The following is a 288,358-nucleotide window of genomic DNA, read 5'->3' as shown; positions in this document are numbered from 1 at the left end:
TCTCTTTTAGCTCCCTCCATCTCACTCCCACACCTCTCTTTTAGCCCCCTTCACCTAACTCCCACACCTCTCTTTTAGCCCTCTCCATCTCACTCCCACACCTCTCTTTTAGCCCTCTCCATCTCACTCCCACACCTCTCTTTTAGCCCCCTTCATCTTACTCCCACACCTCTCTTTTAGCCCTCTCCATCTCACTCCCACACCTCTTTTTTAGCCCTCTCCATCTCACTCCCACAGCTCTCTTTAAGCTCCATCTCACTCCCACACCTCTCTTTTAGCCCTCTCCATCTCACTCTCACACCTCTCCTTTAGCCCTCTGCATCTCACTCCCACACCTCTCTTCTAGCCCTCTCCATCTCACTCCCACACCTCTCTTTTAGCCCTCTCCATCTCACCCCCTCACCTCTCTTTTAGCCCTCTCCATCTTACTCCCACACCTCTCTTTTAGCCCTCTCCATCTCACTCCCACACCTCTTTTAGCTCCCTCCATCTCACTCACACACCTCTCTTTTAGCCCTCTCCATCTCACTCCCACACCTCTCTTTTAGCTCCCTTCATCTCACTCCCACACCTCTCTTTTAGCTCCCTCCATCTCACTCCCACACCTCTCTTTTAGCCCTCTCCATCTCACTCCCACACCTCTCTTTTAGCTCCCTCCATCTCACTCCCACACCTCTCTTTTAGCTCCCTTCATCTCACTCCCACACCTCTCTTTTAGCTCCCTCCATCTCACTCCCACACCTCTCTTTTATCCCTCTACATCTCACTCCCACACCTCTCTTTAAGCTCCATCTCACTCCCACACCTCTGTTTTAGCTCCATCTCACTCCCACACCTCTCTTTTATCCCTCTCCATCTCACTCCCACACCTCTCTTTTAGCCCCCTCCATCTCACTCCCCCACATCTCTTTTAGCCCTCTCCATCTCACTCCCACAACTCTCTTTTAGCTCCATCTCACTCCCACACCTCTCTTTTAGCCCTCTCCATCTCACTCCCCCACATCTCTTTTAGCCCTCTCCATCTCACTCCCACAACTCTCTTTTAGCCCTCTCCGTCTCACTCCCACAGCTATCTTTTAGCCCTCTCCATCTCACTCCCATACCTCTCTTTTAGCCCTCTCCATCTCACTCCCACAACTCTCTTTTAGCTCCATCTCACTCCCACACCTCTCTTTTAGCCCTCTCCATCTCACTCCCCCACATCTCTTTTAGCCCTCTCCATCTCACTCCCACAACTCTCTTTTAGCCCTCTCCGTCTCACTCCCACAGCTATCTTTTAGCCCCCTCCATCCCACTCCCACACCTCTCTTTTAGCCCTCTCCGTCTCACTCCCACAGCTATCTTTTAGCCCTCTCCATCCCACTCCCATACCACTCTTCTTCTGAGCCCCCCACCACCAGTCTTACCCTGAACCTTTTCCTCGCATTTGCCAAACCCTGCCTTTCTCTTGCCACATCTCCTCTCCTCACCCACCACCATCCTCCCATCACCCCCCCCCCCCCACCACCACCACCATTAGAGTGGCTGCCTCCCCCCATGTCAAACGGGCAGAAATAACTGCATTATTAAGTGTGTGTTGGAGGGTCAAGTCATCTCATCAAGTCTAATCAAGTCATGTGGGCGCGTGACTCCAGCTCTTAGGAACATGACCACGGACCATGCATACTGAGGGGACTACTCAGACATGAGCTAATGTCCTCTCCCTTCAAAGTGATCCTCCTCTCTACCTTATCTCTCTTTTCAATATCTCTATATTTATCTTGTTCTCTCTACACCTATTTTTCTATCCTAATATGTAAACCTCCATCTCCTTTGTACCTTTCTATTTATCTCTTTACAACTGTGTCTCAGAACACATTACAAACACATCCTTTTCAATCATTGTGTCAATCAATGGAGCTGATTGGACCAATGAACAGGAACACATAGGGTAAGACCTTCAGCCTTAATAGCACATAGGTTTACAAAAAGAACAAAAAAGCAGAGTAAGGTCCGATCTTCCAGTAAGAATCAGCTATGACTGGGGAAAAGCTATATCAAGACTGAGAAGCCCACCATGAAAATATGATTTTCAATACACATATTTAACTCACCGGGGACGGGTTTTACCCAATTCCCTCAAAGTGTGTAACAGTGTATTAAAATACTATTAAAACGCTGTAACCACAGCGTGCCATGGGGCCAAGGCTTCCACAATCACAAAGTACCCCATTGCTATTGATCCACTGCAGAAATGTGTTGACACTTTGTATTGATAGTGGCATAGACAAATTGGGGCAAGTCGGTGGGAAATTTGGAATATGAAGTCACAGTCAGTTAATATAAGGGTTAGAGGGCTAGTTTAATATACCTACATGGTCTTGGTACTGGTGTGTGTGTGTGAGAGAGAGAGAGAGAGAGAGAGAGAGAGAGAAAGGAGAGGTGGAGGGGGGGGGGGGGGGGGTAGTTCAGAGCAATTTTCTTCCCAAGCTAAGAACTTAAATTTGCCGCCCTGATCTGTGTGGAACCAGTTGGGTGCAGGGCTGTGAGTGGGCGACAGGGGGGGAAGAGTGGGCGATGGGTCACGTATTTGGGGTTGCCGAAACATCGGCATCTCCCACCACCAGAGAATGGGTCTTGAATGTAGTTCTTAGTGTGTAGGAAGACTCCTGGTTAAACTTTAACCAGCCCCATCCTGTTCCCCCTCATCACCCATCCAGGCCCAGGCCCAGGCCCCAGCCCTGCAGCCCTGCAGCTCTTCACCCCCAGCAACCCCCCCCCCCTATTACGGACAGCCGTGATGGATCGCCCCCTGTCATTGTGTCCTGTGTGGGGACCATGGCTAAGAAGGACCAGGGTCTGCTTTTTAATCTGACCCTGCGATCAAGAGTGGACAACGCAACACATTATGACAACCCCCCTCTATAGCCAGCTAACCCCCTGCCCAACCAAAATAAAGGAGAAAAAAAGAACACATGCCATGTAACTAAACTCAACCGCCTACATAACAGACCCGGACTTCTCTTCTCTCCTTTTTTAAAATCATTTTCAGGTCCCTGCCACATTATGATACAATAACCCATTAAAATGATACCTCAGAAGATGGGCTGTTTGGCGAGGAGTAAATAACAATAGAGAAAGTTAGGAAGGAAGAGAAAAATGAGTGGTGGAGAGGAGGGAAGGCGAGCAGCTGCAGAGAGTGACAGGGTCGGTGCAGATGAGTAATGGGAGTGAAGGAACGCATGAAATTGACGAGTGATCAGTCATCTAGCTGTCCTCTCTCTGTTTCACAGAGCCCGCAAGACATACACTCTTTTGAAGAGTATTGGAGAATTTATTTACATGGAATGCATGCAATCTTACATTCTTATCTTGTTAGATCTATACCGTAAAGGAAGCCCAGCAAACCAAAACCGGTTCTGTGAAGGTTACCAGAACTTTTGTTAGGTTGCGGCAAATGTTCTCATAACACAAAAACTTTCCAGTTGTGGTGTTATAGAATGTTTGTATAAAACATTCACCTGATGTTGCAAGAACGGTCCTAGAACACATTTAATCTGTTCTTTCAAGATTCCCAGAATGTTTCATTAGGTTGTGGGAAGAGTCCGGTGAGAACAATGTGCGGACATCACAAAAGATGTGTTCCCAAAACAAAAAAACGGTCAAGTTGTGCGGACAATTGTACAATGTTTCTTTTAGCATGCAAAAAACACACATGACTTTACAAGAACATTCCCAGAACACATTTAATTGGTTCTTTAAAGGTTCCCAGAATGTTTCATTAGTTTGGGACATGATAGGTGATATGTCCCAAAACACAAAAACTGTCCAAGATTATTAAAATGTTTCTATTAGGTTGCAAAAAATATTACAAGAATATTTCCAGAACAAATTTTTTATGTTCTTTAAAATTTCCTAAAATATTTATTTAGTTTGTGGGAACATTGTGGGGATATGCCAAGAGATAGTTTCCCTAAACACTAAAACTGTCCAGTTGTGCTGACATTCAGATAATGTCAAATCAAATTTGATCAAATTGTATTGATCACATAGACAGGTTTAGCAGATGTTATTGCGGGTGTAGTGAAATGCTTGTGTTTCTAGCTTCAACAGTACCAGTAATATCTAACAAGTACATCTAACAATTTCACAACAACACACACAATGCAGACAAATCTAAGTAAAAGAATGGAATTCAGAATATATAAATGTATGGACGAGCAATGTCAGAGCGGCATAGACTATGATACAGTAGAATAGAATAGAATATAATACAGTATATACATATGAGATGAGTATTGCAAAATATATAAAGCGAAGTGGAAGCGTTGTTTCCTACCTTCACCATCTTGGGGCATTCGGTGAAAAAGTCCAGGACGCAGTTGCACAGGGCGGAGTTCAGACCCAGGGCCTCAAGCTTAATGATGAGCTTGGAGGGTACTATGGTGTTGACTGCTGAGCTATAGTCAATGAACAGTATTCTTGCATAGCTATTCCTCTTGTCCAGATGGGATAGGGTAGTATGCAGTGCGATGGCATCGTCGGTGGATCTATTGTGGCGGTAGGCAAATTGAAGTGGGCCTAGGGTGTCAAGTAAGGTAGAGGTGATATGAACCTTGACTAGTCTCTCAAAGCACTTCATGATGACAGAAGTGAATGCCACGGGGCGATAGTCATTTAGTTTAGTTACCTTTGCTTTCTTGGGTACAGGAACAGTGGTGGCCATCTTGAAGCATGTGGGGACATCAGACTGGGATAGGGAGAGATTGAAAACATTTGAAGTCGGAAGTTTACATACACTTAGGTTGGAGTCATTAAAACTCATTTTTCAACCACTCCACAAATTTCTTAACAAAGTATAGTTTGGGAAGGTCGGTAAGGACATCTACTTTGTGCATGACACAAGAAATTCTTCCAACAATTATTTACAGACAGATTATTTAACTTATAATTCACTGTATCACAATTCCAGTGGGTCAGAATTTTACATACTCTAAGTTGACTGTGCTTTTAAACAGCAAGGAATATTCCAGAAAAAAAATGTCATGACTTTAGAAGCTTCTGATAGGCTAATTGACATCATTTGAGTCAATTGGAGGTGTACCTGTGGATGTATTTCAAGGCCTACCTTCAACATTAGTGTATCTTTGCTTGACATCCTGGGAAAATCTAAAAAAAAATAGCCAAGACCTCAGAAAACAATTGCAGACCTCCACATGTCTGGTTCATCCTTGGGAGCAATTTCCAAATGCCTGAAGGTACCAAGTTCATCTGTACAAACAATAGTATGCAAGTATAAACACCATGGGACCACGCAGACATCATACTGCTCAGGAAGGAGAAGCATTCCGTCTCCTAGAGATGAAAGTACTTTGGTGCGAAAAGTGCACATCAATACCAGAACAACAGCAATGGTCCATGTGAAGATGCTGGAGGAAACAGGTACAAAAGTATCTATATCCACAGTAAAATTAGTCCTATATCGACGTAACCTGAACGACTTCTCAAAAAAGGAAGCCATTGCTCCAAAACTGCCATAAAAAAAGCCATACTACAGTTTGCAACTGCACATAGGGACAAAGATCGTATTTTTTGGAGAAATGTCCTCTGGTCTGATGAAACAGAACTAGAACTGTTTGACCATATGCCCATCGTCATATTTGGAGGAAAAATGGGAGGCTTGCAAGCCGAAGAACACCATCCCAGCCGTGAAGCACGGGGGTGGCAGCATCGTGTTGTGGGAGTGCTTTGCTGCAGGAGGGACTGGTGCACTTCACAAAATCGATGGCTTCATGAGGAAGGAAAATTCTGTGGATATATTGAAGCCTTGCTGACGTTGAGGAAGAGGTTGTTGTCTTTGCACCACTCTGCCAGGTCTCTGACCTCCTCCCTGTGACCTCCTCCCTGTAGACTGTTTCATCGTCGTCTGTGACCAGGCCTACCACCATCGTGTCGTTGGCAAACTTAAGGATGGTGTTAGAGTCGTGAAAGGCCAAGCAGTCATGGGTGAACAGGGGTACTGAAGGGGGCTAAGCACACACCTCTGAGGGGCCGCAGGGTTGAGGGTCAGCGTGGCGGATGTATTGTTGTGAAGTCCAGGATCCCATTGCAGAGGGATGTGTTTAATCCCAGGTTCCTTAGTTTAGTGATTAGTTTGGAGGGAACTATGGTGTTGAACGCTGAGCTGTAGTCAGTAAACAACATTCTCAGGTGTTCCTTTTTTTACACCTTAAAAGAAACATTGTATCTGCACGACTGGACAGTTTTTGGGATCATTATTTTTTGATTTGTCCCCAAAATATTCCCACCAGACTGTTCTCACAACCGAGTGAAACATCCTGGGAACCTTTACTAAAGAATAGATTAAAAGGTTTATAAAAACGTTCTTGCAACATCAGGCAAACGTTTCATATAACAGATGTTTTGCACAACATTTTAGTGAATGTTAGAACATTGCAAGGATATTTCATATAAAATATTTTTGTTAAATAAATCGATTTTGTTAGATGTTAGATCCCTAACTAGAACTTACTGGGAATCTTAGCTAATGTTCTGGGAATGTTTCCGGTTTGCTGGGAGGTACCTTCTTCTTTTGAAAATATGTATTGTGACACATTGGATCAGTTGAAGTGGGAAGTTTACATACAGTACATCTTAGCCAAACATATTTCAACTCAGTTATTCACCATTCCTGATATTTAATCCTAGTAAAAATTCCCTGTCAGTTAGGATCAACACTTTATTTTAAGAATGTGAAATGTCAGAAATTTAGTAGAGAGTGATTTATTTCAGCTTATATTTCTTTCATCATATCCCCAGTGGGTCAGAAGTTTACATACGCTCAATTAGTATTTGGTAGCATTGCCTTTAAATTGTTTAACTTGGGTCTAACGTTTCGGGTAGCCTTCCACAAGCTTCCCACAATAAGATGGGTGAATTTTGGCCCATTCCTCTTGACAGAGCTGGTGTAATTGAGTCAGGTTTGTAGGCGTCCTTGCTCGCACACAATTTTTCAGTTCTGCCCAAAAATGTTCGAAAGGATTGAGGTCAGGGCTTTGTAATGGCCACTCCAATACCTTGACTTTGTTGTCCTTAAGCCATTTTGCCACAACTTTGGAGGTATGCTTGGGGTCATTGTCCATTTGGGAGACCCCTTTGCGACTCCGCTTTAACATCCTGACTGATGTCTTGAGATGTTGCATCAATATATCCACATAATTTTCCTGCCTCATGATGCAACCTATTTTGTGAAGTGCACCAGTCCCTCCTGCAGCAAAGCACAACATGATGCTGCCACCCCCATTCATCACGGTTGGGATGGTGTTCTTCAGCTTGCAAGCCTCCCCCTTTTCCTCCAAACACATTCAATGGTCATTATGGCCAAACAGTTATATTTTTCTTTCATCAGACCAGAGGACATTTCTCCAAAAAGTACGATCTTTGTCCCCATGTGCAGTTGCAAACCTTAGTCTAGATATAGGACTCGTTTTACTGTGGATATAGATACTTTTGTACCTGTTTCCTCCATCATCTTCACAAGGTCCATTGCTGTTGTTCTGGGATTGATTTTCACTTTCCGCACCAAAGTAAGTTCACCTCTAGGAGACAGAACGCGTCTCGTTCCTGAGCATTATGACGGCTGCGTGGTCCCATTGTGTTTATACTTGTGTACTATTGTTTGTACGGATGAAGGTGGTACCTTCAGGCGTTTGGAAATTGCTCCCAAGGATGAATCCGACTTCTGGAGGTCTACATTTTTTTTTCTGAGGTCTTGGCTTATTTCTTTTGATTTTCCCATGATGTCAAGCAAAGAGGCACTGACTTTGAAGGTAGGCCTTGAAATGCATCCATAGGTACACCTCCAATTGACTCAAATGATGTCAATTAGCCTGTCAGAAGCTTTTAAAGCATGAAGACATATTCTGGTATTTCCCAAGCTGTTTAAAGGCACAGTCAACTTAGTGTATGTAAACTTCTGACCCACTGGAATTGTGATACAGTCAATTATAAGTGAAATAATCTGTCTGTAAACAGTTGCTGAAAAAAACAAGTTTTAATGACTCCAACCTAAGTGTATGTAAACTTCTGACTTCAACTGTACATAAGAAAATCAAAGAAAATATCACTTCAAACAGGGGGAAATGCCATGACTTTCAAATCATAAAATCCTTTCTATTGAAGAGCAACAAAACTTTGCCCTAACCAAATGTACCTGCTCCTGATAACATGTTGTTCTAGGAAATCCAGATTGCTCTTAGATCCTCCAAACTGGACTAAATCCAACATATCTCTATAATCTTTTATGACTGTTTTCATTTTCTTAGAGACAGAAACATGTTCTTGCCTATAACTAGAAGATTTAAGACATTCCTACTTGTACAGACTATGTCCTCTGTGCTCTACGGGAGTCCCTGAATATGAAAAGAAGACTAATGAAAAACAGGACATCACCTCAGTGAGCCAAGATGGACGTGTTTTCCCTTTAGGTTCAAGCCGGTTCTCACATTTTGACAAAAGACAGAAAATCATGCTCATTTGTAAAAACCCTGCAATTCATCATTACTTGTTTCCCTGGGGGAGTGTTGACTACATATATTTTTACTGGTTCATTAAGAGAACCAAGATGTCAAGCCCTCACATAATCGGGCCAAGGAGAGGGATCGATTTTATCATTTAAAAAATACGAAAATCTAAATTATTTTCTGTGTCTGTGACAGTGGGGTCAGACCCAACCATCTGGGTTTGGAGCGGGACATGGGGTGTTGGTGGGCGAGAGAGAGAGGGGCCCCTGTAGACCGTGTACAATAATATGATTGGGGGTAGACGTTAGAGTGTGTGTGTGTGTGTGTGTGTGTGTGTGTGTGTGTGTGTGTGTGTGTGTGTGTGTGTTTGACACACACGTGCTGCACCTCTCTCAGCTGACTCTGAGAATATGTTTGCGTGGGACAAGTCCATGAAGACCCATCAATCACGGAGGCCCAAATACGGCCTGGGCTTCTGGTGACATGGGGTTAACAACTTGACACTAACTGAGCTGGGCGTGGCCTAGTGAACTGGGGAGGACAGCACTTAGGGAGGTAACCCACAATACTCAACATTTCCATCTAAATCATCTATTGATGTCAATGGATGATACAAATTTGGGTTCTGGTGTAATTCTGTCTAGATAGAGTTGCGATTGTAATAAGGGAAAACTGGAAACAAACATCTTGGTATCTTCACATGGCCTTGTGTCCAGTTCTCAGGACAGAACAGAAGGACTGTGGGACGTCACTGTGGGAATACACAGACACAGACACACAACTGGAGCATCAGATGTAGTCTCAATGGGCCTCTTCACAACTGGTAATACGGTACAGTGCTGTAGTGTAATCTAAGCCTGGGTGATGTTATTGGGTGGGCTTTTTAACACAGGGCCCATTTTAATTGCACTTAAAGCAGAATGGCAGAACATCAATCTTGATGAGTAGATCTGCATAGCCGTTCTCCCCAGACCAATCTATCACCATCCACGCCGGCAGGGTAACCCCCCCCCAGCACACACACACACACACACACACGCACACATACATACATACATAGTCTCTCCCCCCACCTCTTGCCCATTCCATCATTCCATCTGCGCCTTTCCCATTGAGGACTCTTCCAATACAGTCATAGGCGTAGACACAAATGCACGCACAGTATAAAAATACAAATAAATGGATAGTGGTCTCTTGTGTGTATGTAAGGTAAATCAAAGTATACGGTTATAATGCCCTCCTTGTGGTTGGCAGAGCTCTGGACAGACCAGGTGATGATGTCACTGAGTAGAGATGGAACTGTCACACCTTACCCCGTAATTCCACAGCATCGTGTGAAAACCTATCCAGAAATATCTCTCCTTCTGTGTAACAGCTAGTTGCTCTGCCAAAGTCAACATACCTATAACTGGGATGTTTGTTTAAGCTAACACACACACTTCTGCTGGACACAACTGAGTAGCATTATCTAATGGTGAGCTGAGCTCAAGCATATGTGTCCTCCGGAGTTTGTTCACACTCCAGGCCTTAATGCTCAAATCAGTTTTGTTTTTACAACCTGTTTTGGAATACCGACTGTCCAAACAGCAAATTACAAGTGACCAAATTGGATTGTTGTATGTTAAGACAGCAGGCATTATGCTGCCATGGCTACGCCAGTTGTCATAGTAAACGAGGGGTGTGTGTGCAGTGGTGTAAGTTGATTGGTGGTGGTGCTCGAGCTTCCAATCACTCAGAAGTTAATGAAGCCATCTAAAGTGACAACAATGCCTGCCATGGACATTTCCCAGTTGCTTTGAATGTTCAAAATCATAGTGTAAGAACACTTTCAAAGCCTTGAAGGATAAGATGAACCAACTTTCAAAACAAGTCATTTTTTGCTAGCTACAGCAGTCAACTAGCTAGCTGTTAAGCTTTCTAGCACATTCACTCATTTGTAAACGATTAACAAGCTAGTTAGCTACCACAAGTTATTGTCAAAACTGTCAACAGAGTAGCTAGCAAGCAGCAAGATATGCCAAATAACAGTCTAAAAACCACTTGAGGGAAAATAAATCACGTGACTATTTAGACACAAGTCAAATGTGTATCTGATTTCAAACCACGTACTGTAGGAAGGTGGTTTGAAATGAGGCTTGAAATATCCAATTCCATGTGCTTCTTGGCTGTTCCGACTACAGGAAAAATAACAGATTCCAATCAGATATGCAAAAAAAATAGGATTTGAGTCACTTCAAACTGCCAATGTGAACAAGGCTTTAGAGGGACCTGTCAAGTTATTCAATACTTGGAACTGGAAGGAACTCAAAATCCAGAGATACAAAATGAACGAACAGAGGGGCTTCAACCGGGGCTTAACTTTCTGTGCCATACAGGTCCAGACCTCTTTTCAGAGGCTGTATGTACTTATACTTATATACAGGGAGGCTTCATCAATACAATTAAGTATGTAAAGGGCATAATGATACCTTATTAATGTGGCCATAGCCTGTCCTCCCACTCCTGTCTGGCTGGAGAGACATTAGCAGGGATCTCAATCTGGACTGGTTCACACATATCAAGATTTAATGACCCACCTAATCAAATGTGGATGGGCTTGAGACTGCAGGTGACAGAGAGGAGAAGAGGTAGAGTGAGGGATTTGGGGTGTGGAATGTATGTGCGCCTACATAACAGCATTAAGGAATTGAACATGGAAAACATGAGCAAAAGTCTAAAATCTCAATTTAAAGGAAGCAAAATGGTAACAAAATGAAAATTAGGAAAGGTGGTAAGAAAGGAGAGTGGGAGGGGATGAAAAATGAGAGTAGTATGAGGTAGGTGAGGAGTGGGAGGGTGGGAGGGGCCTTGGTCCTGCTCCTGTAAGCCTGTGTGAATGGCCCAGTAAGATGGAGTGGACAGGCTGTATGGGAGCAGCTGAAAGGACCCTCTTTCCTCTACATGATAACTTTGATCCCCTGGCTCCTCACACCAGTCAGCAATATTGTTAAACGGCGCTGGGTTAATACTTTAACCAACTCTCAGCATGAGGACGAAAGGGAGGGGCCACTGGGCCACTGGGCCACTCCCCCCCCCCCCCCCCCCCCCCACACACACACACACACACACTCTTTATAGAAAACATACTTTCATATACAAAACATGCTAATGCTGAGTGTTTCCTAATATTATACTCTGCAGAGTAACCTGTATAGGCTGTAAGCATACCATAGTAACACTACATTATGTACACTATAATAAAAAACAGCTTATTCAGCTATATGTAATTATCAATTGCGAGGGTGAGATAGAAAGAGACAATGAAATAGAAGAGATGCAAAGTTGAAAATAATACAAGAAAATGAACAACAAAGAGAGATATATGGAATAGCTCATCACTCTGTGGCCCTGGTCCTCGACAGAGAGGGAAACCATGACTTCCTGAAGATGACAGGAAACACAAAGGCAGAATGTTCTGTCAGCACATCCCACTCACACAGACAGGTTAATGATTCTGTACCTACTACTGAGACACAAGCGGGGGGGGGGGGGGGGGGGGGGGGAGAGGGAGAGAGAGGTAAAGAGAGGGATAGAAACATAGATGAAGAGAATGGAAAGAGTAAAAGAGAGGGAGGGGTGGAAATCATCTACACTAAGGCCCTGATTGCAGATGTCTTAGGAATGATGGGCTGTTTTTGTCTTTTTAATCCCCCCTAATATGTCCCGGCCCATTCCATAATGAGGCAAGACAACAGGTACATGCCAAACACGGTTATCACACAACTCTGATTTCCCTTATATGGAAAAGGTGGCACCTGTGTATTTATGTTTAGAAATCTTCCATTTAATACAAAACAAGGTTAATTGTGACAAAGCAAACTTGCTCATCTTAATTTTACATGTTAGACTGGATTGTTGAATCAGATACCATGGGAAACGAAATATGGAAACTGAAAAGTCCCCTTCCATCTACTGCTTTGCCATGAGAACATTCCTCTCCTCTCTCCAAGACATCTATCTTTATTTGTGTACACTGCTGGATGTTCATGTTACCACCCACGCGTGCATCTGTATCTGTATGTGTATGTGTGTGTGTGTGTGTGTGTGTGTGTGTGTGTGTGTGTGTGTGTGTGTGTGTGTGTGTGTGTGGGTGCGTCCGTGCATGTGTCAATACGTGTGTGACAGAGTGGACGTGCTCTGTCACCAGCAGCATAGAGTTGACGCTTCCTTTACATGGCAGCTGCAAGGTTCCAGTGACGTATCAGAGTCAGCAGAACCATTGATCAGCACCAGGGTTAATCATTGCTGGTGCAGCCCAGAGGACAGGGCCTGCCTGGGGAGAGCCTGGCTAGGCGAGTGGGAGGCTTCACCACAGGAGGCTCAGAGCTCCAACACTACAGTTTAGAGGAATGCCAATGGGGAAAACTGTATTTCTGTACTCTCTATATGCTTATGTATTTATATATACATCTCTGACATGCATATTGCTGGTCAGTAAAACACCTCTTTGTGATGGTGAGGTTGCACCTCGTACGTGTGTGCCTGTGTGGGCGTGGGCGTGGGCGTGGGCGTGGGTGTGGGAGAGAGAGAGAGAGAGAGGGGGGAGAGAGAAAGTGCATAATGTGTGTATAGTGTGTGGTTGGGGGCTGATAGGGAGCAGCTATATAATCCCCCACCAAATGGACGGACTTCCGAAATGCGTGCAATGTGAAGCCGGATCTGTGCTGTGTCTACTCAGCACAACCTATTCACTCCCCTGAGCTAGAGAGTTAATAATTCAAAAGAGATCAGGAGAAAGAAGGGATATGTCTGAGTGACAACATAAAGAGAGGGATAGGAGAGTGTGAGAGAGAGAGAGAGAGAGAGAGAGAGAGAGGGAGAGAGAGAGGGGGAGAGAGAGAGAGAGATGAATGGGTGGAGGGAGAGATTGAGAGATTGAGAGAGAGAGAGAGAGAGAGAGGGAGATGAAGGGGTGGAAGGAGAGATTGAGAGATGGGGCAGAAAGATGAGCAAGCGAGATGGAGAGATGGAGAGAGAGAGATGAGGAAGCGAGATGGGGAGATGGGGAGATGGAGAGAGAACAGGAAGATTGAGAATTAGAGAAAAAAAAGAGAACTCATTTATATCACTTTAAACCATGCAAAGAACTGCTGTGTTCTTCTGACTCAAGCGGTTACCCTTTTATGAAAAATAATTGAATGATTCAAAATAATGTCCACGTGTCACGTGTGTTGATGACACAGTGTTATCTCTACTACACCTTAAGTCTGGTCATATAAGACTTGTAGAGAATTTTCCATTAATTGTACAGAATGACGGCCTGTCTACATAGGACAGTAGCCCCGACTAAGTGTCCTCAGGTCCAGGTCTTCAGAGTGGAGTAAAAACAGAAGCATAAAACCTTTACTTCAAGCCAGGAATCTGCTGATGGCACAGATACACAAACACAGGTTGAGAAAAGACAAAGGAGAATCTGTCAGGCACATTGTGACATCACTCCTTCTTTCATCACTCGTTTTGTCTGAAGGCCATCCCCGTTCCACCTCCCCTCTGCCCCCTACACTCGGCAGGCAGAGGATACGTTAATGTTTAGCTGGGCAGCGGTGACAAGACTGACAGCACTCTTCTGTCATGGAAGACAGGATGAGAGAGAGTGAGAACTAGGGAAAGAGAGAGCATCAAAGCAGGACAAAGAGAGAAAGGAAGAGAGTGGGAGAGTAGAGAAGGAAAAGAGAGAGTGAAAGGACAGAACTTTTCCCCATCTCTCCATTCACAGTGAAAGGTTACATCACCAAGGTGGGCTGTGAAATGATGAAATTATGCTATTGTCATCTCTGGACCACCCCTCCCCCAACACACACAAAAACTCTACCTCCTTTCCTCCATCATCCACCCACACACACATCCCTCTCCTCCTCCTCCTCCTCCCTCCAACATCTCGTCAGCAGTTTGATTCAGTACCTGCTGGGTGGTTACTCATTGAGCCGTTGAGACTCCAAGCAGCGGTGGAGGTGTATGGGTGTATGGGCAGCCACTGGGCAGGACCGAGGGGGGGCAACGCCACTTTGATTGACAGATGTGCCTGCGTCGTCCCAGTGCCTATTATCACAAAGCACAGGAAGTGGAGGGAGGGATTGGCTCGAATGCGAAAGGCGCTCTGCAGGGGCGGTTAATAATTGGGAAGCGTTGTACTATTAATGTGAGGAAGAAAAAGGGCTTTGGAGGTGGACTGAAACTAGGGAGAGTTGACTGTTGTTTTGGTTGTCAGATTGTGATGATGGTATTCAGTTAGTGGTGATCTTAAAGACAACAGCAGTACAAGTGGTTAAATTAGTTCATAGAGTGCTAAATCAAATCAAAGCATATTGGTAGCATACACATATTTGCCGTTATTGCAGGTGCAGTGAAATGCTTGTGTTTCTAGCTCCAACAGGGCAGTAATACCTAGCAATAATTAAAAACTATACATACATAACCTCAAAAAAATCTAACAAAAACTTAAGAAATTAAGAAATATCAAAACAAGCAATGTCAAAGACCAAAATATAAACAAATATATAAATGCAGTTCCAGTTCATAGAAGGACAAGGTGCACAAGGTGCACATGTGGAATGATCAGCTTCTTGATATACCACACCTGTCAGGTGGATGGATTATCTTGGCAAAGGAGAAATGTTCACTAACTAGGGATGTAAACAAATTTGTGCACAAAACGTTTTTTCTGGGATCTTTTATTTCAGCTCATGAAACATAGAACAAACACTGTACATGTTGAATTTATATTTTTGTTCAGTATATATGCATATAATGTAATAATAATAAAAATAACAAATAAATATATATACATATAATGGTGTGTAAAGCCAGTATGTACAGTATATGAATAGAAAAGGTGTGTACACCAGTAGTTATTTAGGATGAGCCTTGATTAGAATATAGTATGTACAGTGTATTCGGAAAGTATTCAGACAACTTGAGTTTTTCCACATTTTGTTACGTTACAGCCTTATTCTAAAATGTATTAAATCATTTTTTTTGTCATCATCCTACACACCCCATAATGACAAATCAAAACAGGTTTTTATACATTTTTGCAAAAAATAAATAAATACGGAAACATAACATTTACATTAGTACTCAGACCATTTACTCTGTACTTTGTTGAAGCTCTGTACTTTACTCTGTACTTTGTTGGCAGTGATTACAGCCTCAAGTCTTCTTGGGTATGACACTACAAGCTTGGCACACCTGTATTTGGGGAGTTTCTCCCATTCTTCTCTGCAGATCCTCTCAAGCTCTGCCAGGTTGAATGGGGAGCGTCGCTGCACAGCTATTTTCAGGTCTCTCCAGAGATATTCGATCGGGTTCAAGTCCGGGCTGGGCCACTCAAGGACATTCAGAGACTTGTCCCGAAGTCACTCCTGCATTGTATTGGCTGTGTGCTTATGGTCGTTGTCCTTTTGGAAGGTGAACCTTCAGCAGCAGGTTTTCATCAAGAATCTCTCTGTACTTTGCTCCATTCCCTCGATCCTGACTTGTCTCCCAGTCCCTGCAGTCCCTGAAAAACATCCCCACAGCATGATGCTGCCACCACCATGCTTCGCCGTGTGGATGGTGCCAGGTTTCCTCCAGACGTGATGCTTGGCATTCAGGCCAAAGAGTTGAATCTTGATGTCGTCAGACCAGACATGTTTTGCAGACATGCAGACATGTTTTGGGACCCTTCCCCAAATCTGTGCCTCAACACAAACCTCATGGCTTGGTTTTTGCTTTGACATGCACGGTTAACTGTGGGACCTTATTTAGACAGGTGTGTACCTTTCCAAATCAAATTAATTTACTACAGGTGGACTCCAATCAAGTTGTAGAAACATCTCAAGGATGATCAATGGGAAACAGGATTCACCTGAGCTCAATTTCGAGTCTCATAGCAAAGGGTCTGAATACTTATGTAAATAAGACATTTGCAAAAATGTCTAAAAACCTGTTTTCGCTTTGTCATTATGGGGTATTGTGTGTAGATTGATGAGGAAAGTGTTTCATTTAATCCATTTCAGAATAAGGCTGGGGCGGCAGGTAGCCTGGTAGCTAGAGTGTTGGGCCAGTGACCGAAAGGTTCCTAGATCGAATCCCAAGCTGACAAGGTAAAAATCTGTCGTTCTGCCCCTGAACAACGCAGTTAACCCACTGTTCTTTGGCCATCATTGTAAATAAGAATTTGTTCTTAACTGACTTGCCTAGTAAAATAGAAATGTTTTATAAAAGGCTGTGATGTAACAAATGTGGAAAAAGGGAAGGGGTCTGAATACTTTCCGAATATACAGTACATACCACAAAAAGTGGGTAAAATAGCATGTAAATATTATTAAAGTGGCCAGTGTTTAATGAATCTATATACTGTACATAGGGCAGAAGTCTACCTACTCGGTGAACATTTACAAAAGTTTGACGGTTCTATAGTTAAACTTAGAGTTCAACTCTATTACACTTACAAATCATTGCAGGTATATCATATTGATCAAAAACCCAACTAATCTAAAATGCTAATATTGGGAAACAGATATTCATATTCAACACACTATACACAAAAATCTCCATTATTCCTTCTATATTCTTTCTAGCCAGTGCCTCCATTTAGGCTACCCCCATCACTAATAGCTCAATATAGCACCATAATACTTGTCACACAGTGTGGGGGACGAGATGGTATGTGTGTATATGTATGTGCAGATGGGGGGGTCGTTTCCCTCCAGATCTGTCTGAAGTTAATGGAGAAGGTGCTTTGACTGGCGTGACAAGTTAAGTAGAGGGAACGGGGCCATTGTCTTTCAAATCAGCTGTCACTTGGCTCGCCTTTCAGCAGTTTGACTCACTACCTGCCTGGTTAATGATCGAGCCGCTCACCGCTGCTGAAGGTGTAGGGCCCACCAACCCGCCACTCACAAGAACGCACACACAAACACACACACACACAACCCCTTTAGGACACACAACATCACACACAGCAGGACAACAGCTGATTGACAGATCAGCTAACTGTGGTGTTTTTTCAAAGAAAGAGAGGAAGGTGATTTAAATTAAAGGGAAGAATAAGAGGGAGAGGAGGTGTGTTTGTGTGGGTGGATGGGAGGGAGGGAGGGAGGGAGGGAGGGAGGGAGGGAGGGAGGGAGGGAGGGAGGGAGGGAGGGAGGTAATGTGTGTGTTTTGGGGGACAGAAGGAAAAAGGGAGAGGGGGAAGAACAAATAAAGATGCAAAAGGTCCATTGCTTATTTTTCTGTATGTTCTTAGCAGTCTCTCCGTGAGTAGCTTCCTCCCCCCGAACTTGCTGTATCTGACCGGCTGGCCGAACATATCCTATCTGGCCATCCGGCAGAACTTGTCCTGTCTCCGGACGAATTCATGCTATCGGGCTAACTTGTCCTATTTGCCTGCCTGACTTATCCTTTCTGGGTGGCTGGCCGAACTTATCCTATCTGGCCGGCCAAACTTATCCTATTTGGCCATCTTTAGCTACCTGTCCGGATGGCCGAATGTATCCTAATCTGGCCAGCCGGCCAAACCTTTGCTACCTGCTGACTTGTCCGACCAACTTAGCATAAGTTCAGCCTGAAGGCCAGATAAGTTATCTAAACCTGTCCTTCTGGCCAGCCAACCAACCTTAACCTATCTGTCCGGCTGGTCGAACTTATGCAATCTTGCCAAATTTATCCCGTCCGGGATAAACTTATGCTATCTGTCCGACTTGAGCTTTCTGATCGAATTTCCCTGTCTGTGCAGGCGGCCAAACTTGTCATTTCTGTCCATCCGGCCGACCTTAGCCTATCTGTCCGGCTGGTCGAACTTATGCAATCTTGTCAAATTTATACCGTCCGGGATAAACGTATGTTATCTGTCCAACTTGTCCGATCTGGCCGGCTTGAGCTTTCTGATCGAATTTCCCTGTCTGTGCAGGCGGCCAAACTTATCATTTCTGTCCATCCGGCCGACCTTAGCCTATCTGACCGGCTTGTCCTATTTGGCTGACTTGTCCTATCTGGCCTAATTTACATAACTGGTTGACTAACCCTATCTGTCCGGGTAGCCAAATTATCCTATCTGCCTGGCTGACAGAACATATCCTATCTGCCTGGCTGACAGAACATATCCTATCTGCCTGGCTGACAGAACATATCCTATCTGCCTGGCTGACAGAACATATCCTATCTGCCTGGCTGACAGAACATATCCTATCTGCCTGGCTGACAGAACATATCCTATCTGCCTGGCTGACAGAACATATCCTATCTGCCTGGCTGACAGAACATATCCTATCTGCCTGGCCGGCCGAACATATCCTATCTGCCTGGCTGACAGAACATATCCTATCTGCCTGGCTGACAGAACATATCCTATCTGCCTGGCCGACAGAACATATCCTATCTGCCTGGCCGGCCGAACATATCCTATCTGCCTGGCTGACAGAACATATCCTATCTGCCTGGCTGACAGAACATATCCTATCTGCCTGGCTGACAGAACATATCCTATCTGCCTGGCTGACAGAACATATCCTATCTGCCTGGCTGACAGAACATTTCCTATCTGCCTGGCTGACAGAACATATCCTATCTGCCTGGCCGGCCGAACATATCCTATCTGCCTGGCTGACAGAACATATCCTATCTGCCTGGCTGACAGAACATATCCTATCTGCCTGGCTGACAGAACATATCCTATCTGCCTGGCTGACAGAACATATCCTATCTGCCTGGCTGACAGAACATATCCTATCTGCCTGGCTGACAGAACATATCCTATCTGCCTGGCCGGCCGAACATATCCTATCTGCCTGGCCGACAGAACATATCCTATCTGCCTGGCTGACAGAACATATCCTATCTGCCTGGCTGACAGAACATATCCTATCTGCCTGGCTGACAGAACATATCCTATCTGCCTGGCTGACAGAACATATCCTATCTGCCTGGCTGACAGAACATATCCTATCTGCCTGGCTGACAGAACATATCCTATCTGCCTGGCTGACAGAACATATCCTATCTGCCTGGCTGACAGAACATATCCTATCTGCCTGGCTGACAGAACATATCCTATCTGGCCAGCAGGACAATGTTATCAAATCTGTCCGGGTGGACAAATGTCTCCATTTTGTCCAGTTGACACTAACAGACCGGCCGGCCGAACATATCCTATCTGGTCAGTTGGCCGTACCAGACCGGCCGGCCGAAAATATCCTATCTGGTCAGCTCGCCTATCTTATCTGGCCGACATATCCTATCTGGTCAGCTCGCCCTATCAGACCGGCCGGCCGAAAATATCCTATCTGGTCAGCTCGCCTGTCTTATCTGGCCGACATATCCTATCTGGTCAGCTCGCCTGTCTTATCTGGCCGACATATCCTATTTGGTCAGCTCGCCTATCTTATCTGGCCGACATATCCTATCTGGTCAGCTCGCCTATCTTATCTGGCCGACATATCCTATCTGGTCAGCTCGCCTGTCTTATCTGGCTGACATATCCTATCTGGTCAGCTCGCCTGTTTTATCTGGCCGACATATCCTATCTGGTCAGCTCGCCTATCTTATCTGGCCGACATATCCTATCTGGTCAGCTGGCCTATCTTATCTGGCCGACATATCCTATCTGGTCAGCTGGCCTATCTTATCTGGCTGACATATCCTATCTGGTCAGCTCGCCTGCCTTATCTGGCCGACATATCCTATCTGGTCAGGTCGCCTGTCTTATCTGGCCGACATATCCTATTTGGTCAGCTGGCCTGTCTTATCTGGCCGACATATTCTATCTGGTCAGCTCGCCTATCTTATCTGGCCGACATATCCTATCTGGTCAGCTCGCCTGTCTTATCTGGCTGACATATCCTATTTGGCCGACTCATCCTATCTGGTCAGCTCGCCTATCTTATCTGGCCAACATATCCTATCTGGTCAGCTCGCCTGTCTTATCAGGCTGACATATACTATTTGGCCGACTTATCCTATCTGGTCAGCTGGCCTATCTTATCTGGCCGACATATCCTATCTGGTCAGCTGGCCTATCTTATCTGGCCGGCATATCCTACCTGGTCAGCTCGCCTGTCTTATCTGGCCGACATATCCTATCTGGTCAGCTCGCCTGTCTTATCTGGCCGACATATCCTATTTGGTCAGCTGGCCTATCTTATTTGGCCGACATATTCTATCTGGTCAGCTCGCCTATCTTATCTGGCCGACATATCCTATCTGGTCAGCTCGTCTGTCTTATCTGGCCGACATATCCTATCTGGTCAGCTCGCCTGTCTTATCTGGCCGACATATCCTATCTGGTCAGCTCGCCTGTCTTATCTGGCCGACATATCCTATCTGGTCAGCTCGCCTGTCTTATATGGCCGACATATCCTATCTGGTCAGCTCGCCTGTCTTATCTGGCCGACATATCCTATCTGGTCAGCTCGCCTGTCTTATCTGGCCGACATATCCTATCTGGTCAGCTCGCCTGTCTTATCTGGCTGCCATATCCTATTTGGCCGACTTATCCTATCTGGTCAGCTCGCCTATCTTATCTGGCCGACATATCCTATCTGGTCAGCTCGCCTGTCTTATCTGGCTGACATATCCTATTTGGCCGACTTATCCTATCTGGTCAGCTGGCCTATCTTATCTGGCCGACATATCCTATCTGGTCAGCTGGCCTATCTTATCTGGCCGACATATCCTATCTGGTCAGCTCGCCTGTCTTATCTGGCCGACATATCCTATCTGGTCAGCTCGCCTGTCTTATCTGGCCGACATATCCTATTTGGTCAGCTGGCCTATCTTATCTGGCCGACATATTCTATCTGGTCAGCTCGCCTATCTTATCTGGCCGACATATCCTATCTGGTCAGCTCGCCTATCTTATCTGGCCGACATATCCTATCTGGTCAGCTCGCCTGTCTTATCTGGCCGACATATCATATCTGGTCAGCTCGCCTATCTTATCTGGCCGACATATCCTATCTGGCCGACATATCCTATCTGGTCAGCTCGCCTGTCTTATCTGGCCGACATATCCTATCTGGTCAGCTCGCCTGTCTTATCTGGCCGACATATCCTATCTGGTCAGCTCGCCTTTCTTATCTGGCCGACATATCCTATCTGGTCAGCTCGCCTGTCTTATCTGGCCGACATATCCTATCTGGTCAGCTCGCCTGTCTTATCTGGCCGACATATCCTATCTGGTCAGCTCGCCTGTCTTATCTGGCCGACATATCATATCTGGTCAGCTCGCCTATCTTATCTGGCCGACATATCCTATCTGGCCGACTTATCCAATCTCGCTGGCCATCCAAACCTATCCTATCTGGTCAGCTGGCCAAACTCATCTTATCTGGCCTATATTTCAGGCTTGTCCTATCTGACTGACCACCCAAACTTGTCCTATCGGTCTGTCTGGTTGAAGATTTGCTGTCTGGCCAACTTCTCCTATTTTTTTACCTATATGTCTGGGCAGCCAAAATGTGTGTACCCGTATTTCCGACAGACCTTATCCTATCTGTCCGGCTTGTCCTATCTGGTCAACTGTCTCTATCTGGCCTGCCGGCTGAACTTATGCTATCTCAACCTATCTAGCCTGCCTGCCAAACTTATGCTACCTGCCTACTTGTCCTATCTGGCCAATAGACGTATCTGTCCGGACGGCAGAACCTATTATATCTGTCTGATTTATCCTATCTGGCTGACTTGGCTTATCTGACCAGCCAGCCAACATTATCCAATCTGTCTGGACAGCGAACTTATGCCATCTGGCCGAACTTATCCTCTCTGTCCGTCCGGCCGAAATAATGCTATCTGTACGAATTGTCCTTCCTGTCCGGCTTGTCCTATCTGGCTGACATAAATGTTCTGATTGACTTCCCTATCTGTCTGGGTGCCTGACCTTATCCTATCTGTCCGGCTTGTCCTATCTGGCCAAATTATATTTTTTGTCCAACTTGCCCTATCTGAACTTATAGTAGTATCCTATCCGTCTGTCTGTCCGGCCGACCTTATCCACTCTGGCCTGCCGGCCAAACTTATGCTACCTGCCTACTTGTCCTATCTGGCCAACTTAGCATAAGTTTGGCCGGCAGGCCAGATAAGTTATCTTCACCTATCTGGCCTGCCGGCTGAATTTATGCTACCTGCCGACTTGTCATATCTGGCCAACTTAACCTATCTGGCCGGCCAAAACTATTCTATCTGACCGACTTGACCTATTTGGCCTGCCAGCCAAACTTATCCTATCTGTCCGGCTGGTCGAACTTATGCCATCTGTCCGACTTGTCCTATCTGAACTTACACACAGTATGAATGTACACACTTACATGCTGACCACACCGCCCCTGTCGAGTGCGCAAATGTTGCTAAATACATTTACACATGTATGTTATTCAATCAATGCACCCACACTGCTCGCGTGCGTCAACGACTTCTGCGCAACCAGGCACTAAAATAGAAATGGGTTCTATTTGTGACGCTTGACTCGCTGCAAGTCCGCCTCTCCCATCTCATTGGTTTTTAGGAGCATATACCCACATGGGTGGGTTGGTGGTGGTAATGCACCTTAATTAAAGTTGGTTGCCAACTGCCATATGAAGTCCAAAGAAGAAAAAGAAACCTGAAGTAGGAGAGATTACTATTACCACCTTTTATCTGTGGATTAATTGTCTGAGTAGAGGACCTTGTGCACTTCAAGTAAGATAACCCAGGACAAATTAGCTAGCAACAGCAAGCTAGCTAGCTGAATTGCCATAAATGTTTAATGCTTTTCGACCTGCCCCAAAATTAATATAGTTGGTTCAGAGTTTGTTTTGGTATTTCAACCCACGTGTCCTGATCACGTCTGGTGTGGTTGGACAAAATCAACATGCACGCGATGGCGCACACACGAACGGTCTGGTCAGCATGTTAGAAAATAGGGTTTTGCAGCTGTCACCATAGGATAACTGTTGTTGATTCCAGCAGACCTTCTTATCCAGAGCAACTTACAGAAGTAATTAGGACTAAGTGCCTTGCTCAAGGGCACATCAACAGATGTATCACCTAGTCCGCTCGGGATTCGAACCAGCAACCTTTTGCATACTGACACAACACTCTTAACTACTAGGCTGACCTCTGTGGAAAGGGTTCTACATGGAACCCAAAAGGGTTCAACTTGGAAACAAAAGGGAACCTTCAAAGGTTCTTCCATGGGGACAGCCAAATAACCTGTTTTGTTCTAGATAGCACCTTGTTTTGTAAGAGTGTAGCATCTTCTTTTACACTAAACACTTGTTTTCCCATTATTCTCTGAAGACATGGATATTCATCACTGCGGCTGCTGAAACTGATCAAAGCCAGGCCAGACCAGACCAAACCGTGCAAAGCCACAACAGACCAGGCCACAATTAACGTGAGCATACACTCATCTTTGCTGTTGTATGTGTATGTGTCTGTGGAGAAAACAAAAACAGACAACAGACAAACAATACAATTGAAGTGCAAATATTTTGTGAGCGTGTGTGTATGTGTGTGTGTGCATGCACATGTGTGTTTGTGTGTGCGTGCTTGCTTTCACATGTATGAGTGTGTGTTTGAGTTTGTGTGTGTGTCACAATCAAACAGAGCGTTAATGGCGGTAGAGCTCTCCCTTGGGCTGTAGTTTTACAGTAAAGAGCAATAGAAGGGAAAAGAGAGGGAGAAAGAAATGAAAGACATTCCGACGCATAATGAGCAACTCTTATGAAAGTGAAATTGCCTCCCCTGTTGGACATTAAAGCAGTTGCAGCCCCCATTTGGGTCCCCCCAATCCCAACTCACCCACCCCCTGGTTCCCCCTTGCATGCCCATGGAGACTTGATTTCAAATGGAAAAATTAATGGGAGAATAATAGCCCAGGGCCTAGCTCTCTTCCCTAGGCTGGCGTCTTACTTCGTCTGCTGAGGCAAGGGAGGGGGGAACAACATTTTGCTCCATTCTGCCCACTTGGCCTGGTATTCCACAGTGACACAGACACACACACACAAACACACACACAGAGACACACACACTCCTGGGATCATACCCCCCTACACTTACACCACAGAGGGCTTAACTCTCAAATATTGGTAAAGGGCTGTGCGGATTTCAAATAAATAAATAAATGGAGCAATGATTAGCAATTCCCCTGACAGTCCTATCAATGCGTTTTATATTAATTTTCACTTCCAGGAGAATATTTCTGCTGCTACAGTGATTCTGTCCACTTTCCAAGCTTTTAACGCGACCCCCAGACTTTTATAGAATGTGTGAAGTGTGATTCATAGGAAAAGCTCTGAGAAAGAGTGATATCTATGATTTTTTTTATTTTATTTAACTAGGCAAGTCAGTTAAGAACAAATTCTTATTTACAATGTTGGCCTACCCCGCCCAAACCCAGATGACGCTGGGCCAATTGTGCACCGCCCTATGGGACTCCCAATCACGGCCGGATGTGATCCAGCCTCTGAAAGGGACATGATATTAGCTAGACACCATTTTTCACTGGGCCACTGGTTACTAACCACAAAAAATGTTAAAGCTCTTTGTTTACAAACTACTGGCCACATACACATTGTTACTCTGAAAACCTGACCCTACCTACTAAGAAAGTAGACCTGGAAACACACAGTACGTTGAAGCAGATTCAGAGTTGGTTCCAGGCATTATTAAATCAAAGTTAAGACACTATTGCTTTCAGCCTTATAACAGGAGCCTGTGTGTGTGCTCCTGAGTGTGTATGCAGTGTCTGTGTAGGTACATTGCATATTGCAGTGTCTGTGTAGGTACACATACCGTAGTGTGTGTGTGTTTGCATGTGAATGTGTGTGTGGTTGGGGTAGGGGGTCGGTAGTTGGGAGTTTAAGAGCGGAAGAGGAATCGGTGTAGAACTAGTCTTGATGTTGGGGAAGCCCGCAAGCGTTTTCTGTTCAAACATTTGAGAGGACTAACCTGCCAAGCCGAAGCCGAGAATGAGGAGGTGGTGCCTGGGCGGCAGGATTCCCGCGCTTCCTGTTTCTCCTGACTTTGAGGAATTTTTACAGTGAACAAACTCCCAAAGCTCCACTCACACACCCCGCCACATATACCTGGCTCAGCAAAACTAAAAAAGAGAGAGTGAGATGGAGAGAGATGGAGAGAGGAAAAGAGGGAGAGAGAGACAGAGAGATAACTTTCCAGGCACAGAGGTACAGAAAGAGAAACCTTGAAGTCACCTTGAGTTCGTTGGTACCACACAGATCTTGAGAAATCTTTCCAGACTGGTAGAGAAAGAGAGAGCTTTTTCTCTATGACTCACACTTCACACATCTCAAAGTCTCAAAGTCTGGAGGTCGCATTAAAAGGGGGGCATTTGCATGCATTTTAAAATTATTTTTGAACATTTCAACATATACAAACTTGATCCAATGGCCATGGGATTAAAGTGCAAGCGCACGTCCACCTTTGCCATAAAGATCCAGGCCACTTGACAGAAGCCGTTGTATGCTCATGTACATAAAGGCTTCACAAGTACACACAAAGTACTGGACATAAAGATGAGTCCAGGGTGGTGATGCTGCTACTCCTTCAGCCTAGCTCTATAAACACACAGGTCAACCCATTTGATGACATAAAGATGAGTCCAGGGTGGTGATGCTGCTACTCCTTCAGCCTAGCTCTATAAACACACAGGTCAACCCATTTGATGACATAAAGATGAGTCCAGGGTGGTGATGCTGCTACTCCTTCAGCCTAGCTCTATAAACACACAGGTCAACCCATTTAATGACATAAAGATGAGTCCAGGGTGGTGATGCTGCTACTCCTTCAGCCTAGCTCTATAAACACACAGGTCAACCCATTTGATGACATAAAGGTCCAGTGAACCTGAGCACGATGAAACCATCTTTGACACTGGTCCTGCTTGCCAAACCACCCTCTTGATGTGGCCTACACACTACACAGTAGTGCCACAGACAGAGATGAGACACCTCAGGTGAACACTGTGCTGTTCAAGTCTCCGTTCACAGGTTGAGATCCTTTGAGAGAACCCAAGAACGAGAGAACAAAAGAGAAAAAGAGGTAAAACAAAAGAAAAGTGGGTGGAAGTGTGTCTGGGGTAGCATCACATGCCGATGCTGTGACACACATCTGAAACAAATCGACGCCCTCTCTTTCTCCTCCCCTCTCTCTCTTCCCCTCTCGAAGTGTGCCCGCGGGGCCGTGTAGCGTTAATTGCTGCCTCTACACAGCCCCGAGTCTGCCACACACTATCTAATGCTCGCATCAAAGAAATCACGAGCTCAACTTTATGAAATTTTTATTCAATATGTTCACTTCTCTTCCCTTTTCCCTCTTTCTTCCTATTCCCCACCTTGGCCCTCCTCTCCCTTTCCACCGCCGCCACCAAACAGACAAGAAAGAGTCTCCCTACCATGTTTTCAGCTTTACTTCCTTCCTGCCCAGAAGCACTGCTGGTGAATCTCGTTAGTTCTCACACAGTCAACTTCTCCTCTCCGCTCTGCCAGGAGCTAAAAACCTGATCGGGGAGAAAAAGGGATAAAACGAGAGAAAGGAAATAAAAGAGGGGAGGAGAAAGGGGGGCAGAGATGAAGAAGTTTGGCTGCTGAGGTATTCCACAGAGCTAAGTGGGAGATGGTTGATATCACTTAACTAATGAGAAACAAGATGCAGAGAACGACACAAAGGAAAGAGCAGATAGCAGAGGGTTATTCTCTCCCTATGGACATAGTCAATACACACCGTGCTACAAGGCTCTTTCATCATTCTGACTGTTTTATTTGGATCCACAATGGAACATTGTGACTCTTAAAGAACCTATTTTCATCATATATTTATACATTTGCAGGACATGAATCCATAAGTGTACGTGATACAATCTATTCAGTGTTCATCTTCACATACATCAGCCTAGATTCTAAGCAATCCTAGCTTTTCTCTTATACCATCCAGATGTGATCATCATCCCTATTCCCTTTGTAGATGAGTTATAAGTTAACATTTTACTTAGTCTCTTCTCCTACCTTGCCCAAGTAGACAGTCAGGCATAATCATGGTTGGCTTAAGATTGATGTACCTTACACATTACCAACTCTTCTTTCTCTCGCTCACACACACATTTGGTCATCCATCAGAGCACGGAGTGTTGTTTTTGCCCCCACATAGCTCACTCAGGTATAAATCACATAAGCTGATTTCAAGGTTCAATGTTTAAATAATTAAAGAGCTTTAATTTATCAGGATTTAGCACCTTCAGACAAGAGAGAAATAAAAAATAAAAAAATGAAAAGGGGTAGAGGGATATAGAAGAGATTCTTAAATAGAGTATTTGGAGAGAAAAAAACAAGACATGAACACATTTATCACACAAAGATTTTTATTGGAGAAAAAAAACATTAAAAAAAAAAGTACAATTATGCAAAACCAGATTCAGCCTCCGAACCAGTGCTACTTCAGCTGAGCGTGACTTATCCTATAGTTACCACAAGTTCGTAGATTTTAAACGCAAGGCTTGCTTAAGAAAAATTACACAAGGAACATTTCTCAAATTCTAAACAAAAGCCTTCATTAACCTAGCTATTGATTGATTGATCCTAAGGAAAATTATGCATTTTATTATTATTTTCAACCTCCACCTCCACGAAAATCAGTAAAAAATGTAAATCATTCAATTTCAATGTCATTTTCTCCCCTCATACACATTCCAGGCCTCACCCTTTAAAGTTCCATCATTTCCTTGACCACACATTACTGATCAATGTATTAAAACTTCAAGTCGATGTTTTATGAACTTGTGGCAGTAACTCTGGCATAATGTGAAAGCTCTGTAAAAGAGAAAGATACAGTAGCTCTACAAAGCCAGAACAAATCATTTATTAAATAGGATACGCTTTCAAAAATAAAAACATTCTTTACTGATGCATCTGAATTTCTCATCCAAATGTTCACCATCAACATTAGGGCCATGTTCAGGAGGAACAGATAGCAGAACATGTTTTGAAATAGAAAAAAAATGTTCTTATTGAATAAGTTCGTACCCTAAATATGTTTTCTTATTTCGCTGCTATTGAAAGACACCCAGCCATGGCAGAGCAAGGTTTTGATGCTTTTGATGCAGCCGAGTACTTGATCCATCTTATCGTGGTTCATATTGAAGACTATGAGTAGTTGATTATTCGAAACAGGTGTGTGTGTGTGTGTGTGTGTGTGTGTGTGTGTGTGTGTGTGTGTGTGTAGGCTAGTGCTGGACCGGAACGAAAGCCTGCACTCCTAATAGCAAGTCTAGAGATGATGCTGTAAATGGAACAGTGCCTCTAATATTAGATGGAGAGTGATGGAGTTCTACTGCCCTCCTTTGGCCAAACATGGGGAACTACAGCCTACTGGGTGCCCATAGCAGTGCATCAAATCCAATTGTCCAATGATAAACTATATAAACGACAGATACTGCCTGATTGTATGAGGTTCATACTTAATATCTTAACCAATCAATACTAAATAACTTGATGTCTTAAATGAAAGCCATCTACCAGCAAGAGGGTCTAGCATGCGCCTCGAAAACCGTGAGAGGTTACACAGAGGAATGCCACATTCAAGGAATATGGATGGCTCTTATGTCACATGCATATAAGTCCTACTCTCAGAATGCAGCCTCTATCCCCATATTCAGTAGTCTAGGCTCCGAGGCAACACACTGACCCATGTCTCTACTTGGGAGAAAATCAAAAACGATACCGTAAAAAGACAAAAACACTACTTAAGTTTCTTGTGTGAACAAGTGTACACCACAGGGAGAAGGTTTGAGACTTAGACATCTATTCTCATCAGAAAAAGTATTTAGAGTACACATTATATAAACACATTCCTCCTGGAATAAGAGTTACTGGCAGTTTACACCTTACAATGCTTTCTCACATTGAAGAACAAAGTCTCATTGCATTTTGTTGGCAAAGGGTAGCCACCTAGTGGTCAAAGCCTCTTATTGCAGAATTAACAGTAGCAACCTAACATAACTTTGGGAGTCAGGTACATTAGGCCTAAATGACAATGTCACCAATGAACAGATCAACATCATAATGACTCAGTGGATTATGAATGATCTTACAACACGCTTCCCTGGAGAGATACAGGGACATCACTCTTCTACCACTCCTACACCAGAAAGCACATTAACTGTGTTCAACTTGTATTGGTTTATTTATGTTTGATTGAGAATTGTCTAATATTAAAGTGGTAAAAGGAGTTGTTCAGTAGGGCTCAAAGCTTCCTGGTTATGCAAGCAGGAAGTTGCACCCACCCTTAATATTATTTTGCCTATGGTTACACCACTAGCCCAGCTCAAGGAGGGTGCAGTGCAGTGCAGTCCCCCCCCCCCCACCCCACCCCACCCCACCCAAATCCCCTTTTCCTCCATCCTCCAGACATACACCACCTCAGTTCTCCATGAGGGAGCGTTGTAGAGCCTCCTGGATCATAGTGTGTTCGTCTGTGGAGTAGTCCTGGAAAGAAAGGAGGGGGAATAATTAAATAATAAAAACAGATGTGTACAATAACAGAATTGTGGCCACTGCGTCTTAAGATCCACTTACGACAAAGGTGTCATAAGAGAAGGTGTGTCTAATCTTGAGGTGCTGGAAGAAGTCAGCGCTCCTGTAGTTAGGGTCTCCCCAAGGCATAGAGGCACAGATAGGACACACCTGCAACAGAATAAAACATTGCTCATCTGGACACGAGTCTTTAGCTCACCCTCACAAGTAACATTAAAAACACATTGTGTTAAAGCAGGAACAGACATGCACACTCACACGCCAGCCTTTCCGTCAAATGTACGTTCAGATTTTTACAGGCCTTATCTAATAGACACCCAATTGAATGCCGTCTCACGTAGGCTAATGTTTCTTTAGGAGTGCCCACTGCCGATTTACACCACATGAAAGTGACTGCAATGATTATTGACTGGAGTCTCAAAGAGCCGCTAGTCCCTTTTAACAGCGACACACATTTCAACAAATAAACACCCGTCTCAAATAAACGTCTGGTCTAAATGAACCGTTTGAGTGAACTTCAGCGAGTACTGGAAATATTGAGCAAAATAAGAAAGGAGAGCAGCATTGCCATGGATGAAACAGCACAGCGATCAGACACGGTCACAGCGATCAGACACGGTCACAGCGATCAGACACGGTCACAGCGATCAGACACGGTCACAGCGATCAGACACGGTCACAGCGATCAGACACGGTCACCCCAAATAGCAACAAGATCTCAGTCTCACTTTAGTATTCAACATTTTTCACTGTTTTTATGATTTTTTTAGCTACTATAGCAGATGAAAAGATGGGAAGTAAGCTGCATCATTCACCTAAATACTCCTTGTTGGTGGAGTAGTATGACATTTCTGTCAATTATATTTTAGGTAGATTAATCTAGCAAAATATAATTAATGGTGAAGGGCACTGATATGGAAAATCTATATAGCATTTTTTCAACCCTTCTCCCGTGTGCACACAGCGGAGTCTTTCACAGACTGACTGGCGTGGCCTGGTACCAGTTGAGACAATTGCAAGTCTAAAAAAAAATGTATCAGCCAAAAGCCGTCAATTATCGGCTAACGTAAACACTGTGACACACCTAGACGTTCTCATGCCCCGCCATCCTCCACCACACCCTGCTTCTAGAAAGGCTCAAGCTATGACTATACACCTTGGCAGGTATTATTTCCCTTTCTCCCGCTATAACACTAAAGTGTGTGTGACCGTCAGCGGCTAGGAAGGGACTCTGGTAAGGTAGTAAGTCATACAGGCTCCTGGCAGATAGCGGTGTGTGATGATTTAGGACCTGCTCTGCAGAATGATTGAGGAGCACAGTGGAGCGGCTCCAAAAGACTCACACCATACGCACACATCCCAAAGCACCTGGTTTTACAAGCCATCCCTATTCCATACACCCCCCCCCTCCCATCTTTCTGTCATCTTGTTTTCCTCTCTTGGCTTTCTGTCAAGCTCTCCCTCCATCATTCTCACTCTTTCTATGCAACATCTCATGTTACACCCGTGGCTGAAGCAGGCTGTCACAGACTGCATGCATTAACAGTAACACACCATCATTGTCCTCACGCAATGAACAAAAAAATGCTGGAGGGGAGCCAATTATCAGGTGGGTCACATTTCAGTGAGGACCCCTTACCACGTGGCGCGTGTCCCGGGCATGCTGGGAAGTGCAGTGCTCCACCAGGCCGTCCTGGTCAAGGTTCTGGCAGTTACAGTACGGGCAGGAGAAGGTGAAGCGATTCGGCAAAGGGCTGGAGACAGAGGGGGACAGTTACAGTAGGGGCAGAAGGTGAAGGGGTTGGGCACAGAGCTGGAGAGAGAGGGGAAGGGGAATGAGGACATGTTGGATATGCTAAAGCAGTGCTTCCTTTGTTTGTATTATACATGACCATGGTCTCTATAGACGAGCTAGCTGACAAATCTGGAAAAAAATGTGAACGTTTCAATGGGGCAGAAGGCGGTGTGTTGTGATTATGGAGGGACAGATTGCTAGCAACAGAGGTAGCTCGTTTCAGCTAGTTCTCTTGTTCTTCATACTGTGTCTTGTTTTGAAATGTGACTGATATGTCTATGCTACTATGGCAACAAAAACCTAAGACAATTACTAGCTAACCAACTAACAATGTATTTGAGAGACTACAAGTGCTCATAGTTCAAATGTATTTATGTTTTCAATAAACATTGAAGACATGTAAACTATATTTAAACAATCTAAGCCAACCCCATCTGTGTTGTTGCTAAACAACCAGCACGTCTATGGGTCTGTGCCCTTCACGATGAAACTCAGTGTTTATGCAATAGTACATTTTTTTTAAAGTGGATATTTAGAGCCAATACAAAAGTTGAGAACCTATAAAGATGGGTTAATAATCAATACATATATGAATAGCTTGGTATAATATTCTCTTTCTAAGTCCATTAGTGGATGATTGAACAGCATTTCAAAGTTGCTGTGCCACCACTCAGGCTACACCCTCCCCGGCTCACCCGATAATGTTAGGCTGGGTCTGGGCAGTGGTCCTGACCCCCTCCTCAATGTACTCCTGGTACTTGGAGCAGGCTGCCGTGTGGCCTCTCATTTGGGACAGGCCAACCTGAGAGAGACAAGGAGGAACCAGGCCTCAGTGCTAATGGTAGCGCAGTATGTTCAGAAACATAGGCATAGACTTTTGTGCACATATACAAATACAGGGCATTCAGAAATGATTCAGACACATTCCTTTTTTCCCCACATTTCGTTACAGCCTTATCCTAAAATGGATTAAATAGAAAAACAATCCTCATCAATACACACACACACAGAACCCCCCCATAATGACAAAGCAAAAGCAGGTTAAGAAATGTTCACACATTTATTAAAAATGAAAACAGAAATACCTGATTTACATAAGTATTCAGACCCTTTGCTATGAGACTCGAAATTGAGCTCAGGTGCATCCTTGATTAGAGTCCACCTGTGTTAAATTCAATTGATTTGGACATGATTTGGAAAGGCACACACCTGTCTATATAAAATGTCCCACAGTTGACCGTGCAAGTCAGAGCAAAACCTGAGTTATGAGGATGAAGGAATTGTCCGTAGAACTCCTGGACAGGATTGTGTCGAGGCACAGATCTGAGGAAGGGTAACAAAAAAATTCTGAAGCATTGAAGGTCCCCAAGAACACAGTGGCCTCCATCATTCTTAAATGGAAGAAGTTTGGAACCACCAACACTCTTCCTAGAGCTGGCTGCCCGCCAAACTGCGCAATCGGGGGAGCAGGGCCTTGGTCAGGGAGGTGACCAAGAACCCGATGGTCACTGACAGTTCCTCTGTGGAAATGGGAGAACCTTCCAGAAGGACAACCATCTTAGCAGCAGTCCACCAATCAGGCCTTTATGGTAGTGCCCAGAGAAGTAAAAGGCACGACAGCCCGCTTGGAGTTTGCCAAGAGGTATCTAAAGGACTCTGACAATGAGAAACAAGATTCTCTGGTCTGATGAAACCAAGATTGAACTCTTTGGGCTGAATGCTAATCGTCACATCTGGAAGAAACCTAGCACCATCCCTTCGGTGAAGCATGGTGGTGGCAGCATCATCATACTGTGGGGATGTTTTTCAGCTGCAGGGACTGGGAGACTAGTCGGGATTTGAGGAAAAGATTTACGGATTTAAATACAGAGAGATCCTTAATGAAACCTTACTCCAGAGCACTCAGGACCTCAGACTGGGGTGAAGGTTCACCTTCCAACAGGACAACAACCCTAAGCATACAGCCAAGACGACGCAGGAGTGGCTTTGGATCAAATCTCTGAATGTCCATGAGCGGCCAGCTATCTCTCGAGAGACCTGAAAATAGCTGTGCAGCGACGCTTCCCATCCAACCTGACAGAGCTTGAGAAGATCTGCATAGAAGAATGGGAGAAACTCCCCAAATACAGGTGTGTCAAGCTTGTAGCATCATACCCAAGAAGACTCAAGGCTGTATTCGCTGCTAAAGGTACTACAAAGTAACGAGTGAATACTTATGTAAATGTGACATTTCAGTTCCTTTAATACATTTTGCAACAATTGTCATTGTTGGGTATTGTGTGTAGATGAGGGGCTGTAATGTAACAATGTGGAAAAAGTCAAGTGGTCTGAATACACTGTATATAAAATTCACTCCCTCGTCCTAATTCCCTTGACTATTCATATTGTTTAACAAAATGACAGCATGCTATACACACACAGACACACCTGTGCTCCGCAGCCCTTGCAGGCCGCCACAGAGGTGTGTATGAGGGCATCTAGGTCAGTGGCTTTGGCCCAGTGACCCAGTGCTGCCCTGCACACGGCACACACTGGCTTTTGGGGCCGCAGGCACGCCTGCAGACAACTTTGACAAAACCTGGAGGGTGGAGGGAGAGAATGGAAAGGAGAGTGGAAGTGTAGAAAATCATTAATTGGCTAAAATGCAAATAGCGGACTGAACTCCACAGTGAAGGAAGTTTCTGATGAATTTCAATGGCGTGAAGTCAAGACCAGGCTTGGTGGAATCTAGTTCCGGCTACACCAATTTGCCAAGGCCAATACTTACAATTTAATATTGTGAAACGTCCGCCTTATAGCCATATGTGTCCTCTGTAGTGTGATTTTCTTTGCTGAAATCCATACTTTTTATTTAAATAAACGTTAATCAAATACCACCACCGACTGTTTCCTTGTTGAGATTCAATGGCCACATGAGCCGAGTTGCCGTCTTTGAGCAACAGAAATTAGCAAACAGTCAATGGCAGTATTAGATTAACGTTTATTGAAAAAGTATGGATTTCAGCAGGCAAAGAATGGCACGCAACTAAAGAGGGCAAACAGACAAGCTGGGCGTTTCATACAATGTTTTTGAAGTATTGACCTTGAGCAAATCGATTTAGTGGGAGTTGGACATTGGTTTAGTTAATCAGAAACTTCCTTCACCAGGGATTGGAGTTTAGTCCGCTAAAATGAAAGCAAACATCTATTTATAGGTAATGTAATACCAACGAATTGTTCAATACAGAAGGAAAACAAAGTTATACGTCTGGCATCACAAATAAACAATGATGCAGATGATTAACGTTAGACCTCTGTTCATCACCTACAGTTTCATACTTTACTTTATGAAATTCAATGACGGTGCGAATGTTTTATTACTAAACGCACTTCCGTCACCGAGGTATAGTCCTGTCATTTGAGGACATTGGGTTTTGTAGTTCTTTAAAGAGCTACATTAACGAATTTCACACATTATTCAACTACAAAACCCACGATTCTTGAACCCCATTTCTTGACGTAAACAAAACTGAACGTAAAGCAGATTTATGAACTTACAAACATAACATTGAATGCCAAAATAAATATTAATGGCTAGCTAATTATTAATTTCTGTCAGAAGTAGTTAGCTTATGGGTGTACATACATGTTCAATCGTTTAGCTAGCCAGCTCACAACAGATATTGTTGGTGGGCTGGCTAGTTCTGCCAAATAGCTAACGTTAGACTGCTCGTTAACTTGGACGATGTCTAGCCAGCTTCGTTAATAGACAAAAAAACATATTTGTGTAAAGATACTCACGTATGTCCACAGTGTGTTGTGACAGGGCTATCAAAAATCTCCAGACAAACCGGGCAGAGGAACTCTGTCACGTCCCTGTCGCCTCCAGAAACATTTTTCTTCTGCTGTGCAGAGCTAAAGGATCCTAGCATCGCCATTTCTTCTCTCTCAGCTGTCAATTTGGGGGACCTATTGTTGCGTTCAATACAACTGGGTGTATTCATTAGTCGAATTCCGTAGCGAAACATTTGATCTGTTGCAAAACGTTTTACAACAGAGGAAAGCGGGTTTCCAATAGATAACACAAACACAGTCAAAATTGGTTTAAAAAATCCTGAAAACAAAATGTAGCTTTTTGATCGTAATTGAAAGTTAGGTTTTAGTTTAGGGTTAGCAGTGTGGTGAAGGTTAGGGTTAAAATCTGATTTTAAGAAGATACATTGTAGAAATGGGCGGAGTTTAGGACTTTGTATCAGTGTTAATTAATGACGACTGGTTTACCGTTTACTCTAGGAACCAAACGGAAGCTTATAACATAGCGAATGGAACCAAACAGGATGTGACATACCCGAATTTCTCCAATATTAACTCTTGTTTCCTTTGCAAAACGATAACCGTTTTTAGTAAACTATTTCTGATGCAAAACGTTTTGCAACATAATCCGTCTATTGAATACACCCCTGAAAACAAAACGAAAAACGAGCTCATGCTGCATTCATAAACAAGTGGAAAGGTGGTAAATACCAAGGTTGGGAGTAACGATTACATGTAATCCGTTACATGTAAGGGATTACAAACAACTGGTAACTAATCCGTTACCAGCTAAAATATTGTAATCAGATTAATTTTGAACAACTAGGTGATTACTTCGAGGATTACTTTTCAATTACTTTCAACATTGAAATCAGCATTGAAAAAAGGATCAAGTTTAAATTTGTTCCACCTGAGCGAGTCTGACCACAAGTCAGAGACCTCTATGATAACACACCAAATGTGTTTTATGGATCACGGGAAAAGAGCAGGAATAGGCTTTTGTACAGTAGGCTACAGTACTAGCTATGTCTTCCAATGGTGCAACTGCTATCGGCATCCAAAGATTATCCAAGTTGAATAAACGCTTGCAGTTAAGGATGACAGCAGTGGTGTAGTCTGCGGCGAAACGGATATCACTTATTATTAGTTATATCTACATAGTGCATTTAGCTTTTTGCGCCTTACGGGTTGTGGTTGTTGTGGATGGCTGTTCACAAATCTAAATTAGTATTTGAACCCAATAATGGTTGAATTCAGTAAGTTTAAACTGCCTATCAATCATTGTTTTTTAAATCAGTGGACAGCCAGTGAAAAATGTGCTCTTGCAACAGATACATAGTGTGGATCCCAGCCTATGGAATAAAATTGAGGCTTTTATTGCTCAATCTAATTCATTCTGATAAAAAAATCCCAAAATCCATAATGGACACATGCTCAAACTCGCACACTTTTGATAGACTTAAGGGGGCAATATAGTTTCTACATACATTGTTGGATATATAAATTTTATGTATTAATGTAAAGATATAATTTAATTGTATGTAGTAGAAAGTGGTGGTGGGTTAGAAGAAGCCTACATAAACAACCCATAAAGTAAAATGTAACATCCATATATGGCCAGCTATGTAAACTTTTACATTGATTTATCCTGCAATAGATATCATTGAATTGGTAACATACATTTTTGTCTTCTTCTAATGCCTCTTAAGAGGAAAGTAATCTAAAAGTAACTGAATGTAATCAGATTACATTACTGAGTTTGGGTAATCCAAAAGTTACGTTAATGATTACAATTTTGGACAGGTAACTAGTAACTGTAACAATTACATTTAGAAGATTAGTGATGGCACCGGAGGGGAGGGCTGCTGTCTTATCAACTCTTAACCAACCATGCTATTTTTTTTTTTTAGGTATTTTCTGAAGGTACCTGCGTCTTCGTTCTCTGTTCTGTCTCCCTCTCCGGTGGCTTCTACCTCGGGTTCAGATCCTCGGAGCTCCCACCCTCATCAGACAGTGAGGCTGCCTGAGAGACCGGCCCATTCAACATCACCAGCTGGCACCATAGGCAGCTCTATGGTGAGAAACATCTCAGATCCCAAGGCAAAAACAGTACAGGACATAACAAGTTTACTTCCTACTGTTCTATGACAGATCCCGGGAGCTGACACTGTTGTAGTTCATTTGGGGTCAAACGACATCAGGAGGGCTAGCTCGGAACATATGAAAATGGATTTTAAATAACTGATTTTAGCATTAAAAGACTCCAGAAAATGGCCAATCATTTCAGGTCCACTACCATCGTTGGGTGTGAAAAATTTAGCAGGCTACTGGCATTACACATCTGGCTAAAAGATTACTGTAGCTCTGCTGGAGTCACTTTTATAGATAACTTTGACACCTTCTGGAAACCGAAGATACTCTACAGGAATGATTGAGTCCATCTAAATCATCTTGGCTCCTGGACTCTGTCCACACATTTCAAGGCTGCGTTGAAACAATGACTGGTAAAGGATCCAAGAGCAGCTCAGTTAATCCATACCATTGTGACAATGAGTCGTCATAATGCTGCATCAAATGTACATTATCCGAGGGGCGTTTGCAGACACAATGTAAGTAGCTTAATTTATGTCCCCATAATTGCCCTGAATACCTTTGTTGATCCTACAGCTATTGTATGCAGTAATCATGAGCCTATGAACCAGAGTTTCACTGTTAGCACTGAGGTGGTGGGCCCTAGTAGGAAGATCACTTTCTGCCAACGGGGGCAGTGTTGCTGTCTATATTCAGAACCACATTCCTGTAAAGCTTAGAGACAATCTAATGTTACATACTGTTGAAGTAATATGGCTACAGGTTCATCTGCCTCCCCTAAAGCCCATTTTTGTGGGAAGCTACTATAGACCATCAAGTGCTAACAGTCAGTATCTGGATAATATGTGTGAAATGTTTGATTATGAATGTGATATCAACAGAGAAGTATATTTTCTGGGTGATTTAAATATTAACTGGCTCTCATCAAGCTACCCACTCAAGAAAACATGTCAAACTGTTACCAGTGCCCGCAACCTGGTTCAGGTTATCAGTCAACCTCCGGGATATTTACAAACAGCAAATCTTTGTGAATTCTGCAGAAATTTGCTTTAAAGCAGTATCCAAATACATAGGATGTAGTGATCACAATTTAATAGCAATGTCTAGGAAAACCAAAGTTCCAAAGGCTGGGTCTAGTATAGGTTATACAATAAGTTTTGTAGTGATTCATATGTTGATGATGTAAATAATACTTGCTGGTCTGTGGCGTGTAATGAGGAGCAACCAGATGCTGCACTTGACACATTTATGAAACTACTTATCCCAGTTACTAATAAGCACGCACCCATTTAAGAAAATTACTGTAAAAACTGTTAAATCCCCTTGGATTGATGAGGAATTGAAAAATTGTATGGTTGAGAGGGATGAGGCAAAAGGTATGGCAATTAAGTCTGGCAGCCCAACTGATTGGCGAATGTACTGCAAATTAAGAAATCATGTGACTAAGATAAATAAAAATAAACAATACTATGAAACAAAGATACATGATATAAAGAATGATGGTAAAAAGCTTCGGAACACCTTTAATGGTTAAAAAAAACTACTCGGCTACATCATTCATTGAATACATCATTCATGGCTCATTCATCACAAAACCCACTGATATTGGCAAGATAAGCTTAGGGATGACATGCCAGCAACAAAAGCTGACACTATGATGAATCCACTGATGTGGGAGGTAACACACCACATATTTGGACACCCCTCCTTGTACAGTAGCCCTATTATAAATAATTAGCAGCAGCTAATGGGGAACGCTAATAAATACAATACAATACAATAATAATGTAATTTGATGTGCAAGTAATATTTATTTAATGGATTAATTCAATTGTAATTAAAATATACACACGTGGTGCTATAGGATATATACATATTTTACATTTTAATACAATACCCCTACATTGTGTACTGGAGCTATGGGTTTATTTTTCCACTGTCACTAGGCCTACAAATTGAAACTCGGACTGAATTGAATGGGGGATGCTTAACTACTTTTCACTGAAGAAGGGAAACGAGGTACAACATACAACTTCAATCGAAGACCTAAAATCATGCCTGACCGTTGAAATCATAATGGTATCCTAATATAGTGTGGATACAGGAGTAGCCTATTCTACAATAATGTAACTATGTGCTACTATAATTTTCTAATTGAAAAATTAAATTGTTAACCTGCATGGGTAGTCTACTTCATTTTATGATTACGGTACTGTACAAGGTAGATAGAGGAGTAGCCTATAGTCTACAATAATAACGTAATTGAATGTGCTATGGTATAATTTATTTCATTGATGAATGAAATTGTAAATGGGGATGGGTAGGCTACTTCATTCAGTGAATACTGAATGTCTTGCTTTTTCTGGGAGTATGTTAATGAAGGCTTTTCAGCTGTTAAACTATGGCAATGTCAAACTAATTTCTAAATCGATCTTTCTTTTTGTCAAGAAGTGATGAGCCAGAGCAACCAATAAGCATCACTGCAGCTGTTGTATCCACTGCTCTCCCACAAGCAACCACCTCCTCTTCTCCTGTTCAACTCATTTTATGTCAGACTGAAAAGGACTGTACATACATACCCCTGTGCTCATCTCATTGCAACATGATCCATCCAAGGGCTCAGCTGGATGCCTAAAATGTGAGAAATATAAACAAGATGCTACAGTGTTTTGTGTGTGTATGGATGGAGTTACAAGAAAAGACATGAGTTTGATGTGCCCCTCTGTGTCAATGTTAAAATGCCATAAATGGAAGATGGCTAAGGAGATAGTGATGAGATTGAGAACATACAGTATAAAAATAAAGACCCCTTGGGATCTAAAATTATTGTGGGGTGCCCTCGTGTCTCCTTTTTGTCCATTTGAGGATACTACAGTCATCCCTGGTGGAGGTTCTTGGAACATCGCTATTTAAGTCTGAGCAGAGGTTGTTGCATGTTTGTAACGGTTCTCCTCGTCATCTGAGGAAGAGTAGTCAAGATCGGACCAATGCGCAGCGTGGTGTGTGTCCATGTTAATATTTAATAAATCAACTGAACACTGAATAATAAAATAACCAAGAGAGTGAACGTAAGGTGCAAACATACAAGGAGGGAAACTGTGTGGCTCGGGAGAGGCGAAGGTCGAGAGCCCTCTGGAACACAACCCAACCAACCCGCACTGCTTGACACAATGCCCACTTAACCCGGAAGCCAGCCACACCAATGTGTGGGAGGAAACACCGTACACATGGCGACCGTGTCAGCGTGCACTGGGTCTAGCCCGCTACAGGAGTCACTAGTGCACGATGGGACAAGGACATCCCTGCCGGCCAAACCCTCCGGCCAAACCCTCCCCTAACACGGACGATGCTGAGCCAATTGTGTGCCGCCCTATGGGTCTCCCGGTCGTGGCCGGCTGCGACAGAGCCTGGACTCGAACCCAGAATCTCTAGTGGCAGTGCCTTTGACCACATCGCCACTCGGGAGGCCAGAAAACATGTTTCAGACCACACAGTGGGCAGGGGTCAAAGACTACCTGAAACTGAAGTCCCGGGAATCAAGGCCACTGATAGGCTGTAGGAGATGTGGTGATAAGTATTAGGCGTGACCTTGACCAACAAAACACTAATAAAATTGTGGGTCCTCTGAATGGGAGACTAAGCTGCCCAGAACTAACCAGAAGGGATGGCCAGAATCAGCTGATTGAAGCTGGCCATTTTAACAGCCGCACCCAAATATGTTGTACAGATTTTAAATCGACAACAAATGGGTGCAAGGGCAGACAGCCACAGAGAGGAATGACGTGAATACTTGTCGTCATTTAGAGAGATAGAAATGTAGACCAAATGGGTGACTTGTTCAACAGAAGGCAGCAACGGCTGGTGGCCACCAGACAGACCGGACCCAGGCAGAGGGACCAGGTAAGGGCACCGGATCAGGAGGTCGGGCCACAGCAGCAGTGCTCGATGATGGTCTCTGCACAGCAGATGGCGGAGGTTTGGCCGCAGGTCTCAATTAAGCTCTCAGGACTTGAGACCACAGGTCCGCAGCAGCAGAGGTCGATGAGTGCCTCCGGACTGCAGATGGCAAGGCCGCCCCATTGGTGACAGGTGAGGCCCCAGGGACAGGAGTTGGGGTCGGCTGGATCTCCACAGCAGCGACTGGCGGAGATCTCAGGACAATAAATGTCTGGACCACCACGTCAGTGAAAGGAGAGGGCTCTGGGACCGGATGTTGACTGTTGAAACTGCCAAGAGCTGTTGACTTGGGGCCTGACAGAGCTAGTGACTTAGTGCCGGACTGGGCTACAGACTGTGAGCTAGGGGATGCTAGATCTATTAGGACAGAAAGCTCTGGGCCTACTGGGATAGGAAACTGGAGACCCAGCTTAGCAGGAAACTGTGAAGCCACTAGGCAATCAGGGAACTGAGGGCTAACATACTCTGGACTTAGGACCTAGTAGGGCAGAAGGGGAGGTGTCTCCTACGATAGGACACTGAACACTTTGGTCAGGAGGGTCTCCCAAGGCTGGAGCTAGCAGGGGCTAGCAAGAAACCCAGGGCTGAGCCCGGCAGGTTCCACCAGGCAGGGACTGACAGGGCCTGGACAGCAACACAGACAGAGCCCCTGCAACAGAGACTGGAGGGGGCTCCCAGGGAGGAGCAGGGAGACGTCTTTGGACAGCAGCAGGATGGATGTCCAAGGTAGGACTAGGCAGATCCCACCAGACGGGATGGAGAGGTCTGAGTGGCAGGGCTGGGCTTGGTGCCTTCGGCAGCTACAGACAGGGATCTCGCATTATGGACTAACTGACATTCAGAGGTTTCAGCTGGAATAGGGTTCTCCCGCACGGGGAACTCTGGTATCTCTTTCGTCGCTGGAGAAGGCTGTAGGTCTTCCTGCTCGTGAACAGGAAGGGAGGTAAGGATTCATCTTGGGTCCAGAACAGGGGTCGGTAGAAACTCTGTCACTGGAGCTGGCGATGACACAACTGTGGGAACCAGTTGAGACCCTGCGACAGGAGCTAGTTGAAGCATAGCTGTGGAAGTGGTGAGCTGAAGCTCCATGGCAGCAGCCGGTGTAGTAGGCCACACTACTAACTTGCGCTGCATTGTCGGAACAGGCTGCATCTGCGCGGCTGGGGTTGGCTGGAGCACAGTGGTAGGGTGCTCCGCCAGGGTGACCTCTGGTAGCTCCTCTGGCCCTGGAGAAAGCTGTAGCACCGCTGTGAGGGACTCCACAGCAGGGCTCTGACCTGAGACCGGGGATAATGGTGAAGCTGATGTGGAACAGCACTGCGTCTCGAGCATCTTCTGATGTCTGGCGTCAATGAGCTGGTTACACTGGCGCCACAGAACCTCATTCTGGCACTTCTGGTGTAGTATTTGTTGCATGACGATCTCTGAGATGATGTCAACAACTTCTTGGGCAGCTTGGTGGAACAGGTCTCTGTTATCCCCTCTAATACGTATTTCAGTTGTAAGAGGAGAGAACTGTTGAAGGACTGGCTGAGACGTTCAGGTGACAACTGGCAGTGTCCAATAGGTAAGTACTGGCGACTGTGGTTGGGTGGACAGTAGGAACCTTCCATCTTCCAGACCACTTCAATGAGCTCCTCAATCTCGTCACACTGGCTGTGTAAACGCAGTGAGACCTCTCTGGTTTTCACTGGCGGTCCAAGCTCAGGTCGACGCTGATTCTGGTGATCTCTGGTTGAGGCTTGACGCTGATCTTGGTGATCTCTGGTCGCTGTTAGCCTGAGGTGGGAACCCAGTGAATTCGCAACCAATAAAAAGGCTGAGGCTCTGTCCTCTATTCTGCTGGTCAGCCTGGGTGGTGACTTGGACCAGTGATTAGTTGTTGAAGGTGAAGAAGTTGGCCACTTTGGTTGCAGTATAGTCCACCTCAAGTGCTCAAGAAACCCTCTAGCAGCTCTCCCTTGTAGGAGCAGTAAGTTAATATGTGTGGTAGTCTGTGCCTTGACTCGTAGCCATTGCGATAATTGTCGAGATATTGTAGCAGATGAGCTGTTGGGCGCGGACAGACCACATCTTGTGGAGGATATTCTCTGTTAACTGCGATCCGGCTCGTGAGGACCATTGAAAAATAAGGTGTAGGGTTGTAGAGAATCAAAGGACCATGAATGTAATAACAAACCTTAGGTGTTGACTTAAGGCCAATAGACCCCACTAAAAATGTTCGGTCAGAACAAGGATGAGGCGGATGTCCAGGTTAAGGGGAGTTTATAACTAGAGGTCGACCGATTAATCGGAATGGCCGATTAATTAGGGCCGATTTCAAGTTTTCATAACAATCTAAAACGGCTGTTACACCTCACCGAATAAGAATCTTTAGGTCGGAGAAGTCAGAGCTCTAAGAAGACTGGTACATTTTAGACACTGGTAACTCAGAAAAAAACAGCTCAGACTTGGAAAAATCGTGAAGTCAATGATCTTCAGGTCAGAGCAAGTCGGAGAAGTCGGAGCTCTAGGATGATGCCGGAGTTTCCGATTCCGAGTTGGATGACAGTTCAAAACTATTTTCCTAGTCGGAGCTCGTTTTTACCCCTGAGTTCCCAGTTGTCTGGAATGCACTGAATTTGGAGGCAGGAGATTTCCGAGTCGTCTTGAACGCATTGAGTGTTGGGCTTGTAATTCCGAGATGGACGACCATTCAAATATTTTTTCCAGTCAAAGCTTCCCCCCGACAGAGTTCCGAACTAGGTTGAAGATAACACAGTTTAGGACAAGAGGATTCTAATACCCCATAACTACATACATTAGGAAGAATTCTAAGTAATGCTATAGCAATGGCGCTGGTCCCATGAATCTGTTAATTTTCAAAAGTTTCCTCATGTAATTATGGGCAGATTTACTGTTTTACAGATTTTGTTTTAAATATAATTGTTATCAGGGAAATACTGGGAATGTTTTGATGTTCACAATTTTTTTTATCATAAACATTTGCATGATATATAATAATATATTGTAGCCATTCCAATTATGTCGATGGAAAGAGAAGAGCTTTATTATCATTATATTACTATGTATAATACACCAGTAGCTCGCTATACACACAAAAATGCATTGAAAACAAATACATCATGTTGGGCCTCGTCGTCTTTGTAATGTAGTAATGTCCTCACAACACGGACATAGATTGCACATAAGGCATACTCTGATTGGGCAGTTTTTCTAAAAATAAAATTCCCAGGCTCGTTGATAACCATGGCCGAGCTCCTCTCCAGAGAGTGCGCTTGCGCAATGAGGTGATGGGAATCTCCAGCAGTAGGACGGACAAGGTAAGGCGTTGAATGTTAGTGGCGTCTATATGATAAAAAAAGATTTTACAATAATAGAAACATGAATGTGCACAACTCACTTCTAACTCTACTCATAAGTGGAAATGGTTAAATTACAAGCTTCTCGTGCGATGGGAAGCGAGCTCACTAGCTTCGCATAGATGGGCGTTCTGTCCTGGGCCGGGCTCGGGCCCATGCCAGGCACAGACTGACACAGCTGCTAGCTAGTTACTGTGGCTAACGTACATTAGCATCACGGCTTGCCAGTTCTGTCTTGTTAACGCCACTTTTACTGCGTACTCAGCTGATCACTGTGGTTAACGTTGATGTGTGGCGTTATTGTTCAGTTCGATGTAGAAATGTGTTTTTAATGGTTGTGTTTAGCTGGTGGGAACAGCGCATGCTAGCATAGCTAGCTAACCCAGCTGGTTATGTATTTTCATATATTAGTTAGCTAGTAGTAGCTAGCTATCTTGCTACGCGGAATACTAGAACACCCCATGCGCAGTTGGTCCTTTGCGTCAATATCGTCAAATAGCCAGAGCTGCCACATATGGTGGTTATTGCATAGTTGGCTAACTTGTTCGAATGAGCTTATATTCGTTTCAGTCTAGTTTGTTAGCAAACCGTGCTCTCTAGCCAGCTAGCTCGAGAAGGTCCCAACTAGCTAGTCAACGTTACATGTCTAATCTTACAACGGGCAGTAATTTACTGATTCCATTTTCAACGAAAATATAACAATCGCTTGTACCTTTTCGATTTAGAAATCGTTGCATGTCACTTTAGCTAGCGAATTTAAGCGAATCCCGAAGGGATTGCTGAATTGTCTATTTGCGGCACAATAGCTAGTCGAACGTAAGCTACATTGAAGCAAATGTGAATGTCAATGATATTGCTGTGAAATGCAGATTTGAGACATGCATAAAAATTGCATTTTGGGTCAAGAACTAACGTTCGTCATAATTAATTAACCAGCATACCATGTACATGTAGCCATCCTGCATTTTTGAGCGTGTTAGTTTTGCGAGGTGGATGCGAATGCAGTTGCTGGCTAAATGGTTATGAAGTGTACTGAGGGTAAAAATATCCTTGCTCCGAAACATCCTATACTGCACGTTCAGTGTCAGTAGCAGAGTGGGTGTGTGGCACTCGCAAGTCTAGGCTACATGTTCCCTTTCTCTCACACACAGGCAACTCAGATAATGATGCTCTTCAACCCATTTGTTTCAATGGGCAATTTTGCATGTTTGGAACATTTTGACCTGCTGCTTCTGAATCACCTGATGGTGTCAACATTGCATTCTCTTTGCAGGCTGGATGAGTCTAGAGAAAGAGGGGATGTGTCCCAAGCTCAGTACATCATCCTCATTGGCACAGTGAAGCATGTGGTGTGTTCATTATCCAACATCATATCCCTCTTTGTTGTTGCAGCTTGGAGTTGGTGCAGAAAAGGCCCAGCATCATAATTGTGGCCCTCTCTGCCCAGTGACCCTGAACTCACCTTTTGGTTAAATGACAGGGCAGAGGCTAGACCTCCGGATACTTCTCAGGGCCACCAAACCGTCAACCACCAGCACCCTCTGGCCTCATCTCATTCCCCACATTTTCCCTGGAGAGCCTACATGGACTGCCAGTTAAAAAAAATAACCAGAGATGCCCAAAAGCAGATGGTGGGCCTACAGGCAAGAGCCTAGCCATCCCAATCAGGAAGCAGTTAAATTCAACCCTACTGATCCCCTCTCATCTGAAGCATAGCGACGACTTCCTGATTGAGCTCGAAGGTGCGTTTCTCAACCCTCAGTGGGGTGCATTTGTGTGTCTGTCCCGAGATGTCAGCAGAGAGGGGCTGCTGAAAGTGTCGTCCGGGGCATGAGAGAGGGAGCGAGGAAGGGGTGTCACGGCTGAAGCAGTCCACTGCTGCACCGCCAATGGATGCCAAACTGCAAGAGGACCTATTCCGGAGGTACGTGGTGTGCCTGGAGAGGCGGCTAGAGGACGGAGGGGGGAATGCGGGCCTTGGCGGAAGCACCTTGGAGGGTGGCAGCGAGGCTCTACTCTCCACGGCCACAGCCCTGCTGGGGGCCTACCAACCAGACCCGGGCCAGAGGTTCCGCATGGTGCGCTTCTATGAGGTGGTGGAGAACGCCATTCGATGCCTGAGAGGCTGCAGTCTGCAGGGCCTGGAGAGAGCCTTCCTCACCCTGGAGACTCTCTGTACCAACCTGCTGCTCTTCCCCTGGAAGAAAGAGTTCCGCTGCATCAAGGTACAGCACCCATCATCTAAAGCTACTGAACTGGATGTGTTCCTGTCATCAGGCTTTGTGCAGGTGGCAGGATTGTTGTAGTATATTAATATGGTCCCAGAGGTTAAACATTGTATGCATTACAATTAATTTGCAGGAATGCTCCGTAACTCTGTCCTCCTTATCCCCACTTGTAGACCTTCACAGGCCCGTACGTCTACCTTCTCCAGTCTGCTGTGTGCGACGCTGATCTCCGCTCCCTCCTGCGTTCTATGGGCTACTCCCGTGACCATGAGCTCCAGTTCCACGTCCGGGACCACCCAGGTGGCCCAGCCCACCTCCGGCAGCTAGCCTTCGAGCTCTTCCTGGCCCAGGCCGAGTGTCGTCTCCTGGGGGAGGTGGTGGCTTTGGCCCGGGGTTCAGCCTCTGAGCTGGAAGCCCTGGAGCAACGGAGGGGCTGCCGGGATGACGCGGCCGGCTGTGCAGAGGTCCTCCGACGGCGAGATAGCCTTGGGGCCGACATGGCCAGGCTCTCAGTGCGACCGATGGACATACCTCACCCTCACCATCTAAGGAGAGGGGGAAGACCGTCCAAGTCGGTGGATGTTACGGATGGAGCTGGGAATTGGCACGCAGCCTCTAAGCCTGTTCTGAAAGCCTCTCTGAGCCTGAGGAAGGAGCCTCTGTTTGTGGATGCAGAGGAGGACATGAAGGATGAGATTATCAGGCCCAGCACCTCCACTTCCATGTTCTCTGTGACTGACCCACCTTCCTACAGCCCCGTGCCTGACTTCTTCCCTATTCAATCCCTGCCCTCGGTCGACGCTTACTCCTCCTACCACCTCTCCTCATTGGATGAAATTGATCTGTACACAGAGAGGGGTGGGCCTAGGGTTGGAGGTCGACAGACACCTTCCAGACCTCCATCCAGGGAGCCCCGGGATGCCAGGGACGGCTGGGCACTCAAAACCCACAGTGGACTCACCTCTCCGGGGGTGAAGTGTCAGGGTTGTGGCCTGGGCTGCTCCAGCCTGGCATCCTGCCCCAGGTGTGAAATGATCCTGTGCCAGGCCTGTCACGACATCGACCCCTCCCCATGCTGCGGCCTGCAGGACTACCCCAACCCCAAATCGCCCCGCCCCGTGGATGGTTACCTCCCCGTCAAGGAGAAGCTGTCAGTCTACTCCAACACCCACTCCCCACACCCCCACATACACCCTCACCCCCTCACTCCCCCTCACCCCCAGATGGTGGAGAAACCCCTCATGGCCACTAAGCTGTTTCCCTGCAAGTCGGTTGCCATGTCGTCGGCCATGGTAGCCAATAGCGACCGAGCAAGCCTGGGGGGGTCACGGTGCGGGTTCTGTAACAAGCCGGGTGCTTCGCACACCTGCGTGAACTGCTCCAAGGTGTCATGTGACATGTGCATGAGCCTGTACGCTAAAGATGTGTGCACGCGTAAAAAACCCCAGCATAGCTTTGTCCCCAACCACCAGCTCAACTTTAAGTCTGGAACCATATCACATCTGGTCTACCGATAAGCCAGGAACAACAGGGAGTGGACTCTCACTATTCAAACCTCTCTCGTTTCTATTTCCCTCTCTTACCTGTTCCTGTTTTCTCTTCCTCCTTATTACTTTCTCACCCTTCCCTTGAACTCTCTTCCCTTCTCTATCAGATGTATGGCTCTGGAATAAACACAGGACACATCATAGGGAGTCGTATCTCCTGCCTCTCTCTGCCTTGTAAAAGATCAGGCTTTTTTTTCAACTGCTTCCTCTTCTTCCTTACCCTGCTCTAGCTTAGTCATGTGATGTCGTAGCGCTTCCTAACCCCTCAAATCTAGTCCTCTCCAAGCGAAACGGGAGAAAAAAGCAAGAGTCATCCGGCTTGTAGAAAAACAAAACACAAATGCTGACTAAACTTCTCAGCCGAGGAGACTGCCCGGTAGATGTGTCATAGTCTTCTGGAATTGGATTATGTTCACTGAGGACCCTTTTTAAACTTGAAAAACCAAGGGGGGGGAAACAACAACCGTAAATGTACACTGGAATTCAATAGTATATATTTTCAATGGTTATTCATTCTGTAGATCAATTTAAGACTGTTGGGTGGGGATGCGTCTGGGGTGAATGTTTTGTGGGGATGCTTTAAAGGGATATTTTGAGAGACAATGGTCGGATGCCATAATAGTCTATTTAAAGAACAATGCCTTGTACATTTACCCTCAAATGTTTAAAGTGTATAGCTAAGGTTTACATGCTGCTCTTGAAATGTTGTTTGACTCCTTACTGGTAGATAACCTATTCTTGTATCAGTTTCTCCAAATCTGTTCCTCTATCTGTCCATATTCACAACATACCTAACTCCTCAAGCTCAAAGTGCTACTTCACTGATAAGTCAGTTTCTATTGGAGATGGCTGTTTTGAAAGCCAGTTAACTGTAAAGCACTCTGGGAAATGAAGTCTTAAGCCAGTGACAGTCCCAGAACTATAACAAAACTTCACCCAATCACTCCAGCAGTGCAGGCATTGTCAAGGTATTTTCTGTACTGGCACTTAGACACTCAAGGTTGTTTCCTTTCCAGGACCATCTTAACCTTCAAATCCCAGGTGGAAAATCTCCAAACTGACTTAGATCTGCGTTTGGAGACGACTTCTTCCTACTCCCATTTAGACAGCATGTACAGTACCAGTCAAAAGTTTGAACATATATACTCCTTCCAGGGTTTTTCATTATTTTTACAATTTCCTGCATTGTAGAATACTAGTGAAGACAACCAGACTATAAAATAACACATGGAATCATGTAGTAACCAAAAAAGTGTTAAACATAAAAATATATTTGAGATTCTTCAAATAGCCACCCTTTGCTTTGAGGACAGCTTTGCATACTCTTGACTTTCTCTCAACCAGTTTCACCTGGAATGCTTTTCCAGCAGTCTTGATGAAGTTCCCACATATGCTGAGCTCTTGTTGGCTGCTTTTCCTTCACTCTATTGTCCAAACCATCTCAATTGGGTTGAGGTCGGGTGATTGTGGAGGCCAGGTCATTTGATGCAGCACCATCACTCACTCTCCTTGGTCAAATAGCCCTTACACAGCCTGGAGGTGTGTTAGGTCATTGTCCTATTGTAAACAGGGGCAGCAGGTAGCCTAGTGGTTAAAGCGTTGGACTTGTAACCAAAACGTTGCAAAATAGAATCCCCTAGCTGACATGGTATCTGTCGTTCTGCCCCGGAACAAGGAAGTTAACCCACTGTTCCTAGGCGTCATTGAAAATAAGAGTTTGTTCTTACCTTTTATTTAACTAGGCAAGTCAGTTAAAAAAAACGATAGTCCCACTAAGCGCAAACCAGATGGCATGGCGTATTGCTTCAGAATGCTGTAGTAGCCATGCTGGTTAAGTGTGCCTTGAATTCTAAATAAAATCACTGACAGTGTCAGCAGCAAAGCACCATCACACCACCTCCATGATTCACGGTGGGAACTTCACATGCGGAGATCATCTGTTCACCTACTCTGCGTCTCACTAAGACATGGCGGTTGGAACCAAATCTTTTTGGACTCGTCAGACCAAAGGACAGATTTCCACCGGTCTAATGTCCATTGCTAGTGTTTCTTGGCCCAACCAAGTCTCTTCTTATTATTGATGTCCTTTAGTAGTGGTTTCTTTGCAGCAATTTGACCATGAAGGCCTGATTCACACAGTCTCTGAACAGTTGATGTTGTCTGTTACTTAATCTGAAGCATTTATTTGGACTGGAATTTCTGGGGCTGGAAACTAATGAACGTAACCTCTGCAGCGTAGGTAACTGTGTCTTCCTTTCCTGTGGCGGGCCTCATGAGAGCCAGTTTCATCATAGCGCTTGATGGTTTTTGAGACTGCACTTGAAGAAACTTTCAAAGTTCTTATTTTTCCGGATTGACTGACCTTCATGTCTTAAAGTAATGATGGACTGTCATTTCTCTTTGCTTATTTGAGCTGTTTTGCCATAATATGGACTTAGCCCTATTTGGTAAAAGACCATCTTCTGTATACCACCCATACCATGTCACAGCACAACTGATTGGCTCAAAAGCATTTAAGAAGGAAAGAAATTCCACAAATGAACTTTTAACGAGGCACACCTGTTAATTGAAATGCATTCCAGGTGACTACCTCATGACGCTGGTTGAAGGATGTCAAGAGTGTGCGAAGGGTGGCTACTTATAATCTAAAATATATTTTGATTTGTTTAGCACTTTTTTTGGTTACTACATGATTCCATATGTGTTAAATAGTTTTGATGTCTTCACATTGTAAAAAATAAAAACCCTGGAAATATTAGGTGTGTCCAAACTTTTGACTGGTACTGTATGACCTGACACAGTTCAGTCTGTCTATCGCACATGGTCAAGAGAGAGCTGCAGCTCATACAGAACAGGTGTTATTTAAACTCCACTGAACATACTCTTGGGTGAAAGTCATGACATTTCACACTTGCAAGTTGAACATTCTGTTTGTGCTGAAATCCATGTATGGTGAGTGATGTCACAAGTGTTTCTGGAGTACACATGACTATCACATTGTCAAGCGGAAGCTTTAGCTCTCCCTCTGAGATTTCCGTTTAATAAAGAGGTGTGTTGATAAGGTTATAGATTTGAAAAGGACACAACACAGGACAAAAAGGGAAGGGTATTTCTGACTGATGAACCCAGCTGGCCCTTGCTGCCTTAGGCTATATTATACTGTCAACAATACCTCCAGCTAGAGAAGAGGGGTGAGCATCTATTAACTATCTCTAGACCTAGGCACCAATCAATCAAATGTATTTATAAAGCCCTTTTTACATAAGCTGATGTCACAAACTGCTATACAGAAACCCAGCCTAAAACTCCAAACAGCAAGCAATGCAGATGTAGAAGCATGGTGGCTAGGAAAAACTCCCTAGAAAGGCAGGAACCTAGGGAGAAACATAGAGAGGAACCAGGCTCTGAGGGGTGGCCGGTCCTCTTCTGGCTGTGCCGGGTGGAGATTATAACAGTACATGGCCAAGATGTTCAAACGTTCATAGATTACCAGCAGGGTCAAATAATACAATTCACAGTGGTTGTAAGAGAGTGCAACAGATCAGCACCTAGCCTGCTCTCAGATGGGTATGTGCTTTAGTGAAGTCCAGTGAATTTCATTGTCATGCCATACACACAACAATGCTCAGAGAAGTTGGCTAAAGGACATTGAGCACTAGGAACAAGTTACTAGGCAGTTATTGTAGCTGTGAAAGGGTCTGGATACGTAGGCTATTTTGGATATAACTCAACCATCTCTGAATGGAATGTGCTGTTAAGAATGTGCCATAAGTGCATAGTTGGTAGGGACCAGTGAGTGATTTGTAATTGAGCAGCATATTAGGTCTGTCATTCACCTCTAATATCCCCTCATTTTAGAACAAGTCATCAAATAAGTAAGCAATATGGTTGATGTAAGAAATTCCATCATATTGCTCACCTCTTCAAGATTCAATTCAACAGATCCCCAATATAGTCTGTTTTAATAAGGCCAACATAAATCTCAAATTCAGCCTTCAAAAACTTAAAATACATCCTTTCATCATTGGCATAATTGCTGAAGTGACTTGGTGAAATCTATGTAGAGGAATGCTTATTTTTCCCAATTGCATTAGATTTGTTTTTACCTCAAGGGAGGATGCATCTTTTTTTTTTTTTTTTACTGCTGATAGGTTTAAATGTCTTTCCGAGTGGCCTTAGTGCAATTCACCTTTGACCTCTTTCTCCATCTAGTGATGTTTCCTAAAGGGCCAAAGAGAGAATGGGTATCTCCCAATACTAATTTGTGGTCTCCTTTCCAAGAGCTCTCACCAGGGCCACAAAGCGTCTTAGTAGGAGTGCTGATCTAGACTCACTTTAGCTTTTTAAATCAAAGTGAGTAATATTTTAGAGACAAATGCTGGATTAGCAGTCCAACTCAGAGACCCTTTGTGGCTGCGGGCCCCAGGCTCTGAGAGGGCAAGGTGAATTGATCTCCATTTGGCTCTCACCTCCCAATGTGTGTTTGTCGTACAGACACAGATTATCACAAATTTACAATGCCTGGAAACTTGTTAAACATCTCAGGAACCAATATGAGATAATTAAAATCTCTAAAGAATCTGTAGTGAATATGCATAACAGAAACATCCGTTGTCCTCACAGACCCAAAGGAACACAGACAAGAGGCTGTTAAATTGATTGGACATAACCTACTCTATATTTTGGCAAGAGGAAACATTGCTCTATGGTGCAAAACTGATTAAAATGGGAAATGGAAAAACTAACAGTAAGACCATGTGGAGATTTAACTGAGCAGCATTGATGTGTCATTTGACAGGGCTGAACTTAAAGAATACATATTTGGATCATCTGTCCTTTTACATCTTGATTACATACTGCAGCTTGTTTCTAGTCTTAGTCATGGAATGCACTGATGAGTTATTTCAGCATATTTGGTCATCCCAAATGACACCTCTATTTCCTACAGAGTAGACAACTTTCTAGTTCCGGTCAAAAGTAGGGCACTTTTTAGGGAATAGAGTGCCATTTGATAGGCCACCATTTTTATTTATTTTTCCACAAACTTCCTATGTGAAATCAATCATCCCTTGTCCCTCTTCTCACTCTGGTAATCTCACCAGTATGAAAAGTGGTGGTGTTGTCTATATAGCACTCCCCCTCATTCACCACATCAACTCTGTTCCATCGAGTCCATTCCAGACATTACAATGAGCCTTTCCTCCTATATCCCCTCCCACCAGTCTCCTGAACCCCACTATCATTACAGGGGAGAGGGGAAGGGAAAATGTTCCAAATTGTTAGTTGATGAAATTATATATAAATCTCTCTCTAATATATATATATATATATATATATATATATATAAAAAAAACGTCAATGAATAAATGCGATTTTATAAAATAATTTCAAGAATAAATGAAAAACACCTGTGTTTTGTCCTTTTTGTTCATAGTGCCCTGCAAAGTAACATCTCACAGCCAAGAGAGATCGCAGGAATATTAAAACACCAGCTTTCATAGCAAAACGTTTTCCACCTGTTTCCACTAATGAATACACCCCAGTTGGTAACATTCCTACCTGGATTGGGTCATACCAACTCACTTAGCCAGAGAAGTGACATTGACTGTGTTCGAGTGCATCAAAACGACTGCAGGCGACAGCCGACTGACTGATCTACAAATGCCAACTGACTGATTTACCAAAACTTTACGGACATTATGTTTAAAACATTGAGCTGTCGATTTCTGAAAAGAGTAGGCCTAATATACACAATACTTTTACTGACTGCAAAATGCAGAATAATTAGCGGACTTTGTAAACTAATTGTTGTATAGTCTCATCAACGAAATGCTTGTCTGAGAGGAAATAGATGCTAAGCTACAGGACTGTTTTGATAGCACAGACTGGAATATGTTCCGGGATTCCTCCGATGGCATTGACTACAATCAGTCATTGGCTTCATCAATAAGTGCATTGATGACGTCGTCCCCAAAGTGACCGTATGCACATATCCCAAACAGAAGCCATGGATTACAGGCAACATCCGCACTGAGCTACAGGCAAGAGCTGCCGCTTTCAAGGAACGGGACTCTAACCCGGAAGCTTATAAGAAATCCCGCTATGCCCTTCGAGAACCATCAAACAGGCAAAGCATCGATACAGGACTAAGATCGAATTGTACTACACCGGCTCTGACGCTCGTTGGATGTGGCAGGGCTTGCAAACCATTACAAATGGCAAAGGGTAGCACAGCCGAGAGCTGCCAAGTGACATGAGCCTACAAGATGAGCTAAACTACTTCTATGCTTGCTTTGAGGCAAATGGCACTGAAACATGCATGAGAGCACCAGCTGTTCTGGAAGACTGTGATCACGCTCTCCACAGCCTATGTGAGTAAGACCTTTAAACAGGTCAACATTCACAAGGCCGCAGGGCCAGACGTACTAACAAGACGTGTACTGCTAGCAAGCGCTGACCAACTGGAAAGTGTCTTCACTGACATTTTCAACCTCTCCCTGTCTGAGTCTGTAATACCAACATGTTTTAAGCAGACCACCATAGTGCCTGTGCCCAAAAACTCTAAGGTAACCTGCCTAAATGACTACTGACCCGTAGCACTCACGTCTGTAGCCCTGAAATGCTTTGAAAGGCGGGTCATGGCTCACATCAACACCATTATCCCAGAAACCCTAGACCTACTCCACTTGCATACCGCCCCAACAGATCCACAGATGATGCAATCTCTATTGCTCTCCACTCTGCCCTTTCCCACCTGGACAAAAGGAACACCTATGTGAGAATGCTATTCATTGACTACAGCTCAGCATTCAACACCACAGTGCCCTCAAAGCTAAGCTAAGGACCCTGGGACTAAACACCTCCCTCTGCAACTGGATCCTGGACTTCCTGATAGGCTGGCCACGCTGATCCTCAACACAGGGGCCCCTCAGGGTTGTGTGCTCAGCCCCCTCCTGTACTCCCTGTTCATTCATGACTGCACGGCCAGGCATGACTCCAACACCATCATTAAGTTTGCAGATGACACAACATTGGTAGGCCTGATCACCGACAACAAAGAGACAGTCTATAGGGAGAAGGTCATAGACCTCGCCGTGTGGTGTGAGGACAACTACCTCAACATGATCAAGACAAAGGAGATGATTGTGGACTACAGGAAAAGAGGACCAAGCATGCCCCCATTCTCATACACACTTGCGTAGTTTGAGCGGGTCAAGGATGCACGGATGATGGCTGTTCCCCTCTCCAGCTGTCAGATGTCCCGAGAATTTGTGACAAGGAATTCTGAAAATGTGAGCACATCCAAGTTACGATTTTAGAAATCGTGTAGTATATGCACAGCATTAGTGGCAGGTGGATGAGCTATATCCACCGTTGTAGTCAGTTTTAATGTATGTGGTCATAGTATGGAGGTTGAGTTGAGGGTGACTGACAAACGGATTTGGTTCAGTCAGTTCAGTCAACTGTCCTAAGGAGCCCTCCCCAGCTAGCTAATGTATGCTTGTGGATAGAAACTTCAGTGAGAATTTGAACCTGCTGATGTTGGGACAGTTGGGAGTGTTCAGAATTATTCAGTTTTTATCGGACTACAAAATCAACAAATTAGCTTTATTTGGCTGTCACCCTGGCCTGATATTAGCTACACTGTCTAAAGTTAGCTACTTCCCTCAAAATGTCTGCAGGACAGCAGTGCGCCGGGCAAGCAGAACTTTTGTACTCCAAGCCAGCTACACAACCTCAAACTCTCCTCATTTAGCAGCAGTAGTAGGCTGTATCACTGTGACATCCAGATGGTTACTACCAATACTAAAAGTAATGTATTGTGTAGGCTGCTATTCTACTCTAAATACAATCGAGTATGTAACAAATTGGTCAAGCTACTGCCAGTGATGTGATACATCTGCATACAGCTGCCTGGTGAAGCAACTGCTGCCCAGTGGGAAGCAACAATTGGAGCACCTCGATACAACACTGTTGCATTGGTCATCACGCTGGCATGCCATTACGTTAACTAATTGGCCTATCACTTTGACTTCCAGATGGTGACCAATGCTGCAATTTATTTATCCCTCGCCCATCGAAATAGTGAAGCGCTGGAAAAAGGCAGACTCAATGCTGCAGGATTGTTTTGAGAATACTGATTGGAATATGTTCAAAGATTCATCCACCCAGGACTCAGCCATCAACATTAAGGAATCAACATCGTCAGTCACAGGCTTCATTAAGAAATATGTTGATGACGTTGTACCCACAATAACAATCCAGACATACCCCAACCAAAAACCCTTGAGGAATGGTGATATCCATACAATGCTTAGAGCCCATGCTGCAGCATTCAATATCAGCAGAACAAACCCTGATGAATCTGACGAGTGCGACACATACAAGGCAAGCAGGTACGATCTCCACAAATCCATTAGGGACGCAATAAGACAATACAGACTCAAACTTGAATTGATGTACGACAACTCAGACTTGCATTGCATGTTGCAAGGACTACAAACTATCATAGACTACAGAGGAAAATCCAGCTGTGACTACAAAGGAAAATCCAGCTGCGTGTCTTCGTGTCAGACAATACCCAGCCATCCAGGAAGAATCTCGCTTCTCTGAGCGACCAGGTGCTTTCGCTCTCAGAGGCTGACGTGAGGAAAACTCTCAAAAGAATGAATACTCACGAAACCGCTAGCATAGCTGGCATCCTTGGCCACATCCTTAGAATGTGTGCTGACCAGCTTGTGAGCATCTTCTCAGAATTCATGGCTCTTTCTATTAAGGCAAGTCGTCGATGTCCTGATGCAACAAGTATACCCAAACCATCACACTACCACCACCATGCTTGACCGTTGGAATAAGGTTCTTACTGTGGAATGCAGTGTTTGATTTTCGCCGGGAATAATGGGACCCATGTTGTCCAAAATGTTATACTTTTGACTCATCTGTTCATAGAACATTCTTTCAAGAGTTTTGATGATCATGCAGGTGCTTCCAGGTGCTTTTTGGCAAACTTAAGTCAACTTTTTGGACGAGATGGGTCCCAGTATGTCTGGCCAAAACCAAACCTGCATTCCCCAGTAAGAACCTCATACCAATGGTCAACCATGGTGGTAGTAGAATGATAGTTTGGGGATGCTTTGCTGCCTCAGGTCCTGGACGACTTGACCTGGACGAATAGAAGGAACCATGAATTCTGCTCTGTATCAGAATTCTACAGGAGAATGTCAGGCCATCCTTCTGTGAGCTGAAGCTGAAGTGCAGCAGGGTCATGAAGCAAGACAATGATCCAAAACAGACAATCAAGTCTACATGAAAAAGGTTCAAAAGCAACACATTTAACATTTTGGATTGGACTAGTCAAAGCCCTGACCTAATCCCAATTGAGATGTTGTGGCAGGACTTGAAACGAGAAGTTGATGCTGAAAACCCACAAATGTCACTGAGTTAAAGCAGTTCTGCATGCAAGAGTGGGTCAAACTTCATCCACAGCGACGTGAGAGACTGATCAACAACTACAGGAAGCGTTTGGTTGCAGTCCTTGCAGCGAAAGGTGGAACAACCAGTTATTGAGTGTAAGGAGGCAATTACTTTTTTCACACAGAGGAATTGGGTGTTGCATAACTTTGTTAATGAATTAAATAAAATAAGTACAATTTTTTTTTGTTACTTGTCAACCCAGGTTCCATTTATCTAACATTCGATTTGGTTGAAGATTTTATAACATTCAGGATCAAACATATGCAAAAAATAGAGAAAATCAGAAAGGGGGCAAATTCTTTTGCGTGGGACTGTATGTGAGAATGCTGTTCATTGACCATAGTTCAGCATGCAACACTAATATTCCAAGCTCGACACCCATGGTCTTTACATCACCCTTTGCAACTTGATCCTGGACTTCCTGATAGGCAGACCACAGGCTGTGAGGATTGGCAACAACACCTCCTTCACCTTGACCTCTCCCCCCCCCCATTTACTTTATGTTCATATTCTTCTTTTTTTATATTTCTTATTGTTGTTGCATTGTTGAGAAGGAACCTGCAAGAAAGCATTTCGTTGGATGAAGTATACCATGCATATCCCGTACATACGACTAATAAAACTTGAAACATGAAACTGAAACACTTTCTTTTACACGTTTTAACTAAGGCCATGCTGTTGCTGTTGCCAGCTAGCCAGTGTAAAATAGCTAGCTGGGAAGGGCTCATCAGGACGACTGACTAAACCAAATCCATTTGTCTCCACACGACACATAACGTCATCAATTTGGGCACCAGGCATGTCTGTATAGAGAGAGAAATAGAAATGGCATTTTTTTCTAGGCTCTAAGTCCACCGTGGTTTGTTGGACAAAGCCTATTGGGAGATGAATGGTGTTTTTGGATAAACAACGGAAATTACGTCTGTGGTAAACACAGGCTTAGGATATATTATACTTTTCGTTCTATGAGATAGCTGATGAAGATTAACATCACTTTTTGTGAATTTTGAAGGATTTATGTCATGAAAAAAGCACGTAAAGGTTTCATAATTCATAAAGGTCATGCTAACTGACTGATGATATCTCATAGAACAAAACATATACGATCTCCTAAGCCAGTCACTTCAGACCTTATTTTCGGCGTTAATCACAAAATCCTATTATTTTTCCAATAATCTTCCCCATAGGGTTGTCTGAATGAACCAGAGATTTCTGTGTTTTAAGACTGCAAGCTGGCGAGCTCTTTATCCTCTCTCTAGTACGGATGAAGCCCGAGCTGGAATGTGAAGCTAACTGAAGCTGGTTAGCTTTAGAAAACCCTGAGTAGATCTGTCTTGCTTCATAGGATACCCGTCTGGAAGTAGCATAGTGGAGATCAATATTCCCTCCCCCAAAAATTGGGGACACAGCAAATTTAAGGTGTTGTGAGCGGAAACTTGAGCGTAGTGAGAATTTTGTTAAACCTCCGCTGAGAGTTTACAATCAACACTGAGGCTGTACCCTTACAGTTTTAGACAGTAGCCAATAGGCTATTGTGGCTATTTGAGCATAATGTAGGCCTACCAACAAAACCAATGGAGCAAGTCTCATAACATTTTCACATGGAAATAGCTTTTGATTTCTATGATATAGCCTACGGTAGCCCATATGTGGTGTTCAATGCAGGCCTACATTGCATGAGACTTTAAAAAAGTATATATATATACTATATATATTATGAAGGGCTTTAAATTAATTAAAGATTTTTTTTACTTGGTCGGTAACACCATGGGCCAAACATTGTATTGTATTGTATGATGCAAGAAACCACTTTCCAAAACTAAATGTATTATTATTAACAGAGAATTAGACACTGCAGACTACCAATCCGCCTATTGGTTTATTTGCATATTCAAGCCTGTCTCAAAAAACAACACTGACCCTTTAATTAAGACATAAGCTTTTTACTTGACTGGCTTTTCAAAGACAACTTGAAATGTAGCCTACACGTTTTGTGCTCTTGTAGAAAGCAGTAACTTCCCATTGCTGACCTATACTTACAGTTGAAGTCGGAAGTTTACATTTTATTTACCTTTATTCAACCAGGTAGGCAAGTTGAGAACAAGTTCTCATTTACAATTGCGACCTGGCCAAGATAAAGCAAAGCAGTTCGACAGATACAACAACACAGAGTTACACATGGAGTAAAACAAACATACAGTCAATAATAAAGTATAAACAAGTCTATATACAATGTGAGCAAATGAGGTGAGAAGGGAGGTAAAGGCAAAAAAGGCCTTGGTGGCAAGGTAAATACAATATAGCAAGTAAAACACTGGAATGGTAGTTTTGCAATGGAAGAATGTGCAAAGTAGAAATAAAAATAATGGGGTGCAAAGGAGCAAAATAAATAAATAAATTAAATACAGTTGGGAAAGAGGTAGTTGATAGGGCTAAATTATAGGTGGGCTATGTACAGGTGCAGTAATCTGTGAGCTGCTCTGACAGTTGGTGCTTAAAGCTAGTGAGGGAGATAAGTGTTTCCAGTTTCAGAGATTTTTGTAGTTCGTTCCAGTCATTGGCAGCAGAGAACTGGAAAGAGAGGCGGCCAAAGAAAGAATTGGTTTTGGGGGTGACTAGAGAGATATACCTGCTGGAGTGTGTGCTACAGGTGGGAGATGCTATGGTGACCAGCGAGCTGAGATAAGGGGGGACTTTACCTAGCAGGGTCTTGTAGATGACATGGAGCCAGTGGGTTTGGCGACGAGTATGAAGCGAGGGCCAGCCAACGAGAGCATACAGGTCGCAATGGTGGGTAGTATATGGGGCTTTGGTGACAAAACGGATTGCACTGTGATAGACTGCATCCAATTTGTTGAGTAGGGTATTGGAGGCTATTTTGTAAATTACATTGCCAAAGTCGAGGATTGGTAGGATGGTCAGTTTTACAAGGGTATGTTTGGCAGCATGAGTGAAGGATGCTTTGTTGCGAAATAGGAAGCCAATTCTAGATTTAACTTTGGATTGGAGATGTTTGATATGGGTCTGGAAGGAGAGTTTACAGTCTTACCAGACACCTAAGTATTTGTAGTTGTCCACGTATTCTAGAGATTCAAAATGGTCGGTAATCTGTTTGTTGACTTGGCTTTCGAAGACCTTAGAAAGGCATGGTAGGATAGATATAGGTCTGTAGCAGTTTGGGTCAAGAGTGTCCCCCCCTTTGAAGAGGGGGATGACCGCAGCTGCTTTCCAATCTTTGGGAATCTCAGACGACACGAAAGAGAGGTTGAACAGGCTAGTAATAGGGGTGGCAACAATTTCGGCAGATAATTTTAGAAAAAAAGGGTCCAGATTGTCTAGCCCGGCTGATTTGTAGGGGTCCAGATTTTGCAGCTCTTTCAGAACATCAGCTGAATGGATTTGGGAGAAGGAGAAATGGGGAAGGCTTGGGCGAGTTGCTGTTGGGGGTGCAGTGCTGTTGACAGGGGTAGGAGTAGCCAGGTGGAAAGCATGGCCAGCAGTAGAAAAATGCTTATTGAAATTTTCAATTATGGTGGATTTATCAGTGGTGACAGTGTTTCCTATCTTCAGTGCAGTGGGCAGCTGGGAGGAGGTGTTCTTATTCTCCATGGACTTTACAGTGTCCCAGAACTTTTTTGAGTTAGTGTTGCAAGAAGCAAATTTCTGCTTGAAAAAGCTAGCCTTGGCTTTTCTAACTGCCTGTGTATAATGGTTTCTAGCTTCCCTGGACAGCTGCATATCACGGGGGCTGTTCGATGCTAATGCAGAACGCCATAGGATGTTTTTGTGTTGGTTAAGGGCAGTCAGGTCTGGGGAGAACCAAGGGCTATATCTGTTCCTGGTTCTAAATTTCTTGAATGGGGCATGTTTATTTAAGATGGTTAGGAAGGCATTTTAAAAAAATATCCAGGCATCCTCTACTGACGGGATGAGGTCAATATCCTTCCAGGATACCCCGGCCAGGTCGATTAGAAAGGCCTGCTCGCTGAAGTGTTTCAGGGAGCGTTTTACAGTGATGAGAGGAGGTCGTTTGACCGCTGACCCATTACGGATGCAGGCAATGAGGCAGTGATCGCTGAGATCTTGGTTGAAGACAGCAGAGGTGTATTTAGAGGGGAAGTTGGTTAGGATGATATCTATGAGGGTGCCCATGTTTAAGGCTTTGGGGAGGTACCTGGTAGGTTCATTGATAATTTGTGTGAGATTGAGGGCATCAAGTTTAGATTGTAGGATGGCTGGGGTGTTAAGCATGTTCCAGTTTAGGTCGCCTAGCAGCATGAGCTCTGAAGATAGATGGGGGGCAATCAGTTCACATATGGTGTCCAGAGCACAGCTGGGGGCAGAGGGTGGTCTATAGCAGGCGGCAACGGTGAGAGACTTGTTTTTAGAGAGGTGGATTTTTAAAAGTAGAAGTTCAAATTGTTTGGGTACAGACCTGGATAGTAGGACAGAACTCTGCAGGCTATCTTTGCAGTAGATTGCAACACCGCCCCCTTTGGCAGTTCTATCTTGTCTGAAAATGTTGTAGTTTGGAATTAAAATGTCTGAATTTTTGGTGGTCTTCCTAAGCCAGGATTCAGACACAGCTAGAACATCCGGGTTGGCAGAGTGTGCTAAAGCAGTGAATAGAACAAACTTAGGGAGGAGGCTTCTAATGTTAACAAGCATGAAACCAAGGCTATTACGGTTACAGAAGTCGTCAAAAGAGAGCGCCTGGGGAATAGGAGTGGAGCTAGGCACTGCAGGGCCTGGACTCACCTCTACATCGCCAGAGGAACATAGGAGGAGTAGAATAAGAGTGCGACTAAAAGCAATAAGAATTGGTCGTCTAGAACGTCTGGAACAGAGAGTAAAAGGAGGTTTCTGGGGGCGATAAAATAGCATCAAGGTATAATGTACAGACAAAGGTAAGGTAGGATGTGAATACAGTGGAGGTAAACCTAGGTATTGAGTGATGAAGAGAGAGATATTGTCTCTAGAAACATCATTGAAACCAGGAGATGTCATTGCATGTGTGGGTGGTGGAACTAATAGGTTGGATAAGGTATAGTGAGCAGGACTAGAGGCTCTACAGTGAAATAAGCCAATAAACACTAACCAGAACAGCAATGGACAAGACATATTGACATTAAGGAGAGGCATGCTTAGTCGAGTGATCAAAAGGGTCCAGTGAGTGGAGAGGTTGGTTGAGGGTCACGGCGATTTAGACAGCTAGCCAAGCCAACCGGTAGCAAGCTAGCATAGGATGGAGTCTGTTGTTAGCCACCTCTTGCGTTCGGTCAGTAGATTAGTGGGGTTCCGTGAGGTAGAGGGGATTAATCCAAATCACACAACAACAACAAAAATAAGAACAATAGATATAGTTATAGAGGCCCGAGAAGAAAACATAATAATAATAAAAATAAATAAATTGTCCGATTGTCTATTCAGATAGCAGCCGGTAAGACAGCTAACGGTTAGCGGGCCGCAGATGGGCGTTCAGGTAACGTCGCGACAGAGGAGCCAGCCGGATCTCCTTCAGGTAGATAACGTCGGCAGTCCAGTTGTGAAGGCCCGGTGGGGCTCCGCGTAGGCAGTGAAACGGGTCCGGATAGGTGACTGCAGCCCAGGAGTGAATGATGGAACTCAGGAGTGATTGACGGAGCTGGCTAGCACCGGAACAATCGATGTTTGCTCCGGAATAGACGAAAGCCGACTGTCACACGGATAGCAGCTAGCTAGCTGTGAGATCCGGGTATGAATGTCCAGAGAGCAGTTGAAATCCAGGGACATGGAGAGAAAAATTGGTCCGGTATGTTCCGTTCCGAGCCGCGCTGCGCCGTACAAAACTGGCGATAGATTTTCGAGGTAAAGGATAGCTGATGACCACAAACCGTGGTTAGCTGAATACTAACGATTTGCCAGTAAAGAAGCTAACTAGCTTCTGATTAGCTTCTGGATTAGCTTCTGGGCTAGCTCCTGGCTAGCTTCTGGCTAGTTTCTGGCTAGCTTCTTACATACGCCTTAGCCATATAGATTTAAACTCAATTTTTCACAATTTCTGACATTTAATCCAAGTAAAAATGCCCTGTCTTAGGTCAGTTAGGATCACCACTTTATTTTAAGAATGTGAAATGTCAGAATAATAGTAAAGAGAATGAATTATTTCAGCTTTTATTTAATATTTTATCACATTCCCAGTGAGTCAGAAGTTTACATACACTCAATTAGTATTTGGTAGCATTGCCTTTAAATTGTTTAACCTGGGTCAAACCTTTTGGGTAGCCTTCCACAAGCTTCCCACAATAAGTTGGGTGAATTTTGGCCCATTCCTCCTGACAGAGCTGGTGTAATTGAGTCAGGTGTGTTGGCCTCCTTGCTCACACACGCTTTTTCAGTTCTGCCCACAAATTTTCTATAGGATTAAGCTCAAGGATTTGTGTAGGCCACTCCAATACCTTGACTTTGTTGTCCTTAAACCATTTTGCCACAAGTATGCTTGATCATTGTCCATTTGGAAGACCCATTTGCAACCAAGCTTTAACCTTAAGAAGTTGCTTCAATATATCCACATAATTTTCCTGCCTCATGATGCAAAATTTGATTTGACCAGAGGACATTTCTTCAAAAAGTACGATCTTTGTTCCCATGTGCAGTTGCAAACCGTAGTCTGTTTATTTTAATGGCGGTTTTGGAGCAGTGGCTTCTTTCTTGCTGTGCGGCTTTTCAGGTTATGTCGATATAGGGCTCGTTTTACTGTGGATATAGATACTTTTGTACCTGTTTCCTCCATCATCTTCACAAGGTCCTTTGCTGTTGTTCAGGGATTGATTTGCACTTATCGCACTACAGTGCATTCATCTCTAGGAGACAGAATGCGTCTCCTTCCTGAGTGGTATATGTAATATTAGCAAATAAATTCATTAAAAATCCTACAATGTGATTTTCTGGATTTTTTTTCTCATTTTGTCTGTCATTGTTGAAGTATACCTATGATGAAAATTACAGGCCTCTCTCATCTTTTTAAGTGGGAGAACTTGCACAATTGGTGGCTGACTAAATACTTTTTTGCCCCACTGTATATGGCAAGACCTACGTACTGTACCTGTGAATGTATCTGCAATCTCCCCTTGTGACCACCAGAGGGTGGTAGGTATTTGCAGATCACATTTTAATGTTGTACATACCTAGGGATGTAAATCTCTGACAAAACAACTACCGGATATAAGGCAGCCTATTTGTAAATATATCTGATTCATTTATCTGATTCATTTATATGAGTAATTTATCTGAAAATTTGATATTTTTATATTATAGTATGGATGAGTGATCAATACAGTATTGTCAGCATGGCAGTACTCATCCCATAATTAATTAATACGTTTCATCACGATCATCATATCCTTATATCACGAGTCACTACATCATTTCATCACATTTCATCATGATTTCATCACATTTCATTACGATTCATCACATAATTTGTCACATTATGATCGGATTTGATCTGAACAATAAAGTACAAGGTCTGTTTGGTTAATGAGACATAGATATGCATTGGTGCTGGGTTGCCATAACAATACACAGGAATACAGGACTGATGTTGCAATCATTAGGGGTAGATTTGAGATGGAGCAGATCTCTGCCAGAGGGTAGGTGGTGCTATCATCCCATTATTCATTACACCATCCATTCTCCTCTAATCTAACAAGTGTAGCGAGATGACTGCGCTGTGTGCAGAGTGTGTGTGACTTTGCAGCATATGTGTGTGTGTGTTTGTGCCAGTGCAATGTGCTGCGTCCTGTGCTGTTGGTTCCCCTCTGAGACAGTGTCATGTGCAGGGGACTCACGACAACCCTCATCACCCACCATCACCAGGACAATCCAGGCTATATTTAGACTGGGCTAACAACTAGACCCATGCTATGCTAAATTTAAACCTGGATCAAAGTGAACACCACAGGAACATAAATTTAGACACAATAAAGCCACAGCAAACTCAATTTTGAAACAGGGTTTGGGTAGGAGTGTGTTAGTCTAGTCGTTAATAAATGATACTCGGACAGATGGTGTTTTTTGAGTATAATTCTGTTCCAGGCACATCAGCTTTATTTTCAAGTCTTGATTCTAAGGACTAAGATTGAATCGTACTACACTGGCTTTGACACTTGTCAGATGTGGCAGGGCTTGCAAACCATTGCGGACTACAAAGGAAAGCACAGCTGAGAGCTGCCCAGTGACACAAGCCTACCAGACGAGCTAAACTACTTCTATGCTCGCTTCGAGGCAAATAACACTGAAACTGTCATGTATTGTCATGTTGTGTCTTTCTGTCCTTTCCTTTCACCCTGTCTCCCTCTGCTGGTCGTATTAGGTTACCTTTTCTCCCCCGCTTTCCCCCAGCTGTTCCTTGTCTCCTCTTGACTACCTCGTCACCCCTTCTCCCACCTGTTCCCCTTTTCCCTCTGATTAGTCCCCTATATCTCTCTCTGTTTTTGTTCCTGTCCTTGTCGGATTCTTGTTTGTTGTGTTTCATGCCTGAGCCAGACTATCGTCATGTTTGCTGTAACCTTGTCCTGTCCTGTCGGAATCTGCCGGTCTATCTGAACCTACCTATGTTTGGTTATTAAAGAAGCTCTGTTTAAGTTAGTTCGCTTTTGGGTCCTCATTCACTCACCGTAACAGAAACATGCATGAGAGCACCAGCTGTTCTGGAAGACTGTGTGATCACGCTCTCCGCAGCCGATGTGAGTAAGACCTTTAAACAAGTCAACATTCACAAGGCTACAGGACCAGACAGATTACCAGGACATGTGCTGCGAGCATGAGCTGCGTGACGCAGCACATTGCACTGGCACAACTGGCAAGCTGACCAACTGGCAAGTGTCTTCACTGATATTTTCAACCTTTCCCTGTCTGAGTCTGTAATACCAACATGTTTTAAGTAGACCACCATAGTGCCTATGCCCAAGAACACTAAGGGAACCTGCCTAAACGACTACCGACCCGTAGCACTCACATCTGTAGCCATGAAGTGCTTTGAAAGGCTGGTCGTGGCTCACATCAACACCATTATCCCAGAAACCCTAGACCCACTCCACTTAGACACCGCCCCAACAGATCCACAGATGATGCAATCTCTATTGCACTCCACACTGCCCTTTCCCACCTGGACAAAAGGAACACCTATCTGAAAATGCTATTAATTGACTACAGCTCAGCGTTCAATACCATACTGCCCTCAAAGCTCATCAATAAGCTAAGGACCCTGGGACGAAACACCTCCCTCTGCAACTGGATCCTGGACCTCCTGACGGGCTGTCCCCAGGTGGTAAGGGTAGGTAACAACACATCTGACAAGCTGATCCTCAATACAGGGGTCCCCTCAGTGGTGCGTGCTCAGTCCCCTCCTGTACTCCCTGTTCACTCATGACTGCACGGCCAAGCACGACTCCAACACCATCATTAAGTTTGCCGATGACACAACAGTGGTAGGCCTGATCACCAATAACGAGGAGACAGTCTATAGGGAGAAAGTCAGAGACCAGGCTTTGTGGTGCCAGGATAACAACCTCTCCCTCAACGTGATCAAGACAAAGGAGATGATTGTGGACTACTGGAAAGTAGGACCGGGCACGCCCCCATTTTCATAAACGGGGCTGCAGTGGAGCAGGTTGAGAGCTTAAAGTTCCTTGATGTCCACATCACCAAATAACTAACATGGTCCAAGCACACCAAGATAGTCGTGAAGAGGGCACGACAAAGTCTCCCCCTCAGGAGACTGAAAATATTTGGCATGGCTCCTCAGATCCTCAAAAGGTTTTACAGCTGCACAATTGAGAGGTTGCATCACTGCCTGGCATGGCAACTGCTCGGCCTCCGACCGCAAGGCACTACAGAGGGTAATGTGAACAGCCCAGTACATCACTGGGGCCAAGCTTCCTGCCATCCAGGACCTCTATACCAGGCAGTGTCAGGGAAAGGCACTAAAAATTGTCAAAGACTCCAGACACCCTTGTCATAGACTGTTCTCTCTGTTACCGCACGGAAAGCGGTACCGGAGTCTAGGTCCAAGGAGCTTCTAAACAGCTTCCAACCCCAAGCCATAAGACTCCTGAACACCTAATCAATTGGCTACACAGACTATTTGCATTGCCCCCCCCCCCCCCTCTTACACCGCTAGTACTCTGTTGTTATCATCTATGCATAGTCATAACTCTACCCATATGTACATATTACCTCAACTAAACGGTGCCCCCACACATTGACTCTGTACCGATACCCCCCTGTATATAGTCTCGCTATTGTTATTTTACTGCTGCTCTTTAATTACTTGTTACTTTTATGTCTTATTCTTATCTGTATTTTTTTTTATCTGCATTGTTGGTTAAAGGCTCATACGTAAGCGTTTCACTGTAAGGGCTACACCTGTTGTAGTCAGCGCATGTGACTAATACAATTGGATTTGGATCCTAACCACTAGAGACACTAGAGTTTCAAACCAACCTGCCAACCATCTACCCTAGAGGCAGTTGGATGGGTAGGCTATAGCAATATTGCAATACACTGAACAAAAGATACAAACGCAACATGTAAAGTGTTAGTCCCATGTTTCATGAGCTGAAATAAAAAATCCCAGAAATGTTCTATAAGAACAAAAAACGTATATACTGTATCTCTCAAATGTTGTGCACAAATGTATTTACATCCCTGTTAGTGAGCATTTGTCCTTTGCTAAGATAATCCACCCACCTGACAGGTATGGGATATCAAGAAGCTGATTAAACATTGTGATCATTACACAGGTGCACCTTGTGCTGGGGATAATAAAGGGCCACTAAAATGAATGTGCCACAGATGTCTCAAGTTTTGAGGGAGCGTGCAGTTGGCTTGCTGACTGCAGGAATGTCCACCAGAGCTGATACCAGAGAGTTGAATGTTCATTTCCCTACCATAAGCTGCCTCCAATGTAGTTTTAGAGAATTTGGCAGTACCTTCAATCAACCTCACAACCTCAGACCATGTGTATGTGTGGGTGAGCGGTTTGCTGATGTTAATGTTGTGAACAGAGTGCCCATGGTGACGGTGAGGTTATGGTATAGGCAGGCATAAGCTACAGACAGCGAACACAATTGCATTTTATCGATGGCAATTTGAATGCACAAAAATACCGTGACAAGATGCTGAGGCCCATGCATATCTGTATTCTCAGTCATGTGAAATCCGTAGATTAGAGCCTGATGAATTTTTGGGGATTTGACTGATTTCCTCACATAAACTGTAACTCAATTAAATTGTTGAGTTTTTATATTTGCTCAGCATATTAACCTTACTGTCTAGGCGAGGTGGAGTTTTATAATCCTTTGGAAGTTTGGTTGCAATCTACCTAAATTATAGGCTAGTTTTTCTTCCTATTTGTGTGCGGACAGGACCAAGATGAGGAGAGGTCTGTGTGGTTTTGAAATGGGCACATCAAACCTCAACTAGGGGCCCACACACACACACACACCCTTTATTAATCTTAGCCTTTGTGAAGAAAGTTCCATCTACCCTCCTAGGAGAAGCCGGAGGACAAGGATCTGTTAGTGAACATCCGTTCCAGAAGAACTGATATTGTTCCCCCAGCCATCTGAAAGCTGAACCCAGCCATTTATTCATGTTTCTCTATTCAGCCAACTGTGTTGCTTAAACCCTGAGTGGCGTTCCTGCTCTGATGAGACGGACAAGTCCTTGACTGGCATTGTCACAACAACTATGGTCCGATAAATCTTCCATTATTCTGCTGTTATGAACATACAGGATACAGTTAAACAAGTGCATCCTTGACTGTTATTCTTTTGTAAAACACAGAAGATCTCTCTGGCATTGGAATGATTCACTCATGAATGGATTGCCATTATAGGGAAATATCTTCTCCTTCTGTAGGATGGGGATGTTTTTTTGTGAGATGTATGACATGGAACATCTCTTTGGGTTTGAATAAGGACATGTCTATTCATTCATGTGAGGTGTGTGTGCGCGCATGTGCTGTGTGTGTGAGCCTCCTTCACGATCCCTGCCTCTGTATGCCATGATCAATGAACACAACCACACCACTCTCATAGTTACGCTCCGTCTCCTACGATCACTGCCCCCAACCTTGGCCACTACCTCCTACTCCTCTTTCATCTTCCCTCCTATCTTCCCCTCCCAGTTATAACACATTCTCTGCCTTAGCATTATTTTACAAGATCTAAATAAATAAGGTTTAGAGCAATCATAGAACCAGCCTTGGTTTACCAGGCCTTTATCTACTTCTCTATCTCATCGCATCCCAATTGCCTCTGTAGCAAACATTTTAACATTTTAGAGCATAGACCTATTTATTTCAGCAACAGAAAAAAATACAAGAAAGCTACACTATACAGTATATACACAAAAGTATGTGGACACCCCTTAAAATTAGTGGATTTGTCTATTTCCACCTGTTGCTGACAGGTTTATAAAATTGAGCACACAGCCATCCAATCTCCATAGACAAACATTGGCAGTAGAATGGCCTTACTGAAGAGCTCAACGTGGCACCGTCATAGGATGGATTCCAACAAGTCAGTTCGTCAAATTTCTGCCCTGCTAGAGCTTCCCCGGTCAACTGTAAGTGCTGTTATTGTGACGTGGAAATCTCTAGGCGGTCCTGTTCTGTGAGCCCACATGCTCACAGAACAGGACCGCCGAGTGCTGATGCGCGTAGCATGTAAAAATTGCCTATCCTCCGCTGCAACACTGTTCTTCAGGAGATTCATGAAATGGGTTTCCATAGCGGAGCAGCCGAACAGAAGCCTAAGATCACAATGCGAATCTGGGTTTGGCGGATGCCATGAGAATGCTACCTGCCCCAATGCATAGTGCCAACTGTAAAGTTTGGTGAAGGAGGAAATATGGTCTGGGGCTGTTTTTCATGGTTCGAGCTAGGCACCTTAGTTCCAGTGAAGGGAAATTGTAATGCTGTAGCATACAATGACATTCTAGACAATTCTGTGCTTCCAACTTTGTGGCAACAATTTGGCAAAGGCCCTTTCCTGTTTCAGCATGACAACCCATGACAAAGGGTTGACCTACTCCATGTTATGTCAATGATTTTGGAATGAGATATTTAATGAGCAGGTGTCCCAATACTTTTGGGTGGCTAGTGGCTTGTGTCGATATCTTAGTATACACTGAGTGTACAAAACATGCTCTTTCCATGACATAGACTGACCAGGTGACTCCAGTGAAAGATATGATCCCTTATTGATGTCACCTGTTAAATCTACTTCAATCAGTGTAGATGAAAGGGAGGAGACGGGTTAAAGATGAAGGGGAGGAGACAGGTTAAAGAAGGATTTTTAGGCCTGGAGACATTTGAGACATGGATTGTGTTTGTGTGCCATTCAGAGTGTGACTGGGCAACACAAAATAATTAAGCGCTTTTAAATGGGATATGGTAGTAAGTGCTAAATGTTATTCTGATGTGGCAGTACTGTTGATATTTAAACTCAATAGCTACAGTTAAAGTCAGAAGTTTACATACACCTTAGCCAAATGGATTTAAACTCAGTATTTCACAATTTGGTCCGAATAAAAATCCCTGTCTTAGGACAGTTAGGATCACTACTTTATTTTAAGAATGTGAAATGTAGTGGAGAGAATAATAGTAATAGTGAAATAACAGTAGAGTAGAGAGAATTAGTAGAGATAATTATTTATTTCAGATTTGATTTCTTTCATCACATTCCCAGTGGGTCAGAAGTTTACATACACTCAATTAGTATTTGGTAGCATTGCCTTTAAATTGTTTAACTTGGGTCAAACGTTTCGGGTAGCCTTCCACAAGCTTCCCACAATAAGTTGGGTGAATTTTGGCCCATTCCTCCTGACAGAGCTGGTGTAACTGAGTCAGGTTTGTAGGCGTCCTTGCTTGCACAAGCTTTTTCAGTTCTGCCCACAAATGCTCTATAGTGTTGAAATCAGGGCTTTGTGATGGCCACTCCAATACATTGACTTTGTTGTCCTTAAGCCATTTTGCCACAACTTTGGAGGTATGCTTGGGGTGATTGTCCATTTGGAAGACCCATTTGCAACCAAGCTTTAACTTCCTGACTGATGTCTTGAGATGTTGCTTCAATATATCCATCAAATTTTCCTGCCTCATTATGCCATCTACGTTGTGAAGTGCACCAGTCCCTCCTGCAGCAAAGCACCCCTACAACATGATGCTGCCACCCCCGTTCTTCACGTTTGGGATGGTGTTCTTCGGCTTGTAAGCCTCCCCCTTTTTCCTCTAAACATAATGATGGTCATTATGGCCAAACAGTTTTATTTTTGTTCCATCAGACCAGACCACATCTTTGTCCCCATGTGCAGTTGCAAACTTTTTTATGGCGGTTTTGGAGCAGTGACTTCTTCCTTGCTGAGCGGCCTTTCAGGTTATGTCGATATAGGACTCATTTTACTGTGGATATAGATACTTTTGTACCCGTTTCCTCCAGCATCTTCACAAGGTCCTTTGCTATTGTTCTGGGATTGATTTGCACTTTTTTGCACCACAGTACGTTCATCTTTAGGAGACAGAACGCGTCTCCTTCCTGAGCAGTATGACGGCTGTGTGGTCCCATGGTGTTTATACTTGCGTACTGTTGTTTGTACAGATGAACGTGGTACCTTCAGGTGTTTGGAAATTGCTCCCAAGGATGAACCAGACTTGTGGAGGTCTACAATTTCTTTTCTGAGGTCTTGGCTGATTTCTTTTGATTTTCCCATGATGTCAAGCATAGAGGCACTGAGTTTGAAGGTAGGCCTTGAAATACATCCACAGGTACACCTCCAGTTGACTCAAATGATGTCAATTAGGTTATCAGAAGCTTCTTAAGCCATGACTCATTTTCTGGAATTTTCCAAGCTGTTTAAAGGCACAGTCAACTTAGTGTATGTAAACTTCTGACCCACTGGAATTATGATACAGTGAATTATAAGTGTATGTATGTATTCACCCCCTTTGCTATGAATCCCCTAAATAATATCTGGTGCAACCAATTACATTCAGAAGTCACACAATTTGTTAAATAAAGTCCACCTGTGTGCAATCTAGGTGTCACATGATCTATCACATGATCTCAGTATATATACACCTGTTTTGAAAGTCCCCAGAGTCTGCAACACTACAAAGCAAGAGGCACCATGAAGACCAAGGAGCTCTCCCCAGGCAAGGAGGGCATTAATCAGAGAGGCAACAATGAGTCCAAAGATAACGCTGAAGGAGCTGCAAAGCTCCACAGTGGAGATTGGAGTATCTGTCCGTAGGACCACTTCAAGCCGTACATTCCACAGAGCTGGGCTTTACAGAAGAGTGGACAGAAAAAAGTCATTGCCTAAAGAAAAAAATAAGCATACACATTTGGTTTTCACCAAAAGGGATGTGGGAGACTCCCCATGGAAGAAGGTACTCTGGTCTGATCCAACTTGAAGGAGTTGGAGCTGTTTTGCCTTGAAGAATGGGCAAAAATCCCAGTTGCTAGATGTTCCAAGCTTATACCAACATACCCCAAGAGATTTGCAGCTGTAATTGCTGCAACAGGTGGCTCTACAAAGCATCAACTTTTTTTGTGGGGTGGGGTTGGAATTTTTATGCATGCTCAAGTTTAGTTTTGTTGTCTTATTTCTTGTTTGTTTCACAATAAAATATATTTAGCTTTTTCAAAGTGGTAGGCATGTTGTGTAAATCAAATGATACAAACCCCCCAAATATCCATTTTAATTCCAGGTTGTAAGGCAACAAAATAGGAAAAATGCCAAGGGGACGATTACTTTCGCAAGCCACTGTATCTGAGATATCTACTGCAGACCTCATCCTCCACATACAACACCCGTTCTGCCTGTCACATTCTGTTAAAGGTCCCCAAAGCACACACATCCCTGGGTCGCTCCTCTTTTCAGTTCGCTGCAGCTAGAGACTGGAACGAGCTGCAACAAACAGTCCAACTGGACAGTTGTATCTTAATCTCTTCATTCAAAGACTCAATCGTGGACACTCTTACTGACAGTTGTTTCTGCTTTGTGTGATGTATTTTTGTCTCTACCTTCTTGCCCTTTGTACTGTTGTCTGTGCCCAATAATGTTTGTACCATGTTTTGTGCTGCTACCATTTCTGTGTTGCTACCATGTTATGTTGTGATGCTACCTTGATATGTTGTCTTAGGTCTCTTTATGTAGTGTTGTCACTCTTGTCGTGATGTGTTTTGTCCTATATATTTTTTAAATTGATTCATTTACATTTTTAATCCCAGCCCCCGTCTCCCCAGGAGACCTTTTGACTTTTGGTAGGCCGTCATTGTAAATAAGAATTTGTTCTTAACTGACTTGCTTAGTTAAATAAAGGTTAAATAAAATAATCAGAGGGACTGGGAGAAGAGGGAAGATTCCTCTTGTAGGCCTATGCTGCTCTGTCATACAGGCTTTCTTTATCAGTTCCCACAATTAACACTTTTCTGACAATATCTTCTTTAATCTCCTTATTTAGTATTGCCACTCACACACACACAAACGTTTTGTGGTGATTGCCTCATGATTTGCTAGTGTGAAAGGAGGCTGAACCAACAAGAACATCAGATTCTCTGGGAGAATTCCCCCAAACAGAATTTTCTTGGTGTGTGCATGCATGTGTAATGTAAAACTTAAATTAATAGCCTGAACGTTTATTTGCTTAAATTAAATCCCTGAGCACAGGCATTATTAAAGACAGGCTTCTATTTGAGCTAGTTGTCCATTTCCTCAACGCACACAGCTTTTGCTCATTTGCATTGTTAATTATTTAATTCCAGCATTCACTTCCAGCGCTAATGTGTTATCAATTACAAACTGTATTACGTTTCTTTTGTCTTATTATGCCACTATAAAAAATAACTTTTCCTTGAAAATAATTATTCCCCTCTCCTCTGTGCATTTTCTGCAATTATTACTTTCACCACTAGAGAGCGATCAGATGATTTCTGGGGGTCTCTACTCCAAAGTTGGGGACTCTTTTTTTTTATACTATAGTTAACAGGAAATATTACAGTGTACTACAGTTAATACTACAGTATTCATTGTAGTTTTTTTGCAGACTTAATCCGCATAAACACTACAGTGAATACTGCAATAAAGTCTGCAAAAACAGTACAGTGAATATTATAGTATTTATACTAGAGTCTACTATAATGTTTCTTTATGTGGGAACCTGCAGTAGGTTACTACAGGTTGATATTGATCCTTTTAAAATGAGGGTGTCATTGCCCTAATGAAAGCAAGATGCTGTACCTCCTAATCTAATATTTTAGAAGACATCTTGAATATCTCTGTTTACCTGCTGTTGTTGTTTTTGTTGTTATAAGTCTCAAGAGTCATGTCCTTCACGAAAGCTCTACTCAATCTTTTAAAAGAGGGGATTATTTTCTTTCTATTGTGAATCTTTTGCAATCAAACCATGTATAAGCAATAACGTTGTGCTCTAGAAATGAATGTTTAACCCTGTAAAGAAAGACATGTTGTACAGTTCTCGCTTTACTGCTTGCTCCCAATGAGTGCTCCTTCAGCTAAACAGCCAGCTAAACTTTTAACAACACTACTTCCTCCAAGGAACAGTCGTAATTCTGTCGTAATTGGCAAGCTTAATAAGTGTGAAACAATTGCAATGAAACAACATGGAGGTATGATTCAAATACGGGATGTACAGTGGCAAGAAAAAGTATGTGAACATTTTGAAATTACCTATATTTCTGCGTAATTTGGTCATAGAATTTGATCTGATCATCATCTAACATGCTGACCAGACCGGACATGTCGTGTCCGCGATCGTTGCAAAATAAATGTTGGAATATATGTTATTCAATTATTGCACCCACACTGCTCACAACGTGCCAACGAGCGTCTGCGTTGCCAAGGGCTAAAATAGAAGTCATTCCTATTTCTCACGCTGCAAGTCCTGCCTCTCCCATCTCCTCATTGGTTTATAGAAGCAGGTACCCACGTGTCATCTCCTCATTGGTCATACCCACGTGGGTGATTGAAAGACGAACTGTGTTGCCGGTCGTCGTGGTAATACTATGAAAGTTTAGATGCCAATCACCATATAAGTTCAAGGATGAAAAAGCCTGGAAGGAGGAGAGATGAATTGAAACGATTCGGTTGACCGTTTTATGTGTGGATTAATTGTCGGAGTAGAGGAGTATAAACTCAATGTTTGTATCCCAGGACAAATTAGCTAGCAATAGCAAGCTAGATAAATAGGACAAATTAGCTAGCATGTGCAAGCTAGCTAGCTAAATTGCCATACATGTTTAATGCTTTTCGACCTGTCCCCAAATTAATGTAATTGGTTCACAGTTTGTTTTGATATTTTAAACTGCGCGTCGTGATTACGTTTGGGGTGGGGGGACAAAATACATTTATGCACGATGGCGCACGCGCGCAGCTGGTTTGGATTCTGTGTAATTGACAACAATAGACAAACACAGTCTGCTTAATTAAACTAATAACACACAAACAATTATACTTTCTCATGTCTTTATTTGAACACACCGTGTAAACATTCACAGTGCAGGGTGGGAAAAGTATGTGAACCCTTGGATTTAATAACTGGATGACCCTCCTTTGGCAGCAATAACCTCAACCAAACGTTTTCTGTAGTTGAGGATCAGACCTGCATAATGGTCAGGAGGAAGTTTGGACCCTTCCTCTTTACAAAACTGTTACAGTTTAACAATATTTTGGGGGTGTCTGGAGTGAACTGCTCCCTTGAGGTCATGCAGCATCTCAATCAGGTTGAGGTCAGGACTCTGACTGGGCCACTCCAGAATTCGTATTTTCTTCTGCTGAAGCCATTCTGTTGTTGATTTACTTCTGTGTTTTGGGTTATTGTCCTGTTGCATCACCTAACTTCTGTTGAGCATCAATTGCCGGACAGATAGCCTTATATTATCCTGCAAAATGTCTTGATAAACTTGGGAATTCCTTTTTCTGTCGATAATAGTAAGATTATAGTAATAGTAAGCAGCAAAGCAGCCTCAAACCTTGATGCTCCTTCCACCATACTTTACAGTTGGAATGAGGTTTTCATGTTGGTGTGCTGTGCCTTTCGTGACTCTCGTGTCACCCCAGGTGAGTCGGCACCAGGCTCACTCAGAGCCCCCTGTTGCTCACATGTTTTTGTTTATACATTTTCCTGCATTCCCAGCATAAGGTGCTCGTAGATTTAGGTGCAGCTGGGAATTTTATTGACAGAGCATTTGCCCATAGTTTAGGGATCCCCATTGTTCCTGTGGATATGCCCTTCCCTGTGCACACCCTAAGTAGTCAACCATTAGAATCAGGGCTAAGTAGGGAGGCCAATGCTCCACTGGGCATGGTTACGCAGGAGGGTCACAAGGAGATAATTAGTCTTTTCCTCATTGATTCTCCTGCGTTTCCCGGCTGCTGGGCCTACCCTGGTTGGTCTGTCATGACCCCACTATTTCGTGGCAACAGAGGACTTTCAAGGGGTGGTCACGAAAGTGCTCAGAGAGGTGTTTAGGGGTTTCTGTCGGTGCTACTACGGTGGAAAGTCCAGACCAGGTCACCACCGTGCGCTTCCCCTCTGAATATGCCGATTTGGCTCTCGCCTTCTGTAAGAAGAGGGCGGCTCAATTACCACCCCATCGACGGGGGGATTGTGCGATAAATCTCAGGGTAGACGCAGCACTTCCAAGGAGTTACATGTATTCCCTGTCACAGGAGGAGACGACGGCTATGGAAACATATGTCTCCGAATCCCTGGGGCAGGGGATTCAGCCCTCCACTTCACCTGCCTCCTCAAGTTTATTTTTTGTGAAGAAGAAGGATGGAGGTCTGCGCCTGTGGATTGACTATCGAGGTATCAACAAAATCACTGTGAGGTACAGCTTCCCGCTGCCTCTCATAGCAGTGTGATAGAGTCAATGCACAGGGCGCGCTTCTTCACAAAATTGGATCTCAGGAGCGCTTACAACCTGGTGCGTATCCGGGAGGGGGACGAGTGGAAGACGGTATTTAGTACCACCTCAGGACACTATGAGTACCTCATCATGCCGTACGGGTTGATGAATGCTCCATCAGTCTTCCAGGCCTTTGTAGACAAGATTTTCTGGGACCTGCACAGGCATGGTGATGTGGTGTATATCGATGACATTCTGATATACTCCGCTACACGCGCCGAGCATGTGTCCCTGGTGCGCAGGGTGCTTGGTCGACTGTTGAAGCATGACCTGTACGTCAAGGCTGAGAAATGTCTGTTCTTCCAACAGTCCGTCTCCTTCCTAGGGTACCGCATATCCACTTCAGGGGTGGAGATGGAGACTAACCACATTTCATCCGTGGGTAATTGGTAAAGTAGGTGTAGAGGTTTTTAGGGTTTGCCAATTACTACCAGAGGTTTATCCAGGGCTTTGGTCAGGTAGCGGCTCCCATTACCTCACTGCTGAAGGGGGGACCGGTGCGACTACAGTGGACAGCTGAGGCGGACAGGGCTTTTGGTCACCTGAGGGCTCTGTTTACCTCGGCTCCCGTGCTGGCTCATCCGGATCCCTCTTTGACGTTCATAGTGGAGGTGGACCTCAGCGCTCGGGTACGTCACCAAAGCTCCGCCCCTGTGCTTTCTTTTTGAAGAAGCTCAGCCTGGCGGAGCGAAACAATGATGTGGGGGACTGGGAGCTGTTGGCTGTTGTCAAGGCTCTGATGACGTGGAGACATTGGCTTGAGGGGGCTAAACACCCTTTTCTAATCTGGACTGACCACCACAATCTGGAGTACATCCGGGCGGCGAGGAGACTGAACCCTTGCAAGGCAAGGTGGGCCATGTTCTTTACCCATTTTGTTTTCACCCTGTCCTACAGACCAGGTTCCCAGAACGCTAAGGCAGACACACTGTCCCGGTTGTATGACACAGAGGAGCGGTCCATATATCACACTCCCATACTTGTCTAAAGGGCCATGAATAAAGGGATGGACAGGGAAAATAGCCATCTTCAGTTAAGGTGGACTGCATCATGTAGTGGACAGCAGTGGTGTCACGGCTGGCTGAAGGACTGGACCAAGGTGCAGCATGGTAAGCGTACATTTTCTCTTTATTAAAAATGACGCAGACAAAACAAAGAACAGTTTATGTGACAGCTATGAAAGTGAACTGTGTTTGCGTGTGAATCCATTCTGCCGATTCTGTTGAAAAACGTTTCTTAAACGGATACGAACGGAACGGGGATAAACATACTTGAATTTGTCCAATAGAAACTCTAATTTGCAACTGTTGGACTAATGATTACATCCTAGATCAGATAGATGCAGGCAAGAGTGCGCAATGCGGTATTGAATGTATCACTGTCTGTCACCTTGATTATTCAAAATTATTTTGACATGTGCACCTACATTGTAAACTGTCATTCATAGGCTAGGTTGTAGAAACCTCCTGGTGGGTACATGGAACATTTGAGAATCACGTAGTAGCCTACATTTATCTATGTTACATTGAGCTGGGTGAATGGAATATCAATGGCAGTCATCCAATATGCTGTAAAATAAACAAGGTCATGCTCATAACGAAAAAACGATTATCCTCCCTCATCTTAAACGGCACTGACCGCCACTGGTTTGTTGGTAATATGACTACGCTTCTCTGGTCTTGTCGCCTGCAAGACACGCTGTAGTTTGGGGGGGGGTTCTCTCAGGTTTGCAAGATGGCTGCTGAGCGGTTTTCACTGTCTGCCACAGGTTTGGCTCAGTGGGGGTCACTGATGAGCTGAGTGTGGGAATCGGTGTGGCGGAATTCTCTTCCACGTTGGCATGATTCTCGTGCAGGCTTGTGTGATTTAGGAGTTTGTTTTGTGTGTGTGTCTTTAGGGCACTCACCGCTGTAGGCATGCGAGTGCTGCTAAAGCAAACGTTGCCTCTGGTGACCCATGTGATTTGTGAGTCTGGATCAGACGTGTGTTCTTCCTCCCTGCCATACTTTTATGAAGGGGAGGAAGTTGTTGATGTCTGGAGAGCCGGACCCGGATGGAGGGCTACTTGCTGTCTCTCAGACACACACACACACAGCCTTTGATCAATGAACACATAACCACACCACTCTTAGTTCTGTCCCTTCTCCTAACATCATTGCCCCAAACCTTGGCCACTACCTCCTCCTCCTTCCTTCCCATCTGTCACCTTCTCTTCTCCTATCCTCCTCCTCATCTCCCTCAGCATTCGTCTACAAGGTCTAAATAAATTAGGTTTGGATCATTCAGAGAACCTCCTGAACATTTCCCAGCACCTCTTCCCCAGTTGTGGAATTGTTTCCCCTGGGTGCCGAAACCTACAATAGAATAAAATATAAAATTGTCCATCAGGATGGAAATGTTTGTTTTGGCATCACCATACACATCCACATTTACATCACACACATTGAGAACGGTCATTCTACATACATAAACACATGGAACACCAAATACCTGCTTATTTTGTCAGAGTATTTCATCAGCCTCTGTCTGGTGAAGGGGAACCCATGGCTGGCGCAGTAGATACAGTACTGCACCAGAGAAATGATCCTTTTCATCCTGGTGCAAGCAATGTGGGTGGTTCACTGTGACAACCATGGGTCACCCGACCGCTCAGCCTGTCCGCCAGTGTCTGCTGAGGTACACCATCCACCTTGGTAGATAAAAAATAAAACTGTTACTAACAGATAAAATGTACATACACGTGGTAATCTTCTAAAAATAAAAGATGCCTAACCTTGGCAGCCTGGTGAATAGCCATCCCTGCCCCGCAGTCTTCCATGGCATGGAACATGTCCACCTGACTAACCTTGGCAGCCTGGTGAATAGCCATCCCTGCCCCGCTGTCTTCCATGGCATGGAACATGTCCACCTGACTAACCTTGGCAGCCTGGTGAATAGCCATCCCTGCCCCGCAGTCTTCCATGGCATGGAACATGTCCACCTGACTAACCTTGGCAGCCTGGTGAATAGCCATCCCTGCCCCGCAGTCTTCCATGGTATGGAACATGTCCACCTGACTAACCTTGGCAGCCTGGTGAATAGCCATCCCTGCCCCACAGTCTTCCATGGCATGGAACATGTCCACCTGACTAACCTTGGCAGCCTGGTGAATAGCCACCCCTGCCCCGCTGTCTTCCATGGTATGGAACATGTCCACCTCACTCCACTGTTTCCTCTTGACTTTCTCCATGCTGTGGTGGTAAATACATGTAGCTAAATGACTTGAGACACTATACACATTTTAGGAAGATAACCCGATCTGAATATGTATAAACATTTACATTTCAGAGCTAAGGCATTGAAAGGTGATGAAAGTTTTCACAATAACTGAAAGTGTACCCACATTTTGTTTGATGTTATCTATAATGAAAATGTGTATCCCAATTAGTTTAATATTGATGCGTACATTGTAACATTTGACTAAATACTGCCTCTATGTAGCTGTTGTAAGATGAAACATAGCCTACAGTGATAGGTGTCAAAAAGTTAATGATTCAAAGTTCAAAATACATTTTTGGATATTAAATATGTGGTCTTTCGCGCAGTCTAATTTTACTATATACAGCGTGTCGTACAAAATGTGCATACCTGTTTGTTTTTTTAAACTCTCAAAACCTAACTTACATAAATTGCAATGAGAATTGGTGGTCAGCTCGCAAGAAGGGTGTCTTTAATTGCAAAACTTACAGTTATTTTCTAGTCCATTAAAATGTTAAGCTCCAGTTGATTTAGTCCTCCAACCTCTAGAGAGTGTCCGGAGTTAGAGGGTGGCTGGAAAATTAGCTTCAGACAGTTGTCAGATCAGATGTACCAACTTCAGATGAGTCCAGTGTGTCCAGTGTGGAGGTCATAGAGCAAAGCGGAGAACACCATCAAGTTCGTGAAAGACTAATCTTTCCATGGAATAATAGTGTGTAGGCCAAACCGTTCGGACTCTACAGATGTTTTCGTGAGAAGACCAATTCTCGGGATGTCTCCTGGTCTGACAAAAACAGCTCTAGCTCTGCCACCTTTACAAAAACTGATTTATCTAGCTTACAATTACACTTTGATGGGGATTTTTTAAATATGCTAATTCGATTTAAACTTTTTAAGTAATGTCTTTGTTGTTGTAATATCGCAAACAAACGTGGCAGTTTCACCGCTATGGATTCCAGCTTTAAAACAAATAATGGAGAATTTGGCTACAGGAGCAGTTGAAAAGTATAAGTTTAAAGTTGTTTGTTTTTTACTTTGAGCACCTGGCCAACCGAAGGACTGGGTAAGGACTGGGTAAGGACTGTGTAAGGACTGTGTAAGGACTGTGTAAGGACTGTGTAAGGACTGTGTAAGGACTGTGTAAGGACTGGGTAAGGACTGTGTAAGGACTGGGTAAGGACTGTGTAAGGACTGGGTAAGGACTGGGTAAGGACTGGGTAAGGACTGTGTAAGGACTGTGTAAGGACTGGTGCTTTGTAAGTGCTTGATGTCGCTTATCTCCTTCTCAGGTGGCTAGACATAGGGCTTTTTGAGTATGTGAGTGACCAGGGTTGGGTAATATTTGTCTGTAAGCCTACATTCTAAACACTCTCTCCATTTTATCTTTGTACTCTCTCACACCTCTTTCTCTTTTCACAGAGCACCACTCTCTCTTTCTCTTTTCACAGAGCACCCCTCTCTCTTTCCCTTTTCACAGAGCACCACTCTCTCTTTCCCTTTTCCATGTCTTTCCTCTGCACACATTTACATAAACACACACACATTTACATAAACACACACACTAGGGCTGGACTGTGCACCGTATTTTACTACATACAGGTTTTGATGCACGGAACAGTTTGGGTTTTTAATTGACCTTCTGTAACAGTATTTCAATGTTTGTTTTGTTAAATGTGATATGGCATTTTGCCATGTGTTACGTCCATTTTTATAGTTTACTCTCTTTCTTGCTCACCAAGCCCCGCCCGCTGTCACTCAAGGAGCTCAACCAGACACCACTTGCCTTTCACTCTTCAGTCTGCATGGTCAATGCAGCATGTTGACAACGATGCTGCTTTCCACAAAGTTCTATAAGTACACTATTAGTTTGTGTATCTTATTGTCTGCAAACATCTAGTTTGTATTTTCTTAGAAACTTGAGGATAAAATAATGTGTTAGCCTCTAATACTTTTCGCTAGTTAACTGGCTTTTTATTATTTATATATATTTTTTACTTTGAGAACACTTTATATCGGAGTTGTCTCTAGATGTTTATGCATGTTCCTGGCATATTAGCTGGCTAGCTAGCTGCCATTCACACCTGAGACCTTGTAACACTAATGAGTCACATGACACCGGGGAGGGAAAATGGCTAATTGGGCCAAATTTGGACATTTTCACTTAAGGGTGTACTCACTTTTGTTGCCAGCGGTTTAGACATGAATGGCTGTGTGTTGAGTTATTTTGAGGGGACAGCAAATGTACACTGTTATACAAGCAGTACACTCACTACTTTACATTGTAACAAAGTGTCATTTCTTCAGTGTTGTCACATGAAAAGATATACTCAAATATTTACAAAAATGTGAGGGGTGTACTCACTTTTGTGATATACTGTATATGCTTGTCTTAAATAATACTATAGTCACTTCCACATAACGGGTGATATTTTTGGGGGAATGTTACTAATAGTTAACATGCAATGATTTGCACTAATAATGACCTATATTAATTGAGTAACTATTGACTATGGCATATCATAACCAACTAATAACCAGGGCTGATCAGGTCTTAGAAAAACAACAGCATAATTCTAACACTTACAGTAGTAACAAAGGAACATGAACGAAAGACTGTTGGCTGACATATGCAGAAAAGCTCAATGAGACGTGATGACAGATGCTCCCTAAAACATTTCAGCAAGCAGGCCTTTCTAATTGACGTGGCCCGGGTATCCTGGAAGGATATGGACCTCATCCCATCAGTAGAGGATGCCTGGTTGCTCTTCAAAAGTGCTTTCCTCACCATATAGAACAGATATAGCCCTTGGTTCACCCCAGACTTGACTGCCCTTGACCAGCACAAAACATCCTGTGGCGTTCTGCATTAGCATCGAATAGCCCCCGCGAAATGCAACTTTTCAGGGAAGTCAGGAACCAATACACTCAGTCTGTTAGGAAAGCTAAGTTTAGCTTTTTCAAACAGAAATGTACTTCTTGCAGCATTAATTCCAAAACGTTTTGGGACACTGTAAAGTCCATGGAGAATAAGAGCACCTCCTTCTAGCTGCCCACTGCACTGAGGATAGCAAACACTGTCACCACTGATAAATTTACGATAATCGATAATTTCAATAAGCATTTTTCTACGGCTGGCCATGCTTTCCACCTGGCTACCCCTATCCCGGCCAACATCTCAGCACCCCCTGCAGCAATCTTGGTCACCTCCCTGACAGAGGCCCTTCTCTCCCGATTGCTCAGTTTGGCGGCCAGCTCGGGAAAGAGATTTGGGGAGCTCTGAGGTACCGGAACGCATGAGGGAAACAAGTAACCTTCATAATGCAGCATTGCACGAATAGCCTCATATTTCCATGGTGGCATAGAGCAGTAGAGTTGAGGCACTTACAGAAGTTGCACACATGGTATCATTTTTTAGCTGGAAATGTTTGGCATTTTATAAACTCATTTCATGCAGTTCTACATAATTTTACATGACTGGAGACTTAGGAATAATCGTTTTTAAAGCCACGTTCAAAACAACTGGGAGCTCAGAGCTGGAAAATCTACGACTTCCGACTTCAGTGCGGAGAATCTTGTTAGGCTGACAACTGGGAAATCGGGGGGGAAAATAGCTCCGACTGGGAAAATTTGTGGGGAAGTGGGGAACTCTGGCCTCTTTTTAGAGCTCCGACTTTCTGACCTGAAGATCACTGACTCAGTCTAGTTTTTTTCAGAATTCCCAGTTGTCCTGAAAGCACCATAATACTGCACAAATGATTGAAATGACAGGCTACTTTGATACTGAGAATCTGAGATGAATCAATGAAAACAATCTTGTCTTGAATCCATCAATAGCCTAGGTCTAGTTGTATGGAGACACATATTGTAGGCTGAGGAGAAAATGAGGAGAAAATTATAGTCCTAAAAATGCCTTCCAGATTAACTGACTGGTTCACTGGTGATGGCCTATGCGCTCGTGCCAAAAGCTTCTCTCTTGTTTGACTTTGTAAAACAATATTTGTAAGTTGATCACATGTTTTGGTATCTTACAGCAGACATATTAGAATATTCCCTTTACAGCAGGAGCCATTTGCTTTCCAACCTGTGTTTTCCTGCAATTCCAGACACAAATGAGAGAACATCCCACTGACCATTTTACTCACCCTAGCAGAGCTGGTTAGGCTGTAATTTGTTAAAACATGTAGCTAGCTAGCTAGGTAAATAATGAACCATAATCCCAACTCATGACATTACTACCCTGCATGAATCTGCAGGTAGTCAATCAACCAGGTTCAATGTTAGCTAGCTAACATTAGGCTATAACTAGGCAAGCAAATGGCTCTGAGATAAGAATAATAAGATCATACACTTAACTTTAGCTAGCTAGTTAATGTTAGCTGGCTAGCTCACTAGCTAATGTTACGTGTATGATCTTATTATTCATATCTCAGAGCCATTTGCTAACGTTAGCTAGCTAGCTAACAGTACACTTTAACTTGAAATGAAAATTACTTTGTCAAAATTTAGAAATGTGTAATATCTAAAATTGTATCTAGCTAGACTATCTTATAAATCATGGTTGGACGCTTCTCCCTGTCACTGATACCATGGTTGCCCTTAGTTTGAATATGTAATCCGGAGACAGGTGTTTTCTCCATCTCCTTAGCTATCATACTCTAATTGCTTTGATTTCAAAATTTGGTCCTACAGAAAGTGGAGAGCAACACTTATGCAGTTCTGCTAAGCAATATCTTTTTTTCAAAAACCAGCGTTAGACAGGATTACCTACACATACTGACCAGCTTGAAATAGACAGAATCGTGCTATGTGGCAGACCAATCCGAACTCATCTCTCGGCATGTCCAGCCCACTCATTATCTCAGCCAATCATGGCTAGCGGGAAGGTTGCTGACTTTTTCTGTGGCTAAACCAACTAGGCTCGTTATTTAACAATTGTATTCATATTTACAAATAGCTTACACATTTGTTATTAAGGCACAGGAAAGTTCACATTTTCCAGAAGGCATACTGCCAAAAAACGCATTTTGATTAAAAAAAAGACTACGTTCAAATGGCTCTTGTGTGAAGTAGTTACCCGCGACATTTGCCTAGTTTCCTGAAACGGGTCACATATTTGCAACGTGTTCTTGACTGTAGGCTATGCCTTGTATTGGGCTACACTCCACAGCTAGGCTATTTTTAAAAGAAGTCATTATTCACTGTGGCAAAAGTTTAGTAGTAGTGTAGTTGGCTATTCTGAATGAATTTATTTATTTATTTCTGAGCAGACAGCAGTAACTTTCTAACTTTGGCAAATGTATTGCACTTCCTCCAGAACCCTTTGCGCAGCTATGATTCTATTAGGAAAAAAAATCTGAAGTGAAATGCTGGAGAGGAGAGCGGCAGGCTCATGTCTATCAGAGCAAAGGAAGAGAGATCATAGGAAGTGAATCTCATTCTAGTTATGTGAGAGATTTTTATGAACATTTTTATTTAACCTTTATTTAACTAGGCAAGTCAGTTAAGAACAAATTCTTAATTACAATGAAGGTCTACCCCGGCAACACTGGGCCAATTGTGCACCACCCTATGGGACTCCCAATCACAGCTAGATGCGACTCAACCTGGATTTGAACCAGGGGGTGGGGTGTCCGTAATGAAACTGGCCGGCCTGGTTTCTGACTGCGACCCGGCCCTGCCAGAGTGTCATTATAAAGTACGAGTTATTTACTTACAGTGGTATTTCCACTTTTTTTGTGAAATACTAAGGTTTTTGGACACTCTAGAAAAAAACAGGTTGGGTCCTTCCAGCTTTCAGAATATGAAGTTTGAGGATCTGTGAGTTCTGGGTACTATCAGTTCTGGGTGCTATCAGTTCTGGGTAAGATTAGTTTGTTGTATGAAAGGGTTTCTGTAAGTGAACAAGCAGCTATGACTCCGCTACCTTGGACATAACTTGTAGTCTGTAATCAGTTTATTCAGGAACAGAGAAGAGAGGAATCAGTTTATTCAGGAAAAGAAAGGAGAGAAAATAGCGAGAGCTACTTTAATTCTGTGAAACATAAACGGTATCAAAATTGGTGTTGGATCATTACCTTTTCTGTAGCTATTACAACTAAATAGCTGTCAATTTATTCCCTCCATTGACTGGGTATATAATTATGAGTTGACTTCTCATCTTTTCGACACGATCACTTAAAAAAAAACTTACACATAAAGGCTGCTGCCCTAAATACAGTACATAGACTTGAAATCACTGGCCACTTTAATCATTGGAACTCTAGTCACTTTAATAATGTTTACATATTTTGCATTACTCATCCTATATGTATATACTGTTTTCTATCTTATTCTACTGTATCTTAGTCTATGCCGCTCTGATATTGCTCGTCCAAATATTTATATATTCTTAATTCCATTCCTTTACGTTAGATTGTGTGTATTGTTAGATATTACTTGCTAGATATTAATTCCACTGTTGGAGCTAGAAACACATGCATCTCGCTACAACCGCAGTAACATCTGCTAAACACGTGTATGTGACAAATAAAATTAGATTTTATATCACATAAGGAAAGGTTTCTGCTTGCTGGTGAAGTGGCAGTTCAGTTTTTAATGACCAACATTTACAGATAAAAAAGGAATATATTGACAGGCAGTGAGCTGAAGGTACTGAAACAGAAGTTACTACAGATCTCCTTTTAAAAGATCTGTCCTTTTAAAATGTGAAGGGCTGTCATGGCTCTACCCACTGGGCACACTAGTTGAATCAATGTTGTTTCCACGCCATTTCAATGACATTACGTAGAGCCAATGTGGAATAGAGATTTAATTGACATCTGTGCCCAGAGGGTAATGAAAGCAAGACACTGTTTTAATAATTTAGAGGACAACTTGAACATCTGTTTACATGTTGTTGTTGTTGTTGTAAATCTTAAGAGTCATGTCCTTCACGGAGCATCTATTCAATCTTTTAAAAGAGGGGTTTCTCTTCTTTCTATTGTGGCTATTTTGCAATCAACCATGTACAAGCAATAACTTACACATCTATCTAAGGGTCATCCAGGGTAAAGATCTGGTCACCAGGGTCCATACTTACGAAATCTTGCTTAGGCCACAAGTCTAGACCTTTTGGAACAACTATGTTGTTAGCCTTGTCAAGAGGGGGACACACGCACATGCATGCACATACATACATACATATATACACACTAGTGCTGAGGTCGTTTCAGTTCGATTAAATGCACTATGCATTATATGGGTTGAATGCTTTAACACAGAATAAAACAATGAATACAAAAGTCCCATGATGGTAGTGACTGCCCATGACTGCTTATCACTTATTAACTATCAGTTATTCAGATTTCTTTACTTTAATAAAAGATTTCAAATATTTAACAAAAAAATGTATTTGATGACTTTATTATTTCATTCCAAGTCATCATGTCATCTCCATAGAGCTGCTGCCTATGTTGTCTGACAAAATCACTATTTGAGTAGTTCTTCAAAATAAATAGGGCATACTTTTATGACTGCTGAATACCAACTATCAACCACTTAGATAATGTATTTTCAGGTGGAGACTGGTAGGGGCTCCCAAGTGGCACTGTATCTCAGTGCTAGAGGTGTCACTACAGACACTGGTTCAATTCCAGGCTGTATCACAACTGGCTGTGATTGGAAGTCCCATAGCACACGCTTGGTCCTGGTTAGGGTTTGGCCGGGGTAGGCCGTGATTGTAAATAAGAATTTGTTCTTGGTTAAATAAATCAAATAAAATACCTAATAAAAAAACTACTCTCTATGTATTCTCTCTTGAGGCATATGTTGTCTTTCTGACAAGGCATTTAAAAAGGCAGACATGACAAGTTTAGCTGCGCAATAGATTATGGTCACTGTAGTTCATTATCATGTTTTCTGGGCTAAACTATGTAGAACATTGGGCTGTTGGAAACTACAACTCCCTACTACATCGTACAGTTCAGACATATGACCTGATATACCTGTAGAGAAACTGCAGCACAAAGTGCCATTGAGCTCACAGAAAAATGGATTTCAAATAATTGAACCGAAATCACACACACACACACACACACACACACACACACACACACACACCAGTAGATTAGACTGAATTCCGGCGGCTAATAATACTGGGGCACTGGAGCATAGCATAGTTCTGGCATTAGGCTAGTAAAAGTCAGGGCCAGTGTGTTATCTTGCCAAGCTGCACGGAGGTTAAGGAGCTGCGCCCACATGCCAGTGTCTAAGTCAAGTACTTGTTCTGTGACCATATGCCAAACTGCCAGTCTTCAAGCTGGCACTGGGCAGTGGCACATAGTAGAAGGGCAATCTATTACACTGCAGAAACAAGTGAAGCCTGCCAATTTCATTGACCTTACTTTATGTTGGCATCCAGACTTTATCTTGGCATCGAAGATAAATCAAATGAACTACTGTTTTTTGCTGAGTACACAAACACGTAAGAGAGCGAGAGAGTAATGTGAAACATTTTATGAAAGAGAGAACTAGAGCGAGGTTAAAGGTCAAGCTGCATTCTCTCATCTTAGGCAGGGCTTTCTCCTATAGAGCTCAATTTTTATGGAACGGTCTGCCTACCCATGTCAGAGACGCAAACTGGGTCTCAACCTTTAAGTCTTTACTGAAGACTCATCTCTTCAGTGGGTCATATGAGTGTAGTGTAGTCTGGCCCAGGAGTGGGAAGGTGAACGGAAAGGCTCTGGAGCAACGAACCACCCTTGCTGTCTCTGCCTGGCCGGTTCCCATCTTTCCACTGGGATTCTCTGCCTCTAACCCTATTACAGGGGCTGAGTCACTGGCTTATTGGGGCTCTCTCTCTCCAGTATTTATGCTGCAGTAGTTTATGTGTCGGGGGGCTAGGGTCAGTTTGTTATATCTGGAGTACTTCCCCTGTCCTATTCGGTGTCCTGTGTGAATTTAAGTGTGCTCTCTCTAATTCTCTCTTTCTCTCTTTCTTTCTCTCTCTTGGAGGACCTGAGCCCTAGGACCATGCCTCAGGACTACCTGACATGATGACTCCTTGCTGTCCAGTTTCAACTGTTCTGCCTTATTCTTATTGGACCATGCTGGTCATTTATGAACATTTGAACATCTTGGCCATGTTCTGTTATAATCTCCACCCGGCACAGCCAGAAGAGGACTGGCCACCCCACATAGCCTAGTTCCTCTCTAGGTTTCTTCCTAGGTTTTGGCCTTTCTAGGGAGTTTTTCCTAGCCACCGTGCTTCTACACCTGCATTGCTTGCTGTTTGGGGTTTTAGGCTGGGTTTCTGTACAGCACTTTGAGATATCAGCTGATGTACGAAGGGCTATATAAATAAATTTGATTTGATTTGATTTAGTTTTGCTACACTTTTTTTTCCCACAGTGCTGCAGGGCCTTTGTGTGAGTGCCGAGGAGATGATCGATTGAGATGTATATCATAATTGTGTAGGATGTGGCAGGGACTGTGTTTATAAAGCCTTTTTTTTTATTCCTGTGCCATACAACCTGCAGGTAACTAATGCAGAACACTCAGCAGTTGCCAAAGCAGCCAGGTCACACTAGATCGACTTCAGTATTCAACGTTTGACGATTTCTAATATTAAAGACGTCAAGGTATTGCTCGCCTGAGGTAGAGTTCCTCATGATAAACTGTAGACTACTATAAGAATATTGTGAAGATAAACACACAATGCAGAGACAGAAGACGAGAAGTCAATAGAGTAATAACGATCAATGGAATTGTTTTTTTCTGTAATAGGGAATTATCAATGGAAATAGTTGGTTTTCAGTTCAACATCTGTTAGGAATGTCAATCCTGAACTTATGGTATGCCACGTTCTCATTGGTCCAACCTGAAATAGGATACAGTTTTGTTGCAAGGAATTCTAATTGGTAAACCACAGGCTAGGGCTGGGTTATAAACTACATCCTGTCCCTTTGTTCACTGGAGAGAACCATAGGAGAGAATCACTGGAGAGCATCACTGAGGACAGGGGAGAATGACCATCTACTTCCAAGCATGATTAGTCTATTAGAATAAAACTATTTTCCTCCCCCTGATTTACTTTGGGATCTGTGTTATTAAAGAATAACATCAACTGCTAACATTTGGTGCCGTGACCCGGATGAATTGGTCTCAACAAGAGAAACTTTTGTTACATTCAGGGATGTATAGTCCTTTGTTTTGTTTGTTCTCTATTATATGGGTTCAAGTCCTCTATTAAAAGGTTAGAATCCTTTATTTTTGTGAAACCATATTTCTGTATAGAAGTGAGTTGCTAGTTGAGTACCAATTTTTACATGTGTGGGAAATGTAAGCATTGTGAGCCGCATTCAACAAGCTTTGAAGTGAACATAAGTTTTATAGGTAACCAGGCCATGCAGAAACATTTTGTGTTCAGGAAGAGGTTTGAGTCCTCAAAAGGGGTTATATTATGGGGTTAAATAAATATATAAACATAGAGATATATATTATACAACTTTTGAAGTTAATATAATGCCATTGTTAAGTGAGAAAACCCCTCTGGAAGAGGTCGGAACAGCTCCTCCGGATGTGAATATGAAAATGATTTTAAATTCACTGTCTAGTAAAATGAAGAACCATTTCAAAGTAGAGAAGTGTAGGCAAGAGATAATAAAGAAATATTCCATCATTGTTGACAAAGATGGAATATGGAATCTGTCTGATATACCAAACGCTTGTGGAAAAATACAGAGAATGTCTAATTCCTTGACAAAGACATGATGGTCTTTAACTGTATTAGCCGAAGTAAGAAAACGGGATGATAAATTATTTCTGGAGAATCATGATAGGATATTGCAGAGAGATAAAGAAAGTTTGAAAGCTCTTGGTGGACAGATCAAAACCTTAAAAGAAGAAATTCAACAATTACAGGCAAGGGTTGTAAAAACAGACTTGGCTCCAACATATGGAGGACCCTTTGTTCCTTCAATCCACCCTCAAGCTGAGTTGCTCAAGGAGGATCGAGTTTTAAGCATCTTTTTATTTTTATTTTTGATTTCACCTTTATTTCACCAGGTAGGCCAGTTGAGAACAAGTTCTCATTTACAACTGCAACCTGGCCAAGATCTGGTCAGCAGCACTGCCTGGCTTTGAGAACAGAGACTGACAGCAGTGACCAACAATGTCTTAGGCCAACTAGAACACAGGCTGTAAAAGGAATTAAAAACAAACCTCTAGTTACAGTAATCACAAATAAATCAGCATCTCCAAAACAGTTGGATGAATGGTCAACAACTTCTAAGCATCCACGAGATGTGGGTATCAGAGTTGTGCAGGTTCCAAGTGAAGCCAACAACATTATTCGTTCAGTAGAAGAGAAAGCTGGTGTATGTCATTATTGCGGGATTTCTTGTCACTGGCAAAGAGAATGTCGGAAAAGAAAGCATGATTTTATGAGAAGTGGCCAAGAGAAGCAGCCGTCTAAGGGAAAATAGACTCTAGACAACATCCCCAACGACACGATGTTGATGCAGAAATTTAAGAAGCTCTCTCAGCAGCAGAGTTTGCTGGACGCTGTGGAGGGAACTAATAGACCCCCCACTTGGTTTCTTCTGGAAAATGTGAAGTCCAAGATGGACAAAGGGGGTGCTGTTGGGGCTGTGTTTCTGGACCTAAGGAAGGCTTTTGATACTGTTAACCATGAGATTCTCATCACAAAATTGTCCAAGTTCAACTTTTCCCCTGATGCCTTGAGATGGATGAAATCATACCTTGAAGGCAGAACTCAGTGTGTCAGAGTGAGCAATGAGCTGTCGCCCACTCGTAGCTATGATGTGGGCGTGCCCCAAGGGTCAATACTGGGGCCCCTCCTGTTCAGCCTGTACATTAATGATCTGCCTTCTGTCTGTACTGGGTCTAAAGTTCAAATGTATGCAGATGATACAGTGATATATGTGCATGCAAAGAGCAAACAACAAGCTGCACAAGAACTCACTACTGTAATGGTCCAGGTTACAAAGTGGCTCAGTGACTCGTGTTTGCATCTCAATGTGAAAAAAACTTTTTGCATGTTCTTCACAAAGAGGGCAACAGATGCTACTGAGCCAGATGTCTATGTGTCAGGGGAGAAGCTCCAGGTGGTATCCGATTTTAAGTACCTTGGCATCATACTTGATTCCAAACTCTCTTTTAAAAAGCATGTGAAAAAGGTAATTCAAATAACCAAATTCAACCTAGCTAATTTCCGATTTATACGAAATTGTTTGACTACAGAGGTAGCAAAACTGTACTTCAAATCTATGATACTCCCCCACTTAACATACTGCTTGACTAGTTGGGCCCAAGCTTGCTGTACAACATTAAAACCTATTCAGTCTGTCTACAAACAGGCTCTCAAAGTGCTTGATAGGAAGCCCAATAGCCATCATCATTGTCACATTCTTAGAAAGCATGAGCTCTTGAGTTGGGAAAATCTTGTGCAATACACCGACGCATGTCTTGTATTCAAGATCCTTAATGGCCTGGCTCCCCCTCCACTCAGTATTTTTGTTAAAAAGAAAACCCAGACAAATGGCAGCAGATCCACAAGGTCTGCCATGAGAGGTGACTGTATAGTTCCCCTAAGGAAAAGCACCTTTAGTAAATCTGCATTCTCTGTGAGAGCTTCCCATGTCTGGAATACACTGCCATCAGACACACATAACTGCACCACATATCACACTTTCACAAAATGCTTGAAGACATGGCTAAAGGTCAATCAGATTTGTGAACATGGTCCCTAGCTGTGTGTTGCCGCTTTCCATGTTGTCTGTAGCTTGTGAGGTGTGGAAACACTTTGTTACTTTTATGAATTTTGTCTTGCTGCTTTTTGTTTTATGTTGCTCTGTCTGTATGCTACGTCTTGCTTGTCCTATGTTGCTCTGTCTGTATGCTATGTCTTGCTTGTTCTATGCTGCTATTGTCTATATTGTAATTGTTTTTAATAACCTGCCCAGGGACTGCGGTTGAAAATTAGACGGCTGGCTAAAACCGGCACTTTTACTGAAACGTTGATTAATGTGCACTGTCCCTGTAAAAATAAAAAATAAACTCAAACTTACGACCCATCTCAGCTGGTGTGAAATTGAAATTGGATGGAATATACGTCAACATGGTGGGAAACAACTTTGCAGATTTTTTTAGTAGATACGGGTGCTGAAGTCACTGTATTGCCCATATGTTATGCATAACATACAGTTGAAGTCGAAAGTTTACATAAACTTAGGTTGGAGTCATTAAAACTCATATTTCAACCACTCCACAAATTTCTTGTCAACAAACTGTAGTTTTGGCAAATCGGTTAGGACATATACTTTGTGCATGACACAAGTAATTTTTCCAAAAATTGTTTACAGACAAATTATTTTACTTATAATTGAATGTATTTCAAGGCCTACCTTCACCTCAGTGCCTTTTTTGCTTGACATCATGGGAAAATCAAAAGAAATCAGACAAGACCTCAGAAATAAATTGTAGATCCCCACAAGTCTGGTTTATCCTTGGGAGAAATTTGCAAATGCCTGAAGGTTTTATTTTTTATTTTAGGGCGATCCGGATGGAGGCGATGGAAATCCCTCAACATTGACGGATCCAAAATGTCCCCCACCGGTACCCAGCACATCTCCTCCGGACCGTACCCCTCCCAGTCCACGAGGTACTGCAGGCCCCTCACCCGGCGTCTCGAGTCCAGAATGGCCCGCATCGTGTACGCTGGGGACCCCTCGATGTCCAGAGGGGGAGTAGGGACCTCCGGCACCTCACCGTCCTGCAGGGGACCAGCTACCACCGGCCTGAGGAGAGAAACATGAAACGAGGGGTTAATACGATAATAGGAAGGGAGTTGTAATCGATAACACACCTCGTTTATTCTCCTCAGGACTTTGAAGGACCCTACACACTGCGGTCCCAGTTTCCGGCAGGGCAAGCGGAGGTTTCGGGTCGAGAGCCAGACCCTGTCTCCCGGTACAAACACGGGAGGCTCACTGCGGTGGCGGTCAGCACTCCTCTTCTGCCATCCACTGGCTTGTTGGAGGGATTCCTGGACGGCCCTCCAGGTCTCCTTGGAGCGCTGCACCCACTCCTCCACCGCAGGAGCCTCGGTCTGACTTGGATGCCACGGTGCCAGGACCGGCTGGTACCCCAACACGCACTGAAATGGTGACATGTTGGTAGAGGAGTGGCTTAGTGAGTTCTGGGCCATTTCAGCCCAGGGGATGGATTTTGCCCACTCCCCTGGCCGGTCCTGGAAATATGACCGCAGAAACCTACCCACCTCCTGGTTCACTCTCTCCACCTGCCCTTTACTCTCGGGGTGATAGCCGGAGGTCAGGCTGACCGAGACCCCCAGACGCTCCATGAATGCCCTCATACCCGGGATGTGAACTGGGGACCCCGATCAGAGACGATGTAGGAAGACGTGCCGGAAGACGTGGGTGACTAATGCCTCCGCAGTCTGTAGGGCTGTAGGGAGACCAGGCAACCTGAGGAGATGGCAGGACTTAGAGAACCGATCCACAATCACCAAAATCGTAGTGTTCCCCTGAGACGGGGGGAGATCGGTCAGGAAATCTATGGATAGGTGAGACCATGGCCGTTGTGGAACGGGGAGGGGTTGTAACTTCCCTCTAGGAAGGTGCCTAGGAGCCTTACTCTGGGCACAAACTGAACAGGAAGAGACATAAACCCTAACGTCCCTAGCCAATGTGGGCCACCAATACTTCTCCCGGAGGCCCCCCACTGTCCTCCCCACCCCAGGGTGACCCGAGGAGGGTAGGGTTTGAGCTCACTGAATCAGTTGGTCCCGGACACCAAGCGGAACGTACTTCTGCCCAGCCAGACACTGAGGAGGCGCAGGCTCCGCCTGTAACGCCCGCTCAATGTCCGAGTCCACCTCCCATACCACTGGTGCCATCAGCCTCGAGGCGGGAAGGATGGGAGTAGGCTCATGGACTGATCCTCCATGTCGTAAAGGCGGGACAGTGCGTCAGCCTTTATGTCTGGAAGCCTGGTCTATATGACAGAGTAAACCGGAATCGGGTGAAGAACATGGCCCACCTTGCCTGACGTGGGTTCAGTCTCCTAGCTGCCCGAATATACTCCAGATTCTGGTGGTTGGTCCAGATGAGAAAGGGGTGCTTAGTACCCTCAAGTCAGTTTCTCCACACCCTCATAGCCATGACCACCGCTAACAACTCCCGGTCCCCCACATCATAGTTACGCTCCGCTGGACTGAGCTTCCTCGAAAAGAAAACGCAGTTTTGGTGGCGTACCCGAGCGCTGTGATAGCACGGCACCCACCCCAGCCTCGGACGCGTCCACCTCCACTATGAATGCTAGAAAGGGGTCCGGGTGCGCTAACACGGGTGCATCCGTGAACAGCGCCTTCAACCTATTGAAGGCTCTGTCCGCCTCTGCTGACCCCCGCAAACGCACCGGGCCCCCCTTCAGCAGTGAGGTAATGGGAGCCGCTACCTGGCCAAAACCCCGGATAAACCTCCAGTAGTAATGACAAACCCCAAAAACCGCTGCACCTCCTTTACCATGGTCGAAGTCGGCCAATTACGCACGGCCTTAATGCGGTCACACTCCATCACCACCCCCCGAGGTGGAAATGCAATAACCCAGGAAGGAGACGGCTCGTTTGGAGAACACACACTTCTCAGCCTTGACGTATAGGTCATGCTCCAGCAGTCTACCAAGCACTTTGCGTACCAGAGACACATGCGCTGGTGGCGGAATATATCAGAATGTCATCGATATAAACAACTACATCCTGCCCGTGCAGGTCCCTGAGAATCTCATCTACAAATGATTGAAAGACGGCTGGAGCATTCTTTAACCCTTACGGCATGACGAGGTACTCATAGTGGCCCGATGTGGTACTAAACGCGGTTTTCCACTCGTCTCCATCCCGAATACGCACCAGACTTTACTCGCTCCTGAGATCCAGTTTTGTGAAGAACTGTGCTCCGTGAAATGATTCCACTGCTGTAGCGATGAGAGATAGTGGGTAACTAAACCCCACTGTGATGTCATTTAGACCTCTATAATCAATGCACAGACGCAGACCTCCATGATTTTTCTTCAGAAAAAAGAAACTCGAGCAGACGAGTGAGATGGAGCGCCGAATGTACCACTGTCCCAGAGACTCTGTGACGTATGTCTCCATAGCCAATAGTCTCCTCCTGGGACAATGGGTACACGTGACTCTTGGGAAACACAGCGTTTACCTGGAGATCTATCGCACAATCCCCTCCCGGTCGGTGAGGTGGTAATTTAGTCGCTTTCCTTTTACTGAAAGCGATTGCAAAATCGGCATATTCGGGGAGCCCTGGTCTGGACTCTCCACCGACGTGGCACCGATGGAAACTCCCAGACACCTTCCAGAACACTCCTCTGACCACCCCTGGAGAACTACTTCTCTCCACGAAATCTTAGGATTGTGCCGAGCCAGCCAGGGAATCCCCAGCACCACTGGAAACGCAGGCGAATCGATAATAAAGAGACTTATACGCTCCCTATGATTCCCCTGCGTCACCATGTCCAGTGGAACCGTGGCCTCCCTGACCAACCCTGACCCTAATGGCCGGCTATCTAGGGAGTGCACAGGAAAGGGAGAATCTATCGGCACAAGCGGAACACCCAGCTTGATGGCGAGTCCGCAATCCATAAAGTTCCCAGCTGCACCTGAATGACTAGCGCCTTATGCTGGGAAGAGGGGAAAAAATGAAGGAAAAAAATCAAGACAAACATGTGACCAACAGGGGGTTCTGGGTGAGTTTGGTGCTGACTCACCTGGGGTGACCGAGAAGCGTTCCGCCTGCCATCTCGACTCCCAGACGGGCACCCCCCAGCACCGATCGGCCGTGTGTCCTCTCCGACCACAGCTGGTGCAGGGGGAGCCTCCTCCTCCAGTACCCCACGGCACGGCCCCTCCCAACTCCATCAGAATGGCAGTGGGGGTGCTGGGTGGTGGAATGCACAAGACCCTCTCTGAACTCCAGCGAGCAGCCAGCAGATTGTCCAGACGGATAGACATGTCAATTAGTTCATCTAGGGAGAGAGCGGTGTCCCGAAACGCTAGCTCCCTGCGGACGTCCTTCCGGAGACTACACCGGTATTGGTCTATAAGGGCCCTGTCGTTCCACCCAGACCCAGCGGCCAAGGTCCGGAACTCCAGCGCATAATCCTGGGTGCTCCTCTTCTCCTGCCTAAGGTGGAACAGTCGCTCTCCCGCCGCTCGGCCCTCTGGAAGGTGGTCAAACACTGCACGAAACCGGCGGGTGAATTCCGGGTAGTGCTCCTTCACTGAGTCTGGGCCATTCCAGACCGCATTTGCCCACTCCAGAGCACGACCCGTCAGGCAGGAGATGAGGACACTCACCCTCTCCGCTCCCGAGGGAGTGGGCCTCACGGTCGCCAGGTACAGTTCTAGTTGGAGTAAGAACCCCTGACACTCCGCCGCCGCTCCATCATAATCCCTCGGGAGCGCAAGACGGAGAGCGCCGAAGCCACAGTGCGCAGTTTCAATAGGCGTCTGATTTACATCTGAATAGGCGTCTGAATAACAGTAAACACAGACATGCTTAGTTCTACACTGAAGGAGAGGACGCATTAGTGGTCACAAAATATTAGGTGTTTTAGGAAGGTAGAAAGAATGTAATATGAGGAAAACGTTTTAGTGAATAGGTGATTCGTAATGTTATAATCGATTTGTTGACCGATGCATGCTACCTTTGGATCGTTTTAGGGTCCACGGACCAATCGTATCTGGACCGATCCATATTGGTGAATCGTTACATCCCTAAAATATTCCGGACTCTGACATTGCTCATTCTGACAATGCTCGTTCTGATATTTTTTAATTTCTAGTTTTTTTGTGTTTTCATTTTTTGGATTATGTCTGTATTGTTATTATATTGCTAGATATTACTGCACTGTTGGAGCCAGAAACAGAAGCAATTCTCTGCACCTGCGATAACATCTGCAAATTTGTAAACATGACCACTAAACTTTGATTAGCTAAATCCTCTCTGGGCCACTACTGTGATAAAGAAAACTGCCACTCATACACACCACTCATTGTGGATTTCTTATAAGAGGAGTGTACGTGAGTATGTCTGTCTGTGTGTCTGTCTGTGTGTCTGTCTGTGTGTGCAGAGCCCCTGTTGTGCAGTCAGATTACTGGGCCTGTGGTGTGTGTGTGTTATATTTTGGTAATTAAAAGAGCAACCTTAATCTCTGTTCCCTGCAGTTATGTCAAATGTCTCCTTTTGCATTGGAGTTGGCTTGATTACTCCCCTTAAAAGTGAATGTCATTCTACATACACAATTTATTTAAACTATAGTTGCCAGATCATTTTGACAATTAGCCTGCTGTAGCTAGCAAACACAATTGGATTAACAATGTTGCGCTAGTATTTATTATCAGAGTCTGATCAAACTTGCTTCCAACACAAGTTGTACATGTTATGATTTAATGCATCGTTTTCCAGACAGCGAGAAGGTGTAACGAGAGGAATGGTGAAAAGAAACAGAGAGCGATGAGTACACACCTAGAACTTCATGTTCCAAACTGCCTCTGCCACAATGAGAGAGATATTTAGGCCATTGCTTTTCAGGAGACAGAAGCAACATAATCACGTATCCTATAACTGGGCACGTGGCAGTCACACATCCTATAATGAAATGCAGATCCATTGTCTGGTTGCCTTCTCCTACATATATAGAGTGCCTTCAGAAAGTATTCAGACCCCTCGACTTTTCCACATTTTGTTCGGTTACATCCTTATTCTAAAATTGATTGTTCTTATTCCTCATCACTCTACACACAATACCCCATAATGACAAAGCAAAAACAGTTTTTTTGTATTTAAAATTTTAGCTAATATACTAAAAATACAAAAACTTAAATGTCACATTTACATAAGTATTCAGACCCTCCGGGTAGTGCTCCTTCGCTGAGTCTGGGCCATTCCAGACCGCATTTGCCCACTCCAGAGCACGACCCGTCAGGCAGGAGACGAGGACACTCACCCTCTCCGCTCCCGAGGGAGTGGGCCTCACGGTCGCCAGGTACAGTTCCAGTTGGAGTAAGAACCCCTGACACCCCGCTGCCGCTCCATCATAAGCCCTCGGGAGCGCAAGACGGAGAGCGCTGGAGTCGGGGGATGGGGAGAGAGGAGAAGGGGAATCCTGAGCTGGGGAAGCCGAAGGTGGAGAGAGGAGACCACTCCTCTCCCATCGGTCCATTCTCTCCATCATTTGGTCCATGGCGGATCCGATCCGATAGAGGACGGTGGTATGATGGAGGACATGTTCCTCCATCGATGGGAGGAGGTTGGCCGCTGCTCCTGCTGACTCCATATTTACCGGTGCGGGATTCTGTAATGCCCAGGGTGTAGTGGAGGAAGGAGTCAGACGCAGGAGACAGAGAGTTCAGAGTAGCGCTACTTCTTTATTCTCCAACCAGGTGAAAACAGACGCCACTCAAAACAAATGCCCCAAAACACAGGGGAACTAAACAGTCCACAAAAACAACTCACGTACACGAACAACCGTGACATACAGGCGTGTACAATGAGTACATATAAAACAATCCCGCACACCCAGCAGGCGGGCCGGCTGGCTAATAAAGCCCAAATAATAAACCTAATTAACAACAGGTGTAACTAGTAAACAGACAAGGATGGGGTGGAAAAGATCAGTGGCAGCTAGTAGGACGGTGACAACTAGGAGTCGTGACACTCGCATTGGTCAGTACGGGAAGCAGGCCACAGTGCGCAGTTTCAATAGGCGTCTGATTTTCCCTGGGGTTGTTCAACATGCAAAATGACTTGTAGATCAATAACAGTAAACACAGACATGCTTAGTTCTACACTGAGGACGCATTAGTGGTCACAAAATATTAGGTATTTTTGGAAGGTAGAAATAATGTAATATGAGGAAATCGTTTTAGTGAATAGGTGATTCGTAATGTTATAATCGATTTGTTGACCGATGCATGCTACCTTTGGATCGTTTTAGGGTCCACGGACCAATCGTATCTGGACCGATCCATATTGGTGAATCGTTACATCCCTAACATATTCCGGACTCTGACATTGCTCGTTCTGATATTTCTTCATTTCTAGTTTTTTTGTGTTTTCATTTTTTGGATTATGTCTGTATTGTTATTATATTGCTAGATATTACTGCACTGTTGGAGCCAGAAACAGAAGCAATTCTCTGCACCTGCGATAACATCTGCAAATTTGTAAACATGACCACTAAACTTTGATTAGCTAAATCCTCTCTGGGCCACTACTGTGATAAAGAAAACTGCCACTCATACACACCACTCATTGTGGATTTCTTATAAGAGGAGTGTGCGTGAGTATGTCTGTCTGTGTGTCTGTCTGTGTGTGCAGAGCCCCTGTGGTGCAGTCAGATTTCTGGGCCTGTGGTGTGTGTGTGTGTGTGTGTGTGTGTGTGTGTGTGTGTGTTATATTTTGGTAATTAAAAGAGCAACCTTAATCTCTGTTCCCTGCAGTTATGTCAAATGTCTCCTTTTGCATTGGTGTTGGTTTGATTACTCCCCTTAAAAGTGAATGTCATTCTACATACACAATTTATTTAAACTATAGTTGGCAGATCATTTTGACAATTAGCCTGCTGTAGCTAGCAAACAAAATTGGATTAACAATGTTGCACTAGTATTTATTATCAGAGTCTGATCAAACTTGCTGTAACGAGAGGAATGGTGAAAAGAAACAGAGAGCGATGAGTACACACCTAGAAATTCATGTTCCAAACTGCCTCTGCCACAGTGAGAGAGATATTTAGGCCATTGCTTTTCAGGAGACAGAAGCAACGTAATCACTCACCCTATAACTGGGCACGTGGCAGTCACACATCCTATAATGAAATGCAGATCCATTGTCTGGTTGCCATCTCCTTCATATATAGAGTGCCTTCAGAAAGTATTCAGACCCCTCGACTTTTCCACATTTTGTTAGGTTACATCCTTATTCTAAAATGGATTGTTTTTATTCCTCATCACTCTACACACAATACCCCATAATGACAAAGCAAAAACAGTTTTTTTGTATTTTAAATGTTATCTAATTTACTAAAAATACAAAAACTTAAATATCACATTTACATAAGTATTCAGACCCTTTACTCAGTACTTTGTTGAAGCACCTTTGGCAGCGGTTACAGCTTCGAGTGACGCTACAAGCTTGGCACACCTGTATATGGGGAGTTTCACCCATTCTTCTCTACAGATCCTCTCAAGCTCTGTCAGATTGGATGTGGAGTGTTGCTGCACAGCTATTTTCAGGTCTCCCCAGAGATGTTAGATCGCGTGCAAGTCCGGGCTCTGGCTGGGCCACTCAAGGACATTAAGAGAAGTTCTGTGTGAAGCCAGTTCTGTGTTCTCTTGGCTGTGTGCTTAGGGTCGTTTTCCTGTTGGAAGGTGACCCTTCGCAACCATTCTGAGGTTGTGAGCGCTCTGGAGCAGGTTCTTATTAAGGATCTCTCTGTACTTTTCTCCATTCATCTTTGCCTCATCCTGACTAGTCTCCCAGTCCCTGCCACTAAAAAACATTGTATGACACTGCAACCACCATTCTTCACTGTATGGATGGTTCCAGGTTTCCTCCAGACCTGATACTTGGCATTCAGGCCAAAGAGTTCAATATTGGTTTCATCAGACCAGACACTCTTGTTTCTCGTGGTCTGAGGGTCTTTAGGTGCCTTTTGGCAAACTCCAAGCGGGCTGTCTGAGGAGGGGCTTCCGTCTGGCCACTCTACCATAAAGGCCTGATTGGTGGAGTGCTGTGGAGATGGTTGTCCTTCTGGAAGGTTCTCCCATCTCCACAGAGGAATTCTGGAGCTCTGTCAGAGTGACCATCGGGTTCTTGGTCACCTCCCTAATCAAGGCCCGTCTCCCCTGATTTCTCAGTTTGGCTGTGCAGCCAGCTCTAGGAAGAGTGTTGGTGGTTCCAAACTTCTTCCATTTAAGATTGATGGAGGCACTGTGTTCTTGGGGACCTTCAATGCTGTAGAAATGTTTTGGCAACCTTCCCCAGATCTGTGCCTCGACACAATCTTATCTCGGCGCTCTACAGACGATTCCTTCGACCTCATGGCTTGGTTTTTGCTCTGATGTGCACTTTCAACTGTGGGACGTTATATAGACAGGTATGTGCCTTTCCAAATCATGTCCAATCAATTGAATTTACCACAGGTGGACTCCAATGGAGTTGCAGAAACATCTCAAGGATGATAAATTGAAACAGGATGCACCTGAGCTCAATTTCGAGTCTCATAGCAAAGGGTCTGAATATGTAAATACGTTTTTAATTTAAAACAAAATTATATCCAAAAATGTCTAAAAACCTGTTTTCGCTTCGTCATTATGGTGTATTGTGTGTAGATTGATGAGATTTGTATTCATTTAATCTATTTTAGAATAAGGTTGTAATGTACCAAAATAAAAGTCAAGGGGTCTGAATACATTCCGAAGGTACTGTATACCTTTTTGATGTTGTTGCAAATCGTTGCATTGTAGGAGAGGAGAGGTGGAAAGTAGAGAGGAGAGGAGTGGAAAAAAGAGAGGGGGAAGAGTGGAAAGAGAGGAGAGGAAAGGAGAGGAGTGGAGTGGAGTGGAAATAAGAGAGGAGAGTAGGGGAAAGAAGAGAGGAGAGGAAAGGAGGGGAGTGGAGTGTAAAGAAGAGAGAAGAGGAGTGTAAAGAAGAGAGGAGAGGAGTGGAAAGAAGAGAGGAGAGGAGTGGAAATAAGAGAGGAGAGGAGTGGAAAGAAGAGATGAGAGGAAAGAGGAGAAGAGAGAGGAAATAAGAGAGTAGGAGAGGTAGAAGAGAGGAGAGGAGAGGAAAGGAAAGAAGAGAGGAGAGGAGAGGAAGGGAGAGGAAAGAAGATAGGAGAGGAGAGGAGGGGAGGGGAGAGGAGAGGAGGGGAGGGGAGAGTAAAGATGTTAGGAGAGGAGAGGAGAGGAAAGAAGAGAGGAAAGGAGTGGAGAGAAGAGAGGAGAGGAAAGGAGAGAGGAGAGGAGGGGAGAGGAAAGAAGGGAGGAAAGGAGTGGAGAGAAGAGAGGAGAGGAAAGAAGAGAGGAGAGGAGGGGAGAGGAAAGAAGATAGGAGAGGAGAGGAATGAAGAGAGGAGAGGAAATAGAGTAGAGGTGTGTTTAAGACTGTGTGTATGTGGTGTTAGTTTCTTGGCAGATTGGATCACACCCACATCCGCACACGCACGCACGCACGCACACACACACACACACACACACACACACACACACACACACACACACACACACACACACACACACACACACACACACACACACACACACACACACACACACACACACACACACACACACACACACACACACACACACTCTCTCGTACAGCTAACCTTGTGGGGACACACAATTCAGTCCCATTCAAAATCCCTTTTTCCCTAACCCTAACCTGTACTCTTACCCTAACCCTTTACCCTAACCTCAAACTCAAGTGACTATAACATTAAAACCTTACCTTAATCTGGACCCTAAACCTAACCCTAGCTCCTAACCCTAACCCTAAAATTAACCCTAGCTCCTAACCCTAACCGTTAACCTAATTCTAACCCTAACACCAATTCTAACCTTAACCCTAAACCCCCTAGAAATAGCATTTGACCTTGTGGGGAATAACAAAATGTCCCCCGTTGGTCCAATTTTTGTTCACACACACACACGCCATGACCCCACATATAGCCCCCGTTGCTACCAAAGCAAGCAGGCATGCAGACTGTCCGGCAGAAGGACACACACAGCTCCAGCATACACAAGTGGTACCCGCCAAAAGTGGTACACAATGTCATAACCAGTTAACCATGATGAGGACCACTTGTAAAGTTGACAGCTGACCTTTTGAGGCTTTATTAGAGGAGTGTGTATATTTGTGTGTGTGGGTGTGTGTGTGTATGCGTGTGTTTGCGTGCCTGTGTGTAGAGCAACAGACTACTCTTGTTACTGAAATTGAGTAGCTTCAATAATTGTACTTCTACTGTACCTGATTAAAATGTAATTAAAGCAACAGTACCTCTATTTGAGTGGGATTTTTCAGTATTCTTTCCACCCATTGTGAGTGAAAGAGGGAGTTTGTGAATGAAGGAGTGAGTGAGGGGAAAAAGTGTGAATGGGTGAGTGAGTGAGTGTCAGCTGATCCCATGGACGACCCAGCTAACAACAAAAGTTCCCACAACTTTAGAGAACGTCCCCTTATGAGTCCCATTAGGTCATTAACGTTCTCATAGGAATGGTCCTGTGATGTGCAAGGAATGTTTCCAAAAGACCATTCCCTTAATCTCAAAGAGAACTTTCCCAGAACATGATTACCATGTTCTAACAATGTCCTGGACACATTTCAAGGGAACATTTCAAGGGAACTTTGCAAGAAAATTAACGTGTCCAGTTTTCTGTAGGTTAGGAGAATATTCCATCAACATCCCACCAAACATATACAGAACATGATTTCTATGTTCTCAGAACATAACATATTAATGTTCTAGACATGGTTATTGCACGAACACTGCCAGCTATCCACGGTCTCTGGTTAGGTTTTAATAGTCACAGTCGGTAGAACATCTCCTATACACTTCCTGATAAACTCAGTCACCGTATCAGACTATTTGTCAATGTTATTCTCTGAGGCTACCCGTAACATATCCCTGTCCGCGTGATCAAAACAGTCTTGAAGCGTGGATTCCGATTGGTCAGACCAGCATTGAATAGACCTTAGCATGGGTACTTCCTGTTCGAGTTTCTGCCTATAGGAAGGGATGAGCAAAATGGTTGCAGTTTCCAGTTTGCATAAAGTCCAGTAAAGTTCTTTGAGGGCCGATGTGGTATCAGCTTGAGGGGGAATATACAAGGCTGTGACTATAACCAAAGAGAATTCTCTTGGGAGGTAATACGGTCGTCATTTAATTGTGAGGTATTCTGGACCGGGTGAACAAAAGGACTTTACCCGGAGAGATATTTATTCCTGTCTGTGCGATGAACTGACTGGCTGTATGGACTCAGACAGCATTTTTTTTCAGTGAAACAGAGTGTGTTACAATTCCTGATGTCTCTCTGGAAGGAAATCCTCGCCCTGAGCTCATCAACTTTATTATTCAGAGACTGAACATTAGCGAGTAATATACTCAGAGGCGATGGGTGGTGTGCACGCCTCCTGAGTTGGACTAGAAGTCCACAACGAATATCTCTTCTCTGCCAGCAGTGTTTTGGATCAGCCTCTGGAATCAGTTCAGTTGCCCTGGGGGGTACGAACAAAGGATCTGATTCGGGAAAGTTGGATTCCTGGTCGTAATGCTGGTAATGCTGGTGAGTTACCGCCACTCTGATGTCCAAAAGGTTTTCCCGGTGGTATGTAATGACACCCCAAAAAAATTAAACAGAGGCCTCACAAGTCCTCAACTGGCAGCTTCATTAAATAGTACCCGCAAAACACTAGTCTCAACGTCAACAGTGAAAAGGCGACTCCGGGATGCTGGCGTTCTAGGCAGAGTTACAAAGAAAAAGGTATATCTCAGACTGGCCAATAAAAATAAAAGATTAAGATGGACAAAATAACACAGACACTCTGCCCAGAAGGCCAGCATCCCGGAGTCTCCTCTTCACTGTTGACGTTGACACTGGTGTTTTGTGGGTACCATTATAATGAAGCTGCCAGTTGAGGACTTGTGAGGCATCTGATTCTCTAACTATACACTCTAATGTACTTGTCCTCTTGCTCAATTGTGCACCAGGGCCTCCCACTCCTCTTTCTATTCTGGTTAGAGCCAGTTTGCGCTATTCTGTGAAGGGAGTAGTAGTACACAGCGTTGTATGAGATCTTAAGTTTCTTGGCAATTTCTCGCATGGAATAGCCTTCATTTCTTGGAACAAGAATAGACTGATACATTTCAGAAGAAAGTTATTTGTTCCTGACCAGTTTGAGCCTGTCATCGAACACACAAATGCTGATGCTCCAGATACTCAACTAGTCTAAAGAAGGCAAGTTTTATTGCTTCTTTAATCAGGATGACAGTTTTCAGCTGTGCTAACATAATTGCAAAAGGGTTTTCTAATGATCAATTAGCCTTTTAAAATGATAAACTTTGATTAGCTAACACAACGTGCCATTGAAACACAGGGGTGATGGTTGCTGATAAATGGGCCTCTGTACGCCTATGTAGATATTCCATTAAAAATAAGCCGTTTCCAGCTACTGTAGTCATTTACAACATTAACAACTTCTACACTGAATTTCTAATCAATGTGATGTTATTTTAATGGACAAAAAATGTGCTTGTCTTTAAAAAACAAGGACATTTCTAAGTGACCCCAAACTTTTGAACGGTAGTGTACATAAAACATGTTCTCAGGATGTAAAATATTAATGTTCTAGACACGTTTCAATGGAAATTTGCAAGATCATTTCTGTGTATCAGTTGCCAGGACGTCACCTGATGGTCCCAAAGAAACATTCTCCCAAATGTTTTGTTCATTACACCTTGTTACTGTTGCCAAGCCCTTCAAGGACCTGATTGTTGAACCACTGATCCATTGGTTAGAGATACTCACACACAGTGATTTTAACATGCAGTGTTTTCATCTTTTGACATACATGATTGCATATGTTCATTTATAAAGTATTTATCATTCAACATGTCCTCCCCTGAGATTTGAACTCAGAACCTCTTGATTCACCACATTAACATGTTGCTGCTACGCCACCATGTCTTTGTCAGTTATCAGTTAATTTGACTATTCTCTCATCATTGATTTGATTTACTTATTTCAACACAAGCGCTTAGGGAGGAAGGGTTATGGTTTCTTCTGAACAGGGCCTAATTATATATGCCCAATAAGCACATTCCCTAGAGGTGATTCTGCACTGTGTGTGTGTGTCCTCCACATTTGTGCCGCAGATGATTCCTGCTTCCAGGTCCCCTCTTCCCAGCCTGCTCCGGGGAGGATGCATTCATGTGTGTGTTTGTGTCCTGCATAATGTAGCAAGTCTGGACGCTCTACATGCCAGATGCACCTTGCATTGTGAATCCCTGACGAAAGGGAACACATGCTAATGTACCTACATGCACTCACCTACATACGAGCACATACAGTATGTAGACACACAAACACACAGTGAGTGATCCACTGAGAGACACCGAAAGGGAAAAGGATTTTCACAGAGTTTAGAGCGTGCATGTAGCAGATGATTATGACAACGGACAGATATAAAAAGAGAGAATGTTTGTAAAGGCTTATGTAAGGCGTTGCATAAGAGCAGTAAGCCTTCAAGTGTCTGAGGATGTGTGTTTTAAAGAGAGAGAGACAGAGATACAGAGACAGAGAGACAGAGACAGAGACATAGAGAGAAACACACAGAGAGAGACACAGAGAGAGACAGAGGATGGGTGGTGATGGTGGAGCTGTGACAAGCCAGAGGGAAACACATGTATAAAAAAGGAGAGAGAAGATGAGGGAGATGAAGAGAGGGAATAGGAGGAAGAGATGGGATAGGGAGAAATGTATGGGAGTGTGTGCATGAGAGCGAGACAAAAGGGATGAGAGAGAGAGAAAGAGAGAGAGAGAGGGATGACTGCAGGGCAACAGCAGACGGGTCTTTAACATTCCTGTCCTCACAGCTGTTCTGCTAACATGTGAGAGAGCCTAGAGGTCACTGGGCTAGTCCACTATTACTGCACTGTGTGTGTGTGTGTGTGTGTGTGTGTGTGTGTGTGTGTGTGTGTGTGTGTGTGTGTGTGTGTTCACAGTTGGGTAGGTTACTTTCTAACCAGTTACCTGTCCGACATTTTTTAAATACTTTTGGATAACCCAAACTCAGTAATGTCATTTGATTGCTTTCACCTTAAGAGACATTAGAATGAGACAAAAGGGATCCATCAAATGCATTTGGTGTGTCATCATAGTGGTTTCTGACTTGAGGCCAGACTCGCTCAGGAGGAACAAACTTGTGACTTTTTTCAATGCTGAATTGAATGTCATTAAGAAAACAGAACAGTGTCATAATGTATTTATTTTTTCCCTCACGATGTAATCATTTAGTTTTTCAAAAGTCGTTGTAATCTGATTAAATCAAATCAAATCAAATTTTATTTGTCACATACACATGGTTAGCAGATGTTAATGCGAGTGTAGCGAAATGCTTGCAATACTTTTGCAATACTTTTGCAGGTAACGTAACTGATCAGTTACTCCCCAACCCTGGGTGTCTGTGTTTGTGTCTTCATTCGTTTTTCTGTAACCTTGTGTGTTCCCATACTGTATACCCTCACTAATACAGTCCTGTTTAACCCAGTGCCACATAACCTTGTTTGTTCCCATACTGTATACCCTCACTAATACAGTCCTGTTTAACCCAGTGCCACATAACCTTGTTTGTTCCCATACTGTATACCCTCACTAATACAGTCCTGTTTTACCCAGTGCCACATAACCTTGTTTGTTCCCATACTGTATACCCTCACTAATACAGTCCTGTTTAACCCAGTGCCACATAACCTTGTTTGTTCCCATACTGTATACCCTCACTAATACAGTCCTGTTTTACCCAGTGCCACATAACCTTGTTTGTTCCCATACGATATACCCTCACTAATACAGTCCTGTTGTACCCAGTGCCACATAACCTTCCACATCTAGCACAGAGATGTGGGACTATAAGCGTACAACTTATAAAGTGGAACGTGCATTTGATATCAGTTTTTGTAGTTTGTTTCTGATCAAAAAAATAGGCTTACTGTACACTCACAGTACTAACATACAACCTATACAGTATGGTTTCTCTCTTCCACTGACACCCCTTAACCCTGTCTCTTATAGTCATTTTTCACTAACATCACAATACAACAAAGAGGCCCAGCAACCTAGCAGAGGAGGTAGAGAAGTGACACTGACGTCCCATGTCACTGTCTGCTCTCCTAAAAGATCAGATGACAGGGCACATAATCTATTTGCCAACCCCCTAAACCGCTTCATACATCTCCCTCTAACTCAGAGGTGAAATACTGGCTGCTATCGAATCAAAGCTCTTAGAAGTAAAACATGATGAAAACTCCTTGTGGGATGATGTATTGGGTTGAATGTGACAGGACACGTCCGGTTCACCGGCTGGGAGGAAATAAGGAAGGACAGGGCAAAGATGATGTCATAGAAAAGACTGAGGTGAGGCTGCATCTGAAATAGCATCCTATTCCTATCCCTCATGTAGTGCATTACTTTTCACTAGGTCGCCTAAACGTAACCCTAATCCTCTGGTCAAAAGTAGTGCACTACAGTATGTAGGGAACAGAGTACCATTTTAGATGGCAGGTAGACTAGTGGTTAAGAGTGTTGGGTCAGTAACTAACCGTTCGCTGGTTTGAATCCCTGAACCGACTAGGTGAAAAAACTGCCGATGTGCCCTTGAGCAAGGCACAGTAACCCTAACTGCTCCTGTAAGTTGCTCTGGATAAGAGTGTTTTCTAAACTATAGATGTAGACACAGTCAGAGAGACATTGGGAGCCAATGCTTCTGTTCCGTTGGCTCAGAACAATTCCCTCTGACTCCCAGTAAAACCACCACCAGAAAGAACTAGGCCACTTCCTGTTAGAATGTTGAGATTCATGACACTATTATTACCTATCCCTATTAGATCTACTTCCTATTAGGAGATAACAAAGCTTTCTGATTTACAGTGTGACCACAGAGAGATCAGGGTAGCTGGAGAAGCATATATCAGTGCGCTGGAGCGGATCACAGCCAGCTATTACTTCAAATGGGTTTAGGGGATTATTGCACAGAGAAATGACATAAAATACAATGCTAGATAAAGAGTTTAATAAATAAAATATGAGGATGAAAGAAGGACTGATATGGTGTACATCTGCCTTTGCACATTTGGGGAGATAGGCCAGTGCCTTGTCAGTACTTGCAGAACTAATACTCACTGCATCCACAGAGAATGTCAATGTTGTTGCTGAGTTTATACTCCCACTGTCAGCCTCTCCCTCTTCCTCTCGTGCTCTCTCTCTGTCTGTCTCTGCTTCTCTCTCTTCTGTCTTCCTTCCGCTTTTACTACCTTTCTTCCAAACCCGTCTGTCCTCACCCCTACACTCAGACATATTTGATGCAGAAGGCTTCTCCTCATCTGCAATTCCAGACTTTAAACTCCACCATGTTAGATCCCAGTTATTAATGATCGTGGGTAACAATGCTTTTTGAATCTTTCTGTATCCCATCATGCACCATCCCTGCTCTGGAGGCACTAATCCCACCTTTCCCAATGTGAAGTGACAAGACAGGAGCTTTGGTTGTCATCTCTCCTGTCAAACCATAGGAGGATTATCACCTGTAGGAATCGCGTCTGCATGTCGCTCTCCCACATATTACCCGATCATCTCCCTTCTTCACGTGTCTTCCCCTATCTTTTCCCCTTCTCTCTTCTCCTCAGACCATCTCTTGCCCCCAGACCCCATATCTTCTCCACTTTGAATCAACGCCTTAGACACAGGAAGCATTTCCAGAAGTGTTCAGATGTGTTTGTTGTGATCCAGCTAATAATATGGGAAGCTCTTAGAATCCCATCCCGGAGGCGACAATGCCGCATTAGATAGGAGGTTTGCGTGTAATCTCTTCTGTCAAATCAATCTCTGTTTAAATTTGTGTGTGTCTGTGTGTGCATGTGTGTGTGTGTCTCTGTGTGTGTTTATCAAAGTCTGGGGGCTTATTGCCTAAAAGGGATCACATCTGCATATGCATCCCATCTACCTCCCAAGTGAATTTAGAGCTATACCTTATCTATCCCTATTTAAGTGATAATGCTCGAGTAGCTGGTGTTTGGAGGATATATTGTCACAGGTGTTGTTAGGCCCGAGACGAAGTCGATAGCAGGCAAACCATGCCACTATATCCTCCAAACACCAGCTTCGAGGGCATTATCACTTTTATACAACGGGTTACCAACATGTTCAAATAACAATCAGATCTTCATGGTAGAGTGGCCAGACGGAAGCCACTCCTCAGTAAAAGGCAAATGACAGCCCGCTTGGAGTTTGCAAAAAGGCACCCAAAGGACCACAAGAAATAAGATTCTCTGATCTGAAAATTATTTAGCTTGAATGCCAAGCGTCAAACCTGACACCAGCCCTACGGTGAAGCATGGTGCTGGCATGATCATGTTGTGGCACCTTAATGTTGGGAGAATGTTTTTCAGTGGCAGGGACTGGTAGACTAGTCAGGATTGAGGGGAAGATGAACTGAGCAAAGTACAGAGAGATCCTTGATGAAAAACTGCTCCAGAGTACTCAGGACCTCAGACTGGCGCGAAGGTTCACCTTCCAATAGGACAACGACCCTAAGCACACAGCCAAGACAACGCAGGAGTGGCTTCGGAACCAGCTAGAGCCCGGACTTAAACCGGGTCGAACATCTCTGGAGAGACCTGAAAATAATAGTGCAGCGACGTTCCCCATCCAACCTGACAGAGCTTGAGACGAATGGGAGAAACTTCCCAAATACAGGTGTGCCAAGCTTGTAACGTCATACCCCAAAAGACTCGAAGCTGTAATCGCTACCAAAGGTGCTTCAACAAAGAACTGAGTAAAGGGCCTGAATATTGTTTTTTGTTTATATAAATGTAAAAACCTGTTTTTGGTTTGTCATTAAGGGGTATTGTGTGTAGATTGATGAGGAAAACCCCATTTAACCCATTTTATAATAAGGCTGTAACGCAACAAAATGTGGAAAAAGTCAAGGGGTCTGAATGCACTGTATGTGGTCACTCTATCGACTGATTCCCCATTGATCTTCATAGGGCTTAGTGTGGCTTTGCTCATTCTGAAATCAATTTCCATCTCTTTTATTTTCTTAAGGTTTATTTATTTATTTCCGGTCGACTGGGCCGGACCAGTCGACCAGCCAGATAGGGTCACCCGGCCGGCAATGTGGGACCAGTCGGCCCTGCAAGATATGACCATTTGACCATACCAGTCAGCTGGCCTGAAAGGACCAGTCGCCCAGCCAGATAGACGAGACCAGTTTTACAGCCAGATAGCACCGTTCCGCCGGCCAGATAGAACCATTTGGCCGGCCAGATTGAACCAGTCGGCCAACGTGAGGCAGTGCTGTTTCATGAATACAGTCACAGGTGATTTGGACAGCAACAATACATTTTTTTTATTTAACTAGGCAAGTCAGTTAAGAACAAATGTTTATTTCCAATGACGGCCTAGGAACAGTGGGTTGACCTCCTGTTCAGGGGCAGACCGGCAGATTTGTACCTTGTCAGCTCTGGGATTCAAACTTGCAACCTTTCGGTTACTAGTTCAACGCTCTAACCACTAGTCTACCCTGCCGCCCCATGATGATATTCTTGTGAAGTCGCCTGATAATTCAGATGGAATTGTTAGAAGGCATAGTGTGCCTGTTACGGCCAATATAGCATGGTTTGGAATACTGCTCGTCCAATCAGCATCCAGGACTAACTTCATTGTTTTTAGTTAACAACATCTCATGGAATGGCGTGGACTGTGAGGGGACACACACAAAGACATACACACAATTTTTGTTGTTGCATTGCTTGTATTATTTTTTGTTTTTACTGTTATAAGACCATCCTACTGATCCTCGACTTCGGCGATGTCGTTTACAAAATAACCTCCATCACTCTACTCAACAAACTGGATGCAATCTATCACAGTGCCATCCATTTTGTCACAAAAGCCCCATATACCACCCACCACTGTGACCTGTATGATCTCGTTGGCTGGCCCTCGCTTCATACTCGCCACCAAACCCACTGGCTCCAGGTCATCTACAAGTCTCTGCTAGGTAAAGCCCCGCCTTATCTCAGCTCACTGGTCACCATAGCATCACCCACCTGTAGATCACGCTCCAGCAGGTATATCTCACTGGTCACCCCCAAGCCAATTCTTCCTTTGGCTGCCTCTCCTTCCAGTTATCTACTGCCAATGACTGGAACAAACTGCAAAAATCTCTGAAGCTGGAGACTCTTACCTCCCTCACTAGCTTTAAGCACCAGCTGTCAGAGCAGCTCACAGATCACTGCACATAGCTCATCTGTAAATAGCCCATATAATCTATGTCATCCCCATACTGTGTTTACTTATCTTGCTCCTATGCACCCCAGTAGTATCTCAACTTGCACCTTCATCTTCTACACATCCTACCATTCCAGTGTTTAATTGCTATATTGTAATTACTTCGCCACCATGGCCTATTTATTGCCTTACCTCTCTTATTCTACCTCATTTGCACATGCTGTACATAGATTATTCTACTGTATTATTGATTGTATGTTTGTTTATTCCATGTGTAACTCTGTGTTGTTTTTTGTGTCGATCTGCTTTGCTTTATCTTGGCCAGGTCACAGTTGCAAATGAGAACTTATTCTCAACTAGCCTACCTGGTTAAATAAAGGTGAAATAATACATAAATATTATTGTATTATAATGTGTCCGTGTCTATTAGTGTATTAGTGTATTATTGTTTTGTTACTTGCCATGTTTTGTATTTTTTTGTGGACACCAGAAAGAGTACTTGCCGCTTCTGCAGAAGTCAATGGGGATCCAAATTAGCAGGTAAATGTCATTGTTCTGCCCTCCGCTATATTCATAAAATCATAGGAGAAGTTATGCAAATATGTATATTTAAATAATTATATAGCTAATTAACAAGTTCTGTAACTGTAGATCTTTTTCCCGTTTAGTGTCTGTAGCTTAAACTGTTAAAGAGCTGTTAAAGCACCATTTTGAAAACCAACCACTTTAGGCTGCCATTGACAGCCATGTTGTTTTATGCAATTGCAATTAAGTGACTTTTATTCAATTTACCAACATATTCAAACAATGATTGACATATTTTCATACAAAAATGTAATTTTGATGAATTAATTGATACGATCAACCTCCCACAAGATATAGTCCCGACACAAATCTAGGGTTGCTTCCAAGCCGACTGCAGGTTCATTCTATTTATAAGGGCACAAGGTGAGACCCAGATGCAGACACAGGAGGCAGATGGTTGGAGTCTTTGTTGTTTATATACAATCCAAAAGCAGTAGGCAAGAGAATGGTCGTGGACAGGCAAAAGGTCAAAACCCATCGTTGACGATTCGAGGGAGCTCTGGTGGCTTCGGATCCTCTTGGAAAAACCATCCTCGGGGACTTCTGGGTTTCCTCGGAGGTGAGCGAGCCACTGCGGCTTAACGAGTGTGCCCGAGACCAGACTTGCTCTCACTCCTGTGTTCCCTTAGGCATCCATCAATTCTCATGGTGAGGGCGATGAGGGAGTCGAGGTCCACTGGTAGTTCCCAAGCAGGGTAGCCTAGTGGTTAGAGCGTTGGACTAGTAACCGGAAGGTTGCGAGTTCAAACCCCCGAGCTGACAAGGTACAAATCTGTCGTTCTGCCCCTGAACAGGCAGTTAACCCACTGTTCCCAGGCTGTCATTGAAAATAAGAATTTGTTCTTAACTGACTTGCCTGGTTAAATAAAGGTAAAATAAAAAAAAATAAAAAAAAAAAGCAGCTAGCTCATCTTTTACCACCTCAGAAAACCTGTGAAGAAAAGTATTGAATAGAGACTCCAGATTCCAGGCACTCTCGGCGGCCAACGTGCAAAAATCAACCGCGTAGTCTGCCATACTATGGGAGTTGTGACATAATTCAAGAAGTTTACTGGCTGGATAGCAGAGAATCGAACACCTTCCTCACTTCTGCCATGAAATATGACAACAAATGGAGGATTGTTGCTCCCAAACTGCCGTAGCCCAGGAGAGCACCCTGCCCGACATTAGCGTAATAACGTACTCTATCTTAGATTGGTCTGAAGGAAACGAAGATGGCTGTAGCTCAAAAATAGGAGAGCACTGAGAAAGAAAACACAGGAGGCAGTATTTGTTGTTTTATTTACAATCCAAATGGATTAGCGAATGGTCATGGACAGGCAAAAGGTACTAAAACCAGTACTGAGTCCAAGAGGTACAAAGTGGCAGACAGGCTCAATGTCAGGGCAGGCAGAAGGGTCAGGCAGGCGGGTACGGAGTCCAGAAAAAACAGGCAAGGGTCAAAACCGGGAAGACTAGAAAAAGAAAATAGAAAACAGGAGCACGTGAAAAACACGCTGGTTCACTTGAAAACATAAAAGATGAACTGGTACAGAGAGACAGGAAACACAGGGATAAATTCACTGGGGAAAACAAGTGACACCTGGAGGGGGTGGAGACAATAACAAGAACAGGTGAAACAGGTCAGGGTGTGACACTATTGGTTCGGTTGCTATAGACGCGACCCAGTTGTTCAGTCTGTTCTGTATCTATGGACGCAACCCAGTCGTTTGTTCTAAATGTTCCATTGCCATACTGGCAGGCAACGTTCTAATCTCTTACTAGCTAGCTAGCCAACTATGGCTAACTTACAGTCACGTCAAAAAGTGCAGCCAGAATAACAGCAAAGTAGAAACATTTGCATTTATTTAAGCTGTTTTCTAGTTACATTTATTTGGATACATCCATAACAATGAGCTAATGAGGCACAATTTCACCTGGCATTGAAAATGTGCCCACTCTTCAGGACACTGTTGTTGAGAGGACCTAGCCAACAACACAGCTTACACAATCACTTCAAATTGAAGCTGAAAAGGCTGCAAACTTAGTAATGCACTTTGTTTCGTTTTAATTTTTCCAATTGACATTTGTTTGTATATATCCATAAAAATTATGCCAGCTGATTCATGATTTTGACTGGCTGAGAAATGCTGTCTACCTGTCTGTCTCGTCCCGACACGTTCATTACTATGGGACAGCTGGAGATCGGATTTGAATATTGAAATAATGTTGCAAATGTCGGAGAGACAGACAGCAAGGTTTATACAAATATTCGCTGTTGAAAACAAAATGTTAGTCTAAATGAAATGTGAGATAACGTCAAGATGCTTTTATAGTGGAGATCAAGTTCATAAAGTGCCTGGCTGGGCTGATGAGACAGTGGATTGCACAGTCAGATGGGACAGAGCAAACAGACATTTTAACGTCATAGATTTAGCCCGTAACTTGTGGAATAGACACTGGCTGGAATGCAGTTTTAACCACTCAGCATTCAGTATTAAATCCATACATTGTATAAATAGTTATAATTCACAATGACACTTTTTGGTAGCAAGACTTGTGCTATTACCAGCAGTGGTGGAAGTAACCAAACTGTCATACTTAAGTAAAAGTAAAGATACCTTAATAGAAAATGAGTTAAAATGAAAGTCACCCAGTAAAATACTACTTTGGCAAAAGTCCAAAAGTATTTGATTTAAATATACTTAAGTATCAAAAATAATTGTAATTGCTTAAACATACTAAAGTATCAAAAGTAAAAGTATAAATCATTTGAAATGACAAACTCAGCTAAAAAAAGAAACATCCCTTTTTCAGAACCCTGACATTAGAAGATAATTCGTAAAAATCCAAATAACTTCACAGATCTTAATTTGTAAAGGGTTTATACACCGTTTCCCATGCTTGTTCAAAGAACCATAAACAATTAATGAACATGCACCTGTGGAACGGTCATTAAGACACTAACAGCTTACAGATGGCAGGACAATAAGGTCACAGTTTTGAAAACTTAGGACACTAAGTAGGCCTTTCTACTGACTCTAAAAAACACCTAAAGAAAGGTCCCTGCTCATCTGCGTGAACGTGCTTTAGGCATGCTGCAAGGAGGCATGAGGACAGCAGATGTGGCCAGGGCCTGAAGATGTGCAGATCTGCAGATGTGGCCAGGGAAATAAATTGCAATGTCCGTACTGTGAGACGCCTAAGACAGGACGGACAGCTGATCGTTCTCGCAGTGGCAGACCATGTGTAACAACACCTGCACAGGATCGGTACAGCCGAACATTACATCTGCGGGACCGGTACAGGATGGCAACAACAACTGCCCAAGTTACACCAGGAACGCACAATTCCTCCATGAGTGCTCAGACTGTCAGCAATAGGCTGAGAGAGGCTGGACTGAGGGCTTGTAGGCCTGTTGTAAGGCAGGTCCTCACCAGACATCACCGGCAACAACGTCGCCTATGGGCACAAACTCACCATTGCTGGACCAGACAGGACTGGCAAAATGTGCTCTTCACTGACGAGTCGCAGTTTTGTCTCACCAGGGTGATGGTCGGATTTGCGTTAATCGTCGAAGGAACGCTACACAGAGGCCTGTACTCTGGTCTGTACCCATGGTCCGTCATGGTCTGGGGCGGTGTGTCACAGCATCATAGGACTGAGCTTGTTGTCATTGCAGGAAACCTCAACACTGTGCATTACAGGGAAGACATCCTCCTCCCTCATGTGGTACCCTTCCTGCAGGCTCATCCTGACATGACCCTCCAGCATGACAATGCTACCAGCCGTACTGCTCGTTCTGTGCGTGATTTCCTTCAAGACAGGAATGTCAGAGTTGTGCCCTGGCCAGCGAAAAGCCCGGATCTCAATCCCATTGAGCACGTCTGGGACCTGTTGGATTGAAGGGTGAGGGCTAGGGCCGTTCCCCCCAGAAATACCTTGGTGGAAGAGTGGGTAACATCTCACAGCAAGAACGGGCAAATCTGGTGCAGGTCAAAGAGGAGGCGATGCACTGCTGTACTTAATGCAGCTGGTGGCCACACCAGATACTGACTGTTACTTTTGGGACACATTATGCCATTTCTGTTAGTCACATGTCTGTGGAACTTGTTCAGTTTGTCTCTCAGTTGTTGAATCTTATGTTCATACAAATATTTACACATGTTAAGTTCGTTGAAAATAAACGCAATTGACAGTGAGAGGACATATCTTATATGGTTTATATTAATAGTGCCATCTGGTTTTCTTCTTGTTTTTTATTTAATTACGGATAGCCAGGTGCACACTCCATCACTCAGACATCATTTACAATCGCAGCATTTGTGTTTAGTGAGTCCATCAGATCAGAGGCAATAGGGATGACCAGGGATGTTCTCTTGATAAGGGCATGAATTGGAACATTTTCTTGTCCTGTTAAGCATTCAAAATGTAACGAATAGTTTTGGGTGTCAGGGAAAATGTATGGAGTAAAAAGTACATTATTTTCTTTAGGAATGTAGTGAAGTAAAAGTAAAAGTTGTGAAAAATATTAATAGCAAAGTACAGACACCTCCCAAAACTATTTAAGTGGTAATTTTAAGTATTTTTACTTAAGTAATGTGCACCACTGATTATCAGAAATTAATACAAAAATATATATATTTAAATGAAATATGAGCTTTTGTCTAAAGTCGAAAAAGACAGGTATTTGAAAAGCCTGATACTGATACAAACGGACAATTTTAATCATATTCAGAGGCTAAACAGTGTTTGTTTTGAATGACATTGTTTACAATGAATTGAGTGTAACAAGCATATATTTTGGTTTCTGATGGGGTGTGACAATTGGACTAAGCTTATGAGGCATTTACTTTATCTGTTATATTCTTCAAGAATCAATGGGTGTGTGTAAATCATTTAGAAGTATTAAAATGTATGAAGCAATCACAGATTGCTACTGTTTTATCCTATCATAGCCCAAAATATAAGGTTGCACTACTCCATTTTTTTAACAGTAAAATAAACAATGTAAAGCTTAAAAATATGTTACAAAAAACTGTCAACTACCTTGTCTCAATAGGCTTATTTATAAGGCTTGGTCAAATGTCGGGGTAAGGAGTGGTTTTGTAGACAAAGATTACACATAGTCTTGGACTAGAAAGAATTTGGCCTGGATATTTCCTATTGATGTTGTATTTTAGTCCAGGTGGTGCATTCGGAAAGTATTTATACACCTTGACTTTTTACACATTGTGTTACGTTACAGCCTTAATCTAAAATTTATTAAATTGTGTTTTTTCCCTTATCAATCTACACACAAAAACCAATGACACACCAAAAACTGTTTTTTAGAAATGTTTGCAAATGTATATATAAAAAAAAAAAACTGAAATATTACATTTACATAAGTATTCAGACCCTTTACTCAATAATTTGTTGAAGCACCTTTTGGCAGCTATTACAACTTCAAGTGTTCTTGGGTATGACGCTACAAGTTTGGCACATCTGTATTTGGGGAGTTTCTCCAATTGTTCTCTGCAGATCCTCTCAAGCTCTGTCAGGTTGGATGGGGAGCGTTGCTGCACAGTTATTTTCATGGCTCTCCAGATATTTTAGATCAGGTTTGTGCAGCCTCTGGCTGGACCATTCAAGGACATTCAGAGACTTGTCCTGAAGCCACTCCTGCGTTGTCTTGGCTATGTGCTTAGGGTCATTGTCCTGTTGGAAGGTGAACCTTTGCCCCAGTCTGAGGTCCTGAGAGCTCTGGAGCAGGTGCTTCACCATGCTCCACCGTAGGGATGGTGCCAGGTTTCCTCCAGACATGACTCTTGGCATTCAGGCCGAATAGTTCAGTCTTAGTTGAAGGTGCCTTGTGGAAAACTACAAGTGGGCTGTCATTTGCCTTTTACTGAGGAGTGGCTTCCGTCTGGCTACTCTACCATAAAGGTCTGATTAGTGGAGTGCTGCAGAGATGGTTGTCCTTCTGGAAGGTTCTCCCATCTCTTCCGAGAAACTCTGGAGCTCTGTCAGAGTGACCACCAGGTTCTTGGTCACCTCCCTGACCAAGGTCCTCTCCCCCAATTGCTCAGTTTGGCTGGGCGGCCAGCTATAGGAAGCCTTGGTGGTTCCATACTTCTTCCATTTAAGAATGATGGAGGCCACTATGTTCTTGGGGACCTTCAATGCTGCAGAATTGTTTTGGTACCCTTCCCCAGATCTGTGCCTCGACACAATCCTGTCTCGGAGCTCTTCGGACAATACCTTTGACCTCATGGCTTGGTTTTTTTCTCGACGTGCACTGTCAACTGTGGGACCTTTCATATAGACAGGTATGTACCTTTCCAAATCATGTCCAATCAATTGAATTTACCACAGGTGGACTCCAATCAAGTTGTAGAAACATCTCAAGGATGATCAATGGAAACAGGATGCACCTGAGCTCAATTTTGAGTACCACAGCAAAAGGTCTGAATACTTATATAAAAAGTTGTCTTTTTTTTTTTTACATTTACAAAAAAAATCTACAAAACAGTTTTCGCTTTGTCATTATGGGGTATTGTGTGTAGATTAAAGTGTAATATGTATCTATTTTATAATAAGGCTGTAACATCAAAATTGAATACTTTCCTAATGCACTGTATATCAAGATCAGGAACATTGAACATATTCCCAGATGGCAGGTTGCATGTGTATCTTCCATGAAAAAAACACGTTTACATTACCAAGTACATTATTATTATTTATTTTTTATGTCACCTTTATTTAACCAGGTAGGCTAGTTGAGAACAGGTTCTCATGGCATAAACATACCCTTAGAATATGTACTGCATTAGGCTGTTTGAGAGAAGGCTTGAATCCTAATTAACCCATCCAATGTGAGTACATCTGTTGTTGAAGCACAGTAGATCGCAGTAAGTCGCAGTTCTCTCACAGTAATACTACGTAGGTAAAATTTGCATTTGAACTTCAGACAATCTTGTCAGAGTGAGGGACAGATGGATGGAGGAAGGGAAGAAAGAGAGAGGGGCTTGGGATGGAGTGAGGGACAGATGGATGGAGGAAGGGAAGAAAGAGAGAGAGGCTTGGGATGGAGTGAGGGACAGATGGATGGAGGAAGGGAAGAAAGAGAGAGAGGCTTGGGATGACGGGAGGGACAGATGGATAAAGGAAGGGAAGAAAGAGAGAGGCATGGGATGGAGGGAGGGACAGATGGATAGAGGAAGGGAAGAAAGAGAGAGAGGCTTGGGATGGAGTGAGGGACAGATGGATGGAGGAAGGGAAGAAAGAGAGAGAGGCTTGGGATGGAGTGAGGGACAGATGGATGGAGGAAGGGAAGAAAGAGAGAGAGGCTTGGGATGGAGTGAGGGGGGGAAGGGAAGGTAAAGCGGATCTAAGGATGCATTTCAAACAAATAGGGAGAGAGAGAAAGGAAGACATATGGTTGGGTCACGATCACAGGAAATACAGTGAGGCAGCATGCTGATGTGTAGGAGGACAGCAGGTCAGTGAGGACACACACACACACACACACAGTCAGTGATGAGCTCATGATTTTGGGCATGGGTTGGACAGCCCCAAGCCTGTGTGTTTGTGCGTACGTGTGCTTGCACGTGTCTGAGCAATGACCTGGCCAAAACACAAAGGCCTCTGTCATCACAGGTTTTCATACAGTATTTGCTTTCCTTTCTCTCTCACTCTGTCTCCAGGCTCTGTAGAGAAGAGACAGGGGGATGACCTTGTCATATCTCCTTTCCCAGACTATTTTGGCTCTGTTATAGCACACACACCTAAGAGTCATGGCCAGATCTCCTCAGCCTCTGCATCTATATTGTTGACTGAACACAAGACATGGGAGCAGTTACTGGGGAACACAAGACATGGGAGCAGTTACTGGGGAACACAAGACATGGGAGCAGTTACTGGGGAACACAAGACATGGGAGCAGTTACTGGGGAACACAAGACATGGGAGCAGTTACTGGGGAACACAAGACATGGGAGCAGTTACTGGGGAACACAAGACATGGGAGCAGTTACTGGGGAACACAAGACATGGGAGCAGTTACTGGGGAACACAAGACATGGGAGCAGTTACTGGGGAACACAAGACATGGGAGCAGTTACTGGGGAACACAAGACATGGGAGCAGTTACTGGGGAACACAAGACATGGGAGCAGTTACTGGGGAACACAAGACATGGGAGCAGTTACTGGGGAACACAAGACATGGGAGCAGTTACTGGGGAACAAGACATGGGAGCAGTTACTGGGGAACAAGACATGGGAGCAGTTACTGGGGAACAAGACATGGGAGCAGTTACTGGGGAACAAGACATGGGAGCAGTTACTGGGGAACAAGACATGGGAGCAGTTACTGGGGAACACAAGACATGGGAGCAGTTACTGGGGAACACAAGACATGGAAGCAGTTACTGGGGAACACAAGACATGGGAGCAGTTACTGGGGAACACAAGACATGGGACCAGTTACTGATTTCTTCAAACCAAGCTGCTTACCTATTGCAGATTCAGTCTTCCCAGCCAGGTGCAGGTCTACAATTTTGTTTCTGGTGTCCTTTGACAGCTCTTTGGTCTTGGCCATAGTGGAGTTTGGAGTGTGACTGTTTGAGGTTGTGGACAGGTGTCTTTTATACTGATAACAAGTTCAAACAGGTGCCATTAATACAGGTAACGAGTGGAGGACAGAGGAGCCTCTTAAAGAAGTTACAGGTCTGTGAGAGCCAGAAATCTTGCTTGTTTGTAGGTGACCAGATACTTATTTTCCACCATAATTTGCAAATAAATTCATTACAAATCTTACAATGTGATTTTCTGGATTTTTTTTTCTCATTTTGTCTGTCATAGTTGAAGTGTACCTATGATGAAAATTACAGGCCTCTCTCATCTTAAGTGGGAGAACTTGCACAATTGGTGGCTGACTAAATACTTTTTTGCCCCACTGTATGCATTTATTAGCAACTGGGACTGAGGAGCAGGCCGTTTTCTCTGGGCACCTTTCATCCGAGCTACTCAATATTGCCCCTGCAGCCATAAGAAGCTCACCTCACGTGTGTGAAAAAGTAATTGCCCTCTTACACTCAATAACAGGTTGTTCTACCTTCAGCTGCAATGACTGCAACCAAATGATTACTGTAGTGGTTGATCAGTCTCTGACATCGCTGTGGAGGAATTTTGGTCCAGAACTGCTTTAACTCATTAACATTTGTGGTCCTTTGCTATGAGGTTCTTCTGTGGAATTCAGTGTTTGGATTTCAGACATAATTGGACCCACCTCATTCAAAAAGTTGGCTCAAGTTTGCCAAAAAGCACCTGGAAGATCATCAAGACTCTTGGAAGAATGTTCCATGGATAGATGAGTCAAAAGTATAACTTTTTGGACAACATTATGCCCGGCGAAAACCAAACACTGCATTCCACAGTAAGAACCTTAAACCAACGAACAAGCATAGTGATGGTAATGTGATGGTTTGGGGTTGCTTTGCTGCCTCATGTCATGTCTTTGGCTATGCCGGATTAAGTGATATGACATGCTATTCTATAAAATCATTTCTCTGTAATTAGTATTACCTGATTAAGCTAATCAGGTAAATAATTAACTAAAAAGTCAGGGCACCACAAAAATTTTTATAGAGCTGTTGTCTTTAAGAGTTCATTCAGAAGACCTGGTAATCTTTTACATCAGTAGCAGTCAATATTCAATCCTCACCTTTAGTCTCATCTGAAAGTTGAACATTCTTGGTTATCATCACGAACCCTGGCTAACAAGTTGATTCAGCAATACAAAATGTGGTTTAATTATTTATTTACTAAATAATCACTCAGAATTACATCTACACAGAATGGATCATACATTGATTACAAATGTCATAAAGGAAAACGTCTCTAGCGGACGGCACTGTTATGATGGCTGGTTACACAAAGGGTGTTGGGTTTTGAATGAAAGAGCGGGAAGACTGAGTTACAAAGGGAGAAGCTATGCTATCGTAAATACATTATCTTATGCATTCTAAATTACCGCGATTTGAAGAACGAAAATGCAATAAATATTTACTCTGAGCTGCGAGTCGGTAGATTAGTAGGCCAGTTTGTCCTTTGAAGAATGTCTGGTGGTAGAACGAATACTTGGTAGTACCGTTGTCGTGTGGTAGAATAGACTCTGTCCGTCCTCTCCTAGCCCACGTCTACAGTTGCTGCGCTAATGCAATGGCTAGGAGGTATCACTTCTTTAGTGAATAAGAATTCAAAGTTCATGTCACGATCTTCAAAATGAGCAGACCAAGGTGCAGTGTGCATTGAGTTCCACATCTTTTTAATACAAAGTGAAACTAGACACAACACTTACAAAGACCGTGACGTCGTAGTGCCCAAACACACTAACACAAACAATATCCCACAAAACACATGTGGAGAAATGGCTACCTAAATATGATCACCAATCAGAGGCAACGATAAACTGCTGCCTCTAATTGGCAACCATATTAGCACCAACATAGAAATATACATACTAGAACACCCCCTAGTCAGGCGTGATAGTTCATACCAAGTTGCCATACTTTAAGCTCATGATATATTCTGGCTGGTATAGTCGAAATTCATCCTTCCGGCGTGTAGGTCATCACCTTCACATTGAAACTTGATGCTAATTTCATTAGGTTCTTGCTGAGGTTGGCTTAGTTCAGTAGGTGGTCTTTGTCCTTTCAATGTGGGGACCTCAAGTCCACACGTCATTGGAACAGGAAGTTACATTTTCGTAAAGGGGCTTATATAGGGTTGGGAGAGAGGGCCGTGTTTCATAGTTTACAACCAGTGTCTGTTCACATGGGCGGGGCCACTGAGTTGAGCATAGTTCACTCATGAAAACCAATTATCTAATTTAGGAGCTAAAATTACATTTCATATTTTCACAAATAGTTTCATATTTAAACATTTAAATTGCACAACAATTCCATGTGAATTTGATAACTAGAATGTGTAGACTTTCCAAGATACAGTTTATGTCATCCTATCATCAGTAATAATGTCTCAGAAGCCAACTGATCTGATATCATATTCATTAAGTACCAACGCATATTTTCAAGTGGTTGGATTACCGAAATATGGTTTAGTTTCCCACCTTTTGATGTTACCAGACTCTCCATGTTAACAAAGGGATTTTCAATAGTCACATCGGTAGAGTAGAGGGAGGAAAAAGGGGAAAGATATTTTTGGGGGTCATAAACCTCCCCCATCAGATCAACTTCATGACAACCATGACCACAAATGTCGCTGAGTTAAAGCAGTTCTGCATGTCAGCAATCAAGTTTTCAAGATACGTAACTTTCAAAATACAGAAATCTGTCCCGTATGATGCATTTGGCATCATATCATGCAAAATGCACCTCATGGGCCAGTTTTCTGTATTTTTGAAATCTTGACTGCTGACATGCAAAACATTTTGGAACTATATCAACAATGGACTAATGAAAGAAATACAAAAAGATAGATTTGGGGTTGAGTTTTCCTTTAATCAGTGTAAGGTATGTAAACACTTTAATCTGAGTTCCAGGGGTGTATTTGATCTGCGCATGTGCTAGCACAAGCATTGAAGCTTCCCTCTTTGGGAAAAAAGTATGCATCTAGAAATAGTTTTTATACAAACTTTATATGTCAAAACTTAGAATCAAATAAGCTTCCAAAAAAATGACATGGTCGCTGTGGTACTGTATAAAGTTTATTTTGATTGGCAATTTTCTGAATGTATCAAAGTCCCATCAGGTAGCCTGATTTCAGATTTGTCCATGTAAAAAGGAGTACTTGCAACATTTTTATTCTTGCAAAGTGGATTCAAACTGTTATATTAATCTGAGTATTGCAACGTAATGCAACCGTACCCAATGACTGTAAGAAACATGAAGTGCATGTGTCTGTCTGTCTGTCTGTCTGTCTGTCTGTCTGTCTGTCTGTCTGTCTGTCTGTCTGTCTTTGTGTGTCTGTTGTCTGGAAGAAAGGCTTTCTTAGATGAAAAGTAGCTATTTCTGACAGTCTCATTAAAGGCTCACACTGACTGACTGCTATGCAGAAGAGAGGAGAGAAAAATGTGTGTGTGTGTGTGTGTGTGTGTGTGTGTGTGTGTATTTACAGTGGCAAGAAAAAGTATGTGAACCGTTGGAATTACCTGGATTTCTGCATAAATTGGTAGTCAAATTTGATCTGATCGTCATCTAAGTCACAACAATCGACAAACATAGTGTGCTTAAACTAATAACCCCCCAATGATTGTATTTGTCTTGTCTATATTGAATAAATCATTTAAACATTCACAGTGTAGGTTGGAAAAAGTATGTGAACCCCTAGGCTAAAGACTTCTCCAAAAGCTAATTGGAGTCAAGAGTCAGCTAACCTGGAGTCCAATCAATGAGACAAGATTGGAGATGTTGGTTTGAGCTGCCTTGCCCTATCAAAAACACTCACAAAATTTGCGGTCGCTATTCACAAGAAGCATTGCTTGATGTGAACCATGCATAGGACAAAAGAGATCTCAGAAGACCTAAGATTAAGAATTGTCGACTTGCATAAAGCTGCAAAGGGTTACAAAAGTAACTCTAAAAGCCTTCATGTTCATCAGTACACGGTAAGACAAATTGTCTATGAATGGAGAAAGTTCAGCACTGTTGCTACTCTCCCTAGGAGTGGCCATCTTGCAAAGATGACTGCAAGAGCACAGCGCAGAATGCTCTGAGGTTAAGAAGAATCCGAGTGTCAGCTAAATCTCTGGAACATGCTAACCGCTCTGTTGATGAGTCTATGATATGTAAAACACTAAACAATAATGGTGTTCATGGTAGGACACCACGGAAGAAGCCACTGCTGTCCAAAAAAAACATTGCTGCACCTAGATGTTCCCCAGTGCTACTGGGAAAATATTCTGTGAACAGATGAAACTAAAGTTGAGTTGTTTGGAAGGAACACACAACTATTTGTGGATAAAAAAAGGCACAGAACACCCACATCAAAACCTCATCCCAACTTTAAAATATGGTGGAGGGAGCATCATGATTTGAGGCTGCTTTGCTGCCTACTATCATCGACTGAAAAAGGAATTCCCAAGTTTATCAAGACCTTTTGCAGGAGAATGTTAGGTTTTCCGTCCGCCAATTGAAGCTCAACAGAAGTTGGGTGATGCAACAGGACAACAACCCAAAACACAGAAATAAATCAACAACAGAATGGCTTCAACAGAAGAAAATATGCGTTCTGGAGTGACCCAGTCAGAGTCCTGACCTCAACCCGATTGAGATGCTGTGGCATGACCTCAAGAGATCAGCTGACACAAGACATGCAACACAAGACAGCATATCACATTCATTGTTGTAAAAACACACACAAATTGGCTTTTTCTCAAAGTTGATCTGCATCTAAGACCTTCAAATGTCTGTAACGAATCTCTTTGTCGTCTGAGGAGGAGTAGGAAATATCGGACCACTATGCAGCGTGGTAAGTGTTGGTCATATTTATTAATCTGAACACAGGAAACAAACGAATAAGCGAATAAAGAAAAACCGAAACAGTCCCGAATGGTGAAAACAATGAAACGGAAAATAACCACCCACCAAAAAGAGTGGGAAAACAGGCTGCCTAAGTATTGTTCTCAATCAGAGACAACGATTGACAGCTGCCTCTGATTGGGAACCATACCAGGACAAACATATAGAAATATAAACACAAGAACAAAACATAGAAAGCCCACCCCAACTCACATCCTGACCAACCTAAAATAGAAACATACAAAAGGAACTAAGGTCAGGATGTGACAATGTCACTACACAAATGATCGTTTTGGGGGTATTTTTACCTTCTTAAAAGGTCTCTGACCGTGATTGAGGTTGATATCATCTGATATCATTTGAGGTAAAACGTTGAAAGTATGTGTGGTTGTGACTGTGTAGGTGTGTCTGTCTATCTGTCTCTGTGTGTGTGTCTGAGTACATACAGTACAAGTCAAAAGTTTGGACACACCTACTCATTCAAAGGTTTTTATTTGTGCTATTTTCTACATTGTAGAATAATAGTGAAGATTTCAAAACTATGAAATAACACATATGGAATCATATATTGAGCACTTGTTGGCTGCTTCTCCTTCACTCTGCAGTCCAACTCATCCCAAACCATCTCAATTAGGTTGAGGTCGGGTGATTGTGGAGGCCAGGTCATCTGATGCAGCACTCCATCACTCTCCTTATTGGTCAAATAGTCCTTGCACATCCTGGAGGTGTGTTTCTGGGTCATTGTCCTGTTGAAAAACAAGTAATAGTCCCACTAAGCGCAAACCAGATTGGATGACGTATCGAATGCTGTGGTAGCCTTGCTGGTTAAGTGTGCCTTGAATTCTAAATAAATCACAGACTGTGTCACCAGCAAAGCACATCACATCTCCTTTTCCATGCATCACGGTGGGAACCACACATGCAGAGATCATCTATTCACCTACTCTGCGTCTCACAAAGACACAGCGATTGGTATCAAAAATGGATTTCCACCAGTCTAATGTCCATTGCTCGTGTTCCTTGGCCCAAGCAAGTCTTTTCTTATTATTGGTGTCCTTTTGTAGTGATTTCTTCGCAGCAATTTGACCATGAAGGCCTGATTCATGCAGTCTCCTCTGGACAGTTGATGTTGAGATGTGTCTGTTACTTGATCTCTGTGAAGCATTTATTTGGGCTGAAATCTGAGGTGCAGTTAACTCTAATGAACTTATCCTCTCCAGCAGAGGTAACTCTGGGTCTTTCTTTCCTGTGGCGGTCCTCATGAGAGCCAGTTTCATTTAAGCGCTTGATGGTTTTTGCGACTGCACTTGAAGAAACTTTGAAAGTTCTTGAAATTGTCCGTATCGACTGACCTTCATGCCATAAAGTAACAAAGTCATTTTTCTTTGCTTATTTGAACTGTTCTTTCCCATAATATGGACTAGGTCTTTTACCAAATAGGGCTATCTTCAGTATACCGTGTCACAACACAACCGATTGGATCAAACGCATTAAGAAGAAAATAACTTCCACAAATTAACTTTAGCAAGGCACACCTGTTAATTGGAAGGAATTTTAGTTGACTACCTCATGAAGCTGGTTGAGAGAATGCCAAGAGTGTGCAAAGCTGTCATCAAGGTAAAGGGTGGCTACTTTGAGGAATCTCAAACCTCAAATATATTTTGATTTGTTTTAACACTTTTTTGGTTACTACATGATTCCGTATCTGTTATTTCATAATTTTGATGTCTTCACTACTATTCTACAATGTTGAAAATAGTACAAATAAAGAGAAACCCTGCAATGAGTATGTGTGTTCAAACCTTTGACTAGTACTGTATGTGTGTGTGTGTTCTCACGTGTGTGTGTTATTGTGACTGGGTTGGGGTACTGGTGGTGGATTGGTGGGGCGTCTGTGAAGTGAACGAGCAGAAGTTTAGCTGAGACTCAGAGGAATTCTGAACACAAGGGGAAAGAAAAATACAGCAGGGAATCAAACGTTTGGGGGATTGGTTGTACATCAGGGGCTCAACAAATCAGTGAGTCAGGCTGAGAGAGAAAGAGAGACTTACTGTACAGTTCAAACAGGCAACAGATAGACAGACAGGTTTTGCAGCAAATAGAGCGAAGGGGACAAAGCACCCCAGGGCTTGCAGGAAGGAACACATGACAGACACAACAAATCAGGAAGGAACATACGACAGACATAACAAATCAGGAAGGAACATACGACAGACATAACAAATCAGGAAGGAACATACGACAGACACAACAAATCATAATAAACAACGAGAAGACATCAAATCACAACACAAAATCAGACTTGGTCTGTCTTCCATAACACTAAATGACACAGCAAAGACCTTTAGTTTGCAAGCGTTATTTTTGTGATGCATTACCATGCATTAATCTGTGTTGTTTCAGAGAATATCATAATTCGTTTTGTTGCTTCTTCAGCCCATTCAACTTTTCAAGTCAATAGAAGATCAAAGAAATGAAGGTCCATTGGATCTTCATTGGCACACCTGCATGAGAGCTACCCTATTAACACAAGCTAGGTACAATATTGCGCATTGGTTTTCTTTAGAATCCGACAGCACTTTTTTATTTGGATCCCCATTAGATGTTGCAAAAGCAGCAGCTACTCTTCCTGGGGTTCAACACAAACATGAAACACGACATAATACAGAACATTAATAGACAACAACAACTCAAGGACAGAACTGCATAAATATACATATATATTTTTAACAAAAGGCACACCTAGCCTACATATAAATGCATACAGGTCCTTCAGAAAGTATTCATACCCCTTTACTTTTTCCACATTTTGTTAAGTTACAGACTTATTTTAATATGGATTAAATAGTTTATATCATCAATCTACACACAATACCCCATAATAACAATGTAAAAACAGGTTTTTAGACATTTTTGATAATTAATAATAATAATAATAACCTAAGATAACCTGGGGTACCAATGTAAGAAATAACACGTAAAAAAACAAAAAACTGCATAGTTTCCTAGTAACGCGAAGCGAGGCGGCCATCTCTGTCGGCGCCGGAATATGCAACTTCCTGTTAAACCTGTACAGCTGGGAGTGAAGGCCCGATGACGATGTGTTGCCGCTGAAGTGTTGCTCAAAAACACCCTACATTCTCCCAATTAAGTTTTGGGTTATGTTAATACATTAGGTTATTGATGGTGGCATATTTGTGGAAGATTGGACTCAAGGGAAAAATTAAATAAATAATGATTTATTGTTGAAATTAAGTGTTTTTCTCAGTAGTGTATTCTAGGATATGGATTTGGGGCAAGCACAGACTCAAATTACAATTGAACAGTTTTAATTATGTGTGTTTACTTTCCGTGTGTCTACCCATGGGCTGCAAAACCCTGGCAACCATCCCAGACAGATAGAATACATTAACTTGTTAGAAAGGAGAAGAAAGGGAAACTACATGTATTTGGGGGTTTTCAGCACCTAATATGATAAATTGAGATTATTCATTTTAGTAGGACCAGTTTTTTTTTAGAGTTCAATCCCCATCATATTGCACACTATTTCTGCATGAGACAGTTGAACAAATGCTTAGTGACAAAAACAAAAGGGGACCATAGTTCAGCGTTCTCTTTAGGTTCCTGTATGGCATGTACGCGCAAACACATACAGGCACATACACGCACACACACATGCACACATACAAACACTAGAGCCCTACACGGCCATGAATTTTAAGCCCGAGACCTACCCATGCCCGCGACATTCAGGCCCTACCCTAGCGAGGCCCAATTGCTTCTGCCAAATGTTAAGTCCCTGCTCGAGCTCTGAAATCAGAAATAACTCCATTAGTATCCATTAGCTGCTCGTTTGTGTGTCCCTCTCTCACTGTGCTGCTCACGCTGCATGTGCTCTGTTCATGGCTCTACTTGTGTTTTTACGAACCAGCTCGTAGCCTGTAAGAAAGAGGGAGACAACCGGAGATAAAGAAATAACAAAATTATATTTATTAGAGCAACAATGGTGTGTGTAGTCAGTAGTGTAATTGAGTGGATGAGTGCATATATGGTGATAATGAGGGGTGTTGAGAGGTGCCAAAACAAATGAACACAAAGAAGCCCCAAAATGCCACATTCAAAAACAACAGTGTGTCTGTGTGGAGAGAGTCTCTTCGATGTATTGGAAGAGACTGTATTTATCCCCAGGACACACCTCCTTGCTCAGTCCACCAACATCCTATTAAGGAAAACAAGATCAAAGAGAAAGAATTTGGCAGACAGAGTGGGAGGGTCAACACAGTGTGAGTAACCATAGCAACTCCTCTGCTTGCTTTTCTACTCAATGAAGAGACAGATAGCAGTTAGCTGTAAACTAGCAACTTTTCATCACTCTTAACTACGACAAAACTCAAGGGACATTATTATTTTTGGTAAAATAGTCTCTCCTGTGGAACTCTGACAATGTTCTGGTCTTATATTTGAAGAGGTTGAAGCACTTCTGACACTATGATATGTACTGCTCAGCAAAGCACAAGCAAATAGCTCATTTTTAAAATGTTATTCATCAATTTAGTGATACCCGAACCCTATAGTTATTGATGAAATAACAGGCCCTCCCCTGCCCTAACCTGATGCATAATGTCGGGGTCCATCGGGCTAGGGTCGAGTAGCAAAGCTCAAACACTACCCTTAACCCTAACCCTAACCTTAACCCAAAAACCTAACCCTAACGCTAAACCTAGCTCCTAACCCTAAAACTAACCCTAATCTCCTAACACTAACCCTTAACGTAATTCTAACCCTAACACTAATTCTAACCTTGATCCTAAACCCCCTAGAAATAGTATTTGATCTCGTGGAGACTAAAAAAAAATCCCAAGTTGGTCAAATTGTTGTTTGCTTACTATTCAAAAATAGTTAAACATGTACACACTCACACACACACACACACACACGTACTCACGCACGCACGCACTCACACACACACTCACGCACGCACGCACACACACACACATGCGCGCGCACACGCACACACACACACACACACACACACACACACACAGCGTTGATGTATACAGTAGCTCACAACATTGTAGGATAGTGAAGTGAAGGATAATGAAGGATACTGCTCTATGTTGCTTGGGGGAGCTAACTAACTGACTAGCTAACTAACTTCAATGATTCAATAGCATTAATGGTTGTTGCTCTTTGCCTTATCATATAAATTAGCAAGCAGGTTTTCAGGCTATGCTATAGATTCTTAAAGAATGTTTACAGAGAGAAACTAGCAAAACAAAAGCATGATGACTCAAGTATAGCCTGGTTCAATAAGTTGTTTTAGTCTTAGCCCTGAAAACCACATAGGATGAGGATTTCATTAAATACCTTTGTCTATATTTCAATAAGTCATTATGCATATTAGCTCTTTTGGTTGAACTTTTCCATGGGCTTTATTCCTTGCTATGTTAGTAGGCAGGCAACATCACCTCCTTCACACTGACCTACAACATGGGGGCCTCACAGGGGTATGTTCTTGGTCCCCTCCTGTACTCCCTCTTCACCCACAACTGTGTAGCCACGCACAACTCCAACACCATCATCATCGTCTACATCTGCATTGCTTGCTGTTTGGGGTTTTAGGCTGGGTTTCTGTACATCACTTTGTGACATCAGCTGATGTAGGGGGGCTTTATAAATACATTTGATTGATTGATTGATCAAGTTTGATGACAATACTAAGGTGGTAGGCCTGATCACAGGCAATGATGAGTCAGCCTACAAGAAGGAGGTCAGTGACCTGGAAGTGTGGTGCCAGAAAAACAACCTTTCCCTGCCGAAGTGGAGCAGGTTGTGAAGAAGCCTCGACAGCGCCTCGGGAGGTTGAAAAAGTTTGTCATGGGCCCTCACATCCTCAAAAAAGTTCTACAGCTGTATCATTGAGAGCATTTTGACTGGCTGCATCACTGCCTGGTATGGAAATAATACTGCCATCGATTGCATGGCACTACAGAGGGTGGTGCGCACAGCTCAGTACATCACTGGGGCCGAGATCCCTGCCATCCAGGACATCTATATCAGGCGGTGTTTTAGGAATGGCCAGAAAATCGGTAAAGACTCCACCCAAGCCATAGACTATTCTCTCTGCTTCCACACGGCAAGCTGTACCGGTGCATCAAGTCTGGCACCAACAGTCTCTTGAACAGCTTCTATTCCCAAGCAATAAGACTGAGAAAGAGCTAATAAAATAGTTACACAGACTGAGTTAACCTTGTATCCTCATTTACCTTTTTATTTTTTGTTTAGCACTGTTTCCATGCACACTCACAGGGCCCTACACACTCGCAGGGCCTTACACAATCACAGGGCCCTACACACTCGCAGGGCCCTACACACTCACAGGGCCCTACACACTCGCAGGGCCCTACACACTCGCAGGGCCCTACACACATACTCACTCCAGCATCTGCTCACTCAAACATAATATGCACATACATTTATACTGACTCTACACACACAGTCACCCACTCACATACAAGCTGCTGCTACTCTGTTTATCTTATATCCTTACCCCTATACATATCTACCTCCATCACTCCAGTTTCCCTGCACATTGGAAGGTATTGGAACCAATATGGTATGCTTAATTACTTATTGTGTTCTTCATATTTCTTCTTGTTTCTTGTTTTTTTTATATTTTTTTATAGTATTAAACTGTTATTGATTATTACATTGTTGGGTATTGAGTAAGTAAGAAAGGCATTTTAGAGTACTTGTGCATGTGACATTAAAAGTTTAAGGTTAACAGTATGGCTGAACATACTGTATGTGCTCTGTTCCTTGGTGAGTCATATGCTAATTTATCACTGGGCAGCTGCCATCTGTACAGCCGTTACCTAGGGTTATCCTCTGTAGCCTGGTTAGCTATACTGCCAGAAATAACACAAGCTATCTTATATTACCTTAAAAAAAACAAGCTAAATGTTTTACAAATCCAACTGTAAAATCAATTAAATTAAACTGGAAGCAAAACCTAGCTTGGAGAATGCCTGCGTGTGTGTTAATCAATAATATTGTACTGCACTGAAATAAACCATTGTTATTCCATGATGTAACCCCCCCATCTGGCTCTGTGTGTACAGCACAGATGGTGTACAGTAGGGAGGTCTGGTGAAGGTGAGGCAGACTTACAGCACCAATCTGTTTTTATAAGTATTCCCTGTCTGCTACAGGCCAGACCAACAGGATTAATGCATTAAATCAGGTTAGGGCTGTGGCGGCCATTACATTTTGTCAGCTGGTAACTGTCATGCAAATAACTGCCGGTCTCACTGTAATTTACCGTTAATTAACATAAACACGTTTAGCATCTCAGGGCTTCCACGCATAGACTACAAGCCACTGATGTAGACCTTTGGAACATCGACTTTTTAAAAATGTAGACTTATTTATTTCAGTCAGGTTTAAAGAAACCACATGATATTATTAAAATGTAGCCTATTTCAGAAGAACAGAGTAGCATATTCTGAGCCATATGGCTGTGGGGTACATTAATTAATTTAGCAGACAAGATTTGCTTATAATTCCAGTGTCATTATTTTCTTTATTTTATGGTAAGAATAATACAATTGAACATAGCTATATAAAATACAAAGGATATTTTTCCCAAACTATTTTTGAGGGAGCGGCTATTCTTTCATTTGTGATACAAACCTTAGGCTATATGTTTTGATTTGTAATACATTCTAAGGCTGCTTGATGTGACTTTATATAGTGATGATTTGAAAAAAGTAACATGAAAAGCAAAAACTCTGCTCTGTTTCTTGAGCAGGCTGCACACTTCTTCAGTCTCTCATTCTCAATTTGACAAGTAACATTCTCACCCATCAGCCTATTCTCAATTTTATCTGGTCATTACATATAGCCTACTAATATATGTGTAGAATTAAAACATTTTGGGAAGGTATCAACAAGGGATGAATGAAATAAATACCAAAATATTGTTTTTGGGTGGAGTTTTCTTTAAGAATTTAGCAATAAATATAGCAGCACGAGAAAGCTAGGATCCTCTTTTAAATAGTGACCAGTCAAAACTCTGTTTTATAAAACTCTGGCTTATAAGAACATATTTCATTAGGCTATGTAGGTTATGGACTCTCCAACCCTGCTCCAGGAGTCCTAGGCCTGTAGAATCTTAATTTCAGACAGTTTGCTACAGCAGGAAAATAATCCTGCAGTTATAGGGAATGTAATTTATTATGTGGATTATAGTTAATGGACATTTTTTTGTAGGGGTTGATACATTTTTCGTTATTGCAAATCAAGTCTGACATTTAAAAATTTAAATTACAAACTTTAGAAGCCTTTTTAAACTTTGAATAAACTACAATTTTGCAGGACAATTCTCAGCCCCAAAAGAGTAATTACGATCCTACATCTGTATAGGCTACGTTATTTGCTCACTTTAGTTGTGATAATCAACCTATCAAAACATATAGGCCTATGGGCTATGCTACATGATGCATGCAACTATGATTTGAAAAAGTTGCAGAAAAATGCATTCTCACCGATCATACTATTTTTGATTCAATGTAGTCTTTACATATACTAAATAATATGTGTATGCAATTAGATTTGATTTAGATTGGACAATTATTATGCACCTGTAGGAACAGGGGCAGGGGGAAATATACGTTATCTGTAGGCCTATACACTGGAATAGGGAATGGAGGATACTTCTCCCACAATTCATTGTCATGCCAGCCAGGTAGGCTACTCGGGTTGTAAAGCGAAGCAATGTGCATAATATGAGGAAAGTTGAGAAAAAAATATATAGTAGGCCTAGCCTACAGAAAGCTGATGGGATCCTCAACTTTTTAATATAGGCCATCAAAACTCTGTTTTCTCACACAAATGCAAAGGATGATGTAGCCTATAGAAATGTTGCTCATGGGAACACTTATTTTAATCCATGCATCAGCCAGCTATCGAGGAGATGGCTCTCGCTGGCGCAACAGGTTCTCAGGAAGTGTTTGATTTGTTTTCGATTGTATTTGCATTGATGTCAAAATTATTAGAGGGACAATAGAGAGCTGAGTTAGAAAGTTTGGTAGGCTACTAATGACCATCAGCGGCATCAGAGCGCAGTTTTGGAGAATCCTAGTTACCGTGACTCAGCGGTCACGTGGAATTAGATTTCCGCCATGGCTCGTGATTGCCAATGTGGTGAGAAAACAGTCAGCCCTAGGTCAGGTACACCAGGAACACGAGGATACAGAAACCTGCAGAGCCAGCAGAAAACAGGCTGCAGCAGCTGTTCTAGCCACCCACCAAGCAGAGCAGGTATCTTAGAAACTTCATCTGTTCCAGATTCCGGAATTGTCTTACTACCTGAGGGTTATGGTTAGGACTGGTGGTAGAAATAGCTGTTGTGGATGCTGCATATTTCTCTCTCTCTCAATTCAATTCAATGGGCTTTATTGGCATTGGAAACATGTGTTAACATTGCCAAAGCAAGTGAGGTAGATTATATACAAAAGTGAAATAAACAATAAAGAATATGAGTAAACATTACACAGAAGTTCCAAAAGAATAAAGACATTACAATGTCATGACATTGGGTCATGGGCACAGATCCACAAAGCAGAGACCCACCATCCCAGACAAAACACACTTAACGCCCCGTCTCCCCACCCTCAATTAAGGTCACCTTCCCCCTTCCATCAAGAGCTCTCTCTTCTTTCCCTCAGTTTGTCATCTGTTTGTCTCCCATCCTCCTCTGTTGTTATTCTCCCTCTATCAAACAGAGAGCCAGTTGTGTTCATTCCACAGGTCACATTTCTAAGTGAGTGTTAAAAAAGGTATTAAGTTTAGGAAAGGTTTTGCGGTACACCTGAGAGTTCCTCAAAACCACTGGTGTAGATAAGACTCTCTCTCGGTCTCTCGGTCTCTCTCTCTCTCTCTCTCTCTCTCTCGGTCTCTCTCTCTCTCTCTCTCTCTCTCTCTGGCTTATGAAGATGAAGAACGCGGAACACTGTGACCAAACCCAATTAGACTTAATATTTATGCTAGCTTGCAGCAAGGGCCAGGCAAGTAGACTGGACTCCCTATGGACCGTGTGTGTGTGTGTGTGTGTGTGCGTGTGTGTGGTGTGTGTGCATGCCCGCGCAATATGCTGTCTCATTAGCATTAACAACCGTAAACTACTCACATCTCTTAGGACAACCCACGCCAAAACATGGTAATATTTCTTAACAAATATCACTTTATTTTTTTGCTTTCTTGTAAACATGTTTTCACAGTGCATCTGAGACCTCACTGACAATGATAATAATAATCATCTCAATAAATATATTGATAGCAGAAATCTTTTAAAACCATATATTTTATATAAACATGTGTACATCACATCACATCCAGCCTCGTTCTGTGTCTTTGAAAGTGGTGGAGAAGGTCAGCAACCTCTTCCTGTGTGTGTGTGTGTGTGTGTGTGTGTGTGTGTGTGTGTATGTGTGTGTGTGTGTGTGTGCGCGCATGCGCATGCATTCAGACAGTGTCATTTGGGGACATACTATCTGGTCTGCACAGCATGAGCACAGAGGAATATAGTTTTAACTAAAGTCCTACTGCTATCCTGCTGCAGAGGAGATATCCAAACCCCATCTGTATTCATCCATTTAGCTTTAGTTAAGCAGCATTGATTGACAGTATTCAATGGAGACTTCTGTACATAATGTAGAATTTAGCTCACCGTTCAGGCCAGGCAAAAGCCAGAGGATATGTGAATGTTGGTACTATAACGTTACAACATTATGGTTCTCTGATGATTCATGACCCTGCTGGGATGACGCTGGTGGGGTGAATGAGGTTAGACGAGCTATGGTAACAGAACAGATACGTTTTCATCTCCTTGAGACTGATGTGGATAGCCATAAGTTAGGGCCGAAGCCTAAAATAATACAATGTACAGACATCATGTTTAGGTCACTTCATGTAAAGTTGGTGGAAAGATTACAACGTAATAAATAAACGAGTCCGTGCGAGACTCTTCACTGTAGAGGACATTGATATCAGAGATGATGTGGAGCTCAGGACAGAATCACAACGTTAAATATGGAGCCAATTTGATGCTGGAGAGCTAGCGATGTTGGCTAGAATGTTCTTTGCTTTAGCAAAAATTCAATTTTATATGATCACAATTAGACTGCAATTGAATGGAACTTTAAAAAAATGAGCACCTGAGGCGGTCCAAGATATTTTCATGTGGTCCCCCTGCAAATGACCACTCAAGGTCAATAATGGGAAGCCTTTTTCACGAGGAGACAACGGGCCATTAAGGACCCAATGAATCCAAACTGTCCAGAAAGAGACAGACAGCCAGAGGAACAGGAAGAGGTTTTGCATTGGCACTGCATAAAGAGTCAACGTTAAAACACACTGTTTGTGTGCTCTGTTTTGTTTGTTTTTTGAGATATTTGCCATTCAACCCCATTTCCAAGGACACAATTTGGGGGTCACCCATTCCCCCAAGTATGCATGTAGGCTGGTATCTACAACTATATATAACTTCTGTACATAGACATTTGTACACCTGTACATGCAAACCAAACCCGTTTGAAAGCCCTGACATCTGGTACATATGTGCTGTTTGGATGATGGCCAGACGGTGATGATTACTCCTTATGAACCATGCAGTAATACGATCACTGATCAATATCATTACATATAAAAAAATATATCACAAATGCACAGTTATGACAGCGAGTTCCGCCCCCGAGTTCCGCCCCACTGTCAAAGGACAAACATATCTTATCCACCATAGTATTAGAAGGAAAGGAAAGATCCCAAATGACACCCTATGTCTGTACTATTCAGGGAACAGGGTGCCGTTCAGGAAATAGCTGTGGCGATTTGGTTGAACCAACTTCCACTTTCGCACCAAACATTCTATACTCATCAATAGAACGCGATTGTAACCTACGGTGCCAATATGGCGGCCGTTGACAATCTAGTGTTCAATCTGAGTTTGCTAAACCCTGTAAATTGATGGCTCTGATTAGAAGTTGTGATGGGAGATTACTAAGAAGTACCCTGTTAACTCCTCACATGAACCTGGCTCAGCATGGTGATCTCAATCATTGTATGTTACATCTTCTCTTGTATTTTCTTTAGTGCGGCTAAAAAATACATCTATACTCTATTTTAAAGTCATAACAGGGTCGTAAAGACATTACAACATAATAATAGCGCTGTTTCAATAATATTGACACTTTCATTAAATAAAGGAGCATTGGATGGAGAGAGAGAGAGCTGGAGGGGGGTGGATGGAGAGAGAGAGAGCTGGAGGGGGGTGGATGGAGAAACGGAGAGGATATCTTTCTCTGGAGGTCAGGGGGCAGGGCGGAGATACATGCTATAAAGTCAGAGATTGGCCAAGTTACCCACAGAGCAGATTACAATTTATAGCAGTGAGTTATTGCTCCATTATTCAATAATAACAAAGACACTGTCTTTTAGTTCTGAAGGTGCTGAACCACAAGACTGGTTACGGGTGTTTGTGCTGACACTGTGGTATTTTGTGAACAATAGATATAAACTATTATTGTTGTAACATGAAAGAGTTCATGTATCAGAGATAGTCAGGCTGGAGACACGATCTTTAGAGGACCAGATTACTGGTTAACACAGCGGCACCGTGTTTAGAAGAGTTTGATGACCCAGTGTCCTAGAGGAGTGAATAGAAAGTTCTAGTCAGACTGTGCTCTGTGCTCTGTCTTCAGGTCTTAAAGCTTACGTTTTGTCGCTCGAGAAGTCCCTTTCTGAAATAGCAACTCTATGTTTTTCACGCTAAGGAGGAGAGGAACAAGAGGAGATAGGTCTTCAGTGGATTGAAGAAAAGCTTGTTCATGTCATATTTTACTACAACACCTACCCGAGACTGCTGAACAACTAATCAAATGGCTACCTGCACTATTTGCATTGACCCTCCCCCTTTTTTTATGCAGCTGCTACTCATGGTTTAATATCTATTATCTATGCATAGCCACTTTACCCCTACCTACATGTACATATTACCTGTTACCTCGACTAACCTGTACCCCCGCACATTGACTCGGTACCAGTACCCCCTGTATATAGCCTCGTTATTGTTATTTTATTGTTTCTCTTTTATTTTTTACTTTAGTTTATTTAGTAAATATTATTCTTAACTTAGTTTTCTTAAAGCTGCATTGTTGGTTAAGGGCTTGTAAGTAAGCATTTCACAGTAAGGTCGTATTCGTAAGTATTCGGCGAATGTGACAAATAACATTTGATTTGATTTTGTGACTCACTCAATGTAGAGAAAAATGTTAGGACTTTCCTCAGTGAGTTACTGCACTAACATATGCCCACATAGACTTGCAAACTGAAGCAGACATACAGTAGCTATTCTCACACACAGAAACGCGCATATGCAAATTGCATCAATCAACAACAGGTACATAAGCACACACACACATTCATGTAAATGAGAACACACAAATGCCAAAACTATGTCAACAATAACACTCTCAACACTCACTGTTTTGGGTCATCTCCTGGGGCTTTAGCTGTTCCGTGAGCCCAGATTTGAGCTCCCTCTCTGGACCCAGTGAGAACTCTATAATGGCTCTATATTGATTGTACGGTGATGGCAGGCCAATTTGTTTAACCAAGCAGAACCAGCTCAGCTCTGCAGTTCAGCACCTCCACTGCACCCTTCTCCAATTTGTTTACAATAACCATCTATCTACACTCCTGGGGAAACACTGGAAGGAGAAAGTAGATATCAACACAACTCACTGTAGCTCAATATTTTATCTGTTTGTTTTCTGAAGCTAAATTGCAAAACAGGATCTTTTAATTCGATTTTTATAGATTTTGTATTAGTCTTGTAGCTAATGTTGCATTGGTTTCATGTCTGGGGTAAAAACAGAGAGAATGTCTGAGATTTGAGAGCACATTTCAGTTGGACTTTATTAAGACTGTGTGCAGAATTGGGAATGTCCCACTCACTTCCTGGATTGACTGAGTTAAAATTGATCCCAACCACGGTGGGTAATTGTTGATTTTTCATGGTAGCTCATTTGGCACAGTCCTAACTGTTCACTGAATAATTCTGGACATGGCTGCTTGGCCAAGTCTGACTCTGACTCACACCACTGTAATGTCATCAATGCAGCAACTAAGGGGTTCATTTTCTCATGTTCTGCCTTCAGCTAAGTGATGTCTTAATTCGGTTCACACACTCCAAGCCCCCATGTAGACAACTCTCTCAGTTATGCGGGTTTTAATATCCTCATCCACATCTCTCTCTCTACTTTGGTAGGCCCTGTGGGACATATGTAGAATCTGATACTCAATCTGGTAGTATTTCCCTAAACAACAGTGTCGTTCTCATTATGGACCCTCTTGTTGGTCCTGTGTCCGATATCTCTAACTACTGCATCAAGACTGTGGGTTCATGACTTTCAGGTCCTTTTGAATCAAACCAGCTGCAACCCGAGAGATCAGGGGCTTGTTGGCAAAGTCTGTTTTTCAGTCTGTCTTGGCTGCGTTTGTTGGTTGAGTTCCTGGTTGTTATTGGCTGCTCAGTCTGTGGTGGTATTTTGGTTGAGTTTTTGGTATGTTGCTGACTCTTCAGTTTGTGGTCGTATGTTGGTTGTCAGGGTTGTATTCATTACGTCTTACAAGGTTAAGAACCAAATGGAAGCAAACAGAGCAAACGGAATGAAACAGGGAGGGACCTAGCTGAGTTTGTCCGATAAAAATTGTAATTTTCGTTGCAAAACGTTTTCTTTTTGGAATAAACCGTTTCTGTTGCTAAACATTTCGCAACAGAATAAACATTTTCCAACAGCATCTGCATAATGAATACACCCCTGGTTTAGTTCAGTTTGTGGCTGAGTTAGTATTGTGGCAGTAACAGTTTCCGAGGTGATTGGTTTGGCCACTCCTCTGAGTGAGAGGAGTTAGGATGGCCTTGTTGTGATTGTTAGTGCAAGTTCACACCTGCCCTTCCTCAACAATAACTTATTTCCTGTTTGAAAGTATTTTCTCTCTGATCTTCCCCTCTCCATGTTTTTTATTTTGTATGTGAAAACAATTTACTGTTTGTCTTTTCTCATCTCTCTCTCTCCTCCTCCCGGTCACTGCCTTCCTCTCCCACATTTCCCTCCCTCTAACTTTCTCCCTTCTCCCTCTCCCCCTTTCTCTCCCCTAATCCTCCCTTCCCTCTCTCTTTTGCTTACTCTCTCTCCTTTGTCTTTTCAGAGGAAGTCACTCTGCATCTCATTGGACAGCTGACTAACAGCCACTTCGCTATGTGTGGACCCCTGCAGTATCCTTGCAGTCCTCTGAGGGGTAGTCTCTTGGCCGTATCCGCCAGAACCAGTGTCTCTCTCTGGGCATGGGCAGTGCCTGCATGCCCCCCTATGGTTCTCCGTCAATCCATTGGACCGCCGCGTTGAGTTACACTCCTCCTTCCCATGCTGCTGGGACTGTGTACAGGACACCTTCTGGGCCGAGCCGTGCGAGCACAAACACGCACATAGGGTCCGTCGGCATGTCAGCCAGTCCCGGCAGAGGGACCTGCGGAAGTTGGGTTTGAAGACTAGGTAGACGATAGGATTGTAGAGGGTGGAGGACTTGGCAAAGATGGCAGCCACAGCGAAAGCAAAGGGAGGGACCTCTGCTGAGTTAACGAACGCCGCCCACATGGAGACGAAGGCGTATGGGCTCCAGGCGATCACGACACCGATACACACCGCCACCGAGAGCTAGAAGGGAGAGACGGGAAAACACAGAGGGAGGAATTGACATACAGGTGTGCACATACGGTAGTTTATAAAAGTTTCAAACCCTCTTCCCCCACCAATCCATGTGACAATACTTTAAACTAATACTTAGAACAAAAACAAAGTCAAAGAGGACAACTTCTCCCCTATCATAATGATGAGGCTGTTTATTGACCACCGAACGATACATTGACCTTCTAATCAATTAAAACTCCTACTTTCAAACCTAATGGCCCAACCAAACTTTAATTCATGAAGGAGTGAAATAAAGAATATTGTATACAGCTCCCCCAAGTTGATGATTGGGGTGCTCTCAAAAGCATTTTGATCTAATAACGAATCACAACTCCCGCTTGAAACCCTTTAAAACCTATACATAAGCAGCATTTAAGTTAGGAAAATGTGCTGCTACAGTTTCCAAGGTGTGTATTGTAGTGTGTGTGTGTTTGCACAACTACTATTTAAGTGCGTGTGTGACAGTGTGTACCTTGACAGTGAGAGTGTCTGAGTGTCTGAGTGTGTGTGTGCGTGTATTTTCTTATAGAATGGTTATGTGGAGTAAAGATTGTTAACCTACAGTATGATTGACATTTGTTTCTAAAAGTATAATTGAGAAATAATCAGTCAAAGTTGGCATATTTATAACATGTTGGCCTTACCTGGGCGTACCTTGACGCTAAGTGTGTGTGTGAGAGTGCATACCTGACTGATGAGTGTGTGTGTCTGTGAGAGGGAGCGTGTGTATCCTGACCTTGAGAGTGTGTGTGTTACAGTGCGTACCTTGACGATGAGTGTATGTGTGTTGGGGATCTTGTTCTGTGGGGATATGTGCTGCTGCACCGCCTGGCGTGACCCCTTGACAGTCAGCAGGATGAAGATATAGGAGAGGAAGATGATGATGCAGGGGACGATGTAGCAGAAGAGGAAGAGGCACAGGATGTAGCTCATGGCAACTCTGCTTTGGCCGGGGGCGTACCAGTCGATACAGCAGGCTGTACCGTAGGGTTCAGAACCATACCGGCCCCAGCCAGTCAGAGGCCCGATGGCAAAGATAAGAGCATAGCACCACACCGCTGCTATTAGGAGATAGGCATGGCAGGATGAGAACTTGTTACCTGTGGGAGGAATGGGGGGATGGGGGAGAAGGAGAGAAGAAGGGGAGACAGGGAGGGGGTTATTAACCAATGGGATGAGAGATGGGAGGCAGAGGAAGAGGTGCGGAGAGAACATGTAATATCATAAGTGGCATTGTTACCTGATGCTGTAATGGGAGTAGGGGAGGAGGTGGGGAAGAGGAGGAAGGGAGAGAGGAGGTGGGGAAGAGGAGGAAGGGAGAGAGGAGGTGGGGAATATGAGGAAGGGAGAGAGGGAGGTAGGGAAGAGGAGGAAGGGAGAGAGGAGGTGGGGAAGAGGAGGAAGGGAGAGAGGGAGGTGGGGAAGAGGAGGAAGGGAGAGAGGGAGGTGGGGAAGAGGAGGAAGGGAGAGAGGAGGTGGGGAATATGAGGAAGGGAGAGAAGGAGGTGGGGAAGAGGAGGAAGGGAGAGAGGAGGTGGGGAATATGAGGAAGGGAGAGAGGGAGGTAGGGAAGAGGAGGAAGGGAGAGAGGAGGTGGGGAAGAGGAGGAAGGGAGAGAGGGAGGTGGGGAAGAGGAGGAAGGGAGAGAGGGAGGTGGGGAAGAGGAGGAAGGGAGAGAGGAGGTGGGGAATATGAGGAAGGGAGAGAGGGAGGTAGGGAAGAGGAGGAAGGGAGAGAGGAGGTGGGGAAGAGGAGGAAAGGAGAGAAGGAGGTAGGAAAGAGGCAGAAAGAGAAAGACAACGTTACCTGATTTGGCATATTAGTTTGTGGAGAAATGAGGCAAATTATATACAGGGAAGAGGAGAGAAAGCAACATTGATATCATTGTTAATTACATCTCAGTTTGTACGTGTGTATTTTCTCTGAAATACCTCATATAATCTAAATGGCCAAAAGCAAATGGCAGTTTTAGGATCAAAGCAGAATTGTGAACGACTGACAAAAACAGAAACACAAAAGATTATTCACTGGAAGTTAGTAAGCATTCACATCTCATCAGTCTGAAAATTATTTTATTTTAGTTGGCTTTACAGGATCTTAGCCGTTTTAGCCTCTTAGATAATCCTAGCGGGCAAATTTACATACAGAAATGACACATTCACGTGTTCTCTCATTCCTCCACACGCATATCTCTTGACATGACCTCAAGCATGTTCAGAAACAGAGGGTAGGCGCATAGAGACACAAATATATGCATTTATATATTTACAGGAAGCCAAATATAAATATACTCTCCCTCGTGTGGAGAGATTAGCACCATACCGGTTTAGCTGGAGGGCCAAAGTGCGTGTGTATTGGTGTGTGCCTGTTTGTGTACTTGAATACACTATTATCAATCCTCTCTTCCCAATCTTCACTCTCCGGGGTTATAGAATATATCTACATTTTAAGAAACCAATATCACCTTCCGTGTGGCCTGGGATCAGAAGAACACACTCAACCCAGGAGCTAAGCTTCACCAGAAATATACAGTATACTGATTATTTCTGCTTTCTTACACATCTCTTACATGTCATAAACCACAAATAGGGCTGCACATTTCAAACACATGATGAGAAGAATTTCAAACTGTTGGTGAATAAGCCTAGTGCATGCGTAGACTAGGAAGCCTATTTAATGGTTCTGCACATTTGTCACCTGCGGCAGATGGATAATTAATTACTGAAGCATGTTCACCGGTGTGTACATGAATCAGAAAGCTGAAATGGAAAATGCGTCCTCTGTGTGTGTAAGGAGCTAGACGGCGTATGGCGAACAGGGAATACAAGGAGCCTGTGGCTATCACTGGATTGGAATGTTGAATCAGATTTAGCAGTTCAATATGTCAACCTCCTGCAGTTAGCAGAGGATGTGCAGAGTGAGCTGATCTTAGATTGATTATTACTCCTCTGTCCTAATTGTTCAGCTGCCTGATCAGTACTGGAGTCCTGGCTGTGTGTATACAGTATGTTTAAAACATGCACTGTGGTGTCTGTTTGCTATCTATACTACAAGGTTCATGGGCATTTCAAACCTGGAACCTTCTGTATCACCCATCCAGGGGCCATTTATTGGAATAAATATCCCTATTTTAATCTGAAAGTAAGAATACTTGAATAAAGCATTAATATCATCCTTGAATATTCAATGCTACCTCACTGTCATCCCTAGAGCGGGACTAGTTGGATAGTGGGATGCCAGTCCTAGCCTGCTTCCATTTCTAATGACACCTGCTCTGCAGTGTTGTAGACTTTTTTGCTGATGGTATAGTCTGTGTGGAGCTCTGCGTAATTATCTGACACCGGTGTGTCATCAGTTCATGACTCTGATCCTCCTTCCATTGTTGCTCCTCTGGAAACCTTCTAATCCTCTGTGACTTTAACTGCTACTGTACTCACAACTTAACACTGATCTCTGCTCATTTTGGTTCCCCACTTTTCTCTGTCCTTATTGTGTGTGCTATATTTGTACCAGTTTCTTTTGGGCTGACTCTTTTAAACACATCATTATTTGTGCTCATCTGCATTTCAAACAGTGTTATTGGTGCAGCCAGCAGTCTCCAGAGCCTCAAGGTGGACTTCAACTTTCTGAAGAGTGCACACACACACACACACACACACACACACACACACACACACACACACACACACACACACACACACACACACACACACACACACACACACACACACACACACATACACACACTGAAGAGTTTGTGTAACTCTTTAAAATGCTGTTCTGACTTCCATTACTACCTATACTTATTAGTTCCACTCACTCAGTTAACAAGAGCATGACATCTAAACCGTGAGACATCCCCTAACTCTTTAACCAAGTGTCAGGGACTCCAGATACAGTGCCTTTGGAATGTATTCAGACCCCTTGACTTTTCGCATATTTTGTTACATTACAGCCTCATTCTAAAGTGGATTAATTAAATAAATAAAAAATCCTCAGCAATCTACACAGAATACCCCATAATGACAAAGGGATAACAGGTTTTTAGAAACGTTTGCAATTGTATTAAACTTAAAAAAACATAAATACCTTATTTATATAAGTATTCAGACCTTTTGCTATGAGAATTGAAATTGAGCTCAGGTGCCTCCTGTTTCCATTCATCACCCTTGAGATGTTTCTGCAACTTGATTGGCGTCCACCTTTAGTAAATTCAATTGACTGGACACGATTTGGAAAGGAACACAGTTGACAGTGCAGGTCAGAGCAAAAACCTGTTCTCCCCCTCGGTTTGTATGTGTGCTCACATGTTTGTAATTGCCTAAGCAGATCTTTAGAAGCTTGAGTGGCACAAATTAATCCTACTCATTAGTGGATGTACTCTTGAGACTAATTTATCCAATAACACACAGACACACACATGCGCGCGTGCGCACACATACAAAACGATGAGGGAGAAAAGCTAATGATAACTTTTTTTTTATGGACTTTAGTAGATTAATTTGTGTATTCACACTCACACTACTTTCTCTCAAAGCTTAAAAGAGACGACAACGTAACACCCTTCAGTACTATTTTTTGTCCGTTTTGTAGCTCAAATTTAATTTCGCACCATCCATTACATAAGTAATGTGATGTGAGCATGGTGTGTATGGCCTCATTTACACAGGCAGCCCAACTCTGGTATTTGTTTTACTAATTGGTCTTTTGACCAATCAGATCAGCTCTGAAAAAGATCTGATGTGAAAAGATCTGATGTGATTGGTCAAAAGACCAATTAGTGAAAAAAATATCAGAATTGGGCTGTCTGTGTAAACACACCCTATGTGTGCTTTCCAGACATAGCTAGATCAGCATTGTGTCTGTCTGTCTCTGAGAATTGAACATTAATCCCTACAGTTGTAATATGGAACGTTAATCACTAGTGATTAGCCAGACCTTATTATCCTAACACCCCCCTGTAATGTACGGTCAAATACATTCTAATTAGCTGCTAAGGCAAGTGGATGCTCGGTGACTTAATGGCTTCATCCAGTAAATAGGTTTCTCACTGTCCCAAAGTGACATGTCTTAGGAGTGTCCTTGAATCATAATTCCCCCTCTCCACTTTAATTCTGTTAATTACTTCCTACTTCGGAGAGGAGTTGATCTTTTGCACAATAGCAAATAGTTGAGGGAACTCTAACCTTTTACTTATGACTCTTAACCTCTTGGTTGCCCTCCACTCTCCCAGTCTATCCAGCTTCGGAGATGCTGGCAATGTGGCCTAACCCCTCACTACCTACAAAGCTTCCACAACTGTTCCTGAGGCTTGGATGTCTGGGAGGAAAGTACAAATCTGAAAGACAGTGTACAGGTTAGCGATAATACATTTTCAGAGTCTATTTTTCAGTCCCAACTCCAACCATCCCAATACACTGAAAGGTGTGCTAGAGGGGCTGGGGTCAGTCAATTTTAGGGATCAAAGTTATGGTTAGAGATCAAGGATCAGGGTTAGAGGTCAAGGTTTTGCATTCTCTTACCATAGTTGGGACAGCAGACCTTAAGCCAGCACACAGATGACAACACTGTGAGGTTGGTGAGACTGGCTAGTCCAAACAAAACCCCACAGAAGGCATAGCTCATACATGTAACATCACTGAACAGCCACCTGGGGAGAAAGGGAGGAGAGAGAGAGAGAGAGAGAGAGAGAGAGAGAGAGAGAGAGCGCGAGAGAGAGAGAGAGAGAGAGAGAGAGAGAGAGAGAGAGAGAGAGAGAGAGAGAGAGAGAGAGAGAGAGACTAGTCATTTATCCGGTAGATATTCAGAGACCATTTCCCCCACTTTTTCAGTGTCTGAGGCCAGAGGCCCCACATGGCTGACAGTACCTGAAGTACAAGAGCGAGTGGATATAGATATCTATGACTACTAAAACAGTTGTGTCTCACAGGTGACCTTTTTATTTTACATCTTTATATTCTCTCTCCATCTATCTGTCTGTTTACATGTGTGAGGGCATAAAAAAACAGCAGCACACATACACTGAATAACCTCAAGAATGGAAGGAGGGAGATTTGATTTGAAAGGGGAACGGGATGGGAGAAGTTAAGGTTGATGAGCAGAGTAGTGGATGGTAAAGGAGTGTGGACACTCACTTGTGTGCGAAGGCTGATGAGATGGCCATGGGGAAGAGAGAGATGGTCATTCCAAGGTCGCTGACGGAGAGGTTTATAACAAAGAACTCAGTCGGCTTCAGGGAGGACTTCTTCCGGTAGGCCACAAACAGCAATATCCCATTCCCCACCAGTGAGAAAACACCTGAGACACACGATTAGAGTGAAACAATTAGAGTGAAAAGTAAAATACCAGTAAAGTAAAGGAGTGCACATTTTATTTAACTACGCAAGTCAGTTGAGAACAAATTCTTATTTTCAACGACGGCCTAGGAACAGGTTAAACGCCTGTTCAGGGGTAGAACGACAGAATTGTACCTTGTCAGCTCGAGGATTCGAACTTGCAACCTTCCGGTTACTAGTCCAACGCTCTAACCACTAGGCTACCCTGCCGCCCCATACTGTAGAGAGCTTCAAGGCATCCAGTAAATCAAGATGAAACACTGCCAATAGTGGACTAAAGCAATGAAATGACAGGCATTGTTTTGCGATCCCTCTTCTAAGACTTTTATCTTTGTTTATCTTTCAAGTTATTTTTCCACAACTGAACTCGGAGCACAAATATGAACCCCAGTGTTGTGAAAGCTGGTAAACACACCAGGAGAAAGACTCACCAAATATGGCATAGATGGTCCCCATGAGGATGTCATGTTCTTTAGAGATGGTAGAAAGGAACGAAGATGTGTCAGCGAACAAAGATGTTTCAGAGGCATTTCCCATCTAGAGAGAAAGAGAGAGATAACTATATTTGTGGTGTCAGATACATACAAGGGAGAAGAGGATTAATGGGGTTAAATTAGTTCTGCTGTGTGACAAAGCCTCTGGTCCTTGTTCAGATGTTCACTGTACACCTCTATCCAGGGGCCAAAGCCAAGACATATTGCACAACATATCATTACAACCGAACTCGCACAATCGCACGCACCCACCACAGACACATGAGGGACTAATCCCTCAGAGAGGGACTAATTCCAGCCAGATAAGGCTTTAGCTAAGACAACAAGCTACAATAACAGCCACTGACTTTTACTGCCTGCTATTGACTTTGAATGTCACTATATTACTACCACAATCCAATGAGCTATTTACATTGAGAAAGTAGTTAATGAGAAAAAGTAAGCAGTTTACTTCCACAACATGGAAGGCCGCTGGGCTAGACGGATTACCAGGACGTGTACTCCGAATACGCTCTGACCAACTGTCAAGTGTCTTCACTGATATTTTCAACCTCTCCCTGTCTGAGTCTGTAATTCCAACATGTTTCAAGCAGACCACCATAGTCCCTGTGCCCAAGAACACTAAGGTAACCTGCCTAAATGACTACTGACTCGTAGCACTCACGTCTGTAGTCATGAAATGCTTTGAAAGGCTGGTCATGGCTCATATCAACACCATTATTCCAGAAACCCTAGACCCACTCCAATTTGCATACCGCACCTACAGATCCACAGATGATGCAATCTCTATTGCACTTCACACTGCCCTTTCCCACTTGGACAAAAGGAACACCTATGTGAGAATGCTATTCACTGACTACAGATCAGTGTTCAACATCATAGTGCCCTCAAAGCTCATCACTAAGCGAAGGACCCTGGGACTAAACACCTCCCTCTGCAACTGGATCCTGGACTTCCTGACGGGCCGCCCCCCAGGTGATAAGGGCAGGTAACAACACATCTACCACGCTGATCCTCAACACAGGGGCCCCTCACGGGTGTGTACTCAGTCCCCTCCTGTACTCCCTGTTCACTCATGACTGCACGGCCGGGGCACGACTCCAACACCATCATTAAGTTTGCTGATGACACAACAGTGGTAGGCTTGATCACTGACAACAATGAGACAGCCTATAGGGATTAGGTCAGAGACCTGGCTGTGTGGTGCAAGGACAACAGCCTCTCCCTCAACGTGATCAAGACAAAGGAGATGATTGTGGACTACAGGAAAAAGATGACCGAGCACACCCCCATTCTCATCGACGGGGCTGGAGTGGAGCAAGTTGAGAGCTTCAAGTTCCTTGGCGTCCACATCAACAACAAACTAACATGGTCCAAGCACACCAAGACAGTCGTGAAGAGGGCACGACAGAACTTATTCCCCCTCAGGAGACTGAAAAGATTTGACAAGATTTGTACCCCCTGTATATAGCCTCCACATTGACTCTGTTCCGGTACCCCCTGTATATAGCCTCCACATTGACTCTGTACAGGTACCCCCTGTATATAGTCTCCACATTGACTCTGTACCGTAATACCCTGTATATAGTCTCCACATTGACTCTGTACCAGTACCCCTGTATATAGTCTCCACATTGACTCTGTACAGGTACCCCCTGTATATAGTCTCCACATTGACTCTGTACCAGTACCCCCTGTATATAGTCTCCACATTGACTCTGTACAGGTACCCCCTGTATATAGTCTCCACATTGACTCTGTACCAGTACCCCCTGTATATAGTCTCCACATTGACTCTGTACCAGTACCCCCTGTATGTAGTCTCCACATTGACTCTGTACCAGTACCCCCTGTATATAGTCTCCACATTGACTCTGTACCAGTACCCCCTGTATATAGTCTCCACATTGACTCTGTACCAGTACCCCCTGTATATAGCCTCCACATTGACTCTGTAACGTAATACCCTGTATATAGTCTCCACATTGACTCTGTACCAGTACCCCCTGTATATAGTCTCCACATTGACTCTGTACCAGTACCCCCTGTATATAGTCTCCACATTGACTCTGTACCAGTACCCCCTGTATATAGTCTCCACATTGACTCTGTACCAGTACCCCCTGTATATAGCCTCCACATTGACTCTGTAACGTAATACCCTGTATATAGTCTCCACATTGACTCTGTACAGGTACCCCCTGTAAATAGTCTCCACATTGACTCTGTACCAGTACCCCCTGTATATAGTCTCCACATTGACTCTGTACCAGTACCCCCTGTAAATAGTCTCCACACTGACTCTGTACCGGTACCCCCTGTATATAGTCTCCACATTGACTCTGTACCAGTACCCCCTGTATATAGTCTCCACATTGACTCTGTACCAGTACTACCTGTATATAGCCTCCACATTGACTCTGTACCAGTACCCCCTGTATATAGTCTCCACATTGACTCTGTACCAGTACCCCCTGTATATAGCCTCCACATTGACTCTGTACCAGTACCACCTGTATATAGCCTCCACATTGACTCTGTACCAGTACCCCCTGTATATAGTCTCCACATTGACTCTGTACCAGTACCCCCTGTATATAGTCTCCACATTGACTCTGTACCAGTACTACCTGTATATAGCCTCCACATTGACTCTGTACCAGTACCCCCTGTATATAGTCTCCACATTGACTCTGTACCAGTACCCCCTGTATATAGTCTCCACATTGACTCTGTACCAGTACCCCCTGTATATAGTCTCCACATTGACTCTGTACCAGTACTACCTGTATATAGCCTCCACATTGACTCTGTACCAGTACCCCCTGTATATCGCCTCCACATTGACTCTGTACCAGTACCCCCTGTATATAGTCTCCACATTGACTCTGTACCAGTACTACCTGTATATAGCCTCCACATTGACTCTGTACCAGTACCCCCTGTATATAGTCTCCACATTGACTCTGTACCAGTACTACCTGTATATAGTCTCCACATTGACTCTGTACCAGTACCCCCTGTATATAGTCTCCACATTGACTCTGTACCAGTACCCCCTGTATATAGTCTCCACATTGACTCTGTACCAGTACTACCTGTATATAGTCTCCACATTGACTCTGTACCAGTACCCCCTGTATATCGCCCGCTATTGTTATTCACTGCTTCTCTTTAATTATTTGTTTTTATTATCTCTTACTTTTTCTTTCTCTTTTTTAAGTATTTTCTTAAAACTGCATTGCTGGTTAAGAGTTTGTAAGTAAGCATTTCACTATAAGGTCTACACGTGTTGTGTAGGAACCCTTTGGGTTCCACATAGAACTACCTTTCTACCTGGAACCAAAAAGGTTGTCCTATGGGGACAGCCAAAGAACCCCTACAGAACCCCTTTTTCAAAGAGTGTACATCAACATGGAATAAGCACATCTGGAATACATTGGGAGTGAACTGCTTACTTGTTGTTGTTTATGTTGTCATTCACAAGAAGATGGGCAGTTTCTCACAAAGGCTTTGATGGCCTGTGTAGCCCTTTGCTGCAGTCAAATGACCTAGTGGCCTCATGGGTGGAATGTTATAAATATTTTTCAGAATTGAATAATCAATCACATATTTATTACTGCGAAAAGATGGTGTTTCTACGTGAAACGGTTTTATTATATTTATTATATTGCACTGTATATAATAATAATGGGATGCGAAAGCAAAATTGAATACATTTCAACTCTATATCTGACATGGTACAAGAGTCTTCTTTTTTAAAAGCCCATGACCATGTGTGTGAGGTGTATCCTTTTGTTTCAAAGTAGATTTGTTTAAGACTACTGGGGAACACTCTGTGTGACCCTCATTTAACCCACTGCAGTAAGGTTATTAACATTCATCCTGTTCCTCCATCTTTTCTTCTTTATTTGCTTTAAACTAAAGTAATAACAAGACAGACCGTGAAATGAACACAGGAGGTGTCAGTGCAGGGTCTGTCAGCTTCTGTGGTTACCCTATCACCTCTTTCTCTTTTCAATATAAAATGACATACTGTAGGTTTCACCACCAGCCCCCTGAGACACAACACTCTATTTCCTCTTACAGTTCCTCCCCCTATCGCTTCTTTTGTCTTCCACGCCTGAGGAAATTGGACGTGGGTTGGTGAGCTGAGAAAATAAGCATTGCATTCATTATATATTTACATGCGTGTGTATGTGTGCACCCCACATTAAATCCCCTGGAACAGTAACCAATAGGAAAGAAAAGGATGTGCTGGACTTATCTAAATAGCTATGACATGCCATGTCTGAGTACAACACAGGAGCCGCCCAACAGTTGCGAGCGTATGCATCTGCGCGTGTTGCTACTCTGGTGTGCCTAAGGTATCCCCACTGTGACGTTCACTGCTGATTTGACTTGGTTGTGATTGAATTGGGAGGTCCAGGGTGCTGATGTGTGAAGAGTTCACTAATCTAATTTGTTAAAAGAGAGCTTAATGTGATTATGTAGTCACACACAGTCCACAATTAAATACGTAATGTCTAGCTCTTTCTAAATTGAAGGACTATAATGGTAATAGATGCCATACACCTTGAAATACAATGTGACAAGCCATCCGTTATGAACAACACAGCCTTTTTGCTTCAAAGCTGGTCATTACACCAAACTTATTACTGTATCATGACACTAGATGATGAACATTTAAATGGAACATTCATCGAAATAGAAAGCATTAAGGAATGTGTTTGCAGGGAAGCCATCTCCTCTTCAGTTCACATCTAGAGCTGGGAGAGTTAACTCAAAGAGATAGTAGAGCTGGGAGGGATAACTCAAAGAGATAGTGTGATGTTCTTATTCTCAGACGATTCACAATTCCATGCATCTTTATGGGGGTTATTGTGAAAACAACACTTCTTGAAATGATATGCAATGTTTCTCCTCCATCCATTCCTTGTGATTGCACATATAAACTACACAAACGTTACAAGGCCGACACGTCTACATGCTTTGAATTCATAATGTTAACATACATTATATACTGTATGTTACTGCTGTGTGTGACAACAAAGGCAACAAATTCAATCAACTGACAAAGGTCATGAGCAAAAACCACAGCGTACTACACTTCCTTCAACACAATGCTTGCATGCACACATAGAGTCAATAAAACCAACTCACTGACACAGACAGTTTAAGATCACTTTCTTAGTCAATTACACACAAGGACCAAACCGAAATTTGACTTTCACTTTTAACCCCTCCGAAAGACACACACACAGTGCATTCGGAAAGCATTCAGACCCCTTCCCATGTATTGCATTTTGTTACGTTACAGGCTTATTTTAAAATTGATTAAATGACAAGTTTCCCTCATCAATCTACACACAATACCACATTGTGACAAAGCAAAAACAGGTTTTTGTGATTTGTGTAAATGTAATACAAATAAAAAACAGAAATACCTTATTTACATAAGTATTCAGACCCTTTGCTATGAGACTCGAAATTGAGCTCATGTGCATCCTGTTTCCGTTTATCATCCTTGAGATGTTTCTACAACTTGATTGGAGTCCACCTGTGGTAAATTCAATTGATTGGACATGATTTGGAAAGGCACACCCCAATCTATATAAGGTCCCACTGTTGGCAGTACAAATCAGAGCAAAAACCAAGCCATTGGTTGTCCATTGAGCTCCGAGACAGGATTCTGTTGAGGCACAGATCTGGGGAAGGGTAACAAAACATATCTGCAGCATTGAAGGTCCCCAAGAACCCAGTGGATTCCATCATTCTTAAATGGAAGAAGTTTGGAACCACCAAGACTGGCCACCCAGCCAAACTGAGCAATCGGGGGAGAAGGGCCTTAATCAGGGAGGTGAGCAAGAACCCGATGGTCACCCTGACAGAGCACTAGAGTTATTTTGTGGAGATGGGAGAACCTTCCAGAAGGACAACCATCTCTGCAGCACTCCAAAGGTCTCTCAGACCATGAGAAACAAGATTCTTTAGTCTGATGAAACCAAGATTAAACTCTTTGGCTTGAATGCCAAGCATTACGTCTGGAGGAAACCAGGCACCGCTCATCGCCAGGTACCATCCTTACGGTGAGGTATGGTGGTGGCAGCATCATGCTGTGGGGATGTTTTTCAGCGGCAGGGACTGGGAGACTAGTCCGGATCGAGGGAAAGATGAAAACCTGCTCCAGGGCACTCAGGACCTCAGACTGGGGTGAAGGTTTAACTTTCAACAGAACAACCACCTTAAGCACACAGCCAAGACAAAGCAGGCGTGGCTTTGGGACAAGTCTCTGAATGTCCTTGAGTGGCCCAGCCAGAGCCTGTGCTTGAACCCGATCATAAATCTTTGGAGAGACCTGAAAATAGCTGTGCAGCGACGCTCCCCATCCAATCTGACGGAGCTTGAGAGGATCTGCAGAGAAGAATGGGAGAAACTCCCCAAATACAGGTGTACCAAGCTTGTAGCGTCATACCCAAGAAGACTCAAAGCCATAGTTGCTGCCAAAGTACTGAGTAAAGGGTCTGAATACTTATTTATCTGTGGTATTTCAGTTTTTATTTGTAAAACATTCGCAAAAAAATATTGTTTACCTTGTCATTATGGGGTGTTGTGTGTAGATTGATAAGGAAAAATACATTTTAATACATTTTTGAATAAGGCTGTAACGTAACAAAATGTGGAAAAGTCGAGGGGTCTAAATACACACACTGTTGTTTTGGGGGATTAAGTGCCTTGCGCAAGGGCACACGGCAGGCAATGACATCTAGGATTTGATACCAGCAACCCTCTGGTTGCCAGCTCACTTCCCACCAGATGATTCCCATCAGGGATTTGAACTACTAACCCTCCGTTTGCTGGGTCCCTTCTCTCACTATGTTCTTGTAACCCCTTGGAGTGAACTATTAAGTCTTTCATTATAATTTTGGGGGGAATGAGCTGCAGGTTAATCAGCGAAATGTTGTTGAATCATTGAAACATGGACATGCAGCCTGAGGCGTTTGTGTGTTTTGACGAAACAGAAAAAAAGAGAGAGCGAGAAATAGACCAGACAGAGCATGTGCAAGAGAAAGAGTTACAGAAAGTTATTAACTGTTAGTGTTTGTATGCAAGTCTGTGTATTCATTCGCTAAGGTGTATGTACGTGTCTCCGTTTGTACATGTGTGTGTGCATATACACTGAGTGTACAAAACATTAGGAACACCTGCTCTTTCGATGACATAGACTGACGAGGTGAATCCATATGAACACTATGATCCCTTATAGATGTCACTTTTCAACTCCCTTGAGACAATTGAGACATGCAGTGTGTATTTGTGCCATTCAGAGAGGGAATTGGCAAGATAAAATATTGGGGTGTCTTTGAACAGGTTATGATACAGTAGTAGGTTCCAGGCACACCGGTTTGCGTGAAGAACTGCAACACAGCTGTGTTTTTCACTCGCAACAGTTTCCCGTGCATATCAAGAATCGTCCACCATCTAAAGGACACCCAGCCAACTTGACATCCCTTTTGGAACACTTGTGACACCTTGTAATCCATGCTCCGACAAACTGAGGCTGTTCTGAGGGTGCAACTCAATATTAGGAAGGTGTTCTTTATGTTTTGTTAACTCAGTGTATGTCTTCAGAGTCACTGAGAATGTACTATAGTGTATTTACCAGAGAATGTCAAACAATAGGAATAGAGTGATTTCAGTACACTCTCCAAGACAAATAGAGTACTCTACTCAATAACCAATGATTCCCCAGACAAATGGAGTACTCTACTCTATAACCAATGATTCCCCAGACAAATAGAGTACTCTACTCTATAACCAATGATTCCCCAGACAAATAGAGTACTCTACTCTATAACCAATGATTCCCAGACGGATAGAGTACGCTACTCTGTAACTAATGATTCCCAAGACGGATAGAGTGTGCTACTCTGTAACTAATGATTCCCAAGACGGATAGAGTACACTACTCTGTAACTAATGATTCCCCAGGCTGATAGAGTACGCTACTCTGTAACTAATGATTTAGACCTGGGACACCATCTGTGTGCAGTTAATTATTAGGTAGGACAGAAAACCATCAGGCCCAGGACCAAGTAGTGTAAGAGTTGAATACCCCTGACATGGACTGATCAGGTGAATCCAGGAGAATGCTATGATCCCTTTTTGGTAACACTGGTTTAATCCACTTTAATCAGTGTAGATGAAGGGCAAGAGACAGATTTCAAATCTACAATTGCAGCATTGATACATTTTTATTTTACCAAGAACAGCTCCATCCCTCATCCCCACCTACCCCAGTCCAACCCTCCTTTCTCATCCCAGTGAGAAAAAAAACATAAAAAAATTAAATAATAATATTATAACGTGCATAGGCCTTCATGTATCATGGTTTAAAAATAAGTAATGGCAGCATGTTATAAATGAGACAATATATGTATATATATATATAAGCAGATTTAGCAAGGAACGTCTATTTAGAAGCACCATTGAGAGAGCATCCCATCTACAGGATGCTAGACAGGATGCTGTATCACCCCCTGATACGGCAACTGCACCTTCCGCAGCAGCAGGGCTTTCCAGAGGGTGGTGCGGTCTGCCCAACGCATCACCGAGAGCACACTGCCTGCCCTCCATGACATCTACAGCACCTGGTGTAACAGGAAGGCCACGAAGATCATCAAGGACCTCAGCCACCCGAGCCATGGCCTGTTCACCCCGTAACCATCCAGAAGGTGAGGTCAGTACAGGTGCATTAAAACTGGGACCGAGAGACTGAAACACAGATTCCCATCTCAAAGCCATCAGACTGTAGTCACCACCACAGTACCCTTCCCTGAACTTTAGTCACTGTCACTAGCCGACTATAACCCGGTTACTCCACCATGCACCTTAGAGGCTGCTGCCCTATGTACATAGTCGTGGAACACTGGTCACTTTAATCATGTTTACATGCCGTTTTATCCACTTCATATGTATGTATATACTGTATTCTATTCGAGGCCTATCCTATATATCTATTGCTGTTCATATACTACTCTTCAGATATTCTACATAGTATATCCACATGTTGTCCATATTGTCCCATCACATAAACATCCCATCACATATACATATATACATATTTTTTGGTTACTACATGATTCGATATGTGTTATATGTGTATATATTATTATATGGTATATTTATATATATATATATACACGTATAACACATATCGAATCATGTAGTAACCAAAAAAGTCTTAAACAAATCAAAATATATTTCATATTTGAGATTCTTCAAAGTAGCCACCCTTTGCCTTGATGACAGCTTTGCACACTCTTAGCATTCTTTCAACCAGCTTCATGAGGTAGTAATGTATTATGAGGTAGTCATAATGTATTATGAGGTAGTAATGTGTTATGAGGTAGTAATGTATTATGAGGTAGTAATGTATTATGAGATAGTAATGTATTATGAGATAGTAATGTATTATGAGGTAGTCATAATGTATTATGAGATAGTAATGTATTATGAGATAGTAATGTATTATGAGATAGTAATGTATTATGAGGTAGTAATGTATTATGAGGTAGTAATGTATTATGAGATAGTAATGTATTATGAGATAGTAATGTATTATGAGGTAGTCATAATGTATTATGAGGTAGTAATGTGTTATGAGGTAGTAATGTATCATGAGATAGTAATGTATTATGAGGTAGTAATGTATGATGAGGTAGTAATGTGTTATGAGGTAGTAATGTATTATGAGATAGTAATGTATTTTGAGATAGTAATGTATTATGAGGTAGTAATGTGTTATGAGGTAGTAATGTATTATGGGATAGTAATGTATTATGAGGTAGTAATGTGTTATGAGATAGTAATGTATTATGAGGTAGTAATGTATTATGAGGTAGTAATGTATTATGAGATAGTAATGTATTATGAGATAGTAATGTATTATGAGGTAGTCATAATGTATTATGAGGTAATAATGTATTATGAGGTAGTAATGTATTATGAGGTAGTAATGTATTATGAGGTAGTAATGTATTATGAGGTAATAATGTATTATGAGGTAGTAATGTATTATGAGATAGTAATGTATTATGAGATAGTAATGTATTATGAGGTAATAATGTATTATGAGGTAGTAATGTATTATGAGGTAGTAATGTATTATGAGGTAATAATGTATTATGAGGTAGTAATGTATTATGAGATAGTAATGTATTATGAGGTAGTAATGTATTATGAGGTAGTAATGTATTATGAGGCAATAATGTATTATGAGGTAGTAATGTATTATGAGATAGTAATGTATTATGAGATAGTAATGTATTATGAGATAGTAATGTATTATGAGGTAATAATGTATTATGAGGTAGTAATGTATTATGAGATAGTAATGTATTATGAGATAGTAATGTATTATGAGGTAATAATGTATTATGAGGTAGTAATGTATTATGAGGTAGTAATGTATTATGAGGTAGTAATGTATTATGATGGTAATAATTCATTATGAGGTGGTACTGTATTTCAAATAACAGGTGTGCCTTGTAAAAAGCTAGTTTAATGAATTTCTTTCCTTCGTCATGCGTTTGAGCCAATTCGTTGGTTGTGACATGGTAGGGTTGGTATACAGAAGATAGACCTATTTGGTAAAAGACCAAGTCCATATTACGGAAAGAACAGCTCGAACAAGCAAAGAGAAACAGTCCATCATAACTTTCAGACATGAAGGTCAGTCAATGCGGAAAGTTACTTCAAGTGCGGTCACAAAAACCTTCAAGCCCTATGATGAAACTGGCTCTCATGAGGACCACCACAGGAAAGACCCAGAGTTACCTCTGCTGCAGAGGATAGGTTCATTAGAGTTACCAGCCTCAGGAATTGCAGCCCAAATAAATGCTTCACAGAGTTCAAATAACAGACACATCTCAACATCAACTGTTCAAAGGAGGCTGCATGAATCAGACCTTCATGGTTGAATTGCTGCAAAGAAACCACTACTAAAGGACACCAAAAAAATAAGAGACTTGCTTGGGCCAAAAAAACACGAGCAATGGACATTAGAAAAAAATCTGGTGGAAATCTGTCCTTTGGTCTGAGTCCTTTAAGATTTTTGGTTCCAACCGCTGTGTCTTTGTGAGATGCAGAGTAGGTGAATGGATGATCTCCGTATGTGTGGTACGCGCTGTGTAGTGGTGGTGACACTGTCTGTGATTTATTATTATGTCAAGGCACACTGCAGCGATCCGCAATCCCACCTGGTTTGCGCTTAGTGGGACTATCATTTGTTTTTCAACAGGACAATGACCCAACACACCTCCAGGCTGTGTAAGGGCTATTTGACGAAGAAGGAGAGTGATTGAGTGCTACATCAGAAGACCTGGTCTTCACAGTCAACCGACCTCAACCCAATTGAGATGGTTTGGGATAAGTTGGACCGCAGTGTCAAGAAAAAGCAGCCAACAAGTGCTCAGCATATGTGGGAACTCCTTCAAGACTGTGATGAATGCATTACTCAGCATTGAAAGAATGCCAAGAGTGTGTAGGGCTGTAATCAAGGAAAAGGGTGGCTACTTTGAAGAATCTAAAATATATTTCTGTAAATATAGAGCACATTTGGAAAGTATTCAGACCTCTAGACTTAAAAAAAAAGGAAATATCACATTTACCAAAGTATTCAGACCCTTTACCCAGTACTTTGTTGCAGCAGCTTTGGCAGCGAATTCAGCCTCAAGTCTTCTTGGGTATGACGCTACTAGCTTGGCACATCTGTATGTGGGAGTTTCTCCCATTATTCTCTGCAGATCCTCTCAAACTCTGTCGGTTTTGATTGGGATCATCGCTGCAAATCTATTTTCAAGGCTCCCCAGAGATTTTCGATTGGATTCAAGTCCATACTCTAGCTGGGCCACTCTAGGACATTCAGAGACTTGTCCATAAGACACTCCTGCAATGTCTTGGCTGTGTGCTTAGGGTTGTTGTCCTGTTGAAAGTCTGAGGTCCTGAGCGTTCATCAAGGATGTCTCTGTACTTTGCTTCATTCATCTTTGCCTCCATCCTGACTAGTTTCCCAGTCCCTGAAAAACATCCTCACCGCATGATGCTGCCACCACCATGATTCAGCGTAGGGATGGTGACAGGTTTCCGTCAGATGTGATGCTTGGCATTCAGGACGAAGAGTTCAATCTTGATTTCGTCACACCAGAGAATCTTGTTTCTCGTTGTCTGAGAGTCCTTTAGGTATCTTTTGGCAAACTCCAAGCGTGCTGTCGAGTGCCTTTTACCATGGAGTGGCTTCCGTCTGGCCACTCTACCACAAGGCCTGATTGGTGCAGTGCTGCAGAGATGGTTTGGCCTTCTGGAAGGTTCTCCCATCTCCACAGAGGAACTCTGGATCTCTTTCAGAGTGACCATCCTCTTCTTGGTCACCTCCTTGATCAAGGCCATTCTCCCCTGATTGCTCAGCTCTAGGAAGAGTCTTGGTAGTCCAAAACTTCTTCTATTTAAGAATGATGGAGGACACTGTGTTCTTGGGGACCTTCAATGCTGCCGAAATGTTTTGGTACCCTTCCCCAGATCTGTGCCTCAACATAATCCTGTCTCGTCGCTCTACGGACAATTCCTTTGACCTCATGACTTGGTTTTTGCTCTGACATGCACTGTCAACTGTTGGTCCTTATACAGTCAGGTGTGTGCCTTTCCAAATCATGTCCAATCAATTCAATTTACCACAGGTGGACTCCAATCAAGTTGTAAAAACATCTCAAGGATGATCAATATGTCACGCCCTGGCCTTAGTAGTTTGTGTTTTCTTTATTATTTTGGTCAGGCCAGGGTGTGACATGGATATTTATGTGGTGTGTTTTGTCTAGGGATTTTTTGTAGGTTATGGGATTGTGGTTTAGTGAAGTAGTCTAGGTAAGTCTATGGTTGTCTAGAGTGGTTCTCAATCAGAGGCAGGTGTTTATCGTTGTCTCTGATTGGGAACCATATTTAGGCAGCCATATTCTTTAGGTATTTCGTGGGTGATTGTTCCTGTCTCTGTTTGTTGCACCAGATAGGGCTGTTTCGGTTTTTCACGTTTCCTGTTTTTGTATATTGTTCATTTATCATCTTCATTAAAGATGTATAAAGATAACCACGCTGCGTTTTGGTCCGCCTCTCCTTCGACAGAAAAAAAACGTAACAATGGAAACAGGATGCACCTGAGCTCGAGTGTCAAAGCAAAGGGTCTGAGTACTTTTGTAAATAAGGTATTTCTGTTTTTTAGTTGTAATACATTTGCAAATATTTCTTAACCTGTTATCGCTTCATTATTATGGGGCATTGTGTGTAGATTGAGGGTTTTTATTTATTTAATCAATTTTAGAATAAGGCTGTAACGTAGCAAAATGTGGAAAAGTGAAGGGGTCTGAATATTTTCCGAATGTGCTGTATAGATTAAAAAAATACATGAAAACAGACTAATTGTATTTATTTTGAATGTCGAAATAATAATACAAACACATCATACAACATTTTAACAAAGGAAATAAAAATAAAGAGAGAAGAAAGAGTAGTAGATAATTCAATGAGAATAACGTGTTCGGGTAATATTACCAGTCATATTCAAATGAATGGTAGAAACAAGGTGAGAAAAAGATGTAGAAACTTGTGAAACGTATTCATTTTTACTCTTTGTATTCTCCCAACTAAGGATAGGGTAAGCTATTCCACCTTTGAAAGTCCAGTTTCAGTTAGTGGATACAGATAAAGGGAGAGAGCGAGTCATTTTTTTGGTAATTAAGTTTATATCTGGAGAAGATGCCTAATTGTTTTGGCAAGGAAACAAAATACGATGCAGAACTTCTTTAGGAAAACGGCCCTAATGTTGGAAACAAACATCATTATGATGTCATCCAGAATCACATGTCTGTACTTTCCAAGCTGTATTACACAGTATTTTACATACAGTAGGTTTTTATAGAGCCAAAGCGTTCGGTCCGCTTCGTGTTTTCATTTTTGCCATGGAAAAAAATATTGCGATACTGGTATCATCACAGCCCTAGAGGAGCCACAGCCAAACTGTTCTGACAGGACAGAGAGTAGCTACTGCCCTTATTAGAGCTGGGGCTGCAGAATGATTCGCCTGTGTTTGGACAGCAATATCCAGCACAATGTTCCACACAATTACAGAGTGAAGCAACTCAGTAAAATAAAATGAGTGAAACATTAGACTCTGAAATAAGATATCAGATCAATATGACAACATTCCACCTAGCCTATCAGAGATCAGAATGGAGCATCCATCCAGTCTATCCTATTATTGCAGATATAGTGTACATTAAGGCAACATAGGTCAGTCATCAAAGAGGGATAGGAATGAGGACAACCTCTTTTAGACTCTGTTGCGTGTGTGCATTTGTCTGTGTGTGTGCGTGTGTATGTGGAGGGGGGGGGGTGAGTTTGTGTGTGAGTTTGTCTTTGTGTTTGTAAAGCTCAGATAATCCCCCAGATGTTTTTAGCTGGGACAGAGAGAATCATGGTAACCTCCACCCCGGGATGAAGCTCTCTGTCGCTCTGATTTCAGACATTGTTATGAAGGGTCTCTCTCTCCCTGCTCTCGCCACACAGCCACAGGCACAGAGATTAACTGTCCAAAATAGAGATGGGAGAGAGAGAGAGAGAGAGTTAGAGGAAATGAGAGAGAGAGAGATGGAGAGAGAGGGGATGTGGAAAGATGGAGATAGAGGGAGAGATAGATGGTAGGATGAAGAGACAATAGGGGGATGTAGAGGGAGGAAACAGAGGAAGTGAAAGAGATGGAAGAAGAGAAAGAATGACTAAAATAAAGGAGACAGAGACAAACGTGTGTTGAAGGAAGAGATTGAGATAGAGAAGAAGGGAGAATGGTTTACAGGGGTGAAAAATCTCTAGTTAAATCCGGCGTCAGAAGTCTGCAATTAGCTCATAAGTGGAGATTCAGATGAGAAATAACATTCCCCTACCAGAAACTAAAACCCAGGGAGTAACACACGCACATGTGAGCGCGCATAAACACAATGTTCAATGTCATTTCAGAGGGTATGTGCTTTTTGTACAACATGACTCTCTCTCTTTCTTTCTCTCTCACTCTATCTATATCCACTCTCTCTCCCTCTCCACCCCCTCTCCCTCTAATGTTAAATGGGTGAATGAGGAAGTTAAAAAAAGACCCTGTAATTAAACAGTGGAGCGAAGGCTAATGGTTTTAAATGACCCCAGTATTATAAGGTCTGCTGTCATAGTGACCGAGAGACAGAGAGAGGGACAGAGAGCCAGAGAGGGAGAGAGAGAGAGAGAGACAGAGACAGTGAGAGAGAGAGAAAGACAGAGACTGAGAGCGAGAGAGATAGAGCAAGAGATAGAGAGAGAGACACAGAGAGAGAAAAAACGATTGAGAGAGACAGAGAGAGAGACAGAGAGAGGGAGAGAGAAAGAGAGAAAGATACAGAGAGAATGAGAGAGAAAGAGACAGAGAGATACAGAAAGAGGGAGAGAGAGAGAGAGAGAGAATGAAAAACACCAAACAATGTATGCAGAGCAGAATAAGGCCGATACCCGCTAATTGTCAAAATCCAGAAAAGAGCTGTTCAATTCTACAACCATCTAAAAGGAAGCGATTCCCAAACCTTCCATAACAAAGCCATCAAATACAGAGAAATGAACCTGGAGAAGAGTCCCCTAAGCAAGCTGGTTCTGGGGCTCTGTTCACAAACACAAACCGACCCCACAGAGCCCCAAGGACAGGAACACAATTAGATTCAACCAAATCATGAGAAAACAAAAAGATAATTACTTGACACATTGCAAAGAATTAACAAAAAACAGAGAACTAGAATGTTGTTTGGCCCTAAACAGAGAGTACACAGAGGAAGAATACCTGACCACTGTGACTGACCCAAACCTCCCCACATCTCTCTTACTCGCTCTCTGACCCACTCTGCCCACACTCCCCACATCTCTCTGACTTGCTCTCTGCCCCACACTCCCCACATCTCTCTTACTCGCTCTCTGCCCCACACTCCCCACATTTCTCTGACTCGCTCTCTGCCCCACACTCCCCACATCTCTCTGACTCGCTCTCTGCCCCACACTCCCCACATCTCTCTTACTCGCTCTCTGCCACACACCCCCCACATCTCTCTGACCAACTTTCTTTCCCACACTCCCCACATCTCTCTGACTCGCTCTCTGCCCCACGTTCCCCACATCTCTCTGACTTGCTCTCTGCCCCACGCTCCTCACTTCTCTCTCTCTCACTTGCTCTCTGCTCCATTCTCTCTCCCTCTTCATTATGCAAAACTCCCATGCTTTGCTCAGACACCTCATTTCTCACATCAGGACACAGGGGGACTAATATAGGGGGACCGACATAGCTCTACTGTACAGACTAATTGACTAACTAAACTAACTAACTAAATGGACTAAAAGAGGTTTGTTGTGACTTTACTTTCATTAATCTGATGACTGTTATTTATCTAATCAACTGACTATGTTTAATTGTTACCTGATTAATAATCAGTATCGTATCATATCATCATTCTGAACAATCGTAACCTCCTGCATCTGCAAAAAAACAGTCTTACTTACGATTGAATTCTCCACAAATTGGTTTAATCCTTTATTTACTAGCTAACTAAATGGTAACACAGGATAAACAGACACACTTAATACATTAGAAACAGTACCTTATCGGACTGACACAATATGGTGGCTTGTTACAAAAGAGATGGGGGGGCAGAGACATACTTAGGTACATTTAGAAACTACCCTTACAGTAATCGTATACTTAGGTACATTTAGAAACTACCCTTACAGTAATCGTATACTTAGGTACATTTAGAAACTACCCTTACAGTAATCGTATACTTAGGTACATTTAGAAACTACCCTTACAGTAATCGTATACTTTGGTACATTTAGAAACTACCCTTACAGTAATCGTATACTTTGCACATTTAGAAACTACCCTTACAGTAATCGTATACTTTGGTACATTTAGAAACTACCCTTACAGTAATCGTATACTTTGGTACATTTAGAAACTACCCTTACAGTAATCGTATACTTAGGTACATTTAGAAACTACCCTTACAGTAATCGTATACTTTGGTACATTTAGAAACTACCCTTACAGTAATCGTATACTTTGGTACATTTAGAAACTACCCTTACAGTAATCGTATACTTAGGTACATTTAGAAACTACCCTTACAGTAATCGTATACTTTGGTACATTTAGAAACTACCCTTACAGTAATCGTATACTTTGGTACATTTAGAAACTACCCTTACAGTAATCGTATACTTTGGTACATTTAGAAACTACCCTTACAGTAATCGTATACTTTGCACATTTAGAAACTACCCTTACAGTAATCGTATACTTTGGTACATTTAGAAACTACCCTTACAGTAATCGTATACTTAGGTACATTTAGAAACTACCCTTACAGTAATCGTATACTTTGGTACATTTAGAAACTACCCTTACAGTAATCGTATACTTTGCACATTTAGAAACTACCCTTACAGTAATCGTATACTTTGCACATTTAGAAACTACCCTTACAGTAATCGTATACTTTGGTACATTTAGAAACTACCCTTACAGTAATCGTATACTTTGGTACATTTAGAAACTACCCTTACAGTAATCGTATACTTTGCACATTTAGAAACTACCCTTACAGTAATCGTATACTTAGGTACATTTAGAAACTACCCTTACAGTAATCGTATACTTAGGTACATTTAGAAACTACCCTTACAGTAATCGTATACTTTGCACATTTAGAAACTACCCTTACAGTAATCGTATACTTAGGTACATTTAGAAACTACCCTTACAGTAATCGTATACTTTGCACATTTAGAAACTACCCTTACAGTAATCGTATACTTTGGTACATTTAGAAACTACCCTTACAGTAATCGTATACTTAGGTACATTTAGAAACTACCCTTACAGTAATCGTATACTTTGGTACATTTAGAAACTACCCTTACAGTAATCGTATACTTAGGTACATTTAGAAACTACCCTTACAGTAATCGTATACTTTGGTACATTTAGAAACTACCCTTACAGTAATCGTATACTTTGGTACATTTAGAAACTACCCTTACAGTAATTGTATACTTTGGTACATTTAGAAACTACCCTTACAGTAATCGTATACTTTGGTACATTTAGAAACTACCCTTACAGTAATCGTATACTTAGGTACATTTAGAAACTACCCTTACAGTAATCGTATACTTTGGTACATTTAGAAACTACCCTTACAGTAATCGTATACTTTGGTACATTTAGAAACTACCCTTACAGTAATCGTATACTTTGCACATTTAGAAACTACCCTTACAGTAATCGTATACTTTGGTACATTTAGAAACTACCCTTACAGTAATCGTATACTTTGGTACATTTAGAAACTACCCTTACAGTAATCGTATACTTTGGTACATTTAGAAACTACCCTTACAGTAATCGTATACTTAGGTACATTTAGAAACTACCCTTACAGTAATCGTATACTTTGGTACATTTAGAAACTACCCTTACAGTAATCGTATACTTTGGTACATTTAGAAACTACCCTTACAGTAATCGTATACTTTGGTACATTTAGAAACTACCCTTACAGTAATCGTATACTTAGGTACATTTAGAAACTACCCTTACAGTAATCGTATACTTTGGTACATTTAGAAACTACCCTTACAGTAATCGTATACTTTGGTACATTTAGAAACTACCCTTACAGTAATCGTATACTTTGGTACATTTAGAAACTACCCTTACAGTAATCGTATACTTTGCACATTTACCGCCGCCCGTTTGGAGTAAGAAATCATAAACTAATTTACGTGGAATTGCCTTGGTTTTTATTGTATTTCTCCTAACCGGTCCTTCTTGGAAAGGGGTTGGTTGGTCCTTTCTGAGGCACGCTTGTAAGGCTCTGATTATTCAAAAGGGGTCCCACCCGTCTTCTACTTTTGCTCATCTCTGCTGTCGCCCGGCATCCGGCGACCCGTCGTGTAGTCCTGAACAGAACTACAGAGCTCACTCTACTTCCACTCACTCTGGAAGATGATTCTTTGAAGATAGGCTAGCCAGCCGTGACGATGCTTCCCATTGGGGTGATGAGAGTAGCGTACTACGGTGGTGTGAGAAGAGTAGTAGAATGGTCCCACTTAAATTTGCTTTTCTAGATACTTTACTTAGGACAGCTAATCAGCCGTACCAGTGATTGTCCAGGAGGTGACTTCATCGTCTCTACCTTGTGTTGAGAGTTCAGAGTTCGAACCACTTTGGATGTGAGCTGTAGCTCCACTTCTTTCTGGTCTGATATGTTCATTCTTAACCCATTATTTTATACAGTTCATTCAAAAGGGGCGGTTAGTGAGGATCACACGCTCTTTGATCTCATTCAAGGGCTACTTACTTGTACAAAGTTATTGAAACAATTTCCTCTTATAGTTTCTAAGATCACATCCCTCTCTTAACCTCTTAGAGCTCTAGGGGCGCTATTTCATTTTTGGATAAAAAACGTTCCCGTTTTAAGCGCGATATTTTGTCACGAAAAGATGCTCGACTATGCATATTCTTGACAGTTTTGGAAAGAAAACACTCTGAAGTTTCAGAATCTGCAAAGATTTTGTCTGTAAGTGCCCCAGAACTCATTCTACAGGCGAAACCAAGATGATGCATCACCCAGGAATTAGCAGAATTTCTGAAGCTCTGTTTTCCATTCTCTCCTTATATGGCTGTGATTGCGCAAGGAATGAGCCTACACTTTCTGTCGTTCGCCCAAGGTCTTAGCAGCATTGTGACGTATTTGTAGGCATATCATTGGAAGATTGGCCATAAGAGACTACATTTTCCAGAGGTCCGCCCGGTGTCCTTTGTCTAAATTTGTGCGTAATCTTCAGGTGCGGTCATTTTCTCCTGGGATTCAGGAGAGAAAGCATGTATCCAAGAACGATGTATCAATGAAGAGATATGTGAAAAACACCTTGAGGCTTGATTCTAAAAAACGTTTGCCATGTTTTCAGTCGATATTATGGAGTTAATTTGGAAAAAAGTTTGCGTTTTGAGGACTGAATTTATGGATTTTTTTTGGTAGCCAAATGTGATGTATAAAACGGAGCTATTTCTAATACACAAGGAATCTTTTTGGAAAAACTGAGCATCTGCTATCTAACTGAGAGTATCCTCATTGAAAACATCAGAAGTTCTTCAAAGGTAAATGATTTTATTTGAAGGCTTTTATGTTTTTGTTAATGTTGCGTGCTGGATGCTAACGCTAATGCTAACGCTAAATGCTAACGCGAAATGCTAACTCTAGCTAGCTACTTTTACACAAATGATTGTTTTCCTATGGTTGAGAAGCATATTTTGAAAATCTGAGATGACAGTGTTGTTTACAAAAGGCTAAGCTTGAGAGATGGCATATTTATTTCATTTCATTTGCGATTTTCATAAATAGTTAACGTTGTGTTATGCTAATGAGCTTGCTGATAGATTTACACAATCCTGGATACAGGGGTTTTTTCATAGCTAAACGTGACGCAGAAAACGGAGCGATTTGTCCTAAACAAATAATCTTTCAGGAAAAACTGAACATTTGCTATCTGAGAGTCTCCTCATTGAAAACATCTGAAGTTCTTCAAAGGTAAATGATTTTTTTGAATGCTTTTCTGTTTTTTTGTGTAAATGTTGCCAGCTGAATGCTAATGCTAAATGCTACGTTAGCCATCAATACTGTTACACAAATGCTTGTTTTGCAATGGTTGAGAAGCATATTTTGAAAATCTGAGATGACAGTGTTGTTAACAAAAGGCTAAGCTTGAGAGATGGCATATTTATTTCATTTCATTTGCGATTTTCATGAATAGTTAACGTTGCGTTATGGTAATGAGCTTGAGTCTGTATTCACGAACCCGGATCCGGGATGGGGAGATCAGAAAGGTTAACAAAAACACTTCCATAATTATTTACATTTCATATGCAACCTAGAGGACGGAGACTTCATACGTGTAGTGTGTATACTTTCCAAGTTACAGTATTTCCTTTATAACATGTTTAATGATGTCACAAAATAAAAACCCATGTGACGTTAGTGTTCTCTTAGGTCACCTCTGCCCATTCCCCACGTTCTATGTTAGACATTTTGTTCCAGTCTTCGCTTTAGAACGGGTTAGAATTTCGTCAGGAAAATGTCTGTGTAGACAAAGGCACAGTCCTGTGTGAACATTGGAGAGGGATGTTCTCTCCTTGATTTACAACAGGGTGTGAACTTTCAACCTCCACCAGCTCCCTTCTCCCCCCTCTGTGGGTGAGAGGTGGTCTGGCTGAAGTTATTTAATGCAAAGACGATCTGACCTACTTGGATCCTTACAGGACAGTTATGACAGGATGTAAAGACCTACTGCTTTTTCCTTCTGTCTTTGGGTGTACAGGGAGACGATGAGAGCGAGAAAAATAGAGAGAGATTCAAAGTCAAGCTATAACTTCGGCATTAAAAAGTCCAGAGGGAAGAGAAGGACACAGAACATAAGGACTAGGGGCTACTGCAGGCGCGGGGAAGCAATGGCGTGGGTGTGTGTGTGCAAGCATCTGTGCGTGTGCCTGTCCTTGTACCGCGTGTCTCAGAAGCCTGTATCCTCATTTATGACACATTCCACTTAGCATCAAAATGTTTACACACACACTCATATACTCACTCATATACTCAAAACGTTTCTAGCCGGTTATGAGAGGGAGATAACCGACATTGGGCACATACCAAGCCATTACTGGTCTGTTTAAATGCATAAGGGATTAAGCCAGACCCAGCTATATGGCCCTAAACTGCACATTAAATATTACCCAGGACTCCGGATGGAACGGAATACTGGAAGAGTCCCTCTAAGCACACAGTCCAAAGTTTATTTAGACGAGGAGAAGTCATTAAGAAAGTCCTTACCAGAATGAAAGCACTGAAACAGGACTGCACTGAGTCATTGGGGGAGCAGAGTGAGAGTGAGAGTGAGAGTGTAAGAGAGAGAGAGATACTTTTTTGACTTTTTGTCTTTCTTTACTGAAACTTTCTCATTTCATTTAAATCCCCCTTAAAAATAAAACACCAAAATATATCCTGTACTGCATACATGTACCATAATCACCTTTCCATCTACCACATGATGCAAACCAACATCACAATACCCAAAACAATAACCACTCCTACAACCATATATTACTGGAAACACTTATCTAACTCACTAGCTTTAAGCACCAGCTGTCAGAGCAGCTCACAGATTACTGCACCTGTACATAGCCTACCTATAATTTAGCCCAAACAACTATCTCTTTCCATACTGTATTTATTTTATTTATTTATTAATTTATTTAGCTCCTTTGCACCCCATTATTTTTATTTCTACTTTGCACATTCTTCCACTGCAAATCTACAATTCCAGTGTTTTACTTGCCTTATTGTATTTACTTTGTCACCATGGCCTTTTTTTGCCTTTACCTCCCTTCTCTCACCTCATTTGCTCACATCGTATATAAACTTGTTTCTACTGTATTATTGACTGTATGTTTGTTTTACTCCATGTGTAACTCTGTGTTGTTGTATGTGTCGAACTGCTTTGCTTTATCTTGGCCAGGTCACAATTGTAAATGAGAACTTGTTCTCAACCTGCCTACCTGGTTAAATAAAGGTGAAATAAATAAATAAAATGAAAAAACATCCAAAACATCCCCCAGCTATACAGACAGGCCCCCCAACACACCATATCTCCTGAAACATCTCCACACTTTTTATAATTTTATAGTACTCAAACTCAACCCTAATGCACGCAGAGACCATCCCATTAAACAATAGTAAAGGGTTTGTTATCCCCCCACCTTTGACCCTGTTCCTCCTTGTTAGCCAATTAGCCAACTTCGCATGAGCAAACAGAAAGTTAAACAAAACACATTTGGCCCTCTCCTTAATCGAATACCTGTATCCCATTATAAACATCCCAACAGTAAAAGCCACCCCCAACCTCTCACACAGACATTCCAACAGAGACATTAATGGTATTGATCTGGTGCACACAGAAAACACATGAATCACAGTTTCTTTCATTACACAGAAAGGACACCCCTGCCCGATTCCCGGTTCAACCCGTGCCAACCAGCTGTTAGTGGCCAGGGCTCCATGAAGAACCCTCCACTGGAGGTCCCCTGACCTCTTTGGTACTGAGGGTTTGTAGAGCCCCCTCCACCTAAAACCCACCATACTCTCCGCCCCACAAACCCCCTGCACGGATGTGCCTTCACTCCTGTTAGGCTCCTAATGTTCCTAACCTTAATGCAGAGGTTGTAGAGTGCTTTACCTCCCACATCCTCAAACTCCCAAGGCTCGGAGTGTTAAAATCGAACAAGTCCTCCAGACCCCCTTACCAGTCTCCAGTCTCTGCCGTCACCTGCAGTGGCAGAAACATTGGTGGCTCCTCCCCCTTTGGTCGCTCAAACAACCCCTTACTGGCTCAGACAGTGCCTCCTGGAACTCCTCCAGGAATCTCTCCAGAAGCCTCTCCCAGCAGTCTCAGGTCACCCAGCCTTTGTAAACTCACTGCCATCAGTTGCATCTGCAGGGTGGCCGACTGAACCGATCTCAAAGGGATGGCTGGTTGTTGAGGTTCCTCCCACACCCACAGCCCAGGCTCCACACCCCCTTCTTGTGTAGGCCTTAGCACCTGCCAGGCCCTCAGCATTGCAGAGCAAAAAATCTGAGAGACCTGCTGTACTCAGCCTCTCCAGCTTCATGAGGAACAGCTGCCGGTCCAACCCTAATCCGCCAGCTCTCCTCAGCAGCGCGCATGCTGCTCCCTCCAGCCAACATCAGCATGGTACAGCAGTCACTGCACCGCCTTTAGCCTGAAAGCAGCCATCCTGCTCTCCAGTTCCACCAGGCCCTGTCCTCCTTCGTGGACGGTCATGTACAACACTGCTGCCCTCAGCCTGACCAGAAAAAGTCCACCAGCTTGCATTGCAGGTCTGCGAGCAGACCGACGGTGGGGTTGAGGACAGCCAGTTTATGTCACAGGGAAGATGTCACCAGATTGTTGATTATCAGCACCCTCCCTCTATATGACACTTGGGACAGGAGCCTCCTCCACCTGGCTGGTCTTGACACCACTGTCTGTGACAGCCCATCCCAGTTCTCCCTGACCCACTTCTCCGAGCCCTGGTACAGCCCCAACACTTGAAGCCCTTCACATCCCCACTGCAAGCCCCCTGGAAGCAGAGAAGGGGCCCTATCCCCCCATGCCCCACATAACAGAGCTTTGCTCTTGCCCCAGTTCACCTTAGCTGAAGGAGCTCCCTTGTACACCTTCAGACTGGTCTCTAGTGCCTGCATATCCTGACCATCCCTGACCATCACAGAAACATCATCTGAATATGCTGACACTGCTATGCCTGTCACCACATCCATTCCTGTCCAGCACACTCCTTGCAGTCTCCTGCGTAGCAGTCCCAAAAAAGGCTCATTGGCTAGTGTGTATAACTGCCCAGATAGAGGGCATCCTTGTCTAATGCCCCGTCTCACCCAAACTGGCCAACTGAGCCCCCCTCCCACCTTAACACAGGTCAAAAAACTCTTCCCAAACCCAAACATCACATTAAACAGATACTCATGGTCCACTCTATCAAAAGCCTTCTCTTGATCTAAAGAGACCAGTCCAAAGTTCACATTAGAACCTCTCGACAAGTCCAACATGTCCCTGATTAACTTCTCTATGGTAGGGGGCAGCATTTGGAATTTTGAAAAGCATGCCCAAATTAAACAGCCTGCTACTCGGGCCCAGAAGATATGATATGCATATAACTGATTTGGATAGAAAACACTCTAAAGTTTCCAAAACTGTTAAAATAGTGTCTGTGAGTATAACATAACTGATTTGGCAGGCAAAAACCTGAGAAAAATCCATTCAGGAAGTATTTTTTGGGGGTGTTTGTAGATTTCTATTCAATGCCATTACAGTATCCATTGACTTAGGACTCAATTTGCAGTTCCTATGCCTTCCACTAGATGTCAACAGTCCTTAGAAATTGTTTCAGGCTTGTGTTCTTATAAATGAGGGAGTAAGACCAGTCTAAATGAGTGAATCCTGACGTGTCACAGAGCTTTTTCATGCGCAATCCCAAGAGAGTGCATTTCTTGTTTACCTTTTATATTGATGACGTTATTGTCCGGTTGAAATATGATAGATCATTTAGGCTAAAAACAACCTGAGGATTGAAAATAAACATTGTACGACATGTTTTGCCTGTTTTGCCTGTTTTGACTGCGTTTGAGCCTGTGGATTACTGAAGACAACGCGCGAACAAAACTGAGGATTTTGGATATAAAGATACTTTTTATTGAACAAAAGGAACATTTATTGAGTAAATGAATGTCTTCTGAGTGCAACCATATGAAGATCATCAAAGGTAAGGGACTCATTTTATCTCTATTTCTGAGTTTTGTTACGCTTCTGCTTGGCTGGTTACTGTTTGTAATAATTTGTCAACTGGGCTATGTTCTCAAATAATCATAAGGTATGCTTCCGCCGTAAAGCATTTTATAAATCCGTGGTTGGATTCACAAGAAGTTCATATTTAAGCCTAAGTTAAATATATGTTTTGTTTTCTGAATTTTTATAATGAGTATTTCTGTATTTGAATTTGGCGCTCTGCAATCTCACTGGATGTTGGCCAGAACATACCCTAGAGAGGTTAACGGCATCTACCTGCTGACAGTACACAAACTTACCAAAACGACTCAGCTCTTTTTTGATTTGATCATCCGTAATAAACGGAGGCAAATTTGCAATTACCACTCTTGTCTTAGGGGTAGAGAGAGGTGAAATTGGCACCAACACACCCCTTACAAATATTCCACTAGCAATTAGCCTACCAACCAAATTTGCTCTTTTCATGAACACAACCACAGCTTTGTTCATTCTAGAAGCAGAATGTATAAATTCAGCTCCTACCTGTTCACCGACCGCGAGCAGAACCTCCTCCACCTTAACTCCATTCGCAGGAACACACCTGAATCCATGCCGTATCGACAGCATCTCCTCCGCACTAGGCTGAGAAGCCATCGTGCACTCCACCCTAACTTTGAAAAAACTGTGGATACCGCTAAAACAAATAGTGCATTAACCCTCCACCATAGAAAATAAAATCAAGAAAGTTATTTAGGACGGAGCCCTCCACACCAAACACTAAAACTCCACAAAACTCCCAGCATGCACTGCAAGAGAGAAAGAGAGAGAGAGAGAGAGAGAGATTAAGCAAGGGATCAAGATGGAGCGAGCAATGAGAGACAGACATGTTTCTCTGAGAGATGACAGAGAGAAAACATCTTAAGACTGCTGCCGGGATGTCATCATCCCTCTCTCCTTCTCTCCTCCCATCACTCCTTCCCTTTACCCATCCCTCTCTCTCTGCTGGGACGTCATCATCTCTCTCTATCTCACTTTTATTCCATCCCGCCTTCATTACTTTACCCATCCCTCTCTCTCTCACTCTCCATCGTCCTTCGTCCCTCTCCCCTTTCCCTCACCTCTCTCCCTATCACCTCTCCCTCTCCCTTCCCCTCGTCCCTCTCCCCTCACTCTCCCCTTTCCCTCACCCTCTCCCTCTCCCCTCTCCGCTTTCTCTCATCCCTCTCCCCCTTCTCTCACTTCTCTCCCCTTTCCCACACCCCTCTCCCTCGATGACCCTGACAGCTTGTACTGTATGAATGTGCATTACATCAGACAGGCAGTCGGATGAATCATGGTGATAATGATTTCTAGTCTATCATTCTCACTCTTCTCTCATCGCTCACACACATGCATGCTTGCACACACACACTGTGATACATCCACATACACCTACATGTGTGCACGAAGCCTTATTGAGTACAAGTGTGTGATGTGAGTGTGAATTTGAGTAAGTATGTGTGCGCATGCATGCTTTCACATGTGTCCAATACATATTTTCCACTGTTACAAAAGTTAGTGAATTATTGATATTGATAATTTTGAGTGTCCGTGAAGTACCCTCAACCCAAAGACTCAAAATTAGCAATTCATCATTCTTCACTCATTGACAGCTGAGCCTCGGATAATGGGAAAAGATCTTGTATTGGAGAAGAATACAAGCTCCATTTTAAATGTCAAAACTCTCATTGCGCTAATGCTCAGCCAAACCAAAGACTCTAAAAGACAACAGGGGCTGTATAAAAAATATTATAGATAGATGAATGTATAGAGAGAGAGATTAAGCAAGGGATCAAGAGGGAGTGAGCGATGAGAGAGAGAGGCAGAGAGACAGAGAGACAGAGAGAGAGATGAATGTATAGAGAGAGAGATTAAGCAAGGGATCAAGAGGGAGTGAGCGATGAGAGAGAGGCAGAGAGACAGAGAGACAGAGAGAGATGAATGTATAGAGAGAGAGATTAAGCAAGGGATCAAGAGGGAGTGAGCGATGAGAGAGACAGAGACAGAGAGAGAGAGATGAATGTATAGAGAGAGAGATTAAGCAAGGGATCAAGAGGGAGTGAGCGATGAGAGAGAGAGAGGCAGAGAGACAGAGAGACAGAGAGAGATTAAGCAAGGGATCAAGAGGGAGTGAGCGATGAGAGAGACAGAGAGACAGAGAGAGAGAGATTAATGTATAGAGAGAGAGATTAAGCAAGGGATCAAGAGGGAGTGAGAGAGAGACAGAGAGACAGAGAGAGAGAGATGAATGTATAGAGAGAGAGATTAAGCAAGGGATCAAGAGGGAGTGAGCGATGAGAGAGACAGAGACAGAGAGAGAGAGATGAATGTATAGAGAGAGAGATTAAGCAAGGGATCAAGAGGGAGTGAGCGATGAGAGAGACAGAGACAGAGAGAGAGAGATGAATGTATAGAGAGAGAGATTAAGCAAGGGATCAAGAGGGAGTGAGCGATGAGAGAGAGAGAGGCAGAGAGACAGAGAGACAGAGAGAGATTAAGCAAGGGATCAAGAGGGAGTGAGCGATGAGAGAGACAGAGAGACAGAGAGAGAGAGATTAATGTATAGAGAGAGAGATTAAGCAAGGGATCAAGAGGGAGTGAGAGAGAGAGACAGAGAGACAGAGAGAGAGAGATGAATGTATAGAGAGAGAGATTAAGCAAGGGATCAAGAGGGAGTGAGCGATGAGAGAGACAGAGACAGAGAGAGAGAGATGAATGTATAGAGAGAGAGATTAAGCAAGGGATCAAGAGGGAGTGAGCGATGAGAGAGAGAGGCAGAGAGACAGAGAGAGATGAATGTATAGAGAGAGAGATTAAGCAAGGGATCAAGAGGGAGTGAGCGATGAGAGAGAGAGAGGCAGAGAGACAGAGAGACAGAGAGAGAGATGAATGTATAGAGAGATTAAGCAAGGGATCAAGAGGGAGTGAGCGATGAGAGAGAGAGAGGCAGAGAGACAGAGAGACAGAGAGAGATGAATGTATAGAGAGAGAGATTAAGCAAGGGATCAAGAGGGAGTGAGCGATGAGAGAGAGAGAGGCAGAGAGACAGAGAGACAGAGAGAGATGAATGTATAGAGAGAGAGATTAAGCAAGGGATCAAGAGGGAGTGAGCGATGAGAGAGACAGAGGCAGAGAGACATAGAGAGAGATGAATGTATAGAGAGAGAGATTAAGCAAGGGATCAAGAGGGAGTGAGCGATGAGAGAGACAGAGGCAGAGAGACAGAGAGACAGAGAGAGATGAATGTATAGAGAGAGAGATTAAGCAAGGGATCAAGAGGGAGTGAGCGATGAGAGAGAGAGGCAGAGAGACAGAGAGAGATGAATGTATAGAGAGAGAGATTAAGCAAGGGATCAAGAGGGAGTGAGCGATGAGAGAGAGAGGCAGAGAGGCAGAGAGACAGAGAGAGATGAATGTATAGAGAGAGAGATTAAGCAAGGGATCAAGAGGGAGTGAGCGATGAGAGAGACAGAGAGACAGAGAGATGAATGTATAGAGAGAGAGATTAAGCAAGGGATCAAGAGGGAGTGAGCGATGAGAGAGAGAGGCAGAGAGACAGAGAGACAGAGAGAGATGAATGTATAGAGAGAGAGATTAAGCAAGGGATCAAGAGGGAGTGAGCGATGAGAGAGAGAGGCAGAGAGACAGAGAGACAGAGAGAGAGATGAATGTATAGAGAGAGAGATTAAGCAAGGGATCAAGAGGGAGTGAGCGATAAGAGAGAGAGGCAGAGTGACAGAGAGACAGAGAGAGATTAAGCAAGGGATCAAGAGGGAGTGAGCGATGAGAGAGAGAGAGGCGGAGAGACAGAGAGAGATGAATGTATAGAGAGAGAGATTAAGCAAGGGATCAAGAGGGAGTGAGCGATGAGAGAGAGAGAGGCAGAGAGACAGAGAGGTGCAGAAAGTTTTGATGAAACATAAGAGAGAGAAGTCCCATTCTAATAATAAGCATGATTATGTAAACAGGACATGTTTCTCTGAGAGATGACAGAGAGAAAACATCTTAAGACTGCTGTCGGGACGTCATCATCTCTCTTTCCTTCTCTCTTCTCTCCTCCCGTCCCTCCTTCCCAATACACACATTTCTCTCTCTGCTGGGATGTAAATTCTCTGCAAATCCCTCCATTTTTTTTACCCATCCCCCTCTCTCCCTCTCCCTCTCTAAGCAACAATGTATACAATATTCTGTCATGATCGTCGTATGGAGTAGACCAAAGTGCAGCGTGGTGTGAATACATTCGTCTTTATTGAATGAAGAATACTTAAACAGAAACAACAAAACAATTAGGACCACCGTGACCGCTATATAAACAATGTGCAAACGTGCAACATAACATAGACAATAACCCACGAAATACCCAAAGAAGATGGCTGCCTAAATATGGTTCCCAATCAGAGACAACGATAAACACCTGCCTCTAATTGAGAACCAATCTAGGCAACCATAGACCTACATAAACACCTAGATGGAATCAACCCCATAAATCTACAAAACCCCTAGACAGTACAAACACCCTAGATGAGACAAAAACACACATATCAACCATGTCACACCCTGACCTAACCAAAATAATAAAGAAAACAAAGAATACTAAGGTCAGGGCATGACATATACATTGTAATAAATGTATAAACAATAACAAATAATAATATAAAATGGTAGTAAATAATAATACAATATTAAATAAAAATAACAACAGTAAAATGGTAACAGTCAATAGTAGAATAGTAGAATACATTTTAAAAGCTAATCATGGAAAATTAAACTATAACTAACTCATAACTAACTAACTGTCATCTTCACCATTACATCAGTGCTACAACTACCATCATAATTACTACTACAACTACCACCACCATCATTCAACTGCTATCACTACCATCACGCTACTGTCGTGTCTTTGGCATCATTAAAAGTGAAGACTGTTATTTTATCAAAATAATTATTGTAATTATTATTACGTGATTAAACTAACCATGTAAATTGAATTAACTAGGAAGTTGCGGCACCAAGGAAAATCGTCAGATTACAAAGTTATAATTTTCCTAACATAACTCTTCAGATATTTTAATATCTGATCAGTTAGTCTTCTTATTAATGAATTAATCTTTAACTCACGTCAGTCTCATTCCAAACGTTGTAAATTGTTGGTTATCTGCACGAACCCAGCCCTTTACTATGAATAATCCATACACCTATTGGCTTAATAATATATTTGCCTACTAACTAAATAATCACAGAAATGCATAAACCAACAAACAGTAGACCTGTTACAGTTTTTCTCAATTGCTAGAACACTAAAACCCATTGGCTAAACAAAGTTCTCAGTTGCCTGGACTCATTTAGCTAATTATGCAGTCTGTTGTCAATACCTTAAACCATTTCACATGGTAAAACACAATTTGCAGATCTCACTTAGACTTTTCAGCAAAACTCTAAACACATTCTCATTCTCAAAACACATTATGCACTCTAATGCACATGTCATCCATACTGGTAAACACAAGTGGCAACAATCAAATTCAAATAGAGAACATATGTCATTGACTGAACACAACCACTCAAATTTGATTTAACCTGTTTCAAATGGTGCGACACAACCAATATAAGCCAGTTCAGAGAGCAAACAGGTTGTTGAAGGTGGGAAGGAGAAAGTCTGAGAATGGATAGAAGAAACAATGTGAGAGGACCAGGACGAGTGCGTATGCGAGGTGGGCGACGAGGAGGAAGAGGAGGAGGGCAAGAAAGAGGAAGAGGAGGACAAAGAGGAAGACAAAGAGTGGAAATATCAGATGAAATTCGAGCAACAGTTATAGACCATGATCTTGTCCATGGACTGACAATGAGGGAAGCAGGAGTGCAACCCAATTTGAGCTGATTTTCTGTGTCCACCATAGTAAGGACATTCAGAGAAGAGAACAGGTACAGTATACTACTGTATTTTTGTAATTGCAAATTTACTGTACTACATTATATGCAGCTGTTTCAATAGACATTTGTAAAGTTAATCACTCTATGTATTGTACCTCATGAATATGTTTTGTAACTGCACAACTACTTTTTGTAGAATTGCAAGGCTGCCACATGCAGGTGGAAGGACAACTATATTCACTCGGGAGCAAGAGTCCGTTATATTTGGCATGGTCCTTCAGAGTACCTTTTGAGCGCAACTGACCAAGGGTGAAAGAACTGCGAGCTCAGCATGTGCAAGTAAGTGTACATTCAGAAACATTTTCTGTAATCCAGATTGTCTACAGTACTAACACATACTATGTGAATGACATTACTCTTCTGTACATACAATATATGTGAATCAGAAGCCTAATTGTACTCTACAGTATAGCACTATCTCTGTACGACTGAAATCCTACATACAGTATATTGTATTTCTACACAGACAATATTTGACTTGGAATCCTTGGACAGACCCCATGAGTTCATCTTTGTCGATGAAGCAGGCTTCAATCTAAAAAAGAGGAGAAGGAGAGGCCGAAACCTGATTGGACAGCGGGCCATTGTTGAAGTCTCTGGTCAACGAGGTGGCAATGTCACAATCTGTGCTGCTATAAGCAACCATGGTGTTCTACATCACCATGTTACACTCAGGCTATATAACACCCAGCACCTTCTAAGATTTATCTAAGATATATTTTATTTGAGCAGCAGGTTCAAGAACAGCAGGGTCAAGAGCTAAATGAGAATCCCATTCCCACCTATGTGATAGTGTGGGACAATGTCAGTTTCCACCAAGCTGCTCAGGTAAGGGAATGGTTTAACATCAATGGGCAGTTTATGAACTTGTACCTCCCTCCATACTCGCCTTTCCTGAATCCGATTGAGGAGTTTTTCTCCTCTTGGAGATGGAAAGTGTATGATAGACAACCCTACACCAGAGTAAACCTGCTGCAAGCCATGGATTTAGCCTGTGGTGATATAGGTGAGGAATCATGTTAGGGCTGGATACGGCACACAAGAGGCTTCTTCCCCCGTTGCCTCAGGAGGGACAATGTTGCTTGTGATGTCAACGAAGTGCTCTGGCCTGACCCAGCCCAAAGACAAGAAGAAGCACATTGATCACATGTTTACTCCTTTGATTTTTGTCCCTTTTAGTATTGTATACTGTAGTACATTGCCAACAAAGGGTATGTAACAAAGTATTGAGATAAACTTTTGTTATTGACCAAATACTTATTTTCCACCATAATTTGCAAATAAATTCATAAAAAAATCCTACAATGTGATTTTCAGGATTTTTTCTCTCATTTTGTCTGTCATATTTGAAGTGTACCTATGATGAAAATTACAGGCCTCTCTCATCTTTTTAAGTGGGAGAACTTGCACAATTGGTGGCTGACTAAATACTTTTTTGCCCCACTGTATATCATTTTTATTACTTTGCTTATGATTTGAGAGCAGGGTTTGATTTTGAACCCAGATAAAACTGTTTTGAGGCGAATGTTTCATTTTGCGAGAGGAGTCAAAGGTCATGTTAATAGTGCTTGAAGATGAGGTTTTGTGTTTAATGTTTTCAGGAAATGGAGCAAGGTTTCAGAAATTGTGTTTTAGCAATTGAGAAAAACTGTACTAACAAACAATAGGGAAGATTCCCTAGTGGGCTAAGCCGATATGACAACTTGTTGGACAATGGGAAGTGGGTGTGGACTGTAGAAGAGCAGGAAAAACAAAAGGGCTCACTACACAGTTGACAATTATATTTATTGAAATGCTAATCCTTTGCACATGAACGTTCACTCATTCGGGAATAATTGCAATCAGTATATCTTTAAGCCCGTGTGTCGTGGTCTTTTCTGTTGGAATCCAGTCCGTCTGCTGGAGAGTCAGTTCATCCGCGTCTCTTTCTCAATTCAATTCAATTCAAGGGGCTTTATTGGCATGTGAAACATATGTTAACATTGCCAAAGCAAGTGAGGTAGATAACATACAAAAGGGAAATAAACAATAAAAATGAACAGTAAACATGACACTCACAGAAGATCCAAAAGAATAAAGATATCACAAATGTCATATTATGTATATATACAGTGTTGTAATAATAATAATAATAATAAGCATACATATGGGTTGTATTTACAATGTTGTCTCTCTCTGTATCGATTGAAGATCAAATTATTTTGTGGTTACAATGGATACTTCAGAGTACCATTCAGAAATGTTCTCATAGATTAGATGTTTTGGCGGTTGTCGGTCTGCGCATCCCAGGTTTGCATAATTTCTAGCTGCAGACTAGTAATTAGTATCTACGATTTGCTCTTATTCGGTAGGGATCGCTAGTCTCAGAGTTGAAATCAAATCAAATCAAATCAAATGTATTTATATAGCGCTTCGTACATCAGCTGATATCTCAAAGTGCTGTACAGAAACCCAGCCTAAAACCCCAAACAGCAAGCAATGCAGGTGTAGAAGCACGGTTGAACCATTTTCCAGCCGTGTAGCCAATGCTCCAAGTGGTATGGTTAGGAATTCAAGAACTATTCGCAATCACAGCTCACGCTGTGGGTTTGCTTCGTCTAAACTAAAACCTGTGCCACCTCAGTTTACACCGAGGTACGCGTGGTCTGAAGAGGATTTTCTGTTCTAGGCTGTTCTATGACGCCTGATCATGTCTGTCATCACGAGGGTGGGCCAATGAGTTCAACTTTAAAGGGAATACAATTCTCTCACATTAAAGGTTTAACATCACATTACATCATTTCACAAATAGTTTAATCTTGACTCATTCATTTTATACAATAATTAGATGCAAACCTCATAACGAAGGCTCCTGTATAAACAGAGTGATGGTAATGTGGCTGTATTGTCTTTCATGGTCACAAACATGAAACAAAGCGGACCGGGTCGTAGCTGGTTTCTCCACCGACCGTTTACACATTCTACAAAATATGGATATTGTTCCATTCTCAAATTCTGGAATGTAGTAGAATTTGGTGGGAGTTCCTTTGTTCTACTGTAAACTCTCTGTCTCTATATTGCATGGCCAGGGGGAAGAGTCTCAGCCAGGAATTTACGACCTGAGATAACAGAACCTGGGTGTGAGAGAGAGAGAGAGAGAGAGAGAGAGAGAGAGAGAGAGAGAGAGAGAGAGAGAGAGAGAGAGAGAGAGAGAGAGAGAGAGAGAGAGAGAGAGAGAGAGAGAGAGAGAGAGAGAGAGAGAGAGAGAGAGAGAGAGAGAGAGAGAGAGAGAGAGAGAGAGAGAGAGAGAGAGAGAGAGAGAGAGAGAGAGAGAGAGAGAGAGAGAGAGAGAGAGAGAGAGAGAGAGAGAGAGAGAGAGAGAGAGAGAGAGAGAGAGAGAGAGAGAGAGAGAGAGAGAGAGAGAGAGAGAGAGAGAGAGAGAGAGAGAGAGAGAGAGAGAGAGAGAGAGAGAGAGAGAGAGAGAGAGAGGCCACGATCTATACCCAGAAAGGGCCACGTCATGACAACCAATACCACTACTATTTGGAATGATAATCACAACAATAATAGTAACAACAATAATAGTAATAATAAATAAGTTACTGTTTACTATGCGATGTTATTATTCAGTGTCCCTCAGGGCAAGGCAGGCAAATACATATTTGGCTGCAAGAGGAGCCATTGCTCCTTCGCCCATGAGTATTTAGTTTTTCCTCTGGGTTTAATAAGTTCAAATTTTAAATAAATGTAGTCATTTCTGTGAATGATTAATCTCTTGGTGGGGAATATTTATCATGGTAAAGGTGAAAGTGCATCTCTGTTTCTTCCTCCCCTGTTGTGCAGTGACCACATACACGCTCCTCTTTGGGTAGCCATGTCTTTACATCTCTGTCTCTACCTGCCCTGTTGTGCAGTGACCACATACACGCTCCTCTTTGGGTAGCCATGTCTTTTTATGTCTGCCGGTTTCTATTGCCAATTGGTGGTCACTCAGCCTGTACTTGGTAACGATCTGTCTCTGCTTCATATCTCTGACAGAGTAGAGATAATCAGCCAATTCATATTCTCTGTTTAGGGCCAGATAGCAATTTAGTCGTCTTTGGAATTTTGCTTCGTTTTTTCCAACGTTGTATGTTTATTTTTTATTTTTTTTATTTTACCTTTATTTAACCAGGCAAGTCAGTTAAGAACAAATTCTTATTTTCAATGACGGCCTGGGAACAGTGGGTTAACTGCCTGTTCAGGGGCAGAACGACAGATTTGTACCTTGTCAGCTCGGGGGTTTGAACTCACAACCTTCCGGTTACTAGTCCAACGCTCTAACCACTAGGCTACCCTGCCGTATGTATGAGTTGTTTGATTGGTTCATGATTTTGTTTATTGAAATTCTTTCTTTTGAAGCAGTGCTGGTGTCAGCTTGGTTGGTGAGGTCATACACCAGCTGACCGAGAGGGCTCGTCTCTGGGCTTAGCTCTTGGGTTTGAAGTGCTTTAAATTTCAGACTTGAATTTGGACTTGAGAAAGATCTTTTCTGTATTTTCATTACCACTGGAACACGGCCCAATTCACTCTCTTTCAACCTCTCTCTCTACTTATATCTCCATCTCTCTCTCTCTGTCTCTGTCTGTCTCGCTCTCCCTCTCTCTAACCTCTCTCTGTCTGTCTATCTATCTCTCTCTCTCTCTCTAATCCCCCCTCTCTCTATTTCTCTGTCTGCCTGTCTGTCCCCCCCTCTCTCTATTTCTATCTCTATCTCTGTCTCTCTCCCTTTCTATCTCCTTTTATATCTCTCTCTCTCTTTCTTTTTCTATATCTCTCCTTATTTCTATCTCTCATTGTCTCTCTCTGTCTTTCTCTCTCTCTTTTTCTCTCTATATATCCCTCCCTCTCTCTCTACCTCTCTCTCCCTCTCTCTCTCCCTCTTTCTCCCTCTCCCTCTCCCTCTCCCCCTCTCTCTCTCTCTCTCTCTCTCTTTGTCCCTCCCTCCCTCCTTTCCCCCTGTCACTCCATTCCTCCTCTGTTATAAATGGAATCCTGCACTGCTGGCAGTTATGCAGCGATCAGATGTTTTCAAACTTGTCCAGGTTTCAGGCAAACAACAACCAAGACAAATGTAAAGCACAAACGTAATACTTCAAAGGCTATATATGCCATTTCTCCCCCTCAATGCAAAATGTGTGTGTGTGTGCGTGCGTGCGTGTGTGTGTGTGTGTGTGTGTGACGCTCAGAGGATATATTTGATATCTCCCTCATTGTCACAGACAAAGACAACAGCCAAGTAAAAACACACTTTGGGTTTCCTTCAATCACTCCATTTTCTCATTATTGACACGTGGTCACATGGGATCTTAAATTAAGTTAACGTGAAAACATGTGACTGTCACTCGATGTGTACTGGAGGCGACGCCAGGTGCAGGAGAGCAGAGTGAAGTGAACAGGTGCAGGAGAGCAGAGTGAAGTGAACAGGTGCAGGAGAGCAGAGTGAAGTGAACAGGTGCAGGAGAGCAGAGTGAAGGGCGCACACTTTACTCCGGTAAAATATCTAAAGCACAAACAACGTGCCCAAAACACGGAACATAGACAGATGTCTGGGGCGTAACAAAATACACGTAACACAAACAATCTTCCACATAGACATGATGGGGAGCAGAGGAATAAATACATGTAGATTGATTGGGGAATCAAAACCACGTGTGCAGGGAACAAGACAAAACAAATGGATACATGAAAAATGGAGCGGCGATGGCTAGAAAGCCGGTGACGCCGACCGCCGAACGAACAAGGAGAGGAGCCGACTTCGGCGGAAGTCGTGAAAGTGACAACATGTAAAAGCAAAATTGTGATAACATTAAACTACACATGAAAACATGTGAAATAAATGTGACAACCTGGGGATGCAAAATGTCTTCATGTAATGTCATGAAACTACACATTTGAGCACATGTGAAAATATGACCTCATATGGAGAAAAAATTACAACATGGGGATAGAGAATTTCAACAATGCTTTTTCCAAAGTGAAAATACGTTTTCACATGTGAAAATAAAATTCCATGATAAAATTCCGCAAATAAGAGTTTCACATGTGCAAAATGTGACATTTTCACTTGTTTTTCATGTGTATTTTTCTGTTAGGGTCCTATGATTCTATATATTTGCTGAATCAAGATGGGCAGGAAAGTCTACCCTGACAAAATCAGATAATGAGGATGTGGCTTCTTTTTCACATTATGTTTGTGTTATTTTTGCATTATGTGTGTACTGTATTATGTGTGTACTGTATTATGTGTGTACTGCATTATGTGTGTACTGCATTATGTGTGTACTGTATTATGTGTGTACTGTATTATGTGTGTACTGTATTATGTGTGTACAGTATTATGTGTGTACTGCATTATGTGTGTACTGCATTATGTGTGTACTGTATTATGTGTGTACTGTATTATGTGTATACTGCATTATGCGTGTACTGTATTATGTGTGTACTGTATTATGTGTGTACTGTATTATGTGTGTACTGCATTATGCGTGTACTGTATTATGTGTGTACTGCATTATGTGTGTACTGCATTATGCGTGTACTGTATTATGTGTGTGCAGTATTATGTGCGTACTGTATTATGTGTGTACTGTATTATGTGTGTACAGTATTATGTGTGTACTGTATTATATGTGTACTGTATTATGTGTGTACAGTATTGTGTGTACAGTACTATGTGTGTACTGTATTATGTGTGTACTGTATTATGTGTGTATTTCTGTGTGTGACTGAGTGTGCCAGTTAGTAAGAATGCCAGTTGGGGAGAGTGTGTGTGTCCAAGTCTGTGTGTGTGTGTGTGTGTGTGTGTGCGTGTGTGTGTGTGTGTGTGTGTGCGTGCGTGAGTGTGTATGTGCGTGTGTTTGTGTGTCTCTGTGTGCGTGTGGGTGTGACCCTCTACTTTGCAGTGACCCGGAGATAAATCTGCATAGCCAAACCATCAGCCAGTGAAGTTGGCAACATGTAACTGTGTGTGTGAGTGTCACAATCCTCTGTCCTCTGTTCCTACAACGTCATCCGAGGCCAAGTTATCTGCTGATGAAGGCTGTTTTGTTGCCCACACATCACCACAGGAGCCCTGGGACTGTCAACACCACAGACCCCCCCCCCCCCTACACACATGCAGGTTATTTGTAAAACATACACAAGACAATATGACAACTGGATGTGTCAGCATGTTCAGAAAACATGTTCAGAACAAAAGTGAAAACTGGAAAGTAAACCCTGGCCCTGTGAGTTCTGCATATCTCGGGCCTCCCTCTCTCAGGATAGATTCCCTTCCTATCATTCCTATTGACATTCCTAGGCACATGCACACACGCACAGAAGCACACTCGCAAGCACACACACACACTTAGATACACACACATACACATTCAAACACACTCTCCACTGATATGGCAACGGGTGGCATACCAGAAAATGTTAACTTTTTTGCTCTATTTTAGATTGTTTAATCCCCTACTTTTTGTAACAGGGTTACTTCTAAAAGAAACACACACACACACACACACACACACACACACACACACACATACACTTAGACACACTCACACACACACACACACACACACATACACTTAGACACACTCACACAGGGAGCAAGCGCGAAGGTCTGTGTGAGCAGTGATAATCAACAGAGAAAGAGGAAGGGCAAGGCCACAGAGAAAAGCTGATCCATTTTGTCCGGTCGATGGCCAGAGCAGCATTACTGGGCTGCCCAGGTCTCTTGGCGTACCATAACAACATGCACACACACACACACACACACATATATACACACAAACACTTACAAACACACACACACAGCATTACAGGGCTCCCCAGGTCGCCTGGCATCCGGCACAGGCTAGCCTGGCCAGTTAGCCGACATGCAGAGATCTGTATAGAAACAGAGTGTAAACAAGGCTGCGTTAGTCATGTGCAAGGGACAGATTAGCCTGGTGAGCAAACCGAATGTTACACTCAGGGGACAGTCATCAGGAGGTAAAGACACGACACAAGTGGGCCCGCACGCACACACACACACACACACACACACACACACACACCAATACACACACACACACACACACACACACACACCAATAGACACACACCAATAGCCATACACAAATGCTTACAGACCCAAATGCTCACTCACATGGATAATCCATCGTTTTTGTAGCGCCTTACCCAAAGATGCTTGGGTACATACTTTACACACACAAACACACACAGGCTGTTTTATTGAAAGGATCCGTTATGTAAAACCAAACAGGGGGACAGGATCCAAACTGCAATGAATCCTCTGTTGTTTTAAACACGCCTGGGACTCATAGCCCTCAGATAAAGTGGGAAGTGTCAATGTGTGTGGAGGGGTTAATCCCTCTTTTTTTGTGCTACCCCCTTTTTCTCCCCAATTTCGAGCTTTTCTCATCCCTGCGATCCCTAACGGGCTCGAGAGGTGAAGGTCAAGTAATGCATCTTCCAAAATACGACCCGCCAAATTGCGCTTCTTAACACCCGCACGCATTAAAAACCTGTTAAGGCCAGGGTCCTTTTTTTTCTCAATTTCCGCCTGACTGACGTGCCCAAAGTAAACTGTTGCTCAGGCTCTGAAGCCAGGATATGCATATAATCGGTACCATTGGAAAGAAAACACTTTGAAGTTTGTAGAAATGTTATAATAATGTAGGAGACTCTAAGATTAGATATGGTAGGAGAAAATCCAAAGAAAAACCAACCAGAATGTTTTTTTTTGAGAGCCTATGCTCTTGCAATGGAACGTATAGGGAAATAATGCGTTCTAGCTCCCGTGATGCAATTCCTTTGGCTGCCACAGGGTGTCAGCAGTCTATGTTCAATGTTTCAGGCTTGCTACTTCCAAAATGAGTAACAAATATGAGTTTTAGTATAGGGACACACTCTTGGGAATTCGTGTTTGGGCGCGCATTCGAAGACAAGATGCACCTGCAAATACATGTTTCCTGTTGAACATACTACTTTCCATTTGAAATATTATAGTTTTATTACATTTTAGGGTATCTGAAGAGTCAATAGAAATGTATTTTGACTTGTTTAACAAAGTTTAGATTTTCAGATTCCTCTCTCTGCATGAACAAGTGGATTACTCAAATCAATGGCGCCAACTAAACTGACTTTTTGGATATAAAGAAGGATTTTATCTAACAAAACAACTCTACATGTTATAGCTGGGACCCTTTGGAAGACAAATCAGAAGAGGATTCTCAAAACGTACAGTGCCTTGCGAAAGTATTCGGCCCCCTTGAACTTTGCAACCTTTTGCCACATTTCAGGCTTCAAACATAAAGATATAAAACTGTATTTTTTTGTGAAGAATCAACAACAAGTGGGACACAATCATGAAGTGGAACAACATTTATTGGATATTTCAAACTTTTTTAACAAATCAAAAACTGAAAAATTGGGCCTGCAAAATTATTCAGCCCCTTTACTTTCAGTGCAGCAAACTCTCTCCAGAAGTTCAGTGAGGATCTCTGAATGATCCAATGTTGACCTAAATGACTAATGATGATAAATACAATCCACCTGTGTGTAATCAAGTCTCCGTATAAATGCACCTGCACTGTGATAGTCTCAGAGGTCCGTTTAAAGCGCAGAGAGCATCATGAAGAACAAGGAACACACCAGGCAGGTCCGAGACACTGTTGTGAAGAAGTTTAAAGCCGGATTTGGATACAAAAAGATTTCCCAAGCTTTAAACATCCCAAGGAGCACTGTGCAAGCGATAATATTGAAATGGAAGGAGTATCAGACCACTGCAAATCTACCAAGACCTGGCCATCCCTCTAAACTTTCAGCTCATACAAGGAGAAGACTGATCAGAGATGCAGCCAAGAGGCCAATGATCACTCTGGATGAACTGCAGAGATCTACAGCTGAGGTGGGAGACTCTGTCCATAGGACAACAATCAGTCGTATATTGCACAAATCTGGCCTTTATGGAAGAGTGGCAAGAAGAAAGCCATTTCTTAAAGATATCCATGAAAAGTGTTGTTTAAAGTTTGCCACAAGCCACCTGGGAGACACACCAAACATGTGGAAGAAGGTGCTCTGGTCAGATGAAACCAAAATTGAACTTTTTGGCAACAATGCAAAACGTTACGTTTGGCGTAAAAGCAAAACAGCTGAACACACCATCCCCACTGTCAAACATGGTGGTGGCAGCATCATGGTTTGGGCCTGCTTTTCTTCAGCAGGGACAGGGAAGATGGTTAAAATTGATGGGAAGATGGATGGAGCCAAATACAGGACCATTCTGGAAGAAAACCTGATGGAGTCTGCAAAAGACCTGAGACTGGGACGGAGATTTGTCTTCCAACAAGACAATGATCCAAAACATAAAGCAAAATCTACAATGGAATGGTTAAAAAATAAACATATCCAGGTGTTAGAATGGCCAAGTCAAAGTCCAGACTTGAATCCAATCGAGAATCTGTGGAAAGAACTGAAAACTGCTGTTCACAAATGCTCTCCATCCAACCTCACTGAGCTCGAGCTGTTTTGCAAGGAGGAATGGGAAAAAATGTCAGTCTCTCGATGTGCAAAACTGATAGAGACATACCCCAAGCGACTTACAGCTGTAATCGCAGCAAAAGGTGGCGCTACAAAGTATTAACTTAAGGGGGCTGAATCATTTTGCACCCCCAATTTGTTAAAAAAGTTTGAAATATCCAATAAATGTCGTTCCACTTCATGATTGTGTCCCACTTGTTGTTGATTCTTCACAAAAAAAATACAGTTTTATATCTTTATGTTTGAAGCCTGAAATGTGGCAAAAGGTCGCAAAGTTCAAGGGGGCCGAATACTTTCGCAAGGCACTGTAAGTGAATATTTCATTGCTATTTGTGAATTTATGAAACCTATGCCGGTGGAAAAATATTTTGACATGGGGCGCCATCCTCAAACAATCACATGGCAAGCTTTCGCTGTAATGTTTACTGTAAATTGGACAGTGCAGTTAGATTAACAAGAATTTAAGATTTCAAACGTTATAAGACACTTCTATGTACCTACATGTTTAATATCCATAATTATTATGACTATTTATTTGAATTACACGCCCCTCCAGTTTAATACGAATTTTGGAATCCCTAAGAATTTTGGAAGCCAGCCGCACTAATGTGTCAGCGGAAACACAGTTCAACTGACGACCGAGGTCAACCTGCAGGCACCCGGCCCGCCACAAGAAGTCTCTAGAGTGCGATGGGACATGGAAAATCCCGGCCGGCCAATTGTGAGCCGCCCTATGGGACTCCCGATGACGACTGGTTGTGATACAGCCCGAGATCGAACCCAGGTCTGGTTGAGCCCTCTTCTTAACGAGTAAGTGGTCAATAAGCCCAGAAGAACAGAGGGCTTGAGGAAGTGAGTGGAGGTGTAGATAGAGAACGGGATGAAAGGGAGAATGAGGCTGGACAGTGGAATCAGGCCCTTAACATGGACTCAGCCATGGATTTGTCCGTAACAAGATGAGTGTCCTGTTGAGTCCAGAGGTGGGTATGGGACAGTGGATTCAGCCATGGATTTGTCCGTAACAAGATGAGTGTCCTGTTGAGTCCAGAGGTGGGTATGGGACAGTGGATTCAGCCATGGATTTGTCCGTAACACGATGAGTGTCCTGTTGAGTCCAGAGGTGGGTATGGGACAGTGGATTCAGCCATGGATTTGTCCGTAACACGATGAGTGTCCTGTTGAGTCCAGAGGTGGGTATGGGACAGTGGACTCAGCCATGGATTTGTCCGTAACAAGATGAGTGTCCTGTTGAGTCCAGAGGTGGGTATGGGACAGTGGATTCAGCCATGGATTTGTCCGTAACACGATGAGTGTCCTGTTGAGTCCAGAGGTGGGTATGGGACAGTGGACTCAGCCATGGATCTGTCCGTAACACGATGAGTGTCCTGTTGAGTCCAGAGGTGGGTATGGGACAGTGGACTCAGACATGGATTTGTCCGTAACACGATGAGTGTCCTGTTGAGTCCAGAGGTGGGTATGGGACAGTGGACTCAGCCATGGATTTGTCCGTAACACGATGAGTGTCCTGTTGAGTCCAGAGGTGGGTATGGGACAGTGGATTCATGTTTTTGGCGTTACAGGGATGCTTAGAGAGACTTACAATAACAGAGTACAGTTTTCCATTAAGTTGGATTTTTGTTTTATCAGAGACATTGATGTAAAACCCATTCGATTACAAACAGATTGGTCTGGATTCAGCCAATTGAAGGGTATTGTTCAGATCCCGTTGTCAACATACAAGAAAAGGCTTATTGCCTTTACTTTGGGAAGTTCCTCAGGTTCAAATTTTACTGTCTGAGCTGGAAGAGTGTGTGTGCGTGTGTGTGTGTGTGTGTGTGTGTGTGTGTGTGTGTGTGTGTGTGTGTGTGTGTGTGTGTGTGTGTGTGTGTGTGTGTGTGTGTGTGTGTGTGTGTGTGTGTGTGCAAATCTGTGCATCAACAGAAGCTGTCTCTGAGGTACGGTAATGTATGGTAATGTGATTAAGACTTAATGGAACACAAAAATGTGGAAACATATTACATCATTTTTCAAACATGACTTGAAAATCATACACTTCAAAGCCAACTATATGTTACGAGGATACACTGATTGAAGTCAAGTGGGAATTCCACAACCATCTCCCTGGGCCTCTGTAGCTCAGTTGGTAGAGATTAGCTCTTGCAATGCCAGGATAGTTGGATTGATTCACATGTATGTGGGCATGACCGTGAGTTGATTTGGATTAAAGTGTCTGCTAATTCGCATGCGTTATTATTACATACTGAGCATCTGTTGAAGACTCGTTCAGATGACTATGTACCATGTAAGAGTCCTGTGAAAAAAATGTATATTATAACCAATTCAAACAGCACACATACCTCTGTGCAAATGCACGCACGCACACACACACACAAACACACACATATACACAGAAACACACACACATACCCAGAACCATACACACAAACATCAGCATGATTGTGTCAATGCTGCAAGCAAAGCAGTCTCTCCTCCAGTTTTTCCCACCCCTTCACAACAGACAGGGAGAGCAGTTCTCCTCCAGTATTTGCCACCCCTTCACAACAGACAGGGAGAGCAGTTCTCCTCCAGTATTTGCCACCCCTTCACAACAGACAGGGAGAGCAGTTCTCCTCCAGTATTTGCCACCCCTTCACAACAGACAGGGAGAGCAGTTCTCCTCCAGTATTTGCCACCCCTTCACAACAGACAGGGAAAGCAGTTTCTCCTCCAGTTCTTCCCACCCCTTCACAACAGACAGGGAGAGAAGTTCTCCTCCAGTTCTTCCCACACCTTCACAACAGACAGGGAACGCAACCTGCAGTAGGGGTGAGGGATTCTAGTTTGCTCTGTTTTTTTGTTAATTCTTTCCAATGTGTCAATTAATTATCTTTTTGTTTTCTCATGATTTGGTTGGGTCTAATTGTGTTGCTGTCCTGGGGCTCTGTGGGGTGTGTTTGTGTTTGTGAACAGAGCCCCAGGACCAGCATGCTTAGGGGACTCTTCTCCAGGTTCATCTCTCTATAGGTGATGGCTTTGTTATGGAAGGTTTGGGAATCGTTTCCTTTTAGGGGGTTGTAGAATTTAACAGCTCTTTTCTGGATTTTGACAATAAGCGGGTATCGGCCTAATTCTGCTCTGCATGCATTATTTGGTGTTCTACGTTGTACACGGAGGATAGGGGTGAGTCGGCCAGTCTACCCCCAGACAGACAAATAGTCTAGGACTGTCAGTGTCTGACAGGAACTCTGTACAGAGCAAAAACACACACACACACACACACACACACACACACACACACACACACACACACAGCATTTCAGAAACACACACACACACACACACGTATACCATACAAACACGATAACGCACCTGCTGTAAGTTCAGTGACCTTTCCAACAGGAGGAAAACATGTAATGATTTTGTAGCTGATAGGAGTTGTTTTGTACCGTTGCGTTCATTCTGACACCTGAGAACAATATACAGTACAAACATAACATTGTTTTGTTGTGAGTCAGTGTGTGTTGTGAGTCAGTGTGTGTTGTGAGTCAGTGTGTGTTGTGAGTCAGTGCATGTTGTGAGTCAGTGCGTGTTGTGAGTCAGTGCATGTTGTGAGTCAGTGCGTGTTGTGAGTCAGTGCGTGTTGTGAGTCAGTGCGTGTTGTGAGTCAGTGCGTGTTGTGAGTCAGTGTGTGTTGTGAGTCAGTGCGTGTTGTGAGTCAGTGTGTGTTGTGAGTCAGTGCGTGTTGTGTGTCAGTGTGTGTTGTGAGTCAGTGTGTGTTGTGAGTCAGTGCGTGTTGTGAGTCAGTGCGTGTTGTGAGTCAGTGCGTGTGTGTGTACATGCGTGTACGAGAGAGAGGCTGCATGGCTCTGAGGGTAGTCTCCCCAGCAGATGGCCGGACATTTAGGGTCCTAAAGAGCTCTGTTGAGGAAGACCTGCTCATGCTGCTGCTCCATCCATAAATACACTGCACGTATGCACACACGCACACGCACACACACACACACACACGCACATGCACACACCTAGCAGGGAAATGTAATTGTCTGCCTGCGGGTCATTTGAGTGTATGGTTGACACCTCCGTTAAGCCATCAAACTGAAAAGGTACCTTGGTCTCTGTTGAATTCTGGCCTCAGTAGGCACAGTCCTGACACTGTAAGATCTGTTATTTACTGCTGTTGCTGTCACCACTCTCCTGGCTCTCAACTTCTTCCATGCCCTCCCTCCTCTCGTCCCTTTACCTCTATCACTCTCTCTTAAATCAATCCTACGGGCTGTGGGGTTGCTGGCCAAATGACTTATCATGTGCAGTCACAACCCCTTGCTTTAACTGCTATTGTCATTTCCTCCCTCCCACTTTATATCTCCTCCTTCCTTTGCCCAGTATCTTCATCCTTCCATTCCACGTCATTTCCTTTTGACCCTCTCCTGCTTCTCTCACTCTCTTTCCTTGTCCTTCTCTCACCACTATCATTTTCTTCCTCTCTCCAGGAATGTCCATCAGTGCCAACTTGGTCTAGCTTAAATACATCTATGACCACATTATCCATCAACATAACTACCACCTCCCTCCCTCTTTCCCTTAAGGGTGTGCAAAAGCCTAAAACTGCAAGAGCTGGAAACCACAGCAACCACAGCAACCATAGCAACCACAGCAACCACAGTAACCCCAGCAACCACAGCAACCACAGTAACTACAGCAACCACAGCTCATCTCTCTCTCTCTCTCTCTCTCTCTCTCTCTCTCTCTCAATTCAATTCAATTCAATTCAATTCAATTCAATTCAAGGGGCTTTATTGGCATGGGAAACATATGTTAACATTGCCAAAGCAAGTGAGGTAGATAATATACAGAAGTGACAAAAATATAAAAAATTAGCAGTAAAAATTTAACATACAGAAGTTTCAAAACAATAAAGACATTACAAATGTCATAATATGTACATATACAGTGTTGTAACGAAGTACAAATGGTTAAAGTAGAAAAGGGAACATAAATAAGCATACATATGGGTTGTATTTACAATGGTGTTTGTTCTTCACTGGTTAACCTTTTCTTGTGGCAACAGGTCACATATCTTACTGCGTTGATGGCACACTGTGGAATTTCACCCAGTAGATATGGGAGTTTATCAAAATCGGGTTTGTTTTCAAATTCTTTGTGGATCTGTGTAATCTGTGTGGGAAATATGTGTCTCTAATATGGTCATACATTGGGCAGGAGGTAGGAAGTGCAGTTCTGTCTCCACCTCATTTTGTGGGTTGTGTGCACATAGCCTGTCTTCTCTTGAGAGCCATGTCTGCCAACGGCACCCTTTCTCAATAGCAAGGATATGCTCACTGAGTCTGTACATAGTCAAAAGCTTTCCTTAAGTTTAGGTCAGTCACAGTGGTCAGGTATTCCGCCGCTGTGTACTCTCTGTTTAGAGCCAAATGGCATTCTAGTTTGCTCTGTTTTTTTGTTATTTCCTTCCAATGTGTCAAGTAATTATCTTTTTGTTTTCTCACAGTTTGGTTGGATCTAATTGTGTTGCTGTCCTGGGGCTCTGTGGGGTGTGTTTGTGTTTGTGAACAGAGCCCCAGGACCAGCATGCTTAGGGGACTCTTCTCCAGGTTCATCTCTCTGTAGGTGATGGCTTTGTTATGGAAGATTTGGGAATCGTTTCCTTTTAGGGGGTTGTATTTTAACGGCTCTTTTCTGGATTTTGACAATTAGCGGGTATCGGCCTAATTCTGCTCTGCATGCATTATTTGGTTGTCTACGTTGTACACTGAGAATAATTTTGCAGGATTCTGCATGCAGAGTCTCAATTTGGTGTTTGTCCCATTTTGTGAATTATTGGTTGGTGAGCGGACCCCAGACCTCACAACCATAAAGGGCAAAGGGTTCTATAACGGATTCAAGTATTTTTAGCCAGATCCTAATTGGTATGTTGAATTTTATGTTCCTTTTGATGGCATAGAATGCCCTTTTTGCCTTGTCTCTCAGAAGATGTGGAAGTTACCTGTGGCGCTGATGTTTAGGCCAAGGAATGTATCGTTTTTTTTGTGCTCTAGGGCAACGGTGTCTAGATGGAATTTGCATTTGTAGTCCTGGAGATTGGACAGAGGCACCAGATCATCAGCAAACAGTAGACATTTGACTTCAGATTCTAGTAGGGTGAGTCCGGGTACTGCAGACTGTTCTAGTGCCCTCGCCAATTTGTTGATATGTATGTTGAAGAGGGTGGGGCTTAAGCTGCATCCCTGTCTCACCCCACGGCCCTGTGGGAAGAAATTTGTGTGTTTTTTGCCTATTTTACCTGCACACTTGTTGTTTGTGTACATGGATTGTATACTGTCGTATATTTTACCCCCAACACCCCTTTCCATCAGTTTGTACAGCAGACCCCCACGCCAAATTGAGTCCAAGGCTTTTTTGAAATCAACAAAGTATGAGAAGACTTTGCCTTTGTTTTGGTTTATGTGTTTTGTCAATTAGGGTGTGCAGAGTGAATACATGGTCTGTTGTACGGTAATTTGGTAAAATTATAATTTGACATTTGTTCAGTACATTGTTTTCACTGAGGAAATGTACGAGTCCACTGTTAATGATAATGCAGAGGATTTTCCCAAGGTTGCTGTTGATGCATATCCCACGGTAGTTATTGCGGTCAAATATGTCTCCACTTTTGTGGATTGGGGTGATCAGTCCTTGGTTCCAGATATTGGGGAAGATGCCAGAGCTAAGGATGATGTTAAATAGTTTTAGTATAGCCAATTTGATTTTTTTGTCTGTATTTTTGATAATTTAATTGAGAATACCATCAACACCACATGCCTTTTTGTGTTGGAGGGTTTTTATTTTGTCCTGTAGCTCATTCAATGTAATTGGAGAATCCAGTGGGTTCTGGTAGTCTTTAATAGTTGATTCTAAGATCTGTATTTGATCATGTATATGTTTTTGCTCTTTCTTCTTTGTTATAGAGCCAAAAAGATTGGAGAAGTGGTTTACCCATACATCTCCATTTTGACTAGATAATTCTTTGTGTTGTTGTTTGTTTAGTGTTTTCCAATTTTCCCAGAAGTGGTTAGAGTCTATGGATTCTTCAATTACATTTCTGACATGCTGTTCCTTCTTTTTCCGTAGTGTATTTCTGTATTGTTTTAGTGATTCACCATAGTGAAGGTCTAGACTCATATTTTCCGGGTCTCTATGTAACTAAGTCAGATAAGAACAAATTCTTATTTTACAATGACGGCCTACCCTGGCCAAACCCTCATCTAACCTGGACAATAATGGGCAATGGTGTGCTGCCCTTGGATGCTGTCTCACCTAGCTATCTTAAGATGAATGAATGCACTAACTATAAGTCACTCTGGATAAGAGCATCTGCTAAATGACTAAAATGTTAAAATGTATATCAACTGAATTTAACAAAAACAACTTGTTTAAAATCTGAGCTGAAACTCTCTCTAGGCCCAGGGCCTCAAGAGCAGGCTGTGCCCTCTGCTTCCCAAGCCCAGATTGGAGCTCTCCGGGGAAGATTTGTCTCCCAGCACTGGTCCCTGTGTGCTGGGTTACTGAGATGATGCTGTGCCATGAGGAGACAGCCCTGTGTTTCTGCACTGCAAGATACTTGTCAGCCTTAATTAATTTGAGCTTCATGTTCTCTCTATCCCCTCTGTCAATATGAGCTTCATGTTTTCTCTATCTCCCTCTGTCAATATGAGCTTCATGTTCTCTCTATCCCCCTCTGTCACTATGACCTTCATGTTCTCTCTATCCCCCTCTGTCAATATGAGCTTCATGTTCTCTCTATCCCCCTCTGTCACTATGACTTTCTTGTTCTCTCTATCCCCTCTGTCACTATGAGCTTCATGTTCTCTCTATCCCCTCTGTCACTATGAGCTTCATGTTCTCTCTATCCCCTCTGTCACTATGAGCTTCATGTTCTCTCTATCCCCCTCTGTCACTATGAGCTTCATGTTCTCTCTATCCCCCTCTGTCAATATGAGCTTCATGTTCTCTCTATCCCCCTCTGTCACTATGACCTTCATGTTCTCTCTGTCCCCTGTGTCACTATGAGCTTCATGTTCTCTCTGTCCCCCTCTGTCACTATGAGCTTCATGTTCTCTCTATCCCCCTCTGTCACTATGACCTTCATGTTCTCTCTGTCCCCTGTGTCACTATGAGCTTCATGTTCTCTCTGTCCCCCTCTGTCACTATGAGCTTCATGTTCTCTCTATCCCCTCTGTCACTATGAGCTTCATGTTCTCTCTACCCCCTCTGTCAATATGAGCTTCATGTTCTCTCCGTCCCCCTCTGTCACTATGAGCTTCATGTTCTCTCTATCCCCTCTGTCAATATGAGCTTCATGTTCTCTCTATCCCCCTCTGCCACTATGAGCTTCATGTTCTCTCTATCCCCTCTGTCACTATGAGCTTCATGTTCTCTCTATCCCCCTCTGTCACTATGAGCTTCATGTTCTCTCTATCCCCCTCTGTCACTATGAGCTTCATTTTCTCTCTATCACCTCTGTCAATATGAGCTTCATGTTCTCTCTACCCCCTCTGTCACTATGAGCTTCATGTTCTCTCTATCACCCTCTGTCACTATGAACTTCATGTTCTCTCTATCCCCTCTGTCACTATGAGCTTCATGTTCTCTCTATCCCCTCTGTCAATATGAGCTTCATGTTCTCTCTATCCCCTCTGTCACTATGAGCTTCATGTTCTCTCTATCCCCTCTGTCACTATGAGCTTCATGTTCTCTCTATCCCTCTCTGTCACTATGAGCTTCATGTTCTCTCTATCCCCCTCTGTCAATATGAGCTTCATGTTCTCTCTATCCCCCTCTGTCACTATGACTTTCTTGTTCTCTCTATCCCCTCTGTCAATATGAGCTTCATGTTCTCTCTATCCCCTCTGTCACTATGAACTTCATGTTCTCTCTATCACCTTCTGTCAATATGAGCTTCATGTTCTCTCTATCACCCTCTGTCGATATGAGCTTCATGTTCTTTCTATCCCCCTCTGTCACTATGACCTTCATGTTCTCTCTGTCCCCTGTGTCACTATGAGCTTCATGTTCTCTCTGTCCCCCTCTGTCACTATGAGCTTCATGTTCTCTCTATCCCCTCTGTCACTATGAGCTTCATGTTCTCTCTATCCCCCTCTGTCACTATGACCAGCATGTTCTCTCTGTCCCCTGTATCACTATGAGCTTCATGTTCTCTCTGTCCCCCTCTGTCACTATGAGCTTCATGTTCTCTCTATCCCCTCTGTCACTATGAGCTTCATGTTCTCTCTACCCCCTCTGTCAATATGAGCTTCATGTTCTCTCCGTCCCCCTCTGTCACTATGAGCTTCATGTTCTCTCTATCCCCTCTGTCACTATGAGCTTCATGTTCTCTCTATCCCCCTCTGTCACTATGAGCTTCATGTTCTCTCTATCCCCCTCTGTCACTATGAGCTTAATTTTCTCTCTATCCCCTCTGTCAATATGAGCTTCATGTTCTCTCTACCCCCTCTGTCACTATGAGCTTCATGTTCTCTCTATCACCCTCTGTCACTATGAGCTTCATGTTCTCTCTATCCCCTCTGTCACTATGAGCTTCATGTTATCTCTATCCCCTCTGTCAATATGAGCTTCATGTTCTCTCTATCCCCTCTGTCACTATGAGCTTCATGTTCTCTCTATCCCCTATGTCACTATGAGCTTCATGTTCTCTCTATCCCCCTCTGTCACTATGAGCTTCATGTTCTCTCTACCCCCTCTGTCAATGTGAGCTTCATGTTCTCTCTATCCCCTCTGTCAATATGAGCTTCATGTCCTCTCTATCCCCCTCTGTCACTATGAACTTCATGTTCTCTCTCTCCCATCTGTCACTATGAGCTTCATGTTCTCTCTATCCCCTCTGTCACACTGCCTTCATGTCTTTCTCTCACTTTCTTATTCCCTCTGTTTTTATCTCATTCTCTCTTTTCCTGCCTCCACCTGTACTTGCTCTTCTCCCTGTTATGTCTTTTGTCATTTGTCTTTCCCCATCTTTCTCCATCTGTGAGTTCCCCTCCTCTCTGTCTGTCTGTGAGTTCCCCTCCTCTCTGTCTGTCTGTTAGTTCCCTTCCTCTCTGTCTGTATGTTAGTTCCTCTCCTCTCTGTCTGTATGTTAGTTCCCCTCCTCTCTGTCTGTCTGTGAGTTCCCCTCCTCTCTGTCTGTCTGTTAGTTCCCCTCCTCTCTGTCTGTATGTGAGTTCCCCTCCTCTCTGTCTGTATGTGAGTTCCCCTCCTCTCTGTCTGTCTGTCTGTTAGTTCCCCTCCTCCCTCTCTGTCTGTTAGTTCCCCTCCTCTCTGTCTGTTAGTTCCCCTCCTCTCTGTCTGTATGTGAGTTCCCCTCCTCTCTGTCTGTATGTGAGTTCCCCTCCTCTCTGTCTGTATGTGAGTTCCCCTCCTCTCTGTCTGTATGTGAGTTCCCCTCCTCTCTGTCTGTATGTGAGTTCCCCTCCTCCCTCTCTGTCTGTTAGTTCCCCTCCTCTCTGTCTGTATGTGAGTTCCCCTCCTCTCTGTCTGTATGTGAGTTCCCCTCCTCTCTGTCTGTATGTGAGTTCCCCTCCTCTCTTTCTGTATGTGAGTTCCCCTCCTCTCTGTCTGTCTCTGAGTTCCCCTCCTCCCTGTCTGTCTGTTAGTTCCCCTCCTCTCTGTCTGTCTGTGAGTTCCCCTCCTCTCTGTCTGTATGTGAGTTCCCCTCCTCTCTGTCTGTATGTGAGTTCCCCTCCTCTCTGTCTGTCTGTTAGTTCCCCTCCTCCCTCTCTGTCTGTTAGTTCCCCTCCTCTCTGTCTGTATGTGAGTTCCCCTCCTCTCTGTCTGTCTCTGAGTTCCCCTCCTCCCTGTCTGTCTGTTAGTTCCCCTCCTCTCTGTCTGTCTGTGAGTTCCCCTCCTCTCTGTCTGTATGTGAGTTCCCCTCCTCTCTGTCTGTATGTGAGTTCCCCTCCTCCCTGTCTGTATGTTAGTTCCCCTCCTCTCTGTCTGTATGTGAGTTCCCTCCTCTCCGTTTGTCTATGAGTTCCCCTCCTCTCTGTCTGTATGTGAATTCCCCTCCTCTCTGTCTGTATGTGAGTTCCCCTCCTCTCTGTCTGTAAGTGAGTTCCCCTCCTCTCTGTCTGTATGTGAGTTCCCCTCCTCTCTGTCTGTATGTGAGTTCCCCTCCTCTCTGTCTGTATGTGAGTTCCCCTCCTCTCTGTCTGTATGTGATGTGAGTTCCCCTCCTCTCTGTCTGTATGTGAGTTCCCCTCCTCTCTGTCTGTATGTGATGTGTTCCCCTCTTCTCTGTCTGTCTGTTAGTTCCCCTCCTCTCTGTCTGTATATGAGTTCCCCTCCTCTCTGTCTGTATGTGATGTGAGTTCCCCTCCTCTCTGTCTGTATGTGAGTTCCCATCCTCTCTGTCTGTATGTGATGTGAGTTCCCCTCCTCTCTGTCTGTATGTGAGTTCCCCTCCTCTCTGTCTGTATGTGATGTGTTCCCCTCTTCTCTGTCTGTCTGTTAGTTCCCCTCCTCTCTGTCTGTATGTGAGTTCCCCTCCTCTCTGTCTGTATGTGAGTTCCCATCCTCTCTGTCTGTATGTGAGTTCCCCTCCTCTCTGTCTGTATGTGAGTTCCCCTCCTCTCTGTCTGTATGTGAGTTCCCCTCCTCTCTGTCTGTCTGTTAGTTCCCCTCCTCCCTCTCTGTCTGTTAGTTCCCCTCCTCTCTGTCTGTATGTGAGTTCCCCTCCTCTCTGTCTGTATGTGAGTTCCCCTCCTCTCTGTCTGTATGTGAGTTCCCCTCCTCTCTGTCTGTAAGTGAGTTCCCCTCCTCTCTGTCTGTATGTGATGTGAGTTCCCCTCCTCTCTGTCTGTATGTGAGTTCCCCTCCTCTCTGTCTGTATGTGATGTGTTCCCCTCTTCTCTGTCTGTCTGTTAGTTCCCCTCTTCTCTGTCTGTCTGTTAGTTCCCCTCCTCTCTGTCTGTATGTGAGTTCCCCTCCTCTCTGTCTGTATGTGAGTTCCCCTCCTCTCTGTCTGTATGTGAGTTCCCCTCCTCTCTGTCCGTATGTGAGTTCCCCTCCTCTCTGTCTGTCTGTTAGTTCCCCTCCTCCCTCTCTGTCTGTTAGTTCCCCTCCTCTCTGTCTGTATGTGAGTTCCCCTCCTCTCTGTCTGTATGTGAGTTCCCCTCCTCTCTGTCTGTATGTGAGTACCCCTCCTCTCTGTCTGTATGTGAGTTCCCCTCCTCTCTGTCTGTATGTGAGTTCCCCTCCTCTCTGTCTATATGTTAGTTCCCGTCCTCTCTGTCTGTATGTGATGTGAGTTCCCCTCCTCTCTGTCTGTATGTGAGTTCCCCTCCTCTCTGTCTGTATGTGATGTGAGTTCCCCTCCTCTCTGTCATTGCCAGGTCTCTGGCCGTGACAGAGAGTACACTGCTGTGTTTGTCTCAGCATCTCAGAGATTTGACTAATGAAGCGCAACATTGGCCTTGCTGGGACATGGGCCCAGTACTGACAGGGTACTGCTGGTGTTCAGAGATACAACCAGTATGGTGTGTGTGTGGGGTGTGTTTAGGAATTGTTGTTGTAGCTTTGAAGGAAAACAGGTGGTGGCATTTGGAGCCAAGAGGAAGGCAACTCTCAAGTGATGTTTCATTCAGAGCTGACGAAGGGAACAGTAGAAAAGCAGAAGAACATGAGATGGTGGATGAAGAGAGGGGAAGGGGAGGGACTGTTCTTTTCAAAGGGACAGTATGTTTGAACATGCATGTGTGTGTGTGTGTGTGTGTGTGTGTGTGTGTGTGTGTGTGTGTGTGTGTGTGTGTGTGTGTGTGTGTGTGTGTGTAAGCAGATTGTGCAGGCAGATTGTGTTTCACAGATTGGGGACACAACCTGATAATGGGGGCACTGGGCCAATGTTGTGGTTATGTATTCACAGCTCATGTCATCTGAATTGACAGATGTTGGCAGTATATATCAGGGAATTAAACCTGGCCTTGCATGCCAGTCCCTCCTCAGTGTGTTATCATCATTGTGTTGTCATCATTATGTTGTCATCAATGTGTTGTCATCATTATGTTATCATCATTGTGTTGTCATCATTATGTTGTCATCAATGTGTTGTCATCATTATGTTACCATCATTGTGTTGTCCTCATTATGTTGTCCTCATTATGTTGTCCTCATTGTGTTGTTCTCTATGTGTTGTCCTCATTTTGTTGTCTTCATTATGTTGTCCTCAGTTTGATGTCATCATTGTGTTGTCCTCATTGTGTTGTCCTCATTGTGTTGTCCTCATTGTGTTCTCCTCATTGTGTTGTCATCATTGTGTTGTCCTCATTATGTTGTCCTCATTATGTTGTCCTCTATGTGTTGTCCTCGTTTTGTTGTCTTCATTATGTTGTCCTCAGTTTGATGTCCTCATTGTGTTGTCCTCATTATGTTGTCATCATTGTGTTGTCCTCATTGTGTTGTCCTCATTGTGTTGTCCTCATTGTGCTGTCATCATTATGTTGTCATCATTATGCTGTCCTCATTGTGTTGTCATCATTATGTTGTCCTCATTGTGTTGTAATAAGTGTGTTGTAATAAGTGTGTTGTCATCATTGTGTTGTCCTCATTATGTTGTCACCATTATGTTGTCATAATTATGTTGTCATCTTTGTGTTATCCTCATTGTGGTGTCCTCATTGTGTTGTCCTCATTGTGTCGTCCTCATTGTGTCGTCCTCATTGTGTCGTCATCATTGCAGAATATTTTTGCTATCTCTATTGTCTGGCCTGGCATGCTTTAGAAAATGTGTAGAGAGGATAGAAGTTGATGACATCACTAATGTTCAAGTGCCTTCTTCCTAACCTACATTCATATTGGCAATGCAATGCTAGTGGCATGAATATTTTGAATGTGTTGATAATTAGGCTATGAATCAGTCCTCATCCTTTGGTTCTACTTGTATTCAGTTCTAAACAAGCAAGAAGCTCATTCACAAATATCACATTAGTCACAATAACAGTTATTAGTCAAGCAGAGAATTGCGTTGAACTGTACAATATAAAACATAGAAGAGACACAGTTAAGTGTAGCCCTCATCAAGCTATTAACAAGACATTTGTCTAATGCGGCATCAGGGGTTTGATAGAAACATGAACACATTTAATCAGTGACACCTAATGTGTTGTTAATAATTAATAATCTAAAAAATAATCTGTCTTATTCTTGATGGGAAGTTGCTCTGGGTAGCTTTTTAACATCCTCCTATTAACATTGTTTAAGTAAAAAACCTGAGCTAAAACTCTGAGAAGGTTTGTACATGTCTTTCCTCCGTAACTGGTTTACGTACTAAAGGCAGTGGGTAGAATCTGCTTTGTGTATGACCAGAGATAAGGATATCAGATTTCAATTTGGATTCTTATTATTATCTGAATCCTTCTCCTACAAATCTAACCATTGTCCTCTGTTTTAAACTATCTTACCAGAAAACATACATAATGAGTCATCATAAAACCAAGGATAAAAGGAAAGATATTACTCATCACAAAGCCAAGGTTGGGCAAAATTAAGGGAATCATCCCGTAACAAAGGACATTCATGAAGATATACACACAACATTAAATGGACAACTCAAGTATCTCTACAGCAATGCTCTTCCTATTCCTCATCATCATTGTGTTGTCATCATTATGTTGTCATCATTGTGTTGTCATCATTGTGTTGTCGTCATTATGTTATCATCATTGTGTTGTCATCATTATGTTGTCATCATTGTGTTGTCATCATTATGTTATCATCATTGTGTTGTCATCATTATGTTATCATCATTGTGTTTTCATCATTATGTTATCATCATTGTGGTGTCATCATTATGTTGTCATCATTATGTTGTCATCATTATGTTGTCATCATTGTGTTGTCATCATTATGTTATCATCATTGTGTTGTCATCATTGTGTTGTCATCATTGAGTTGTCATCATTATGTTATCATCATTGTGTTGTCATCATTATATTATCATCATTGTGTTGTCATCATTATGTTATCATCATTGTGTTGTCATCATTATGTCGTCATCATTGTGTTGTCATCATTGTGTTGTCATCATTGAGTTGTCATCATTATGTCGTCATCATTGTGTTGTCATCATTGTGTTGTCATCATTGAGTTGTCATCATTATATTATCATCATTGTGTTGTCCTCAGTTTGTTGTAATCAGTGTGTTGTCCTCATTGTGTTGTCCTCATTATGTTGTCCTCATTGTATTGTCCTCAGTTTGTTGTCCTTGTTGTATTGTCCTCGTTGTGTTGTCAACATTGTGTTGTCCTCATTGTTTGGTCATCATTGTGTTGTCCTCAGTTTGTTGTCCTCATTGTATTGTCCTCGTTGTGTTGTCAACATTGTGTTGTCCTCATTGTGTTGTCATCATTGAGTTGTCATCATTATGTTGTCATCATTATGTTATCATCATTGTGTTGTCATCATTATATTATCATCATTGTGTTGTCATCATTATGTTATCATCATTGTGTTGTCATCATTATGTCGTCATCATTGTGTTGTCATCATTGTGTTGTCATCATTGAGTTGTCATCATTATGTCGTCATCATTGTGTTGTCATCATTGTGTTGTCATCATTGAGTTGTCATCATTATGTTGTCATCATTATATTATCATCATTGTGTTGCCCTCATTGTGTTGTCCTCAGTTTGTTGTAATCAGTGTGTTCTCCTCATTGTGTTGTCCTCATTATGTTGTCCTCATTGTATTGTCCTCAGTTTGTTGCCCTCGTTGTATTGTCCTCGTTGTGTTGTCAACATTGTGTTGTCCTCATTGTTTGGTCATCATTGTGTTGTCCTCAGTTTGTTGTCCTCATTGTATTGTCCTCGTTGTGTTGTCAACATTGTGTTGTCCTCATTGTGTGGTCATCATTGTGTTGTCATCATTGTGTTGTCATCATTGTATTCTCCTCATTATGTTGTCCTCGTTGTATTGTCCTCATTATGTTGTCATCATTGTGTGGTCCGCATTATGTTGTTATCATTGCACCTTATTTTAGGTATCTCTATTGTTTGTGTTTTTTCATTGCAGATGTTAATTATGTATACTCTACACATAGAACATCTGCTAAACTTGTACATGCCTTCACTATAGCATTAACCTGTCTACGATATTGGTTCCCAATTGGGAATCAACCCTCCCACGTTCAGCTGAAACGGTGGCGCATGGAACGCAAAAATATTCTTAAAAATATTTAACCTCCACACATTAACAAGTCCAATAGCTCAAATGAAAGATAAACACCTTGTTCATCTAGCCAGCAAGTCAGATTTCTAAAATGTTTTACGGCGAAAACATAGCACATATATATGTAAAACCACCACCAGACACAGCTCATTTGAATAGCCAAAACATGCAATCAACAAACGCAGGATTAAAAAATAAATTGTTCACTAACCTTTTGAAAATCTTCATCAGATGACAGTAATATGACATGTTACACAGAACATTTTTTTTTTCAATAATATGCCATTTATATCCATAAATGTCCATTTACAGTGAGTTCACGTTCAGAAATTACTCAAAAATGCCCGCAGGAAATCTAGGTAGCGCGGCAAGATAACGTAAATAGACATCATAAACTTTGACTAAATATACATGTTCTACATATAGTTAGAAAGATACACTGCTTCTTTATGCAACCGCTTTGTTAGATTTATTTTTAACGTTACAGAAATCGCACACTATTCAATATGCTGAGACGGCGCTCAGTTCCAAGCTACATTTCTACGTAATGTTGGAGTCAACAGAAACACAGATTTAAGCATAAATATTCCCTTACCTTCGATGGTCTTCGTTCAGAATGTTCTGGAAGGCTTCATACTTACCCAATACATCGTTTGGTTTCAAGTCTTGCGTCTTTGTATTAGCTACTGCTAATAACATCAGCTGAAATGCACCCAAAACGTCCTCTGGTCCGGAAAAGTTGCGCATCAAAACTTCAAAATGACATATTATATGTCGACTAAACAGGTCAAACTAAGTGCAGAAGCAAGCTTTATGATGTTTTAGACACACAAAACAAACTTCAATTCAATCGGCCATCGTCTGCCCTTCTCTTGAGTGCTGGAACAAAGGAATGGCTGGGACCAATTCGCGCCCCTACGCACAGCCTATTTTCTCGTGGCACGCACTAATTTCACTCCCATAGGGTCAATTCTCGCGGGATTTGAACGATTCAAAGCTCTACTGAAAGAGGACATCTAGCAGAAGAGATAGAAAGTCTCCCCAGAATCATAACTGGTTGGGAAGGGTGGGGGCCATGACGTCAAAGTTGCTCCAACTTTCATGGCCACAAAAACTGGTTTGGAAGAATGCCTGCCCTGTGAGTTCTGCTATACTTACAGACATTTAGAATTTACATTTACAGACATTTAGACGTTTTAGAATCTTTAGAGTGTTTTCTATCAAATAATAATTTTTATTTGCATATATTAGCAATTTTTGACAGATTTTTTTTTCAGTTTACTAGGGGTACCCAATCTCTCCAAAGGGGGCATATGTCTGCCATATCCTTAACAGGTTTTAAACAACGCCTCTTACAACAATGCACCATGACCCAATCTGCTCTATTATCCCAGGCTCTATTATCCCAGGTTGCATTATCCCAGGTTGCATTATCCCAGGCTCTATTATCCCAGGTTCTATTATCCCAGGTTCTATTATCACAGGCTGTATTATGCCAGGCTCTATTATCCCAGGCTCTATTATCACAGGCTCTATTATCACAGGCTGTATTATCTCAGATTATATTATCCCAGGTTCTATTATCCCAGGCTGCATTATCCCAGGCTCTATTATCCCAGACTCTATTATCCCAGGCTGCATTATCCCAGGCTCTATTATCCCAGGCTCTATTATCCCGGGCTCTATCATCCCAGGCTCTATTATCACAGGCTGTATTATCCCAGATTATATTATCCCAGGTTCTATTATCCCAGGCTGCATTATCCCAGGCTCTATTATCCCAGGTTCTATAATCACAGGCTGTATTATGCCAGGCTCTATTATCCCATGTTCTATTATCCCAGGCTGCATTATCCCAGGCTCTATTATCCCAGGCTCTATTATGCCAGGCTCTATTATCCCAGGATCTATTATCCCAGGCTGCATTATCCCAGGCTATATTACCCCAGGTTCTATTATCACAGGCTGCATTATCCCAGGCTCTATTATCCCAGGCTGCATTATCCCAGGCTGCATTATCCCAGGCTCTATTATCCGTGTTCTATTTTCCCAGATTCTATTATCTCAGGCACTATTATCCCAGGCTCTATTATCCCAGGCTCTATTATCCCAGGCTGCATTATCCCAGGCTCTATTATCCCAGGCCCTATTATCCCAGGCTCTATTATCCGTGTTCTATTTTCCCAGATTCTATTATCTCAGGCACTATTATCCCAGGCTCTATTATCCCAGGCTCTATTATCCCAGGCTGCATTATCCCAGGCTCTATTATCCCAGGCCCTATTATCCCAGGCTCTATTATCCCAGGCTCTATTATCCGTGTTCTATTTTCCCAGATTCTATTATCTCAGGCACTATTATCCCAGGCTCTATTATCACAGGCTCTATACAAGACAGCGAATCATTTTTCTAGACCACTGAAAATCTGGTGTTTCCATGTGTCATGACGTTGTCCTCTTTGGGTATAGCAAGCGCCATCCCCCTGTCCCTGCCTCCCCCTTGCCTCCTTCAACTAGGCTGCTGTGGTCAGAGAGACGTCATAAATTCCTGAGGATCTCCTCATGGACACACAGTATAGAGAGAGCAGATTTTCATGGAGCACAAAGGAATTTCTTCCACCTCACAGAACTTGAGGTACGAACAAATTTCATGTTCCGGAGAAAGTATAAAAGATCGGTGAAGAATCCAGCTGCGAACTGGTCCGTTTGTCACAACTTGGGGAAGCTCATGGGAGACGGTGTAGCCACATTACCATAACGCTGTTTATATAATAGCCTCAGATATGAGGTTTACATCTAATTGTTGTATAAGATGAATGAGTGAGTATGATACTGTTTACACAATTTTACAATGTGATTTTGGACTGTTTAATGAAGGAAAACTCAAAAAGGGGATTGAAGTTAACCACATCAGAGGACCGCCCCTGAGCCCAGTTTGGGTCAGGCGTCCTGGGACAGCCCTTTTCTGCCATTCCGAATAAAACCCAACTTTGAGAAATTATCACCAGATCATGTTTTTCTCCATTAGGAGAGGACAAAGGTTGTAAACCATTGCTGAATATTTTAACCATACCACGTGGTTAAACTCTTAGACTATCGATACCGACAGAATAAGAACAACTCTTTGATATTAATTACAAGTCTGCAGCTGGGAATTCGGTATCATTGAACGCGAAAAACGACAACCGCCGAAACATTCATTCTATAATGAAATGAATTAATGTCACTCTGAACTACCCACTATAACAACGGCAGAGAGAGAGGGAGAGAGACGGACAATTCTACAAAAGAAACAAACTTTTCACCAGCGATCAAGATGACACACTGAGTGTAAATATATATATTGATTGCAATTGTTTCCGAATGACTGAGCGTTCATGTGCAAAGGATTAGCATTTCAAATGTTATAATTATCACTTTGTAGTGACTTCTTAGTCGACCCCCACTTCCCCTTTTGTCTAACAAGCCGCCATGCCGGTTTAGCCCACTAGGGCACATTCTCCTATCATTTCTTGTAACCACATTTACCTTGTTTGTTTGATTGTTTGTTTATGCATTTCTGTGAATTACTTAGTTAGTAATAAATAAATAATTTAAGACAATTGATGTATGGATGACTCATAGTGAAGACTGGGTTTGTGCAGATAACCAACTATTTACGACATTTGGAATGAGACTAACGTGAGGTAAAGTAAATAATTAATTAATTCGAAGACTAATTGATCAGATAAAATATCGGAAAAGTTATTTTAGGAAATGATAACTTTGTAATCTGAATATTTTTCCTTGGTGCCCCGACTTCCTAGTTAATTACAGTTACATTATTAAATCAGTTGATCACGTAATAATAATTACAGAGAATCTTTGGTGAAAACTATCAGTCTTCAGTTTAATGATAGTAAAGACACGACATATGTCAAACAGTTTTGTCATATTTCAGTCTTCTCTGATGTATATAAAGTGTAATTTGGAGATGCAAACACAGAATGTAATACATGTCATCTCTATATCTGACATGGTACAGGTGTCTTCTTTTTAAGCCCATAACCACGTGTGTGAGGTGTATCCTTTTGTTTCAAAGTAGATTGGTTTTAAGACTACCGGGGAACACTCTGTGTGACCCTGATTTAAGCCACTGCAGTAAAAGGTTTTAACTGGCAGATGAGTGTTGAACTTTTCAACCCAGGTGTCCTTTTCATGGAAAAGCCTGTTAAAAGTCACCTCCTGCTATTCAGTCACATGGCAATGAACAGAGACATCACAACAAACCTGTCATTCCATCATTCCATCTCTCTCTATTATATATTTCTGATAAAAACCTGCTGCCATATAAAGGGATTGCCATGATCCTAATAAACAAAAAGTTCCTTCAGAAAGTATTCACACCTCTTGACTTATTCCACATGTTGTTGTGGTACAGCCTGAATGAACAATCTATAAAAAAATAGTTTTTTTTCTCACCCATCTACACACAATACCCCATAATGACAAAGTGAAAACATGTGTTTAGAAATGTTTGCAAATCTATTGAAAAGGAAATACAGACATATCTTATTTACATAATTATTGAGACCCCTGAGTCAATTCATGTTAAAATCACATTTGGCAGCGATTACAGCATTGAGTCTCTAAGAGCTTTGCGCACCTGGATTGTATAATATTTCCCCATTATTATTTTCAAAATTCTTCAAGCTCTGTTAAATTGGCTGTTGATTATTGCTAGACAACTATTTTCAAGTCTTGCCATAGATTTTCCAGCAGATTTACATTACCAGAAAAATGTTTGGACACATCTACTCATTCCATGTTTTTTCTTAATTTTTTACTATTTTCTACATTGTCGGATAATAGTGAAGACAACAAAAATATTAAATAACACATATGGAATTATGTAGTAACCAAAAAAGTATTAAACAAATCAAAATATATTTTATATTTGAGATTCTTCAAAGTAGCCACCCTTTTCCTGATGACAGATTAGCACACTCTTGTGGTTAAGTCTTTGTTTGAAATTCACTGCTCGATTTAGGGACCTTACAGATAATTGTATGTGTGGGGTACATTCATAAGGTAGTCATTCAAAAATAATCTGTAACATATTATGTGACTTGTTTTTACTCCTGAACTTATTTTCATTTACTATAACAAATGGGTGGAATACTTATTGACTTATTGACTGAATACATTTCAGTTTTTTTATTTTTTTTATTTTTTGTGAACATTTTGGAAAAAATGACTTGAGTTTGACATTATGGAGAATTGTGTGTAGGCCAGTGACAAAAAAACAACATTTAATAAACTTTAAACTCAGACTGTAACACAACAACATGTGAAAAAAGTCCAGGGGTGTGAATACTTTCTGAACGCACCATCAGACCAGTAGTATAGTGTGATAGGGATGACCCTGAACACTTGCTTGTCCTACATATAATGCATAATGCAAAAAGACAAGTCTAATTATGCTGACATTTGGACGCATATGTTTCATCCTCAGATAAGACCAGCCATTAAAGTCCAGTAAAGTCCATGACAAAGTCATGAAATTGCCTCGCTGTATCTATGGTTATGTCATCCAGACCCGAACTCACTCATGTCCAGACATACACCACAGTCAAATAATCTCTTTCAAGGCAGCGGCAGTCATATCAATTACCATATCCTTGTATAAATGTGAAATATACTGCTTATATAACTAAACACAGTTATCTTGAACAAATTGCATCCCTAGTCAGAGCGCGGCTTGCACCAATCCATTCACTTGCCCTACAGCTATGATCTAAAGTTGCTAGCTACACATGATGTAGTTGAACATAGTGCTCACCAATCTCCGTTACCCAGAAGTAAAATCCTCATTAAAGTTGTCACTTCCCATTTGATGTTTACAGGTGAATCTGTCCATGAGAGATGAAGTGCTCCCTTACAGGCTCTATATCTGGGTCAGGGAGTGAACACTGTAGTTAATGCCAGTAAAAACTCTTCTAGCTTGGAGGTTAGGGATACCACTGAAAATCTAAATAAACTATTAAAGAACATTGCTAAGCCATGTTATGTGCTTTATGGTTTCTTGATGGCTTCTACTGTACTATAATCTACTTGGAAAAAGGTCTAAAGATATATTGAGAGAGAACTGGCTGGTAATCAAATAGGGAGCATACTACGTCATACACAGTCATACACAGTCATAAACAGTCATACACAGTCATACACAGTCATACTACGTCATACACAGTTATACACAGTCATACACAGTCATACACTATCATACACAGTCATACTACGTCATACACAGTCATACACAGTCATACACAGTCATACACTATCATACACAGTCATACTACGTCATACTACGTCATACACAGTCATACTACGTCATACACAGTCATACTACGTCATACTACGTCATACACAGTCATACACAGTCATACTACGTCATACACAATCATACACAGTCATACTACGTCATACTACGTCATACTACGTCATACACAGTCATACACAGTCATACACAGTCATACTACGTCATACACAATCATACACAGTCATACTACGTCATACTACGTCATACTACGTCATACACAGTCATACACAGTCATACACAGTCATACACAGTCATACTACGTCATACACAGTCATACACAGTCATACACAGTCATACTACGTCATACACAATCCTACACAGTCATACTACGTCATACTACGTCATACTACGTCATACACAGCCATACACAGTCATACTACGTCATACACAGTCATACACAGTCATACTACGTCATACACAATCCTACACAGTCATACTACGTCATACACAGTCATACTACGTCATACACAGTCATACTACGTCATACTACGTCATACACAGTCATACACAGTCATACACAGTCATACACAGTCATACACAATCATACACAGTCATACTACGTCATACACAATCCTACACAGTCATACTACATCATACTACGTCATACTACGTCATACACAGCCATACACAGTCATACTACGTCATGCTACGTCATACACAGTCATACACAGTCATACACAGTCATACACAGTCATACACAGTCATACACAGTCATACTACGTCATACACAGTCATACACAGTCATACTACGTCATACTACGTCATACACAGTCATACACAGTCATACACAGTCATACACAGTCATACACAGTCATACACAGTGAGCTCATTGTTCTTTTAGTTATGACAGTCTCCTGTTTAGCCAAAATGGAAATAAGGATTTAGGGATGGGTAACGTGATTAGAGAGAAGATATTTCCGTACGGTGCTCATTTGCAGAGTTTCACTGACCCATTCCAATTGGCAACGTTTAGGTCTATTTGACATTTGTCAAAGCATAGGAGACTCTTACCGGCAGCCCAAGTCCATTCCCGTCCCTGGGTGTTGTATGTAAAACTGTATCCTACAGCAGCATCAGTCACATTTAGAAATGTACAGTGTCATTCCTTACACAACATCATCCAGTTTGAGGTTAAGTACTTTCATTCTACAGATTATACAGGCTGTCAGTGCTCTTAGTGGTGTTATTGCCACGTAGACCAGTCCTCTTGGGATACAGACACCACCTGACTTCAACACACAAAACTTTTGGGAAAGTTACAAGAATTAAGCAGCCCCAGTACAGTACTACTGCCAGTCATCTAATCCATCACCACTGTATACCTCCCACCTGGGTAATCCACAGGGGTCAGAACACCCATCATACATTTTGGCTAGGAGTAGGTAGACGTTCGCCACACAACTGATTCAGAATTAGATGTAGTCTCTCACTAATGGTTAAGCTTCTGAATGGGAGTAATGGGTAATCTGTTCCTAGATCAGTGGTTAGGGTCGTGGCAGTGGAGAGGTGAGGAGTGATAGTGTCGCTCAGCTATACAGTAGCAGCGGGTGACAGTTGTCATGACGTTGTATTAGTTAACCTGTTAGATCTCTAGGGGCGCTATTTCATTTTTGGATAAAAAACGTCCCCGTTTTAAGCGCGATATTTTGTCACGAAAAGATGCTCGACTATGCATAGTTTTGGAAAGAAAACACTCTGAAGTTTCAGAATCTGCAAAGATTTTGTCTGTAAGTGCCCCAGAACTCATTCTACAGGCGAAACCAAGATGATGCATCAACCAGGAATTAGCAGAATTTCTGAAGCTCTGTTTTCCATTGTCTCCTTATATGGCTGTGATTGCGCAAGGAATGAGCCTACACTTTCTGTCGTTCGCCCAAGGTCTTAGCAGCATTGTGACGTATTTGTAGCCATATCATTGGAAGATTGACCATAAGAGACTACATTTTCCAAGTGTCCGCCTGGTGTCCTGCGTGGAATTCGGTGCGCAATTGCCAGCTGCTAGTACTTTTCCATTTGATATAGGGGAGAAACCATGTGTCCAAGAACGATGTATCAATGAAGAGATATGTGAAAAACACCTTGATGATTGATTCTAAACTACGTTTGCCGTGTTTTCAGTCGATATTATGGAGTTAATTTGGAAAAAAGTTAGTGTTTTGAGGACTGAATTTTCTGATTTTTTTTTGGTAGCCAAATGTGATCTATAAAACGGAGCTAATTCTAATACACAAAGAATCTTTTTGGAAAAACTGAGCATCTGCTATCTAACTGAGAGTATCCTCATTGAAAACATCAGAAGTTCTTCAAAGGTAAATTATTTTATTTGAAGGCTTTTATGTTTTTGTTAATGTTGCGTGCTGGATGCTAACGCTAATGCTAACGCTAAATGCTAACGCTAAATGCTAACGCTAGCTAGCTACTTTTACACAAATTATTGTTTTCCTATGGTTGAGAAGCATATTTTGAAAATCTGAGATGACAGTGTTGTTTACAAAAGGCTAAGCTTGAGAGATGGCATATTTATTTCATTTCATTTGCGATTTTCATGAATAGTTAACGTTGTGTTATGCTAATGAGCTTGCTGATAGATTTACACAATCCTGGATACAGGGGTTTTTTCATAGCTAAACGTGACGCAGAAAACGGAGCGATTTGTCCTAAACAAATAATCTTTCAGGAAAAACTGAACATTTGCTATCTGAGAGTCTCCTCATTGAAAACATCTGAAGTTCTTCAAAGGTAAATGATTTTATTTGAATGCTTTTCTGTTTTTTTGTGTAAATGTTGCCAGCTGAATGCTAATGCTAAATGCTACGTTAGCCATCAATACTGTTACACAAATGCTTGTTTTGCAATGGTTGAGAAGCATATTTTGAAAATCTGAGATGACAGTGTTGTTAACAAAAGGCTAAGCTTGAGAGCTAGCATATTTATTTCATTTCATTTGCGATTTTCATGAATAGTTAACGTTGCGTTATGGTAATGAGCTTGAGTCTGTATTCACGATCCCGGATCCGGGATGGGGAGATCAGAAAGGTTAATGTGATGACTGTTGCTCATCGAATGATTACAAGTTTCTAATTACATGATTAACTGAATCAAGCAATTATTAACTAATTAACCTGTTAACCAATTATTAACTCATTAACCTGTTAACCAATTATTAACTCATTAACCTGGGGCACCATGGGAAAACTAGTTTTTATTGAGTTTCTATTTCCCAAATTAACTCAAAGAATATCAGAATATCGATTTTACAACAGCCGCTAATTAACCAGTTACCTCTAACAATCTCGTTCTGAACGTCGTATAGCCCTTGCATCTGCACGTACCCGGGTCTCACCAATGAGTTCATACCACACCAATCTTAATTGAATATTTATTTACTAAAAAGCTAAAAGGATGATAAAAGATACACATAGACAAAACACATTATAGGCTATTGATTAGAACTTAGTATAACGGGCCAACACACTATGGCATGTTACCCACAATGGGAGTTTCAAAAGAGAGAGAACAGAAAGAAGTACACAAGAGAAATATACAATTGAGTAAATTTGTCAGCTATGCTATTCTAACCCTAGCCTTGCCTCAAACGGCTGCTCTTATGGGTCCGTCTATAATGATGTAATTACGTGGGAATGATCTCCAGGGATTCTCTGGGTAGGCCTTCAGCTGTTCAATGATGCACTATTCCGGCGCACCTCTCTGACCGTCTTCCCGGTGTCAGTGTCCTTTTTGACTTAGGAGTCTGTTCCCTCACCCATTTCTCTGGAAGGGGTCTTCTGAGGCCAGACAGCTCTGTAGCTCAGAGCTCACAGCATAGGAATGAAACTATTTAGATACCACAATTCGATGGGAGATGGAGGCTAGGTGGTTCGACTTGAATTCACCCGCTTAGACACAGCTACTCATCCGTAGCTTGGGTAGAAAAGGATTTCTTTGTCCTCAAACTTGCGTTGCGTTCTGGGTTTGTTGACTTTTTAAGACCCTGCTGCAGCTGGGGTCACATAGTCCTGTTGTAAATTCTATACTCACAAGTTTTATACCCTTGGGTCAGAAGAGGGCGTAGCCGTCTTTAGGGCAATTCTCTGGGCGTACCAAGTTAATGAGGCAAGGGCCAGGTTTTTCTCAAATCCCATTTTAGACAACTAACTTAACATTTCATCTTCCCCAAAACATTCCCTTTGATTTGGACATTTTCCACACAACATACAATGTATAAACATCAAACATATACTAGGAAAACTATTCATGTTACAACGTCATCTATTAACCTTTAATAACAAAACAAAAATGACATACATTTTCATATTCCATCTATCGTCATGACCACCATTGTGGCTGACGAAAACAATTGTTCCAAAGTCCCTTTATTTCATGTTTAATGAGGCTGGTTCTCCATAGTGACAGGACAAAGGAATTTGTCTGTGGCCTGAGATTTACCAGGGGCGTGAGGGGCCATAAAACCCCCCATGTCTTCAGACCCCAAGATCTCTCCTCCTCTGTTGGGGTTGGGAGATAATCTGTAGGGTTGTGGTCGCCTGTAACCTGACCTGATCAAGACAGTCATGACACAGTGAATAACATCAAAGCCTGCCGCTGAGTGCAGTGATACTGATCTTATCCCGCAGCTGATGCTCTATCTGAATGAATGAGTGGTTACACCACTGGGGTCTTGTTTCCATGTGTTTCATTCCCTTCCATCCACTCCATTCTAGCCACAACTATGAGTCATCCTCCGTTCAACAGCCTCCACTCCGTTACACATACGAAAGAACGGCAAATGCTCTCAGCTTTGCTTTACTGTTGCAAATGGAAGACAGCAGACATTTTCATTGGCCAAGCTACTTCACTATAAGGAGTAGTGGCTATAGGTATCATCCTCACATTGTTCGATATAACTACTTTCTAGGGTGTGAATAACAGTTTCATCTGAAGTTTTTCACCTCTGTTTAAACTATTAGATCTAACTTAACAAACAATTGAACTGTTTAAGACATGGGAGAGGAAGAGGTATTACAGTACCAGTCAAAAGTTTGGACCCACCTACTCATTCAATGGTTTTTCTTTATTTTTACTATTTTATACATTGTAGTGAAGACATCAAAACTCTGAAATAACACACATGGAATCATGGAATCATGTAGTAACCAAAAAAGTGTTAAACAAATCAAAATATATTTGAGATTCTTCAAAGTAACCACCCGATGTCACAGGAAGGCCATAAAGATCATCAAGGACAACAACCACCCGAGCCACTGCCTGTTCACTCCGCTATCATCCAGAAGACGAGGTCAGTACAGATGCATCAAAGCTGGGACCGAGAGACTGAAAAACAGCTTCTATCTCAAGGCCATCAGACTGTTAAACAGCCACCACTAACATTGCTGCCAACACACTGACTCAACTCCAGCCACTTTAATAATGGGAATTGATGGGAATTGATGTAAAATATATCACTAGCCACTTTAAACAATGCTACTTAATATAATGTTTACATACCCTACATTATTTATCTCATATGTATATACTTAACTCTATATCATCTACTGAATCTTTATGTAATACATGTATCACTAGCCACTTTAAACTATGCCACTTTGTTTACATACTCATCTCCTATGTATATACTGTACTCTATACCATCTACTGCATCTTGCCTATGCCGCTCTGTACCATCACTCATTCATATACCTTTATGTATATATTATTTATCCCTTTACACTTGTGTGTATAAGGTAGTAGTTTTGGAATTGTTAGCTAGATTACTCGTTGGTTACTGCATTGTCGGAACTAGAAGCACAAGCATTTCGCTACACTCGCATTAACATCTGCTAACCATGTGTATGTGACAAATAAAATTGGATTTGATTTGACTTTGCCTTAATGACAGCTTTGCACACTTTTGGCAGTCTCTCAACCAGCTTCATGAGGTAGTCACCTGGAATGCATTCCAATTAACAGGTGTGCGTTGTTGAAAGTTAATTTGTGGAATTTCTTTCATTCTTAATGCATTTGAGCCCAACAGTTGTCTTGTGTCAAGGTAGGGGTGGTATACAGAAAATAGCCCTATTTGGTAAAAGACCAAGTCCATATTATGGCAAGAACAGCTCAAATAAGCAAAGAGGAACGACAGTCCATCATTACTTTAGGACATGAAGGTCAATCAATGCGGATCATTACAAGAACTTTGAAAGTATCTTCAAGTGCAGTCGCAAAGCCATTACGCGCTATGATGAAACCGGCTCTCATGGGGACCGCCACAGGAAAAAAGGAGGACCCAGAGTTACCTCTGCTGCAGAGGATAAGTTCATTAGCATTACCAGCCTCAGAAATTCCACACTCCAAGACTGCTTCCATCACGTGGACTGGGATATGTTTCGTATTGCGTCAGACGACAACATTGACGAATACGCTGATTCGGTGTGCGAGTTCATTAGAACGTGCGTTGAAGATGTCGTTCCCATAGCAACGATTAAAACATTCCAGAACCAGAAACCGTGGATTGATGGCAGCATTCGCGTGAAACTGAAAGCCCGAACCACTGCTTTTAATCAGGGCAAGGTGACCGGAAACATGACCGAATACAAACAGTGTAGCTATTCCCTCTGCAAGGCAATCAAACAAGCTAAGCGTCAGTATAGAGACAAAGTAGAATCTCAATTCAACGGCTCAGACACAAGAGGTATGTGGCAGGGTCTACAGTCAATCACGGATTACAAAAATAAATCCAGCCCGTCACGGACCAGGATGTCTTGCTCCCAGGCAGACTAAATAACTTTTTTGCCCGCTTTTTTTTTTTTTTTTGCCCGCTTTTTGCCCGCTTTGAGGACAATACAGTGCCACTGACACGACCTGCAACCAAAACATGCAACCAAAACATGCGGCCTCTCCTTCACTGCAGCCGAAGTGAGTAAAACATTTAAACGTGTTAACCCTCGCAAGGCTGCAGGGCCAGACGGCATCCCCAGCCGCTCCCTCAGAGCATGCGCAGACCAGCTGGCTGGTGTGTTTATGGACATATTCAATCAATCCCTATCCCAGTCTGCTGTTCCCACATGCTTCAAGAGGGCCACCATTGTTCCTGTTCCCAAGAAAGCTAAGGTAACTGAGCTAAACGACTACCGCCCCATAGCACTCACTTCCGTCATCATGAAGTGCTTTGAGAGACTAGTCAAGGACCATATCACCTCCACCCTACCTGACACCCTAGACCCACTCCAATTTGCTTACAGCCCAAATAGGTCCACAGACGATGCAATCTCAACCACACTGCACACTGCCCTAACCCATCTGGACAAGAGGAATACCTATGTGAGAATGCTGTTCATCGACTACAGCTCGGCATTTAACACCATAGTACCCTCCAAGCTCGTCATCAAGCTCGAGACCCTGGGTCTCGACCCCGCCCTGTGCAACTGGGTACTGGACTTCCTGACGGGCCGCCCCCAGGTGGTGAGGGTAGGCAACAACATCTCCACCCCGCTGATCCTCAACACTGGGGCCCCACAAGGGTGCGTACTGAGCCCTCTCCTGTACTCCCTGTTCACCCACGACTGCGTGGCCACGCACGTCTCCAACTCAATCATCGAGTTTGCGGACGACACAACAGTGGTAGGCTTGATTACCAACAACGACGAGACGGCCTACAGGGAGGATGTGAGGGCCCTCGGAGTGTAGTGTCAGGAAAATAGCCTCACACTGAACGTCAACAAAACTAAGGAGATGATTGAGGACTTCAGGAAACAGCAGAGGGAACACCCCCCTATCCACATCGATGGAACAGTAGTGGAGAGGGTAGCAAGTTTTAAGTTCCTCGGCATACACATCACAGACAAACTGAATTGGTCCACCCACACAGACAGCATCGTGAAGAAGGCGCAGCAGCGCCTCTTCAACCTCAGGAGGCTGAAGAAATTTGGCTTGTCACCAAAAGCACTCACAAACTTCTACAGATGCACAATCGAGAGCATCCTGGCGGGCTGTATCACCGCCTGGTACGGCAACTGCTCCGCCCACAACCGTAAGGCTCTCCAGAGGGTAGTGAGGTCTGCACAACGCATCACCGGGGGCAAACTACCTGCCCTCCAGGACACCTACACCACCCGATGTTACAGGAAGGCCATAAAGATCATCAAGGACAACAACCACCCGAGCTACTGCCTATTCACCCCGCTATCATCCAGAAGGCGAGGTCAGTACAGGTGCATCAAAGCTGGGACCGAGAGACTGAAAAACAGCTTCTATCTCAAGGCCATCAGACTGTTAAACAGCCACCACTAACATTGAGTGGCTGCTGCCAACACACTGACTCAACTCCAGCCACTTTAATAATGGGAATTGATGGGAAATGATGTAAAATATATCACTAGCCACTTTAAACAATGCTACCTAATATAATGTTTACATACCCTACATTATTCATCTCATATGTATACGTATATACTGTACTCTATATCATCTACTGCATCTTTATGTAATACATGTATCACTAGCCACTTTAACTTTGCCACTTTGTTTACATACTCATTTCACATGTATATACTGTACTCGATACCATCTACTGTATCATGCCTATGCCGCTCTGTACCATCACTCATTCATATATCTTTCTGCACAACGCATCACCGGGGGAAAACTACCTGCCCTCCAGGACACCTACACCACCCGATGTTACAGGAAGGCCATAAAGATCATCAAGGACAACAACCACCCGAGCCACTGCCTATTCACCCCGCTATCATCCAGAAGGCGAGGTCAGTACAGGTGCATCAAAGCTGGGACCGAGAGACTGAAAAACAGCTTCTATCTCAAGGCCATCAGACTGTTAAACAGCCACCACTAACATTGAGTGGCTGCTGCCAACACACTGACTCAACTCCAGCCACTTTAATAATGGGAATTGATGGGAAATGATGTAAAATATATCACTAGCCACTTTAAACAATGCTACCTAATATAATGTTTACATACCCTACATTATTCATGTCATATGTATACGTATATACTGTACTCTATATCATCTACTGCATCTTTATGTAATACATGTATCACTAGCCACTTTAACTTTGCCACTTTGTTTACATACTCATTTCATATGTATATACTGTACTCGATACCATCTACTGTATCTTGCCTATGCCGCTTTGTACCATCACTCATTCATATATCTTTATGTACATATTCTTTATCCCCTTACACTTGTGTGTATAAGACAGTAGTTTTGGAATTGTTAGTTAGATTACTTGTTGGTTATTACTGCATTGTCGGAACTAGAAGCACAAGCATTTCGCTACACTCGCATTAACATCTGCTAACCATGTGTATGTGACAAATACATTTGATTTGATTTGATTTGAAATTGCAGTCCAAATAAATGCTTCATGGAGTTCAAGTAACAGACACAACATCAACTGTTCAGAGGAGACTGTGTGAATCAGGCCTTCATGATCGAATTTCTGCAAAGAAACCACTACTAAAGGACACTAATAATAATAATAAGAGACTTACTTGGGCCAAGAAACACGTGCAATGGACATTTGACCGGTGGAAATCTGTCCTTTGGTCTGATGAGTGAAAACTTGAGATTTTTAGTTCCAACCGCCATGTCTTTGTGAGACATAGAGTAGGTGAACAGATGATCTCTGCACATGTGGTTCCCACCGTGAAGTATGGAGGAGGAGGTATGATGGTGTGGGGCTGGTTTTCTAGTGACGCTTAACCAGCATGGCCACAGCATTTTGCAGCGATACGCCATCCCTTCTGGTTTGAGCTTAGTGGGACTATCATTTGTTTTTCAACAGGACAATGTCCCAAAACACACCTCCAGGCCGTATAAGGGCTATTTGACGAAGAAGGAGAGTGATGGAGTGCTGCATCAGATGAACTGGCCTCCAAAATCACCCAAACTCAAACTAATTGAAATGGTTTGGGATAAGTTGAGTAAGGAAAAGCCGGCAACAAGTGCTCAGCATATGTTGGAACTCCTTCCAGACTGTTGGAAAATAATTCCAGGCAACTACTACTCATGAAGCTGGATGACAGGCCAAGAGGGAGCAAAGCTGTCATCAAGGCAAAGGATGGCTACTTTGAAGAATCTATAATAGAAAATATGTTTTGATTTGTTCAACGCTTTTTTATTTAATACATGATTCCGTATGTGTTATTTCATAGTTTTGATGTCTTCATATTATTCTACAATGTAGAAAATAGTAAAAATAAAGAAAAACCCTTGAATGAGTAGGTGTGTCCAAACTGTTGACTGTTGAGGGAGTGGGCATATGCGGCTGTTCTGTGTTGGGTGGTTAACAAAGAAACATTACTCCTATTAGAGTTATTTCTGCAACTTTTGTTGTGATACAAATGTTAGGCTAATTGTTCTAATTTTTAATACATTCTAAGGTTGCATGATGCGACTCTAATGCTGATTTGAAAAAAAGATGCATGGAAGGCATGAGCTCTGTTTAGTTTTTTTTTGCTTCATCAGTTTCTTATTCACATTTTCACAAGCACTTGATAGATCCTCGGATTTCCCGGCTGTATCCCCTTTGTGTGGCCGTAATACCCCCCCAAAAAACAAGCCTTTTGCTGCCAGTGGCCGCTGTGCCCTTAGGCTGAATACAATAATTACAATTCCCTTCTCCCGGCTGCGTGCCGAAGCACCTCTCACTCACCTGATGGATAGCCCTCACATGGCTCTCCGTCACGTGATCGGGTCTTTCTCACAGGCTACAAGTGAAGACATACACATCTGGGACGAAACTGCGCTCATCCTTGTCCAAATCGAAGCCTCATATTGAAAATATTGGAAGAACTGTCCATAATTGTATTTTCGTCAGCGAACGAGATGAGTAGGTCCAACTAACAGAAAAAGTACTAGCCTATGTCAATCTACTATCCCTTGTAGTCTAATCGTTTACCTATTGGATTCTGTGTGAGAAATAAATATTCCAAACATCGTCTGGGACAGTTGTGGGATGCGATAGATCCCAAATTAATACAACCACTAGCATCAATAAAACAATTTTAAGCAATGAACCTGAAGCAACATATGAGAAAGTTTAGCTTCAAATGTTGATAAACTATGAGGCTATTGTTTTACATTATAAGCACACTGATACGCACATGGCAGTAGACTATAAGCGCAAATGTACCATTAGCAGGAAAACACCATTCTCACAAGTGGCCACAAATGTGATTATGCATGTAATGCTTTTATTATTAAGGTGCATTTTTATGGTGAAAATTATCTTCACCAAACTTTAAACTCACAGTTAGGCTCTACACCCGTTAGAAGTTATTTGGCCACTTTAGTTGTGATACAAACATTATCAAAACGTAAAGGCGTATGGGCCAGGCTACATGCAGCGTGCGACTAGGATTTGAAAAAAGCATGCGCTGTTTCTTGCCTTAAGCTGGGCATCATTCACAGGTGATCATATATATAATTCACAGTTGACAGACTAATATCCTCACCCATCACACTATTCTTGATTTAAGAGGTTCATCTTGTCTTTACATGTACTAAATAATGTATTTGTGAAATGTGTTTAGATTTAGAATGGAGCATTATGATGCACCATTCTCGAAACAGGCGCAGTGGAAAAAATACATCTATGCACTTAAATAGTGAATACTCCTGTTGTGAAGAAAAGCAACGTGCTAAATATTAGGAAAGTTGAGAAACAAATATAGTAGGTCTACCCTATAGTAAGCTGATGGGATTCTCCTCTTTTTAATAAGAGGCTTCTGTTTTCTCATGCAATTCCATATCCTACAGAAATGTTGTGCAACCTGAGCTCATGGGCTTTCATTAAGTGTTTGATTACATTTTCAATTGCATTTGCATTGATGTCAGAGTGATTATAGAGTGCTGAATACCAGGCAGTTAGCAAGTTTAGTAGGCTACTAATGACCATCAGCAGCATCATAGCTTGGAGAAGCCTAATTACCGTGACTAAATGGTCATCATGACTCGTGACCGCCGGTGTGGCGGTAATACGGTTACCATAACAGCCCCACTCTCACCTAGATTCTCCTTTTGTTATACACTGTAAGAACATGTCATTTTGATTCAAGTGCACAAACATTCAGGATTTTTTCTCGCCTCACACTTTTCCTTTGAGTTTTGCCTGTTTACACTGTCTCTATCATGGCATGATGAATAGCCTTCTTGCTGCCCTTTAAAAGGCACTTTGCCACTTTGTACGTACGCACGCACACACAGTACACCACATGAACACACACACTGTGATTTATACATCCTGGCCAATAAATATGTTGTTCTCTCTCTCTCTCTCTTCATCTTCTCCTTTCTCTCCCTCTTGTCCTCTCTTCCCATCTCCTCTGTTTTTGATTTGACAGATTCAGAGCTTGTTGTGTGTGGCAGGGGGTACAAAAAGACAGAGCATTTCACAGAGAACAGGACAGAACAGAAAATACGAGGGAAGGAAATAATAGGCACTCAGGACTCTGTTTCCTCTCACAACTAGAGGAAAACAACAACAAAAACATCTGATGATGCTTGTCTGCTCGTCAAAGGGAAAGCAAGTGCTTGTGTTCAGTGTTATGCATCAATGGCATGATAATGCAGTTCATATTGTCAATAAACTGTGTGGCATTTCCCTCTGATTTTAACCAGGCGTTTTAATGAGTGTCCGCTTGCCTGCCTGTGCCCGTCTCTGTGTTTGAGTGCTTGCGTGCATGTGTGTGTGAGAGTGCATACAGTACATGTGTGTGAGAGTGCTTGCGTGTGTGTGTGTGTGCGCGCGTGTGTGCGTGCGTGCGTGTGTGCGTGCGTGTGTGTGTGCGTGCGTGTGTGTGAGTGTGAGTGCTTGCGTGCGTGCGCGTGTGTGCGTAGGTGCGGGTGGATGTGTGTATGTGTATCTTTCTTAGTGGGTGTGGAGTGAATGGCTCAGTCGTCAGATGAGGTCACTCTCAGATGAGGTCACTCTCTTTTCAATGATATTTCTATGGGGATATAGATTTCTAAGGCACTTGCTTGCCGTTCCTATCGCTTCCACTGGATGTCAACAGTCTTTAGAAAATTGTAGATTTTTTTCCTTTGAGAAATGAAGAAGTAGGGCAGTTCAGAAGGAGGGTCGAGTGAAGTGTACTGTTTGTTAGAGCCGTGTGACCTGAAAGCTCGCTCCACTTTGTTTTTATCCGCTATTGAACGCAGTTTATCCCATCTTAAATTGTATCGATTATTTATGTAAAAAATGTACCTAAGTTGTATTAGGAAAGTTGTTTCAAATGTCTGGATCAAGTTTACAGGTAACTTATTAGATACTTTGTAGTCATGTTGCACGAGTTAGAGCCGGTGTATATTCAGAATCAAACGCGCCAAATAAATTGACATTTTGGGGATATAACGACAGAATTAATCGAACAAAAGGACCATTTGTGATGTTTAATGGACATATTGGAGTGCCAACAGAATAATATCTTCAAAGGTAAGGCATGAATTATATGTTATTTCTGACTTTTGTGTTGTGACTGGTGGGTTGAATGGGGTGCTGTTTGATGGGGTGCTGTCCTCAGAAAATAGCATGGTTTGCTTTCGCTGTAAAGCCTTTTTGAAATCTGACACTGTGGCTGGATTAACAAGAAGTTCATCTTCAAACCAGTGTTTAACACTTGTATGATTTATGAATTATTACTATGGGTATTTCTGTTTTTGAATTTGGCGACCTTGAACACTTTGAAATTCGAAGTTTGAGAAACATGGAAAAAGTCTAATTCTGATGTGAGGCTGTGAGAGCTTGTTGCTTCATGAGATCTGTCTGTGATGGGATGGACACGAAGGGAAGTGGTCCATCCCTCTGTCCCACCATTCCTCCATCCCTCCGTTCTTGACCTTGTGTCCTTCTTGTCTCACGGGAGGCTAACTAGTCATGGTGATTGATTGGCTAGATGATTGATTGATGTATGAAAGAGTGCGGGTGATAAAAGAGAATTAGTTCATCTTCAAAAGTGCTGGCAGGAAGTCAGTATTCCCTCTTACAGCCTCATTCCCTTCACAACCAAAGCAAACAAACTGAAGGACAAATAGCTTTGCTGCTATTTCCCTTATTTTACATCCTAAATTACAGCTCAAGCCTTCTCCTGCAGCTGGGCTTTCTATTTTAGTGAAGGACTTATTCCTTTACGCAGCCTGCTTCCTGTTTTATTTGGTATTGTGTTAATCACTTGACAAAAGCAAATCCCCAAATTTCTGAATTACATATGAAGGCAGGATTTTCAGGCTTTTAGTCTAGTGTTGGACGCTGATTGCAGGCAGTTAGGCTCTTGGATTGTTCTCTGCTTTATCCGTTATGAGAGCAGGGTGAAAAAGATTAACCAGGACGTAGTGGAAGATATATGAGATGAGGCTATAGAGTTTTAGCTCTTTTGGGTCCTTTCTTCTACAACTCAAGGAAAAAGAGGATGAAAGCAAAAGGGATTGACGAGACAAGAAAGAGAGAGAGAATCTGTGCTCACTTTTACCCCAGTGTATAGCCTATCTCTTTGTTGATTGTCAGATGTAAAATAAGTATGCGACTGTGTGGCACTGGGCACTCATCTGGTGTTCCGTGAATAATAGTCTTTGTTACTAGAGGGGGAATAATGTTACTGAAGGGGGAGAAGAACCACACAGCACTCCTCAGATAACTAATTAAAAGCAGTACAGATTAAAAAGAGGTGGGAGAGAAGAACAGTCACCTTCCCTTTCTATCATCTGTGTGCTTTGAACATCCTTCGTTCTGTCACGGGAGTCTCTCTCTCTCTCTCTCTCTCTCTCTCTCTCGCTCTCTCTCTCTCTCAGCACTTGACTGTCTCCCAAAGGGCTTGATTTGAATATCAGAACACCATCATATCCTGCCCAGAAACACATGAACACACACAGGGAAGAGCACACACACTCACCATCTGGGGATATGTGAGCCTGTCTACAGCAGTCCTTAATCTTCTATCATCAGACATTCACAACTAGCTCTCACAGTCTCATATCAGAATTAGACGTTCATCATTGTTTCTCAAACATCAAATTTCAAATTGTTCAAGGTTAATTTTAGGCATCAACTCTGCATTTTTAAGGTTAGTGTTAAGGTTAAAAAAAATAGGGTTAGGGTTAAAAATAGCATAAACAACTTTCTATCGCTGGATTCAAACTTCCAGCCTTTGGCACCAGAGGCAGATGCTTACGTCTATCTCCATCCACAACGCCCTAGCAAAACTGAAGCCTACTTGAAGGTAACACTGTTGCCCCTAGTGGCCAGTTTCCACGTCATCTCCCAACGTCCTCAGATATGGATAGACGTTGAATACTGACTTGTCTCACGGGTGACCTGGCTGAACATGCATGGACCTTTATTAATAACCACTATCCTCCCAAAACACATCAATATTTAACACACTCATCCAAGAAGGGTACAACATCCCCATCCTCAGCAGCACAAGATGTTTTGGGACTGTGTGTGTGTGTGTGTGTGTGTGTGTGTGTGTCATAACAAAAGCATAATAGCAGGAGTCATGTCCTTAATTAAAATATATGTCCGCTCCTCCATGAGACAATCTTTTAATTAACACGAGAGTCAAAAGTAAAACCTCATTCTCCCTCATCTCACCACACTCCAGGTTTTATGCTCTACCACATCTCCAGACATCCCCTACCCCAGCCAATGTACTCAAAAACTCAACCTGGGACAATATATTCTAAGACTAAAGTAGGTGCTCATTGCTGTTCAAATACCAGCCAAGCACTGAGCCAAATATACAGAAAGCACCATCTGTCCAGAATAGCATATGGGGGAAAATAACCACCACTTTCTAAAACACAAAACTAGTTAGCTGTTTGACTTTCACATTAAGTAATATTCATAACTAACAAACGTCAATGCATAGAAATCCCACATCTCATTTGTAGATCAAAACATGTGAATTGAAAATGATTGACCTTGGAGTTGGAGAGTGGGGACACTGCATGGGGCAGTCAAGTTATGCTGTCTTTTAGAATGATTAGACAATAGAAATCGTTAGACCATCAAGATAGGATATTTTATTGTTAGAGTAGTTACAGTACCTAGTCATGCTGTCTAAGTGGGTCACAATTCATTCACAAATCAGGTGAAAAAGAGACAACAAGAGTACACAAAAACGAAACAACAAGTACAATCAATGAAATAGACAAATGTTGAATTAAAATATATATTGCCTTTACAATGTATGCAATTACATATCTTGTTTCTTTCCTGAAAGGACATTTGTGGTGTGAAAAATGGAGTTTCAAAGTGTTTTCAACATCGGTTTGATCAATGGAGTTCAGAGACACAGCTTTCTCAAAGTCTGCCCTGAAAAAGAAGCGTTGCTTGGTGCTCCTGTTACTGTCTCAAACTATTCCCACTGAACTACCCTGCTGAAATCCCCTACCATTCACTACAGGCACGCATGTTTCAAATATACGTTGAATGAACTAAATAGAGATCTTGATAAACCTTAAGTAGGCACTTAGCTTTGTAAAGAAAAAAACACCATTACTCATAGGAGAGGAATCAGGTGTAACACCTAAAAGCAAACACTGACATACATTTAATAAAACACATGGTTTGTCCCATTTCAAGCCACATGACGTCTCCTTCTCCCATCAACACCTACAGTTTAAGTGTAACAAGTGTCATATGGAAAGAAAGATAATAACGGATCCAGGACAGAAAGTGACAGGGTGATGTAAGGAGAGGGAGGAAGAGCTGTTTGAAGACAGATATGCACTTTTCTAGGAAGATATGCATTGGGGACACACAGGCACGCTCGCTCGCACATACACACACGCACAGCAAAGGCACACACACGTGCATACAAATCTCTGAGGTCAAATATAGCAGTATTCATCAATATTCAAGGAATGGTCAAATTGATGGAGGATTCTGCACAATTCAATGGATACTGTAACATCTTCAGAATGAAGCTGGTTTTTCTTGTATCTTCCATTTTCCAGTGTGCCCTTACGTGGTGCATATATATTGTTATGTACCTCCATCCCATCATGTCATCTCTCTCCTCCCTCATTTTCTCCCCATTTCCTCATTGTTTCTTGATGATGATGATGCCTCTCTTGTTTTAATTGCTTCATCTGGTCTGTATCTGACTTTGTTTCTTGCTCTCTCACTCTCTCTCTCTGAGTGTTTGTGGCTGTGTTTTGCCATGCCTCTCTATCTCAATGTGTTCTGACACTATCTCTCCCTATCCCTTTCTTTGTCTCTAACACAGTTTGTTCTGACACTATCTCTCCCTCTCTCTGTCTCCACTACAGTTGTTCTGACACTATCTCTCCCTCTCCCTCTCTTTGTCTCTACCACAGCTTGTTCTGATACTATCTCTTCCTCTCTCTCTCTCTCTGTCTCTACCACAGTTCATTCTGAAACTCTCTCCCTCTCCCTCTCCCTGTCTCTACCACAGTTTGTACTGACACTATCTCTCCCTCTCTCTGTCTCTACCACAGTTTGCACTGACACTCTCTCCCTCTCCTTGTCTCTACCACAGTTTGTACTGACACTCTCTCCCTCTCTCTGTCTCTACCACAGTTTGTTCTGATGCTATCTCTCCCTCTCCCTCTCCCTCTCCCTGTCTCTACCACAGTTTGTTCTGACACTATCTCTCCCTCTCCCTATCTCTACCACAGTTTGTTCTGACACTCTCTCCCTCTCCCCATCTCTACCACAGTTTGTTCTGACACTCTCTCCCTCTCCCCATCTCTACCACAGTTTGTTCTGACACTCTCTCCCTCTCCCTATCTCTACCACAGTTTGTTCTGACACTATCTCTCCCTCTTTCTGTCTCTACCACAGTTTGTTCTGACACTATCTCTCCCTCTCCCTGTCTCTACCACAGTTTGTTCTGACACTCTCTCCCTCTCCCTATCTCTACCACAGTTTGTTCTGACACTCTCTCCCTCTCCCTCTCTCTGTCTCTACCACAGTTTGTTCTGACACTCTCTCCCTCTCCCTATCTCTACCACAGTTTGTTCTGACACTCTCTCCCTCTCCCTATCTCTACCACAGTTTGTTCTGACACTCTCTCCCTCTCCCTATCTCTACCACAGTTTGTTCTGACACTCTCTCCCTCTCCCTATCTCTACCACAGTTTGTTCTGACACTATCTTTCCCTCTCCCTCTCTGTCTCTACCACAGTTTGTACTGACACTATCTTTCCCTCTCCCTCTCTGTCTCTACCACAGTTTGTTCTGATACTATCTCTCCCTCTCACTCTGTCTCTCTACCACAGTTTGTTCTGACACTATCTCTCCCTCTCCCTCTCCCACTCTCTCTCTCTACCACAGTTTGTACTGACACTATATCTCCCTCTCTCTACCACAGTTTGTACTGACACTAATTCTCCCTCTCCCTCTCCCTCTCTCTGTCTACCACAGTTTGTTCTGATACTATCTCTCCCTCTCGCTCTCTACCACAGTTTGTACTGACACTATTTATCCCTCTCCCTCTCCCTCTCTCTGTCTACCACAGTTTGTTCTGATACTATCTCTCCCTCTCGCTCTCTACCACAGTTTGTACTGACACTATCTCTCCCTCTCTCTGTCTACCACAGTTTGTTCTGATACTATCTCTCCCTCTCTCTGTCTCTACCACAGTTTGTACTGACACTATTTATCCCTCTCCCTCTCCCTCTCTCTGTCTACCACAGTTTGTTCTGATACTATCTCTCCCTCTCGCTCTCTACCACAGTTTGTACGGACACTATCTCTCCCTCTCTCTGTCTACCACAGTTTGTTCTGATACTATCTCTCCCTCTCTCTGTCTACCACAGTTTGTTCTGATAGTATCTCTCCCTCTCTCTGTCTCTACCACAGTTTGTACTTCCACTATCTCTCCCTCTCCATGTCTCTACTGCAGTTTGAGATTGAATTCCTCAGTCCAATACAGCACCACTGGTCATCTCCTTCCACAGCACAACACGTAAAATGGACTGAGTGTTTCCATGACATAGACAGACCAGGTGAATCAAGGTGAATCCCATGATCCCTTTTTCATTACACTTGTTCATTACACTTCAATCTGTGAGGGGGAGGAGACAGGTTAAAGAAGGATTTTTAAACTATTGAGACGTGGATTGTGGACTGTATGTGTACCATTCAGAGGGTGAATGGGCAAGAGGAAAGATTTAAGTACATCGGGGTATGGAGTATGGTAGGAGTTCAAGAACTGCAACACTGCTGGGTTTTTCATGCTCAACAGTTTCCCGTGTGTATGTAACAAGAATGGTCCACCACCCAAAGGACATCCAGCCAACTTGACACAACTGTGGGAAGCATTGGAGTCATCATGGGCCAGTATCCCTGTGGAATGCTTTTGACACCTAGTCCATGCCCGACTATTGAGGCTGTTCTGAGGGTAAAATGGGCTGTAATTCAATATTAGGGAGGTGTTCCTAATGTTCTGTTCACTCTGTGTACATTATTGAACACTAATCTGTATTCAGAACCATCATCATCAACTCATGGTGATTGTGCATTTATAGTTGTGAGTCTGTGAGTGCTTTCTCCCTCTCTATGGCTTTCATCACTTTAGAATGTCAGACCACTCGATAGATGTCATGAGTCTCTCGTAGTTAAACACCCCATAAAAAAACACATTCCTCCTTGCCCTCATCCTCTCATCCTCTATAACTCCTCTGCACCCCTACTCTCACTCCCTCTGCGCTATACCTACCAACCCTCATCCCCATCTCTCCATTTATCCTCTCCTCCTCCGTACCCTCATCTATCACTTCCCTCTTCCTTTGCTAATTCGTTGCCACCCATAAATTGCGTAGGCAGCTCAACCTAGCTCAGCGATGAAAGGTTGATGTGTGGTTTTCTGCTTACTTCACTCGTATAATCTCACTTTTTTAAAGCGGCAATCAGCAGTTGAAATAACAACAAACCACCGTCCCCGCGCTGTTTCAGTAAAAATCTGAGGGATATGGCTGGAGAAATGTAACCACGGTCAAATTCATAGATAGAGCTATGTATGCAAGGACGACCATCCATGATATCAAAACTAGAGTTTTAACCATCATTTGAGGCTATATAGTATTTGTTTACATTTATTTTGTTTACAAACATTGGAGTATAACAAGTTTATATTTTGGGTTCTGATGGGGTACGACAGTTAAACTAAGCTCATTAGTCATTTATAAGTTATATTGAATGGGTTCATATGATTAATTTAACGTATATAGCAACTGCAGATTGCCCCTTTAATGACTCAATTCCTCGTTAATGATTCTGGGCGCTGGCGCAGTGGCATACTGGCAGGTTGAAAGAGTGGGAGGAAAGGGAGTAGGTGTATGTTTTATGATGTGTTTGAGTGTATACATGCATGTACTCAATAAACATGTGTCAAGTGTGGGCGTGCCTTTCTTGAGGAAGTTCTCTCACAGCAGGGGAGAGAGGAGGAGAGTGTGGCTGTTGACGAGGATGTGTTTCCATGGATTCGAACCTTGCTCAACACAAAGTGAAAGGAAATGTGTCAACTTATGATCTGGATTTAAATTCGAGCTTCATCGGGGCGGGCCCCTTGTTATGATCTCCGTTGTTATGCAATCAATGGGTTGTCAGACAGGTGTGATGGGACCTGAGGCGATTGAAAAATCGGAATGAAAAAAAGTCAAGTGAAAAATGATAAATATACAGTATCTCACTGGCAGCACTGTAAAACATTGAATATGCAATAAAACCAAGATAGGTGTGGATTTTACCAGTCTTATTTGAAAAACCTACGTTTAAGCCGCATGCAGTATATTCCTGCTCAACAGAAACTCAAGCCAATGCATATGTCAGACATCATCTGAACTGTGCAGCCACAATGAAGAAAGCCACCAAATAGTGTGTCAGACAGTCGTAAGGAGAATACACTGACACATGTCACACCTGCAAAACGTGTGCAGGCTCAATAGGTGGAGAGCCTGAGCCTGTGTGACTGCCTGTCGATGGGTTTATCACGTCATTCTTATGCAACAGTCACCAATCACACACACACACACACACACACATTGAAACACGTAATCCTGACACACAAATAATCTTCCCAAGATCAACAAGGTAGGCTTCTAAACACCTGCTTTTGCGTCACATGTGTGGAGGACATGTACCAGATTGTATATAACTTCCAGTCAGGAACATTCACTAGCTCATGACTGACAGACAGTTGAGTTGGGAAGTCCTGTACATCCATAAAGGATCTGCATTCAGAAACGATCTGCGGTAGCGTATCAATACCACCAGTCCATCAGTCGTTCCGTTCGTAACCAGCCAATTAAAGGGTTTGCCATTCAATTCCAATGCATTTCCATACAGCACATTTAACATGTCGAACAAGATAGAAAAAAACAACACTAAATATAAGAGTTTCATAGTATCTAGAAAGCTATGTATCTCATCTGGCATGTAAAAATGCTGTGTGCCAGATATTTCAAAACGTTGTTTTCTTCCAGCAAGCATTCAATCGAGATGGAGGGATGTAAAATTTCAAATAGAATGGCTTGAAATGGAGAGGAGGCTCTAGAATAGAATTTGGCCTTTCTGCTATTAGACCATAGAAACGCATTGAATAACAGATTCATACATGGAAATAAAGATGGTAAAAAAATAAATCAAAAGGAAGTTTGTTTTAAACTGTCTGTTCTATATCTTAGATATATAAGAAATATGAGAAAATGATGTTAAACACTTTTTTGAGGGGCACTAAACTACTTCCATATATACTTCCATTCATTTTTTATTTCAAAAAATTGCACTGGGATACCTTCAGACGAGTTTTGTAGGGCTTGTCGCTGTCCTAGAGTGTGAGTGTGTGTGTGTGCGCGCGTCTGGGTGCATGTGTGCGTGTATGTGTGAGTGTGTGGATGTGTGTGTGTGTGTGTGCACGTGGATGTGGGTGTGTAGCATATAACAGGTGTCTTTATTTGGACAGACAGACTTATACATAATGCATGTGGGGCTTAAAGGATGGCTGACATTTGGCTGTTCGTCAGTTAGGATACATCAGCTCTAGGGAAATGGTCTGTGTCCCTGATACTCTGGAGCCTCGCATGCTCACACACACACACACACACACACACACTGCGAAACACACAGACAGACACAAAGGGGGTGGGTAGGCAGGGTTCGATACCGTTGGACTGGGCAGTGTGACACCTTTTTAACTGGTCACACGGGTGACAGTGATACAAGGTTGCCTGTTCATGTTAGCTTTTGGTTCACCATTTTTTATCAATGACGGCAAGGGAATGTCCCTGTCTCTGTGTCAGGGTTCAAAATACAGTGAACGTTGTGGAAACTCTCTGGACCTGTCGATCGTCCCCATCAGTAATAAAACATATTTTAATAATGGTCATTTTAACCTAGGCTAAATAATTGATTAAAAAAACAGATGGATTCCCGAAGTTTGATCATTATCTAGGTGATTTGTCATACTAGGATCTTAATGTGAGCTAGTTTGCTACAGCAGGAAAATAATCCTGCAGTAACAGGAAATGTGACTTATTATGTGGATTATGATAGATAGACATTTTTGTAGGGGTTGATACATTTTTCATTAGGGCAAATCAAATATGACATTTTAAACCTCTACAGGATCGGTGTCCCTATAAAGCAACAGTTGTTATTAACGTGCGCTAATGTCACTAGAATGACATTGTAAGTAACAGCCAGCTTTCCATGCCACAGACATGTATTATATGGGCAGAAAGCTTAAATTCTTGTTAATCTAACTGAAGTATTACAGTGAGAAAATACCATGCTATTGTTTGAGGAGAGTGCACAAAAAAAATGTATTACATGAAACGGGTTTGATACATTTACCTCTGAAGGTAGATCAATTACTTACATTCATTAATCTTGCTCTGATTTGTCAGAGGGTCCCAAAGATAACATGTATAATAGTTTTGTTTCAAAAATTCAATTTTCATATTAAAATGTAGGAACTGGCTTCTATAGTTTTAACCCCTGCTGTGTCTGCAGTAATGCAATGCTTCACTGGATCAGTCTGAAACTTTGTACATGCACTGCTGAAATCTAGTGGCCAAATTCTAAATTATGCCTAAACTCCTATGTGATTTAATGTTATCTAATATTTTTTGGTTTGTATACATTTTTACCAGATCTAATGTGTTATATTCTCCTACATTATTTTCACATTTCCACACACTTCAAAGTGTTTCCCTTTAAATGGTATCAAGAATATGCATATCCTTGCTTCAGGTCTTGAGCTACAGGCAGTTAGATTTGGATACTGGTAAAAAGGGTCCGATCCCCAATTACATTACTTATGTGCATGTCCTTCTCAGCAACAAAAGCCCTCAAATAGCTGGTTGTTGCGTGGAGCAAAGACCGACAACAGTAGCAGTAGGAAAAATGTACGGTATCTACCAGTTCTCTGCTGCCTGTGACTGGAACGAATTGCAAAAATCTCCCTCACCAACTTTTATCACCAACTTTTATCTCCCTCACCAACTTCAAACATCTGCTATCTGAGCAGCTAACCGATCGCTGCAGCTGTACATAGTCTATCGGTAAATAGCCCACACAATTTTACCTACCTCATCCCCATACTGTTTATATTTATTTACTTTTCTGCTCTTTTGCACACCAATATCTCTACCTGTACATGACCATCTGATCATTTATCACTCCAGTGTTAATCTGCAAAATTGTAATTATCCGCCTACCTCCTCATGCCTTTTGCACACAATGTATATAGACTCTCTTTTTTTCTACTGTGTTATTGACTTGTTAATGGTTTACTCCATGTGTAACTCTGTGTTGTCTGTTCACACTGCTATGCTTTATCTTGGCCAGGTCGCAGTTGTAAATGAGAACTTGTTCTCAACTAGCCTACCTGGTTAAATAAAGGTGAAATAAAAAAATAAAAATAAAAAGTAAATGCTAAGACAAGAATGGGTATGCAAACTAGGTATTAAAAAAAAATATTATTCTTGTTTGAATATTTGCAATGCGCAATTCAATCAGCATGGAATAGCCTACCTTGAAATCTGACATTTCCTCTAGGCTATTTGGTCCTTGAAAAGTCATTGAAGTTATGGTGGCCGATTTAGAAGTTCTACTGCTCCAGTATAATTATTTTGTGATTTCATTTCTGATCGGTTTTTTATGAGAGTTGTAGGTGCCTTCATTTGTTTCCCACCATTTCAATTGAAAGGTGTTGCACTAGTCTGTTGGCTTGTTTCAGTCAAACCATGTGTGGTTATTAGGCTATGAGCAAGACAACATTGAATGTTGGCTTCAACACAAAGCATTCCATTACAAAGGGACACGGATTTTGGTTACTTTCTCATTTTATAACATTATACAGTAACCCCTTAATAACTATTCAACATCTCAAATGGCGTGACTGATTAGCTACCACACGAACAGACTTTATTAGTGTGTTTGTGTCAGGATCATGCAGTCCATTGTCCATGTTATTCTGACATATTGTAGAATGTAAAAATAACGTGGGTGTCAATGCATAATGCCATTGGGTAAGAACATTAATTTATTTAATTGATTTGATTTAACCTTAACCTTTTATCAGGGAGCTATAAGAACACGATGGGAGACAGAGAGCTGGTTTCAAGTGCAGGGCGCAGTAGGTGTATATTTGTAAAGGACCACAGGAGGAAGCAGGTAGCTGGGTCCAGGGGCAGGCAGAAGGTCATACACAGGGGTCCAAAAAGACAGTACAGGCAGGGAAAAGGCTCGTAACGTCATCCGGGAGATCAGGCAATAGGTTGATAACAGGAAATCCAATAGGCTAAAGTACAGGCAGGGAATAGGCAAAAGGCATCGTTAGTGAGGCAGGCAAAAACTATCATACAGGGGAGGATCAAAATTACAGGTAAAAGAACAGAGGTCTGAATAGAAGTGTGTCACAAAACAAACAAAACCTCTAGTGTGTGATAATAACATACAGGTGTGTGAACAGGTGATCAGAATTCAGGTGACTTGGATCTGGAAAGTGAGCTGCGTTCAGGAGATCTACATGTTTGAGAGTGTGAGTTGGAAGCAGACGTTACAGGAGTCATACTGAGACCAAGGTTTCTTTCACAGATGAGCCAATAAATGAGAGAAATGACAGAAAATGCACACATCAGAATATAAATACCAAATGCAAGTAGAAAGAAAAACATTCATAAAAATAAACACATTCATCAGTAATAAGGTCCTCAATCAGCTTTCCGAGTCACCAAAATATTACATTTAAGAACATTTGAAGATTGTTCCACAAGGTGCATGAAAACTAAAAGCTGATTTACATAACTGAGTAGACACCAAAGGAATTTCCAGAGTTAGCCATCCCTGAGACCGGTGTGGTAACTCATGAGGTTAAAATGTTGTAATGATGTTAGGTACTGTAGGTACAGTAGTCGTTTTTGTAATGGGGTTTTATACAGTACACAGAGTAAAAAGCATTAGGAGCACCTTCCTAATATTGAGTTGCACAACCTCAGAACAGTTCTGTACACACTCAAACTGGTGTGCCCGGCACCTACTACCATACCCTGTTCAAAGACCATTAAATATTTTGTCTTGCCCATTCATCCTCTGAATTGCGCACATGCACAATCCATGTCTCAATTGTATCAAGGCTTAAAAATCCTTCTTTAACCTGTCTCCTGCCCTTCATCTACACTGATTGAAGTGTATTTAACAAGAGACATCAATAAGGGATCATAGCGTTCACCTGGATTCACCTGGTCAGTTTATGTCATAATGTTGTGTACACTCGGTGTAAATGAAAACATAGCAATGTATTAATCTACATTACATCAAAGAGGGCCAAACAACTTTCTAGTAGGTGCTTCTACACCTGCATTGCTTGCTGTTTGGGGTTTTAGGCTGGGTTTCTGTACAGCACTTTGAGATATCAGCTGATGTACGAAGGGCTATATAAATAAATTTGATTTGATTTGATTTGATTTGATTTAGAGAAGGCATTGATGAGTATTAAAACGATTCCTAAGTCACTGCTATATTGACAACGTTTCCATCCGAAACGGATCTTCGTCAGGTCAAACACACAGTGCTCACATCCCAAAGTATACACATTTCACCTCACATGACCATTGCGGACATGACGCACGGTGGGTGCAAAACACATTTGTGTACAGTATCTCTAATAATGAAATAACAATGAGATGGGTGCATGTCATGGTTCCAGAAAAGTATATTTACAAAATGACCAAGTGGGTAACCTGGAAGGCAAGACAAATCAAAGTAAAGTAACATATTCAGGTAAGAAATGGTCTGATATCAAACTCTTGGTTCAGTCGTCTAGGAGACATGGTTCACAAACGGTGAATCCAATACAATTCTCTTCTCAATAATAGATTATCAGTATCTAGTTGTATACTAGTGTTCTTTATTTGCCCAGCACCTATGTGTTTAAAACTTGTTGGGGATAGGGGGCAGTATTTTCACTTTGGATGAATTGCGTGCCCATAGTAAACTGCATCCTACTCTGTCCTAGGTTGCTAATATATGCATATTATTACTATTGGATAGAAAACACTATGAAGTTTCTAAAACTGTTTGAATTATGTCTGTGAGTATAACAGAACTCATAGGGCAGGCAATCTTTCAAACAAGAAGTGAAATTCTGAATGTGGGTCAACTTTGACGTCATCGCCCCTTCCCTTCCAAATAAGATATGAATCTGTTAGCACTTGCTACGCCTTCCACTAGATGTCCTCATTCAGTAGAACGTGGAATGGAGCCTCTGGTGTGAACTTTGACGGAATGGGAGGGCAATGAGTCACTGTCCCGACAGAATGCCATGTCCTGGTTGCGCATTTGTCTGTAGACATCACCATCGTTCCATTTGGCTGCAGATGAAAACGTATGCTCCGGTTGGAACGTTATTGGATATATATGAAAATAACATCCTGAAGATGGATTCTCCACTTAGTTTGACCAGTTTATTCGACCTGGAATATATCTGTTTGAAGTTTTGGTCCTAGTTCTCCTGGACCAGCGTCAGCTTTTGGGCACGTGAGCTGAAAGTGCTAGCAAATGCAGCTAATTGGACACTAGTATTGGACATTATGGAACAAAACAACCATTTATTGTGGAATTAGGACTCCTTGCACTGCATTCTGATGAAAGATCATCAAAGGTAAGGGAATATTTATGATGTAATTTCGTATTTCTGTTGACTCCAACATGGCGGAGAAATATATTTACGTCTGAGCGCCGTCTCAGATTATTGCATGGTAGGCTTTTTTCGTAACGTTTTTTTTAAAATCTGACACAGCGGTTGCATTAAGAACCAGTGTATCTTTAATTATATGTAGAACATGTATCTTTAGTCAAAGTTTATGATTAGTATTTCTGTTATCTGGCGTAGCTCTCTGTAATTCCTCCGGATATCTTGGAGGCATTTCGGAACATGCCGTCAATGTAAACCGAGATTTGTGGATATAAATATGCATATTATCGAACAAAACATAAATGTATTGTGTAACATGTGACATGAGTGTCATCTGATGAAGATTATCAAAAGGTTAGTGATTCATTTTATCTCTAATTCTGCTTTTGTAACTATCTTTGGCTGGGAAAAATGGCTGTGTTTTTTTTTTATTTGGTGGTGGTCTAACATAAATATATGTTGTGTTTTCGCTGTAAAACATTTTAAAAATCGGACATGATGGGTAGATTAACAAGATGTTTGTCTTTCATTTCCTGTATTGGACTTGTTAATGTGTGAAAGTTAAATATTTCTGTTAACAGTGTGTGATCAATAGTTTCAATATTGATCAGAATAAAAAAAGTTATTATTCTTAAAGTGGTAATACATACTTTTTTGCATACATTTTGGGATGAGTTGTTTTCTATAGACTATTACAACAATTACTTATAAAATGAAGGTCGTTGAAATTGACAATTAAGTGCTTGAAAATGTCCATTACAGTCCTTGAATGTGCAGCCAGGTCACTCATGATACAAGTCATTATTCAACGTCCATCCATGTCTGAGGACATTGGGCGAAGACATGGAAACCGGCCACTAGGGGCAATAGTGAGCACTGTTATCTTCAATTAGGTTTTGGTTTTGGATGGGGATGGTGGATGGGTGTAAGCGTCTGCCTCTGCCTCTGGTGCCAAAGGTTGCATATTTGAATCCAGCAATATAAATCCGTTTTTTATATTTTGGTTTTAAGCCTATCCCAAACCTTAACCCTTATCTTAACCATTTGGAGTTAATGAGTAAAAAAAAACAAGATGGCGCCGATAGAGATAGCAACTTCGCTTCAAGTCCTTAGGAAACTGCAGTATTTAGTTTTTTTATGTGTTATTTCTTACATTGTTAGCCCAGAAAACCTTTAGTGTTATTACATACAGCCTGGACATCAAAGATATGTCAACTTACCAGCTCAACCAGAAATACGACTTTCCCAAAGCAGATCCTTTGTCTGCATCTCCCAGGGCATTTGAACTGATTCCAGAGGCAGACCCAAAACAATGCCTTCGGAGGAGACTGTGCCAGAGCAGTCTTCTAGTGAGGCGTCGGATGCACACACACCACCCATCACTTCTGAGTATATTACTCGCTGATGTCCAGTCCCTAGTTTTTTAAATTTATTTAACCTTTATTTAATTAACTAGGCAAGTCAGTTAAGAACAAATTCTTATTTTCAATGACGGCCTAGGAACAGTGGGTTATAACTGCCTGTTCAGGGGCAGAACGACAGATTTGTAGCTTGTCAGCTCTAGTCCAACGCTCTAACCACTAGGCTACCCTGCCTAGTGGTTAAATGTCAACGAAATTAGGGCAAGAGTTGCTTTCCAAAGAGATATCCGGGATTGTAACATACTCTGTTTCAAGGAGACATGGCTAGCTGGGGACATGCAGTCGGAGTCCATACAGCCAAAATATAAAAAACTGATTTATAATGCTGGATTCAAATATGCAACCTTTGGCACCAGAGGCAGAGGCAGAGGCAGAGGCAGACGCTTACACCCATCCACCATCCCCATCCAAAACCTAATTGCATTGGGCAGACAGGAACAAACATCTCTCTTGTAGGAAGAAGGGCCGGGGTATATGTTTCATGATTAATGCCTCGTGGTGTAATTGTAACAACATACAAGAACTCAAGTCCTTTGGTTCACCTGACCTAGAATTCCTCACAATCAAATGCCGACCATATTATCTTCCAATATAACTCTCCTCGGTTATCATCACAGCCATGTATATCCCCCACAATCGGATACCAAGACGGCCATTAAGGAACATCACTGGACTTTATGCAAACTGAGACTGCATTTATTGTAGTTGGTGATTTAACAAAGCTAATCTGAGAACAAGGTTACCTAAATTCCATCAGCATATCGATTGCAGTACACGAGCGAGTAACACACTCGACCACTGCTACTCTAACTTCCGTGATGCATACAAGGCCCTTACCCACCCTCCTTTTGGCAAATCTAAACATGACTCCATCTTGTTGCTCCCCATCCTATAGGCAGAAACGAAAACAGGAAGTACCTGTGTTTATGCTGGTAAGCGCTGGTCTGAACACTCGGATTCCATGCTTCAAGATTGCTTCGATCACATGGACTGAGATATGTTCCGGGTAGCCTCAGACAATAATGTTGACGTATAAGCTGACTCGACGAGCTAGTTTTTAAGGACGTGTATAGGAGATGTTGTTCCCACTGTGACTATTAAAACCTTCCCTAACCAGAAACCGTGGATTGATGGCAGTATTTGTGCAAAACTGAAAGCATGTACCACCGTATTTAATCATGGCACTGCGACTGAAAACATGACTGAATACAAACAGTGTAGTTATGGCCTCCGCAAGGCAATCAAACAAGCAAAGCGTCAGTGTAGAGACAAAGCGAGTCACAATTCGATGGCTCAAACACAAGATGTATGTGGAAGGGTCTACAGACAATCACAGATTAAAAAAACAAAACCAGCCCCATCGTGGACATCCACGTCTTTCTCCCAGACAAATTAAACAGCTTCTTTGTGCACGTTGAGGGCAATACAGCGCCACTGACACGGCCCACTACCAAAGACTGTGGGCTCTCCTTCTCAGTGGCCGACGTGAGTAAAACATTTAAACATGTTAACCCTCGCAAGACTGCCGGCCCAGACGACATCCCTAGCCGTGTCCTCGGAGCATCCGCAGTCAGATTCTCCAACTACATTGAATGAACTACAGGACAAAATACAATGTGGTGTTGATGGTATCCTCAATTAAATGACAAAATATACATACCACAAATTACAACTGGCTATACTTAACTTTTTATGACTGCAGGGGCAGGGGCAGTATTGAGTAGCTTGGATGAAAAGGTGCCCTACTCAGCAAATTGGATGCAGTCTATCACAGTGCCATTCGTTTTGTCACCAAAGCCCCATATACTACCCACTATTGCGACCTGTACGCTCTCGTTGGCTGGCCCTCGCTTCATACTCGTCGCCAAACCCACTGGCTCCATGTCATCTTCAAGACCCTGCTAGGTAAAGTCCCCCTTTATCTCAGCTCGCTGGTCACCATAGAATCACCCACCTGTAGCACACGCTCCAGCAGGTATATCTCTCTGGTCACCCCCAAAACCAATTATTTCTTTGGCCGCCTCTCCTTCCAGTTCTCTGCTGCCAATGACTGGAACGAACTACAAAAATCTCTGAAATTGGAAACACTTATCTCCCTCACTAGCTTTAAGCACCAACTGTCAGAGCAGCTCATAGATTACTGCACCTGTACATAGCCCACCTATAATTTAGCCCCAAACAACTACCTCTTTCCCTACTGTATTTATTTTATATTATTTATTTATTTATTTATTTTGCTCCGTTGCACCCCATTATTTTTTATTTCTACTTTGCACATTCTTCCACTGCAAATCTACCATTCCAGTGTTTTACTTAGTATATTGTATTTACTTTGCCACCGTGTCCTTTTTTTGCCTTTACCTCCCTTATCTCACCTCATTTGCTCACATCGTATATAGACTTGTTTCTACTCTATTATTGACTGTATGTTTGTTTTACTCCATGTGTAACTCTGTGTCGTTGTATGTGTCGAACTGCTTTGCTTTATCTTTGCCAGGTCGCAATTGTAAATGAGAACTTGTTCTCAACTTGCCTACCTGGTTGAATAAAGGTGAAATAAAAAAAATATGAAAAAAAACCTCTTGCCAATTGTATGACCATATTAGATACACACATTTCCCTCGGATACACAAAGAATTCAAAAAATGTCAATAAACTCCCATATATGTTGGGTAAAATACCTCAGGTTGCCATCACAGCAGCAAGATTTGTGACCTGTTGCCACAAGAAAATGACAACCAGTGAAGAACAAATACCATTTTAAATACAATGTATGTTTATTTATTTCCCTTTTGTACTTTAACCATTTTCACATGATATGACATTTATAAATGTCTTTATTCTTTTGGAACCTTTGTGAGTGTAATATTTACTGTTAATGTTTATTGTTTATTTCACTTTTGTTTATTATCTAGTTCACTTGCTTTAGCAATGTTAACATATTTTTCCCATGCTGATAAATCCCTTAAATTGAATTGAATTGTGAGAAGGAGATGGAGCAGAGGCAAGAACCTCTCTCTTAACCAGGGGTCAATTACATTAATTGACTCTCCATGAACATATACATGGAGATCATTAAATTCCACTTAAAATCTCATGAGATGGAGATCTTCCTTCCAGCTGGGTCCCAGATAATCCCCTAACCACTACCCCTACTCACTCACATAGATCACTCCCTCCTGACTCCCCTCATTATATCCTTCTGAAGTAACAGCAATCCCATGGTCTACCAATACTGCCTTTACACTCTGCTTGTCACCCTGGTTACACACTGGGACAGGGAACAGAGGGATAGTGTCAGTGAACCAGAGACAGTCAACCTGGTGCCTTCACAGCTGTGGAGGGACCTCTCTGGGTCTGTGTGTTTGCGTGTCCGTGTGTGTGTCCACAAGCCGATTGCTAAGTGACAGGGTCTTCTATGGGCCCTGTCACAGGCATGCCACCTTTAGCCATTAAGAAGCACTTGGAGATGCTCTGCTGATTGTATTCAAGACAGGGAATGGTAAGGATGACACAAACACACACACACACACACATATATATATATATATATATATATATATATGTGTGGTGTGTGTCATATATATCAGCCACCAATTGTGCAAGTTCTCCCACTTAAAAAGATGAGAGAGGCCTGTAAGTTTCATCATAGGTACACTTCAACTATGACAGACAAAATGAGAAAAACAAATCCAGAAAATCACATTGTAGGATTTTTAAATGAATTTATTTGCAAATTATGTTGAAAAATAAGTATTTGGTCAATATCAAAAGTTTATGAATTTGGATTACTAGGCTAAACGCGCGAACAAAAAGGAGGTATTTGGACATAAATTATGGACGTTATCCAACATTATCCAACAAAACAAACATTTATTGTGTAACTGGGATTCCTGGGAGTGCATTCTGATGAAGATCATCAAAGGTAAATGAATATTTATAATGCTATTTCTGACTTCTGTTGACTACACAAGGTGGATAACTGTTTGGGTTGTTTTGGTCTCTGAGCGTTGTACTCAGATTATTGCATGGTGTGCTTTTTCAGTAAAGTTTTTTTGAAATCTGACACAGCGGTTGATTAAGGAGAAGTGGATCTAAAATGTCATGCATAACAGTTGTATCTTTTAGCAATGTTTATTATGAGTATTTCTGTAAATTGATGTGGCTCTCTGCAAAAATCAGCGGATATTTTGCAACTACTGAACATAACGCGCCAATGTAAACTCAGATTTTTCTATATAAATATGAACTTTACCGAACAAAACATACATGCATTGTGTAACATGAAGTCCTATGAGTGTCATTTGATGAAGATCATCAAAGGTTAGTGATGAATTGTCTCTATTTCAGTTTTTTGTGACTCTTTGGCTGGAAAAATGGCTGTGTTTTTCTGTGACTTGGCTCTGACCTAACATAATCGTTTGGTGAGCTTTCGTTGTAAAGCCTTTTTGAAATCGGACACTGTGGCTGGATTTACAACTAGTGTATCTTTAAAATGGTATAAAAAACTTGTATGTTTGAGGAATTTTAATTATGGGATTTCTGTTTTGAATTTGGCGCCCTGCAGTTTCACTGGCTGTTGACGTGGTGGGATGCTAGCGTAGAGAGGTTAATGATCCAAGGTCAGTTTTGCATTTCACATCCTGATGATTACGATATCTGACAGTGTTAGAATAAAAAAACACAAGGCTTAAACATCTCTCTAGCTCTCCATCTCTCTCGTCTGTAGGTATGTTTTGATGTGAGAGAGGATGCCAACCCCCAGTCCCGTTTTTGCCACCTCACCCGCTCTTAACCTCTTGGTACTAGGGGGCAGTATTTTAATTTTTGGAAAAAAAACGTTCCTGTTTTAAACGGGATATTTTGTCAGGAAAAGATGCTAGAATATGTATATAATTGACATATATATATATTTATATATATATATTATCGAATAGATATAAGAAAAGCACCTTGAGGATGGATTCTAAACAACGTTTGCCATGTTTCTGACGATATTATGGAGCCATTTTCCTGACTGCAATTTCCAGTCGATTTCTCAGCCAAACGTGAAGAACAAACGGAGCTATTTCGCCTACAAAAATAATATTTTGGGAAAAAATGAACTTTGGCTATCTACCTGGGAGTCTCGTGAGTGAAAACATCCGAAGTTCATCAAAGGTAAACAATTTAATTTTATATTTTTTTCTGATTTGTGACAAGGTTGCCTGCTGCTAGCAAGGCATAATGCTATGCTAGGCTATCGATAAACTTACACAAATGCTTTTCTAGCTTTGGCTGTAAAGCATATTTTGAAAATCTGAGATGACAGGGTGATTAACAAAAGGCTAAGCTGTGTCTCAATATATTTCATTTGTGATTTTCATGAATAAGAATATTTTCTAGGGATATTTATGTCCGTTACGTTAAGCTAATTAGTGTCAGGCGATGATTACGCTCCCGGATCCGGGATGGGTAGTATCAAGATAACCATCGGGCCGACTGGGAGCCCAGGGCTGGTTATGAGATAACACTAGAGACACTATTATGTAATTGTGATGAACTGAGAGAATATTAACGTAGCACTGTGATTCATTAATCATATGCTGACTTCTCTGCTCCTCTGTTCTTACCTCTTTCCCTTTCTGTTTCCATAATGCTCACCAGATGTGCACTGAAGTACAGATTGAACTTGTATTTATAATATTACAATTATAATAGTTCTCTGCTGCCAATGACTGGAATGAACTGCAAAAATCTCTGAAGCTGGAGACTCATATCTCCTTCACTAGCTTTAAGCACCAGCTGTCAGCGCAGCTCACAGATCACTGCACTTGTACATAGCCCATCTGTAAACAGCCCATCTATCTACCTACCTCATCCCCATGCAGTATTTATTTATTTATCTTGCTCTTTGCACCCCAGTATCTCTACTTGCACATTCATCTTCTGCACATATACAAGTGTTTAATTGCTATATTGTAATTACTTCGCCACCATGGCCAATTTATTGCTGTAACTCCCTTAACTTACCTCATTTGCACTCACTGTATATAGACTTTTTGTTTTCTTTTGTTCTACTGTATTATAGACTATGTTTTGTTTATTCCATGTGTAACTCTGTTGTATGTGTCAAATTGCTATGCTTTTGTTGGCCAGGTTGCAGTTGCAAATGAGAACTTGTTCTCAACTAGCCTACCTGGTGAAATAAAGGTGAAATACTTTTTTTTTAATAAATACAAATAATGCATGTATAACACTTGGATAATGAACTTATTTCAAAAAAAGCATTTCACATTCTCTACTGGTTGAAATTAAGTCTCTCCTTTGATGAAACACTACATCTCTCCTGTGTTTATCAAGTCAATGCAGATGAAGGAAATTAAATATTGCGATTAACCGGTTTTAGAGTATATATGAATTACAACTCAGCCTTTAACTAGTTAAATCATGTTTCTAGTCTATTGCATAGTTCCAGTGTGTAACCATTGATGCCCCAGGACCAAGATTGGTAAACACTGTTGAAGTGTATATTTGTAATACATACATGCAGGCAAGCATCATTCAAAGACTGGAATTTGAAACTCCTGGTATTGGATATGACTGAAAAATAATCTCAAAGACATTCATACCTGAACTGCACCTTTATTTGCCAAGGTAAAGTACATGATCAGTGTATATATTAAATGTACAGATTACAATGTGGGGGGATCTCATGCATGGTAATAACTACATGCATCCTTGGCACAAAGTGATATTATATTCTACTCAATCCATAGGCTTTATTAATGTAATTCAGACTGTTTTGAAGTTGATACAACTGGCTATGATGAGGTTCATAACTAGCTTCTGAACTAATATGTATACCAAACTTTTTAGGGTCCATACACAGATTGGCTACATAGCTAGCAACACATCCATAGGCATACAGGTATTTTTATCCTTCACTGCACAATAAGCAAGAAAATAGTTACCTAGCTACGTTACTTCATCTATCTGCATTGCATAACAAATCTCTGCAAGGCAGGCTTACAAAATTGTACATGCAATTGTTGTTTCAGGAGTCCCTAAAACATTAAACAATCAAAGTTTCAATTTCATACTCCTGTCACAACACCCATAAAGCTAGCCAGCTAGCTGGCTAATGTTAGCTATTCAGCTAGCTTACTAAATCACGATTGTCGTATATATGCAAAATCGTTTGTTTCTTACATTATCTAACATATGCCTCTCAACTGTATCGTAAACTCACCCCATTCTGAAAAAATGTGCGCAACCACAACATTCAAATGAGGCTGCAAAGAATGGGACTGTAGCGACTGTGTTGACTTCAAAATCTGGGGTGTGAACTATGTTTCTATTCAAGCGTTGATCGACATGGTAATGGCACTATAGTATTGGAGAAAAGTTGAAAAAACGGACCCTCTGTTACATCGGGACGTGTCATGCCGTAACTTACAGCACACATAAAGGAACTATTTCTGTCTTACAATCTCTCTCCACCAGGTGTAGCACTTCTCTCATCATTTAAAAACAACAAATGGACAGTGACGGGGTAAGAAATGGACAGTGACGGGGTAAGGGGGGATGCCTAGTCATTTTTTGCATCATCACTGCAAGCGATCATCATTCTCAAAGCCGCTGTTTACTTCGGAAGATCACTTTAGCACCGCCCTAAAAACCAGATTCAAATTCGACACAAACCTTCAAATAGGTATGTAATGACACATTATATAAACTCTTTATAGTGTTTTATTTACATTTTAGAGGCGATAAGGTGATAAGTTGGACAGATCGAGTGAAAAAAAGCAAATTTTCCCACACAACATCTCTCCTTCTCACTACCACGCATTAGTTTCGCTTCCCCACCCGCCATTTTTAAAAAGACCCGAAGGGGCTCATTGCCTTCTTGAATCATGCAGAAATAGGCAGTGTGGGGGTCATGTCATTGATTCTGTTGGAAAGGGGAGAAATTGTGCTTTACAATGGTATTGACATTACAGTTGATCTGGAAGTATTACGTTTTTGGGGCGCTAAAATAAGGTAAATTGTACGGACCAAGGCGATGTACAAAAGTGAGTGAGTTTACGTTACATTTTTAGCATGACTCCTCGTTATGATGTTATAATCACTTACAGTGCCTTGCGAAAGTATTCGGCCCCCTTGAACTTTGCGACCTTTTGCCACATTTCAGGCTTCAAACATAAAGATATAAAACTGTATTTTTTTGTGAAGAATCAACAACAAGTGGGACACAATCATGAAGTGGAACGACATTTATTGGATATTTCAAACTTTTTTAACAAATCAAAAACTGAAAAATTGGGCGTGCAGAATTATTCAGCCCCTTTACGTTCAGTGCAGCAAACTCTCTCCAGAAGTTCAGTGAGGATCTCTGAATGATCCAATGTTGACCTAAATGACTAATGATGATAAATACAATCCACCTGTGTGTAATCAAGTCTCTGTATAAATACACCTGCACTGTGACAGTCTCAGAGGTCCGTTAAAAGCGCAGAGAGCCTCATGAAGAACAAGGAACACACCAGGCAGGTCCGAGATACTGTTGTGAAGAAGTTTAAAGCCGGATTTGGATACAAAAAGATTTCCCAAGCTTTAAACATCCCAAGGAGCACTGTGCAAGCGATAATATTGAAATGGAAGGAGTATCAGACCACTGCAAATCTACCAAGACCTGGCCGTCCCTCTAAACTTTCAGCTCATACAAGGAGAAGAGTGATCAGAGATGCAGCCAAGAGGCCCATGATCACTCTGGATGAACTGCAGAGATCTACAGCTGAGGTGGGAGACTCTGTCCATAGGACAACAATATTGCACAAATCTGGCCTTTATGGAAGAGTGGCAAGAAGAAAGCCATTTATTAAAGATATCCATAAAAAGTGTAGTTTAAAGTTTGCCACAAGCCACCTGGGAGACACACCAAACATGTGGAAGAAGGTGCTCTGGTCAGATGAAACCAAAATTGAACTTTTTGGCAACAATGCAAAACGTTGTGTTTGGCGTAAAAGCAACACAGCTGAACACACCATCCCCACTGTCAAACATGGTGGTGGCAGCATCATGGTTTGGGCCTGCTTTTCTTCAGCAGGGACAGGGAAGATGGTTAAAATTGATGGGAAGATGGATGGAGCCAAATACAGGACCATTCTGGAAGAAAACCTGATGGAGTCTGCAAAAGACCTGAGACAGGGACGGAGATTTGTCTTCCAACAAGACAATGATCCAAAACATAAAGCAAAATCTACAATGGAATGGTTCAAAAATAAACATATCCAATTGATAGAATGGCCAAGTCAAAGTCCAGACCTGAATCCAATCGAGAATCTGTGGAAAGAACTGAAAACTGCTGTTCACAAATGCTCTCCATCCAACCTCACTGAGCTCGAGCTGTTTTGCAAGGAGGAATGGGAAAAATGTTCAGTCTCTCAATGTGCAAAACTGATAGAGACATACCCCAAGCGACTTACAGCTGTAATCGCAGCAAAAGGTGGCACTACAAAGTATTAACTTAAGGGGGCTGAATAATTTTGCACGCCCAATTTTTCAGTTTTTGATTTGTTAAAAAAGTTTGAAATATCCAATAAATGTCGTTCCACTTCATGATTGTGTCCCACTTGTTGTTGATTCTTCACAAAAAATACAGTTTTATATCTTTATGTTTGAGGCCTGAAATGTGGCAAAAGGTCGCAAAGTTCAAGGGGGCCGAATACTTTCGCAAGGCACTGTACATTTGCTTCCATCCTAGTGTTTTTGTCAGCCATCTATGTTGATGGCTGATAAAAATAAATCTGATTTATTTATCAAGAACATTCCCCATGCTCTGTCATTCAGTATTAGTAATAATAATAATCGTTGGATAACAGATCGACTGTCAGAACTCATTAAGAGGCGTCTTCTATCTTCAGTATAATCATTATTTCAGAAGGTTAAACCCACAGGTTTAAGGCCTGCAGTAGGTTATAATAAACTTAAAATTGCGTGTCAATTCATAAACCATGTACCATGGAATTGGTACATCGAAAATCTCTTCCCAACAATTTTACAGTCTGTATGGCACAGCTGTCAATTTTTTAATCCTTAAAACCTGTTAAGGATATGGCAGACTTATGCCCCCTTTGGAGGAATTGGGTACCCCTAGTAAACTGAAAAAAAAATCTGTCAAAAATGGATAATATATGCATATAGTAATTATTATTGGATAGAAAACACTCTAAAGCTTCTAAAACCGTTGGAATTATGTCTGTAAGTATAGCAGAACTCACAGGGCAGGCATTCTTCCAAACTAGTTTTTGTGGTCATGAAAGTTGGAGCAACTTTGACGTCATCGCCCCCACCTTTCCCAACCAGTTATGATTCTGGGGAGACTTTCTATGTCTTCCACTAGATGTCCTCATTCAGTAGAGCTTTTAATCGTTCAAATCCCGCGAGAATTGGCCCTATGGGAGTGAAATTAGTGTGTGCCATGGGAAAATATGTTGTGCGTTGGGGCGCGAATTGGTCCCAGCCATTCCTTTGTTCCAGCACCCAGATGAAGTACAAGCAATGACCGATTGAATTGAAAATTGTTTAGTATGTCTATAACATCCTAAAGCTTGATTCTGCACTTAGTTTGACCAGTTTAGTCGACATATAATATGTAATTTTGAAGTTTTGATGCGCAACTTTTCCGGACCAGAGGACATTTTGGGTGCATTTCAGCTGATGTTATTAGCAGTAGCTAATACAAAGACGCAAGACTTGAAACCAAACGATGTATTGGGTAAGTATGAACCTTTCCAGAACATTCTGAACGAAGACCATCGAAGGTAAGGGAATATTTATGCTGAAATCTGTGTTTCTGTTGACTCCAACATTACGGAGAAATGTAGCTTATATCTGAGCGCCGTCTCAGAATATTGAATAGTGTGCGATTTCTGTAACGTTAAAAATAATTGTAACAAAGCGATTGCATAAAGAAGCAGTGTATCTTTCTAACTATATGTAGAACATGTATATTTAGTCAAAGTTTATGATGTCTATTTACGTTATCTTCTCGCTCTACCTAGATTTCCTGCGGACATTTTTGAGTAATTTCTGAACATGAACTCAATGTAAATGGACATTTATGGATATAAATGGCATATTATTGAAAAAAAAAAATGTACTGTGTAACATGTCCTATTACTGTCATCTGATGAAGATTTTCAAAAGGTTAGTGAATGATTTATTTTTTAATCCTGCGTTTGTTGATTGCATGTTTTGGCTATTCAAATGAGCTGTGTCTGGTGGTGGTTTGACATATATATGTGCTATGTTTTCGCCGTAAAACATTTTAGAAATCTGACTTGCTGGCTAGATGAACAAGGTGTTTATCTTTCATTTGAGCTATTGGACTTGTTAATGTGTGGAGGTTAAATATTTCTAAGAATATTTTTGCGTTCCATGCGACCCCGTTCCAGCTGAACGTGGGAGGGTAGAGTCCCAAATGGGAACCAATATCTTTGAAAGGTTAATAAATGAAACTGGTTTATATTTTTCTTCATCACAATTTTCTTTAACCAATTTTGGTCTTTAATGCAGGGTCGACAGACAAGTTCCTTACTTTTTCCCCCTGTTTTTAGCGGGAGAGAAACCAAAAGCCCACAACCGTGCCTATTTTTCAAAAATCATCAGTCCACCGATTGTATTTACCCAAGTTCTCTCTTAACTCCATGACCACCGACAGTTTTTTTTGTTGTTGCCTGATGCAGGACTCTGGTGCCAGAGGAGAGAATCTCTGACTGAAAACGCCTCCATTAATTGCCACAGTTTAGACTACAGATAGATCAGCGTTCTAACTCCCCCTTCTGATAGTGTGGTGCAATGATAGGATGCCACCTTTTACCACTAACGGTCATGGCAGAACCTCGTAACGTTTAAAGGAAGAACCACTGTAGGTCAAATTACGAAGGTTGAGTTTAGGCATTCATTCCAAATGGTTAAGGTAAGGGTTAAGTTTTGGGATAGGGTCAAAACAAAAACAACTCGACGGTTAAGTTTAGACATGAATTTCAAATGGTTAAGGTAATGGTTAAGGTTGGAATAGGGTTAAAACAGCAACAACAACAAAAAATACCCAGGACTGGTACTGAAGAGGGAACACTCAAAGCCAGAGCTCGCGGCATACGCCCATGCAACATCCCCATCCACAATGCCCTAGCAACCTGCAAGCATACCTGATGGTAATAACTCTCAATGTTGCTCCTGGTGGCGGGTTTTTAAGTCATCTATCGATGTCCTGCTTACCTGGACGGTCGTCCAATTTCACATTGGATCTTGAGCGATCTGGCTGCCTAGACATAGTAAAAAGCACAGAAAAGAAGCCACATCTTAAAAGTATTGGCTCAAAGACATAAAGAGAAGTGAGAGATCAAACACACACACACACACACACACATACTGCGAAACACACAGACAGACACAAAGTGGGCGGGTAGGCGGGTAAGTACTGATACAAAAGGCACACTGCAGCCACTGTTTGTATATTTGTGTTCAAGTCACTGTTTTGACAATTTGAACCAATTTCTACCTCCTGGCAGTCAAGATGTCTCTGCTGAATAGAGACGGGTCTTTCTTTCACAGAGCTCCAACGTTAGGCTGTGGTTACACATCTGGAAACCCCCAAATCAGAAGTCATAGTTATCTTTTGGAAATCTCCCCAGAGTAAAGCCACGGGACACACGTGGTGGAGGTCATTGTGTGTGTGTGTATTTGTGTGTGTGTGTGTATATGTGTGTGTGTGTGTGTGCACATGCATGTGTGTATGCATACGTGTGGTATAATAACCAGAAAAAAGACTATGGATGCGTTGTGAGGATATGTGATTCATTGTGTAGATAAAAGGCAACATTGTGCTGCCCTCTCCACTGACCGGGCTTCTACACCTGCACTGCTTGCTGTTTGTGGTTTTAGGCTGGGTTTCTGTATAGCACTTTGATATATCAGCTGATGTAAGAAGGGCTATATAAATACATTTGATTTGATTTGATTAAGGAATTTGATACTGTTCATCACTCATTGCTTATTCGGAGGCTTTCATCAATTCGCCTGAACCAGGCTGTGAGTACAGATGTAGGACCTTAATTTGAGCCAGTTTGCTAGAGCAGGAAAATAATCCTGCAGTCTCCAAAGAGTTAGGTAAATCTGCTTTTGGTTTCTTTGCACCCCATGTATGTAACAATCTTTAGAAGATCCCTACAACTATATATACTAGTGACTCTCAGGCAGTTCAACATGTTGTTTGGGGACCGCTTTGCTGAAAAATGTGATGTTTCTCTTGAGAATGTTTTGTAATCTTGTATACTTGTATTATATGGTATTTGTAAATTGTGTTGATGCAGGGCTCACTTGTAAAAAATATTTTACTCTCAATGATTAATAATGGGATCAACCCACTAAATAGAATAAGCTTTAGTAACAGCTATAGACATTTATCCACCAGTTTGACCTGCACCACTACCACAGCCCCTCAGGGAATGATATAGAACACAAAGTGACACACACACACATACCTCATTGTGCCAAGGCAGATCACACACAAGGCAGATCAGTCTACACACACACACACACACACACACTACTGTGGCTTTGCTGTGTGTGTCCTCAGACTACCTCTTCTCCTCGTGAGAACAAAGCAGATGAAGACTTATGGGCCGTGGAGAAGGTATTTCTCTGATCATCATAGTGTAGGTTGCAGCTCGTTTAATGCAGCTGCACCCATGGGGCACTGCACTCGGCACAAAACAGTAGCAATGAATTCTCTAATCTGCCCAAAGACAAACACATGTGCGCACATGACTCACACACAAACACACACGTACACTGCATGAACACAAGGCACACTGCAGCCACTGTTTTGACAATTTGAACCAATTTCTACCTCCAGGCAGTCAAGATGTCTCTGTTGAATAGAAGCATTTCTTTCTCAAACAGAGCACCAATGTAAGGCTGTAGTTACACATCTGACGCACATCCACTGTGATCAGTAGTTGTAGTAATTGAGTGAGTGAGTGAGTGAGTGAGTGAGTGAGTGAGTGAGTGAGAGAGAGAGAGATAACCAGAGCAGACTATTGGATGCTGCATTGTCATCAACCCACTAAATAGAAGAAGCTTTCGTAACAGCTACAGACATACTATATCCACCAGTTTGATATTTTCCACTACCACAGCCCCTCAAGGTTTGATATAGAACATATAACTGCATTGGAGCCGTCATATAGGTAAGTAAGCAGCTGCTCTTGATTATTGTCACGAAGCCACACCCATCCCACTCACATTAGAAGTTCAGAACGAGAAAATTAAGGCTATATGGAAATAATGATGCTCAAATTGAAAGTCATTCAACAAAATAATGAGGATTTCTATCCCAGAATCGAGGTGTAGATTACATCTCTCATTCCAGTGTTCAAACTTTTGAATAAAGCTGCATGGGATTTCTCTTTATGTCACTCTGTGCAGGCAATGGCAATGTCAGCTTTACATATAATGCCAGGAGCAGCTTCTGGATTTGACAATTCCACCTCCAACAAAACCAAATAACTCTCACAGTCTCACTTCAGAATTAGACGTTTATCCATGTTCTCAAATGTCAAGTTCCGGAGGTTAAGTTTAGCCATTTAGTCCAAAATCTTAAGGTTAGGCATTAACTCGGTATGGTTAAGGTAAAGGTTAAGGTTTGGGATAGGTTTAAAACGGAAATAGCAAAAACAACTTTTTATTGCTGGATTCGAACTTGCACCCCTAAATCGCCCTGCAGCACTCAATGAGCCAGCAAGCTAGCTAGTGACTCACAGAAATGTACGTTCTGCCTGTTAATTATTTCAGACAGATTTGACTTATCTTACTAAATCAATATGGCTTAACATAGTTTCTTACGTTTTTGATCTCAACAGTCTTGTTGGAAATAGAGTTTTATAGCTAACATGCTAGCGCTGCTAGCTGACTAATGCTAACGACGCTAACTGCGCTAGCTAACTTCCTATGTGGATGCCTCCATCTAGTTCCCAATATCAGCAGACCGGTAAGTCAACTTTGCTTTCGAACTTTGTAACCATCTTAAAAGTTGTTTTACTTTTAATCATACAAGCAAGATAAATATTTAGTTGAAAAGCCTGTTGATGTCATTGGTTGTTTCTTTGGAGCTAGCTAGCGAAGCTATCACTAGCTAGCTAATTGGTTAATGTGTTCTACAGTAGGCTACAGTACCGTTACAATATTACCGAATGACAAGATTATAGCCTTGTCACTAGTAGTTGACAAGTTGGTTGATATGGAGTAGAGTGGGCTACAATAAAACATTACTAAATGATAACAACGTAGCCTTGTCACTAGCTAGTAGTTGGTTAATGGAGTAGGGGAAAGTAGGCTACAATACGGCAACAATAGCCTTCCCACTGTTCTGTTATTCGTTGGGTCTGGAAATGGTTACATTAACTAATATTGTAGAGAGATCACATTATCTTTATCCATGCCTATACTGCTGTGGTGGATATGACATTTACTTGAGAACTCTGCCCTTTTTGCCAGATCTCTGTTGAAAAAGGTGTGTTAAAAAAGGTGTTCTATCTAGTGTGCAGTGGCAGATTTTCAAAAGAAAATAAACATATACAGTATATCATGATGATGTTGCTTGATAGGTGGTTAGGCTATTAACTGGACAACAGTAGGCGACATGAAAAGTGCAATACTGTTACTATAACCGTGTGTTAGTGGGGGTTTTCAGTGAATTTATGTAAATCATGAAGCTCATCTGCATTTCAGGAAAATTGTCATCAACAAAAGAGTGATCAAATTAGGATCCTACATCGGTATTACAATACTGTTTTCATGAAAGACTGGGATGCAGAATATGTGAGAGTAAGGTTTATCATCATCAATAAGCTATTTATTTATTTATTTATTGGCTGTATCCAATCACAACAGGTAGCATGATAAAATAAAAGCTAATGATTTTTCCAATGACCTACAGTACCTTTCAGATGCTTGGGGTCACTTTGAAATGTCCTTGTTTTTGAAAGAAAAGCTCATTTTTTTGTCCATTAAAATAACATCAAATTGATCGGAAATACAGTGTAGACATTGTAATGTTGTTAATGACTATTATAGCTGAAAACATCAGATTTTTATGGAATATCAACATAGGCATACAAAGGCCCATTTTCAGCAACCATCACTCCTGTGTTCCAATGGCACGTTGTGTTAGCTAATCCAAGTTAATAATTTAAAAAGTATAATTGATCATTAGAAAACCCTTTTGCAATTATGTTAGCACAGCTGAAATCTGTTGTCTTGATTAAAGAAGCAATACAACTGGCCTTCTTTAGACGAGTTGAGTATCTGGAGCAACAGCATTTGTGCGTTCGATTACCGGCTCAAAATTGTCAGAAACAAAGACCTTTCTTCTGAAACTCGTCGGTCTACTTTTGTTCCGAGAAATGAAGGCTATTCCATGCTAGAAATTGCCAAGAAACTGAAGATCTCGTACAACGCTGTGTACTACTCCCTTCACAGAACACTGCAAACTGGCCCTAACCAGAACAGAAAGAGGATTATGAGGCCCCATTGCACAACTGAGCAAGATGACAAGTACATTAGAGTGTCTAGTTTGAGAAACAGATGCCTCATAAGTCTCAATGTCAACAATGTAGAGGCATTCATTGTTTTTTCTCCTCGTCAATCTACACAACATACTCCATAATGACAAAGCAAAAACAGGTTTATACATTTTTGCAAATGTATTAAAAATAAAATAACGGAAATGTCACATTTACATAAGTATTCAGACCCTCTACTCAGTACTTTGTTGAATCACTTTTTACAGCAAATACAGCCTCAAGTCTCCATGGGAATGACACTACAGGCTTAGCACATCTGTATTTGTGGAGTTTCTCCCATTCTTCTCTGCAGATCCTCTCAAACTCTGTCAGGTTGGATGAAAGATGTCTGATCGGGCTCAAGTCCGGGCTCTGGCTGGGCCACTCAAGGACATTCAGAGACCTGTCCCGAAGCCAGGTTTTCATCAAGGATATTTCTGTACTTTGCTCCATTCATCTTTCCCTCGATCCTGACTAGTATCCCAGTCCATGCCACTGAAAAACATCCCCACAGCATGATGCTGCCTCCACCATGCTTGACCATAGGGATGGTGCCAGATTTCCTCCAGACGTGACGCTTGGCATTCAGGCCAAACAATAAAATCTTGATTTCATCAGACTAGAGATGTCATGTGCCATTTACAGAGAAGTGGCTTCCTTCTGGCCACTCTACCATAAATGGCTGATTGGTGGAGTGCTGCAGATATGGTTGTACTTCTGGATGTTTCTCCCATCTAAACAGAGGAACTATGGAGCTCTGTCAGAGTGACCATTGGGGTCTTGGAAATCTTCCCTGACCAAGGCCCTTCTCCCCTGATTGCTCAGTGTGACCGCACAGCCAGCTCTAGGATGTCTTGGTGGTTCCAAACTTCTTCCATTTAAGAATGATGGAGACCACACTGTTATTTGGGACTTTCAGTGCTGCACTGATTTTTTTGGGACCCTTCCCCAGATCTGTGCCTCGTCACAATCCTGTCTCAGAGCTCTACGGACAATTCATTCTACCACATGGCTTGGTTTTTGATCTGATATGCACTGTCAACTGTGGGACCTTATTAGGGCTAGGCCCCTTTTTTCTCAATTTTTGCATGAATGACATGCCCAAAGTAAGCTGCCTGTTGCTCAGGCCCTGAAGCCAGGATATGCATATAATTGGTGCCAGTGGAAAGAAGACACTTTTTTTTGTATTTTTTATTTTATTTTATCCCTTTTTCTCCCCAATTTCGTGGTATCCAATTGTTGTAGTAGCTACTATATTGTCTCATCGCTACAACTCCCGTACGGGCTCGGGAGAGACGAAGGTTGAAAGTCATGCGTCCTCCGATACACAACCCAACCAAGCTGCACTGCTTCTTAACACAGCGCACATCCAACCCGGAAGCCAGCCGCACCAATGCGCCGGAGGAAACACCGTGCACCTGGCCACCTTGGTTAGCGTACACTGCGCCCAGCCCGCCACAGGAGTCGCTGGTGCGCGATGAGACAAGGACACCCCTACCGACCAACCCTCCCCAACCCGGGCGACGCTAGGCCAATTGTGCGTCGCCCCACGGACCTCCCGGTCGCGGCCGGTTACGACAGAGCCTGGGCGCGGAAAGAAGACACTTTGACGTTTGTAGAAATGTTAAAATAATGTAGGAGAATATAACCCAATAGATATGGTAGGAGAAAATCCAAAGAAAAACCAACCTGATTTTGTTTTGAGAGCCCATCCACTTAGAAAGGCAAGTAAAAGGTTATATTGAAAATTAGCTCCCTGGGTACAATTCCTATGGCTTCCACAGGGTGTCAGCAGTCTATGTTCAAGGTTTCAGGCATGTAACTTTAAAAATGAATAAGAAACATCCGTTTTAGTACAGGGACACGGTCTTGGAAATTCTTGTTTGCGAGCGCCATGATGACAGGACGCACTTGCTAAAATCGGTATCCTATTGAACATACTTCTTTCTGTAAGAAATATTATAGTTCGATTACATTTTAGGGTATCTGAGGAGTGAATGGAAACGTATTTTGATAGATTTTTTGATTCCTTTCTCTGCATACTGAATGAGTGGATTACTCAAATCGATGGCGCCAACTAAATGGACTTTTTGGGAAATAAAGAAGGATTTTATCTAACAAAACAACACTACATGTTATAGATGGGACCATTTGGATGACAAATCAGAGGAAGATTTTCAAAAAGTAAGTGACTATTTAATTGTTATTTGTGAATGTATGAAACCTGAATGCATGAGCCGGAGGGAAAAAAATATTTTGATGTGGGGCGCCGTCCTCAAATAATCGCATGGCATGTTGTAGCTGTAATAGCTACTGTAATTCGGACAGTGCAGTTAGATTAACAAGAATTTAATCTGTCAGCCGATATAAAACACTTATATGTACCTAAATGTTTAATATCCATAATATTTATGATTATTTATTTGAATTGCACGCCCTCCAGTGTCACCGGAAGTTGTCCCGCTAGCGGGACGCCTAGCCCTAAAGTTATTTAAACAGGTGTGTGCCTTTCCAAATCATGTCCAATCAATTGAATTTACCACAAGTGGACTCCAATCAAGTTGTAGAAACATATCAAGGATGATCAATGGAAACTGGATGCACCTGAGCTCATTATTATTTGTCATTAAGGGGTATTGTGCGAAGATTGATGAGGAAAATGTTTTATTTAATCAATTTTAGAAGGTTGGAATGTAACAAAATGTGTAAGAAGTCAGGTCTGAATTCTTTCCAAATATAACGTATACAGCTCAACAACATGAGAAACAAGATTATCTGGTCTAATGAAACCAAGATTAAAATCTTTGGCCTGAATCCCAAGCGTCACGTCTAGAGGAAACCAGGCATCATCCCTACGTGGTGGTGGCAGCATCATGCTGTGGGGATGTTTTTTATCGGGAGAGACTAGTCAGAATCGAGGGGAAAGATGAACGGAGCAAAGTACAGAAAGATCCTTGACAAAAACTTGCTCCAGACCACTCAGGACCTCAGACTGAGGCGAAGGTTCCCCTTCCAACAGGACAACGACCCTAAGCACACAGCCAAGACAACGCAGGAGTGCTTTCGGGACAAGTTATAGATCGAGCTAAAGCCCAGCCAGAGCCAGGACTTTAGCCCGATCTAACATTTCTGGAGAGACCTGAAAATAGCTGTGCAGCTGTGCAACCTCATCTAACCTGACAGAGCTTGAGAGGGTCTGCAGAGAAGATTGGCAGAAACTCCCCAATACAGGTCTGCCAAGCTTGTAGTCACACCCAAGAAGACTTGAGGCTGTAAACGCTGCCAAAGGTGCTTCAACAAAGTACTGTGTAAAGGGTCTGAATATTTATGTAAATGTGATATTTCCGTTTTTATTTCCGTTTTTATTTATAAAAAAAAAATTGCTAACACTTCTTAAAACCTGTTTTTGCTTTGTCATTATGCTGTATTGTGTATAGATTGATGTGTCACACCAGCCTTGGCTTTGGCTCCCCCTCCTGTACAGGTCAGGCATTCTGCGTTGCTGGCCTTCTAGCAGCTGCCGAACATACTGCTTGACAAATGCCCTTCACTCGTAAACCCCTGGACTTGTCTCGTCATCATTACACACACCTGGTTCCAATCCCCACTCTATCACTGTATATATACTCCCTCTGCCTTTTGTCTTTGTCGTCATTGTAAATGCTACTTGTTTTCCTGAGAGGAATGTCTCCTACTATTTCCTGAGTACTTTATATTTTCCACTTTTGGTTCGCCCTGACCAAGCTGGCCTGTCACGATGAGGACCTCATGCTGGACCAGCTCTTCGCCATGGCCATCCGCCTGGATAGTTTCCTGCGTGACCGTCATCGCCCATCCAGGAGGTTTGGGTCTCTCCCAGGAACCTCCAGCAAGACTGAGCCCATGGAGGTTGGCATGACGCACCTTCCCCTTGAGGAACATCAATGTCACCGTCAACAGGGTCTCTGCTCCTACTGCGGGGAGTCGACCACCCCTGGAACACCTGTCCCAGAAAGAGAACCAGCCGAGGAAGTGACAGGCCGAGGAGCACTCCTGCACCTTCCCAGGTAGGCATGGACATGCCTTACTCCTCTCTCTGTCCACCCAGCCCGTCCTCCTCCCCGTCACCTTCCCTGACTATCTTGGCCCCAACTGAGTCCTGCCCTAGTGGACTCAGGTGCTGCAGGCAATTTCCTAAACCAGTCAGTGGCCTTCTCATTACCCATTCTTCTAGTCACTTTACAACCCCCTATCCCAGTCCTTGCCCTAACAACCGTCCCCTAGGAACAGGACTGGTGCGCCAGACCATGATTCCCATTTCCCCTCACAGTTACTCACAACCACCATGAACGCATCACTTTCCTCATGTTAGACTCCTGCACACCACATAGTTTTAGGTTTCCCCTGGCTACAGTTGCATAACCCCAGTATATCATGGACAGAGAAGAGGTGTGTCTGTGTCAATCTGTGCCACCAACGCGTCAGTACAGGATTAAGATTGAATCCTACTACACCAGCTCTGATGCTTGGCGGATGTGGCAGTGCTTGAAATCTATTACAGACTACAAAGGGAAACTTAGACGTGAGCTGCCCAGTGACGCGAGCCTACCAGACGAGCTAAATGCCTTTTATGCTCACTTCGAGGCAAGCAACACTGAAGCATGTACAAGAGCACCAGCTGTTCTGGATGACTGTGTGATAACGCTCTCGGTAGCCGATGTAAACAAAACCTTTCAACAGGTCAACATTCACAAAGCCGCTGGGCCAGACGGATTACCAGGACGTGTACTCAAAGCATGCGCAGACACACTGTCAAGTACCTTCACTGACATTTTCTGCCTCTCCCTGACAGAGTCTGTAATACCTACATTTTTCAAGCAGACCACCATAGTCCCTGAAACCAAAGGGAGCGAAGGAAACCTGCCTAAATAAATAACGTGTTAGTGTTTTGAAAGGCTGGTCAATGGCACACATAAACAGCTTCCTCCCGGACACCATAGGCCCACACATACCGCCCCAACAGATCCACAGATTACGCAATCTCAATCGCACTCCACACCGCCCTTTTTCACCTGGACAAAAGGAACACCTATGTGAGAATGCTGTTCATCGACTAGAGCTCAGCATTCAACACCATAGTGCCCACAAAGCTCATCACTAAGCTAAGGACTCTGGGACTAAACTCCTCCCTCTGCAAATGGATCCTGGACTTCCTGATGGGCCGTCCCCAGGTGGTAAGAGTAGGCAACAATACATCTGCCACGCTGATCCTTAACACTGGGTTCCCTCAGGAGTGTGTACTTAGTCCACTCCTGTATTCCCTGTTCACCCACGACCACGTGGCCAAACCCGACTCCAACACCATCATTAAGTTTGCTGACAACACAACAGTGGTAGTCATGATCACCGACAACGACGAGACGGCCTATAGGGAGGTCAGAGAACTGGCTGTGTGGTGCCAGTAAAACTACCTCTCCCTCAATGTGAGCAAGACAAATGAGCTGATCGTATACTACAGGAAAAGGCGGGGCGAACAGGCCCACTAACATCGACGGGGCTGTAGTGGAGCGGGTCGAGAGTTTCAAGTTCCTTGGTGTCCACATCACCAACTATCATGGTTCAAACATACAAAGACAGTCGTGAAGAAGGCATGACAAAACCTTTTCCCCCTCAGGAGACTGAAAATATTTGGCTTGGGCCCCCAGATAGTCAAAAGGTTCTACAGCTGCACCATCAAGAGCATCCTGACCGGTTGCATCACCGCCTGGTATGGCAACTGCTCGGCATCTGACCGTAAGGCGCTACAGGGGGTAGTGCAAACTGCCCAGTACATCACTGGGGCCAAGCTTCCTGCCATCCAGGACCTATATAATAGGTGGTGTCAGAGGAAAGCCCACAAAATTGTCAGAGACTCCAGTCACCCAAGCTATAGACTGTTTTCTCTGCAACCGCACAGCAAGCGGTACCGGAGTGCCAAGTCTAGGACAAAGGCTCATCAACAGCTTCTACCCCCAAAGCCATTAGACTGCTGAACAATTCATAAAAATCGCCACCTGACAATTTACATTGACACCCCCCCTCTTGTACACTACTGCTACTCGCTGTTTGTTTGTTCCCTATGCATAGTCACTACGCCCCCACCTACATGTACATATTACCTCAACTAGCCTGTACCCGTACACACTGACTCAGTACCGGTGCCCCCTGTATATAGTCTTGTTATTGTTATTCTTATTGTGTTACCAACTATCATGGTTCAAACATACAAAGACCGACAACGATTATACTTTTTATTTTAGCCTACTTGGTAAATTTTTTATTTTTCTTGGACAACACTGTTGGTTAAGGGCTTGTAAGTAAGCATTTCATGGTAAAGTCTACACTTGTTGTTTTCGGCATATGTGGCGAATAACATTTGATTTGATTTGGAGGGTTCTAATCACCCATTCATTGTCTGGACAGACCACAGGAGCTTGGAGTACATTCAAACAGCGAAGAGGCTGATAACGCATCAGGCCAGGTGGGCCCTGTTATTCGCCAGGTTTAACTTTACCTTCTCCTACCAGCCGGGATCAAAGAACGTTATGGCCGATGCGTTGTACCGGGTGCATGACACAGAGGATCGGAGGGACAAAGTGATACCCATTATTCCCTTGTCCTGCATTGTGGCTCCTATTGTGTGGAATGTGGACATCCATTGAGCCCTGCGACAGGAGCCCTCACCTGCCCACTGTCCTGACGTGTGTATCTAGGTGCCCTCTGATGTGCAGGACCGTCTCCTCGCCTGGGCACTCACAGCACCTGTGTCGGGGCTCCCGGGTATAGCTTGTACTATCGACTGTCTCTCCGCCAAGTACTGGTGGCCCATCTTGGACTGGAACATCCGTCTCTTCCTGCTCCACCCACGCATAGAGCAAGACACCTAAACATCTCCCCTATGGCAAACTCCCCCTGCTGCCGGTTCCACAACGACCCCAGTCTCATCTCTCTGTGGACTTTGTTACAGATCTTCCCCTCTTGGAGGAGCACACCACCATCCTAGTTGTTGTGGACCGGTCTTCCTATAGCCCTGCAGACCACGGAGGCTCTCTTCTCTCACGTCTTCTGGCACTACGGGATCCCAGAGGACATTGTGTCTAAGCAGATCACCTCCCGTGTCTGGAAGGCCTTCATGGAGCGACGGGTTCACAGTCAGCCTCACCTCTGAGTACCATCCCCAATCAAATGGACAGGTGGAAAGGGTAAATCAGGAACTAGATAGGTACCTTCGTAGTTACTGTCAGGACCGGCCGGGGTAGTGGGCTGTGTTTCTGTCTTTGGAAGAATACAAACAAAACTCCCTTCGTCACTCCTCCACTAACCTCACACCCCTTCAGTGTGTTCTAGGCTATCAGTCGGCCCCGGCACCGGAGTCAGATCGAGGCTCCTGCAGTGGACGATTGGTTCCGGCATGCCGAGGGAGGATGTAACACCGATCAAACCCGTCTCCAGCACGTTGTCCTCCGGCAGAAGGCACAGGCCGATCGTCACTGCAGTGTAGCCCAGGTCTTTCACCCCGTGACAGGGTTTAGCTTTCTACGAAGGATCTGCCCCTCCGCCTGCCCTGACTGGAAGCTGAGCCCGTGGTTTGTGGGGCTGTTCAAAGTAATGAGGAGAGTCAGTGAGGTGATGCACAGATTACAGCTCCCTGTAAATTACCGTATCTCACCCTCACTTCATGTATCTCTCCTCAGGCCGGTGGCCGCTGGTCCCTTGGCTAGTGCTGGACCCCATGACGCACCTCCCCTCCTTTGGACATTTAGGGGGCCCCGGCGTACTCCGTCTGGACTCACAGAATTGTGGGGGGCTTCTCCAGTACCTGGTCAACTGCGAAAGGTACGGTCCAGAAGTGTGGGTTCCATTGCGGGACGTCCTGGATCGCTCCCTCATTCGAGACTTTTACAGGCGTCGTCCCGACCGACCCACACCGTGTCTTCGGGGTCGTCGACGCCCCACTGCTGGAGCAGTGCCTCAGGGGGGTTACGGTCACACCAGCCTTCGCTTTTGCTCCCCCTCCTGTCCAGGTCAGGCGTTCGCCGTCGCCGACCATCTAGCTGCTCTGAACCTACTGCTGTCAAACGCCCTTCACTCATCAATCCCGGACTTGTCTTGTCATCATTACACACTCCTGGTTCCAATCCCCACTGTATCACTGCATATATTCCCTCTGCCATTTGTCTTTGTCGGTCATTGTCAATGTTACTTAATTTCCTGAGAGGAATCTCTCCTACTATTTCCTGAGTACTTTATATTTTGTACTTTGGGTTCGCCCTGTGCCTTTTTGATTATTGAGGTACATTTTGAGCACAACAGCATTTGGGTTTTGTCCCGCTTTGATCTATGGTGCTTAAATAGGACTGCCTCCTGCTTACTCCTCTCTACACCAATGACATGATGAGAGAAACAAAATGTTAGAATAAGGCTGTAACGTAACAAAATATGGAAGGAGTCAAGGGGTCTAAATACTTTCCGAATGCACTGAACTTACTGTCACTTTGTGCATCTCTCTTTCAGATCTGCCATCCACTCCACCAATGCCCGACAGCTTTACCCAGAAGTGCATACACTGGGCCATTTAATATTGACAGAGCAGAGATGGGTGGCTGACAAGGAGAAAACAAACACAACATGCACACACTCTCTCTCTCTGTCTCTGTCACACACTTTATCCCTAATGTAAATCAATTGTGGTACTTATTTATTTTATGTATGATCCATTTTTATTTTAGGATAGTACATATCTACGCCTACGTATCCATTATCAGTATCTACATATTTACACTAAATATCTATCAAATCAAAGTGTGATTGATAACATTGTAAAAGAGTATTGCTTGATGTGTACAGTTTGAGGAAATTCTCACTCACTCACTCACTCACACACATACACATTAGACCCTATGTAAAGACACTGTTCATTTTATGTATGCTCCATTTTATTTGAGGATTGTGTGCAGTAATGTACATTGACAGCTAAAGCAATTTTTTGGTTTATTATATATTTCTCTGATTAAAATGAATGACCAAAAGGAAGTCGGGAGACCTGCAAATCTCTGAGGGTGTGCAGGTTTTTCAATGGTGGAAAAAGTACCCAATTGTCATACTTGAATAAAAGTAAAGAAAACAGAAAATGTCTCAAGTAAAAGTGAAAGTCACGCAGTAAAATACTACTTGAAGAAAAGTCTAGATGTAATAGCTAAAATATACTTAAGCATCAAAAGTAAAAGTATAAATCATTTCAAATTTCTTATTTTAAGCAAACCAGGCGGCACCATTTTATTTTTTGTACTTTTTTGTTTACAGATAGCCAGGGACACGCTCCAACACTCAAAACAAATCATGTATTTAGGGATGTTATCTTGGTAGATGTGAATTAGACCATTTTCCTGTCCTGCTAAGCATTCAAAATGTACGCAGTACTTTTGGTTGTCAGGGAAATTGTATGGATGAAAAGTATACAATTTTCTTTAGGAATGTAGTGAAGTAAAAGTAAAAGTTGTCAAAAATAGAAATAGTAAAGTAAAGTACAGACACCCTAAAAAAAACTACTTAAGTAGTACTTTCAAGTATTTTTACTCAAGTAATTTACACCACTGAGGTTTTGTCATCTGGAGCTGAAACAGGGCCACAACAGACCTCACATATGTACAGGGTGCCCAGGAGTGGCAGGCAAATATGTTTATTGTGGCTACCCACCTGGCTACCCATCCACATTGCTCTGGCCAAAATGACGATTTTTAATGTACCAAGGCCATTCCCTGGCTACCCATCCACATTGCATTGGCCAAACTGACGTTTTTTAATGTATCCAGGCCATTCCCTGGCTACCCATCCACATCGCTCTGGCCAAACTGACGTTTTTTTATGTACCAAGGCCATTCCCTGGCTACCCATCCACATCGCTCTGGCCAAACTGACGTTTTTTAATGTACCAAGGCCATTCCCTGGCTCCCCATCCACATCGCTCTGGCCAAACTGACGATTTTTTATGTACCAAGGCCATTCCCTGGCTACCCATCCACATCGCTCCGGCCAAACTGACGTTTTTTCTCCACAGTGAATGTATGTAGCGATTAATATTCAGGGTAAGTCATCAGGCAAGCAAGGCCAAGGAATGGAGAGAGAGGTGACATGGAGGGAGTTTCAGACCTCATTTTTTTCTGAAGCAAAAAAGCAGAGATGGATGGCTGACAAGGAAAAAATGAAACACAACATGCACATACTCTCTCTCCTCTCTCTCACAAGAAATTGTCAAAGATTAGGCCTAGATAGCGAGGCCTACAACTCTCTAGAGTGTGGTAAAAAAAGTGTATCATTAATAGCTGTCACAATTCTATAATTAATACATATTAGAGTAATAATACATAATAGAGTGACCAATAGTTACTGTATTTTAATTACTCAACAAGTAGTGCCCTAAGGAGGGATCGGACTGTGTCTCAAAAGCAGCAGAAAAGGTCAAATAAGGTCACATAAATTTCTGTTACAGCTGTGCACGTCTGGCCCCTTTGAATCAGAGGCAGATACTTACGCCCATCTGCCATCTCTGTCCACAACACACAGCTCTCACTGTTGCCCCTAGTGGCCAGTTTCAACTTTATCTCCCGATTTCTTTAGACATGGATGGACATAAAATACTGACTTTTATCACAGCCGACCTGGCTGGACAAAACAACCACTATAAGGATGTTGGCTAAGGTGGATCTGATTGAATAGAGCCCTAATCCAGGTCACAGCACCAATGTAACCGAACAAGAATGCCAGGACTCCAGACTAGGTAAATGGTGTGACGATTAAGTTGTTAACTAGAAAAAGATACATGAATCTGTTTCCTGATATAAATGTCAAAGCAAATCCACAACTCAACATTAGATTTAACCCTGACATTCCGAACACCCACACTGAGACAAGAGCCACAGTTCTTCTTACTATTATACCTATTATAGTGAACTTTCAGAGCTGCATATAAACAAAACAAGTTTTTCTTCCATCCCATTAAAACACAGTTTATCTGACACTGATGTGTCAGAAAGGAATTGTAAGCCTCAATCCTTTCTGTATCGGCAGGATGTTTATCTATCCACTTAGAGGGCTACTAATACAGAAACTCAAGTTAGCAATTAGAATAACTGAGATTAAATAACTTAATGCAAAGCATTACACAACGCATATCCCTTCTTCAGAAGTCTTCCCTCAGATGTGTGCACCTGTTTCCCCTGATTTCCCCTGAGTCTTTATATCTTAGCAACAGATGAAGGAAAGATCACCTGAAGATCAGCATAATGCTGTGGGCTGTCTTTCTCATAAGCAGGGAAGTCAGCTAGAGCACAAGTACACAAGCTAACATCTGGAATTGTTTAAAGATAGTCATAACATGGATCATTTAGCTTTTTTATTTTTTTATTTTAGGAGCCCTTTATTTTAAAAAAAATACAGGAATGCATTAAATAACACATTTATAAAAGGCAAAAAAGACGGTCAAAAATTGTATCACAAGGAATAAGGTTTTGAGTGTCATATGTAGGAGAAATAAGAAAGTTCAGGAAATATATATATATTTTTGACACATTTACCCCTTGTTTTTGTTGGCACAAAAATACCTCTATACTTCCATGTGTTTGTATGGGTTACCTTCAGACGAGTCCCGTGACATTTGTGGGTTCGTAGAGCAAACCTGAGAACACTCGTCTTCCCTTTCCACAGTGGGGTCATATTAGTTTGTAGCCCAAACGATTCAGACACAGAAGTTGGCACATCAGAGTCCTGTCCCTTGTGTAGGCATATATTGTATATTGTACAATCAATCAGTGAGAGAGAGCGTCAAATATCACAATTATATCCACTGTATACATGAATCGCAGCACAGTTGGTTCCTATTTCAGTAATGTCTTTGGTCACATTTGCGTGGTCAAACAAAAACACTGTAATGATTGGTTGACAATAGATCCTCCCACAATGCAGGTGATGGCTGCAGGATGAAATTGGTGAAGAGTAACTGCAGAAACTTGCAGTCGACTGCAGTCAAAACTTCATGACCTTTGATCACATGATGTTTGTAAAGTTCATGTAGTTGACATGAGCAAGTTGTACAATTTTTAAATGTTTTTTTTTATTAATTTGAAAGAAAAATGAAAATGTTGAAGAACATAATTCCACTTTGACATTATAGGCCAGTGACCAAACAAATCTCAATTTTATCCATTTAAAATGCAGGCTGTAACATTCCGGCTGTGAATTAAGTACAGTACTCTGGACATACTGCATTAGTACTCTGATTGATGTAATTAGTATTACCGGTAGACTACATTGCATTGTCTTCCATTGTACTGTATTTGACTAATTTATTTGTATTGTATCACAGGTCTTGTTTTGTATTGATTCATATTGATCTGAATCCTAGCAGCCATTTGAATCATGTGTTATTGTATTGATAAGCAGTTGGCTCAGAACTTCCACCAGAGTGTGCAGTTAACAAAAATATCCATGCAGTGGCAGGATCGGTCATTAGATTAAATGGAAATTCAATTTATTGAGTACACACAATACCGTATAGGTTATAGTTCACCACAGTTCACTGTTCATGTTGTCCAGTCAGTTGAATAGCAGCTGATTATGCTCTACGGCAGCTGATGAAATTCTCCATTTGATCTTTCCAGTACAATTGACAGCCTTGCTAGAATAATTCTGCTTTGGCATATATTTATTATATGAAATGTTCAGTGTGTGAAGAATGCAGGCCATGAGTGACGTTATTATAATAGGCCTACGTGTCAAGTGAAACTCATTGAATTCAATTGAAATTCACTGAAGATATGCACCACTTACAGATGACTACATGCTTTGAATTGTTTTGGGCCACATAGATTTTTAGAAGTCATGAAGACTCCTTCAAATAGGTGTTTGTTTTTCTTCTGGCTATAACTGGTTGCTATGTGGTGCATGTGGTTATGTGTGCCCATTGTTCTGTGTGTGAATAGCTCGTGGCTATGGAGTCCTTCCAGGGCTGGTGGTTGGTCAGGGTGATAGGGGGACTCTCTCCCTATGATAACCTGACTGAGCTCTAAATAATCTAATGTGCCTCTGTTGCTGGACCCAAATATAGCCACTTCGGCTGCCTATCGGCTGTTGCTCACTGAAACATGGGCAGTTTGTACCCAATGGGCACACACTGGTTGCATCAATGTTGCATCAATGTTGTTTCCACGTCATTTCAATAAAATTACATTGAGTCATGTGAATTCCATAGATTAGGGCTACATGAATATATTTAAATTGACTGATATCCTTCCATGTACTGTAACTCAGTAAAACCTTTGAAATTGTTGCATGTTGAGTTTATATTTGTGTTCAGTATAGATTTAATTTTCCTTGATTTTTCGTCTTTACAGTCATTTTCCCTTGCAACATTTGTGAGTTAAGCGTAAATGGATCATTTAGAAATATGCGCCTTGTGTTTTCTATACTTCCAAGAAAAAACTGTAATTGCTGCTAGCACAATGAATAATTGAGAGCTTTACTATTGAAACAGTGTGTGGACAATTATCTCTCTCACCTGGCCGAAGCCCCAAGCAACGGGCAAGTTTTAGAGGATGTCTTTTATCAAGTTGTTGACTACTGCCTTTCAAAGTGTGTTGCATTATGGGGTTAACTTTGGAATAGACATGCGGCTAGTGCCCCACCTCGACACCATCCGGTGAAATTGCAGAGCGAGAAAATCAAACTACAAAATTCGTAATATTAAACATTCATGAAAATACAAGTGTCTTACATAATTTAAAACCTTAAATTCTTGTTAATCCAGCCGCTTTGTCAGATTTCAAAAAGGTTTTACGGTGAAAGCATACCATGCGATTATCTGAGGACAGCGCCCCGCATACAAAAGCAGTACAAACATTTTCCAAACAAGCAGAGGTGTCATGAAAGTCAGAAATAGCAATAAAATAAATCACTTAACTTTAATGATCTTCTTCTGTTTGCAATCCCAAGGGTCCCAGCTACATAACAAATTGTAATTTTGTTTGATAAAGTCCTTCTTTATATCCCCAAAAAGTCAGTTTAGTTGGCACGCTTGATTCAGTAATCCACCGGTTTCCCTCATTCAAAATGCATACGAATGAATCTCAAAAGTTACCAATAAACTTTGTCCAAAGAAGTCAAATAACATTTCTAATCAATCCTCAGGTACCCTAATATATAAATAAAGGATCAAATTTAAGATGGAGAATAGTATGTTCATTACCCGAGATAAATAACGAAGTGTGCGCCCTCACCTACGTGCCACAATACAACAGCCAAAATGGGAGCCACCGAGAAAAACTACAAATTCTAGCTCATTTTTCAAAACATAAGCCTGAAACTCTTTCTAAAGACTGTTGACATCTACTGAAAGCCCTAGGAACTGCAATCTGGGAGGTATTCCATTAACATTCCCATAGACAGCCATTTCAATGAGTGGTGAGCTCCCAACGTCTTTTTTTTATGGATGGATTCTCCTCAGGTTTTCGCATGCCATATCTGTCCCGCTATACTCACAGACATTATATTAAGAGTTTTGGAAACTTTAGAGTGTTTTTTATCCAATACTACTGCATAATTGTATGCATGTCCTAGCTTCTGGGCCTGACTAACAGGGAGTTTACTTTGGGCACCTCAGTCATCCAAACTTCCGAATACAGCCCCCTATCCCGAAGAAATTGTTATTTACAAATTAATAAAAAATTAAATGAAATGTCTTTAGTCAATAAGTATTCAACCCCTTTGTTATGGCAAGCCTAAATATGTTCAGGATAAAAAAAATCAATGGACACACTGTATGCAATAATGTTTAAGATAATTGTTTTTATGACAAACTCATATCTGTACCCCACACGTACAATTATCTGTAAGGTCCCTCAGTAAAGCAGTGCATTTCAAACACAGAATCACAAAGACCAGTAAGGTTTTCCAATGCCTCACAAAGAAGGGCACCTTCAGAAAGCATTCATACACTTTGACTTATTCCACATTGTGTTGTGTTACAGCCTGAATTCAAAATGGATTCAATTGATTTTCTTTCATACCCCTATGAACACAATACCCAAAAATGACGAATTGAAAACATGTTTTTTGAAATCTTTGCAAATTTATTGAAAATGAAATCCAGAAATATCTCATTAACAACCCTAAGTCATTACATTGGCAGCGATTACAGCTCTTTCTGGGTAAGTCTCTAAAAGCTATCCACGCCTGGATTGCACAACATTTGCCAAATATTATTTTCAAAATCTTTAAGCTCTGTCAAATTGGTTGTTGATCATTGATTGACAACCATTTTCAGGTCTTGCCATAGATTTTCAAGTAGATTTAAGTCAAAACTGTAACTCGGCCACTCAGGAACTGTAAACTGTAGTCTGTAAACTCTCCTTTCAGACTCACACTAAGCATCTCCAATCCAAAATTAAATCTAGAATCAGCTTCCTATTTCGCAACAATGCATCCTTCACTCATTCTGCCAAACATACCTCCAACACTCTACTCAACAAATTGGATGCACTCTATCACAGTGCCATCCATGTTGTCACCAAAGCCCCATATACTACCCACCACTGCAACTGCAAAAATCACTGAAGCTGGAGACTCATATCTCCCTCACTAGCTTTAAGCACCAGCTGTCAGAGCAGCTCACAGATCACTGTACCTGTACATAGCCCATCTGTAAATAGCCCATCCAACTACCTCATCCCCATACTGTATTTATTTATTAATCTTGCTCTTTTGTACCCCAGTATCTCTACTTGCACAGTCATCTTCTACACATCTACCATTCCAGTGTTTAATTGCTATATTGTAATAAACTCGCCACCATGGCCTATTTATTGCCTTACCTCCCTTATCCTACCTCATTTGCACACACTGTAAAAATACTTTTTCCACTGTATTATTGACTGTATGTTTGTTTATTCCATGTGTAACTCTGTGTTGTTGTATGTGTCGAACTGCTTTGCTTTATCTTGGCCAGGTCGCATTTGTGAGTGAGAACTTGTTCTCAACTAGCCTACCTGGTTAAATAAAGGTGAAATACAAACAAAATAATAAATAAAAGGAACATTCACTGTCATCTTGGTAAGCAACTCCAGTGTTGATTTGGCCTTGTGTTTTAGGTTGTTATCCTGCTGAAAGGTAACTTCATCTCCCAGTGTCTGGTGAAAAGCAGACTGAACCAGTTTTTCCTCTAAGGTTTTTGCATATGCTTAGCTCCATTGTGTTTATTTTTCACCCTGAAAAACTCCCCAGTCCTTAACGAATACAAGCATTCCCATAACATGATGCAGCCACCAACTATGCTTGAAAATACGAAGAGTGGTACTCAGTAATGTGTTGTATTGGATTTGCCCCAAACTTAAGACTTTTTTGCAGTATTATGTCAGCAAACAGGATGCATGTTTTGGAATATTTGTTTTCTGTACAACCTTCCTTGTTTTCACTCTGTCATTTAGGTTAGTTATTGGGTGTATTGATACACCATCCAAAGTGTAACTAATATCTTTACCATGCTTACCATATCCCTTTTCAATGTCTGCTTTTTTTTAACCCATCTACCAATAGGTGCCCTTCTTTGCTAGGTATTGGAAAGCCTCCCTGGTCTTTTCAGTTGAATCTGTGTTTGAAATTCAGTGCTCGACAGATAGATCTTACAGATAATTGCATGTGTGAGGTACATAAATTAAGTAGTCATTCAAAAATCATGTTAAACGCTATTATTGCACAGGAAGTGAGTCAATGCAACTTGCTATGTGACTTCTTACGCACATTTCTACTCCTGAACTTACCACAACAAAGGGGTTGAATACTTGACGCAATACTTTCAGATTTCCACTTCTAATTCATAAAAAAATATATGTAAAAATATAATTCCGCTTTGACATTATGGGGTATTGTGTGTAGGCCAGTGACAAACTATCTCAATTGAATCCATTTCAAAATCAGGCTGTAACACAGCAAAATGTGGAAAAGGTCAAGGGATGTGAATACTTTCTGAAAGGCATTGCATTGGTAGATGGGTAAAAAAAGAAGCAGCCATTGAATATCCCTTTGAGCTTGTTAAAGTTAATAATTACACTTTGGATAATGTATCAATACACCCAGTCACTACAAAGATACAGGCTACCTTCCTAACTCAGTTGCCGGAGAGGAAGAAAACCACTAAGGGATTTCACCATGAGGCCAATGGCAACTTTAAAACAGCTACAGATTGTAATGGCTGTAATAACAGAAAACTAAGGATTTAATTTTTAAAAATGCAGGCTGTAACACAACAAAATGCGGAATAAGTCCAGGGGTATGAATACTAGAGGTCGGCCGATTATGATTTTTCAACGCCGATACCGATACCGATTATTGGAGGACCAAAAAAGCCGATACCGATTAAAACGTATATATTTGTAATAATGACAATTACAACAATACTGAATTAACACTTATTTTAACTTAATATAATACATCAATAAAATCAATTTAGCCTCAAGTAAATAATGAAACATGTTCAATTTGGTTTAAATAATGCAAAAACAAAGTGTTGGAGAAGAAAGTAAAAGTGAAATATGTGCTATGTAAGAAAGCTAACATTTCAGTTCCTTGCTCAGAACATGAGAACATATGAAAGCTGGTGGTTCCTTTTAACATGAGTCTTCAATATTCCAAGGTAAGAAGTTTTATGTTGTAGTTATTATAGGACTATTTCCCTCTATACCATTTGTATTTCATTAACCTTTGATTATTGGATGTTCTTATAGGCACTTTAGTATTGCCAGTGTAACAGTATAGCTTCCGTCCCTCTCCTCACTCCTCCCTGGGCTCAAACCAGCAACACAATGACAACAGCCACCACATCGTAGCAGCATTACCCATGCAGAGCAAGGGAAACAACCACCCCAAGGCTCAGAGCGAGTGAAGTTTGAAACCCTATTAGTGGGCGCTAACTAGCCAGCCATTTCACTTCAGTCACACCAGCCTCATCTCGGGAGTTGATAGGTTTGAAGTCATAAACAGCGCAATGCTTGAAGCACAAAGGAAGAGCTGCTGGCAAAATGCACGAAAGTGCTGTTTGAATGAAGGTTTACGCGCCTGCTTCTGCCTACCACCGCTCAGTCAGATACTTGTATGCTTGTATGCTCAGTCAGATTATATGCAACACAGGACACGCTAGATAATATCATCAACCATGTGTAGTTAACTAATGATTATGATTGATTGTTTTTTATAAGATAAGTTTAATGCTAGCTAGCAACTTACCTTGGCTTACTGCATTTGGGTAACAGGCAGTCTCCTTGTGGAGTGCAACGAGAGAGAGGCATGTCGTTATTGCGTTAGACTAGTTAACTGTAAGGCTGCAAGATTGGATCCCCCGAGCTGACAAGGTGAAAATCTGTCTTTCTGCCCCTGAACAAGGCAGTTAACCCACCGTTCCTAGGCCATCATTGAAAATAAGAATGTGTTCTTAACTGACTTTCCTAGTTAAATAAAGATTAAATAAAGTTGTAAAAATAAAAATAAAAAAATAAAATAAATAATAATAAAATTAAAAAAAATCGGCGCCCAAAAATACTGATTTCCGATTGTTATGAAAACTTGGAATCAGCCCTAATTAAATTGGCCATTTGTCGACCTCTAATGAATACTTTCTGAAGGCACTGTACTTGAAATAGCGTGCTTTGCCCCCATCCAATCCCCTGGCTGAAACTCATAACCAGGGAACTTGGCACAGTCGGCCAGGCTCATTTCCACTGTTAAAATACCCTAAACCACACTGATCCGCCCCAGAATAGTTTTACTGCCCTTGCTTGAAGGACACACAGAGAGGAAATATGTAATGAAACCACACTGTACTCCGTGCTGGAATGGTAACCAATGCCCTACTAGAGTACCTATTAAACACAGATTACCTTCAAAAACTGTAGAAATACCAGAGCAAACAGAGTAGTCCAATAAAATGTCAGGTAATAGTCATTAGTAACCAAACCGAGTAAAACCTAGGAAAATGCAAACCCGACGTAAAAAATAATTGTAAAATGCAAGAAAGAGCAAAGCAGATTAGCAGCTAAAATGTCAATAAAATGATAGGATGCCTACCTTACTGGGATGCTACGCCAGGGCTGGCTATGCCAGGGCTCATGTGATTTAGATAGAGTCCGTAGCAGAGCCTTCACCCTTAGGTGGAAGAACCATCACTGGAGCAGCGGAGAAACACACAATGTATGCTGGAGATTTGCAAGCAACTCTAATACACACACAGGAATACACTTCAAGACACACACACCCCAGTAGATCCGCGTGGAGTAGGGTAGCAGAGGTGCTGCTCACAGCTGTGGAAATCTGAGCAGGGACAGAGACAGACAGAAGCGCTGCTGAGCTGCTCCCTCTCTCTACGCTATGCTCCGCTCTCAGCACAAGCCTATCCTCCTCCTCTCTCTCTCTGTCTGTCTGTCTGTCTGTCTCTCTCTCGCTCTCTCTTTCTCTCTTACTCAATTTATATATTATGCACAGTATGTATGCTCTATCTCCCTCTCTCCCTCTGTCCTTCCTGTTTAACTCATTCTCCTCATGACATACATGTAAACACTCCTGAGTGGGGCAGTGGTCAAAGGCACTGTTTCTCAGTGCAAGAAGCATCACTAGAGTCCCTTGTTCGATTCCAGGCTGTATCACATCCGGCCGTGATTGGGAATCCCATAGGGTGGAGCACAATTGGCCCAGCATCGTCCGGTGTAGGCCGTCATTGTAAATAAGAATTTGTTCTTAACTGACTTGCCTAGTTATATAAAGGTAAAAAATCTAAATGCTGTCGAAACTCATGACAAACATATATTAATACATTCTCTGTCTCTCTCTCACACATGCAAACTTTCTCCCTGTTTTCACAATGCACTTTAAACCATCCTATTTGAAGAGACTCTCTGTCATGATGTCTCTATTATTTAATATCTCTCCATGTAATCTGTCAGCAGTGACTTCTGTAGTTTAGCTAAAGGTGTCACTGGACACACATGCACAAAGCCTCGCCCACATATACACACACACAAAACGCGCACACAGACACATGTGCGTGCGTATGCTTGACAAAATAACCCATTCCCCTTTCTCACAGAAGATATTTGGTAGAAGAGAAGAATAACAAAAGAGAGAGAGAGAGATAATGACAATGCAAGAGAAAGCTTTTATGTTGAGGGATTGTGTGTGTGTGGGGGGGGGGGGGGGGGGGGGGGGGGGGGGGGGCTGTGGCGGTGGGTTAGGCTTTGAAGAGCCAGCGAAAGCAAAATATCAAGTTTAATCTGTGCAAGCAAGCACCATTCCTACATCCGTCAGTCTCTACCAGCAAAGACACAGGCGTGTTAACCCCCCTCTTACTTTTCCTCATCCCCCATACACACTCACTCTATATCATAACCACTGCAATATCCCACCCTCTGTTATTCAAAAGAAGAAAACATTGTACAAATTCATTATTGCCTTTTCATTGGCTATAAGTGAGGAAGAGGATAATGGCATAACGAAGGCGTGACGAATGGATTTGGACACATACTACTGAAAATGGCACCATTGTTGTATTTAATTATGTAGATCAGCGTGAATACAGAGATATGCCCCCAGTCAGTGCAGTGCTGTGTAAGTGGAATAAACAAAAATAGGGGAGAGAGATAGAGAGATCAAGAGAGAAGGAAGGGGGATGATGATGACAGACAGACAGAGAAAGGCTATACAGGAATACAGTATGTTTTAACAAGGGCGACAAATATGAAGAAAGCATAATAGAAACAATTAGTGATGAGCAAGGAATGAAAAAAGGATTGTTGTTTTTCAGTTTTAGAACAACACGTCCTGTTCAGTGCCTACAGAACACAGCCCGGATCTCACCATCTCTCTCGCTCTCTCTTTCCTCTCTCCCCCACTCCCCCTCTGTCTCATCCCCCAGTCTCTCTCTCCCTCCCTCATCCCCCAGTCTCTCTCTCTCTCTCTCTCTCTCATCCCCCAGTCTCTCTCTCTCTCTCTCTCATCCCCCAGTCTCTCTCTCTCTCTCTCTCTCTCCCTCCCTCATCCCCAGTCTCTCTCTCTCTCTCATCCCCCAGTCTCTCTCTCTCCCTCCCTCATCCCCCAGTCTCTCTCTCGCTTTCTCCCTCCCCCATCCCCCAGTCTCTCTCTCTTTCTCTCTTTCCTCTCTCCCCCACTCCCCCTCTGTCTCATCCCCCAGTCTCTCTCTCTCTCTCCCTCCCTCATCCCCCAGTCTCTCTCTCGCTTTCTCCCTCCCCCATCCCCCAGTCTCTCTCTCTTTCTCTCTTTCCTCTCTCCCCCACTCCCCCTCTGTCTCATCCCCCAGTCTCTCTCTCTCTCTCCCTCCCTCATCCCCCAGTCTCTCTCTCTCTCCCTCCCTCCCTCATCCCCCAGTCTCTCTCTCTCTCTCTCTCTCTCTCTCATCCCCCTCTCTCTCTCTCTCTCTCTCTCTCATCCCCCAGTCTCTCTCTCTCTCCCTCCCTCATCCCCCAGTCTCTCTCTCTCTCCCTCCCTCCCTCATCCCCCAGTCTCTCTCTCTCTCATCCCCCTGTCTCTCTCTCTCTCTCTCTCTCTCATCCCCCAGTCTCTCTCTCTCTCTCTCCCTCCCTCATCCCCCAGTCTCTTTCTCTCTCTCTCTCATCCCCCAGTCTCTCTCTCTCCCCCTCTCTCTCATCCCCCAGTCTCTCATCCCCCAGTCTCTGTCTCTCTCTCTCTCTCTCTAATAAAATTCAAAGGGCTTTATTGGCATGGGAAACATATTTTTACATTGCCAACAGAAGTAAAATAGATAATAAACAAAGGTTAAATAAACTATAAAAATTTAACAGTAAACATTACACTCACAAAAGTTCCAAAGGAATAGAGACATTTCAAATGTCACATGTCTATATACAGTGTTGTAATGATGTACAGATTGTTAAAGTACAAAAGGGGAAATAAATAAACAGAAATATGGGTTTTATTTACTATGGTGTTTGGTCTTCAATGGTTTCCCTTTTCTCGTAACAACTGGTCACAAATCTTCTTGCTGTGATGGCACACCTTGGTATTTCCGATGGGACGTTAAACAGGTGTCCTGAATCTCTGTGGTCACTAAAGATCCCATGGCGCTTATGGCCCTCATACCATCACTGCCACATAATCACCCTCAGCTTCCAATTGGCTCACTCATTCCCTTCCTCTCCCCTGTAACTATTCCCCAGGTCGTTGCTGAGAACTGAAAATGTGTTCTAAGTCAACTTATCTGGTAAAATAAGGGTAAAATAAATAAAATGTTGTTTCCCAAAATTGGATTTGTTTTCTAATTCTTTGTAGGTCTGTGTAATCTGAGGGAAATGTTTGTCTCTAATATGGTCATACGTTTGGCAGGAGGTTAGGAAGTGTAGCTGTTTCTATCTCATTTTGTGGGCCTGTCTTCTTTTGAGAGCCAGTTCTGCCTACTGTGGACTCTGAGTCTGTACATACTGTAGTTAAAGCTTTCATTCATTTTGGTTAAGTCACAGTGGTCAGGTATTCTTCCACTGTGTACTCTAGGGCCAAATAGCATTCTAGTTTGCATAGTTTTTTTGTTAGTTCTTTCCAATGTGTCAAGTCATTATTTTTTGTTCTCTCTCTCTCTCTCTTTTTTTTTTTTGCTGTAACACCATCTGCTGGTACTAGCATGTGTTCTTGTTCACCTGATTCAGCAGGCAGGAATTTGACACTAACACATGCATCTGAGACAACCATCTGATCAGAACTAAACAGGAAAACAGAGATAAGCAACTGAAGGCAACTGAGGACAAACTGCTGAAATAAACACAACCATGACTCAATCAGATATTTAGGATCATGATCAACAGCTCTCAGATTCCCCAGGCTTACCACCACAGAGAGAGACAACGAGAATGGTGACGGATATTAAAATGGACATTTGGAATTGAAATTACAAATGTAATAAGTGCCTATTGGTGGTCAACACAATGCAAATGACCTACATTTTACAGTATATTATGTTAAGGAGGAGTTTGGCTCACCTTCTAGGAGAAGAGTAATGGTCTGTAGGGATCTGTGATAGAGAAAACCTTGTCCTATATGTAAGGTATCTTGTATGTACTGAGTGTGTGTGTGTGTGTAACACTCGTCTGATGAAGAAGGAGTGGACCAAAGCGTAGCGTGGTAAAGGTTCATGATTTATTTTCAAACCACTTGAACAAAATAACAAAGAGCAAAACGACAACAAACAGTTCTGTCAGGTGCCGAAACACAAAACAGAAAATAACTACCCACAAACCACAGGTGGGAAATAGCTGCGTAAGTATGATTCTCAATCAGAGACAACGATAGACAGCTGCCCCTGACTGAGAACCACACCCGGCCAAACACAAATAAATAGAAAGCATAGAAATAAAGAAACTAGACTGCCCACCCTAGTCACACCCTGGCTTAACCAAAATAGAGAATTAAAACCTGTCTGGCCAGGGCGTGACAGTGTATGTGTGTTCATTTTCTTTTTGTGCGTGTGTGCGAATGCACGTGTGTGTATATATATGTTTTTGTCTGTTCCAGTCCATTCTCTATAGTTAGGAATAAAGCTGGAAAGTTTGACAATTTAAAAGTTTATCCTCCCTGCCCTGTCTGACATCTGACGGGGTGTCTCTCATTAATATGTGCTTCTTAGTATTTGGGGAAGAGACCCAGGCCTCCAGCAGTGGAGTGGAATCCAACTCAATTTAGACTGTGCCTCCAGTCCATCCCCAGGGCAGACAGAACACAACGAAACTCCCTCTCCCTGTGTCTCCATCCACCCTGAGCCTCGTGCTCTAGTGTGACCACTACAAAGACGTCATTGATCTTGACAAAACTCGAACAACAACCCACCCTCCACACTTATACACACACTCACACACACACACACTCACGTTTGTGCACAAACACAAGCACAAAGAGAGAGACATAAATCGACCCGTCCATATCCACATGATGTATTTTTTCATCAAATTACACATTCACACTGACAACGCCTTCCCCGTCCTCGCACACACACACACACACACACAGCCACACACATAAATATAGGCACCTGCAGATATATGCAAGCGCACACACACACACACACAGCCCCACCCACCCGTCACCCTTCGCCCTCTGTTTACCAGCAGTCCCTCTAGCCATTATAGAATCAAATCCATGTTTCCCTCCAAAGAGCATGCGGCGAGGAGATCAGACAAATGAACATGTTCATAAAAAGGAATCTGAACAGCAGCTATGAGAAATGCCATGGAGCTGGTAATCAAAGAAAGGGCGCTAGGTCAGTCTGTCAGCCCACTCCAGAGTTTCTGAACCCTGCAACCAGGCACAAGATTAAAAGGCTCTTTAAAAGGTCCAATACAGCTGTTTTTACCTCAACATCAAATCATTTCTGGGTAACAATTAAGTGCCTCAAAATGTCATTGTTTTCAATTCAAATGGTCAAAAACACTACATGTTTAATATGTCCTGCATTACATGAAAGTTCTCCTGCAACTAGGTGATCAAATGAAGATCCTACATCTGTAGAGTCACACGCACACACGCTATCAGAGTATCTCTTTCAATATCTACAGACATAAACACCACTTGTCCACACATGCACACACAAACACATATAGGTTGAATGCAGCTGTTTTTATCTCAAAACCAGATCATTTCTGGGTAACAATTAAGTACCTTACTGTGATTGCTTCAATTGAAATGGTCTCAAAGGAAACAAATATAGCTTCATAGTTAAGAGCAATTTCTCAAGCAAGAATTTAGCCAGGACTGTCGGAGAGGTCTGAGTGGGGTTGGGAAAACTGAAAACTGGTTGTTATTGGCAGAGGGGTTTGGAACTCTCTTTCTTATTGGTCTATTAACTAGTTAACCACCTGGTGATGTCACCAGGCAGGCCAAAACTCCATCCCACCAAAACAGGCTGAATATACAGGTGGTCTTTTCAAACAGCTCTTACACTAAAAGGGCATTATCATAATGTTCACAATTTCACAGTATTATTCCAACCGTATAATGTGAAAATATATATAAAATGCAGGAAAACCACATTTTTTTTACTACACTGGGCCTTAAAAAATGCCTGCCTACTGTATCTCCCCACCCAATCCAGGCTCCGCTCCAGGATGCCTAGCCGGTGCAGTGTGGCATGTAATCATGTGGTTTGATTATCTCCAGGCTGAATCAAACATCCCACTGAGCACAGAAGTCAATTCAACATCTATTCCATGTTGCTTCATCATAATTTCATTGAAATTACTTGGAAACAACATTCAGTCAGTGTGTCAGTGTGTACCCAGTGGGATGTTTGTACAGATGTAAGATCTTAATTTGACCAGGATTGTGGTAGAAAAATAATCCTGCGGCAAAAGGATTTCAACATTTAGTCCGTGATGTTGCTTGATCGGTGGTTAGGCTATTAATAACTGGACAAAAGTAGGCGACATGAAAAGTGCAATACTGTTAATATAACTGTGTGTTAGTGGGGATTTTCAGTGAATTAAGGTAAATCATGAAGCTCATCTGCATTTCAGGAAAATTGTCATCAACAAAAGAGTGATCAAATTAAGATCCTACATCGGTATTACAATACTGTTTTCATGAAAGACTGGGATGCAGAGTATGTGAGAGTAAGGTTTATCATCATCGATCAGCTATTTATTTATGTATTTATTGGCTGTATCCAATCAGAACAAGTAGCATGATAAAATAAAAGCTAATGATTTCTCCAATGACCTACACTACTGTTCAAAAGTTTGGGGTCCTTTAGAAATGTCCTTGTTTTTGAAAGAAAAGCCCATTTTTTGTCCATTAAAATAACATCAAATTGATCAGAAATACAAATACAATTGATTTTATAACTCAGTAAAATCTTAGAATTTTTTTTGTTCAGTATATTTAGAATTTACTGTCTAGTAAAACATGACTTTTATGCAGTAAGAAGCAAATATCAACACGCTAGGCTTACCCATACTGAGAATGTGTCATCTAATGTGCGATTGCCTTCTTTCCCACCATTTTGGTATCTGATGATCACCTTATTAGCTGTTGTCAAACACATGTTTGTCTACAAATATGATTATCTTCCTCAGTAGCATTCAGCAAATTTGGATTCTCCCTCTCCCCCTCCGATTTTGTATTTTTGTGTTAGGTGTTTTCTCTTTGAACTACCTCTGGTTGTAAACAATCATGTTCGGTGGTATGTGGGTCAAGCTCACTGTGTGTTCCTCCTTGTCTCCCAAAGTCAGGAGAGGTATAGAAAACAAACTTGGAAAAAGACCAAGGAAAAAATACAAAAAGAAAGAAAGGAATATGTCACATTTTCATCATCCTTCTGAACTTATGCACTCATCAATCATCTGTCTGGGCCTAATATTGGTCCATCGTGACTTGAATGGGAAGTCATGAAAACATTTGACTAGTTCATAGTTTGCAACCATATCAGGGGAGTTGTGTCTTCGCTTCTCATAGAAATGCTCTCTCTCTGGTCCTGCTGCTCCTCCTTCATTTTTGAAATGTTAAAAACTGTTAAAATACTGTTTCTCTCTATTTGAGTCAACTTCTTATCACATTTTATGCACTGCAGTGCTAGCTAGCTGTATATGTTGCTTTCATTACTAGATTCATTCTCTGATCATTTGATTGGATATACAACATGACAGTTCATACTACAAGAGCTCTGATAGTTTGGAGGATATCCTCCACACTGTCATAATAACTGCGTACGTCTAGGGAAGGGGGTGAGAACCACAAGCCTCCTAGGTTTTGTATTGAAGTTAATGTACACAGAGGACAAAAAATAGCTGTCCTCCGGCTACAACATGGTGCTACCCTAAAAACTTGAGACCTTCATTGCAAAACAGTTTTATCTAAAATGGAAAACGTCTCAAAAGTTTCACTATTCTATTGTTATGAAATTCACTGAGTAGGATGGTTCACCCCTTCCTCATCTGAGGAGCCTCCACTGCATGACTCTTGTCAACTACCTGGCCACAAAAAAAAAGTTAAAAAAAAGTAAATTTCTGTGTGACCTTATTGATCAATAATGTGTGCTTTTGGGAGAGGAGGACAGACAGCCAAATGATGTGTAGCTACGACTGAACCAGGCAATACAGCTGTGTGACATAACATCCTTA

General features: G+C 42.5%; 3 protein-coding genes and 1 long non-coding RNA gene across 6 annotated transcripts; 2 read left to right on the top strand and 2 right to left on the bottom strand.

The window, feature by feature from the left end:
- Positions 1-27,852: 27,852 nt before the first annotated feature.
- rnf114 (ring finger protein 114) lies at positions 27,853-36,131 on the bottom strand. 2 transcript variants are annotated; one of them, XM_021566912.3, is made up of 6 exons: positions 35,616-36,131; positions 34,263-34,413; positions 32,531-32,637; positions 31,680-31,794; positions 30,083-30,190; positions 27,853-29,992 (listed from the first exon to the last, which is right to left on the bottom strand). In XM_021566912.3, the coding sequence occupies exons 1-6, from the start codon at positions 35,840-35,842 to the stop codon at positions 29,927-29,929; spliced, it is 774 nt and encodes a 257-aa protein (XP_021422587.1). In that variant the 5' UTR covers positions 35,843-36,131; the 3' UTR covers positions 27,853-29,926. The 2 variants fall into 2 exon arrangements, with proteins under 2 accessions (XP_021422587.1, XP_021422585.1); XM_021566910.3 differs by having other exon boundaries at positions 31,680-31,853; positions 35,616-36,105.
- Positions 36,132-44,914: 8,783 nt separating this feature from the next.
- spata2 (spermatogenesis associated 2) lies at positions 44,915-54,217 on the top strand. Of its 2 annotated transcripts, none has more exons than XM_021566908.3 (3): positions 44,915-44,998; positions 46,430-47,262; positions 47,439-54,217. In XM_021566908.3, the coding sequence occupies exons 2-3, from the start codon at positions 46,927-46,929 to the stop codon at positions 48,780-48,782; spliced, it is 1,680 nt and encodes a 559-aa protein (XP_021422583.1). In that variant the 5' UTR covers positions 44,915-44,998; positions 46,430-46,926; the 3' UTR covers positions 48,783-54,217. The 2 variants fall into 2 exon arrangements, with proteins under 2 accessions (XP_021422583.1, XP_021422584.1); XM_021566909.3 differs by having other exon boundaries at positions 44,944-44,998; positions 46,311-47,262.
- Positions 54,218-138,922: 84,705 nt separating this feature from the next.
- Positions 138,923-280,826, bottom strand: opn7b (opsin 7, group member b). The gene is made up of 6 exons (XM_036947535.2): positions 280,299-280,826; positions 151,273-151,378; positions 150,641-150,803; positions 150,029-150,156; positions 145,272-145,606; positions 138,923-144,473 (listed from the first exon to the last, which is right to left on the bottom strand). Exons 2-6 carry the CDS (start codon positions 151,376-151,378, stop codon positions 143,964-143,966), a joined length of 1,242 nt encoding a protein of 413 aa, XP_036803430.1. The 5' UTR covers positions 280,299-280,826; the 3' UTR covers positions 138,923-143,963.
- Positions 262,356-270,220, top strand: LOC149976960 (uncharacterized). The gene is made up of 2 exons (XR_016487482.1): positions 262,356-265,219; positions 269,706-270,220. It is a non-coding gene; the product is annotated as an uncharacterized LOC149976960 (long non-coding RNA).
- Positions 280,827-288,358: the final 7,532 nt, after the last annotated feature.

Source organism: Oncorhynchus mykiss, chromosome 16 (genome assembly GCF_057628025.1).
Source record: "Oncorhynchus mykiss isolate SJ-2025 chromosome 16, ASM5762802v1, whole genome shotgun sequence".
In the NCBI taxonomy this organism is placed as follows: Eukaryota; Metazoa; Chordata; class Actinopteri; order Salmoniformes; family Salmonidae; genus Oncorhynchus; species Oncorhynchus mykiss.
This window is presented reverse-complemented; position numbering and strand designations above follow the sequence as displayed.

Coding starts and splice junctions, on each gene's coding strand:
- rnf114 (XM_021566910.3), bottom strand. CDS start 35,842: ATGTTTCGCTACGGAATTCGACTAATGAATACACCCAGTTGTATTGAA. Junction 34,414..35,615: donor ACAACACACTGTGGACATAC/GTGAGTATCTTT, acceptor TCCACCCTCCAG/GTTTTGTCAAAGTTGTCTGC. Junction 32,638..34,262: donor GCAAGGGCTGCGGAGCACAG/GTGTGTCTGTGT, acceptor TGTCTCTCTCAG/GTTGGCCTGTCCCAAATGAG.
- spata2 (XM_021566908.3), top strand. CDS start 46,927: ATGGATGCCAAACTGCAAGAGGACCTATTCCGGAGGTACGTGGTGTGC. Junction 47,263..47,438: donor AAGAGTTCCGCTGCATCAAG/GTACAGCACCCA, acceptor CCCCACTTGTAG/ACCTTCACAGGCCCGTACGT.
- opn7b (XM_036947535.2), bottom strand. CDS start 151,378: ATGGGAAATGCCTCTGAAACATCTTTGTTCGCTGACACATCTTCGTTC. Junction 145,607..150,028: donor GGTCTGCTGTCCCAACTATG/GTAAGAGAATGC, acceptor TTCCTCCCACAG/GTAACAAGTTCTCATCCTGC. Junction 144,474..145,271: donor CACATACACTCATCGTCAAG/GTACGCACTGTA, acceptor TCTCCCTTCTAG/CTCTCGGTGGCGGTGTGTAT.